Source organism: Prionailurus viverrinus, chromosome C1 (assembly GCF_022837055.1).
Source record: "Prionailurus viverrinus isolate Anna chromosome C1, UM_Priviv_1.0, whole genome shotgun sequence".
NCBI classification, from domain to species: domain Eukaryota; kingdom Metazoa; phylum Chordata; class Mammalia; order Carnivora; family Felidae; genus Prionailurus; species Prionailurus viverrinus.
This window is the reverse complement of record NC_062568.1, coordinates 170445195-170662332: the sequence shown is the minus strand read 5'-3', so window position 1 is coordinate 170662332 and position 217138 is coordinate 170445195. Positions and strand designations below refer to the sequence as shown.

The following is a 217138-nucleotide window of genomic DNA, read 5'->3' as shown; positions in this document are numbered from 1 at the left end:
CTAATACCCAGAGGGTTTGAGCCTGCTGTCTTGGGTTGAGTTGCTCTGCAGGAGGTCTCTGTGACAAGGGTTTAAGGGCAAGCAGCTTATTTGGGAGGTGATCCAGGAAGCACAGGCAGGGGCGTGGGGAAGTGAGACAGGGTTGAGAAGAAGCCAGTTGAGGGTATGTTGATGAGCAGCTACCATGGTGGGCAACCCGCATGCACACTTCCGGCAGATGGTGTAGACTATGGCCTCAAGTTGTACCGGTGAGGGGCAAGGAATGGCTCCAAAGCACAGGGGTTGCAGGCAGAAGCTGTCTGCATGCCTGGAACGGTGAAAACCAAGATGCAGGCAGGGCTGTGATGGCATCGGCTGAGCCACGGAGAATAGAAGACTGTCACCGTCATCACGACTACACCCTCGACCTGCTATCCCTAGGATCACTCACCTCTGAAATGTTCATCCTACCCTTGAAACAGCCGTCTCTTTCCACACTCCATGCAACCTCTAGTCTCTTTTCCCTGTGCTTGTTCCACACCTGGCATACCCTTTGCCTCATCTTGGGCTTAGATTCCAGGGTGTGACATCTGCGGGACAAGCCCAGCTGGCTGTATTCTCACCTGCCGTGGACCCCCGAGCACTGCTGGGCAGCGCTCCGTCACCGTGCGGTCAGCACTTGTGCCTGGTCAGCGTCTCCAGCCTCTTCTCGGGTCTCAGTTCCACCCCCAGCCTCTCCATGTTTCCCTAGGTGGCTCTCTCTCTGACCCTCCATGGAGATCATCCCAGATGGTCACTAGTCTCCCCTTGCAGACCACCCCAGCCCCTCCAGCAGAAACAAAGAGATGGAAAGCAGATACCCCGTCATCTCCCACCCTGTCTCCAAGTGCTCATCTGTCCCTTCCCTCCAGCTGCAGGATGGTTCCACATCCTGTCCGAGGCCAATTCCACCTCCTATGCCCAGCGCCTGCCCCTCTCACTGACTCTGGGACCTAACCCTCCATTAGCTCCCCTCTCTCTGGGTCCCCAGCCTCTCCTGCCTGGCTTTCCTTTTGTCATCCACATTTAGGCACACGGATGCCTCCCCATCATGGGGGTGGGTGGGGATACAAACACTTTCACAAACCTGTGTTTCCCTCCAGCTCCCACCCTACCCATCTGCTGGCTGTCAGATCCAGGCTTCTTGAGAGCAATGTCTACACTTCTTATCTTCACTTTCTCCCCTCCCCTCCCTCCTCTAGGGTCTACAGGGCTGCCGGCATAGTGCTACCACAACAAAACCAGGATTTGGTTAGCAAAGGGCAAGGCACAGAAGGCTGTTGTGCTGGCAACCGGCAGTAACCACCAGAGTGCCCCTCAGAATCCACAGTGGACTCATTGTCACCCTCCACCCCTGCTGCCCCCAAACTTGCTTCTCCTCTGGGATTTCCTATTCAAGGTGGTGGCACCACCAACCCACGAGCCAGAAATGTAGCGGCTGCCTCGGCTTCCCTGCCCCTCATCCCCACGTACACAGTCCATGCTCGAGCTTCGTGACCACTTTAGGCTCTGAGGCAACTTCTGAAGCCACCGCTGGCCACGCTTACCACCTTGCCCCTGCCTGACGACGGCAAACTCCTCCCTGGCCTGCGTGCCTCTGCTCTTGTCTGCTCTCTTCCCCTCCAAACTGCTCTCTGCCCCGATCTCTCCAAAACGCAGGTCTGACTGCATCACCCCTCTCCTCAGGATAAAATCCCAAGTCCTCTGCTTGGCATTCATGCTTCTTCAGGACATGTCAGACTTTCTTCCCGTCTTGAGTTCCACACCCCAGCCACCGGCATCTCTCTCACTCTTCATGCTCTGTTCCTTGAGCCTGAACTGCCCCTCTTTCTGCTCCATTGTCCCTTGATGGATGTTGTCATCTCCTCCAGGGAGTTGCCCTGTCCCCACCCCAAGCTGGGAGAGTGCTCCCTCTCTGGGTGCTCCCCTAGCACAGCGAGGGCCACCTGACTCTTCTACGAACATCCTCTGTCTTTTTGGGCTTTTCGCTCCAGTGCCTCCCACGGGGCTTGGCCCAGGGCACATCATCTCATTGTCTCTGTCCCCACTGCACACCTGCCCCTAGCACATCCTAAGTGCTCAGCAGCCATTGACGGATTGAACTGCTCAGGAACACACAGCTAGGAAGCATCCCTATCAATTTGAGCCCATGTTCATCTGTGCCCAAAGCGTGTCCTTTTAAATCCCCCCTCTGCCCCAGGGGGAATGGCAAGGGTCTGGTGTGGTTTTGCCTGGCAACTCCCAGAACCAAGACCATGCGGGTTCAGATTGCAACTCTGGCAGCTACCAGCTGTGTGATCTTGGGCAAGTCACTTCGCCTCTCCAGGCCTCCGTTTCCTCAGCTGTGAGATGAGAGTGGCTACCTGTCAGGCATTGTGAGAACTAGATGGCTAAGGCACGTGGAGTGTGAGGAAGAGTGCCAGTCCCACTAAGCTCGGGTACATGCTCTCCCTTATCCTGCCTTCCGTTTGCGCGGACCCCAAAGGCTACACAGACCTCAGGTCTGCTAGTACTTTTCACCTCTCCTGGAAGTCTCCAGTGGGTGGGGCCTCCCCTGCCTGGCTGCCCTCCCTCCAATCAGCAGCCTGGCCTCCGGCTCTCTCCCGGTCCCGGGGGGGGGGGTGGGGGGGGGTGGGGGGGGTGGAGAAGGAACAAAGGCTGCCCGATGCCTGCCCACGAGGGTCATTAGTGCCTGAGCCGCCCACGGGACAGTCAACCCCAGGCTCCTGGGGCCCTGCCAGAGCCTGGCTGTGCAGACTCCCACAGCCGAGCCCTGAGGACACACTTTCAAACTTCCAGGGGGTGTCTTGGCATAGAGATGCCTCCCCTCTCCATGACTGGCTCTGCTGCATCTCAGACGCCTAGTGGACACAAGAGCTGTCTCTGAGAGGCACTGTGAGTATGTCCGGGGTGGAGGGCCTGCTGCCGTACCTGTCTGTTTCAGCCACTGTACAGACACCGTACAGACTGTCCGTCTCTGGGTGCCCCTGCGTCATCATCTGGTCATGCCGTTTCCCCGGGCACACGAGCCCATCTTAGTGTCTGTGCATCAGGCGCCAGGTACATTAATCTCTCTGTGGGTGACTGTCCACTTCTGAGTGTGAATATGCCCTTTGCTGCTGCACCCAACACTGTGCATTCACATCCGTTTCTTTGCACACACGCCCATCTCTGTGCATGCACATGGACCACACCTACTTCTGCCTCTGTGTATCCACGTGTCTCTACCTACATGGATATGCAGCTACGCCTGCATGTGCCCAGCTTTCTCTCTGGATCTGTACAAACATTTCTGAGGGAATGTCCCTCCCCGGCTGTGTATCTGTGTCTGAGTGCAAATGTCAAGCTGTGTGCATGCATGACCGTGTCAGGGGCTATGCACCTCTCCACACATACATTTATCTTTATAAGCTCATGTCTATTTCCACGGGTGCACAGCTGTATCACCTCTGTGGATATACATCTGTGCCTGGGGCCCCTCTCCCCTTCTTTTCCTATCTGCATTCTGTCACTCCACCTGGGGACAGGGTTTGGTGCCCATGGGACAGCAAGGGTGCTGCCTAAAGTGTCCCTTCCTCACAGAGGTCTGAGCTGACAAAAGGGGGTGTGACAGAGGGCTGGGAGCAGGGATGCCATGCCAACCCAGGGGATTCCTTGGCTGTGCCCCAGGGAGCCACATCTCTCCATTAACCAGGGCCCTGGGGACTTAGGGGGGCTTCCCATGAGTATGGGCCCAGTGGCAGAGGCCAGGAGCACCCGGGGAGCACCCACTTAATATCAGCAGGGTGCGAGATGGGCACGTCATATCCCAGACTTTCTCTGCCAGGGCCTGATAGAAAGCCACGGGTGGCACAGGGTGAGTGGGCGAGTGTGTGATGGAGGGAATACAGACAGCCAGCAACCAGGAAAGCCAGTGAAGGGAAGGGTCAAAGAGCAAGGGGGAAAGCCAAAAGCAGGGGAGACAGGTCCTGACCAAGACAAGGCTGTTGGTGGGTTGGGGTAGAGTCCCAGGGGACAGGAGGAGGGGGCTGTCCCTCACAGCTCTAGGAGCCACAACCTGGCTCCAGGGCTGGAACTCTGTGGAGAGGAGGCCTCCCTCCCGTCTCTCCTCTCTCTAAGTCTCTTGTTTTTCTCTCAGTCGCCCTACCCTGTCCTTTCCCAAGGCTACATTGCAAAGGCCACATACCTGGAATGATGTCCCAGAAGAACAGATGGGCCAAGGACCAGGTTTCCCTGAGAGGCCCTGGACAAGGGCGTGACCTTCACAGCCTCCGGCTCCTGGGCCAATGAGAAGAAAGTGAGGAGGGGGCCAGGGTCACCACCATTTGTGGGGCCTGCCCGGCTCGGGGTCCTTCCACATCGGATCTCACCGAACCTTCCAACCATGCAAGGAGGGGCTACCGCCCCTATAGCACAGCCAGGGTGGGTGCACTTGGTCCTGGGGCAGAGCGAGAACCAGGGGCCAGCAGAGAATGGGCCCCTCATGGGACCTGCTCACCATCAGCTATGTGAGGGCACTGCCAGTAGCCCACAGTTTAGTGGAAAGGGTGACAGGTCTGGGTTCAAATCTTCCTGGGTTTGGACCCGTCTTCCCCATCTGACAGGCTGTGTAACTTCGGGCAAGTCACTCACTTGCCCCGGAGCCTCAGTTTCCTCATGTGTGAAGGGGGTTACTAATGCAGCTCTCTATCTGGGCTCCCTGGGCTGCCGTGAGGACCAAATGCAAGATCTGAGAGCAAAAGGGCTTTGCGAACCATGAAGAGCTGTGCACGGTTGGTGTCTGGAGGGGGCTACAGCAACAACTGGAGTAACCACTATAGCGAGCTGGGCGTTGTGCTAAGCCCTTTGTGTAGGTCGCCCCCTGTAATCCACAAGTCCCCTCCGAGGAGGCCCCACCATCGCCCAGTGCACAGGCCGGGGCACAATAAATACCCAGGATCACTGTCTTCCGTAAATGGCAGGACTGGGATTCTAGCCCAGGACTGCAGAGCTGCAGGGCTGGTGCTGAGTACTGGGTAGGTTCCAGGGAAGTCTGACCACTGGGGGTCCTTGAAGAGGCAGGGCCTGGAGCAGAGGGGTCGGGGAGGCTCTGGAAGGGAGCCTCCTGCTGGCCCAGCTTCTCCTGTCACCTCCCTTTGATAGCCAATTAGTCCTGCTGCTTTGGTGGGCAGGACCTTTAACACACCAAGGCACGGTCCAGGAAGTTCATGGTTACTTACATAAGGGGAAACTGCCCTGGTGAGCTTCCCTGCCTCAGGAGAGGCTGCTGGAATGGCTGTCCCAGGATTACAGCCTCCAGAGAGGTGTCCGGAGTGTCTGACTGCCTCCTCTTACTCCTCTGGGCCCTCCTGTCCTTTCCCCTTCTCACTCTCACACCACAGTCCACCTCTTACCAGCTCCCTCAGCTGCCCCTCCATGCCCAGAGCTCGGGCACATGGGAGCCTTCCAGAGCCTCCTGCCTTGCACCGGATACCAAGCCTAAAACCTTCCTGCCCCAATGGAAAGCAACTGTTGAACTCACTGTTTGCCAGGCACAAGCATATCCAGCCACAACCAAGCTATGCCACCTTGGGCAGGTTCCTTAACTTCCCCTTCTGTGCCTCAGCTTCCTTATCTGTGAAATGAGAAGAAGGAGTTAATATTTGCAAAGGGTTTAGAGGAAGAGTAGCTGGCACATAGCACATTCTATTTATTAATGTAAACTCATTAATTTAAACACATTTAAAAATCTTAACGGCAACTTTGCAAGGCAAGGATTGCCGAGCTCCATTTTATAGTTTGGCAATCAGAGCTCAGGCAGGACTGCTTTTATTAGTTCATCTATTCAACAAGCATTTATTGAGCACCTACTGTGTGCCAGGCCAATGCTCAACATTTTGGGCACTTGATCCCACTTAGCCCTCACAGCTCTGTGAGGAGGTGTTAGTATCCCCCAAGGTGTCCAAACACCCCCTGGGAGGCAGGACCACCCTGGTTGAGACTCCTGGCTGCTTCCTGTCTGCACCCAGCACCTGATCACAGGGAGGGCAGAGAACTGTATTTTGTCATGGCACAGAGTAAGTGCTCAATAAATACCTGTTAAGAGATGGAATAAAAGTATCCCTACTTTATAGATGAGCAAAGTGAAGTTCAGAGAAATGAAGTGATTTGCCCAAGATCACACAAATGATCAGTGGCAGAGTTGGGACTTGAACCTAAGTATGACCAGCTCAAAAGCTCATGTTCTTACCATGACAGCAATTCTACCCACATGGAGGCAAGACAAGGTCTGAGCTGGGGTGTAGACTTGGAGCACAGGGCTGTAGATGCCTGGAGTGGTACAGATGGGGGCCAAGACCCCTCTATCCTTTTTCATTGAGAGCCCTGGTCCCTCCTGTCTCCAACCTGGCCACCTGGCTTTCCCCTCAGGCCACACTGGCCATCCTGGTTCGGGAAGCAGCACTCCCTCATTAGGTCCCCCATCAAGAAGGGAGACCAGCCAAAGCTTCAGAAATTCCAAATGCAGAAGTTGCCACACACAGCCTCCAGGGGGCCTCATCACTGCTCAGAGCCTTACCCAGGAGCTCAAGGTGAGAGGGAAGAGGCAGAGTGGAGGAGGGGTGGGGCAGCCTGAGGAGGGTGGGCCAGGGCCTTGGGCCTTCTGTGGGGGAAGGAGACTTCGGAGAGCAAGTCCAACCCCCTCTTCCAACCTATTTTCTGGCTGTGGAAACTGAGGCCCAGGGAAGGCAGAAAGATAAGACAGAGCCCACCTTCCCAAGTGCCCACCATGTACAGGCAGAGTGCCAGGCTCTTTCATATTTATTATAATCACTTCTGTGACCCTGGGAGATTGCAGAGCCCTCCAAAGTCAGGGTCTTCATGAACGCAGCAGAAAGCCTGCATACCAGCAGGTGTTCAGAAATGTTTGCTGAATACATGCACGGAGGAGGATTTATTTAGTCCCCAGAATAATCTGGTGAGGTGGGAATTATTATGCCATTGCGGAAACATGCTCAGAAAGGAGGGAACTGACAACAGCATCACATGCCGCTGGAAAATGATCTCTGGACACCAGGGACACATGTGGGGTGGGCACCAGATGGCAGCGGGTTGAGGAGTGAAGGGAGGTGAGAAAGGAAGCCGTGCAAGTTGCAGGCAGTCCTTCAAGGAGAGGATGAAAATATGGGAGAGAGAGAGAGAGTGCAGGGAGATAGAGAGACTGAGAGAGGGCACTCTGCTCTGGAGTAACAGGGAGTCAGGCAAGCTATTGCTCTCCTTTGTTGAGTTAACATGGGGGAAACCTGGACAGGCTTCAGGGCTCATTGGATGGGGCCAGTAGAGACGTGCTGGAGACTCCCTGGGGCTCTCTATCTGCAGGTTCGGGGGGCAGTTTTCTGAAGGTGGTCATTGAGCCGGGCATGGAGGTTCACTTCTTGGCAGAGAGCCTGCTGCCCTTACAGGGGGCAGAGAAGGAAAATCACTGCTCACTGAGACCCCAGGGTGGGCCAGGCACAGCGCCGAGCACTTTTCTTACACAGCCTCAACCCCAACCCGCGGTCATGCGACTCCCACCAGCTCATTTATTCATTCAACAGATGCCGCATCAACATTCACTGCACATAGTGCTAGACGGGGTGGTTGGGGAGGGAGCAGGCAAGCTATGGGCTCCTGCCCTCATGCGAGAACACCACACTCTCCACCAGGTGCTTTACCTCTTGAGCATCTGTCTGGTTCTTTGCCTACAAAACAGGGAAGCTACTTCTCTCTAACGACTCTGAGAATTAAGTGAGATGCCTTCGGGGACACTGTTCACGTGCCACCTGTAGCACCCTCCCAGCTGGAGGAACCTGAAGAAAGTCCCTACAAGCACCGGGCTCCTGTGTCTCTCTGCCTGAAGGCTCCTCAGGCTGCCAGACACTGAGCCCAGCCCTGGGAGGCGGGGCAAGCCTCACCCCTCCCCTTCCCGTTGGACAACGGGTGTCGCCCTGCTGTGACAGTTCTGAGGTGCACTCTACAGTCTTATGGGTGGACCCTAGCGGACGAGCTCCAGCTGTCCCCCAGGGTCACCTGCCCATCAACACACTCTTTACTGGCTTTCCTCCCCCACTCCCTCGAATCACCTCCACAGTAAACTTGCACTCAAATCCTTGCTCAGAGCCTGCTCTGGGGCACGGCCAGCCTGGAACAGATGACTAAAACCTGGCATCCAGTAGATGTTCAGCAAATGCTGTTTGCCTCCACGCTCATTTTCACTTTTACAGAATCAGACGTCTTCGAGAACACGGTCGTGGCTCCAGCCCAACCACCTCTGGCCCATCAGCATCATCCAGGAGCAGGTGTGGGCCAGTGGCCTGGGGGCGCAAGGACAGGGAGGAGGGTAGGGGTCATGGGCCCCGGGGCATTCACTGTAGGCTGAGCCACTTCGAAGCCCGGTGAATCTGCACCTTCCAGTTATAAAGTCATTTTCTGTGTTCCTGATTCTACGTTCTAGTTTTCATTCCACTGTTCCAAAGTATATGCTCCAACGTGGGGTTCTATGTTCAACATAATCGGCTTCAAGCCAGCCCAAATTCCATGTTCTTGTTGCAAGCACCCAACACCTCACTCTCCTCTTCCTCCCAGGTGCCTCTGTGGTCGGCCAGGCCAGGGGCGAAGTTTCCCCGCGTCCAGGTAGAGTTCCTGATGCAGGCTCACTTGCCCCTGCAGCTGGCTGGGATGGCCTACCGCCCAGCCCCATGTGCCCGGCTGGCCGCCGAGCTGAGTGCTGAGACCCAGGACCTGGTTAAGGCTGCCGCCCCGCCCCGTCACAAGCTAGCATGCTCCGTCAAGCATCCGGAGCAAGGGGCAGGATGACTGTGGGATCCACATGGAGACAGCTTTGCCACGTAACACTATGTGAATCCCACGCTCTTCTGTGTGGCACTGGCCTACGCCATCTGTTTACAGTGTGGCATGAGGGGTCCCGAACCCGTGTGGGGCCCTGTGCTGGATCCTGGCATGGAAAACTCTGCCCTTAGCTCACCAGTCAGTGACCTGTGCAAACAGTACCCACCCAGGCGAGGCAGCAGTCCCCACAACCCACCGTCCACGAAAACAAGAAAATGAATAGGACGGGTCTACACTACCCCTCCTCAGGCCACCCAGACCACACATGCTGTTGCGTTCCTGTGCCTCTGGCTGGAGTTATATCAGCCACGTGTAGCTCCCAGCTGGCTGTACAGATCAGAAGCTCTGAGGGGCAGCTATCTATGTCTTTGATTAATAAAAAATGGGAGATAAATTAATAATGACTTAATACATGCAATTTGGGATCAAAATCTTCCAAAGCATGGGGAAAATAATAAAAAGGGGAGTTCCTGATAGCGAAAGTTTCAGAACGAGTGCTGTTCTCAGAGGCCAGCCATGAGGCAGGCACGGCCGGGGCCACCAGGGAGACACGGGAAAGAAGGAAGGGACCGGGTTCTCGCACGGCTCCGTGCTCGGTGCTGTGCTTGGGCACCACCCACGCTTCCTTCATCTTTACACAACCCTGGAAACAGCACAACTGCCCCCCATGTTGTAGATGAGTAAACTGAGGCTCCGAGAGGCCAAGTTATCTGCTCTGCCGAGTTATATTGAAACAAGATCTGCCTCATTTAAAAAGGAAAACCAAACAAAACCCAAAAACCAAAAACAAGAAAGAGGAAGGAAAAAAGGAAGGAGAAGCAGAAGGACAGCAAGGACTGCCAATGCTGCTCTTCCTATCTAAGTGGTGGCCCCGGACCAGGGCACACAGCAGGTGCTCGTAACAGTTTCAAATGAAAGACAGGCCTGGAGGCATAAAAGGGCACAGCCAATCCTGAGGGGGGTGGGAATGAATGTCTTTAAGCCTCTAGTTTCTGAAGCACACTGACCAGGCATATTTAGTCTTCCTTTTTTAAAGCTTTAATTATGGAACCATTTCAAACACAGAAAAAGCAGACATCAGTGACCCCATCACCCAGATTCACCGGATGTTCATATTTTGCCATACTCAGTTCAAATGGTTTTATGTTGAAGTGATGCAGACATCAAAAGAAAAGCCCTCACCCCACGCTATCCCCAGAGGTCACCACCATCCTTAAAGTTGGTTACCCCCTTCCTGAGCATTTGGCATTGTTTTGCATTTTTTAACTTTCAGAGTGTTGGTATCTCACTGTACCCTTCCTTCTACAACTTGACTTCCACTCTGTTATTATGGGTTTTTATTTTTTGAGTCTATGCTGACACATGTAGGTCTAGCTCATTCATTTTAGCTGCTATATGTTATTTTACTGTGTGAATATAGAAGTTTATTTGTCTAGTCTCTTATTGATGGACACATGGGTAGTTTTGATTCTTTGCTGTTTCATACAGTGCAGCAATGAAACCCTTTACACACATCTCCTGGTGTACTCATGTGTCACATATAACCTTTATAACAACTGCAGCGTGTTGGAATTTATGCACCCCTACGTGACCTTGTACAATTGCTTAATGTCGTGGAAGCTTGGTTTTCCTCATCGGTAGGTTGGGGTAATAAAATAGTATGCATTTTGGTGACCATTAGGTGCTTTGGCAGAGATGAGATGCATTTTGCAACCCGTAAGGTACCCATGAATATCCGTGGTTTGCTATGCAGATATTTGGCACTCAGGATGTACTGCACGCCCTCCCACGCTGGGACACCGTGCACAGGCCCATGGTGTGCTCACGTGCAGACCGGACGGTCTGAGAGGTGCAGCGGGAGCAGGACACATAGAACCTGCTCGTTAACGGAGCCCGGAGTGGTGGGAGCAGTCACAGCTTCAGAGAGGGAGGGGTACCGAGCTAAGTCCTCAAGGGACCAGGAGGCAAAGGCAAGCGGAAGTGGGAAGGGTGGAAGGATGGCCCAGACACAGAGAGCAGCAAACGTGAAGGGACGCGCTGGCGCGAGAGCAAGTGTATCCGCGCACAACCTACGATGTTGGGGCAAGGGGTGAGGCCAGGACAGAGTCTGGAGAGGCAGGCAGAGCTGAGATGCCGCATCCTAGGTCAACAGGGAGCAGCTGAAGGATTTGAAGCAAGGGAGTGACAGGCTCAGATCTGCATGTTAAAAAAAAAAAAAGCGGTCTGAATAAGCTCTGGAGATCTGCCATTCAACACCGTACCTTCAGTCAACAATAGTGTACCGTGCACCAAAATTTGTTAGGGGGGTAGCTCTCATGTTAAGTGTTCTTACCACAACTGAAAGACCAGGTCTGGCTGTAGCATGGAGGGCATGAGGGGAGGGGCTGGGAGACCAGTGAGGGGGCCCTGGGAAGCCATGCAGGCGAGACACGGTGCCGGTGAACGCAGGCAGTGGTCCTTCTGAGGCCATCACCCCAACTGTGTGCCCCCCCTCCACTGACGACACGCAGCAGAGGGCTTCATCAGGAGGGACAGATAGGACGGGCCAGCTGACAGAGCCTCACCTCCAATTCAAACAGCGTGTCCTCATACACCCCAACCAGTCCCCTTCTTGGGGTCACTTATCATCTTGCAAGGCACGAGCTCTAGAGTCTCTGGATGACAGAAGCCCTTTTGGCATCTCGGTAGCAAAGGCATGGCCAAGGGTCCTCACCATTGTCCCATGATGGGGGCCAGTATCCAGACGGCATGGATGCCACGTGGGGTGACGGGAAGGGGAAGACAAGAGGGGCCGCTGGTTAACACTGCATGGCCGTGTCTAACATTTAAACATGTAATATATAAAATGGGACAAAGACACAAAAGAACTGCCCCAGACCACCATCTCTTAAGGGGGGGACTCCCTACCAACCCTAACTCTGAATGACAGTACTGCCTTGGAAGCCTCTACCCTCCGGGCAGTGGCATTGTCCCCGGCTGCCCAAGAGCTAGGCTAAAAGCCCTTGCCATCCGCTCTCCTAGCATCAGTCCTTCCCTTTCTAGCACACTCCTCCCTTTTAGATTTACAAGTTTAGTTTTCGTACTCCTTGTTGGGCTCTAAGCTCTGGGACAGAGCGACCAGAACCGCATCTGCCTTGTTCACTGTAGTTTCCCTAGTGCGAGCACACAGTCTGACTCAAAACAGGCCCTCCAGGACTATCTGTGAGTAGCGTCAACAGGATGCACTGGGGGAGGGGAAGCGGATGGAAGACACTCAGATTTCAGAGGCCTGGAGACAGAAGAAGTGTCGTGCCCAGGTCACAGGAGAGGCGGTAAGAGGTCAAGGCTCCCACTCGGGACCTCTGAGGCTCAGTGCAGGCCTTCCCACTCACTACACCGAGCCGAAAAGAGGCTGCGCGACAGACCGGCATGCCCCAGAGACAGTCCATGGAATACTGGTCTCAAAAGATTCTAGTGGAGGGGCGCCTGGGTGGCGCAGTCGGTTAAGCGTCCGACTTCAGCCAGGTCACGATCTCGCGGTCCGGGAGTTCGAGCCCCGCGTCGGGCTCTGGGCTGATGGCTCAGAGCCTGGAGCCTGTTTCCGATTCTGTGTCTCCCTCTCTCTCTGCCCCTCCCCCGTTCATGCTCTGTCTCTCTCTGTCCCAAAAATAAATAAATGTTGAAAAAAAAAATTAAAAAAAAAAAGATTCTAGTGGATCAAACTGTTCTGTAGTTAAATAAGCGTGGCAAACTGAGTTAAACAAAATGAAAAAAAATTTTTCTTTGCCATTGGACTTTTCAGAGCCTTTGATATGCTAATGTGCATGGGAGTCTTGGCGAAGGTCACAGGCAGTATTCCCGCATCTAAGTGACCGAGGAATTGTGCCTGGGAAATGTAGTTTGAGACCTTTGGCACCATCCCCCATCTGCTCGCCATGGTTGTTTAGTGAACATGGCACAGCACGGAGATTCGCTGCAACTTTTCGGGCAGCGCAAGAAAACCCGATCTCACAAATGGAAATAACTGCAAACCCCAATATATAAATGGGACGAAAACAGAACTGCTCGGGTTGAAGGTTGAAGGGAGCCTGGAGATCCCACCTGGCTGTCCCTTCTCTGCTGCCATGCCAAGAACCCTAGGGTCCTTCAGAGCCCAGTTTGAAAATCACTGGTTACACAGCTCTCAGTACAGGTGACGTCGGGAGACCTGGCTTCTAGTGCCAACTCTGCCATGAACTGTTTTACCCTGGGCAAATCTCTTAGCCTCACTGGGCCTTGGTTTCCCCATTTACACAATGAGTCTATCGGACGGGATGCTTTCTGGAGTCCTGAACTTTAATCTCTGGTGTGAGGAGGACTGTGATTCCGTGACTATAAAGTTCTAATTCTATGATTCCACGCTTCTCAGATTCTGAGATTTCATGGCTTAATATTCCGATTCTGGAAGTGCCCCCAGCCAGCCAGGGCTGCTTCGGCACAGTGGAGCCCAGGCTGTGGAAACCAGAATTCATGACCTGCAGGGCACTGCCCGGGAGTGCCGGGTCCCTGGGGAGGGCTTGCCCCATGCAAGATGGAAGGGTGGGGTGGGGAGGGGGGCGGGATGGGGTGGGGAGGGCAGCGGGGGTGGAGCGGAATCAGCAGCTGCTCAGTGGGCAGAGCAGAGAGAAGGACCCAGGTCTCCTGACTCCTGCTCTATCTTTAGATCTCCATAGCAACCGTCACCAGGACTCCGGAGGAGCTGAAGGCGGCTGAGCTGGCTGCCTGCGGGAGGGAGGGGTGTTTGTTTCCGTATCTCTTTTGCTCAGGAAAGGACTCTTGTTCTTGAGACAGGGGAAGGGAGACAGAGAGTGAAGCCGTTTGCAGCAGGAAAGGCCTGGGCCCCATACGCAATAAAAGTAATCCAGGGCCCACCTTGCTCGGAGAATGTGATCAGGTCACAGAAGCTGAGACCGCTGTGTCAGGCTTGAGGCACTGGAGGTACATAAGGCAGGTTCCTCCTCCAAAGAGCTCTTAGCTACCCCTACGCTCATTCCCTAGGCATTTGCAAGCAACATATCCGAGCCAGCCCTGTGAGGCCACAGCAGGGAGACACATCTTCCAGGGAAAGCAGACTTTTGAACACTTTTACAGGGCAGGGGCAGATGGGGGTCCCCAAGCCCCCTAATCTAAGGAACCTGGGAAGCTCCTCCTGCACCTTCTCCTGCCAACTCCTATCCATCCCACGGCTTAGCATGGACCTGACTTTCTCCAGGGAGCCCTGGACTCCCAGGCTGGTGGCTCTCCTCCTAAGAGCTCCTGCGGCCCCATCCTCCTTCTACACAGCAATATGTCTGCCCGAGGGAGTTGGCCACCCCGTGGGGTAGATGGGAGGCGGAGGTGCGCAGAGGCAAAGACCTTCACCTAGGTCGCCTGGCCAGTTAGCGGCAGGGCCAGGCCTGCTCTTCATGTTTTCTGACTCAAGTCCGTGCTTCCTGCAGTGTCCCAGTGGCAGGACCCTGGCGAGGGCTAGAAGAGGAAGCAGGAGTCCTCGGCCAGGCCTGCGCACAGCAGGTACCTGGCCATGTCCTTGGTAAACTCCGCTGAGCCACAGACCAATGCAAACGGCTTTCTCCGACAGGAGCCAACCAGCTCTTCAATCAGGTCCTGGGCCAGGCGGCCAAAGCGGGTCTTCTCCCGGTAACTCCAGGGAAGCTGCTCCGGAGAGTTCTCCTGAGACAATGAGAAATAGTGCAGGCGACTACTGGGAGGTCTTCAGAGTTCACGCAGCCAGTATGGTCTACCAAACCAGGAAACTGAGGCAGATGCCCTATCACAGGCCAGGCACTTCCTGGCACTGGCACTCTGATCACCCTCATAACAAGTGTGGGGGGGACGGTTATCCTCTCCCCACAGGTGAGACACAAGGAGGAGGCACACCCAGGGCACACGAGGCAGGCCCCACCAATTTTCACTGCTTCCCAGGGGCCACTGCACCTGTCACTCCAGGGGGACGTCTTCTCCCCAAGATTGTGGGTCTTTTTAAGGTTGTCCGCCACCATCACCCAGGGAGTACAACACGTGTTCACCTGTCTCATGAAGTTTCAGTGATCTTACTGAGCGAGCAAACACTTAACTGGGCGGTCACTCTGCGCCTGGCACTGTGGTAGGCCCTGGGATGTGGCAACTGCTCTAAACAGACAAGCTTCCTGGCCTCACTCTGGCCGTGTGAATGAGGGATCCGAGGCAGCAGGGCCTTAACCCAGAGGGGGCTACTTCTCACACAGAAAGGCCAGAAGGAGTATTCCGGGGCATAGTGTGCCCGAGTGACCCAGGCTGCCCTTTCTGCCCCTCTAGCTCCACCTGTGGCTTACATCCTCAGGATCACAAAAGAAAAGCTCCACCCTCAGCTTACGTGGAGGAACTTCTCTTTTCTAAATGAACATTTTGTCGAGATACACCATACCTACAGAAAAGCGCACAAATCAGTAAGTGTACGTAGTCTGAAGAACTCTAACGGAGGGAAGAAACCATGTAACCAGAAGCGAAACACCCAAAAACAGAACAGGACCATCACCTCTGCAGACCCTATTAAGGTGAGCTTCTAGTTTCTGGGGAAAGCAAAGAGACAGCATGGAGAGAGGGGGTTGGAGTCCAAGCTCTGCCACCATGTTCTAGCCGAGTGACTATGACCTCTGTGAGCTACCGTGATGAGCACAGGCCTCTGCTCTCAGAGGTACTCACAGGGCCCTGGAGCCCGGCGCCACAGAGCTCACCTGACCCCATGGGCCTTTCCTAGGACAGCACTGCGGTGCTCACGGGGTGATCCTCACGGGCTCACGGGGCCACAGGGCCCACCGGCCTCACACCTCCCTGCCACTGCCCAATCCCCCTCAGCTAGTTAGGTTTGGCACAGCATCCTTCCTCCAACCGCACACCCAAAGATGTGGTGGGTCTGGTTGTTGCTCAGGTGGGCTGCGGGGCCTGTAATCAATGATGGTGAGCGGGGTAGATACCATCAAGGAAGAGAGCCCAGGCTATGACAGCAGAAACGCCCACGCCAGTCTTGGGACTCTAGAAAGGCTTCCGGGATGGAGTCACACCGCAGCAGGGAGATGTGAGCGGGGAGTAGGCGTTAGGCGAGGAAGAAGGGAAAAGTGCTCCTGGAAGGGGGAACAGCGCCAGCAAAGGCAGACCTGGCAGCCAGAAAAGCACGGTGCACTCACAGCCACGTGCAGACCAGTGACGCCAGGACACACAGGGCAGGTGAGCCAGGAAACGAGGCCATGGCGGCTGGTGCAACCACGTGGGCTTGGCTGTCATCCGGGGAGCAGTGGGGAGCCACAGAAGGGCTGAAAGCATGGTGGTGGTGTGGTCTGTGCCGCCCTCCTGGCTGCACGATGAAGGACACACTGGCAGGGCAGGGCTGGAGAGGGAGACTGTTGAGAAAGCTGTGGCTGCAGCCTGGGCAGGACAGGGAGCAGCCTAGGTCAAGGAGGCATGGAAGGGCAGGCGGCACCTCCCACTCCACTGCCCCTCACCAGTCCCTGCCATTGACAGCCAGCCCCCTCGCCTGCCCAGCCCCAGGCCAGTGGTATCATCAAAGCCCTGGCCCAGAGCTGAAGACCCTTTATTGCTGGTCAACTTTAACTCTGCCCTCAAGCCCAGGCTCAATGCCAGCTCCTCTGTGAAGCCCTCCCTGCTTGCTGCCAGCTCACACTTAATTCTCCATCAATTCACTGTGTTACTTTGATCAAGGTTCTTAATCTCTGTGCCTTAGTTTCCACATCTATAAAATGGGCACAATAGCAGTGCAAGCCTCCCAAGATTATGCTGGGATTAAATGACGTAACACACATAGAGAGCTTAGCACAGTGTCAGGCACAGAGAAAACACTCAGTGAAGCTATCCCTGTGGCTGTCTCCCCATATACAGGTGAGCGCCTGGAGGGCAGGGGGCAGGCTGTCTTCATTTCTAAATTCTGTGGTCGGGGGAACAGAAGGCTGGGCAACAGCCAGTGACTCCGCCAGGTGCCTGCCTTCCTGCTGCTCCTGCCCGCTTCCTTGACCTGGCACTTGAGCAGGGTTGCACGCCAGCCTTTGCTTCATTCTCCTGCCTCCAGCACCTCCTGAGGCTGCTAACGTTCACCAAGTACCACACTCTTGATGTTCATGCCACTGAGCATTCTGTCCCATGGACAGGCCCACAGAGCCTGGCCACTGAGGATCCCAGGACTCCTGGTATTGGGAAGGGAAACCCAATTTCCTGACACCACCCCCGCCACTCAATCATGATGCTGAAGATTGGCTCAGTCTTTAGGAACACTCCAAAACTGCCTCAAGTAGGAAACTGATGGGAAGGGTGCTCCAAACTACTGGGCAGTAAGACTGACCCTGAGCAACACAGAACAGAGGGGAGGCCCCAGCAGGGAACCCCAACCCTGGGGTGAGAAAGAGAAATAAAGCTATAGACCTAGGGGAAGGCAGATGACCAAAGGCAGATGACCAGAACAACTCAGGGCCTGGCTTGGAATAAGGAACAAGATGGCCCCCTCCCACAATGGGCCAGAGGGGAGGGCCCGGGCAGGGTGGCCATGGAGGGGAGAAGGAATCAGAGAAGAAGAGGTCAGGAGGCGGAGTTGCTTCCAGTTCAAGTATCTGAAGCTTGGAGAGTTTGGAAGCAGCTTTCCCGCCATGCAGGGCAAAGTGGTGTGGTAGGGGCCCTAATAAATGCGGTAAACCCAGATCCAACTTACTCCACCAACTGTTGATGGAGTGCGTGCCTGGCACTCTGCTAGGCACGGAGGAGAGCACGGTGATCCAGACACATGAGCCTTACCCAAAGGAGCTTATCACCGCCTAGGGGACATCTGTGGTCTGGCCCACTGACTCCATAATCAGGCCCTCAGCACATAAACCTGGTGATGCCAGGGGGCAGATAGTAGGCAGCAAAGCATGGCGGGGAGGGCTGGAGCTCAGCCCTGACTTCGCCCATCCAGCAGCATGGATGCACTAGCACCTTCACATCTCTGAGCGTCAGTTTCCTCATCTACTCAACAAACATAACCTTCCTTGCCAGGCAGGTGGGGATTCCCACTGGTGGCAGGGGGCAGGGAGGCCCCAGGGGATCCTCAGGACAGCTGCAAGGGGAAACCACAGTGTCCATCAGGGAAGGAAGTCACCACGCTGGGCTCACCTGGCTGAGTACAAAGAAGGTACGGACATTCCAGAAACGAGCTTGCTCCTGGAGGAAGGTTTTCAGGTAGATGCCCTCAAAGGTCTTGAAGCAGCCGACCAGGGTGACAAAGGTCTCATCCTCTGCATTGTCTGTTATGCTCTGCAGGACAGGCACCATGGGGGCCAGGCCAGTGCCCGAAGCCAGCATGAGGAGCTCACCGTACTGGGGGACAGAATGGGTATATGACAGACATCAGCCCACCCACCTGCTCTAGGGACTTTTCTTGGGCTTGCTTCAACTGCCCTTCCTGGGGGTCCCACCCATCTGAGCTCCCCTCTCAACATCCTCCAAGAAGCCATCCTTGCTCGCGAGGTCTGTGGAAGAGAAATCATGCAATCGGGAGGCTCTAAGTGGCTTTGTTGCTTTCCTAAGCCAACTCCACAGGACTTTGTTTGCACATTTCTCTTGACAGGTAGCCCACTACCTCCCAAAGCAGTCTGTTCTATTATAGGGTGACTCCCCTTGCTGGTGAGGTCTTTCCGCCTCACCCTGAACAGAAACCTGCTCCCACCAAAGCCTTGTCTACCACCCCTATCCCAGCTCTGCTCTCTGGGCTGCCTTCTCTGCCCCAGGGCAACCCTGTAGAGATCTGTGGGCCCCGGCATGGATGCCTCCTCTTCTCTAGACTGAGATACTGACTATACATAAGCACCCAGCATAGTGCTGGCACAGAAGTCCCATGCAACATGTGAGTTTCTTCTCCAAGAGGCCCCAGTTTCATTGACCCAATCACTGACTCCATCTCCTGGCTCTAGATCTCTGAAGTAAGGGTGATCTTCTTTAAGATCAGGGCTTTAAAGGTTAGTGTCTGACCTATACAGCAAGGTGGTTTGTCTCCTTCATTCTAGAGATCAGGCCTCTGAGAATGCAGTCCAGGTTTTCACTAGCTTTATCGACAGCCAATGCATTATCACACTTCCTCGAGTATCAGTCATGCAGACCTGGGTATAAATCCCCAGCCATATGATCTGGACAAATGCTTTCAGTTCTCTGGGCCCTGGTTTCTTCACCAGTGAAATAAATGAATGAATGAATGAATGAATGAATGAATGAATAAATAAGTAAATAAAATAACAGCACCTCCCCACAGTAGCACGTGTCTCAGGATGGTTGTGAGGATTAGACAAGATGTCATCAGGTGCCTGGTGTGGACCCTGACACTCAACACAGTTCCATCCTGTCTCTCACTGAGCCCTGCTGCCGGCTGCCCGACCCTGTTCAGCCCCCCGGTCCTGGGCCTGCCGTGTTCCCCCTCTTTCTCCCATCACTGCTCAGGGTCTCTTCTGGAAAGCTTTCCCCAAGCCAGTAGCGTATGAGGGATCCTTTCTTTGCATCCCCACAGCTCTCTGTGCACCCTCCTCATGACACTGGTCACACCGTATTGTCACCATTTGTGTGTGTCTGCCCCCCCATCACACTGTGAGCTTCTGGAAGACAGGGCCTTGCCTGACCCACCTGTGGCCCAGGGTGGAGACCTGCAAACGTCTGCAAGGAACACACAGGCAGATGCTCACGTACCAGTGTCACGGCTGCTGTGGTCGCCGTCTACCATGAAGACCCCTGCAGAGCAGCACAGCAGGGCCAGGAGGAGGGCCAGAACAGCCCCACGTCCCCCAGGGGAGCAGAACCAAGCCTTAGCCAGTTTCAGCAGCGAAATGTTTGTGTGAGATGACAACTCGTCTTCCTCACTGCCTGGCTCTACAACCTTCCTGGACAGGAAGTGCAGGGGCTTTGCAGGGGTGCCTGAGAGGCTCCACCCAGAAATGGTGGGCAAGACAATGTTCATTGCGGGGCACCTGGGTGGCTCAGTTGGTTAAGCGTCCGGTTGTTGATTTGTGCTCAGGTCATGATCTCACAATTTGTGGGTTTGAGCACCGCATCAGGCTCTGTGCTGACAGTGCGGAGCCTGTCTGGGATTCTCTTTTTCTCCCTCTCTCTACCCCTCCCCGATTTGCATGCACACATGCTTTCTCTCTAGAGAATCCCAAGCAGACTCCGCACTGTCAGCATGGAGACCGACGCGGGGCTCAAAGCCATGAACCATGAGATCATGACCTGAGCTGAAGTCAGATGCTTAACCAACTGAGCCACCCAGGAGCTCCTAAAGAAACTTAAACAAAAAAAGACAATGTTCATCAGGGGTCCCCTCCAGGTCAGGAGGAAACAGGGACAATCCTGGTCTCTGCTCTCAAGACCTTGGGGGACACAGAGACACCCTCAGCTAAAATGCAAGGCGGAGCATGGTTTGTACTAGAAGTGCACTACACAACAGCATTACCACATATACACCACGCATCCATAAAGTAGGGGTAGCAGTACCTAAGAGCTGTTGTGAGGATAAAGTAAAATTTTAGCACGGCAAGGGCTAAAATCGGAGCCTGACACACACGCAGTGCCACACAGGTGTTTCACAGTATCATTATACACCAATATGTGTGTGCGTGTGCACTTGTGTACACACCTGTGTGTGGAAAAGGAATTAGAAGGTCATCTGCCAAGATAGTAAGGCTGGTGTGTCTTGGGAGATGGCCTACAGGGGTTCTTTACTTTCTTCTTTTTGCTTTGCTAAATGGTTGGTTGGTTGGTTGGTTGGTTTTTGGTAATGTACAAGGACCATGTTTCTAATACACAATAAAAAGCTATTTTTATATTAAACAAAAATAATGGAGAGAAAGAAAGGATTCATTCTTTTCACTTGTTTTGTTTTGCTTTGTTTCCTGATCATAAAGGTAATAGATGCTCACTGTGGATAACTTGGAAGGTATAATGAAGAAAACAAAAATCACCCATAATTCTACCACCCAGAGCCACTAACATTTCATTGCATTTTTTTATATTTTTTCTGTGCATTTAAACTTAGTTGCCCAACCTGTTGTACATTTGGTTTTATACACAGTGTTTGTCACCAGATCTTACAGCATAAGCACAGACCATCATTTATAAACATAATTTAAAAATCCAGGATAATAGTTTATCAAGTTCCTGTAACCCAGTGTACCTAACAGTTGCCCCGTTGTTGGATATTCTGTTTCCTCCAGTTTCGTGCTATAATAAAGCTTCCGTGTACATGTGCACAACAGACAACGTTTGGATTCTTTCCATAGGACAGGCTTCCAGAAGTGGAATTGCTGGGTCTAAGGATTTGAAGATTCTTAAGATGTGGTACACACTGCCCAGCTGCTTTCCAGATATGCACCAACTGATGAGAAATTATTAACTCGTCCTGGGCACATCAGGGAAGGATATAAATATGCCAGGAAGATGAGGGGAAGAGCCTTCAGGCTGGGAAGCAATGGGCTCCCAAGTGGAGAGCCATGGGGTGTAAAAGGAGTAGTCTCCATAGTTTTGTAGCTGGAATGTGAGAGTGGAAAGATACCTGAAGATCTGACGGTTAGGAGTCCTGAGTACCAAGTATGTGAGTGTGGATTTTCCAAGCAATGGGCAGCCATGGACAGTTCTAGAGCATATGCAGGCAATTTTGTTTCTTAGTGCCTATTCCATCTCCTCCCATGTCCAACTCCAAAGATACTCTTGGAGTTGAATTTGGGCTCAGGAAGAATGGCACAGTGCAATTCTGCAGCCTGAAACAGGAAAACCGTGGTCCTGGGGCTAAGCCAGGAGGGGTCTCCTGAAGACTCAGTGTGCTGGCACCAACCTGGTTTGGTTTATAGAAGAAGTCTCCAAATGGACCTCGCCAGAAAGCGGTGTCTCCTGCGCTCCAGGACTCGACGTACCGGGACATCAGCCCAGTCTGGTAGCACTGGGAGCAAACACATGGAGACCTCACTGAGACAGGCACATACGTCCAATATAAACCACATCAGCCACTAATGTGCGCCCTTCCAGCAGGTCAAGTGCCGTATGTGTGTTATCTCATTTAATCCTCCTAGTCACCCCAGGGTTGGTAGTCATTCCGTATTTTCAGATGAGGCCCAGAAGCTTATCCAGAAGGGAAACGGTGAGGCTGGGATAAGAACCACAGGACTGACAGCCTTACCTTCAGAGGTCTCAAACCCACACGACTACAGGGACCGTATACGTAGCATCACTGAGTAAAGAACTAGGTATGAGATGATTAATGGCGACTGACACTCACTCTATCAGGGAGACAACACAGGGAGGTGGGGACTGTAGTAAACTGGTGAGTGAATGAATGCTCCTTCTAAAGGAGGAAGATACTTTGCAGACTCCAGGATACAGTTTGTCACATCTTCTGATTTTCCAAGAGGGGCAGGAGATACAAATTTTATGTAAAATCACCTTGTTTTGAAATGTCAGAAATCAATTCTAATTTTTTAAACACTGTGCAGGCCCAAACCAAAGATAATTATGTGCCAGTTTGTAGGCCGCTCATTTGCAACCTCTTCATTGCCTGTTACTGTGTCCTGGCTGGACGAGAAAAGTGAAGGTTGTAGAGGGGACTCCTTCACGGGGGTGGGCAGCCCACATTTCCTGGGGGCATGCCCACTCTGGGTCTGGCACCATGCTGGGGCTGCAGGCAAGGCAGCTAGACCATAAGTTCCATGAAGGCAGCCAGAGTCTGAACCATGGGAAAGACTTAATAAATATCTCAATGAATGAATTAATCAATCCAGATTCAGGCCCACCCCTTAAGGAGCTCACAAACTAGGAGGGACCGAAGTCTCACACATATACGAGATAGAGACTACCTAAAACCCCATGAAAAGGACAGAGTGCTGAGAGAGCCCTGAGGAGGTGCAGTCACTTCCAATGGAGTAGGATCAGGAATGGCTTCCTGGAGGAGGAGGCATTTGAGCTGAAGCTTGCAGGCTAGGCAAGACTGCATTCCCTGGGGATAGAAGCAGGAAGGCAGAGAGGATTCTGGGTATCAGGTGTGGTGTGGTCAAGGGAAGGACAGTCCAAGACACAAGTGTGAAGAGGAGGGGGAAGCTCTGGTAGACAGGACTGAAAGGGTGTCTCGAGTGAGATTATAACCAAGCTGGAAGGAGATGGAACCTTGGTCACCAGACACGCTTTGAAGAGCCCACAACTACCCGTGGGAGCATCCCTGACTTCCTTGGGCACCATACGCATAAAGCAAGCAAAGTCTTCAGCTCTCCTGCAAGAGGCCTGGGAGGGAGGCTACAGTTCTCCACCTAACTTGCTGGAGACCTGTCTCCAGCACACCTGTTTTCTGGCCCCGGTCTTGGCGGAGGCACAGCCCCAGCTGGGACTTTCACAGCCCTACCGCACAGACAGCACTCAAGGAGAAAGGAAGGATTCTTCTGTGTCTCCAGCACCCACCCAAAGCCTGCTCGATACATACCTGTTAAACAGAACTGACACCGAACTTCTGTTCTTCCACTTGGGATCCTATTACCCAAGGGGCCTTGGGACAGTGACATCATCACTCTGAGCATCCGTTTCTTTATCCGCAAAGTGGGATAATAAGATCTGCTCTGCAGGATGGTTATGAGGTTGAAAGGAGATGAGGAATATAAAGAGCTAGAAGCAGTGCCTGGTGCCCAGAAGGTGCCTGAGAAATGAGAGTTCCTCCTTCCCATCCACATGGGAGGTAAACCTAAAAAACCCGCCTGCCTTCCCAATTTGCAAAGACATTTTCAGCTCTTCCCAGCCAGCGGCTTAGGGATAATTAAGCATCTCTCTAAAGAGAGGCTTTCCGGTAAACGAAGGAGAAAATCAGCCTTACAGCTGGGACAGATCCAGCTGCCCTGAAGAACGGTCTCCAGGCTTATCCTTTCAACAGAAACACACCCAGACAAGCAGCTTGGGGAAGCAGGCCATTTGGAGAGGATTTGTGGAATCTCCCAGACAAACAGTTGCGTGGAGAAGGGATCCCATCCAAGCTTATGTGTGAGGGAATAAACACTCGGGCTTTGACTGAAGTCAGGGAAGACAGGAGCCAAGACAGTGCTGGGGTCCTGAAGTCAGGAGGCTCACTCACCAGCCACACTGCTTACTACCTGTGGAGGCTTGGGTCCCCCTGGGGTCTCAGCGTGCTTGTCAATGAAAGGGAAATAATAATTCCCGCCCTACCAGGGAGATAAAGGACGTGAAAGCAATTCTTACATATCAGTGTTCCCTGGGACTCTGTTTGGGAAATGACGAGGTAGATGATCAGGTTGACTTGTATAAAACTACCACTTCTGTTAAGTCAAAAATGTTAGAGTATCAGCAATTTCACACAGTTCAACCTAATTATTTTTTCCACATAATTGGACCTTCAAGCCCTCTTACATACATCTGGCACCCAGGCCTTGGGTCTTGTGGGGAAGGGGGGGATTTGTACCCAGCCCATTTTGTTCAGCTCATCTCTGCCAAGTGCCCCACCCACCTTGGCTGCTCCCACGAGCACCCCTCCTCCTGCCAATAAGACTGGGTACAGTTCCCACAAGACCATGCTCTGTTTCACACCTCCCTGCCTTCGGTTAGCTGTCCCCTCAGCCTGGAATGCCACTCCCTACCACCGCCAATATGTATTTGGTCTTCAAGGCCCAACTCAAATGCCCCAGCCCCTGTCTACCTCCCTGAGAGGTGGTCTCAGGTTAGTTCAGTTCACAAGGTGCTCCATGTCCCACTTTCTCCTGCTTGCCTCCTGCAATTCCAGGACAAGTGACTGACAGTTCCCCAAACTGTGCCTCCTTTGCCATTGCATGTGTTGTTCCCAGCACTGAGTTTCCTTTCCACATATCCCTCTCAGTCCTCCCCTCCTTAACTTCAACACACAGCTCAAACTCACAGCTTCTGTTAGGAAGCCCAGCTCCCTTCCCTGCAGCCCCAGCTGCCCTGAATTGGATTGGGGCCTTCTGTCATGCCATCTATCATATCGTAGTGTCCTGGCCTCTTGTCAAAGGTGGGCATAGTATCTGACTCATCTTTGGATCCCAGCTACAAGCACACAGTCAGTACCAAATGGCTTGGTTCCCCCTTCCCCTGGGTTCAGTGCTCATTCTCCGTGAGTAGGTGAGAAGGAACAGTGTTCCCTTTCTCAGTCTGAATGTCCTTTTCATAAAATCTGTCTCTGTTGGTGGTCCAGCAGCCCCTCTTCCCCAGAAAAGAAGATAGGAGAAGGTTTCCTTCACTGTCCCTGCCCTTTCCTCAAGCCAGCCTCCTCCCATGTGAACACTGGCTTTTCCCACATGGGTTGGATCTGCCCCATCCCAACCAAGCTGCCAAATGGAGATCCAGTCCATACCATCTTAAGAACATCTGTGTGGGTCAACTCACCTTGATTAAAACTTCAAAGTATCCTTCCGCGTTGGCAGGGCTGATGGGCGTATAGGCTCTCTGAATTTCTAAGTCATCCACTTTCCCTCTGAGAAACGGAAGTATATGGTCAGGCAGTCAGGCCGTCATTCAACAAACCCTTGTAGGTACCTACTCTGTGTCCGGCTGGTGAAAGCTAGGGCCCAGTCATCCCCAGTGGTCCTCACTGAAGGTGGAGCAGAAAAAAGGAACACTGGGCTCCCCCGCTGCCACATGCTGGCTGTGAGACCCAGCCAGGATCAGGTCCCTGATCCCTTAGTGGTCCCTTCCGTAAGGTGGAGACAACCATTTGTGTCCCTGTTGTGTGGTTCTACCTGGATTACAGATGGGAAAGTCTTCAAATAGTCCACTAATGATGTGAACTGCTTTGAGGACATCACTGTGCTTTTTCCTGACCTCTTCTTTTTTAATTAAATTAAATTAATTTAATGTTTATTTATTTATCTATGAGAGAGAAAGCGAGTGGGGGAGGGGCAAAGAGAGAGAGAGAGAGGGAGACAGAGAATGCCAAACGGGCTCCACACTGTCAGCGCAGAGCCTCACATGGCGCTTGAACTCACAACCCAGGAGATCATGACCTGGGCCAAAATCAAGAGTTGGACGCTTAACTGACTAAGCCACCCAGGCACCCCTTCCTGACCTCTTCTTGACCATAGAATGAGAAAGATAAAGGCTAACACTTATGGAATGCTTACTACCATGTACCAGGAGCATCAGAATCAGAAAGATGCTCGAAGGTGCCCTAGTCCAAGGCCCGACCTATGATGTTATCAAAAAGGGTGCCGGGATGATATCATGAGTAATAATAGCAGCCATAGTGCATTAAATGCCAACTGTGCACCAGCCATATAGTATGCATTATCTCATTTAACAAACAATAACCCACAGGAGGAAACCAAGGCTAAGGATGTCACTTGCCTGAGGTCACACAGCTAGAATTCATCCTTAGCTCTGCCTGACTCCAGAGCTGGGTTCCTCACATGACACCTCAGAGCTTCCCAGAAGCACCCAAGCACTCCTCTTTTGAGTCCTACTGCATGCAAAACTCTCTTCTCAGAGACATGCATGGATTAAAAAGGCTCCATTGAACTGCATCAAAAGCAGGAAGATAGAAATATTCAATAAGTGCTTAGGGAACAAACAAAGAAATAATAAACAGAACATACGGCGTGGCATGGACACAGAGAGCACTGTGACATCTGCTACCACAGAGGTACACACTGACATGCTACAGATGAAGGGACCACTCTCATCCGGGGAACTCAGGAGGCCTCCTGGAGCTTTTGATACCCTCCTGGGTATGAAAGAGGAACAGGCCACTGATAGGTGAAAGTGGGAATAGGAAGGAAGTAATTCCAGGCAGAAGGAATAGCCTGGGCAAAAGCTCAGAGGTAGGAAATGCAGAGCAAGCCAGGAAGTGGTGAGTGCATCATGAGGCTGCGGCAAGGCACAAGTGTGATGGAGGAGTGGGGAGAACTTGGTGGGGAAAGAAGCTGGAGCTTCAGGGAGCTTCCCTAGAACCCAGCAGGTATCTGAATGGGAGCGACAAGGTCAGCTACACGTGTTAGGAATGTCACTGGAGGGGCCAAGCTAGGGGCAGGAGTTCTGGGCATCCCTATTTATGGATGGAGGGCTGCATGGGGCTGCGACTTGCCCCAGAACCACTGGGACAGTGAGCTTTAACCACAGGCAGCCAGGGCACAGGCCAGATGCACTGGACACAAACACCAGGGGTCAGCATGAGGCAAGTGGCTGGAGTGTGACCAGCAGTAAGACATGCTCTCCTTGTTTCCTGGCTATACCTTCCGTCTGCTTTGCTGGCTCCTTCCCCTCCTGCCAATACCACAGGTGCTGGAATTGCCAGGGTTTGGTCCTCTGTCCTTCTGTCTTTCCATGTCACACACACTCCCAAATGTCATCCAGGTGCAGGCCGATGATTCCCACACCCACATCCATAGCTCAGATCTCTCTGCTGAGCCTCAGACCCATATAGTCAACTGTCTAGCAAATGCCTCCACCTGGAGGTCCCAAAAGGGCCTTGTCCCTGGGCAGGTCAGGTCAGGTGGAGCATGGGGTGGGGATCAAGATGGGGGGAGAGGGCAGAAGTAGGCTGGGAGCAGGAAGGAACTTCAGAGGAGTGGTAGAGTGTAGCTGGGGAGCCAGGCTGTCTGGATTTGAATCCCAGCTGTGTGATCCTGGGCAAGTCCCTTATTTTCAAGGACAAGTGTCCTTTCTATCAACTGGCACTAATGTTAGGTTAATACCACAGGCTCTAGAGCCAGACTGCTCGCCTTCAAAATCCTGGCCCCAACACTTCCTAACTGTGTGACCTTGGGCAAGTTACTGAACCTCTCTGACTTCAGTTTCCTCCTGAGAATGACAATGGTACCTACTGCACAGGGTTTTGTGAAGATTAAATGAGTTCCCTAGGTATGAGCACACAGAATTGTGCCTTGGAGAGTAAATACTATGAAGGTGTTCACTGTTGCTGTTGTTGCTACTAGTTAATATGAAAACTCAATCCCAGAACCCTTTGAGTCAGGTACCACTATGTTTATTTTAAAAGGGATAAATGGAGGCATGAGGGAGGTTAAGCAAGTTGCTCTAGGCCACACAGCTAGCAAATGGCAAAGCAGGGCCTCAAAGCTTTGGCCCTCCCACCATCTGAGTGTACCGTAGGATGAGGTGCTGTCCAGGCCGCAGGCCGAGCTGGCTGTTCCTGGGTAGTGCAAACCGAACACGGTAAGTGTCCTTGGTGAGTCTGTCCACGGCACTGATGCGGAAGGCCAGGAAGGTCTCTGGGTTCAGCTTGGAAGGGCAGCTCTGCAACAGGAAAATATCCAACAGCTAGGACCTGGGACTCAACAGACACACAAGCATCCACAAGCACCCTCCCCACTCTCCGCAAGGACAGGCTATTTCTGCCGGTAAGTTTTCTGTACAATAGAGAGTAGTCCCACCTCACTGCCCTTTCATGCTCTGATCTAAGAAGGCCCGAACATTTCACACTGAGCTCACCCTGCTCTGAAGCCTTCCATGGCTCCTTCAGCCCCAGGATATAAAGCGCAGCCTCCTCAGCTGGGCACTCCAGGGCCCTGTGGATGAACGTCAAGCCTCATTTTCTCTCGCCTGCATCAAATGGCAAACCTTTCTCTATTCTCCCAAGAATACCCTGCTGCTTCCTATCTGGGAGTCTTCATTTGCTCAAGCTGTGCCCTTTATCCAGAACACTCATCTCCAACGTATGAAATACCTACTCATCCTTCAAACCTGCTAAAATTCAGGTTTGCAGAATTTAGAAACTGATGGGATCTTAAGATGATTCAATCCAATATCGTCATTATCCATGTGGGGAAACCGAGGCCCGAATGGTAGTGGCTTACTTGTCCAACGTCACACCCTGAGCAGGAATTCAAATTCACGTCTTACGTTTCAGTCCCCTGCCTTTAACACTCCATCTACCTGTACCTCCTCTCAGAAGCTTTCTATGAATGTCATGACTCACAGATCTCTCGCCTGTAAAATGCCCAAGCCCCATTCACTCCTGGGACTACCCCATGCCCCAGCTCAGGGTCAGGCTTTGAACTTGGATCTGTCTGCTTCCAGTGAGCACACTCTTTTCTCTCTGCTGTGCAGAGTCAGGGAAAGCATCTCCACACAGGTCCACCGTGCAGGGCAGAGGCCAGGCACACGCTGCCACTCTGGCCCTCTTATCTGAGGAGCAGCCCTCCCTCACCTGTGACTCCTCTCCACTCAGCAGGCTCCTGTCTTTGCTGGCTCGCGCTGCCTCCCACCTCGCCAGCTCTCGGTGATAGAGATCAAACACACAAGGTGAGCAGCCACTGCCACAGCACTGGGAGGGCAAGGGCTCCACGGGCCGAAGCTGCAGCCAGGCTTCCTCCTCCTCCTCCTCCTCCTCCCCCGTCTCGTCCATCATCCGTGGGGCTTGGGCGGCCTGGGAGGGACAACTGGGTGCTCTTCCCAGAGCAGGTTGGACTCTGTGAGGCCAAAGGCCCAGGCCCTGCTCCTCCGTCAGCCTGAGAGAGGGAAAACATATGGGTTATACTCTGGTCATCTCTATTCCTCCTATTCTCCCTGAGGCCTGCAAGTGCCAAACTCTGTGTGAGCATCGGGACAGGGATGAATCAACCCTGAGATCTGCTGCCTGGCAGGGGAGGCAGACAGGACACAACAATCAGAACTGGCAACCAAGGTTTCCTGACTCTTCCTGTGCTTTCAGCGCTGGATTAAGCACTTTTCACAGAAAACCTCATTGAATTTAAAAAATATTTTAAGTGATAGGGTGTCTGGGTGGCTCAGTCGGTTAAGCTTCCGACTTCAGCTCAGGTCATGATTTCATGGTTTGTGGGTTGAAGCCCCGCATCAAGCTCTGTGGTGACAGCTCCAAGCCTGGAGCCTGCTTTGAATACTGTGTCTCCCTTTCTCTCTTTGCCCCTCCTCACTCACACTCTGTCTCCCTCTCTCTCTCTCAAAAATAAACATTAAATAAGTAAATGATATTCAATGATAAAACACAGTACTTATGTATAATTTAGTAATTATAGAAATTATTAAAAAGGAAATTAAAATGTTTAGAAAAGAACACCTATGTAACTACAACATGTTCAAGTACAAAGAGCCTTGCTAGCAACCCAGAAGCCAATCACGTGTCCCTTCCTGGTGACCTCCCATCCCCCACAAGGTAATCATCATCCTGACTTTTGGCATAATCATTCCCTTGCTTTTCAAAAGTAGTTTTGCCACTTTTGTGTGCAAACTTAACCACTGCAGTTCAGCTTTGCCCGGTTTTTACCTTTACGTAAACGGAATTATACCAACATATCCTTTTCTGTCTTCACTCAGTTTCTGTCTTCACTCAGGCAAGTCACCCACCAAATTGCTGCGTTTCATTTCATCTTTATAATGAGGCTAGTACTAGAGATGTCATTTTATAGGCGGAAAAACTGGAGGCGAGGTGGGGGGCGGGTTTTGTTTAATAACTTACCAAGGTCACATAGCTCCTAAAAGACAGGGATGTCCCGTTTCTTGGTTACCAATCACCTCCCACAATTCCTAACCTTTAAAACCTTTTCTACTTTTCCTGCTTCCCATGTCCATTTACACAGGGGCTTCCCATGGTCCCAGAGGATGTGCTTCCAGCCTCTCCCTACACCACCCATCCTCACACCTGCCACTAGCTCTTATCACACCAGTCTCCCACTTAAGCGAGCTTTAACGGCTCCCCATTGCCTACTGGCTCGAATCCAATCTTCTTGCCTGGTGCCCCATGCTTCTTCTGATCAGAACTTGTCCACATTCTCTTACCGCTTGGTTTTAGAAGGGCAGTCCCTCTGTGTGCAATACATCTTTCTCCTAATGTCTCTGAAATTTTGGTTTCAGAAAATTTGGTTCTACTGTTCGTGAGCTCTATGATTTCAGGAGGGTTGAGCAGGCTGCAACCCCCTTGAGGGCAAGGATGGTGTCTTATTCTTCCTGTATTCTGCCACCAAGCACAAGCCTGGCATATGTAAGGCTCCAGTGAATGGTGAGTGCTCATTCAGTTTATAAATAAGGTCTGGGAGCCAGGCACAGTGCTAGGTGCTGAGACACAACAGATATAAATAGGACATGGGCTCCCTACATAAGGAGATAAAGCTTGCAGTCTAGCATGGTGTTACATCAATTCAACTCATTTTTATTTTGTGCTATGGACCAGGTATGTATTGTGAGTGAATGAAGTCTGGAGCCCTCTTTATGCTTTTTTTTTTTTTTAACTTCTGAAGTTTTTGCAAGATAACTGAGATAAGTAAAAGCTCTGTTAACTGTAAACTGTAATACAGCACGAGGGTTATTCCTATCAGTATTTGCCTTAAACTTACCTTCTCTGCGTCTTAATTACCCTACCTTCTTTGATGTTTTGGAAATCGGCAGAGAAGTTGGCCAAGTCCACCGTGAACTTTAAAGATCTGGTTCCTGCCTGCTCCTAGCCTCTACCTTTCCAGTCTAAGAAGCATTAACTTTAAGCCAGGCCTTGACACCTGTTGTTGCCTCTGGCGAGATGACCTTTGGGTCTTCCTTAAAGGTCACCTCCTCTCAGAAGCCCATCCTGAACCTCCCCTTTCTCATGCCTGTCACATACCCTATTTGTTTCTACTATGTATTGATTCATTTACCACATATTTACTGCTGTTCTAGGTGCACGGGATAGAGCAGCGAGGAAACAAAACCCGCTGCACTCATGGAGTTTACATTCTAGTGGAAGAGAAGGTCATCAGACAAGCCCCAAATGGAAAACACGGTATTTAGTGTTAAATGCTAAAAAGAAAAATAACTGGGGAAAAGATATAGGAAATATACATGCGTGTTGCAATCGCTTATTTACTTTACTTGCTTTCTGCCCATAAACTCTTCATTCCATAGCTGTTTTATTCACCAACGCAAACCCAACGCTCACCACAGTGCTTGACCAACACCGCAAGCATTTGATAAATTGGTGTAGGTGCAAGGAGCAAAGAACATCTCCATAGCTCTGGGCTAGCTTCTAGGAGGCAGATGGGGAAACCCCAAGGAAATGGGAGGAAACTAACTCCCTCTTGACGCCGGGGAAGGGGCGTGCAGTCGGATGCAGCACTGGTGTAGTGGGCAGGGCCACTCTCAGGCTCAGCGGGTGGCCCCGGTGAAGGCGCAGCAGCTGCGAGAAGTGGGTGGTGAGGCAAGGAAACTTCCAGCGCACCCACTAGGGGCGGGAGCTGTGCGGGCGCCCTTAGGCATTTCGATCCCTATTTTTACAGTAAGGGACATTGGGGCTCAGAGGAAAGTGCCCTGCCAAGCGTCAGCTGCCCGTAAGCGGTCAAGGTTACCTTAAATTCAGGTTTGAAGTACTGGTGTTCTATCCCTAGTCCTATGCCAGCCTCTACCAAAACCACTCACCTACACACCCGCGCCTCTCCCCGAGAGGTTACTCCAGGTTCCGCCCTCTCCCGGGAGGCGGGAAGTGCCTAGCGGGTCTCACCTATGAGAAAATAAAAGTGGTCTGAGGGGTGGGGCAAGTCAGGGACATCTTGAACATTATTGGTTGAAGTGGATGCCAATCATAAAACGAGCCTTGGCATCCCGCCCCTTTCGCTTCCAGCAGGCTTTGCGCGCGGGAATATGGCGGCGTCCAGGTGGAGGTCTTGAGGAAACTAAGTCGGGATGGCGTTGGCGTCGGGGCCCGCGAGGCGTGCACTGGCTCGCCCTGGGCCGCTCGGTCTTGGGGGCTGCGGGACCCCGACACGCGGGGCGTACGAGTGGGGCGTGCGCTCCACGCGGAAGCCCGAGCCTCCTCCCCTGGACAGGGTGTACGAGATCCCTGGACTGGAGCCCATCACCTACGCTGGGAAGATGCACTTCATGCCCGGGCTGGCGCGGCCGGTCTTCCCACCCTGGGACCCTGGTTGGACGCACCCAAAGTTCCGCCGCCCAACCCCGATTCACGAGCAGCCGCTGTACAAGGATCGGGCCTGCTACGTCTTCCACCACCGTTGCCGCCTCCTCGAGGGTGAGACCCTAGGACCAGCAGGAGGGACCTTGTTCCTCCGCCCAGCACCGACCCCGACCCTCTGTGGCCTTAGTCAAGACCTTGAAACTTTGTGGGGCTCGGTTTCTTTTGCGAAATGGGGCCGGTAGTGATTACGTCTTCTGAGGGTTTCAGGGTTAAGTGGGATGTGAAGTGCTGTGCTTGTGTGAGCGAATATTAGGTTGAGTGGCGAGGTGAAAAGACCTGGTTTCTGCCCTAGCCGTGCCTCTATCTAAATCTCAGTCATTTGGGGCAAGTGGCTGAACCTTCCAGAGCCTCTTTTCTGTGAACTGAGTGGTTTTGACTAGTTGGACCACATTGACCCTTGCAGCTCTTAACACCCTGGACACATAACTACATTGAAGAAATAGGTGGAGGGAGTTTATAGTGGAAAGTCGTAGCTGAAAGCGTGCTTAATCGCCTGGCCTATGGCCTCATTTCCCAGGCTTGGTGAATGTAACAGAGAGGGATGTGATTTGCCCAGAGATGCCCTGTGGGTTAATAGTGAAGCCAGGGCTACGTATCTGGTTTCCTAGATCAGTGTCCTTTGTCAAAGGTCAGAGCTGAGGTGTTCTCAAGGAAGGGATTTGGACCTAAAAGCCATCTAGCCTATTTCCCGCACCTCCCCACCTCATTCTCACTAAGAGCAGGTCAGAATGACTGAGCTGAATGAAACCAGTCTGTGTGTCTAGAGCAGTACCAGAAATTATTTTACAGGGTCCGTGGGGGGTGGGAGGGCTTCTTTTATTGAGTCACTTTCCATATATATATATATATATATATATATATATATATATATGGAAAGTGACTCAGGGCTTCTTTTATTGAGTCACTTTCCATATATATATATATATATATATATATATATATATATTTTTTTTTTTTTTTTTTTTTTTTTTTTAAGTTTATTTTGAGACAGAGTGCCAGTGCGTGGTGGGGGGAGGTGGAGAAGCGGTGGACAGGGGGGTGGGCAGCAGCGAGAGAGAGAGAGAGAGAGAGAGAATATCCCAACCAGTCTTCTCACTGTCCGCGCAGAGCCAGACTCAGGGCTTGAATTCACGAACTGGGAGATCACGGCCTGAGCTGATATCAAGAGTTGGATGCTTAACTGACTGAGCCACCCAGGTGTCCCCCCTTTCTGTATTCTTGCCTGTTCTTCCTTAGTTCCCAAATTACTGTGCAGATCCTGGTTCTAAAAACACAAAATGGTCAGGTTCAGTGGGAGCAGTATTTTCCAAGGAGTAGTTAAGAAACAAAGACCTGGCAGGATTTTTGGACTAAGCCAGAGAATAAATCCTTGATTTGACAAAAACTTAAGTCAACCAGCCAGTCTCTTAAGCCCATCAGACCCATTCCTGAAAACTGACTTTACAGCATCTAAACACTTCCATTGCCCAACCAAGGTGTTATGATGGACCTCACAAGACTTGGTACCCTTGAGTGACCCCGGGAACATTACCAGGCTTTAGGGTAGACAGACTCACGTCCTCCCCACCGTCACTTTCGGGGTGTGTAACTTGAAGTAAATTCCTTAGTCTCTGAGTTTCATAAAATCCATCCTATAATGGATTCCAGATGGATCTCCTCCATTCCATAAAATCACATCCAACTCGTAGATAAAGTACCTGGCACAGGTAAACGGTGATGCTCAGTAAATGGCATCTGTAATTATTACATATTATTCGTATTCTAGTGAACCATAAAAATCTCAATTTTATTTATTTATTTTTTTTTTTGAGAGAGCGAGCAGGGAAGGGACAGAGGCAGAGAGGAGAGAGAATCTTAAGCAGCCTCCATGCCCACTGGAGAGTGCAGCGAGCCCATCCTGGGACTTGATATCATGACCTTAAGATCATGACCTGACAAGAGTTGGATGTTCAATCAACTGAGCCACCCAGGTGCCCCCAAATCTCAATTTTTTTAATTAAAAAAAATTCTTTTTTTTTTTTTAATTTTTTCAAGTGTAAGAAACAGTGGCAGTGTCAGAACTAAAATTCAGGTTACCTGACTCCCACTCAGGGCTTTTTCTGGTGCACCACAAAATCCAGAAGTTACATTTTTAAATGTTTGTATTTCTCAAGGCCTGCAAGGCTGAAAGTGAAAAGTCCCATTGCCCTTATAGCATTTCATTTATTAGCACAAAGGAAATTGCCTGAAGGTGTCTCCCCCAAAGTACCCTAGGCTCCATTTAATCCCAGACATAGCTTTTAAATGAAGATCTATCTCTGAAGCAGTGGTGTTTTCCCATCTGGGATGAGTAGCCTGCTACCCAAAGCAGTCACCAGCCCACTGTCAGGGCTTTTCCAATCAGGGATTTTGGTGTGGGTTAATAGAAGGGATCTAGGATTTGAAATGTTGGCATCCGTCGATCTAGTCCCAGAGTCTAGAGTCTGAATCTTGCAGGCAACAGACAGACACTTTCCTGCAAGATTTAGCCTTACGGACCCCAGCCATCTTAGCTGCTATTTGAATTCCTCCTGTGCAGGCATCGACTGCCTCAGTCAACTGTTGACCATCCTTAGGTAGGCAGTCATTCCTGAAGTTGAGTTGAAATTTGGTGGTCCTGGTGTTCACTCTTATTTTAGTTCTGACTCCTCAGATGTCACAGTACAAATCCTGTCTCTCTCAAGACAGACGTTTCCCTAAGATGCTATTGGCAGACTTAAGCAATTCTTATTGAATCACCTTTTTTGTTTTTTTGGTTTTTGTAACTGATTACCCCAAAGGTGTAAAGCAGGCCCTGTGGCTAACCAAGGCCAAATTAATAGAAGGCCTTCCCAGGAAAGTGCTTAGCCTTGTTGATGATCCAAAGAACCACATAGAGAACCAAGATGAACGCATTCTGAATGTGATCTTTCACGCCCGTCTTTGGCACTCCACTGAAGACACCCCCAAGAGAGAGACCTACTGGTGAGTTTCCCCCAAGTCAATAAGATTTCCAGCCAATGGATCTTGGGAGTCAATCTGTTGCTTTACATCTCCAAATGTTTCTTCTTTCCTCCAAGCCCAGTCATTGTGGACAGTCTGATACAGCTGTGTAAATCCCAGATTCTCAAGCATCCCTCTCTGGCCAGGCGGATCTGTGCCAAAAACTACACGTTATCCACCACCTGGAATCGAGGTTAGTCATCTTGGTCTGTATTTTATCTTTCTACTTTTAGCCTGACTACCGGCTCACCACCACCGCCTCCATAGCTGTGCTCATTTCCATCCTTCACAGACCAATTTGTAGGCTCAGACACCTCCTCCTATCGTTAGCCACAGGGCAGTCTTTTTGGTTTTAGTCACTTTTTCCCAAGACTTAATTCAGCCATATCTACCTATTGAGTGCCCATGAGTGCCTAAATGTTGAAGATAAGAAGTGATGAAGCACAGTCTGTCTCTGCCTTCACAAAGCTCATACTGGATTGCAAGAGCCTTCTTACCCCATTCATGCTTTCTTCCTTTTCCAAATCCATTTTCCACGTAGCTGCCAGAGTGATCTTTCTAAAGCGCACTTCCCTCCCCTGTTTCAGATCCTGAAGTGTCTCCCAGGAGCTTAAACCATTTATCATAGGATCCAGAGCAGCTGTGATGTGGCCACCACCTAGTCTTTCTAGTCTTACCTCCTTCTCTGCTACCCCCACCTTCAGCCCCATCCCCGGGCCAAATTTAAAAAAAAAATTTTTTTTTTTAACGTTTTTTATTTATTTTTGAGACAGAGAGACAGAGCATGAACAGGGGAGGGTCAGAGAGAGGGAGACACAGAATCTGAAACAGGCCTCAGGCTCTGAGCTGTCAGCACAGAGCCCGACGTGGGGCTCAAACTCACGGACCGCGAGATCGTGACCTGAGCCGAAGTCAGCCGCTTAACCGACTGAGCCACCCAGGCGCCCCTATCCCCGGGCCAAATTTACACTTCAGCCACCTGGAGCTTTTTGGCATGAAACTTTGACAGCTTTTGCACTGTGCTGTACATTCTGTGTGGAATGTTCTTTTCTACTTTCCTCCTTTAGTTAAATTCTACTTGTCTGCAAGGCCCCAGCCCCCTTCCTATGTGAATGCAGAGATTAGCTAGTTCTCTTCTGTGCTTCTTATGCCAATCATGCCTATTTTTATTAGAGCATGTATTACACTGTATTGGAATTCTCTAATATCTAATATCTGGCCCACTAGACTGAACTTCTGATGGCAGGGACCTTGCCTTATTCATTTTTGTCTGCTGTGTCTTAACAGTTCATGGCATGATAGGTGCTGACTGAAGGGATGGGCAAATGATTACCACGCTGAGGGGTTTCAGGGATGTTCAAAGCACACCAGTGTTGTGATTGGTGGAATTCTGGAGCAGGGAAGCCAGCTCTGGAATGATTTTGGGATTTTCAGGACATCTACTTGGTCAGGTTTCTCCAGCTTGCCCCTTTGAGTATGGACTTTCTGGCACGGAGTCAGCTTTGCAGAGGTAATGGCACCACTAAGGAAATTAGTGATCCTCATTAATAGAGGAGTACTTGTTGGCCCATCATCAAGTATTACCTCTAATTAAACTGCCCCATTTGGAGCTGTCACTGGAGGAGGGATGTGGAGGGAATTGAATTGGAAACCACACTAGAGTGGTCTGTGGGGAGAATCTAAAACCCGAGGTTAGGAGAGGTCCGGGCACATTTATCTTCCTTGCAGATTATATGTGAGGAAACAGGAAATACTTTAGGAAACTCTTCTTGAGGTGTGGGTATGATGTACTTTAACAAGCAGATCAGAGTTTATCCATCCACAGATGTAGTATCCCTGTTTTACATACCCAGTGAGGGAGACCACACGCTAATTATATGACAGCGCTCTTGGCCAAACCAGCTTTTAGACATAGAAGATCATTACCCTTGATCTGTTACCATCACATTATGATTTGACTGTTTCTAAAAACCCAAAGCAGAGGAAGATTTGCCTCCGTGGAGAATCTTCAGGAGGCCATTCTCAGGGAGGCATTCAGGCACATTTTGCCTGGTGGCAATGCAGCTTCCCGTGGGGACCTCCGTGAAGGGCATCCGCACATGTTCACGGTGGCAGGTTTGCTGATTAGTCCGATGCGAGTTTGTTTCCTCATAAACTTGTGTCTCCATGTAGCAAATACGCTGATCTGACCTAGGTGAGGCTTTCTGACTGGCACAGTTTTTTCACTGTCAGCTGTTGAAGACAACTTGGCCCTTTTCCGGAGTTTAATAAAGCCTTTCTCCTCAGCCTCTGGTATCAGTCCCTCTCCCTCCCTCCCTCCCTCCCTCCCTCCCTGCCACAGCACGCTCTAGTCACCTGGATTTGTCTCCTTAAACTCTGCCGTGGAGGAGCACACTTCTGTGCCTTTGCACAGGTTATTCTTCCTTAACCAAAATGTTTTTCCTTCCCTTTCTTTGCCTGGGCCAACTGTTAACTAACCAAGGGCAGTTTTGCCCTCTAAGGGAGATGTGGCAAGGTCTGGAGACATTTTTGATTGTCATGAACTTGAAGAGCGGGGAGGTCTGCTGGCATCTAGGGGGTAAGGGTGAGGGATGCTGCACAGGACAGTTTCCCTCACCGAAGAATTATCTGGTCCAAAATGAGAATAGTGCCACAGTTGAGAAGTTCTGCTCTTATCCATCCGTCGGAAGCTAGTTTGAAGGCACACCACTTTCAGAAGGATTCTCAGACCTCTGAGAGGAGGCCGGCTTTCCCCACCTCTACTGTCTCTGAATATGGCTCATACTTTTGTATGCACCTTACCTGGTGAGCTTCTCGAGAGCAGAGGGTAACTGTCATTCATTTCTGGGTCTCCAGTGTAGAGCAGGTGCTTGGAAACATCTGTGTGGGGCAGCCCTAACCTAGAGAGCCTGCCGGGCCTCAGGGTTCGTTGACCAGGGAACACAGGAAGAAGAGTGCATCGATCGATCCCCTTCTCAAGAATCCCCGGGTTAACATTTAACCAAAGTTTTGTTTTCTGCAATTAGGCTGATCAGCTAGGACAGCAGTAAGACTTGAGCATGGCAGGGTGAAGGCTCTAGACTTGGCTGAACTGAGGTAAGGCTTTAGACCAGGGTAGACTAATTGTCTTTCTCCCCTTTTAGAGTCTTTTCTCCTTCAGGTCCGTGGTTCTAGCGGAGCCCGACTGAATACCAAGGATCCGCTGCCCGCCATCGCCTCCAAGGAGGAGGTTGAAGCTACTAAGAATCATGTTCTTGAGACTTTCTATCCCATATCACCCACTATTGATCTTCAGGAATGCAATGTTTATGATGTGAAAGACAACACAGGTAAATGTCAAAGCCTTGCATTTCCAGGAAGCATGGAGATGAGGGTCGTGCTTTTTCTGAAGGGAAGGGATATATTGAATGCTTACTAAGTCTGCGCTGGGTGCCTCATGCGCGTTTTCTCCTAAGAGCCATGTAACAGCCTTTGTGCCAGGTACTGTTGTCCCCATTTTGTAGGCAAGGAAACGAGACTCGGGGAGGTTAAGGGGTTCAGTTCAAAGGCTGACTTTGCTTTTGACCTCTGAGAGGTAACTGTTGCATCAGAGTTGGAATGGGTATCTTTGGGGGGCCTTTTGGCCAGGCACCAGGTGTTTCCTTTATTCACACGTCCCTTGAGAGACACCCTTCTCTCTATGCACCCTGTAAACTCTGGCCAACATTCTACTAGGACTGAGGAAGCCCCACAGGCCTCAAATGGGGCTGTTCATCTAAGCTCCATCGAATAAGGCACCACCATCTCCCTAGGCAGCCAAGACAGAAATGAGGGTGTCAGGCTGGGCAGGCCCACTGTTCGTGCCATCCAGTCCGTCCCTGTGGGGTGTAGTGTCTTCCTCCCAGCCTCCCATCATCTCCACAGTGACAACCTCCAGCAGCCCCACCCACTCTCGGCCAGCCTGTTGCCACAGCCTCCCAGCTGGCCGGTCTGACCTAGGCTGTTTTCTGTCAGTCCCTCTGGTTCCCGGTTCCAGAGGCACCCTTCTGAAGCAGATTCCGTCCTTCCCTCCATGCCCACCTCCCCGGTGCCTGTTGGGTAAAGTTGGAACTCCTCAGCTTATCACATGAGGGCCTCCAGGCCCGGCCTCGGCCCCTCTCTCCAGCCACCAACCTTACTTGTGTCTCCCCCGTACCCCGCAGACCCTCCGTTATTCCAGCTATGTGTAACACGTGGAGCCCTTCTCACCAGAGGCTCCGGCACGTCCTCTCCCTGAGATTTGTGACCGTCCACCTCTTTTTGCCTTCACCTCAGTAGTTCATCTGTCACAGTTCATCTTCGGAATCTCTTCTTCCCAGAAATGCTGTGAGGTCTTCCAGCATCGTCAGAGGCCTTTCATCTGTCCTCCCCCCGCCCCTGGCTCACCCCATATCTTCACATGTCCTCCGTGTAGAGATGGTCACTTTTTCCATCTGCTTCCCCTCTAGACTGAGCCTCTCAAAAGTAGTGGCAGGCTGCACTTGGCTGCTGTTCCTGGTGCATGTCTCAGGCTGGGCGCACGGGGAGGGCCCACCGAAGTGCCCACGGGAAGTCTTGTCTGTCTGAAGCAGCGCTTGCCTCTGGGATTTTCTTTTTTCTTTCTTTCTTTCTTTCTTTCTTTCTTTCTTTCTTTCTTTCTTTCTTTCTTTCCTTTTCTCTTCTCTTCTCTTCTCTTTTCTTTTCTTTTCTTTTCTTTTCTTTTCAGAGAGGGCACAAGGGAGCAAGGGGCAGAGAGAGAATCCCAGGAGGGGCAGAGAGCAAGAGGGGGTGGTGAGAGAGAGAAGTAGGGCTCACCCGAAGCAGGACTTGTGCTCACCTGATGCAGGACTCGAACTTATGAACCCTGAGATCATGACCTATGAGCCAAAGTAAGATGCTTAACCTACTGAGCCACCCAGGCACCCACCTCTGGGATTTTCATAGCCAGTGTCTTCCCAGCCTCTTTCTTCCTCCTTTTCACACCTGCTTTCACTGAGCCAGATTACTTGTTCCGGAAGCTGCCAGCCTACCCAGGGTTTACTCCTAGCAGTGCAGGGGATGAGAATGATGGCCTGGCAGGGTTGTGTGGCTGGGATAACAAGGGCTAAGCCTTGATTCTCAGTGCCAGTGTTTGCAGCTCACTTGTGAGGTGTGAAGTGAGTTATTTATTGCTAATAATAAAGTGTGGAATTTCGTAAACGATTTGCTTTTAAAAATATAATTAGCGTAGATTTCAGGTTTCCTTCTACTGACATCATTGTCACCTATGTGCTTGAATGAGCGAGAAAGGGGTGTCGTTAGAGCTAGCATGCAGGAATCACCTGGCACAGGTTGGCAACATTTTCAGTAAAGAGATAGTAAATAGTTCAGGTTTAGCAGGCCACAGATGGTCTCTGTGACAGCTACTCCGTAGACACTGTGTAAATGAGTGGACATGGCTACGTCCCAGTATAAACTTTATTTTCACAAATGGGGGGGGCCAGATGTGGCTGGCAGGCTGTAGTTTGTCATCCCCCGAGCTGTAGGGATAACATCTGCCTTTACTGAGTCTGTAGTGCCTGGCATGGAGCTAAGGTCGGGTGACATTCCTCAGGCTTTGGGACAGGCTGATCATCCTTTCCACCCCTCCACATGATTATGTACCTTGCAGGATTCCAGGAGGGCTATCCTTACCCCTATCCCCACACCTTATATTTCCTGGAGACAGCCAGTTTACGACCACACCGCCTTCAACCAGATCACCTGCGGGCCAAGATGATCCTGTTTGCCTTTGGCAATGCCCTGGCTCAGGCCCGGCGCCTCTATGGGGTATGTATGTGGAGAAGACCTCCAAGGTACTTGACGTGTTATTGGCCTCCTGCTTACGCTGCTCACGGAAAGAAGGGAGGCACAGGGGGGATTCCTTGCTTGACTGAGGAGTTTCAGGGAGAGGCACTTCCACTCACCCCACAGGGGTAAACTGACATCTGTCGGGGGCCTACGGTGTGCCTGTGTTTTTACATAAGATACCTCATTTGTTGATCAAAATAGCCCACAAGGTTTCTTCGTCATCCCCGTTTCCCAAGTGATGCCACCAAATACAGCTTGTCCAGCATTACACACAGTGAGTGGGGGAGAGAGGACCGGAACTAGGTGCACCCAGCGCCTACAGCTTCAGTTACTTGTGCTCTGGGACGCCGCCTCGGTTCTCTGATACCAGACCTGGAGCACAAGGCTCCTTTGGGCAGGAGGAAGGAGAGCAGTAGAGGTGGTGCAGACCTGCCTGCCAAGTGAGGGCGGGTTCTGGGGACCCAGATGCCATTTGGTGATAGCCCCTTGATTCTGAGAGAGTGTCTCAGACCTGGATGGTGTAGCGTGCAGGCTGAGTAGTTGTCCCGCAGAGCTAGCCCTCACATTGGTGAGAGCCTGGCTGGGAGCAAAGGCCTCCCGGGAGGGAGTAGGGAATGGCAGTAGGGGATTCCCTGAGCGGGCCCAGGACACTGGATCCTGGGGAGTCGGGGAGGGGGTGGGATGGGTGTGTATTAGGAGGAGTGCTGAGAGTTGCTGCCGGCTCCCAGGTCCGAGGCCCCCCCGGAGGAGTGAAACTCACAGTGTTCTGTTTCCCATCCTTCTTGGTCTAGGAACTAGGTGGGTTTGTGGAGGTGTGGTTAGCCAAATGAGATAGGGAGTGGAATGGACCTTGCCTAGATTGAACATTTGCCACGTGCCAGATGTTTAGTTAGGATTCTTTGTGTCAGTGTTTCTCAAAGTGTGGTCATGGATTAGCTGCATGAGCATCATCTGGGAACTTGGTGGAAATGCAAAACTGCATCAGAAACGGGGGATGGAACCCAAGTAACCAGTGCTGTGAGAAGCCCTCTGGGTGATGCTGGTTTAAGCTCAAGGTTGAAAACCACTGCATTGTCAGATCCCTGTAGCAACCCCCTGGGCAGATACCGTCAGCTTCATGTTACAGATGAAGAAACTGAAACTCAGGGAGGCTAGGTAACTTTGCCAGTGTCACACAGCTAAGAGATTAGCCACTGTCACATCTTCATGTGACTTGCCAATCCTTGAGGGTTGTTGTCTTTATTCCCATTCTCTGACTGCATACTCATGAAGGCTCTGGACGGTTAGGTGACTTGCCCAAGATCCCACAGCTGTCGAGTGAGGAAGCTGGCATTGGAGCCCTGATCCCTCCAGCTTCAAAGGACATGCTGCCTCTCGACTCTGGGGCCGGGGAAGGAAGCAGACAGTCACATGCCAGGTACCAGGTCTGCAAGCTCGTCATAGCATCTGTGCCAGCTGTTGCCAGCAGAGCCCGGGTAGCAAGGCTGATGCTAATTGCCACCCAGTTGGGTAGGAGAGGGGACCTCCCCACCCCCTCCAGGTACAAATTATTCCTGGGGATGTGAAGTTGAGCAATTATGGGAAGAGTCTCCATGTAAAGGGTAAAATTGCTGAGAAATTTATGTACTACCTGCAGTTTTATTGATCTGTAGAGGGAGATAAGAGTCAATACAGAATTCTCAGCTAACACTTAGAGGTACTTTTCTTTTTATTTATTTCTCGTGCAGCTAAGAACAGGTATTTCTAAGGCCAGCAGTCCCGGTGTGGCCCACACTGAGGTCTGACATTAGCTATTCCTAATGTCGCATTCAGCCCGGAGGGGTGAACGTAGGCAGCATTTTTGAATCCAGGATGCTCTGCTTCATGGGGCTTGCCCGTTGGATCTCTGTCCCGTGGGTAGTCATCACCAAACTGGACTCTGCACAGAGTCTCAGTGGTGTGAACATAGAATTTGTCATCCATGCTGGGACGCTACCAGGGGTGCAGAGAGGTACTAGTGTCAGATCCAGTGGGGCGCTAGGTGTCAGTCACGATGGGGTTTTAAGTGATTTCGTAGCTTGGGGTCTGATCCTGGCTCACGTCTCGTGGGCAACCTGGAACAGATTATACCACCTCTCTGACCCTCATCTGTGAAGTGGGAATAGACTGCTAGAATCATGAGATTACAGGTGACTCTATGTAAAACTGATATAATGCCAGGCACGCGAGAGGCTTTCAGTAACTGGTTGCTGCTGTTCTTATTATTACCAAGGGGCACTAATTGAGGAGCATTAGCAAATGTGTTGACTGGGGAAAACCTGGTGCCGACACAGTGCTGTGGACACTCCAGGAATCTGACACGTTCTGGAGTTGCGTCGGGAGCACGAAGCCCAAGTAAGGCAACTAACTGCAGGCTTAGAGCATTCCAGGGTGCCAGGCCCTTAGGAGCAAGGCAGAAGTGGAAAGTGAGCATGCCGGAGCGTGGGCCAGTCTGCGTTCGGTGCCACACGTCTGTGTGACTTCAGATAAGTCACTTGCCTTGCTGAGTCTCGGTTTCCTCATCTGTCAAGTAGAGTGAGAACTGAGTGAGGTTATTATATATGTTCACTGACCCTCCAGGTTAACGTTCGATGGAACTGATGTCACTGCCGTTACCATCACGTAACACCATGGGTTTGAGGGATTTCTTGTTAACTTCCCAGCTCACCTTCCTGTACTCTTGCCGCTTGCCCGGTCGTCACCTCCCAGCGGCAGGGATTATTCCGTGTGCTTAACCATGAGATGCCACGTCAGCAGAGCCAGGCTGGGGGAGGGAGGGCTGGCCTCGTTCTGGATGGTGCCCTCAACTTACTCTGTTTTCATGGCCCCGTGGTGGAACCCTTAAATGGGAGCAGACGTTTGTTGTAAAGGCCGGAACTAGAAGCCGCCTGTTCTGTGCCGTTCTTCACACCCCAGCGTTTCTGGTTTGATTTACTTGTCCCCTTTTCCTCTCAGAGTGACACTAAAGTTTTGGAGCAGCCGGTAGTTGTGCAGAGCGTGGGCACCGATGGACGTGTCTTCCAGTTCCTGGTGTTACAGCTGAACACCACAGACCTGGCCTCTAACGAGGGCGTCAAGAATCTGGTCTGGGTGGACTCAGACCAGCTCCTCTATCAGCATTTTTGGTGTCGCCCAGTGATCAAAAAGAAGGTGGTGGTGGTAAGTCCAGCCATCTCCAGTCTTGTGATTGGATCGGGGCTGTGACTCAGTTTCCCCAGAGTGAGCCAGGGGTAGAGTTGAAGGGATGCTTGCGAGTGGGACCCTGGCTTTAGGAATTTCCTGCCCAGGATCTCTACCTGGAGGGCTACTTTAGCCCTGCCTGTCACCTAAAATGGCACCTTCCACCCTGGGCCCTCCCTGGCTCTCCCCTCCCGCTTCCCCCTGCCCCCCTCCACACCCGGCTCCTCACGGCACCCTGCGTGCCCAGCTGCTAGCCTGGGGTCTTAGTAGGAGCTGCTGCTTTTGTAAAGGAGGCTTCTCCCCCCGCCCCCATTTCTTTCATCTGGCCATCCCCTCCTTGTCCTTTCAGGTTTAGCATAAGGACCCAGCACCCCGCTGCCAGCCTCACTTAAGTGTCTCGGGTGGGTCCCATAGCCCCCGTGTTTCCCCCATCATAGCACAGTCCTGCTGCTGTTCTGCAGTCAGCTGTTTGTAGGTTTTTCTCCTCCATCAAACTGAGCTCTAAGCTCTTCGGAGGCAGGGCCTGTGGACAAGGCATTCATTCCTTCATTTCATTCCAAGGACACGGGATTCTTCCGGTGGCTCATCACTACCGCACCTCAGTGCTCCACTGGCAGAGTGTAGGCCTGCTTCCTGTGCAGTGGGCGGCGGCGGTGTCTAAAATTAATGCTGTAATGTCAGGCAGTGATAAGCACTCTGAAGAGACAAGAGCGCATCGGGGGCTGCGAGAGAGCAGGGTAGGGGTGCTGCTGGGTCTGTGGCTGGGGGTCCCGCATGGGCCTGAGCAGACGTGCTGTGCGGAGCTGGTATCGGCGCCTCGAATAGCATCGGTGCGGCAGCCGCATAGTTATGTCTCTTGTACCTGTCGGTGCTGCTTCTGCCCTGTAAACCCCTCCCCCGTCTGGGCCCTTCTCTTTGGCCCCAGACACCGTTATCTGTCACCTGCAGCCACACCCGCTACCCCTGCACTCTCTGCCCTTAACCCTGCTCTCCTTCTCGTCTCTGGGTCCTCCCTTCTAGAACACTGACTTAGTGCCAGACACATCCTGGTTGCTCAGATGGCTCCTCGGTGCCTGTCTAGCTCAGCTCCTAACCCAACCCCGCCCCCTAGCACAGACCCTGGGCTCCAGCCTCACCCTTCTCTTGCCTCCTCTGCACTGGCACATGTACTCTCTGTGAAGCCGCCTGCCTTTTGTTCTGCCTTTCTGGCCCACTCTCCTTGCCCTTTAATACTCATTCATACCTGGTCTCTTCCATGTATGGGAGTCAGTGAGTCATCTCCCCTGCTTCCTGAGCATCATTTCCCTACTGCTGTGAGGCCTGTCACCGTTTATTGTCCCTGTTCGAACACCCAGCCGCAAGCTCCTTGAGGGCAGAGCCAGATTCAAGCCTCCGTTGGGTTTCTAACACTGGGCATAGGCCCAGTACAGGAGAAGGGGCCTGATCTGTGTGTGTGGATTAGTGAGGGATTATCGTCCCCCGGAACGGAAAGGGTCAGCAGACCATTTGTTCACCGTGGTTGAGGTGAGAGGGATGAGGCGTGAGGGCGGTGCCCACTGACGAACTGGCTGAAGGCACTATGAGCGCATCACGTCCACCAACCCAGCCCCTCCGTCCTCTCTTTGTACCAGTTCCCTGGTGCCGCTTCTTGGTCCACGAGAGGAAGAGACTGGGATTATCCAGGTCTGAGGGTTTACGTAAAACCGACCTTTGTTTTCATTAAACCTAGTAGCAGGATCCTAATGGGCTGTGTTTTTTCCAGGAACCTGTTGGGCCGACTGGTTTCCAGCCAGAGACATTCAGGAAGTTTTTAGCTCTGTATTTGCATGGTGCCGTGTGAGCCAAGGACCGCTCTGAGTCTGAAGCCCCCTTGCCCCTCCTGTGGAAGATCCTGCATCCAGGGCAGTGACTGCCCGGAGCCTGAGTGCTCCCTTCTCCCCTGGTCTGGATGCCAATAAAGAGCCCTTGAGAGGCACTGGAGCCTGTGCCCGGTGTGGGGTGCTGTCAGAAGGGTCGCCTGTGGCTGCGTGTAGGTGGCGTCCTGAGCAGGTGCTGTCCTGGCAGCCTGACTGCCTGACCTTAAGCTCAGCTCTGCCGTGGTCCATTTTGACTTTAGAGAAGAGCCTTTGTCTCTTTGAGTTTCACCTTCTTCACCTGAAACTTGAGGATAACGTGACCTCCTTGTTCTGAAGACTGTAGATGGTGTGCATCTAGCATCTGCCACATAATAGGTGCTCTCTGACACTTGGGCGATCTTACGGGACTCCTTGAGTTGTGGGCTCATTCCATAATGACTGCGGGAAATCTGAAGAGAGTATTCATTGTAGGTTTCTCCTTAGCATCCGGGTTAATGGAATACATCTGTGGTTCAGCTGGCCTCTATTCACATAGCATCCAGGTCCTGCTCTGGGCCCGGCACCTTACACGCCGCATCCTATTTACTCCTCACACAGCTCTTGCAAGGTCAGTGTTGTTGTATTCACGAAAGATCCTGGGTGCCTACCGTGTGCTGGGCAGTGTTCTGGGCCCTCAAAATAAGGGACCTCAGATAGTATAAGGTCACCTAGGTCACACAGTAGTGGTGTAGGTCACCGGGAAACTCATCGAGACAATCTGCAGGTGAGTTTGGGGAGGGCCTCAAGGACTAGCACCTTTGGGGAGTGGTGGCGGCATCGCTGTGCAGAGGGGTCTGAGCCCGGTGACTGCACCTGAGGTCTCGGCCGGCTCCCAGTTCCGTGGGTGGCAAGGAGGTGAGCCTTTCTTCAGATGCCACCAGTCTGTCGCCATCATTGGCTGGCTATACACCGCTCCCCTGCGTGGGAGAGACAGGTTGGGTAGCCTCCTTGGGCAGAGTGCAGTTCCCAGAGGGACCGGGCTGAGAGCTGTTCGCCACGGAAGCAGGTGGGCCTTCCCTGCTGCCTGCCAGAGGGCCTCTGGGGAGCGAGCTGGAGCAGCGTCACTGCCACCAGAGCTGGTAAATGGCAAAGCGGGACACCAGCCCTGTGTGTCTGGCCCCCAGGCTCGTACTCTGTCCGCTTCGCAACTTGCCTTCTCGGCTTGGTGGGATGGTGGCGACTGCTTTGAAGCCAGGCTGGGTGGGCCGAAGCCCCTGGAGTCCGGTGGGAGGCGGGGGTGGGGGCAAAGCCAGCCAACTCGGGCGTGGGAAGGAGGCTGCGAGTCAGCAGAGGCGAGGCCGCCAGTAGATGACCTTGCAGCTCAAGGACTGCCCTGGGAGAAGCCGGTGCTGCAGGCCGGGCTGGGTGGCGGGCCCTCCTCACAACCCACCTTGAGTGAGCAGTCCTGGCGGCTGGCCTTGGTGTGTCCCCCGTGGAGCTGCTCAGAGCTAAGCCCTGGGCGCCCACTGTGCTCTCAAGTCCCACGCACTTCATGTGCAAGGTAAGGCAGGCGGGACTTGGTGGGTTTTGTCCTCCCTCTACAAATGGGGAAACTGAGGCTCAGAGTATGTATAGTGTGAGGAGCTAGAAAGCTCCTATGTGAGGACAGCTGTCCTTTCCACAGAGATGTATCCACTTCTCCAAATCTCAAATGCCTGCTTCCCTCGGCCTCACCACCTGCATCCAGGGTGGGCTTGCTGCCCAGAGTTAAGAGCCAGCCTGTCAACAGCAGCGCAGCCCCTTCTAACTGTCACCCTCCCCCCGAAACACACGTGTGCGTCCATGGGTTTCCTCATCCCCAGCTGGGCCACCATGGAAGACTAGGTCAGGACTGGGGACTGAGCCCTAAGGTTCCCCACTACAGACCTCTTCTGGGGGCAATCCAGCCCATTTTATAAATACCTGCTGTGTGCCTGGCCTCGTGCTGGGAACCAGAGACACAGAATGAGCCCTGGTCTCTGTTCTCCAGGAGCTCCCAGTTTGCTGGCAGACACTGACAGCAGTTGGCCTCTGGATCCACAGAAACAGGAAGTTGTGAAGGCCACCCACCTGGGCCCATAGGTGACAGCATGCAGGGGAAGGTGCAGGGGGGACTACTCAACAAACATCCGGTTACTCCGTGAGAAACTGAGTGCCTGCTTGGCGATTCTGGGGACACGGAACACTTGGATGTCGGTTCTAGCTTTGAGGAGCCTAGCTGCTGGGGGCCACAGGCTGAGGGGTGGTGTGGGAAGGTGCTTGGTGTTCTTACCCTATAAGCAGAGGTGTGCAGGGAGGTGCAAAGCAGGATCCCACTGCAGACTGGGCCCTTTCCTCCCTACCGGGGCACCCATGACCTGGGTTCGCTTCCAGCTTGGCACCCCCATACCGTGGCTCCCACCTGCCCGAGTCCTGCCTGGGAATCCCAGGTGGCGGCAAGGGTAACGGGTGGCTGTTGCTCATCACCACCTCCTTTGCCCAGCACTGGGTTGGCACGTGGCAGAGGCTCCCTGCTGGTAGAACAGAAACTTCTTCAGAGCTCTGAGTGCAGGTCAGTCCCAGCCTGAGTATCCTCTTCCAACGGTGAGGGCTGCCCAGTTGTTCAAAGGTGTCTGTGCTGAGGAAGAGCCTAGAAACCTGATTCCAAGCTGAGGGAAGGGCAAAATGCAAGCTTCTAGATCCTCCCATCACACCCATTTGGACTCGGCACCTGCCCCACAGGAGGAACAGTACCACTAATAGCTAACACTGCTGTTCGTACTACGTGCAAGGCACGGTCTAAACCCTTCACAAGAGCCACCTCATCCTCCCAACAACCCCGTGAGGTAGGTAAGCCATTATCCCCGTTTATAAATGAGGTAAGCAGGGCACAGGTAGAAACTAACTCGCCCATGGTCACAGTAAGTAGCGGTAAAGACAGGATCGGAAATTGGCAACGTGTGTCTGGAAGGGTCAGAACATGTAGAGATGTACTGAGCCTACGACACTTTCCCTCCCCTTCTGCGGGCCTGGAGCAAGGTCCCCAGAGCTCAAGGGAAGCAGAAAATCCTACTTTCTAAATCCTACTTTCTAAATCCTACTTCAAATGCCCCTGTCCCGCTGCTTACCTTGCCCCACCCAACCACCTTCCAGGATGCAGCATTTGGGAAAGGCTATTGTGAAAATCCTCCAAGGGCTCCCCCTTGCCTTGGAGGGAAAACAACAAAAACACAAGACTGAAGCTCCGTGGGGGCCCCAGCCTAGGACCAGTGAATCACTCCACCTGAGTGGGAAAGCCAGGTGTGGCTGCCACCCTCAGGGCCACAACTGGCACTGGCCAGTGCTGATTCTCCTTGGAAAACACCAGGAAACTTTTCTACTCCCTGAAAAATACATTCTGGCAGTGCCCCCAAATATTTGACGTGACACTGATGTCTCCCTTCCCAACCCACCTTCCCCAAAGGCCACTGCAACTCTGCACAGAAAATGCAGAATTCACATGCCCAGGCAAACAGGGAGGACAACCTGAACACAAAACAAAATCTTGTCATGCACCAGGAACAGAAACCGTGCCCAAGCAGTCCACCTCGCATTTTGTAATCAGTATAATAAACTCCCACCCACGTTTGCCCCCAAACATGTCAGGAAGGGCTGCGGAAAAAAGATGTCCCTTTAATAAAACGTTATCAACATATATCGTACACAAACTACAATGTATCATAATTACTTTTTTTTTTTTTCCTCTCTTAATTCAGAACCAGACTACAAGGTAAGAAAAAACACAGAAACAGCTACAATGTTCCCAATAATCCGCACAAGGTCTTTTTTCAGGCAGATGGTATCTCACATAGTATGATATACATGGATCAGGAAGGGGAGGGAGGAAAACAAACAGCAGCTACAGGGGAGCAGGGAGGAGGGGCTGTAAATGTACAAAGAATTCGGGTGTCTTCAGGGCAAGACACAGAGGTTCAATGGGGGTAGTGAGGTGAGGGAGGCCATGAGTCACCCCTCCTGGGAGGTGACAGGCTCCACTGTCGCATTTGTCGGTTTTTGAAAATAAAAACAGGACCGGAAACAGCACGTCTGTTTGGTTGTTGGTGTCCCCCGCCCCCCCAACAGCTATTCCAAAGTCTTTCCATCCAGTTCCAAGCGTATACAGAGCAATTCTGGTCAATTCCCATCTTTGAAAAAGAAGCAAGAATCAAGAGAAAAAAAAAAAACCCAAAACAAAAGGAAACCCAAACTCCAGCCCTACAGTGCCCGCACACACGAGCACACACGACGAGGACGATGCGAGCCAGGGCCACGGGGCGAGAACGCGGGGGTCACGGTTGCCATGTCCCAGGTCATAGCCATCCTGTTGGGGGCGGCCTCCCCCACTGCGCTCCGTCCAGGCCACCACCCAGCTGGCAGGATTCTCGCTGGGAAGACTGGGGTGGGGGCTGAGGAGAGGGCTGGAGCGGCAGGGAGGCCGGGCAGGGGAAGGTCCAGAAGAGAGAGAGGAGGAAGCAGTCCTGGGAACACAGTGCATGCCACCGGGTCACAGCGAGTCTCCGCTGTGGCGGAGTCCTGAAAGCGGTCAGGTGGTCTGGCCCCTCGGGCCACATACGGGAGGGGGTGGTTCTGGGGTCCCAGTTGTGCAGCTGCTGAGGCCACCTCGCCGGGAGAAACCAAGCGAAAACAAAACAGGTTCCCACCCCTTGTTTGCCCATCCGCACAAACCAAAAACCCCAAGTGGAGAAAGGGGACTTTCTTGTCTCTTTCCAAAAAAGGCCTTTTGAAAGAAACCACCGATTGTAAACTGCCCAGTTTATTATTATTATTATTATTATTTTTAGATGGCTACAAAGACAGCGTGAGATCTCACACCTAGACTAGCTTTCCTGGTGGAAGGGCTTGGGTACAGACAGACAGCAGGGCTTTTTTTTTTTTTTTTTGGTCCTTTTTTCTTTTTTTCTATTTTTTTTTTTTTTTTTTAAAAGAAGAAAGCAAAGAGGTTGATTGGGGTGGGGTGGGTGGGGGACTTGCTAGAAGCTTCCATTTTTAAAAATTTTTCCCCCAAAAAAACCCCCCTGAAAACAAATTAAAAAATCCCAGTAACGGTAAAACCCCAAACAAACAAACAAACAAAAAAAAAACAACAAAAAAGTGTCATGTACATAAAAGGTCCTTTTGGGAAAGGGCAAGGGGTGGGATTTTTCTGGTCATTGACTTGAAATATATTTTTATTTTGAGTTTTGTCCTTCATGTTTTATGGAATAAAAAGTTCGGCCTTTTTATTGCATGAAACTAAAATTGGGACAGGTGGGGGGGACTGGAGGAGGAGGGTGGGGGCTGAGGGGGAGCAGGGAGACGCCCCTCCCCCAGCTCCTGGGTAATGACACCTCACTTCTTCTTGCATAATTTCTGGCATCTTCCCGCCTGCAATGCCGGCTCTCTCAGCGTCTCGGAGAAGAGGAGGGGATCACACGCTCATCGTCATGCTTGGAGAATACTGGAAGGGGAGAAGCAGAGACAGGGCCATGAGGGCCAGTGTGGGCTAGAATGGGCCAGTCTGGGAGCGTGCCTGGGTGGGGAAGCCTGCGAGGGCTCTGCCCGCTCAGCACTAGACTGTGCCCACCCCCGCATCGTGGGAGCTCTGGGGGCTGCTATCACAACTCGCCCCCCCATCCCACACCTCTCCCTTCTCAAATCCCCTCTTCCCAGCCGAGGAAGCAGCCGACACTGCCCTCCCCACACAGCTGCTTTCCTGCAGCTCGCCCAGGGTGTCCTGGGGGGAGCTAGTCTGGGGTTCTCAGAATCATGACATTGTTTCTTCATACGAGAATGTAAATAGAAGCCAGGCCCTCTGCGTGGGGATCCCAGGAAATCTCTGGTGGTATGAACCTTCCTCCCCAGGACAGACAGAAGTGGACCCCCTCAGAGGCCCGGCGGGCCAGAGCCCAGGCCTCCTGAGTCCCAACCCAGGGCTTTCCCAGCCCGGTCAGCTTTATCAGTGTTGGGAGGTGATGTGCCTCCCTGTAGAGGCTTCCAGAAGGTCCTGCCAGTGGTCGGGGTGGCAGCGGTTGGAGGCCATGCGGCGGGGAAGAGAGGGCCCTGCACTTTGTACAGAAAAAGGACCAAGGTGAAAGCCAGAGGCACACTGTTGGGACACCAGCCTGCCAGGCTGGTCCTGGCCAGCAGGCACTACAACTTAAGTAATTTAGTCCCCGGCCCCAGAGGTAAGACGATGATCCAGGGACAAAACTGGGGGGAGGGATACATGCAGCACTTACATTGTCATTCTGGAAGGAGTGAAGGAAGTTCCCTCCTAGCTCACCATCGTCTCGAGGGGTGCCTGGAGGATTGCTAATGCCACTTATGTTGTTAGGAGAATTCTGGGGAGAGGAGAGACGAGGTGAGCCCCAGAGCCCCAGAGCCCTGCCCACCCAATGGGGAGAAAAGCTTTCTGGGGCCTCAGGGCTGGGGCAAGGTGGATGTGATTAGGGAGGAACACACAGAACACACACTCACTTTTGGAAGTCCATCTATGTCACCTGACCCTGGAAGGAAGGAAGGAAAATCTGGATTCAGTTTCTTGTTTGTTCTTCCGTGGCTAGGTCTCCAAAGCCACCCAAATCCCACACTATTTCTGTGCAGACGATCTTCTGTCCTGGCTGTATCTCTGGGGATCTTTCTACGTGCCCAGCCAAGGTCAGTGGGGTAGACCAGGCCCGGCTGAGCCAAAGAAGGCTGCTTGGGCAGAGTCGCGCGGGGTGCAGCATGACCACGGGGCTGGCGCCCGCTTACCTAATGATCCGTTCATGTGGTGTGGTTCCATGCCGCCCATGCCTCCCATCGGGCCGTCCGAGCCTGGACCCATCGGGAACTGGGGGAGAAGCACAGGGCGTGGTGGCTGAGTGGGCCCCAGGCCCTCGGCACCCCCTCACGGGCTCCCACACCCAGCTACAAAGGAGCTGTGCCCTCAGGGAGCTTCCATCTGGTTGGGCTCCTCCGTCGGGCACACCGCGTGGCTATCTGATGCTGCCAGGAGGCCGGAGCTGGTTCCTCCCCTTGGCTCTCGGAATTGGGCAGGGCAGGGGTGTCTTCCCTACGCTCCAAATGAAGAAACAAGCCCAGAGAGGGAAAGACACCAGCCCAAGGCTACACAGTGTGGTTCTGGGACAGCTCTCTAACCAAGTGTCACGGACCCCGTAATAAGGCTCTATCCCTGGGACGGAGCGTGTGACTCATCAGTCAGAACCTCACACAGACACACAAATGGGTGACTGTGCGCAGCCAGGGGCCAAAGGTATTAATGTCTCTCATCCCCATTTTACAGGTAAGGAATGTGAAGCACAGAGAGTGGGAAATTCTTTGCCAGAGGTTCCCCCCCACCCCCACCCCGGGAGACGGGAGGAGCGGGGACTGGGGCGCGGGCAGCCTGAGCCTGAGTCCCACCAGCCTCCTCTGAGCGATTCCTCAGAAATGGAGTTTCATGGGCGAGGTGAGGAGATCGGGTCTACTGAGTGACTGCGGGGTCAGGGGAGAAGCTGGGCGGGGGACTAGAGTTCTCTCCTGGGGACAATGTAGAGGAAGGCCACTGATGAGTCCCCCAGGCAAGAAGTGGTGGCAGGGCAGGCGGCTCAAGAGGCCGGAGGCGGAATCTGCTCTACCCCTAGCCTTGGACCTGGAGGGGGCGGTAGAATGAATGATCTCAGAAAAGTAGCAACCAAAGGCCAGAGATCATATCCCACGGTTGAGAAGGGATGGCTGAGCCCAGTCTGGTGAGCCTAGGCCCTGTGATGCAGACCAGACGTCAGGATGCACAGGGGTGGACACGGCAGAAAGGAGGACTGTTTGGCATCTGGCCTATGCCAGGGGCGAGGGACACAGAGTTGAGTCACAGCCGAGCCTCAGCCCGGAAGGGGAGTCCACGGTTATGGACACCCAACCACCCCACAGGGCAGAGGTGCTGAGTTCCAAAGGGAGCTGCAGACAAGGCATGGCCAAGTCTTCAGGAAGAGGCACTGGGGAAAGGGCAGAGAAATCTGAACCCCTGCATGGAGGAGGAGGCAGAGGGCCAAAATAACTGAGGACAGAATTTGGGCAGGAGGAGACAGGCCACAGAAGTCATTCTAGGTAGGGGTCCTGCGTGAGCAGAGAGGCAGGGGGCAGCACAGGGTGCCGGAGCCCACATTGCAGGGGTGTGGCTAGCGTGCCAGCCGCTCCCTCGTGCCCACCACCCACTCACATGTACCACAGAGGCGGCCCCCTTGCCTCCTGCCTCTCGCCTCCCCAGAGGCTTCCCAGGGCCACTCACAGGCACCGAGGCACATTTTTGACACCTGGCAACAAATTTCACACTTACTCATCCAAGTGAGAGGAGGTGATGGACTTTTTAAGGAGCCAACTCAGGACACAGTCGTATCAGACAAAACAGCCCCCCAAACGCGATTAATGTCATAAACAACGGCATGTTCTGCCTTCAACACAAGCATCTTTTTAAAACTTTGTGTTTTCTCGTGTATTATTATTTCTAACCGCTTGACCGGGCTGGAATTCGCACACTGTACAACTGGCCCACTGCAAGCACACAGTTCGGTGGTTTTCAGCATGTCTGCAGGTGTGCGGCCATCACCACCAGATCGACGTTAGAACTCTCTCATCACCCCGTAAAGAAACCTTGTATCCGTTCGGTCACTCCCCATCCCCCTCCAACCCCCAGCCCCAGACAACCATTAATTTGTTCTCTGTTGTCTATGGATTTGCCTATTCCGGACACATATGACCTTCTTCTGCGGCTGGCTTCCTTCGCTCAGCAGGTCTTCGAGGTTCGTCCGGGTTGGGGCATCAGTTAGTACTTCTTTCCTTCTTCCGGCCAAATCATGTTCCATTACACGGAGAGGCTGTGTTCTATTTATCCGTTCAGTCGGCGGACGCGTCGCTCCCACTTTTTAGCTATTATGAATAACACCGCTGTGAATGCTGGTGGACGATTACTATGTGGACACAGGTTTTTATTTCTCTTGGGTAGATACCTACCCAACAGTGGAATCGCAGGGTCCTGTGGTCATTCTGTTTAAGCTTTCGAGGAACCGCCACGCTGTTTTCCAAAGCAGCCGCATCATTTCACGTTCCCCGCAGCCACGTGTGAGGGCTCCAGGGTCTTCCCGGCCTCACCCGCGCTGGCACGGTTTCTTGGTGACAGCCAGCCCAGTGAGTGTGCAGCACTGTCTCGTGCTTTCCACGTGCATCCCTCCGATGGCCACGAAGCGGAGCACCTTTGTGTGCTTACTGGCTACGGGTACATCTTGGCAGGAAAGTCTATTTTGGATTGTCGGCCCACTTTTTAAATTGGGCTGGTTTTTCGTGCCTGAGTTCGAAGAGGTCTTTGCGTATTTTGGATTCAAGTCCGGTATCAGATTCGTGATTTGCAAATATCTTCTCCACTCCGCGGGCTGTGTTTTTCACCTTCTTGATGGCGCTCCTTCGAAGCATGCAAGTTTTAAATCTTGGTGAAGTCCAATTTATCTACTTTTTTCTTTTGTCACCCGTGCTTTTGGTGTCATTGGGAAGGCTTTGCTTTTACCTGGGCCACAAAGATATATGCCTATATTTTCTTCGGAACGTTTTATCGTTTCAGCGCGGATGTGCATGTCGAGGGTTGAGTGCTCTGAAGAGATTCTGGGTTTCACTGTGGAGCAGCGGTCCAACTTCATGCACTTGCCAGGGGACATACAGCTGTCTCTACACCACTTGTTGATTCTGTGTTCGTTATTTTGTTACGTAAGTGCTATTATTTCAATAAAACCACAGTCAGGCTAGTTAACAGCAGCAGTTGGTAGAGGACTAGTTAAATAAATAAACGGTTTGTGTGAGAAAAACAACAATTTATCTGGACTCTTTATTGGATTACTTCAATTTTCCAGGCTATATTACTACGTATTCTTAAAACATACAAATTTGGGGCGCCTGTTGAGTGTCCGACTTCAGCTCAGGTCATGACCTCCCTGTTGTTGGGTTTGGGCCCTGCCTCGGGCTCTGTGCTGACAGCTCGGAGCCTGGAGCCTGCTTCAGATTCTATGTCCCGCTCTCTCTCTGCCCTTCCCTCGCTCATGCATGAGCTCATGGTCATTGTCTCAAGAATAAATAAAACATTAACACACACACACACACACACACACACACACATTTAATTTTTTTAAAAAAAACTAAATGCAATGGACTGACTAAACACATATTACTTACATTTGATTTAAAAATGTTCTTGGGGCGCCTGGGTGGCTCAGTAGGTTAAGCATCGGACTTCAGCTCAGGTCATGATATCACAGTTCATGAGTTCGAACCGCACATCAGGCTCTGTGCTGACAGCTCAGAGCCTGGAGCCTGCTTCTGATTCTGTGTCTCCCTCTCTCTCTGCCCCTCCCCTGCTCACGCTCTTTGTCTCTCTCTCAAAAATAAATAAAACACTAAAAAGCAATTTAAAAATCATGTTTCTTTCCGTCCTGTATTATAATAGGGTATTTTTGCTCTGCATTTTTTTTTTTTTTTAAGATTAGAAAAAAGTTTTGTACAAAGAGGTAGCTAGCATGGTTTGTCAGGTAGATGTCTCAGATAATCCATTCAAGCGAGGTCATCAGTCCGACCTGACGAAGCCTATACCCTGAGCATCCCTTTGGGAACACATTCCTGGGTGGGCCCCCGCCAGATTGAGAAGACACAGCAGGGCAGCAAACCCGGGCCGTGGAGCTGCTGGTGACCCATCTTGCCCTCGAGCCTGCAATGGGGTAAAAGGTGCTTGCTTTTCCTCTAATCCCTCTCTGATTTCCCTGCCGCCTCCAGGCCAGCCTTTTTGTTTTTTTATGTAGTGCTAAAGGAACACAGGGGCAAACGTACGATTCACTCTGACTTGCTGCCGTGCTCTCATCAAGCCCTGGAGTCGGTCCAACACGGCAACACCCACATATGCTCTCCACGACAACGTCTGCGCGTGGAGTACTTAGGACTTTGCGGACTTGCGTACGTTTCTGGACCTGTAGGAATTCACTTCCAGCTCTCCAAACACGTCCATCCCCTTTGTATCTACAGGCTGGTTTAGGGAGACCAGCGCTTGCCAGTCGGGTCCTCTGCATCCGGAAGTTCATCAGGTGGGCTGTCCCGTCTCTGAAGTCTGTGATTTCTAAGCATTCCCAAGCACACTGGACGTCGTCATCACGGAGTCCTCGCTCGGGGAAAATGGTTTTAAAGCACAGAGGTGAGATGAACCTGTGAGGTCCAAGCTGGACTCCAAGTAAGTTACAGTTTCAATAAAGAAGTTGAGAAAGTCCTATATGACGCGGCTGCCCTTTACCGGTGACATGCTCTCAGGCCATCTCATTTCCAGAACAAAAGTCGCTACTTTGGCCGATGAGGTTTTGTCGCAACCCCCCCAACCACCCCAAGCGACCCAGGTGAGGTCTGCTCATTCTCTTCTAGGCTCCTGGCGGCCCCCTGAAAGATCACTGAGCAGTTCTAGAGAAACAGCACATACGCTTCTCTCTTACTGTAATTCCTTCTCTGCGTGCTCAGCTCAACGGATCTCCAATGAGAGAAGACGTCACAGCGGGCCGACCTCGTACCATCTTTTCTCCGGCCAGCAGTGATGCCAGCCACCGTGCGGGCGTGCACCTGAGCCTCTCTGCTTCTACAGAGTCCAAGGTCTCGTTAAGCGCATCTGCATGTTCTGAGGAGATCTGACTGGGGAGTGACCAGAATCTTTCGTCATGAAAGCCTGGCATCCTAAGTATGCACCCTGTCCCCTTTCGTAGCAGTGCCGGGCACAAGGTGTGTGGGACATTCAGCAGGTAAGAAGTTCACACCCCAAATGAAATCTGCCAAATCAACTGGGTGCTGACTGCCAAACAGGCAGAGATGAGCAAAGTCTAGCTTGTATTTGGACAAGAGAACAACCATCTTTCATTTGCTTTCTGCAGCTTCAAATCCCCTTGTGTTGCCGCTCAGGACTCGGGTGCAGCCTCAGAAAACGTACTGTCCTCCGTTCACAGAGCCAGACAGGGAATGACGCGGTGGCAGAGGCAGCCGGGGCTGGGTTAGAAGGCCGTGCTGTCTCACCCCAGCCCCGTGCAATGGGGCCCCCTGTGTGCTCTCCCCTTCTCCGCCTCCCCGCCCCTCCCCTTCTCTTCTGTCTGGGCCATGCTCGTGGCAGACCTGTCATCCTCTCAACTCCCAGAACACACGGCCCCCGACTCACAATGTGGAAGAGGAGACCCTCGCAACCTCAACACAGAACACAGCGGTTCATCTGCGGACAGAGCCCAGGCGGACCCATCGGGACCCCTGACCCCAGCGCACTGGAGCCCGGCCCTCGGAGCCATGACGTGGATGGTTCATTGGGAGCCACAGGCCGGGACCACTGGCGTCCACGGTTGGGAGAGGTGGTGGCGGCGGCCGTGGCAGGAAGGTCACCTATGCCCTTTCCAGTGGACACTGAACACAGTGAGCTCAGTCCCTGGCTTTTGGGCTGCTGGAAGAGCCTTACACTTTTCCACCCACCCTTTGGCATCCACTGCCCAAACCAAGGACAGTGTGTCCTGGGAAGTCGTCTCCTGAGACACAGAGCTTTTAATGCTAAAACCTGATGGCCAGTCACCCTAACGGGTAGCAGGGGTGATGGGGCTGGGGTGGGAGGGGTGCTGGCTGCCCAGGAGAGGGACAGGGACGGCGGAGCAATGGTTAAGGAGTGCGGTTCCCACGCTTCTCAGTCACGTGACCCCTCTCTAGGGGACCCCTCTCTAGGTCCCTCTCCCTAACCCAGGAGGATCCAAAGACCCTCCCCCCTTCAGAGGCCGCCAGAGGATTAAATATGTGCAGGGTCCAGCATGGGGCAGCTCCCAATCAGCATTTAGCACAGTGGGTGCTTCAGGGGTCACATCAGGAACCAAACCAACAGAACCAAACGAAGCACCCCAAAAGGCCAGAACACCACTGGGGCCCCAACACCCAGAGCCCCTGGCTCTGCAGTCCAGACTGTTGATTTGGTCACATAGCAGCCTCCCTTCCAGACACTGGGCTCCCCAAGCGCAAGGCCAGTCCGAGTCCCCTCCCCAGCTGGTGCAGAAGGGCTGTCTCCAGAGGTGAGTCTGACCGGCCCTCTCCTCGGGGAGCTCCCAGCTGGGAGAAGGGGACGGGCTATGGCTGCACAGTCAAGTGCCATCCAGCAGGGGACACAGGCCATGGGAGGGAGTGGATGGGCAGGGGTCAGACAAGGTGGAACTGGAGCTCCTACATTACGAGGGGCTGGAACTTGGAGAAGCCAAGAAGGAAGGGGGTGGGAGGCAGGCAATGACCCCAAGAGAGACCAGGAAGCTGCAGTCACAGGGCTCCCAAAGGGGCTGGAGGCACAGGGCAGGCAGGTCCCCAGATGGGCTTCAGGGACCCACAGCTCCAGACCTGAGAGGGTGATTGACTGCCTGGGGGGGGGCACAGCCGGTCGGACTGTGACCCGCGTCCACCCACAGCCTAGTGCTCTCCCTCCCTGACACCCCACTCAGGGTGGCAGGGATCCCCACAGTGAGGCTGGGTGCGCCGCTCTGGCCAGAGGGGAGGGCACCTCTCCACCCCCAGCCAGCTGCGGAACGGGAACCGATTTGCCCAAGAGTTAATCGCTTTTCTGATGGTTTATTTTATTCGTCTTTGGTAACAAATGGCTGAAATCAATTAAACTTGCTTTCCCCTCAGCTGATGAAGTTAATTATGATTTGTTATGGTATCTGATATGTAAATTATTAGAAAGCGGACTTACGTTGGACCGGCTGCCTCCAGGCGGCACCGGATTAATCATTGTGTAGATGTTGTCACTGGAATTTGTTGAATCTGTAGAACAGTGGAAACCCACAAGTCGGGGTGATTAATTCATTTCTTAATTAAAACAAACTCGTGGCACTTGAACTCATTCTTTTGTATTTTATCACCTAAAATCTCCTCTAAGTACCACCATTTTCTGGCTAATTTGTATTTAATGAAGATTCACAAAGTTTTTAATCACAGAAAATTCAACTGTGAAAACTGCTCAACCCTGGAACAAAGAAGTCCAGGGTGTGTGGACAGCAGTGTGGACGTGGCAAAGCGGGGGTGGCAGGTTCAAATTCTCATCTCCCTACCCGAAAACAACCTGGTCCCCAGACCCTGCCAGGGACCACGCAGGGACGGCCAGACCACCAGCTGCGCTCTCCCCCAGTCCCGCCCAGGGGTTTTGATCAAATTGGGGAACGCGAAACGCCACAAATTACCCAGGGCCACCTTGCCAAGCTGATGGGGCAGGAGGGAGAGGAAAGCATGGGGCTGGAGACACATTAACATATGCAGTGGTTTAATGTGACCCAGTCTGAATGTAGGTCATGCGGCTCATAAAAATGCAGCAGCAAAAAGAGGGAGCGGGAGTGGGGGCCGGAACATCACAGCCGCCGCTAGCTCCAGACTATGGATAAGCAGCTTCCCTGCCACTGGGAGCCGAGGAGTCTGGGGAGAGAGGGACCCCTCCGTCTCCCCAATTAGCTAGGAAAGTCTCCTAAGAAAACCAGCTAACATGTTTCTATCAGGAGCAGGCATCTTCTTTCTAGGGCAGAAATCCAACCACGTCTCACTTTTTATTTTCTGGGTGGGTAGATTGTCCGTGGGATTCCTTCTAGATGGTGGTGTGTTATTCTCAGCTGGGAAAGAAACGCAACCGTGAAGCTGTGTGTGTGTGTGTGTGTGTGTGTGTGTGTGTGTGTGTGTGTGCATGTGTGCACATGCCCACATGTGTGCACGCACGCCCTCTTCTGATCAGAGAAAGAGGGAGAAGAGATCTCCCGTATAGAGGACCAGAAGCCAAGAGCTCTGGGAACTCAAGAGACATGGTGTTAAGAGTCCTGGTTCCAGGATGTCAGAAGCCCAAAGCCCCTTTTCAGTCATCGAGAAATCCACAGCTGGGAAAGGGTGCTTGCCAACCAGTGCGAGCTGAGGACAGTGAGACCCCCTCGTTCCTGGAGCTCTCCGCCCTGCCTCTCCCTCTAACCAGAGAGGAGGAGTGACCTTGCGAAGGCCACAGGGAAGGTCAGGGGCACCGAGGACCTCCTTCCTCCTAAACACCTGATGCTGACATGCCTGGTGGGGGACACGCTGCTCAGGAAGGGTGGTTGGTAAGCTTTGGCCCTGAACTGGGACCCCTCCAGGACCCCCTAACTCTCTCGATGGCACCCTCTCCCCAAGGCTTCTTACCTGCAGGACTAGGCATGATGGGTGTTCCTGGGGGGCCACCACCGCCAGGAGGTCCCTGGAGATGAGATAAAAACTGACGTGAGGAACCCATGGCCATGACCCAGGTCGAGAGAAACCCCCGAGCTCCGGCCACACCAAAGTCAAGTGTTCCTCCAGGGCCCAGCCTGGCATCCCGGTCTCGTTAAAGCTCAAGCAGAGCCCAAGTGTTTAAGCCCCAAGGGAGCTGGACTTGGATTCCCCACCCCCCCCGCCGCCTTTCTTCAAACCCAGAGGCAGCTGTGGGTGTGCGTGTATGTGTTCACACGCCGACTGGTGGAACCAGAGGTCTGTGGGGGAAACCAGCTAGGCCACTGGTCAGCCCCCAAGATGGGGACCCAACTCTAGGTCTTGTTTGGGGACTTCCGGGCCCCCAGAAGGTACCTGAACAATGACAGCAGGTTCTAGCAGAGTTTAGAACTTGTGCTCGGAGTGTGTTTTGAAAGGGAAAGAGACAGGGACCCTGGAGAAGTTCTCTTGCACATTCAGTCACATGTGGCTGGACACCCAATGCCCCGAACCCACACACACTTACCACGTAGGTACCAGGTGATGAGGAGGAGTATGGAATCTAAAAACAAGAGGTGGGCAGCCACGTGTCAGAATCCCTTCCTCTGATACTCAGTACCCTTGGGCTTCCAAATCCACTTGGGGACCCACCCCCTCTTGCTAGGAAAGGCTGTGGGACACCCCAGGAGGGGGCCAGGGGTGTGAGCAAAGCCCAGTGCCTACACTGAACTGATCCCGAGAGCCTTGGCAGGGAGCTCTGAGGGGGCATGGGCAGGGGAGACCCTCCAGTGTGAGAGGACAGGAGAGCAATAGCTTCTCCCCACCCCTCTGGCCTTCTTCCCCAGACTGTCTGTGCTGAGCCCCTTTCCAGCTCCTTCCCCTGAGCACTAGAAGCCAGCCCTGCTGGGGGGAGAGGATCACCAGACGCTTCTGTGTGGACAATGCTCTCTGAGCAAGCTCTCAGCTCACACAGGCTTTCTGCCCATCAGCCGGCTGGGCCGGGGCCCAAACCCTGGCCCATTCCTGGAGGCCCCGGGAATGTTACTCCCAAGCCTCCACTTACAGGTGGGGCTCCCACTGGCAAGAGTCAGGTGGACTCTTGCTGCATCCCTGCCCTTTCATGATACCCCCAACCTGGGGACAGGACCACCCCATAGCCTAGAAACCCCTCCCACTCGATGTGGGTACTCACTGAGTTAGCACTGTTAGGATTTGGCCAGGGTCTGCCAGCTCCCGGGCCCCTGGGAGAGGGAGGGAGGGGGAGGGGGAGGGAGAGAGATGGGGAGACGGGGAGAGGGGGAGAGAGAGAGAGAGAGAGAGAGAGAGAGAGAGAGGAGAGAGATGGCAACAATGAAAAAGGTGTTGTTGACCCCAAGGGGGCGGTGCCGGAAGCGCCAGAACGAGAGGGCTGACATCACTAACAGGAAATCCTTCATGTGGCCCTAGGGCCTTACACACTTGGTTCTCGGGCAGTAATGGGCAGCTCCACGGCTAGAAATCTACAGGCGCCTCTAAATTACGTGAAAAACGTGTCAAGTATATAAAACTGCCTCTGCATGTGCATCTTCCCAGGAAGGGAACCCACAGATCCTCTGGGGATCTATCCCCGAAAGGGGGTTAAGAACCACTCAAGCACTACAACAGCAGCCAGTTGTACCGGGGTTCAAATCCTGGCCCCGTCACTTAAGAGCCCTGTGAGCAGGGGCAAGTTACTTCACCTCTCTGTGCCTCAGTTACCTCATCTGTAAATGGGGGCGATAACCACCTCACCAGGCTATGAGGAGCAGGCGGGCTAATCCACACAGCAGGCTCAGAAACACACCCAGGACGGATGAGCCCCATACGGGACCATATGAGCTCTTATCCAAGTATCTATCGCCAGCATCCCCGGCTCCACTGATGAGAGGCCTGAGGTCCAGAGAGGTGCCAAGAATGACTCTGTTCACGAGTCTTTGGGGGGGGCCAGCAGAGGGTCGGGGAGCCATGGGCTCTGAGCTGCCAGCAAGGTCCTTTTTGCCTTACATGTTAATCCCGGGCATGGCGGGGCCGAGGGAGTTGGGTGGTGGTCTCATGCCGCTGCCGTAATTCTGCAACGATAACCAAGGGTCAGTCTATGAGAAGGAGAAGGGGCACCGGAGAGGGAAGGGGGGAAGAAAGACAAACAGAATAGAAGCAAGAGGATTAGTCTGTGGAAAGGATTTGATGAGAAAAAAAACACGTTCGTTAAAAAAGGTGAGGGGGGTGGGAGCCGAGGGATGGGGCCACAATGACAAGCCAGCACAGAGGGACAGTCACAACTTGAAACACATCTTCAGGGGTCTCGGGATGGTTTCTCTCAAAAGCATGTGGAGGTCCAGGAAGCCCTCTCATCTTGGGTTTCAGGTGGGTGGAAAGGAGCGGACTCGTAACAGATCCAACTGGCGAACACCTGCCCACTTTAGGAACTCCGAGGGAGAAGAAACGGCCAGCAGCCTGGGGGCAGGGGCTGGGTCTGAACGTGGAAGGGGAGAGGACCCGCAAAGGCCTGGCTGGTGGCTGTCCCCAAGGCCCAGCATGTACAGATCCCCCACCTTGCCCCACGCCTGGGTTGTCCCCCAACCCAGGTCACCTGACTCAGGTGTCGGCATGTGGGGCCCTCACCAAGCACAGTGCTGGAGAAGCAGGAAGAAAACTCAGGGGGAATCACCAATTCTGAGGGAAGAGTCCCACCTCGGCTCAGTACAACCCCCCAAGGCAGAGTGCGGTGAGTCACAGGAATGCCTGGATCAGGAACCTCCTATCGGGGCTGCGGCTGACCCCTCTTTCCGTGTTATTTTCCTTGCAGAAGAAATAAATACCTTGCCTCCCTTCTCCACTTGGGCGCCTACACATCCTCCAAACCCAGCTCCAAGAGCACCTCCTCTGCGAAGCCTTCCCTGCCCACCTCTTAGGGTTAATTGCTTCACCCTAGTCACTCCCCAAATGCCTTGTAATCCTCCTACCCCTGCCACAGCCCGTACCACACTGGGCTATGATCGTGGCCACGTGGCCATCTCTCCCACTAGGCTCCGAGTACCTTTGGAAGGTGGGGACTATATCTCAATGATTTTCGTGCATGCGTCACTCCACGTACCAGCCGCCACAGACTGGGTGCCGAATCAATGAAGGAGTGAACGAGTAAATGACAGGAAGTAAAACTGGGCTGGTTGGGCTGGTTAAACTCTGCCTTTGTAGAATCTGAAAGAAGTAAGGTCGGTGAAAATCTGATGGCAAAGGGACAGCCAGTGTTACCTGAGCACATAACACATTTTACATACAGTCTCTGGCTTGTCCTTTTAACACTGCCACGAAACTAGTGTTATTCCCACTTTACAGGAGACTGAAGGTCTGAGGGGAGAAAGATCCACCCAAAGTCAGGAAGCCAATGACCCAGCTGGGGTTTAAACCTGGATCTACAAGGGCACCTGGGTGGCTCAGTCGGTTAAGCGTCCGACTTTGGCTCAGGTCATGCTCTCACAGTTTGTGAGTTCGATCCCCGCATTGGGCTCCATGCTGACAACTCGGAGCCTGGAGCCTGCCTCCGATTCTGTGTCTCCCTCTCTCTCTGCCCCTCTCCCACTTGTGCTCTGTCTCTCTCAAAAATAAATAAACATTTAAAAAAAGCCAAAAAAACCCTCTAGGTCCACACTCTCCCCACACGTCTGGTGAAAGGCGGGTGGGGAGAGGAACGGCACAGGAGGCCCAAGAGCCAGAGCTGACAAGCTCAGAGCCAACATCATGCTGGTGGCAGGTCCTCCAGCCAAGGACCGGCTGTGGGGCCATCTCCTCTGCCTGGTCACCCTGACAGGGGATTGGAGTCTAAGAGAATACGCAGATGGGGTGTAGACAGTGACAGGGGCGGCACCAGGCCAAGTGGCAGAGAATCGAGGAGGGAGACGAGGGTGGCCACAGAGGGGTCCTCAGGCAGTCCCGCATCCCCAGAGTCAGCTCCGGAAACGTGCAGGAGCCAGGCTCTCTTTAAAGACAATGGCACACGCTGGCAGGTGGAGCCAGATCTGAGGTCAGAGCACAGGACAGCCAGCCCCAGGCTGGGCACACGTGTGTGACTTTGGGCAAACCGCACAAGTGACCCCAGTGCTCACTCTGGGCCAGGACGCACAGCGGGCTCAGTCATGACAACGGCCCCATCACGAGTCCGCTTTAAAGATTAAAACACTGCGGCGCACAAGCAAAGTGACGGCCCCTCGCGCGGCTACGTGCAAGGCAACCCCGTGGCTGAAGGCCCGTGGCCTGGCCCTGGCTTCACGGCTGCCACCCTCCGCTGTGCTCCCTCGCCTGTACCACGGGGACAGAGGGCTCCCAACCTTACAGGTCTGGGAGGATCAAATGAAATGGCGGCTTTGAAGCGCTCTCTGTCGGCTCTCGGAGGCGTGTGCTGATTTGGGATCTCAGCGGCACAACGAACACCAAAGCCCTTAATGCCGCCTTAAGCATCACAGAACCTCAGGTCTTAAAGGGCCCTTCCTAAGCCCCTACACGAATCTCGGCCTCGCCTTCACCGCTGCAGGACAGGAAGCCTGCCCCCTCCCCAGGCAGCCCACGCTCCCACGGTGTACGGCCTGGCCAACTTCCAGCCAGAGATCCCTTCCAGGGGCTACTGCTGCATCCTGAGGCATCCCGCCCAGGAGAGCGGTTGGTGCTGCAGGGCCAGTAGAGGCTGGCCTGGGTGCTGGAGGAGCCTGGGATGCTGCGGCACAGAGTGGGTGAGGGGACAGGACAAGCCAGGCGCTCACTCCCAAAACACGCCTGCACATGTGGCGTGTGGCCCCTCGGGGGAGGCGCTGGTGTGCCAGCTGCTGTTCCTCCGTCTACCCCACCTTCCAGAGCCTCCCCAATAGCCAGCCCGGCGCTTCCTGAGAAGGGAGGGTTGCCCACCAGATCCTCCCTCCTACAGGTCCAGACCCTGGAAGGCCACTTACACCTTCCCATTTCAAAGATGACAAGCTATAGGCCCAGAGCGGCCAAAGACTTGCTCAAAGGTGCACAGTAACTCAGGGGTGAAAGCATGGCTGACTGTCAACTTTGGGGAAAACACCAGCCTTTTCACAGAGGGCTTGGAAGCATGGTTTCAGACACTCCACAGAAATGGTTCTCTTCCCTCAATGTCCGCCTGCCCACAGCACTGGACTGCAAGGTGTGACCACCAGCCAGATGCTCCCTCCCTCTCTGCCATCCGCATGGCTCTGCAGGGACAGCTGGAGGCCTGGGAGGGATCCTCAGGGCAGCATGGGGCTGGCTACATCCATGGGGGTGGTCCCCTTCCTCCTGTACCCTCACTCTCATCCCCACTCAGGAACCTTGGATGCTGGGCAGAAGGCCCTGCAGGAACAAGGAAGGGCCTCCCTGCTGGGGACCTTGGGTCAGGCATCAAGCTCTGGACACAGGAAAGCACTGGGCAGCTGGCAGAGCTGGGACCTGCTCCTTCTTCCTGCAACTCCCAGAGGGGCTCTTCCTCGGTGCTGCCCGTAGCCCGCCCAGCGCCACCTTCACCTTAAAGTAGGGGAAGAACATTCCACATTCCAGTCTTTTTAAAAAAAAATTTTTTTTTCAACGTTTATTTATTTTGGGACAGAGAGAGACAGAGCATGAACGGGGGAGGGGCAGAGAGAGAGGGAGACACAGAATCGGAAACAGGCTCCAGGCTCTGAGCCATCAGCCCAGAGCCTGACGCGGGGCTCGAACTCACGGACCGCGAGATCGTGACCTGGCTGAAGTCGGACGCTTAACCGACTGCGCCACCCAGGCACCCCAGGGTCCACATTCCAGTCTTTAGGACAGGTTGATGGGGTAGTTTCCTGGGCAGCAGGGGCCTGTACGGGCCCCCCGCTGGGAAGTGTCGAGTGGCCCCACTTTCTCCTCACGCAGTCCCTCACACCTCTAGCCTGGTTTATGATCCTTCCACCCCTTGCCGGGGCCCCAGGCAGTAGCCACAAAGAGCCGGGCTATCCTGGATCGGCAGGGAGATGCGGTTTCTTCTGGGTGGCACAGAACTGTCCCTGAGATCACGGGCTATCCTTCATCTGAACCTTCTCAAATGCAGACAAGCTAGGACGGCAATCTGATGCTAGCCTGTGCTGGCTCCACCCCCCAGCCTGAATACCAGCAACGAAGGTAATTGGTACCCACGGGGTGTATGAGCCACAGCACCTCTGAGGGGGCCTTGCGTTCTGTCCACGGGAGCCCGGCCGGCAGCCCTTGCAGATTTAGCCTCACATCAACAGAAGTCACTCCTGAAGAACTTAGCCAGAACGTTCCCATCTGATACTGACACAGTTCTTTAAAGAAAGACTATAACTAAGTGGATATATTACCTCCTTTTCGGCACTGGCCCTTTCACAAAATCAGAGTAAAATCTGTCTGACACGCTCAGGGAACAGGGCAGGCCGATGCCTGGTGTGCTGGTTCCTTTGTGACGTTCAGGCTAAAATGTAACACAGGCTCAAAAAGAACAAATGTCACTCCGTCCAGCTTTGAAATCTATAAAGTAGCCCCAAGACTACACTGTACCTATTCTTTGTTCAGAAAGTTCTGGAGTGGTCACTGGCTATTAGCACTCTTATTCTCCACTTGGAATAACAGGCTGATGGTTTCCCACCTCTGTGTTTGGTCTCAGTACGGCACTGTGCATGCAGTGGTACTTACTAAAGGCTGCCTGAGGGGCTGGCCTTGTTTTCTAAGATCCCAGGCTGTGGCAGAAGCAGGACCCCCTCCCTGAGCCCCTGTTCTAGGAAGAGACACCCTGCAGGTACCTCATGCTGTTTCTACCAAACCTACAGTGGACCTCACGAGGTGGTCACCAGGCTGTCCATTTTGCAGATGAGGGACTAGAGGCCCAACCAGGCTGAGCTGTGGCTGGAACCGTGTTTTCCAGCACTAGGTTCTGAGTTCATGTCTCTCCTGTCCATTGGGAGTGACCAAGACAGGACCCTCAGGGGACACACAGAAAGGGCCGGGGTCAGGAGGTATAGCGGTCCTGCCCTCAGCCTTGGGGTCCAAAGCTTCTAGGCTCTGCAGTGCCTGCTCCCTGGCTGACCCCACAACCTGTCCCACACCAGGCCAGCCCTTCTACCTCCAGCTGGTGCAGACGTTCTGGGTTGCTCTAAGGGAGCTCTGGCTCTGGAATTTCAGACTGCACTCTACCCAGAGGGGTACAGGAGACTTGGGCAAAGCACTTTGGGGGTCTCTCTATTGATACAATAAAGTCAAATAAAGAACAAGAGAGACATTTCCAGAGCCCCTGTGGTTGGTGGGGAGGGGGGTGGGTCAGCTGCCCTGGGCTAGTACCTCCCTCGGCTGTGGGCGTGCCTGTCAGGGCCTATGGGAGGGCTCTGCCCTTGCACACCCTTTGGTGAAGCCAGGAGAGCCACACTGGACCCGAGAGGCCTTTTCTGGTAAGACCCCAGTCTTTAGCACTCTCACCTCTTTAAAGCATGCCACAACAGTAAGCCAGACTGCTGGTCAGAGACTCCGACATGATGAGACGCCCACTAAGCCAGGAGGAAGTCCTAAACTTACAGAATATTCTGTTCTCAGTCTGCTGACATCCATTCCCAGCTTCCAGAATCTCAATATTACTACAGGCTTAACAAACTGCTAATGGCCTTGGCCAGAAAAAAAAATTAAAAAAAACAAAACACAAACAGCTCAAAGCAGTCATCAAACCCGCACAATTAGAATCCTAAACACTGATTTTAAGCCCCTAAGTTGGAAAACACACACTTCTTATTAAGAGTACCTCATGCCAAGCATCACACTGAGAACCCGAGCCTCCCCATTTGAACAGTTCTGTATGGCAGATACTGGTCTCTTTCCCATTTGATGGACGCAGCGGCTAAGCCTCCAAGGACCCAGAGGGGCGCGTGGGGGCATAGGAATGGAGTTTTCCTGCCTCCCACTCCATCCTCTTGTGTCCCCAGGTCCCCCAGGACGTTCTGGAAGTCCAAGGTCACTGCTTATCTACCCCAAGAGTAACTCTCATGTGCCGCAGAAGAACCCAAAGGTTCCTGACTCCGGGGACGGAACGCTCTGCTTTCAGACCCTGCTGCCCCTCCCACCCGCCCTGCAGAGGTCAGCTGGAGACAGCCACATGGCAGGAAGGGGCCACTCTCTGGGGGCTTAAGAGGAACTGGGGAAAACACAAGCTTTGAAGGATTTGAGGAAAGAAAAAACAAACAAACAAACAAACGAGAAAACCAGAGGCGCAACTGGTGTGAGCTTGTGGGGCCAAGAGAAGCCAAGGACCTCCCTAACATTTTTCAGCACCACAGAGGTTGCAGCCACCCCCGAGAAGAAAGCAGTGGGCTGGGTGTGCTGTAAATACAACTCCAGACGGAGCGGAGGACTGTGGGTGTGGGCAGGCACCTCTCGCTACAAAAGCGGGGCACGTGTCTGTGAGCGGGAGCACTCCTCCTCCTCCTCCTCCTCCTCCAGGGAACCGGAAACCTGGGGAGGGGCCCAGAAAATGCAAACATCTGCAGGCAGGGAGCGGGGAAGAGACAAGCGGGCTTCTAGGCAGGGCAGAAAAGGGAAGCAACGCCCTACGACAAAACCGTCCCCACCTCACTAAATCAAACTCCCTTCTTATTCAGACTCCCAGCTTCTTTGAGACAGATCAGCACACACTCTGCCACAGCTACTACAGGGGACAGAGCCACATTCAAATGGTCAGAAGAATGGGAACCAACTGTGATGAGGTTCTAGACCAGGAATGGCCTGTCAGACCTCTGCCCGATGGTCCTGGGGAACAGGGAACTGGGTCACAAGGAGAGACCACTGGGCTGTAATTGTAAAGAAGTAGACCGGGCACTTGACAGAAGTTCTTCCAGAGGTTTCTGAGGTGTCCTTTATGACAATGGAACCCCTCTGGTCAGAAGAAATCTTACCTATGAGCCTAGTCCATGAAACCAGTAGAAGCTCTGGGTTGAAGTGGGTCTTAGGGGCCCTGGCTGGCCTGGCCTCCTCTCAGCTGGGATAGCATCGCTGAGAGCCATGGGTATAGATACACTCCTCCCCTCGTACCGCACCGGTCAGGAACTGAGGCCTGCCGGGGCCCACTGAGGTCAGATGATTCACCCAAGGACAAATGGTGAGTTGCAGGCAGAGCTAAGACTGCCACTCATTTGTCCCACTTCTGGGTCATAACAAACCATGACCCTGAGCTAGCTCAAGTTCACCTACCCGGGGTAGGAGGCTTTGGGATTCCCGGAGGACCCACACCGCTGCTCGGGGACCAGACCCTCCACCTTCCAAATTCCTCAACTCCCTCCCCCAAGGGAGGATCTGCCAACCAGAAGGCTCCCAGCTGTCCCTCTCCTGCAGCTCCCTGGGGGCCCCTCAACTCGGCCTGCCGCCTGCCAAGGAGGGGCTGCTCCTGTCTGCGTGTGGGGCCAGCCCAGCCATGGACAGAGAGGGCAGCTGGGAACCTGGCCATGTCCTCTCCCCTCACCCCTGTGAGCTGAGGGACGTGGAAGGACTGACAGACTGTGGAAAGAGGAGAGTAGGCGGGTGCACACAGATGGCCAGGGAGATGGACAGACAGACAGGTGGTTACCTGTGGGCCGGGCCCCATGGGTCCCATGCCTCGGGGAGGGTTCATTCTCTGCATTGATCCTCCCATGTTGGGGTGCCCTGCACGAGAGAGGAGATAAACCGTGAGGTGGCAGGGGCAGACAGCACAGATTCCCCAGGCCATGGGCCGCCCCGCCCGGCTCTCTCTACCTTGTTGTCGGGTGGGATCCATGGAATTGGGCAGCAGTGGCTGGGTCCCAGGAACTCCTCCTGGAGGCTGAAAGAGATGTGAGGCCCGTGCTGAGCGGCTGGGGGATGGAGGGAGATGTGCCAGCCTGCCCCAGTTCTCCACTGCCCGTCTGGGGCCACCCACGGCCTCCCTGACCTGCTGGCTGGGGCTGGGGGGGGGGGGGGTGCGGATCTCCAGGAGCAGCAGGTGGCTGGAGCTGGCGTCAGTAGAAGGTGCAGCATGGGTGGGACAGGAACCATCACACCCTGCCATCTCCACGTGTCTGTGTTCCTGCCGGAGCTCAGCCTCACCCTGGCCGCACCGCCTGCCATACACCCCTCCATGGCCACATGCCTCCCGTCCTCACCTCCCGAACCCCAGCCACCATGGTTTAAGCCAAACCCTGTCTTTCTTTCACCCCATGGAGATGTAACTCACCCACCCCCTCCCCCAAAGTGTGGGGACCGAGAGAGCCACCAGCTAAAAATCCTAACACTAAGAAGGGAGCAAAGGCAGAGGCAGCCTTTGAGATTTGGAAGGGGAAACTGAGGTTCACAGGCCCAACTGCCCCCAGTCATCAACTGGCAGAGCCAGCAGGAGCACTCAGGCTCCCAACTCCCTGCCTTTACCCAGCACGTGAAATGTCCCCTTCCGACCCCAGGGGGGCTAGACGAGGCCTCCCAGAGAGGGGCGAGCAGGATGCTGAATGAGAGCCTGCTCCCCAAAGCCTGGTGCAAGTGGCAGGTGCCAGTGTGATTACTGTTAAGAAGGTGAGGACAGGGTGGCACGGGTTTCCCAAGCGAATGCTTGGCATGCTTGCTGTGAAAACCTGTTACAAGTGATTTACTTGGGACCGGAGTTATTTCAGCTGCAATTGGGAAGAAAATAAAAAGGGAAGCAGAGCTGGAAGGAAAAGTCTGCTTCTAGAAGCCTCTGCCTCAGGACTAAACACAGGCCCTTGCCTTTGAGAGGAAAGCCTCTGTGAACGCTGACCACCTTTTCCCATCTGCACGTGCCAATGCTTCTCTGGGTTAGCATCTGGGATAGGGACGCCTGTCCCCTCCAGCCTCAGCCCTCACTACTGACGGGGAATGTCTGAGTGGGGAACTGGGTGCCTTTGGCCCAAGAACAAGCTCTAAACCAGTTGTGGGTGAGGTGGTGGTAAACAAAGGGGCAAGCTCTCGCTGTTTTCCCAAGCTTCAGAAAGGGGTGTGTGTTGGGGCGCCTGGGTGGCGTAGTCGGTTAAGCGTCTGACTTCAGCCAGGTCACGATCTCGCGGTCCGTGAGTTCGAGCCCCGCGTCGGGCTCTGGGCTGATGGCTCGGAGCCTGGAGCCTGTTTCCCATTCTGTGTCTCCCTCTCTCTCTGACCCTCCCCCATTCATGCTCTGTCTCTCTCTGTCCCCAAAATTAAAAAAAAAAAAAAAAAAAAAAAACGTGGAAAAAAAGAAAGGGGTGTGTGTGTGTGTCTGTCTAGTGGGTGGGGGTGCTTGCGGGAGGCCATACAAACCTGGGATTGCCTGCTGTCTCCACTGCCTGTCTCTCTACCCCTGGGATTTCAGCTCTTCCGACCTCTCATTCTCTCCCAGCCCTGCTTCCTTTCCCCCGGTTCCCAAGCTCTCAATCATTTGACTGGTTTTGTGTCTGCCCCACTTTGGGGTTTGGGCTATTTCTAGACCCCAGTTACAGGACTCTGAGAGGACAGAGACCTGCTTGCCTCTGAGGCTGTCTGGTTTGGGGGACCCCAGGATGCTGAGGTAGACGGGGCACCCTCCAGGTCACAGAATGCCCCCACCTAACCTTGATGGAGCAGCCATGGGGGCCGGCAATCGCTCCCTCACCAGGCAGCCCAGTGTCAACACCAGCAATTCTCAAAGGAAGTTCCTCCTTGGGCTCCCCTGATCCTGCCGTGTCAGGACTCAGGAGCAGAGCAGGGCTGCCCAGAGGCTCGGCGGGAGCCTGGGCGTCATTTCCCTCCTCCTCCTCTCACTGGGGTGGACCCTGAACTGAGGACAGGGCAAGTCTAGCCTCCTCTCCAAGAGAAGGGTGAGGTGCGATGACTGAAACAAAAGGGTCTCACACAAGAAGGCCGAAGCCTTCAAATGTAAGAAGGAAGAAAAGTAACAGCTCATATATGGGACTGTAAGCACATGCTGAGCACACACTCTCGGAGCCTGCTAGGGAAAGTGCCGCTCCGGGGCTGTCATCCGGGCTCCTAGAAGTAGGCCAGTGCCTCTCGTACAGCACCGCGGGGCAGGGACAGGAAGCAAGTGTCTGCCCGGGGAATACACAAATCCCAGCAGCGTGTGCACGGTCACTCAGCTGGCCTGCCCCAGTCGGCCACCGGGCCAGCGGGGACTCCTCTGGGACACGTACGGGAGGGCTGCCTGACACATCCGATCTCAGTCTTCCTAAGCCCAGCTGAACCCCAATGACCACCACCCACCCACCCGCCCTCGCTTGAAAAACACCAGTGCTCTCTCTATACACAACCCCGAACCTGTAGCCAGGAAGGCAGCTAGGAGAGTGGGTTTGTAAGGACAGGTCATCAATCCTTGGCTTCTTGTCCCCTTGCGTGCCCTTCTCATTGCCCTAACATAGGAGGTCACATGTACCTGACCAAGTCCCGCTGCCTCTGCTTCCTCCACCTGCCACAGGGGAGGGCTCACTGGGGTGGCACAGAGGCTCCTGTTCAACCTGCAGCCCCAAGCGAGGCACTCTCCACGAAACCCAGGTGCAACACCTGTGACAGGGGCACGTCCCTCCTTGGAGGGCAAACCCTTCTTGAGCCCACAGGAAACCGGAAAATCAGCGTAGATTTCCGATGGGGGGTGGCGGGAAGGTTGGGACAATTGGTTTGTAATGCAAGGTGCAGATGACGGATTTATCCTCCATTTGCTCTCTTGGGTACTTGCTCATGCTTAATTGATAAATAGAAACATACATGTTTCCTCTCGTGTCCCTTAATTGCTGGAGGAAAGGCCACAATTATGATAAGGAAGCATCTGTTCTCTCCATGGGGCGGAGGCCAGTTCTGGCCAAGGAGAGCCTCCTCTGGATGTGCTGGGGTGGGGGTGGGGGTGGGGCGGTACGGCGCTGCTCGGGCCCATGCACATGATGGCAGAGGAGGCCCACTTGGTGACCGGGGCAGCACTTTTACACCCCTGAAAGCTAAATGAATTGGGCGAGGTGCAGAGGAAACAGCACTGGGCTAGGAGCTGCAGACCAACTTAATCCCAGCTTACTGGAAGACTCTGGGAAGTCACTTCTTCACTCTGACCTGTTTCCTCATCTGAGGTACACCCAAGTGTCCCACCTTGCTCAAAAAGTTGGGTCTCTAATTCCTGTCTACATCTCCCCTTCATGTCAGAGAAAGAGGAAACAAAAGATGTTTGGAGGGGAAAAAAATAATTGGAAACCTGATAAGCAATTCAGCCCTAAAACTGGAGGCCCCTGATTACAAGCATCTCTCCTCAGCCTCCACCACCACACTCAGGGGCTTTCTTGCAGAGCCTTGAGTAACAGTAAAAATAGGGCCCCTCCAGTGGGTAACTGAACTCCCAAGTTCCAAAGGCTGTAGGGGCTGGATGTGCTGGTGATGTGGTCAAATCTTTTGAAGGGCATTTGTAAGGTCACTCTAAGAGTCACACGTAAAAAATATTTCGGCATGAAAAGAAATCCCACTGATGTTTCTTTTAAGTTTCTTTTAAATCTGTCAATCCTCAAAAGGTATTTTATCTTTACCTCTCCAGCTCCCCTCCCGCCCCTGGATGAGCTGAACTAGGGAGGGTGGCACGGGGGCCGATTTCTCCAGACCACCTAGAACTGCCAACCCTAATGGCCCAGCATAAGGCACACAACCCCAGGCTGAGAAGCCCTCCCATAAGCAGACCACTTTTCTAATTACACGAACAAATCCTTTCTTGTTTTGAGTTGGGTCTGGGAAACAGGCAGACATTGCTTAAAACCTCACAAATGTCCTGCTCCGCTGCATCCAGGCTCCTGATCTAAGCATTCCTACGGGCCATTTCTCCCCTTAATAGCAGGATTATATTTACCAGCCTTGGCAATTCTCAAAAGCTTCCAGGAAAAAATGCACGTTGTCAATTAACTTCATTAAGGAGGAAGACCCTTTTCCAAGAAGGGGCTGGAAGGGAGGGGCAGGGGCATTACCACCTTCTCTAGAATAGCTGAAACCCTGCATTCCCAAACATGGCTGCTTCTGGGGCTGCCCCCTGAGCTCCAGAACCGGCTGCCCAAAGCCCACCAGGAGAGGCAAATGAAATGCTGCGAGTGGGGAGCTGTACCAGGGACACAAAGTGGACACAGGGCCCTCTCTGGGGACCTGCTTGGAAGCTACCTCCTGCATTGAAACTTGTCGCTCCATCTCCCGACCCTTCCCTCAAATTCTGATTTGGGTCAAAGTCCAACTGAGGTCAAGGGTGGCTGAGTGAGGGGAGAGAGAACATGAAAAGATACAGTACCTGGTTTCCCATTCTGATCGGGGGCCTGGGGCCGCCTGCGTATCGCGGTGACATAAAAGGCTGCAATTACAGGGAATTAGTTCAATGACAGCCTGCACTACCGCACAGGGCCAAACACAAATGCGCTCCACTCCACAAAGTCCAGTTTTGTTACAACTAGTGATCTTTTAAACTCTCTTTCTCCCCAGTGGCCTCTTCCCTCTGGGCAAAACTTCCTTTGGGCAGAGGGAACAAACGACGTGCATGGCATAGGGGCCTCCTGACTCCGCATCCGCTCACGGAGATCTACTCTGGGTGGCAGGATAGTGTGGCTGGGGCTTTGCACAGGACGCGGAAGAGCAGGTACATCAGTGCGGGGCAAAGGAGGAAACCGCCGCTCTCGGTAAGGGCAAATGAAATCAGAAAGGGACTTATACGTAAAATTCCCAGGGTGTGCAGACAAAGCTGGACACACACACGCGCGCACACACACACAGAAACCACTGACAAAGGGGGTGGGGAAGGGGAGCGAGGATTTAAGGCGGGGGAACACAATGAGAACGGTCAGGGGACAGCGGGCTCCCTAACTTGTGCAGGGCAATGGGCAGGAAAGCTTTCTCAGCAGCGAGAGTGCACACAGAAAAGGCTAGGGATGCAGCTTCGGTTACAAACAAATGGTTAACCAAACTCAAAAACCAAATCAAAAGTGAGAGAGGAAAAAACAAAAACGCAAAGGCCGCTGACAAGGTCACAGAAATAGATTTTCTTTTGGTTTCATATCCAAGCTGGGTGTGATGTCCAAGGAACGAAGACTATCTTTTAGGGGGGGGAGATTTTTATTTTTTTATTATTATTGTTTTTAAAATTTCGTTCATCAGTCAAGACTCGAAAGCAATGGCTAGAGCACATTTTGATTTTTGTTTTTCCTCTGCTGGCTCTGTCCTCCTTGTGCCCCGCGCCCCCCGGCGGGCGGGCGAGCCACAGCGCTTTTACCTGACTGTGGGGTCCCATCATGCTGCTGGGATTGTGAGGTGGAGGCTGTGCGTGCGGCGAGGGCTGTGACCCCGGAGGACCCTGTGAGGCCAGACAGCAGAGGCAGGTTATAGATCACAGCACATGGAGAAGCGCAGAAGCTTAAAAGAACAAAAATTAAACCAAAACGAAGGGCAGGCGGCGGGCGTGCGGGCGGCGGGCTCTGGTTGGCGGGGAGGTGCGAGCGGCTGCTTAGGTCGCAGGCCCCACGGTGTACGCGGCGAGCGGGAGGGAGAGAAGCCGATGAACACACTCATGGTGGGGGGGGGGGGGTGTTCCAGGGGTGGAAGATAAAACCCAGCTCCTTTGTCAAAGCACGCAGGAGCAGGGGCCCGGACGCAGGCTACGGATGGAGCGGAGTTTGCCATGTTAAATACGCTGGTTGTGACGGGCTCAGAGAGCGCAGTAATGCGCAGCGAGCAGACCCCTCTGCAAAGCGTGCAAGGGAGTGGGGACGAACCGGTGAGGCCCTGCCCTGGGGGAGCTCCCGGTCTGGGGGGAAGGGGGGCACAGAGACAGAGTGTAGGTTCCTAGGCCAGTCTACAGAGGGAAGGGGGCCTGATGGATGCACGAGAATAGATAGAGAAGTCAGAGCCTGAACAGACGAGGGAACGACAGGACGGACCAGGGCACTGTTAATTCACCTTCACTTGGAAATGGCCCCATGAGGTCGGGGCTTTCATTCTTCTTTTTACCAACGAGAAAACTGGGTCTCAAGGGACGAAGGGATTTGGCCACAGCCACACAACTGGTAGGTAGCAGAGCCAGGATGTGAAGCCTGATGGGCCCAAGGCTCACCCTGACCACTGCAGCCCTGAGCTGAAGCAGACATGGGCAGAGGAGCAGCGGGATGTGGCTGGAGGTCCCTGATGGGTGGAGGGGCTGGGCTTTCCGGCCTAGAGGGCAGTGAGCCACCTATGGTTCCGAGCTGACCCCGGAAGCCTTGGGCTATGCTGACCTCGACTCCCCCCAGAAGAGATGAGGAGATGAGTTCACTTAAACCACGGGGTTGGTCAAACTGTGGGCTGCAACCCATTAGTGAGTGGTGAAATCAATTTAGTGGGTTACAACCATTGTTTCCTAAATATCTGGAACAGAATAAAATAATAGAAAATATCGAACAACTCTGTGTATACAAAGTCAAGTATTTTTCACGAACTGCTTTTTACATTTATACACACGTGTGTGTATAAATGTCCAATGTATCTCCTCCTGCGGGTCCGTCACAAAGCACAAAAAACTCATCTTGGAGGCTCCTTCCTGCCTGCTCAGAACATTCAGAGCTGGACTCTGGTGCTGGTGATGAGAAGCATACCCTACTTGTCTCTTCTCCACCCAATACTCTCGGAATATTTTGAGAAAAATTCAACACCGGCAGGGGGAATGGGGGGGGGGGGTTTACATTAAAGAAGAGAGGGAGAGAGAATCTCTGAGATGCAGGTAGGATTTTCTTCAACAGTCTCTTCCCTGAAAGCCAGGCTGCCCAGCCTCCCACCCGCTCAGGAAACCAGGCTGGGGCTGGGGAGGGGCGGAGGGGCTGGTACCAGCCAGCAGGGCCAGGGGACGCAGAGAAGAGGTGTGCAGAAAAAGACTGCAGGAGGCACACAGGAACCCGGGGGCGCCACCGAGGACAGGCCTGGAGTTTCCTGGCCAAGCGAGGGGCTGCTCACTTCCGGAGAGCTCCGCGGAGCAGATGTTCCCCTACCTGCCACGCTACTAATTTCAACAAGTGTGTGTCTTTCTAGCGGCTGCCAGCAACGGCATGGTTTGTTACCATGAGCAATTTTCTTAATTAACAGACATTAATTAGCCATTTAGCAATTTTGCAAGCATTTGTTTAGCGGCTTTCCTAAACATGAATACCACTGTGATAATGGCACTGATTAGAGGGTCCCCTAATTAACAGTACAGGGAAGGAAAATTGAAATCACATAAATTAAAAAGGGAGGGGAAGTTAATGAAGGCGGGACATATTTGCACCTGCAAGTCTTTTGTACCATGAAACTTGGGTGCAATGTAAACAAAATAAGATAATTCAAAGCCAACCCCCCAAAAAAAGAAAAATAAAAAGAACGGAAGAGAAGGGTTCAAGGGTGAGGTCCAGTTGCCAAGAGGGGGCAAAAGGCCTTCTGTCAGTTCCCAGCTCTTGGCAGGAAGGGAGCGCCTCCTCCCTCCAACCCTCATGGCCCTCACGGGTAACATACAGTCCTTCAGAGAGAGCAGTGTGTCTCTGGGCAGGTCCCCCACACCTGTGCCCCAGTTAGCCAGGGGAGGCAAGCAGGGTGACTCGATGACAGGTTGCCGAAAATGTATGCAAAGCACCAAAGAGTGTGTGACACCCACAGGGGGCCTCAATCGATGGCAGTCCTTGCTGAGGGCCAATTCTTGAAACTGGCTCTTGGAGGGCCATTCTAAGCCATCTCTTGGCCATGGATTATGGCTGCTCGGGCCCCCAGAGGTTCACAGGGCAGGCTGGTATGTGTGTTTCACCTCCCTACCTCCCTCAGAAGCTTCTGGATGGACTCTGGTGACTGGTCCCCGAATGAGCGGATGTGGCATAGGTTTGCCTCAAAGCAGGTGCCTCAAGACAAACGGCCAGTGAGTATTAAGAGCCGGGAATGTGGCTGGTTTACTGAGGCCCCAGCAACTTCTCTGGCCAGCGGGGAGAGGCGGGGAGTAGTAGGCTGTTAAGCTAGGGAGGGAGCAGCATCTCAGAAGTCTCCCCTGTGACCTGGACCCAGGCTCTGGAATACTGAGGACAAAAGAACCCTCACCCAGGCCAGCCAGTTACCCAAACAGAAAACCCCACCATGATCTCAAGACGGACACAGATGCTCAGCGTTCACGTCCCCAGGGCACGGAGCTCCTCTCCCACCCCAGGGGGGGTGGGGTGTTGACCAGGCTCTGCTTGTGTATTTCCCCGCACTGCATGGCCCCCAGCACTACTGGGAGCTCTACGAGACAGAAAGCTTTTCTTCCATGGAGCCAGAAGTCTACCAATTCCCAGTGGTCCGCTATGTCTACCCAAAGCTCCATCCTCCGTGTCTCTGCTACCTCCACTCGGCGTGCTACATCTGCGTCTGGACTCTGTCCTCAAGATGGCATGTAACGGCACAGGGAGGGACCCCGCACACTTGGCACGTTCTTAGGAGCAGAGAACAGGTCCTGCGTTTGAAATGTTTGCTTCTGTTAAGAGGACGACAGACGTGTTCCCATCTCCACAAAGAGGTACGGAATTTGCTGCCTTTTGGTTTAGTGGGCCAATAAAAGGTGTTTCTCTCGCATCCTGCATGCTCAAAAAGAGACTAACAGATAGGTATAGAGAAAATGGACTTTATGGTCTTTTCAACTCATTACTCACTTGGTCAAAAGGCTACAGAGAAGGCAGACCAAAAAAAGGATCTTGATCTTTGTTGACATGTTGGCTTTTCTCTTCCCCAAATTCTGAACAGATTTGGCAGGCAGGTGGAAAGGATCAAGGTGGGAGGGAGTCCTAACGCTGATAATACTGATGAGTTTTCCCACATAGGACGGCTCCAGGGGCCTTCCTGGAGCTGGTGGGTAGGAGCAGACATCTGAGGTGCACAAAGTACTAGGCTAAACTGGAGTTGGGAGGGGGGGGGGTCCCACTGGAAACTTGGCGAGAACCGCACCTGCTGGCAGTCACTTGTTTGTTGGGTGGCCCTGACAGATCAACACTTCTTCCAACGTCCTACATTTACAGGGGAGAAAAGAGAGGTCCAGCACAGACGCAGGACCTGCCCAAGACCATGCTGGTGGCTAAACCACATCTCCTAACCCCAGCCCAGGGCTCTCTTCACAGTGATCATGTTGCTGTCCACTGGAGGTAAACAAACAGGGTTTGAAAGAACCCGGTTCAAATCATGACTCTGCCACTGACTGCACTTCTCTCATCGGTGAAATGGGAATAATCGAAGCCACACAAGGCCGCGTGGGGGAGCTGGCCTTCACCTGTATTAGCTCAGGTAACCCTGGACCCCTCACAGGAAAGGCCATCAGTGGCTCCACTTACACCTCAAAAGGGTGAAGCCACTTGCAAAGCTGTTCGGCGGTGGAACCAGCAGCAGAGGCTGATTCCAGAGCTCCAGGGGGTCTGAGCTTGCCCACCATCCTAAGGAGCTCGGAAGTGGTGCCTCCGTGTCACACGTGGAGCACAAAGACCAGGGAAGAACAAATCCTCGAGGCTGAAGGATGTGTCGGCGCATGCAGTCACGTTCACCCACACACACGTATTCTGGATGCTGACCTCAGGCGTCCGGCCAGCCCCATTTCCTGGGGGTGGGTCACGGAGATGCATCAGACTCATCTGGCCCTAGAAGCTCCCACGCTAGCTGGCAAGAAGTTATGAAGACATAGTGACAAATGGGCTCGAGTGTCAGTTAAAATGCCTTGGGCTCCAAGAGAAGGGGGCAAGTAAACTGAGGCCCAGAGTGGCCGTAGAACGTGGGCCAACAGGCAGCTGGTATGAGAACTGGGGCCCCCTGACCGGTCAGCGCTCTTTCCACTGCAGTGCTCTGCCCCTACCATGGGGGTACAGCAAGGAGGCCTGCACCTGGGAGAGACCCCCAACTCGGGAAACCCTGCAACTGAATCTGGGAAAAGGAAGCGGCAAACGTACCCACTTCCCGCCTGGGCCTTCATCCTGCCCCAGACCCTATTAATGGACTCGCCACTGTGTCTCAGACGTTCCCGGGATCTCTGACCGGAGATACAGAACTCTTGCACTTCCTTTTCATTCTTCCTGCAATGCCAGCGTTGGGTGGTGGTACGCACAGCAGCCTCTAAGAGCCACTGCGGGGAGGGCGTGGGGAGGCTCTGCCGCAGGTGTGATCGAAGCAAACGCTGGGCCATTTCACTTAAACTCTGGATGCCGCCAGTTCCGTGGAAGAGCCTTTGCCATCACGGACGTCGTGGGGAGCAGAACATTCCCACAGCACAGCCGACCCAAGGTCTCTGCAGAAAGGCATTTCAGAAGCATCAACAGGAGCCACCTATGCCTCCCGGTCACTTCCAGGTGGAGTCCCTGGACTTCACCTGAAGTCATCCACGAGAGATCGAAGGGCTTGTTGCACGATGGAGGAAAGCTTCAGGTTGCATGGACCTGGCATCTGATCCCAGCCCCCGCAGGGCACGCTGTGAGTCCAGTTTCCTCACGAGGACGACAAGGGGAATTGCAGTGGGGTGGTGCAGCGGACAGCGCCAGGCACGCACAAGGTCCTCAGTCTTCCGTGGTCCCGCACCACATGCTCCGGTGGCCACTCGCTGCCCGCGTCCGGGGAAAGTGCGAGCTAGACCCTCTCTGCCGGGAGCACCCTCCTCAGCCCTGTCAAGGTGCACCCCCGAAACACGGCTCCATCCTCTTCAGACCCTGTTTTTTCTGCAGACGCTGCACAGGCTGCTCAATCCACCCCACGTGGACATCCTGGGCAAGGCCCAAATGGGGCAGCGAGGCTGGGCCAGCAGGCGGACCCCACAGCCACAGTCAGCCACCCCCCCGGGGGGGGGGGCGGGGGGTATAACTAACACCTTTGAGTTCAAGGAACCAGGAGGAAAAGTTAGTACCAAGAGGGTGACCAAGTTGGCCCTCTGAGCTAAAGACTCTTGCAGGTAAGAGAAGATAGCTCTTTAAAATTAAAAGGCAAATAAGCAAACAAACACTGCACTGATGTCTTTAAAGGAAAAAAGTAATAAAAACCATGTGCTAACTTTAATGTTTCCAAAACTCACCGCTTCTTCACCCAGTGCCACCTCACACTCTGCAAAGCTGCCTTTCCCTGTCTAGAAATCATGGACCTGCTGAGAAACAGAGCTGAGACTTAGCCCCAGGCTTTCTGGGTGCAGAGGGGAGCCTGGGAGAGAGCGCGAATGAAGCCGGGCTGTGGCCAGTGGCCAGAGTGTCGGCCCCCAGAGCCCAGGGCACTCGGGCTGGAGCCGTGCCTCATATCCCCGAGCCGTGGGCTGCTCATCTGTAAGGGGGAGGGTTTCAGGTGACACGTTCCTCATACCGAAGCCATACAAGTACCCTGCAAGCTGCAGAATGCTACGTGGTTACCGCTGGCTAAATTTGCTTTCTGTCTCAACAGAAGGCCTTTGGGGAAGGGGACTTGACGTTTTAGGTGGCTCAGAGACAAAACACTGCACACCTTCCCTGACTCATGGGGCCACTGGCCCCTGGGTTGGCAAGGCTGAGGGGATGGGTTTCATCTACTGGCAGCAGAGACAGACGACCGGCATTACTAGGGGCCTGTGTAATCTGCCTGTTGGGTGTGTCACTTTAATTGAGTGAATATAAAATTACATTAATTATACACATGGTAAAAGGCATGCGGCAGACAATCCAATTTGCTCCTTGGACACAAATGCTGACGGAAAACACTGTTAGCCCATTCTGGGGAGAGGGCCAAGGTGTGCCCGAGTGCCACTGACACCCGACATCCGTCAACGTGGTCTGCCTGGTCCCTGGAGCGCGAAGTTGACCACCTGGCTAGGTGAAGGAGGGAGAGTTTTAACCACCCCTCCCTTTTAACATGCGCCTCATTGGAGGAAAAGTTGTTTCTTTACCTTGACCCATGGGAACAAAGTTGGCAATGGCTCACACAGTGGCTTTCCTATCCTTGCTTCTATCTGTCCTCTCCAGGGCTTCTCTATGTGTGTGTATGTGGGAGGTATAGGCCAGAGTTGGAGCTGAAATTACCAACTCTCCGAGGGCGGAGGAAGCCTGGGCCATCCGTACGCCCACCCAACATGAGCCTGGGACGCAAGCCTGGGACACACACAGCAGGTCCTCCGGGGGCTGAGCTGGGCCATACCCAATGGCATGACCCCAGGAGAGCTCCAAGTCAGGGGCTGCTGGCCACGGCCACCTAGGAGATCAGCCTGTAACAGTCGTGACTCTCCATGGGCACCTGACAAGGAGAATGGGTTTTGCCAGAGAGGTCGAGTGACAACAGCCCATCTTCCCAGGATGGTGGGGAAGTTACCAGTCAGAAGGTGCAAGACGGTACACAGCGTTTCCCCCTTGGGGTCACCTCTGCATACCATCAGCAATCTACACGGCCACCGAGGTCCATTCTGTGCAGAGATCAGCGGAAGACTCATTGATTTCTGTCTGAGCAAAGGCCCCAGCTGACCTCCCCTTCTCCCCCCCCTTTCCGAGGAACCGAGACAGTGCCGGGCAGACAGCAAGGGCGAGAGGTCCGCACACTTGTGAATCTGGTGCCAAGACGCTCACAGGAGGTGCTCGGCGTATGTTCTTCTCAAGAGGCATGAGGCACACACGCTTGCCTCACAGAGACAGAGACGCAGAATCAGCAGGCGACGGTTTTCAAAACAAAAGGAGGAAACGTGGCAAATGAAAGTAGAGGCGGGTCCACGACCTAACGCAGAGTTCCGGCACATACTGCCCCCCACCAGGCTCTTCCCCCAGCCCTATGCATAGACAGGAAGACTGAGCCCCATCTCACTGGTCCCAGGTCCAGGCTGGGTGCCCTGCACCACGCTGCATGCCCAAAGCGGAGGCTGGAGTGCCAGAACCCCAAGAGCACGGCCACCATGTTCAGCTAGAGTAGGCGCAGGCAAACTATGGCTCGGGGCCAAATAGGGCCTGCTGCCTGTTTGTGTAAATAAAGTTTTATCGGAACACAGCCATGCCCACTTGTCTACTGTCCAGAGCTGCTGTCATGCTTTGATGGCAGAGTTGTGACAGAGACCAGATGGCCCACAGAGCCTAAAAGATGTACTGTCTGGTCCTTCAGAGAAAATGCTTGCTGACCCCTGCGATAGGTAATGGTTTTCAAGGCTGAAGAGGGAAAAAACTGGGGTCTTTTTGAAATTCTCAAGGTGAAATAAAATAGTACTGTTATCTACTTTCTAATTTTTTAACCTTATATTTCTCTAATAAAATAAGTGAAGCAAAAATCAACCCCATTTACAGTAAGGAAAGTGAAGTCCAATGACATTACAGTATTATTTATCACAGCCACAGTTTTTCCCACTGAGGATGAACAGAATGAGCACTAGACCACGGGTCAGTGAACCCGAGTTCTGGTTCTCCCATCAAAATGCCACGTGGCCAATCTCTGAGCCCTGGTTTTCTTGATCTTTCATCGTTGTAACACAATTAACCAGCATTCACATCCAGCTGGCTGGTCCTAGAGTACCTCCTTGCTGCTCATCTCCCCAGTTTCGTTCTCGCCACAATGCTGGGGAACAAATTCATCCCTCGAATGCCAGCACAGACCATCCTGGGGGCTCCATTCCAGCCCTGACTTCTTTCAGCAGGTCCACACTGTTTGACTCTCTCCTGGGCCGTGAAGTTCTCTAGGGTCATCTCGAGGAAGGGCTCTACCTTGAATGGCTGTGGTTGGGATGGGGTAGGTTTAAGAGAGGTGACTTTGCCGCCGGCTGCTAAACGTTTGCGGTCTCCCTGCTAGAGATTCTTTGTACGTGCCTGTGTCCATATAACCAGGCACCCTTTATAGGGACACAGGGAAAAGCAATGATACCCAGAACATATGTGCAAAACCCAGTCCACCTTGGCAATGATCCAGCCACTGGGTTCCAGCACCCTGGGCCAAGGAGGCACTAAGCACCAGAGATGCTTGAATAGTACTTCAGGCCTCCCCAAAAGAGTCCCAGGCTGTTGGAGAGACCAGAGTTTAACTATTACCACAGCAGCACCCCAACAGAGACAAGGTACCAGGCACGCTAGAGAGCAAGAGGGCAGCAATTACAGAATAATCACATTTAGGCAAGACCTGGAAAGATGATCAGGTGTCCTCTGGCAGAAAAGGCACAGAGGGGCTTCTGGGCTGAGAGACTGGCACCTGTGCTCTACAGGTCGTGTGGGCACGGTGCTAGAGGGCCTTATGCACAAGATGGGGAGACCTGGGGCTGGGCGCTCCAGGCTGAGAAGTGGGGTCATTAACCTTTAGCAGCTCGTGCCTAAGTGTTGGAAATTATACACCCTTTCCCTTCCTTTCCTTTCCAGAGATGTTTCTATGGTGTCTCTCAACTTAGAAATTAAGACTTCTCGGGACACCAAGTCCATAGCTGTCTGGGGTGCTGGTTCCCATCTCTCTCTGACCACACATGGAGTATGCACCTGCTCTCCCACTAAGCCATACTCCAGTCCTGAACAGCTAGCCCTCTTTAGTGCTGGCAAAGGAGCTGGGGCCCAGGGGAAGGCTTCCAATACCCAGTCCTAGCCATGTGGGTTTCTGGTCAGGATCCAGACAGCAAACCTCTCCCTCCCTGACATATACTCACTGCCGTAGAGACCGACTCTGCATAAATGGGTAAGAGACTGACTCAGGATCCAGAACCACACCAATCCCTAGGAACACCTACCTTGCCAAGAGAACAAAATCCCCCCCACCCCACCCCATCAAAAGATTGCCTTTTGCTCTGAGAATGGATAGTGCTGCAGAGACACATCCTACTCCTGCCCGCCAGCCTCCACACCGCCTCTCACCAGCGCTCAGGCTCCGCTGTTAATCACAACGGCACACTGAAGGCGAGGTGCATATTAAAAAGGCACTGCCTCATCCACCCGGAGAATTCCTGCTCTACTTTAAGCTCTCCAGACACATGCATGGATACAGCCTTCCTCTCCTACCCCTTCACGCCCTGACAGACAATCCAAAAAGTAAAGATTTCATCATATCCAACTAGGAAGAGGAGACACAGGGCTCTGGAAGGCACAAGTCCAGAATGCCAGAATTCAACCCCTATTGTCCACGGACCACAAGAGGAAAAAGAAGTTGGCCAAGGTTCTCCCTTTGGTTTGCAGCTCCCTGGATGACTGGGAGGGAAGGGAACAGCTTGGGGAATGGCCCAAGATTTCATCTTCCTTCCTCAGCCAAGGAGAAGCAACAGATGGGGCAGGGGAAGAACCAGGACTCTGGGGAGAAATGGGTTTAGGAAGCCTGCCTGCGGTCACCCGGGCAGTGGGTTATGCAACTGGCTCACCTCAGCAAAAGCACAGGGGCAGCTGGGGAGGGAGGGGGCTAAGCGCTGTTGGAAGAACCCCAGATTCATGGGCCAGGAGCACCGTCTGCAGTCTCCTCCACCCCACTACTTGCTTAACCTCACCTGTAAAATGGGACACCCCACCTCCTCCCAGAGAGCTGCAGGACTGAGATACTGAGAGTCAAGTACTTAGTCTGGTGCCAGGAACTGGCCCTCACCAAAGGGAGGCTGCTGGTAACAAAAAGCTGTCAGGATCTTCCCCACCTCCAGGAATACTTCAAGAGCTCCCCCTCTTTCTTTGACTAAGCTGTCCTATTACCCCAAACCCAGGGAGCGGCCTCCTTGTGTTCTAACAGTTTCAGGCTAGAGGCATGACCCTCACGCACTCCCTCTGCCTGATGTCGAGAGCTCTTCAGCATACTCTGCAGAAGTCGTGTGGCCCTTGAAGTGGTCCCTTATATCTTCTGCTTTCCAGCACACCTCCCACGTCCGCCCCTTCTAACATTGGTGCATATCACAGATGGGCAGATGGAGACCGAGAAAGGTAAAGCCATTGCCCCAGAACAAACTGCAAGTCTCCAAACACTTAGCGCCTTTTCCACAACTTCAGAGTAAGTTTCCTGGGACCAGATGCTATAATTATTCTGAGGAAGACGCACTTAATCAGATCCACATTTTGGGCATATCTTTTTTGACCTTGGGACAAGGACAGGGCAAGACTCTGTCAAAGTCTTCTTGAATGAAATGACCCAAAATTGAAGAGCCTTCATGCAACAAGGGGAGGGGAGGATTCTGCAGTCTGTAGAAGAGGCCACAGAGACATGCTGGAGGGGAAAAAGTCGTGTGTGAGAGCAATAGCTCTGGCCCTTGCCCTGGGGATCAACAGCTGGTCTAATAATGGTGTGAAGGTAGCAGGGGTCAGATCACAAAGACCTGTGATTGGCATACCCAGAACCTGGACTTGATTTCCTCAATGTAAGGACACCATAGACAGGAAGTGCACTTGCTGAAGGAGAGCCGCCCACTGGCCTGCAGTTAGCCCAGGCTGGGGTCGGCCCCATACTATGAACATCTGCAGTCAGGTTCTGCAGGGCCAGGCAGAAACCTGTCACTCAATGTGTACTGAAGGAACAGATGATTGAATGCCAGCCCCTAGGAAGGAGGCCTTGCGCGGATTTCTGATCTGCCTTTCATTCCGGCCACATTGCCAAACGCGTAGCTGGTAAAGCGGGTGGAAGCTGTTCCTGTTTTATCGGCGGGGAGCTGAAACTCAAATTTACCCAGGTGAGGTCCACTAGTAACAGAACTCAGGATAACCAGCAAAGACCCAGCCTCCCGGGCGGGAGAGCTGACATTAACTCACAGTGAAAGGAGTCCATATTGCTGAGCCTGGCAGGAACAGAATCAGAAGCTCCTGAACATACAACCTGCTTCCTTGCCTCTACCTCCCCTGTAAACTCCCAGCGGGTAGACCAGGGAACAAGGAGTTAGGCCAGGTGGGCAGAACTAAGTAAGGTAGCACATTAAAGGGCCAAGCAGGGCCTGGTGCTTAGTAGGTAACAGGTACGTCAGTCTAACTGAAGGGTTAAGTACTAAAAAGCCAATCAATCTCGAAAACACCCAGAGCCTCTCCCACACATCATTGCCCCCAAGGCTGTGCTGAGCCCCTAACACTCCCTTCTTGGAAGAACACTCACGGTGGCCCTAGCCCTACCCTGACCCTTACCTCTGAGAAAAGAACAGCCCCAGGACAGACCTACACATATCCACAAGGAAGATTCCTGAGTATTTACCCACACCAGGCACCAGGCAGGGCTCCACAGGTTCATTTCACGCCATCCTCACAAGTGCCCGAGAGTCTGGGGCTATCTTCACCCCCAACTGGCAGACGAAGCAATGAGGTTCAGACAGGTTAGCGGACTTTCTCAAGGCAACCCAGGCTGCGTGACCTCAGGGCCTCCAGGAAGGATGGAACACCTTCAGAGAGGGTGAGGGAGGGATGACAGATGAGCTTCCAGGGGCCCAGGTGCTAGGCTTCTGACTACTGGTCAAGCCAGATCCTAAAGCCAATGGGTAATGTTTCAATGGCAGTGAGAAACCATCACTGAACACGGACACATTTCTCCGTATAGCCAAATCCTTACCAGAGCTCCAAAAAGGAGGCCTTGTGATTTGCTGAATGACTGCTCCTCAGCACAGCTGAGGACACCAGTGCCCGGAGAGGTCAGGTAAGCTCCCCAGAAGACGTGGTCAGGAAGTGACAGGGGGGCTGTCTTGTTCCAAAGCCCCTGGTCACAGCCACTGCACACTGTGATGCTGACACTTCATGGAAAAGCTGCGGCTTCCTAACCATACTCTTACCAAGTGTGACGCCACCATTTTGGTATTAGCAAGAGATAGGGGGCTTGCTGAATGACAGGTGGGCCTGGCCCGGGGGTTTTGTTTATCCCAAGGCCTTCATCTGGGGGAGGGCACTTGTCTGCGAGAGGTCGGCTGCGGAGTTCATTTAGGCAGAAAACAGGACATGAACTCAAAACCCACACTGTGGATCTCCTGCTATATCCCGACTCTTGGAACACTCAGGGAGATGCGAGAAAGTCCTCAGACTCCAGTCCAGCCCGCTGGCCCAGCCCAGACTCCCCATTGGGCAGTTTCCTTTCAGAGTGGTATGATCTCATTCGGGGGGGGGGGGGGGGGGGGTCTATCCTGAGCCACATAATACCAAGGCGTGTTATTATAGGATTCCACTGGAATTCTCTTCCTCCAACCTTTTCTGCTACAAGGGCTGAGGAATTTGACCTTTTTTTTTTTTTTTAAGGGAAAAAACCTCAGCACGATTTGCACAGGAGGAAGGTGGAAGCAGAAACACGGGAGGGTCTACCCCCTCAGCCAACTATGAAGAAACAAAACAGAAACACAGGGGGCTCCTCCACCCCCATGACAGGCGGGAGGATCTTGGCAGGGGTGACAGGGGGAGGGAGGGAACAGACGTGACCCTGGTGCTGGGACAGGGGACAACATGGCACGGCAGCTCTCAAACCCAGGAGGGAGAAAGCCAGTTCTAAAAGAAACCCAAAGTAAAAACCCAGGCAGAAAGGCGAAAAAGGATAAACCAGCCCAAGCTTTTTAATACACGAGAGGTGAAGGAGGCTACTGGAACACCAATCCTTGAGGATGGGAATCCACAAAAGTCAGAGATGCGAGTAGGCTTACAACTCAGGAGAGGCCCAGAGGGAGGGGACACGCTGGGGTCCTCCTGGGGGGAGCGTAAGGAGCAGCAGCAAGAACTAGTCCGGGTCTCCTAGGTCCAAGGGTCCTTCCGGAAGACGCGCCCCCCTCCTCTCCCCAGAAAGGGAGCAGAGACCTGGGGCTGGGGGCGGTCCCTGGTGGGGAGGCAGAGGCGGCCAGCAGCTGAGCTCCCCGGCGGCGGCGTGGGGCCGGCTCCGCGTTAGGGGGCGGTCGAGGCCTGCGGAGCGGCTGGGTGCTTTGTTACTGAGCAAATCTCCCAGGCACTGACTGCTGATGCATAGCTAACAGGGCGGCAGACATTGATTTATGTTCAACTTTCCATTTCATCAGCGAAGAGTTACGGCGCGACATGCGGAGTTCACGTTTTTCGGAGGGGCGGAGAGGAGGCTCGAGTGTGCAGACACAAACATGCCCGCCCGCGTGCACAGAGGCACACGCGCCAGTCAAGGCCGCAACTTTGCTTTCCCTTTCCGAAGGGAGGGCGAGGGGACCGGCAGCCTGGCACGTCAGGAGTAACCTTTTGTCCGCGGTTGCTAGGATCCCCGGCGCGGTCATCTGCCGCCGGGCAGACGTTAGGCACCAAGCTGGCTGCCGGGCGGGGCGGGAGCACAGCCTGACCTTTGTGGAGGTGGTGTTGGCAAGAAAAGGTTTTTTTCCTCCTCTCCTGCCCTGGCCTTTCCACCCAGGCCAGGCAATTATGCAGGGAGGCCTGTGTGTGGGTCCACGGTGGGGAGAGGGGGACAGCCCAGGTGACAGAGTTTCTGAGCAGCCAGGGGTTTATGAAGTCCTCTAAAGCACGTATGGCCCAGAGAGGGGAGGATGGTTCCCCAAGGACACACAGCCGTTCGGCAACACGGTCGGACTCAAATCAGGGCGTCCAACAGCCAGGGCAGGGGTCTTCAGGCTTAAAGCTAGCTTCTAGCTTCTTCACAGGAGTCAGAGGAGTGGTGCTCTTGCTGCATAGCGCACCAAGTTGGCTTGGAACAGGTGGGGCTGGGGAGGGAGCAGCTCAGGGCCCAGCAGTTGGGGTGCCCCGCCTCCTCTCTAATCCTTCTCAGCGGGAGTGACCCTGCCTTCTGTCAGTCTGGAGGCAGACAACAGGGTGAGGGGCGGGGCGGAGGGGGTGCTTCTGTCCCCGGCAGGAACTGGTGCACTCACCCCTGACACAGCATCTCTGTCCTCCTCTCCCACAGACCAGCGCATCTATCAGACCCCCTCTGACCCCCTCTGGCCCACAGCAATGCAGACGTGACAAGGGCCGAGGCCAGAGAATGGGGTCCAGAAAGGGAGGGGATTTGCTCCCCAGTGGACTGAGTGCTCATTCAAAACTCTAGAGCCTACCACCTGGTCCAGGCCTGTCTTCCCTGAGCAACTCTGGCCAACCTGGGCCTTGGTTTCTTCATCCAGAGTGGGAATGCTGTTAGCTGTCAAGCCTACCTCAAAGGGCCAAATGGAATCACATAAGGGGACCACTTTTCTCATCTAGAGAGCCTTCTACCGACAACTACAAGAGGGGGTCAAGATAGTTCCATTTTAGGACCTGAAAACACTGGCTGGGAGCCTCAAGGGGCAAAGGGGCAGCCACAGGACCATGTGTGGGGCCCCTGCCTTCTAAAGTGAAGGGTCTGATAGGAGGCGGCTGGCTGACAGCCTCTCGCTACCTCAGGCCAAGGTAGGCCAGGACCCACGGCATCCTCCCAGCTCTGCTTCCTCCCCACACCCATATCCAAGGGGCTGTTGGTTCAGGCCAGGGAGGTGCTCGGCACTGCACTCAGTCACCACTCCAGCCCAGGCCCTGGCCAACCCCCAGGGGACCACTGCCTGGACTCCACACTTCCACAATGGCCAACTTGCCACAAGCACAGCCGCTCCAGGCCACTGAGGGGTCTTCCTAGAACCGGGCCACTCCCCTTCTTAGGAATCTTCCATGGCTCCTCTGTCTTTAAGTTAACAGTCCTTTGAGCGTCTATCCAGGTCTCCTGCGTTTCCAAACTTGCCCTTTCATACTCATGTCCTGGCACACCGCCCCACCCCCTCACTGGCAACTGCCTCCTGCTCAGGCCTCCTATGTCAGCCCCTCAGGGGAAATTTCCCAGATGGACCCCAGGCTAGGCCAGCTGCTCCTTCACCTGCCCTCGTGGCACTGAAGCCTCAGTGTAATCACTCCCTGCCTCCACCAGACTGCGAGCCCCTTGAGGGCAGGTCCACGGCTGCCTCTTTCGTCCGCAATGCTCACCAAGGGTGGGTGACTGCGAGGTCACTGTGCCCTTAGAGACCACGTCTGGCCAATGGGCTAAAGGATGATCAGCAAGTCTGCCAAGACTTACACGGTTTAGGTCCCGGCCTCAGATTCACCATCCATCAAATGGCGATCTAAACCCCCACCCATCGAGCCCTCCTGTGCAGCAAGCTTTGAAAACCACACAAACAGGGTGGTTTCTTTCTTTCCAAGCCTCCCCTAGTCCCGCCCTGGCCCTAGTCAGCAGAGAGGTCTTTCCTGCTGCTGCAGCTTTCTGGCAAGGAATGTCAGCTCACTGTGCTGCCGCCTGCTTCCCGCCGGAGAGGAAGGCAGGAAATGGACAGCACTCGGCCCAGCTCTTGGGAACTGCCTGAGCTCCTGCTGCCAGCCTGCTCTCATTTACTGGGCTTTGATCCTCCCTGGAAACACACCAGCCCAGCCCAAGGCGTTCAGTCCCCAGGGCTCTCTACTGAGCACTGAGTCTCTACTTGGTTACCACCAGTGCCAAGGAGCTCACTACTTTGTTAAATTGGCAGGTGGTAAAACGGTCTTCCACACAAAGATTCAAATTGGCCTCCCTCTTCTTTCCTCTGAAGGACCTGAGATCTAAGGGCTGAAGCGTTGCAGAGGCAGATCTGAGCATCTTCTTCTTGTTCTAAGATTTATTCATTTAAGTAATCTCTACATCCAATGTGGGACTCGAACTCACAACCTCGAGATCAAGAGTTGCATGCTCTTCCAACTGAGCCAGCCAGGTGCCCCAGGTCTGAGAATCTTCTATATGGCTAAACTTCAGATACTTGGAGTCACTTGTCAGAGCCCTCCTGAGGCTGCTTCTCTCCCAGAGAAACCCCAGCTACTTCTGCAGGAAATGAGGAGAGAAGCGCTCCTATAGTCTCAACAGGAAAGGTCCAAGGTCACGTGTATCTGTTTCTTCCTCTTATTTTTGGATCATTTCTTAGGCTTCTGAGCTATACACTAGGGGAGCTTCTCCTCCCCTACCCCCACCCACAACTGATGGGGAGGGTTCTCTGGAGATAGACCTCAGAGGTGAGTGGACTCAGCTGGCAGGAATTAAGAACGCCTTAGAATGGGGGGGGGGGGGGGGGAACATGTCAACCCCTACTGTGCCCCCACTACAATGGAAAGTATCTGGGGATGCTCAGAACAGAACAGGCTGTGCTTTTGGCAAAGGGAACTGGCTCCCCCAGGACTGTCTTGTCCAGAGAAGGCTCGGTCTTTAGCCCTTTGACCTCTGTTGGGTCTCTACAATACCAGTCTCCATCATTAATGTGGTCAACCCCCAAGTTCCTGCCCCTACAGAGCTGACAGAGCAGTACAGAGTTAACTGTTCTAGAACACAGACCTGGCCAAGGTATTATCCAGACCAGGGTTGCTCCAGTGGCTCCCACTACCCCCAGATGGAGCCCACAGTCTCTAAAAAGGTCCATGAAACACTGCCAGAAAACTCTCCAGTCCCCCTCTCCTAGTGAGCACCTACCTATCATCCACCTCACTCTACACACCGTCCCAGACCGTACTGCCTCCAGGAAGCTCTTGAGCAGGCTGGTCTCTCCATTCCTTGCTATAGGGCATGGGTTTACCCGTCAGTCTCTCTGGTAGGTTGGGTGCTTCTGGGGGCAGACTATGACTGGTCAGTTCTGGCCTAGAGTCCAGCCCCCTGCCCTCAGAGGTGGCTGACCACTATCGCTAACCACAGTCCCGCCTGCCTCTGAGCCTCCATCCTGTACCTATGAAGTAAAGCCTGGACTAGATCACGGATGGCAAATACACGGGTCATGTACTACCACTTACATCCCCATGTTCATGGCAGACATTGCCAGTCGGTATCTGTTGAGCCTGGACGTGGCTTCTGCATCATTCCCAGCACCGTGTTCCAGCAAGACACCACTAACCAGTCAGAGCTGCTGTCTGAATAGAAACATTGCCTGCTTTTGAGACAAGATGGCTAGAGTTTCTCTTTCTCCCTCCATCATTTCCCTCCTTTTCCTTGGTCTCTATTGTCTCTTCTTCCTGTAGGCAATCAGACATGTATCTGACTGCCGTGGAAGAACACCAGGATCTGGAAGCAGCAAGCCCAGGTTTAGACCCTGATTGTAGCCCACAGCTGAGAACTCTGGGGAAGTCATTCACCTTTCCGAGTCTCACTTTCCCAATTAGCCCTGCCCCCTCTGCAGAAAGGCTACGATCAAAATGAAAGTAAGCTGGATGTCTAAAAACACTACATAACTGAAAACAATCACTGGAATTTAAAACAAAACAAGAACAAAAACAGCCTGTACTCAATGCTCCCGTCTTCATGACCCCTGCCCTCCTGCAACTCCCCAGCTCTGGACCTAGAAATCCTCATTGGACGGTACCTCCCTTAGAACCACCTTAGGGCCAAGGAGCTGGGGGCCCACCCAGACCAGCAGGCCTGGCCAAACCAAGCCGAGTCTGCCAGATGTGAAGACCAACTGACTTAAGCTGCATGGAAAAAAAAAAAAAAAAAAATGCCACTGCTTGATTATGTAAAATCCATCTGGATCCAAAGCAGAAAATCCAAGTTGGAAAGGCCCTCAGAGACCATCTGGTCCACCCAGCTTCATCTACTAGTGAGGAAACTGGGGCCCAGAGACGGGGAGCACCTCGCCCAACGTCACTCAGCAAGTATGTGGACAAGTGGGGGACCAGAACAGGTGTCCTGAGACAACAGTCCTTTGTATCCTTCCCCACTGCAGAATACCACCTCTGGACACTCCAAGCCTGGTCAGAATGAGGATCTAGACCTTTAGGGCTGGCTGGGCTCCACTGCTGGTAACATGAGCAACAGAAATAAACTCAGTTCAAACATCTCCTGGGTCCCTAGGGCATGCCAGACGCTCACGATACCAAGATCAAGGCCGTCTTTTTACAAGGAAAGCACAGAACCAGAACACCCTCGGTAAGTTCTTCCATAACCCGAAGAAAACCAAAACAGTCCCCAATACTGTGAGGTATGGTCAGGTTGGGTCCCAGACCACCTCTCTGCCAGCCCTGAACTTGCTACCATAGACATCTCGTGCCACAGGACCAGCGCACCGTCCACCTGAGAAACCTCAACACCAAATAAGAAAAAGCAAACAGATGGAACCTAGTATGTGGATGGCCAAGCCTTCCGACCCCTGGAGTAGCCTTGCAGCCTGGCAACCTAAGAAAGCCCCCCTGTGTTCGGAGGGGCTGGAACAGGGGTGGACAGCTGCTCCCTCCCACCTACCCGGAGGCCCCACGGGCTTCTATATTTAGCACCAACTAGGGGCAGAGTCCTGATCTGAAAACTGGGCTGGCCACCTTGGGACAGGATCTGGTCAAAGCTGGACCAGCCAACCCAGGCTGGCTCCTTGGGACAAAGCCCCCCCTGCATCAGAGCTGCCTGCCCAGACCGTGGGCAAAGCAGGGGAAGAAGTGCAAATTGTTGGCAGCAGATAAAACCCGATACCATCTCGATTTCCCTTCTAATATCAGAGTGGCTGCCTGCAAGATGAGCAAGGGGCAGGGCCAGCAATCAATAGCTAATATTCGCATTGCGTCCTGGCCTACTCCGGAAATGGGCAGTCACCACTGCCTTCCAGAGAGATACCCTTTCCCCTCAGCAGTGACCTAGCCTGAGTACTTCAGCATCACAACCAGGAAGTGCCCGTCTGCTTTATCTTCCTCTGCCCGATTAAACATGATGCCCTCACCTGAGGGCAGGGAGAACAAAGCCGGCCAGAGCCACCCCAGAAGCAGACAGTCCGGGGCACACAGGTCCCTGCTCAATGCTGTCCCTCCGCCCGCCTCAGCCCCTGCCAACTCATCCTGATTAGGGATCAGAAAAGACCTCCGGTCGAGAGGATCCAAAAGCGACCTCTGTTTGATGGTGCCTGGAAGTGGCCAAATAAGGACAGGAATCAGTCTGGACTTTCTGACCACACACCCCTGAACGTCACAGGGGAGGGCCCAAGAAGTATGTCTGGAATTAGGCTTTAACCATGGACAATTATACCAAAGCAGGAAGTTAAGAGCTGCCCACATATCAGGCAAACTTTGCCTTGCCCCAGACTCAGGCCAAAATAGAAGCCAATGGCCTATTTAAAAAATACAGCTGGCTATTGTCCACTTCTTCCCACCACAGTGGCCTGCACTGGGCACTCAGATGCCAGCAGGCAGCCTCAACAGGCATGCACACAGGTGGAGCCTGGCGCCTGGGGTTCTGTCCACCAGACAGGAAAGTCACAAGTGCACTGTATCAAGGGTATCATGTGGGAGGATGTGTAAGCCTGGGAAAAGAGGTCCCCAAGCAGAACAGAACACCTGTAAGAAAGACCTCCAACTAGGAAGAGAACATCTGCCTGCAGTGACCAGGAAGAGGACTGTCCCTTGGCATGGATGACTGTAGTCCCTTGGGTTTCCCCTCTGGAGAAAGGGCAGCAGCCCACCTGGCTTCTTTCTTTCTTGGGTCCGCAGGTTTCTAAGCATTTGAACGTCTCATTCCAAAGTATGGCCCCTCTTCCTGATGCCTTACCCCCAGCCAAGCCCCAGGCGATGCCTGGTCTGGGCTAACCTGGAGTCTGCACACCCATTTCTGAGGCTGTACCAATTTCCACCCCAGGGCAAGGCTCCAGTTTGGGCAACATGCTAGGAATGTATATAGATGCATGTGTGACCATCCAAAGCCCTCAACCGCCATCCCGACATCCCTCGCACCTCCCTCACCACCATCTTGGTGGACAACCCACTATTGCCGTTTTATGGGCAACACCCAAATTTCGCTGATTCCCGTCCTGGCTGGTGAGCAGTACGTCCAAACCCTTCTTCTCTCCCGGGGGTCAAGAGCAACCGAAATGTGAAATCTTACAAAGCAGAAGTGGTTTGTCCAGGTCGTCTCCTACCCAGGGAGAAAGTCCCCTTAACATCTCTAAGAGGGGTTTGTCCCCCCTTTTGCTCAGATGCCTTCATAGCAGGAGGCTCCACTTGCAGCAGCCTGCGTCCCATCGCTAGATGCACAAGGTGTGAGATTCTGGCTTACACCAAGCAAAAGTCTCCTTGGACTTTGCCTCAGGGCTCCCAGCTTTGAATTCTTGGGCTTCACGGAGAGATCTCGGCCTTCTTTTCTATATGACAGCTCCTTCCATATTCTTCTCCGAAAGCGCTAGCCTTTCAAAGGGGTGGGGGACAAAGGCAGATTCTCAAATCCAGCCACAGACAGGTTTCAAAGAATGAAATGTTCCACTCAAGAGCTTCATCCAAGGGGCGCCTGGGTGGCTCAGTCGGTTAAGCGTCCGACGCTTGGTTTTAGCTCTCAGGTCTTGATCTCACGGTTGGTGGGTTCGAGCCCAGCACCGGGGTCTGTGCTGGCAGTGCGACGCCTGCTTGGGATTCTCTCTCTGCCCCTCCCCCATTTGCTCTCTCTCAAAATAAATAAATGAACAAACAAAAAAAGAGCTTAAAGCAGTTCCTTCCAGCCCTGCACGCCAGTACCTCTCCAAAACAGCATTCCCCGGCCTCAGCCTGGTTAAAATGGGATGAGTCTCCCACCAACCCCCCACTTCCTAGAGGCCTGCAGAGATAGAAGGAGGAGGAGGCAGAGAGGGGACGGCAGCCACACCCAGCCCCAACAGAAGATGGAGCCCCCAGAGGCCCACAAGGTGTATTCTGGGGAAGGCCTGGCTCTCACTCCACGTGGGACCTGCCCCTGCCTCTGGCGGGCGGAGTGCGGGCCCAGATGCTCGTGGGATGCCGCCTGTGATCGCACTCGGAAAAAATCAAGTGGTTAACCAGAGGGAAAGGATTCCGAGACCTGCCAGGATGGTGGGTTTTTTGTTTTTTTTTAGATTACGCCTAAGGTTTGTAGTTTGGACAGGCAAAGTAAACAATGACAATGACAGCAGCAACAAAACAGAAACAAAGAACAGTTTACTTGTTGTTTTTTTTTTTTTTTTAAAAAGGCTTTTGTTATAAAAGACAGCTCTCTGAGGACTTGGAAAGGGGGGGGAGGGGCCCACCCCCGCCTCCCCGACCAGGGGCGGGCTGTGTCGTGACTGCAAAGCCGTTGTGAAGAAAACAAGCTGGAGCAGAAGTGACACGGCGCGTGCAGAGGGGGTCGGCTCTTCATCTCTTTTCTCCCCTCCTCAGGGTTTGCAGGGGGTGGAGAAAGGGATGGGAAGGGTCTGAACCAGCACACAGCAACTGTATTTAGACCATGGCAAACTGAGCTACTACTTACTTCTCTCTCCCTCCCGCCCGCCCGCCCGGGGCCTGGCCAGGAGTGGAAGGAGCACAGGGCCGAGGGGGCCCAGCACGTACCTGAAAGAAACCTGGCGGGATGGGGCCTCCCGGCATCCCGTCGTTGGGGGGAATGTTGCCAAGCACGGGGCTCGGGGCGGCTGCTGCGCTCTGCGGAGACAAGGAGGTGGAGAGTTAGGAGGCTGTACCCACCGCAAGAGACCTGGAGCTCTGAGCCTCGTCCCACGGGTTCTCCCGGTCTGCCCACGTCCTCCGCAGACCCTCCTCAAATACCACCTTCCCAGGCACGTCTTACTGGGCAAGTGACCAACTCTCTGAGCTTCTGTTTCCTCATCTCTAAAATGGGAGAACAAGGTCTCCCGCTTCGCGCACACACTGCAGAACAGAACAGTAGTGGGTGGCCAACATACAGCAGCCGTTGTGAATGGAGGGGTGCCCTGCCTCACCCACTCGGCAGCTTTATGAAGCTCCCACAGGGCGGCTGAGGTGCTTTACAAATGTTTGTGCCCTCTCCAAGAGGCTGCATGCTGTACAGAGTAGACCAATAAAGACCCACAACCTAATGCATAAACACAAATCCCTGCTGGGAAATGTCCCTCGAAAGGTTGAAGGAGGGCAGGGGTGTTTTGGGCCTGGTCAGGGTCCTGGGTGCCACCGAAGAGGAGGTGGGTCCGCCCAATGCAGGGACTGGAGGCACTTTTCTTCTTAAATGCTGCTATTCGGGCATTTACCTGGTACATCTGCCTCAACAAATGCCTCCTGGGGGTGAACAGACGTCGTTCTCCCCACCCTGGCCTCCTTCCAGACAATCTGTGTCCCACCTGCCACGTGGTCAGCATGTCTGAGCCTGGGCCCGCACGCGCCCAGGGTAAGTCACGGGCCTAGCACCCCACCTGGGCTGGTGCCCTGCATACTCCCCCACCGGCCCCCGCCCTGACCGACTCTAAACCTCCCAGGCACTTCCCCCCACCCCCGCAGGATGCCCACCTCCTACCTCAGTGTTGCCACACCCCACCCTCCCCGCCCGGGACTGAGAATTCGAGACTGAATCACTGACTGTCTCCCAGAGGTCTGACTGGTTCTCTGGGACAAGAGCCCCTGGGGTCAGGAAACGGACCACCTCTTTCTCTCCTACAAATGCAGAATTCACTTCTTGCCTTTCCTCAGCCAGGAAACAGGAACCAGAGCGCCTAACTTCCAAGGATGATAGAAGGAAATGAGGTAATGTGCGATTCCCATGAACACACTACATGGCAGCAAGATGAACAGACACCCCTGAGAGAATGTGTGGGTCGGAGCGCTGTTACCTCTACAAGCAACGGATGGCCGTGGCCAAGTCACTTGGCCTTCCCGCACTAGTTTCCTATAAAAAGTGGGGATCGCTGTTGTCCTGCCTGCTCATCGCGGGCGTGGAGGATTATGTGACAGGACGGGCCGTGTTCTGTAAACCGGGAAAGCCTGGTAATCTGGAAGCAAGGAGGGCTGAGTATGGGCATGCGCTGGGTGTCTTAACAGACCCGGGTGAAGAGACTGGGGGGTAACGGATGGGCTGGCTGTCCCGGCCCAACATTTCAAAATCATTCTGCCCACCGAAAAGCAACCCTCTCCATAATTACAGATCCTGCCAACCATCCTGTCGTGTGTTCCAAGCAGCCCCCAACATCACAAATTTGGTCTTCCCACTTTCCAGGTGTGAGCCCCACTCAGACAGAGGAGAGACCAGGCTGCCTCTGCCTAGCCCCCACCCCAGTATTATCTGGGTGAGGGCCACCTGGGGGAGTATGCCAGGCTATCCATTAGCTGCACTGTTTGTCTGTGGTTGGTGGTTCTGTGAAAATGCAACTTTTCAAGATTTACAGCCAACAATCATTCCCCGGGAGCAGGAGCAGAAAAGTTCAAAACAGGGGAAAAAAAAAACAAACCTGAAACAAGGTAAACAGGCACCTACGTTTGCTTCAGGTTCTTTCAGAGACCAGCTTTACATTTAACTCTTTATTCCTTCAGGAACTTATTTTGATACAGAATATAGATTTTACTCCTCAGGCAGCTGCCTCGGTACAATTTCACCCCACTCATTCGAAATCAGGAGGCAAAATTCTTACAAAGGCTTGGGTCTGTTTCTGCATTTTACTTCTGTCCTACATCTTTTGTAAAAATATTTTTTGTTTATTTTTATTTTTAGAGAAAGAGAGGGGCGGGGGGCAGAAAGAGAGGGAGACACAGAATCCGAAGCAGGCTCCAGGCTCTGAGCTGTCAGCAGAGATAGAGCCCGACATGGGGCTCGAACCCACGAACAACGGGATCATGACCTGAGCTGAAGTCGGATGCTCAGCCAACTGAGCCACCCAGGTGCCCCAATTCTGTCCTACATCTTTAACACTTCATTGTAATAGCTGGGAGTTTCAGGGTGTATTTTACTTTTTCCTTCAATTCTTCAACGTAAGTTTTCTGGCTTATTTTCACCTAGCTATCCCTCCAAACACAGATCATTTATAAAAGTCACCCTCCTACCAAACCAAAAAAGTTCATATGGGGTGCCTGGGTAGCAACTTCAACTCAGGTCATGATCTCGCAGTTCGTGAGTTCGAGCCCCTCATCAGGCTCTCTGCTGTCAGCACAGAGCCCACTTCAGATCCTCTGTCTCCCTCTCTCCTAGCCCCTCTCCTGCTCTCTCTCCCCCTCTGAAAAATAAAACACTTAAAAAAAAAAAAAGTTCATATATGTACACATGCACACAAATACACAAATCTACACGTATATATACACGTACAAATCTGAAGAAATGACCTGTTCCTCAGAGGCACCCTCCCAGGACACGGTCTTTCTCCAATTACTCGCATCTTGGTACAAGTCCAGCAGTTAACCAGGTGGGGGCAGAGGAGGGGGGTGGGGTGCGCAATGACAATAATCAGCAGGCAGGTGGGAGTAGGTGACACACTGGGAAAAACCAAAACCCTGCCTTGCTAAAGGCAACTAAACGTTTGATTCAACAAATGTAGCACCGTCTTGTTTGTAGGATGAGGACAGGGATAACAGAGTTCCTAAATGGCAAGTGCTTGGTGGTGCGCATGGCAGGAGCCATTGGGCCCGATGCTAGAGACCGGCTGGGTGCTTTCCCCCCCTCCCCGTCTCTCCCTGAACCCCCAGGTGGCCTCTGAGGTAGACACAAGCACCCCAGAGACACAAATATCTGCATGGAAAGAAAGCAGGCTCGGGACAACCCTCTCCCATCCGTCCTTCTCGGTCCAGACCTACTCTTCTCCAGCTGTCAGCCCAGAACAAGGCTTCGCTTTTACAGAAAGATCTGGAAAGCCTCACCAACTTGATTTCTTTAAATTAGCATTTATCATTTAGTACCCAACACTTGCTTATAGCACACGGCCAAGGAAAAAGAAAATTAGCCACCGTTTCTTGCGGAAGAATGTCAAGAGCACTTCCCGCTCTCATTACACAGCCAAAGAAAACACAAGTTTTTAACGAGTCTAATATTATATAGAGGTATCATCATTTAACCAATTTAATTAACAAGCATTACACTGGGGTTTGCTACCTTGGTAGTTACAAACTGGGATCCCTGGTATTCTGCCTTATTTTTTTGGATCACTATCTTTTGAAATGGTCTGTAGATCTACTTTTATGGTAAAATGTTCACCTTCTTTGCTTTCTGTATATTAGGTTTTTCCTTAATGATACAGAAGAGCTCTTTTTGTTTTTTTTTTAAAGATATAAGGATATTTTGGGGCGCCTGGGTGGCGCAGTTGGTTAAGCGTCCGACTTCGGCCAGGTCACGATCTCGCGGTCCGTGAGTTCGAGCCCCGCATCAGGCTCTGGGCTGATGGCTCAGAGCCTGGAGCCTGTTTCCGATTCTGTGTCTCCCTCTCTCTCTGCCCCTCCCCCGTTCATGCTCTGTCTCTCTCTGTCCCAAAAATAAATAAACGTTGAAAAAAATTAAAAAAAAAAAAGATATAAGGATATTTTATAATTAAAAAAAAACACACACACACAACTTTTTAAAATGAAAATTTGAACCTGGGAGCATGACTTCCAAAGGTTCCCTCACTGGGAGATCTCATTTCCCTATAAAAATCAGAAGTGAGTCAATGGTTCTAGGAACTGGGGGTGGGTGGTCCGTGGTCCTTTGAATGTCAGGGCTGGGATAACCATGGTTCCAGAACATGGATGGTGCAATTCTCTGACATCTGGGGGGAAGACAGATTTTTTGCTCTCCTCCAATGAAAGGAAGGCCATGTGAACAAGGATTAAGGTGGCAGGACGCTGAGGAGACAACTTTTATCATTCAAAGCCTCGTTCAGCAGCAAAACTAAACAAAATAATTAACCTGAATTATGACAGCTGTTGCTATCCTTTGATTATGACACAAACACGTGCTCCCAACGGAAAACTTCCAAAAGGGCAGAAAAGCACGAAGCAGCGAATGAAAAGCAGCAACCTGTGTTGGAGGGCGACCAGGGGGTTAAGAAGTAACGGCTACTTACACAACCCAACCCCAGTGGACCCTTCCTTCCACCCCCACACCTGGCAGCAGGGGCTGTTTCACCCATCTCGAAGATGTGAGGCATACAGCAGGTGTTCAATAAATGATTATGACTTTTATTATTCAAAGACCTGCTCAAACCTGGCCATCTGGAGCCAGGCCTTTCCGGATTGCTAGGAATCGGCCTCTCCCTGTGGTTTCCAGCTTTGAGTTAGAGCTCCATTAAGGCACTCAGCAAAGCGTCTCATGTGAGTTTTCTCTAAAAACACAGAACCCAAACCAAAAGCCCCTGACATTCACGGAGGCCTACAGCTGCCAGGGCTGTGGTGGGTACAGGGGATGGAGCCCTCCCACCGGAGCAGGAGAGTAAAGAGCACTGGATTCTGGAGCCAGAGACCTCCCGGTGGGCTCGGCTCCTTGCCAGGAGCCTCAGTTTCCCCACGTGTCCAATGGAAGGGCTAGACACGATCTCCGAGGCCCTTCTTCCAGGCTGTTCTTCCCAGCCTGGTCCACACACCCAGAGGGCAGGGACTGGAAACAGCAGCTCCTGCTGCAGGGGGACAGTTCTCTTTCCAGAGACTGCGAATTTTAACTCCTCTCTGTTCACTACAGAACACTTAAGAGATCAAAGATTAAAAACCACCCAGAAACCTCTTTGTTATCAGAGCCCACAGATAACAGCCGATGACATTTGAGATCCCCCCGCCAGGCCCTCCTCACCAACATTTATCCATATATGCATACATACGTGGACTAAAAAAAGCAGAATCAAATCAGGCATGCAGTTTGGTAACTCATGCATTTTTTTATAAAACTAACTTAAAATTCTTTTCTAAATAGAAAACAGGCCTTGCGCTGGGTGCCATGGCCCACTCCAGCCAGCTGCCTCCTCTGAGGCTCAGGGGTAGAGTCAACTTGGAAAGCTCAAGGTGCCTTCGGACAAGTGACCAAGGCCCCTCCAGCTCCCCTGCAAAGTAGCGTACTTTTGCTCACGGCCTGGGAGCTTTCCAGGGAGGACCGATCCCACAGCCCTCTCCCCTGAAGAGTAGGGTTTCTTTATGATCCCGTGGTGGTTACACAGCCGCCAGGGCTCGCTCGGGGGTTCACTGCAGCGTCTCAGCCCGCCCATGTGCTCCAGACGCACGCCAGCTGGTCTCACACATGCCATTCTGACTACAGGCATCCCTCACTGTCAAATCTGGTTTCCAATAGTGACCACCTTTGCCAGTGCTGGGCATCCCCAATGCACCTTCAACTAACCCACTCAACAACCCTGGAGTACAAACAGACGTGGCAAGTCCCAGATGTGGTGCTAGGCCCTTTCCTCGCTCTGTTGCAAGAAGTCCCCTGTGGCTCCAGGAACAGCAGGGTCATTGCAGAGGAACCGAGGGACAAGCTCCCAGGAGCCTGCCACCTCTTAGCTCAAAGCATCTTGTGGTAGGTGACAAGCACTCATGCTTCCTTTCCAGAAGCGTGGGTCTGGGCAGGGGTGTTTCCTACTAGGTATTATCTTCCGACCGCACCCCGAGAACCCTAGTTATCCTCACTCCACAAACTAGCCTAGGACCATCCCAACCCCCAGCCATTGTTCACTCTTTTTTAAAAATGATCTTCTACACATGAAGCTCCTGGAAAACTGGATAAAAACAAATGCTCGGAATGAACCACGGGACTCCTGCCAGCGTGGCCACGCCTCCTGATTTACAGGGCTGCAAAACGGAACTTTGTTCTGCAAATGCCCTCCCTCCTCGCCCCACCCCAATACTCAGGCGTGTAGCAGCACAGGGCCCACATGCGAAACCACCGAGCACAGCCTTTCTCCACTGAAACTCAACACAGGCCATGTGGCCAAGCACCCAGGATGCCACAGGGTGTGTGGCATGCGGCTGTGTGAACGCGGCCGGGAAACAGAGGTCACTCAGAGGAGTGAAGGCACCCATGCGCTGCCTACATGAGAAGGGCAAGTGAGAAACGGAGGTCTCTGTGGGATGCTTGTGTCCAGGAGAGGGAGGGATGCCTGAGCGGGTACCATCAAGACAGAGGCTTCAGCAATCTGCACAAAATACTGGAGCGACCTGGGTCCCTCTGGGCTGAGTTTCCTCCAGGGGATGTTCATCTTAGCAGGACAGAAACCGAAGATGTAGATGAGGGAGTAGAGACAGTGTCATAACCCAGGCAGAAAGGCCGAGACAGCGAGAAGTGGGGTCAAAAGAGGGAGAAGTCCAGGAAGAGGGCCTCTTCGTCTTATGCACAGACTGGAGAAAAGAATCCGTCCTGGAGGACAGGGGCTTGAAGTCTGCAGCTTGGAGAAAACGCAGAGCTGTTGCTACGTGAAGAGACAGAAGCAGCTGGCATTAAAAATAGGTTCAGATGACACACGGGAGTGAGTGACACAGGATCCCTGCCTCCAAATAGCCAGTGGGCTGTCACGTGGAAGCAGGAGTGGACGTGCTCTCTTGGTGCCGCGGGATGGCTCTGGGCCCAGCAGTAGATGCTCTGAGCTACAAAAAGCTTCTCTAGATCCGAGCATCAGAGTGAGCTGTCTCAGGAAGTGGTGGCCTCTGTTAACTTGGGGTGGCTCACAGTTGGGACACAGCAAGAGTGCACCACGGATCCAAATATGTGGGCTTGATCTCTGCTCTGCCAACTCAGAGCCATGCTGATGGTCTCAACCTCAGTTTCCCCTCTGTGAAATGGAAGAACCCCATTAACTACCACTGCCCGGTGTGTCCTGGGGATTATTATGACAGAAGAACCCTGGGGTGAGCGTCTCGGGACCAGGGTTCCCCCTCTGGCTGCAAATCACCTGCTGTATGCCTTGGGCAAGCCTTCCTGCCCCTGGCCTCTCTCTGCTCAGCTCCAAATGAGGCGGCTGAGGTCCTGTGGTTTCAACGATACGGTGGGCATCACACCGAGCTCTCAGCAGAGCAAACTGAAAAACAAGGTCATGTGTAGGCAGAAAAAGCCCCAACTTGCCACAGCCAGGCCATCGGGCCCAAGTGAGGGCCGTCCTGATGCCACCGCTTCTTCCCAAGTCCCCTGGGGGAGGGAGCAAATGCAGGGATGCAGAGAGGGGGGGTATGGAAAGAAGCAGTTGCCTTTCATCCTGACCCCAGAGATCAGGAGAGGGGAGGGGTGGGCCTGACTCCTCACATCCCTGCGGAAGAGGTCGTTTCTGTTTACCAGTAAGGAAACGGAGGCGCAGAGAAGCACATTATCATGAGTGGCTCTAACTTTAGTCTCTCTGTCCCTCCACTCCCCAGTCTTGGGTCCAGAAACCCAGAAACTGGGTCTCCCCACCAACCCTGCAATTCCCAGGGAGAGTTCTGTGTGCTCTTTGACGCTTGTGGAAAGAAACAACAGACAGATCATCACAAACGTGAGGGCAGCACAGTGCGGTTCTCTGTGTTTGGGATCATCCGTATGTTCTGCTCTTCTCCCTAAGCAGACGGACTTAACCCTGCTCCTTCCAGCGAACAGGTGACTAGCCTGGCCTTCAGCAAGGGGTGTGGTGGTGGTGCGTGTGTGTGTGTCTGTGCAGGATCGCACGAACTCGCTGAAGACTCTGCTGGATGTGACTGGCAAATTACCCTGAGAAGAGAAGGAGAAACAAGGTAGGTGGGAGCTTAAACAGGTTACGAGTGCTTTACACACGTCAGACGCACTCAGCAAACACTGGCTCCTGGGGCCGTTGGGACGCGCCGTGCCCGCCAGGGCGGCAGATGACAGCGCGCGGCCCTGCCCTCAAGGTCTGGAGGATGAAATGAGCCGCGGTGACAGAGAACTGAGGGGTGTGGGAAGGTGCTCCAGGCGGGCGCTGCGAGGCAGGGATTAGGGGGATCAGGGAGGCTTTATGGAAGAGGTGGCACTCAAGCCAGGGCCTTAAAGGACGGCAGGACTCGAAGATGCGGGTGGTGATACGGGGTGAGAGATTAGTGCTGTCATCTCAAGTCTCCCGGGGAGGCAGGCCTCTGACAGCCTCTCCTTCAGAGTGCAGAGCCTGCCAGGCCTCCACCTTCTCAGAGCTCCATGCCAGCCCGGTTTCTGGGGTGGGGTGGGGGGGAGGGGGGCCTGGGGCTTACTCACTTCCCCTCCTCAACAGGGGGCTCTTCCGCAGGAGGGAAGTCAGCCGCCCACCAGGGCTGAGAAGGCTGCCGCTGCTGGCTGAGCTCACCTGCTGGCTGAGCTCACCGGGCTACACTGGGCACAGCTTACCAGTTTCTCCCCTGGGAGCCCCCAACAACCCAGTAGGGACTCCAGATGAGGACGTCAAGGGATCTGACCAGGGTCACACAGCTCGGATGGGCAGAACTGGAAGTCAAGCCAGATGTGCTAAAACCAGGGCCTGTTCTCAGCCACGTCACAGCTTCTCTGGTCTCCGTTTTGAAGCGGATGCTTCAAGACGGCCCCCCCGGGAACAGAGAGGTCCGGGTTCGAGGCCCAGCCCTTCCATTCTCCAGGAGTCGAGGTACTGGGCACCCTGCTTTACCTTTCAGAGCCCAGTCATCTGTAAAGGAAGGAGCCCTCCATCCTCTGCAGAGGTGTGGGGAACTTTAAACATGACTCTCAGGCAACGGGTTCAGCCTGAGACAGGTGCTCCGCAAACAGAAGCCCCTGAGCCGGAGACACAGCACCAGGCAGACAACAGACATGTTTAGTTTCCATGAGTCCATGAACGCAGAGCACACGGAAGGAAAGGGAGTCAGGAGTGTCGGGAGACATCGTCTACCACTCAACAGAAGCCACTCTTCTGGAGAGTGGCCTCGCCCTACCCCACGTTAGAAAAATCTGATTTCATTTTTTAAGAACGAAACAAAGGCATGCCAGTCAGAACGTTTCCAAAAGGAGAACTGGCTTCCTTCCCTGTGCTGAGAAGGCCACGGCCACCATCCCACTGGGCCTTGCCCATGCATCCCAGGGAGCACCCAGCTTCTTCTGGGAATTGGATCAAAGGGTACCGTTTGTGTATAAGGTGGAGCCCCACATAATTAATACCTGGTTACACCGTGGAGGCCAGCCAGGGCACCCTCCTCCATGTGCAAACACCTCCCCGGCTGGGCCGCACGGCATAGGACACGGGTGCCTAGGCGTGTACACGCAAGACAAGGGAGATTAAGGGCTAGAGGTGCCCCCGCAAATGAACAGCACAGAGTGGATCAACAGCACGCTATTTGCACAGCACCGATTTTCTTCTTAAAGAGAGATGAGCTTCGCGGCCCCAGTTTACACCATTAGCCGTGCCCCACCCCCTCCCCCCCTCCACACACACAGTCTTAAAGGAGCTACTTACAACCGCAAACATGTCATAGTAGGCCAGTGACAGCTCCTTAACAAGAACACTGGCAGTTGCCTCTGCAAAGCGGAAAATTCCCTGGCGTGGACCCACACACACGCTCAGTTCCAATGACAACTTAATCCTGCCAGGACTGAGGTGTGCAGGGAACAAAAAAAAAAAAAAACAAAAAACAAAAGAAAAAAACCGCCTGCTTCTAGAAACTTTTAGGTTTAAAAGAAATCATTAAAGGCATGACCCTCAGAACACACCTCTCAGAAACGGGAGCTCACACTTTGTTCAGCTGGCACCGAATTTAGTGGGGACAGAGTCACTTGCCCTCGGCTCCTCCTCTGCTGTGACAGGACGACTGTGCAATCTGCAAAGTTCACTGGGGTCCCCTGTATCAAGTCCAGAGAAGCTGACACTTGGCTGGGAAGGGTGTATACAGGAAGGGGCCAGGAGGGAAGCTACTGAGTAGCCCACCACTGTGGTTTGCACGGCTGGCGCGCGGGCTCAGAGCTGAGCAGATGCCACCTAAGCCTTTAAAGCATGCACTAATTGCGCTAATTTAGCTAACAGTCTCTGTCCCGTCCCCCACCCCAGTCAACCAGCATCCTCTGCTACTGCTGGAGAGATGCAAGCTGTTGGCTTTAGTGTTATTTTGTCAGCCATTAAACGATTCATCGGAGTCATTAATTGATTTATTACTGCTGCCTGCTCAGAGGGTTTAGCAAATAAAGAATGATGTAGGTCACAACTCAAAGGAAATTGGACCAAACACCACCACGAGAAGCTGGGCACTTAGAGAGTCTGCCACTGTCCACTCGGGCACCCCTCCACACACAGCTGTCAGAGGGGGGACAGCACAGCTGGCTCTCCTGCCTAAAATCCAGGTGCCAGGCTGCCTTCTGCTCAGGCGCTGGTGATGCCAAAGACGTAGAAGGCCGAGAACCTTGTCCAGAGGCCCCTGGCAGCTGGCTCCCAGAAGCCTGCCAGGCACGATCACCGGCAACTGAGTACAAGGGGGAGAGAATCCTACACTGGCCCCTAACCAGTGGGTGCTGGCTGGCAACGGCTGGGCCTACGTCTCAGCCCTCCAGGGCACAGGGGAAGCCAGGGCTCTACTCCTCTGGAGGTGACATGCTCCAGCCACACTCCCTCCCTCCCTGCAGTGCCCGCAAGACTGAGGGAACAGCAACAGCTGATGGTAACAGGTGCCTCCTGATGCCTGGCCCTTCAGGATTATCTCTGACCCTCTCGACAGTTCTAGGAGGTAGGTGGCATTACCATCCCTGTGCTGGAGGAGAAAACAAGTTCAGAGAGCTGACCTGCTGTACTTACACAGCAGGCCAGGGAGCCGTTCGAATCCTGGGATTCGAACCCAGGTCCACCTGACTTCAAAGTCCACCTTTCCTCCCCTCTACCACACTCTTTGGCTGATACAGCTCAACCTCAACAATGACCTCGACAAAAACTAGCTGGGTGAACAAGAGGCAGGGCAGCCCTGTCTCGGAGCCCCAGGTGTCTCATTTATAAACCGACAAAGTTAAGGTGGGTGAGTCCGGAGGACCCAAAGAGGAGAGGGAAACTGCAGGACTCAGGTCCTTCTACCGGCCCGGCAGTGCCGGCCCGTGAGATGCTGATGGCTGGGCCATGCTGGCAACAGAGGCCACACGGCCCAGCGCCCCCTTGCTGCTGTAGAACGGTCCTCATGCTGGGAGCCAGCTGTCCCCTGGCTTCCCCTGCCACCCCACCTGCCCCTCAAGCCCCGGCCTAAATGCAGCAGGCCCAGGAAGGCTTCCTAGGACCAGGCCAGGTATCCAGTGGTATGCAATGAATGTTGCTGCACTAGATCAGCCCAGAGAGAAGGAACTCTCATCCTGCCTTGCTCCCAATTCCTGGGGTTGTGAGCAAACATGAGAGAGCGGTGTTGAGGTGAGGAAACTAGAATGGTCATTTTACAGAAATGTTAACACTTCCAACAGGAGTGTTTATAGGTTCACAGATTCTGTGTGTGTGTCTCTGTCCCTAAAGCAGGAAAGGTAATAGCTCTGATATCCTGTGTCCCCAAGGAACCAAACACAGCCAGTCTGGTTGACTCGAGCTCTGTGATTACAGGAATCAGCCCCTCAAAGCCACATCACACCCCCACCCTGCTCAGTGGCACTGCAGGACAGAGCCCGCCCCAGCAAGCCTTCAGAGGCCCCCAGGGGGGACTGTTTACTTTGCTTCAAGAGTGATGCAGAGGGGCCGAAGAGGTAGATCAGGTGTATACCAAGAGCTGACCTGCTTCAGTCCCTGACACAGCCCCAGCCCCCACACCTAGGTCTGTGGCCTGCCGAGGACCAGGGAGTGTTATGGCACAAGGCAGGGCGGCCTCTTTGGAGCTCCCCCACAAAGACATCTACAGATATTTCTTGGGTGTCTAGCAGGGGTACAAGACAGGGCTTTCTTGCTAGTATCGCCCCACCCAGAGCATCCCAGAACACGTATCCTTTGGGATCCTAGTGGGGAAACCTGCTAATGGGGTGGGGCCAGGAGCCTGGCCTGGAAGGACCAGTGATGACCTAACTGGTCAAAGGCTTCTGGGAGATAGGGAGAGTTTATCTACTGAGAACTCTGACCCAAACGTGGCTTCTGAAACAGACCCAGGATTTCCCATAGAGGTGGTCCGTCCCCTACTCCATACGGCATTGAAGCACAAAGGAAGGTCTTTATAGAGACGTTCATCCGGGTCCAACAAATGAGATGCTTTTAGTCCCATGGAGAAAGAATAACCTATTATTACATGCACATATTTAGTACTCCAGCTAACAAAAGCCTTCCTTTCACCCATGTTTACTTGATGAACATGCCCAAGCATCCTCTACACAGGCCGGTCCACCCCTCTGGAACACTCCTCCGCGCTCTCTCCATGGGTGATACCTCTTCGTCCTCTATGTGTTCTTCATCGCAGCACTTGTCACATTGGACTGTTAATTCCTTATTCAAGGAGCCAGCTGTCTTCCCAGGGACAGGGGCAGGAAGGGTGTACATAGCACAGAGAAGGTGCTGGCTCAGTAAATATTTTTTGGATGGATAAAGTCCTTGTAGAAATCCTGCTTTTCAAGAATAGTCACCATGTCTACAAGTAAAATTCTAGGACTCGCTAACTCAGTCACGTACTTACCATTTGGCTACATCCATACAACTATTCTGTCCCCTCTAAACAACAACGTAACAACACATACACCACCACCACCACCACCACCACCACCACCCCCAGGCTAGTTTTAGGACACACTGTTCCCTCTGGCTGTAAAACCCAAGCTTTGGGTATTCAGAAAACCTGGGTGCTGGTGTTGCTTGGTCCTTGCTGGCAAACGACTTGGGCAGGTCACTTCTCATAGAGGTACTGGTCAGGTCAGTAAAATGGAATCGTCTTTATACCTCTCCCTCCCAAGACAGCTATGAATTAGCTAAAGCTAACATCTGGGCAAAGCACTGGTAGTTGTGGGGCAATGACAGAGAGCAGGGTTGCCTCAGGGAGCTAAATCCCCATCGCGTTCCTACTTTGGAAGAAGTGGAGACTGGGCCCAGTAGGCTGGGTGCAGTGAGTGGATTCGAGTAGTCTTAATGAGTTGCTAAGATCTGGCTGCTTCTATCAGCCCTCTCAGCCCAGCCTCCCTTGCACCTCCAAAGCAAAGCCTGTTGGTTATTCTCAGATAGGCTGCATGCCCTGGTCCTCCACCTCACTGAAGACAGATGTCTGCTCCACTGACCAAGAAGCCACTTTTTCCACAGGCTTCTTGACAGGGTTGAGAGAACCTGCCTTTGGAGCTCAGGGACAGCAAAGGTGGGAAGAGCCCCTCCTTGGCCTAGTCCGGAGACCAAGGAGGACAGCAAGGCAGAGGTCCCAACCTGAGACATCGTTCTCCGTGTCCCACAGACAGGAATCCTCTGCCAATCTGAGGATGCCCGTCACAGCCGAACCCTCCAAACCACGGGTTTCTAAAAGACACGGTTCCCGCCATCAGAGACGAGCCACAGAGCAAGCCCTGAGCTCACTCAGGAGGAATGCGTCCTCCTCCTCCCTGATTCAGTCCCTCACTTAACATGAAATGAGAACTTGAGAAGGGCAGAGAGGAGAACGAGGGCAGACGCCAGGCTCTCCGAGCCCACAGGGACCTCTGGTTGTACCCCTGTTCTGCTCCCTCCCTGTGCTTACCATGCCTTGGGAATGGCTCCAGCCGCTTACCAACCAGATCTCAGGTCCTCCACTCCTAGGGACACTTTCTCTCCCAGACAAGCTCCCTATCACCTTCCATTTATCTACCTATAGGTGGAGTAGGTTCATGAGCTAGAACTCAATATTGGAAGATACCAGTTTCCACCTGCAATTGTCTCGCAAGGCATCCAATGGAACGTTCGATGACAATGAACTCCTAACCAAGGACTGCTGTGGTAAAGTACAGAGAGCAGTGGCATGAGGGCTCCAGCTCCCCAGCTCACTCAGAGCGGCAGGCACTTCCCCCTGACTCAAGAAGCTCCCCCAATACAAGACAATACGTCTGCTGGGGTTGGCATGAGACTTACAGCAAATAAGGAGATAATAAAGGGCCATGATCTCATGTTAGTCCCCCTCTCTTCCCCCCACTCCAACCTCCCTCTTTTCTTGTGCCCAAGCTTCAGCCTCTCTGGTCCCCAGCCTTTGCACAGACCATCCCCTCTACCCAGAATGCCCACAACTCCCTGCCACCATGTCAGTCCCTCCACCTGCCCCTTGGGCCACCCTGGGCACTGGGCAGGATTTTTTCTGTCTTCCAAGCCCATGTGAAACTCTACCTGTGACTCTTCCAGTATCTTCTACATGGCCTTATCGTAAGGACAAAAGCTATCTCCCTTCAGGACTGTTGGTTCCAAAGAACAGAATCCACATATTTACTATGACTAATAATCAATAACTATCGCACGACTGAGGACTATGAAAGAGCTTTTTGGACAAAGCTAGGCCTTGGCTCTTCTGGGTAATTTCTTTCTTATTTTTCTCCTTTATAAAGAAGAACAGAACAAACTTTCATAAACCCAAATATCAAAAAGGACAAAGAGGGGCCTTATCTTCCAGTGTTTCTCTGTTTTTCTCCTCAAGCAATCACTGCAGGAGAGAAACATGGAAACCTTGAAGAAGGCTTGAATTTGAATCTTGGTTCTATCCTACCTTGAAACTCGTGAGTCACAGAGACATGGCAAAACTATCTTCAATGGATGACTAAGCACCCCTCTCTGCTGCAAATGTGTCTAAAGCTGTCTGTTTTTCCTCTATTTTGTCTAATTTCATTTAAGTCCCTGGCCTGGGTCTTCTCCACTGAAGATAGAAGTTTTTAATTAGATTTGGGTAATAATCCACAGGGCTTCAGAAACTTTGAATCTAGAACCTCAGAAGAGGAGGAGATCCTGCGGTCCCTCTGTTGTAGATGCGGCCTCCAGCTCACAGACCTGGGTCAAGGGCAGGAATCGGTCTGGGACCTGGGTCTCCCAAGACGGCTGTACCTTGGCAGTCTCATGTGGAAAAGTAGGATAATAAGCCTTGCTTCACAGAGTCTGCGAAAGTGAAGTTTCCGCTGCCTCCCCTAGAACTCCACCTGGCCTGTATCTTTCAGCTACGCAGTAAGTAACTGTTGAATGGATACTCCTAAACCCTCCGCTCTGCCTTTTCTCCACTCTCCACGGAGGCAGGCCTCGCCCAGAGGGACCAGCCGGCAGTCCTCACCTGTAGAGCCTCAGAGCGGTCCCAATCCCATCCCCTGACACTTGCCGACCCAAGTGTCCCAGGAAAGGGAACTGACACTTGCCAGCCTGTGTGTCCCAGCAAAGGGAACAAGCCACCATTGGAGGTAGGCATGGGGAAGGCCAATCCTCCCAACAACCTGGAGATGCTAACCCCACTCCTGTGCTTCACACCTGACCCTTTTGCCAGTGAAGATCACGATGGTGAAGTGTCTTCACAAGGTCACAATTCTTCCTGGCTGGGTCCAGTCATCACAGACCTACACTCCCCACCCGAGCGCGCCCCAGTGGGAACCAGACAGAAGACCTCAGTCATGGCAAGAAAAGACACTAACCCTGCAACCAGCCCCTCAGGTTCTGGCACCTGCGTGAGGTGGGTCTCTTCGACCTTAACTTGACCATCTATACGACGAGAAGTTGCCACTGCCAGCCTGGACTACCTCATGCAAAACGTGAAGCACAAATGAAGAAACAAACGCAAAACCTGGTGTGACCAGAAAGGCAACAGCACCCCTGCTCCCAGACAATCAAAGCAGTGGGAAGAAAGGAGGAAGCTACAGTAACAAAGGGCCTGTACTAGGAGTCAGGCCCCGGCTCCGAGTCCCTTCCCCTCACCTATAAAAACAAAGGGGACAAATTCCACTCCTGGTCCCCAAACCTGGCTGCACATCAAAAGCCTCTGGGGGCTCTGCAACCACCCAGCTGCCCACCCTCCCTCCAGGCAGCAGGCATCCAGCTTTCAGGAGCTCCTGGATCAGATGTTCCAGCAGATTCCTCCCGGGCTCTGCCTCTGCCCTGACCAGGGTAAATGGACCCCAGGTCCAGCGATGACTAGACAGATGGGCAGGCCTCTTCTGCCCCTCACCCTCCCCAGCCAGGCTCCCAGGAGGCCTGCAGGAAGCTTCCGGATGCAGGTCGGGGCTTAGACAGCCGCCCAAACAGGTACAGGCCCAGATGTAATTGGCCTCTCGGTTAAGCTTTCTAATCTCATTAAAGCTGCCCACATCATGCAGACCACAGCTCTGCATTTAATAACAGAAGAGCACTGCCCTGCCCACGGTAAGCTGATTAGGTCTGGGGAGACCCGAGAGGACCACTCCAGACCAAGGCCCCTGGCCCGAGACAGAGTGCAGAGTGCAGAGTGCAGGACTCACAGCTGCCTCTCCTCCCATTCACAATGGGAAGAGGGGGCTGGTTTGGGGTCCAAGCAGCTATGCTCTGTGCCTTTGGAAGAGAAGATCTGTCCTGCCACCCACCCTTTCCCCCAGCCCTTTGAGAGAAGGTACCCAAAGTCCTTCCTTGACAAGTGTGAGGAGGGCTGAGGCAGTAGCCAGCTCCTGGACATTGGCCCCGACAACGCCATGGTCAACGTGTACAAACATCCCTGTGCAAATATACGTCATCCACTTCTCGATCATCTCCTCTATCTAAATACACACCAAGAAAATAACTTGGCAGCATAAGAAATTCTGCCATGGCTCCAAAGTAGCAAAACAAACTCTCCCTCTCGCTCTCCTTCTCTGCTCTGCTCAAGGTGCCACGCTGGGTCAAGGACAGGCATGGAGACACGCACACCGGCAACAACCACCCAGAATATGCTGGGGGTTTAATCCCACTGAAAGCGGTTGATTATTAATATTTAATAGGGAAGATAACATTTTAGAAGGGAAGGGACTCTGTGCAGGTTCCAAGCCAGGCTAGAACAGATACCCTGTCCAAGGGAGATGTTTGGGGACACGCCCAGCCAAGTACAAATACACACCCATCCCCACCCCCTTTGGGACTCGCTTTAAGACACTGGCATTTTCCACTCCACCTGCCAAGAATGAAGCCACCCTGCCCCGTGTGATCCTCAACCCCCTGGAAACAAAGGCGGCAGTCACGGGGGTGGGCTAGCGCACCTCAGGCATTGGTCCGGTGTCTCCCCCGCCCCCTGCCTTTTCACCAAAGGGGGAACAAAGGCCCACAGTAGGAGACAGACATGCCCAGAACCTGGCCAGGGTGCCTCTTATTCCACCACGCTTTCATTCTTTGGATAATCTGGATAGAGGTGGCTTTTTTCTTTTTTTTTAAATGCCCTCAGCAAATCTAAGCTGCTTACAATCACCCCTAAACCCACCCTCGAGGGCACGAGGGCAGCTTATTATTAGGAAAATGTCTGACGGTCAAGGGCGTGTGGGCAACCCTCCAATCATGCCAGCTCTCATGGGCCAGGCCGACTTCTCAGCTGCCATACAATGCCCCAGTCCCATCCACCCCACTCTCCATCTAGACTCGGTCCAAGGGCCTGGAGCACTTGCTCTAGCCCTCCCCTCGTCCCTACTCCTCTCCCCAAACTGACCTAACCAGCCACTGACAAGCTCAGTGGCCTGGTGGCTACCGGCTGCACACCAGCTTGGCTGGGCAGGCCCTTCTCAGTTCCAGCTCCACCCACATATGCTTCCAAGGGCTTACAGACTCTTCTTTTCCCTGCAATGCTCTCTTCACACTTCCCTTTCAGTCACCAATTTCTACGCCTTTTTTCATTGTGGGATCCACAGAAAATATCACTGCATCCAGGAAGCCCTCTGGGTAGAGCCCTCTCTTGGGACCCAGCAACGGGGTTGGGTCCCTTGCAGCATCGGAAGCATCTGCTTATGCCTATGTCCCTCTTTCCCACTAAACTGTGAGATCCCAGAAGGCAAACTCCCAGAAGACACCTGGCCCAGCTCAGCGAAGGGTCCAGCGCACCAAAGGCATTTCCAGGCCCACACAATTTGCAAAAGAAGTTTCAAGTCTCAGAACCAATACCAGAGACATCGTTCAATCCAATCCCAGTTGCTGTTATTGTTTTTGTTTTTGTTTTTAAATTAAAAAAAAAAAACAACAGCAACAAAGGCCCAGGGAGGATGAGAGTGTTAGTATCACATAGCTCATCAGCAGTGCCAAACTGGTGGCTAGCCCGTGTCTTCACAGACTCCTCCAGATCAGCCAAAAGCCTCACAGGAAGACCCAACTCAAGAGAGTGCTACTGGGACCGAACATCCAAGAAAGAGGGGCATTCGAAAGGTCTAGAGGCAGCCCCAGAGGCGCTGGCTTGGGGGCTCAGGAGCCCAGCATAAGGAAATACACATGCCAACCTGGAAACCCCAAGTGGAGACTATCGGCTAGAACTATCCTGAGCAGGTGCTCGACAAGGACAGGAGGAAGGACCAAGGACGGGACCTGGCACGTGGAGGCACTCAACAAACATTTGCTGTTGCACAATTAACGGCACAAACGACCAATTATAAACCAATGCAATGCACAGCATCGCACAGGCCTGCACGGGGCTCCAGGATCTCAAAGAAAGGAAGGATTATTTTCTGCCAGAGGGTGGGGCAGTCTGGGACAGCTTCACAGAGCAGTGACATCTGATCGGACGCCATCTGTTATTTTTCTCTAATTGTTCCACATGTGTGAAATTTTGATTCTAAGCTAGAATGTGGCCTCTTAAGAGGCTGAGGCTGTGGCTGCTCTCCCTGCCTTCCCCAACCCTTCTCTCCAAAGCATCCATTCGACAGTGGGGCTCCTCGTAGACACTGAGGAATGCCAACAGGAGTGAAAGGCCACACCCTTCTATTCCAAAGAGGAGGTAAAAGTAATGCTGGCTTCCCACAAGTCTGCTTTACCTGCAGAAGCTCCCTGAAGCCCATGAAGAAAGCCAGCAGTGCCCAGGGGCACTCCCAACATCCCAAATGCCCTGTGCCTCTGGTGTGGCATTAAGAGATGGGCACTCAGGCTCTGCTGAACATGTCCTGGGTCCAACGGGTGGCACCGAGTCTCTTCCACACCTCACCTGCTTCCCCCTCTCAACAACCCTGCGAGATAGGAATCAATACCCTCACTTGACACACTGGGAAAACTGAGGCTTGTAGACAGGTCATGGGGCCAGGTCAGTGGCAGGCTCACGTGGGTCTTTGACCACATCACACTGCCGGTAATATTACTTCGCCGCCAACAGTTTCCTGCAACAGAGGCATCACCAAGGCCATTTGGAAGGAATGAGTTAGTGCCGGTCCAGACCTCCCGCCTGCAAGAAACACCACCACCAGCACACCAACTTTGGTCTTCCAGCACGAATTAACCTACCGAAGGGGCACAACTGTTCCACGTGGGGTCACTCACACAGACCACACCACACCCCGGTTTCTACAGCTGCACCCCATCTTCTCACTTTCCCGAGGCCTCGACACCCCACCCTACCCCCAGCCACATCCAAGTTTCCATAGAGGCCCAGAAGAATGCAAACTCCAATGATTCCCTTTCTTGTTTGGATAATGGCCACTTCACAATTCTCCCTCCCACACCAGGACCCTCGCTGCTCCTGTGAGCAGGCGTTCAGGCCAGGGAGAGAGAACAAATGGGAGGGGATGAAAAACACACACAACAGTAAGCTGCAACCCAAACAGAACTAATCCATTCAGAGCCCAAAGAGGCTGAGCAGATGGGAAGCCGGCATTCCCCCGCCCGCCACCACCCTGGGTTCCGGGGCCTTCACCACAGTGTTATAATTATAAAGGGTGACCCAGCCACATGCTCTCGGGGCCGCCCCTGCTCCCAGGCACCCGCGGGCACCGCCTTCATCTGGTTTGTGTTTAGAGCCCTTCCTGAGCCTCCCCCAAATCATATGTGCAAGGGCAGGAGCACAAACGTGCCAGCCTTGGGACACGCTTCCAGGGGAAGGAGGAAGGTGCCGACTTCACCCAGTCCCCTCTCTGCACTCTGGGCAGGAGGGGCAAAACACCCTCAGAAGGGCTCCCACCCCCCTTCTTCCCAGCCCAGTGTCCCCCACTCTCCCTGAGCACCTACCCATGTGCACAACGACATCGTCCTTCGTGTGTTCCCTTCCATCCAGTAAACAAGAGGACAGAAACGACCGGTGTCGCTCACTGTTAACACCCCCACTGCTTAACACAGGGCAAGGCTGTGCAAGACATATTCAAAGATTTGCCGAATGGGGGCACCTGGGTGGTTCGGACGGTTAAACGTCCAACTTCGGCTCAGGTCATGATCTCACGGATTGTGAGCTCAAGCCCCGCATTGGGCTCTGTGCTGACAGCACCCACGTCGGATTCCGTGTCTCCCTCTCTCCCTGCCCCTCCCCCACTCACGCTCTATCTCTGCCTCTCTCAAAAATAAAAATTTTTTTAAATTAAAAAAAAAAAAAGATTTGCTGAATGAATGTAAATCACAACTCCAATTAATTCTACAGATATTTTTATTCCTTTATAGTTGTCCCTTTCTCTAAACCTGCAGCACTCTGAGGGCAGAAATCCTGTCTTGTTCATTACCTCCCCAATGACTGGCACTTCGGGGGGTGCTCAATAAATACATACTTGTTGTGTTGGGGCACCTGGGTGGCTCAGTCGGCTAAGCTTCCAACTTTGGCTCAGGTCATGATGTCACGGTTTGTGAGTTCGAGCCTGGCATCGGGTTCTCTGCTGTCAGCGTGCAGCCCGCTTTGGATCCTCTGTCTCCCTCTCTCTCTCTCTCTGCCCCTTCCCCACTCATGCACGCATGTGCGCGCATTCTCTCTCTCTCTCAAAAAATAAATAAACACTAAAAAAATAAACATACAAATACTTCCTATGCAAAGGAATGACCATTCATCACTTTGAGAACATTGAAGACCCACCAATGGAGGGAGTTTAAATGTCACTGGTGTCACCCTGCTCATCTGTAAAAGGAGAGGGAGTGCCTTGTTTGTGGCCAGTGTGCCAGATGCAGGACTCGAATCTGGGTCCTGAGGCCCCGCCTGCCATGGCAGGGGAGGACAAAAGGCACCGAGGATGTGCCTGCTGCTCTGAAGAAGCGGGTGATCTGGCGGGGCAGACAAGATAGACACGTGAAACAATTAGTGAACAAGATAACCGCCAGCCTGACGGTATTATACCCGGATATAATAAAGTACACGCTGTACGACACAATTAGAGACAAGAGTGAAGCACACGGCACTAATTACACAGGACAAAGAGTGAGCAAACGGGAGCCGCCAGGGCGCTGGAGTTGTCACAGAGGACTCTGGAGACCAAGGAACCCAAGGTGAGTTTGGGGTGGGGCGCCTCCGCCAGGAAGCCTCTCCAGATGACCACTCCCTCCTCAGTGCTCTTGCTAGCTCCTGCCCTGAGCCAGCCGATCCCTCTGTCACTCATGGCCCTCGTTCAAGCGGTCTGCTATCGATCACCTGGATGGTCAGCCTAGGGGGCAGGGGGCAGGTCCTGGCACCGAGCCAGCCCCTGGTCATCAGTCAGCGTTCGTTATTTCAACATGCACCATCACCAGTAGGGGCAAGCAAAGGACATAGCAGGTGGAATGCTGGAAGAACAGGTCATTCTAGGAAGAAGGTCCCGTGCGTGCAAAAGCCGTACGCACAGGGGGCAGCCAGAGGCAGAAGCAGAAAAGCAGAATCTAGAGGGGGCGCTGGAGCTAGATCCCAGGATCTTCTGCTGATAAGGAATATCAGCAGATACTCTTAGCTCTCTTCTGCTGAGATGAGCCATGGTGTGCCTTGGCAGGTGCTGAGAAGGCGATCCCAGAAAAACCCGGTAACATCCCCCACCGCCACCACCACCACCACCACCGAGGGGCGAGGATGCACGGGACCAATGCCTCCCTTACTGGAGCACTGTCGCTCCAACACACGCGGCTGACATTTACCACGACGGGAGGAAAGCCAGGCAGAGACCAGCGCAGAGTGCATCTGGAGGGAGTGTCTCTCTGCCTCTCAAAAATAAAATAAATGAAAAAAAATTAAAAAAAATAAAGGGTGACGATTCCAATGCCTACAAACGTTAAATAACAAACGTATTTCCATCTCTGTTAATGCCCCCCCTCTCCTTCCCGATCCCTCGGGGGGATCTCATGAAGAATATGGCTAGGGGTAACAAATCCTAGCTCGGACATCCGTACGCTGAGAGCCTCCAGGCTGCTTGTTAACTGAGTAAGAGGGGAACCACTGTCTTATTCCCCAGGGTCCTTGTGAGAAACCAAGAGATTCAATAGATGTGAATTACCCAGCACAGACCCAGGCCCTTCCCTTCCCTTCCCACTGTCACCGGTCCCCAAATACCCTCATTCCATGGTCCATGAGTACACAGTACCTGCCTAGCACAGTGGGCAGCACATGATAGGGGTTCAATAAATACTACATTTTCTATTATCAGATGTCACAGCTGAGGAACAGCAAATTAGATCCAGTTAGGAGAGCAGAAAGTTACCTCAGCAAGCAATCACAGGGCCAGGGAACGTTTTTAAAAATGGAAGAAAGCTTCAAGCTGGAGGTCACTGCCTTCCTTTGCCAGGCTCGGTAATTCAGAGCCATGGCAAAGTCCCAAGATACTCAAGTCTGGATCTTCTTTTTTTTTTTTTTTTTTATGTTTATTTATTTTTGAGAGAGAGCAAGAGAGAGCATGAGTGGGGAAGGAGCAGAGAGAGAGGGAGACCCAGAATTTGAAGCAGGCTCCAGGCTCTGGGCTATAAGCACAGAGTCTGACATGGGGCTTGAACTCACAAACCGTGAGATCATGACCTGAGCTGAAGTCAGACACTTAACCGACCGAGCCACGCAGGCACCCCAGTCTGGATCTTCTTGTGAATGATGCACCATAAACAGAAGGAAGCTCTCAGCTGGGCATGGGGCTGGAAGAGTGACTACTATGCCTCTCTCTCTGGCAGACTTTTCTGCCCCCTCCCAGTTTTGTCCCCAGCCCGGGCACCCTGACCTGCTAGCTATTCCTCCACCTCTCCCCCTCTTCCACCAAGATAGACTCCCACTCGTCGTCGTTTGTGCAAAATCTTCGAGGCCCCAGGGCCTCCCTCCTCAGTAGCCCTTCCCAGAACCCCCCTACCTGACCGGGTACCCCCCACCCCCACCCCTGCTCCCACTCTGTCCCCAACTCCTGGCACCCTTCTATCCAGGCTGGCAGCTCCTGGGCTTCTTTCTTACCCCTCCCTCCTAGACTAGAAGCACCCCAGGACAGAACCCGCACAGAATCCACGGGGCCTTCAGAGTGGAGATCACACGCTTGCCAGGGGAAAGAGTGGGAGGGCTACGATAACGCACACCTTGGGGCGATAAGCCTCAGGCCGGTGTCAGCCATGTGTCACAGAGCGCATCCACCGGAGGACAGGGGAAATGCTACAAGTCCAAACAGGCGTAGAGTTTCAGGCCAGGACACCAGGCGCATTATCAGCAAACATCAAGTTATCCGAAACCAGGCCGCGTCACAGAGGTAAACAGGCACGGCCACAGCACAGCCTCACCAGACGCCACGTCCGCCCCTTACCTGGCTTATCCCTGGGAAGAATGGGAAAGATGGTGGCTGGGTGGAGGGGGACCAGCACCCTGACATCTGACATGTCTTAGGAGCCGTTCCGGGTAACGTCACTATAAAGATGATAATAACGGTACGTGTTTATCCGGTGTGGAGTGCTTACTCCGCTCACTTCCCTTTATCCACCTTCACGCCAACCTCAAGACGTAAATACTTTATCAGATCCATTTCACAGAGCAGGCAACTGAGGATTAGATTACTGAGGCCACACAGTTGTAGCTGGCAGAGTTGGCACCTGCCTGACAGCGGGATCCTTCAATGACCACGGCAGCCTTTCCCACGGGGGCCCAGCGCCATTACTTACCTTGACGCTCACTCAACCTTGAGATTCTAATGGTGAAACAAAAGGGTTCCAGCTGTTCCCCCAGTCGCCCCTCGAGCACCACCTTCTTTACCAATCTTATTATTATTTTTTTTAAGTTTATTTATTTTTGAGAGAGAGAGAGAGAGAGAGAGAGAGAACAGGAGGAGGAGGGGCAGAGGGGGGCGGAGAGGACAGAGGATCTGAAGCGGGCTCTGTGCTGACAGCAGGGCGTCTGGTGCGGGGCTCGAACTCACGAACCGCAAGATCATGACCTGAGAGCCGCAGTTGGACACCTGTCCACCTGAGCCACCCAGGCGCCCCGATCTTTATACCCACCCCACATTTCCCCTGGCCCCGGAGAACCACCCCATTCTCTCTCTTCTATACCCAGCTTACCCTGGCCCGGGCCCTGCACAGAACTACACAGTGTCCTGTGTTCAACGCTTTGTCTGACTTTACTTGATGGTGGGTTCCCAGAGGGCAAAGATCCCATCTTATCTTTGAATCCCTGGCGCTGTAGAATAAATTAATGTTTTAAAGCATACCTCCCCCGTCAAACAAACAACTCCTAAGCCTCTCAACAGAGCAGTATGGAAATAACCAAGAAGATTAGGATAGGGCACCAATCCAGAGGGGCAGGGATTCATTCCTAGGCCAGTTCTGAAAATGAAGAATACCTAACTAAAAGGTAATCTCTGCCACTGTCTTATACAGGAACAATCTCACCGACTTGGAATAATTAGGGATAGAAGATGAAAAGCTGGTGTGACCTACCACTGTAAAAAGTTATAATGCACTTGAATGAGGCATACACAGAATATGGCTTTAGCGACTGAGCAGGGCCCATTTGTCAACGGCGCAACCAGAGCGTGTAAGCAAACACAGCACGCTGATTTCGAGCAGTGTAGATTATCGAGCGGGTTTTGTAATCTTCCTGCATCTTAGGACACCACTCGTTTGCTTGGCAAACCTGTCTTCCCGTCTTGGCCTGAAGGAGTGAGGCATGAGCTCTGCCTTGAGGGTGGTTATAAAATTTCTATCAGACCCCATCAAACTGAGCTACCTCCAAACAATGCATAATTTTGCAAGTAGCCTAACGAGAGCCGAAGTTTCCACAACAAGCCAGATCAAGTCAACCCAGACTTGAGCTCTAGCCACGATACAGGAAGCGGATAATGAAGGGAGGCATCAGCATCCCTCCTCCGCAGAGCAAGAGAAGGGAAACAAAGCTGGGTCTCAAAACAGTCAGCCTTGCATCCTACTGATATTTGGGGAAACATCCCTATTAGGAGTTGAGGCTGACGGCACGGTGAGACACAATTTGTCCCTGACACATGTATTCAATGGGCCGAGAAAACACCAGGCGGTCAGAAAGTTGGCTTCTCAACCACTCCTGACACCACCCGGTAAAACTCAAAGGCGCTGGAGTGGTCCCGAAAATCCCTAACTCCCCGATTGCCCTGTACTCAGAAATAACCAAAAGCCTTTGTCGCTGCCCCCCAAAAAAAAAGGGGGGGGGAAAGAAAACCCCAGGAACACACCAAATCCATGTCCAACTCCTTTGCCCCTTAGAACAAAACCCATTGCAAGCATACACAAAGCAGGAGAAGGCTGGACAAAGGACAGGCCAGGTCACACTCGACAAGGCGCTTTCTTGTCGTTTCCAAAACAGAACTGTCCTCTATTAAAACACTCTTGTTGCTCGGATGTTGATGGGGGGGGGGGGGGCCCACAAATCTCAAAACAAAAGACAGGCCGTGCCGGGGACAGGAGGCCTGGAGCCGGCTCCTTCTCCCCTGCACACTTCCCAAGTGTTTGAATGCCCGCAGATCTCCGGCCCGGAGATGGCAGCTGTCTGTTATTATCCCGGCAACTCCAAGGGCCCCAGTACCAGGGAGCGTGTCCCGAGCAGGTGAACGCCATCTGCCTGGCTCTGACAAGATGCCCGTCTTCGTGCCTGCTGCTGCCAGCAGGCCGTGTAGACCTCAGGGAGGCACAGCCAGGCTCCCACCCTCTCAGAAATGGTTCTTCAATGCTCAGCCAGGCTTTCTTCTCTCTCCCCAGGGGCTGCAGGCTCAGTCACTACCTGGCATTTATCACAGAAGGGGAGCTCTTTTGAAAAACACTTGGTCACCTTTCACAGAAATTTCTAAAGGCATTGAGAGTATGTTTAGGCAGGATTGGGGAGGGGGGGGCGGGTTGCACAGAGTTGGGTATACATAGGAAAACAGAGCCCACCGACATACCTCCCAGGGGTTAATTTTCAGAAAGGTCTTTAATTGATCTACTAAGAGAAAAAAGTTTTCTACCTGCCTTTTAAAAAGCACTCCCCGCATTAGCTGAAACATTCCCAACACCTCAGCCCATTTCCTCCTGCCCCCACCCTGGCTGTTTTAATTGGGGTAAGTGGTTCCCTGATGCAATCTGCAAAGTACTAGTCCGAGACCATGGGGAGAGCAAGAGCTAAGTGGAAAAGCAGGGCTGGGGTGGACAGAAGCCCGGGATGGGCATGGGGAGGCCAAGCATTCCCACTCCACCTCTTCTGCTCCTGGGAAGAGAAGAGTTCCCCTGTAAAGTCTTTTCACTGGCTGGTCTGCCAACAACTGAAATGCCTGCACCAGGTGTGCACAGGACAACAACCCCACTGGCACAGGACAAAGCGAACGGAAGGTGACGGCGAGCCTGCGTGCCTGGGAGTCTGAGTCCAGGCGGGGCCCGATCTAGTGCTCTCTGCACCGGGAGCTAACGGCCCTGGAAGGAACACAGGTCCCCACCCTCATCTCTCCGGAGACTTGAGCAAGAAGGACTCTGCAGTCTGAGGTCTTTAAAGCCACACACGCTTCACTGACACCAACCAGCGACAGACTTCCTCGTCTTAGATAGGAAAGCGAGGTGGTCACAGGGAGAGAACGGGTCACCCCAGAAGGGGGCAGCAGAGTTACGGTCTGGCCTTGGGCAGCCTGGGCTCCAGGTAGAAACCCACCAACGACTTGGGAGTGAGGAGGATGGTCCTCACAGGCTGAAAACACCCACGGGAAGGGCTGAGCCACAAGCACTCTGTGCTTTGGAACAAAAGCCAGAAGACAGAGAGGCAGTGTGGACAACCTGGACGTCAAAGCTGGTTCCAACCCCTACCAGATCGCGAGGCCCTGCGGGGCTTCTGGGGCGAAGAGAAGACAGGCAACCCCACTAACTCAAGAGACTGCCTGCAGGGCTCACAGAGGGCAGTGGAGGTGCAGGGCTTGGAGAACTACAAAGGACCACACCAGCAAGGCCTCCAAATCAAGTCGGCCTCATCTGGAGCAAATAAGCAAGGACACGCACCCCCCAAAGGGTGGCCCTGTGACCATGGCCATCGCCGCTGTCATGCAGGGAGGGAGCTGCAAGCCAGCAGGTTCAGGAAAACAGCACAACTACACTGAGCAAGCAGCCTTCTGGCCCCACCGTCCCCCTCCACCTCAAGCCCTGTGTGTAGCAGAGGATCCAATTTTAAGGTCTTCAGCTAGAGAACCAGCCAAATTATTATCACCATTCAAAAGCAAGAAGGCAGCACGTAGAAAAAAGTCCTTGAATTATTCCACCCCAAATGAGCTCTGTGTTGTGTCCCCAGGTCCATGGTGCTGAGGTCCCAATGGCACACCTGCCCAGCGCAGCATACAGCTAGTGGACGCTCTCCTACACAGCCATCTCAGACTACACCCAACTGCCTCTCCCTAGCATTCACCGGTCTATTTGCCCTTCTCTCATTCTTGTGCAACAAAGCAGCAGCCCGCAGGAAAAGGGCTCCAGCCCACAGCACCAACTCTGAGCTTTGTAGTATTTCAAAGGAAAGGGATTGTTTGGGGCAAGTGGTCAAAGAGAGCTTCCTTTCACAAGGAGGGTGTAGCTCACGACAAGCCTTGAAGAACAGGCAGCATTTCACAGAGGACCAGAGAATATGCTCCCGTTTACTCCTTTACAGCCTCCACTCTGGGTTCAAAGCAAAGCCATGACCTGTTCAGTGCCTTTAAGGCTGTCCCATCTTGTCACAGCTCCTGAGCCCAGTGGGCAGACCAGACCAACCCTCATGCCAGGAGCTGCCTAGGCTCAATATCCACTGCCCCCACTTGGGAGGCAGAGACCACAGGACAGCGCCCAAGAAGCCGCTGGGTGTCTCTTCCCCATCAAGTTCTCCCTCCAGATGGGGGGATTGATCCAGCTTCCTGGAAATGTCTCCTCCACTTTGAATCCACTTCAGAAAGGCAGGCCCGAGTGGAGGCTGGGGAGGAGCTGGGATGGGAACATCCTGTCTGCATCAGGGCAGGGGGGTGGGGCTCAAAGGCTGCCCACGTGTGCTTCAGGGTTGTTCCCCACCCCCCCCACCCCCCCCCACCCCCGCCCAAGCAGGAAGTGTTCATTCGACCGACAAACAAGCATCTGGGGGTCGTGGTAGGGTTAGGGCGGTGAAGCCAACCTCTGATTTGTGGAAGTGAATAATCCAAGACAATGGGTGTGTGACAGCGGAGAAATCAGCTCCAGATGCAGGCCAGAGCCAGCTGCCTGGGGACCAATCGGGTAATCAATCCTGTTGATATGTTTATTCTCAAAAGGAGGACCTGGGGGAGGGGGCTAAGGCCACTGCCACAGCAGACAATGGAAGGCAGCTGGGAGCCAGTCTTGTGAGCCACCCCTCCCCAGCACAATCTGGGGGTTCTGTGTTCTCTTCTGCTTCAGGGCTTTCCTGCTCCCCAACCAGGAGCTTGAGGGGAAGGGGAGATGACCATACCAAAGCCAACTGTGTGCCTGTGTTTTCTGAAACCAATAGCCGAGTCCGCTGGGGTCAGTGCCCAGGGTCTCACACGAAAGTGCTGGAGAGTGGAGTACCTTCCCTGCCGGATGGCTGAAGGCCGTCCATCACCTCTGTGCAGAGGTCCTAGGCTGATGCTACTTAGGGTCAAGATGGCCAAGCTTTCCCCAAAATAAGCTTTCCCACACCTCAGGGCAGCTAATAAACAGGAACCCTGGGATTTTCACTTTGCCGACCTAGAAGGTATCAGGGTGGTTGAGATGAGAATGGGGGCCTGGCAGGGCCTAGCCAAGAGTTGGGACCAGCACCAGACTTCCCTTCCTATCCAAGGCTCTTGCGATGCGCCCAAATAGCACTGGCCCCCAACATGTAACCCTAGACCCAGTTCCCAAAGGGAGACAGAATTACTTGGTTCTCTGCCTTGGGGGGGGGGGGGGGGGGGGGGGGGGAGGCGTGGTGTGACCACACAGTGACAAACCACACCAACCAAGCCTGTGGGACACACCCCAAAAAGCAGATTTGAAGCATCCAGGCACAAACTCCGTGGAGAAGCAGAAAGAATAAAGAACCCGCCGCCCCCCCACCCCCACCCCCACCCCCCGCTACTTCACAGAGCTCTCAGGCCCACAAGAAGACGGGCATGAGAACCCTTCTATATGACACAATGTGACCAAGAGCTGTGGCATCCAAGTTGTGCCCAGACATGGCTTATGAAGTCTCACCAACGTCGGCGGGGCAACAGTGACTCCCTGCCTGGCACATACGGGAAGCCCTCACGAAGCAAAACTGATTTGTTACACACTGTTAAATGGATGGAAAGTTGGGCCTGACACCTCTAATACTGCTTCCCAGAACAAATATGCTACGGCCTTAAATATTTCCTTAGATTCTTCTTAGAAAGGACCTGAGAGGGTGCTGGAGGAAAAGCGTGCAGAGTGAGCAGACTAGTTAGGCAGTAAGCACCCGGTCACTGACTACACCCAACAGGGACTGGGGCGCTGGCTTCCAACGTCCCTTCCCAGCATGGAAATTCCATGAAGTCAAAAGCCACCTGGGTATGAATACTGGACAAGGAGGAATACTTGTTGATTTGCTCAGCCTTCATTACTGGTAAGGGGAGCCCCTGACGAACAGGGAAGGGAGAAGGGAGTTGAAAATCTAAGAACAAAAGAACGGCAGAGCTTGTCACTCTGGCCCTGATCATCCATGGCACCCTCTCCAGCCATCTGTCACATCATATAGAAATTCCCTGTGTGTGATTCTGTCTGCCTGGAAAGACTGCTGGCTCCTATCCATCTCCCTATCCCCACTGAGCGTGGTGCCCAGGAGGCCCCTTAAACATTGTCGAACAAAATGATGAGCCGGGGCACCACCAAGAGCCTGCTCCTAAGCAGGGAGCGCTGGCCACGCCCATTCCTCAAGGCTAAGGCTCCCTAAGCCTGCAACTTCCTCTCCCCTTAACGTGGAGAGCACATGTGGCTCATATAGCACGAGATCACACCTGGTCTACCTTTGTTCCCACCAGCCGCCCTCTCCTCTCTCTTGGGCAGCTGTGAGTCCCTGGCAGTCTGGGAACAGAGAGGACTCACCACACTCCACTTGCACTATAAGAAGCACACAGCAGTCAGACGTGGTGGTTGGTACAAAAAGTAGGAAAGTCAGGGTTATAACATTTTTCATCTAGAGCGAAAAAAAAAAAAAGAGCTTCCTTAAAAAACGTGTTTTATAATCCCCAGTGCAAGCAAAAATGCAGTTAGAATACCCATTTATCTATTCTAGCCTCAGTATAAATCAAGACAATCCTTTTGAAAATAATTTGGCAAAAAGACTCAAGGATCTTGAAAGGAGAGGCCCATACTTTCTGACCCAGTAATTTCACTTCTGGGAATTTATTCCAAGGAAATCATCCAAAATGAAATGCTAAGATGTTCACTGCAGTGTTATGTACAATGGTGGGGAGGAAGGGGGAGGACAGGAAGGAATATCCAGTAAGAGAGGAAGAGTTAAATAAAACCGATGCAGCCATTAAAGGATAATTAGGAATAATTAGAAACAGGCTTATCAAAAGGAAAAACAGACCACAAACCCATGTACAGACCCGGACAGCATTCTGTCCAAGTCTAGAAGTTGTGATAAGATAATGGTAGCGTGAATGTTTTCCTTTCACTTTCCAAACCGTCCCTGAAGTTGACTCTAAAGACAGGGCACCCTACTCAAGGCGCGGGAAGAGCCACGCATCCTCCAACCCATCCACCTCATGCCCAGGCCTGGGACTTCAGCAAGGGGACAGGACGTGGCAGGAAGACTCTGAACCATGGCAGCCGAACCTGGTTGCAAGCTCTGTTAACATGACACCTCTGAGAATGACATTTAACCAAAAGGAACCTTCTGGGAATATTCAAATACCCTCAAAAAATGAAAAAATAAAAATAAAAAAACCAAAGCAGGCAGGCAGGCTTTACATACAGCGTGCGTGCGCACAGAGAGAGCCACAGTTCTCAATATACACCGCTCCATTCCCCAACAGCCGCGGTGGCCAACTTTCTGCCCCAATCAGCCATCTGGGGCTCAAAGGGAAGGTGTCAGATTGATCACCAGGGTTGGATTAATTTTTTTTTTCCTTTCTTAAATCCCCTTAACTGAGAAAGCAGCTTGAGCCAATTCTGCTTTTCTCACAGACACCAAAACACCAAGCTGTAGTTACACCAGTTCATCTTCACACCCCCAGCGCTTGGGGGAGGGGAGGATCAAGCTTTCCAAGCAGCTCTCTGGCGTCTCCCCTCCTTCCCCTCCCGGTGGGGAAGCTGGAAGCTCAGGCTTAAAGGAACAGGATGCTGGGAAAGGGCCACATCCCCAGCCTCCTGCCCACCCCCTCCAGAGTCCCTTTAGAGGAAGGAGGTGGCACTGCCTCCCAGGGGCCTCTCGGACCCCCAGCTCAAGTCAGGGATCTTCCCCTCCTCTGCTCTGCAGCTGCAAAGATCTTCTAGACTAGAGCACTGCTTGCACCAGCCTGACCTCCACCACTTAGCATAGCCTTAAAACTTATTTAGAGAGTGACAGGAGGGAGAAGGCTGCTGTGTGTCCCAGGATATACCAGGCACCTTTTTCCGTGATCTCCCCTCAGCAACCTGACCAGGGGCCACTCCGTTTTATAAATGAGCAAACTGAATCTTGGAGATGCTGCAAGTCTGTGGCTGAATCCTTCTTGTTCTGGGCTTTCTGCACCACACTGGCTGTTGAGGACCACGAGGGAACCAACCACTACTGACCACTGAGTATGTGCCTGATGCTCCCACATATATTCTCTATAATCCTTACAACAACCTGGAGAAAAGGAACTATATTCTCACCCCCAGGCTCCAGATGAGAAAAGTGGGGTTCAGAGGGGAGCTGACTTTCTTCTCACCTACGTGATGAGTTGGACTTGAGCCCAGGTCACAGAACTAAGGCCCCTGTCTCCCCTCCCGCCCCCACGGCAACCGTTCAACAGTCCAAAGTTCCTCCAGGAACCAGACTGTAAACCATCTGTGTGGCTACAGGTCTACGCGTGGCAGTGTGTAGGTACTCAGGACCTGTGCTTTTGCTGGCGACAAGGAAGGCATAAACCGGGGTAACGGAAAGTCCTGAGGATTTACGTCTAATGGAGGAAATTTCCAAACACACAAGAAACCGTAGCAGCATGGAACAGGGCTTCTCCTGGGAGGAGTGTGCTGCCTCACAGTTCAGCGGCTTCTTGCTGGACCTCATAACCCACTGAACCCACCTTTAGCCCAACAATTAGGAAGATCCTTAATAGCCCCCACTCCCAGTGCAAACCCCTCTGTTACCTACTGCTTTACCACCCAGACCCTCTCTGAATCTGTTAATGATCAACCCTCCAGGCAGGCGCCAGCCTTCCCAAGGGACAATGACCACCCCCAGGAAAAATGGCCAAAAGCAGGTCCTGTATCAATTGATTAGGTTGTAAACAAGGGTTGGGAAGAAAAAAAAAAAAAGGGCAGCCAAGACATGGTGTTTCCGGTACTTTTATTGTCCTTTGGTTGGCCCCTTCTCTTTCAAGGAGGCAGGTGGTACAGGAAAAGCCTAAGGAATGAGCCAACCACAAAGACTAGTGCTCAGGAGACTGGTTTCAAAACCACTGTCTGGACACACTTTTCACAATTTCTCAGGTTTTGACAGGAGAGAGGGGGGCTCTCTCAGCTCACAGACCCCCACCCCCCCACACCCAAAATACAACAACCAGAGGCTGCCTGCTGCCCTTCCCACCGTCACAGACACTTGGGTACCTGCTTCACACCAGGCAAAGCGGAGGTGAATCAGATGTGGCCCTGGCCTCCAGAGGCTTCCAGTCCAGTGGGAGAGACATTCACCACAATCACTAGTGACTTCCGGGGGCCTGGGGGGGGGGGGGGGGCGGATAGCAGCAAATAAAAATTATGTAGAAGGAAAGCCAATTTCTAAGATGAGAAATGCTAGCTCTGGGCTCTGGCCCCCATTCTCAAAAAAAGAAAAAGAAAAAAGGACCAAGGAGAGGAGAGGCCTGGCTTCAAAGCCACCGAAGACACCCAGTTACCGGGCAGGCAGGATCCTGAGCATCACCCAGGTGCTAAGAACCTGGGGCAGAGCCACAGAGACAGGCCCTAACTTCAAGGAAACTAGGCGGAATCACACAGAACTTCAATCCACAGAGCAGAGCTCTAGAGGCTGTCTCAGCCCAGCAACTACTACAGCGCCTGGCAAAGGGAGACATGCAACCAAGGAATTTGCGGATGAATGAAGAATGGCAGGGCCTTGAGAAGGCAGAAAAGATGTGCTGGGAAAAGAACCCAGAGGCCAGTCATAAAGGGAAACTTGCCCTCCGAGCAAGCAAAGGAGCGTCGGGCACCCTGGGTGGAAGACGCTGCGTGTGCAAAGGCACAATGATGCAAGGGAACATGGCATATCCAGGGAACTCTGAGAAGCCCCTCTGCTCATGCTTGAGGGAAAAGGGGTGCCATGCACAAAGGCGCTAAGCCCACAGGGCCCTGGGCCCAGGTGGGGAGCATGAGCTGCATCCTGAAGCCGAGGAGAGAGCAGGGATGTCCAGGCACCGGTGCAGGAGGGCCAACTCACATTTCAGAACAAGAACTCCGGCAGCAGTTTTGATTCACATCCCAGTGCCTCCAGTTTCCAGATGAAGAAACTGAGGACTTAAGTAGGTTCCACACTTGCCTGAGGTCCAGTGGCTGCATGATGTCCATCCCTGGCTTCTATCCCACGGCCCCTTTCATCACACCCTGCGCCTGTCCTGAGAGCTCTCATTCCATTACCTAAATACTCCCCAGATGCGGCGGAGGCTCTTCTGGATGGATCTGCACAAACAATGGTGCAGCTCTGGGGCCTGGGAGGGCCTTCACCTGCCTGAGCCCCAGCTTCTTCCTCCTGTGAAAGATGGGGGAATGGATGCTAAACCCAGACAGCTGCTGCGCAAATCAAATGAAGATGTGTATAACTTTGGCGCGCTACCCGCGGCCCGTAAGCCCTCCAAGGATGTCAGACTAGTTATTATTCACTCATTCAAACATACTGGAGTGTCTACAATGTGCCGCTCTGCTTAGAAAGAGCAGAATGAAGGAGAGGGAGCTGAAGACCACCACGACAAAAATGGACAGAGTGTTCCCCACAGTGGACAGTGATGGGGTCTGAGGCCTTTGGCCTACAAAGGGAAGGGGTTGGGTAAGCAAGGAAGAGATTAAAGCCATGATGTTTTATGCAGTGTTCGGCTGCCTGGAGATAAAACCAGAAAGCCGGTCGGGAAAGGGGTTGGGAAAATGGAATGCAAACTGCTCTACCCTCCAAAGCTCTGGGACTGAAAAATTAGGTCTACCTGACATCCGTGCCTGGAGATGGGACACAGCTTCGGCCCTGGTTCCAGCCTTCCCAAGGCACAGTTTATGAGATCACTGTTCAGGAAGGTTCTGGTCTGGTCACAAGGATCTGCTATCTCTCCTGTGGCTGGCTGGGGACAGGCAGGCCAGGCGCAAGAGAGTAATACACAGTCTCGGGCAGTAAGGGGGTCATGGACAGTGTTACTGTGGACTGAAGAACCGTATGGACTTGAGGTCTTAGGAGGTGTGCTGCTGCACAACCAGTAAAGTTTTGTGGCTGGGGGAACTGGAAGGCTTCGGTGGGTTGAGGCATATGCACATGAGCAGCCATGGCCAGTAGCCACCAGCAATGACAATGGCCAGCCTTCTTGGATCTGGGCCAGCAGGCCAGTCCCTCAAGGACCCACAACGCAGTTCGTTCTTATCAATACCACCTACTAATGTATTTGGCACATAAATTCAAGATGGCACCTGCCAAATACCAAAAGATAATGGCTAGGCCCAATCAAGCGGGAACACAGGGTGTGTACTAAAGAGATGCAGAAGGCAAGACCCTTTTTCCTAGGATGGGCAAAGGAAAGAACAAGAAGGAACAGCTGTGGTCTCCAAGAAATAAGTCGGCTGTCTACCCTACCCAATCAATTAAGCCAGATTCAGAAAAAAACAGCAACCCACTTTGCCTCAAGTGTTAAGTCAACCAGCATTACCCCGTGGCTTTGAAAGACCAACACAGCGTGTGTCATAGGCAAAACACCCCATACAATCACTGGTTTCCTCCAAAATTACACCCGGCACCTTCCAGGGGGCTGGGAATAAAAACAGACAGATTCCCTGCCTTCTGGGATAATACTGATAAATAATGACTTACACTCCACAGGTCTGTTCACTGAACCCTAGCCTACGATTTTCAAGGAACTCAGGCGGAGACTCCAGGCTTCCAGGACAAGGAAAAGGCAAGGTATCTGAATTATTAGAACAAAATAACAGGGAGGGCAGAGAAGAGAGGTCCAGGGTCCTTAAACCTCCCCCACCCCATCCCAGCACTGGGAACCAATGGTCAGCCCTGGAGCAAGTCAATTAAGCTCCCAGAGGATCTAAAATTACGCTTTAGTTGACAAAGGAAAAAAAAAAAAAATGCCCCCAAAACTCTGCCTCTAGGGCTTAATTAGCTCTGTAAAAGGTCAAGAGATGCACAGATAACAGGTACTTTTGCCAAAAAAGGAGAAAGAGACAAGATCCGTGTCCCCAGCCTCCAGGACCCCTCCAGCAGGTGGGGCTGGGAGCCAGGCCCTGGAAACCAGTTCCTCCAGCAGGGCAGGATGCCAAGGCATCCTGTTGGAATGAGGTTCCCCATCTTCCCTGGATAAGGTGGTGCTCCAGCCTCCTGTCCCAGCCTGCTTGCCAGACCCTGTCCCAACAGGCAGGAGAGGACTGATCCTGGCCTCACCTGCTGTACTACCTGCCTTCAGGCAAGCTGAGGGCAGGGAGAAGGCCTGCAGAGGCGGTGGGTGGTTGGGGGAGAGGCTCCATCTTGGATTCCAAAAGCCTGGATTCCAGTGACAGCTGAGCCTTGAAGTGAATTCATCCAGTTCTAGAGGTGAAATGTACTGACCCTGCAAGGCCTACAGAAACCGTCTAACCCTAGTTCTACCCGTAAGAAGGCTGCAAAGACTGAGGGGAGGGAACTGGCAAAAACGAGAGTCACCCCCCTTCAGGCTAGCATGGGCCCACCTCAGCAGGATAAACACGTGGGGTGCGGCAGGTATGCCTCTGTGCTCCCCCATAAGACTTACTATCACTTATTGAAAGGTATCATGCTAAGCGTTTTACAAGAACCATCTCATTTAATCCTCAAGCACGCTTGCCGAATGTGCTCTCCCCGCAATGAGGAGCTGGGATAAGGAAGGGGGGAGGTGGGATACCGGAACTTGTTTCTTGGAGATCACAGCTGTCCCTTCTTGTTCTTCCTTTTACTCATCCTAGGTCCCACTCTTCCAAGTCACAGCTTTTCTTTTCAAATACCCCTGAATTCCTGTGGTTGGTGACCAAGAAAGCTAGCATTCCCGCTCAGGTCTACGGCTCCAAAGCCCCAGCCAGCTCACGGACCCCAGACATGGGGACAGACTCTCAACAGTCTTCAAGCCGTGGACAGAGCCCCGTCTGAACACAACCTGTCTTCGGCAATCAGGGAAGGATGAGGGAAGGGGTCTGCCCCTTCCAGACAGTCCCCTGGCAGGGCCCCATTCCCTTGCCAGCCTCTGTGCCACCACAGGGGCCGCTGCGGTTTCTGGCAATCCCCACTGATGACAGCCCTAGTCCCTGCCCTAGGAACAGTGCTCACTCTGGGATCTCGCAGGTCAGATGGAGAAAGAGCAGCAGCCCCAACCCTCAAGGCCAGTGTCCGTCCCCAGGACACTCCCTAAAAACCCTGCCAGGCTGCAGCTTCACTCACCCACCTGGCATTCCATCCCCGAGGCAATCGAGGCAGGCCCGATGGGGAGCGAGCCGAGGAGAAAACCGGCCTGATTTATAGAATTTACCAAATAGGCCCGTTTTTCACCAAGTCCCAGTGCTTTGGGGAAAACTCCAGGTTTTTAGGAGAGGTAGATTAATGGCAAGGAGTTAATGGGGCAGTGATATATCCTGCCTGAAATTTTTTGAAAAGTTCTGTGTTGAGGCGTCCAAGTCCAGTGGACCTGCCGTGATTTAGTATGGCAGCCCCCGAGAACAGGCAGGCCCACTACATCTGTAAATCTGCTAAACGAGGTCGTTTCTGGAGGGCGGTTTACAAGATATATGGCCTGACGTGTTGCCAAACTTCCCAGCTAGCTGAGCCCCAAATGTGAAGACAACGGGAGAGCCAGGGCACAGAGTCGGCCCCCCTCTTCTAGGAGGTGGGAAAAAACGGGAGCAGCCGATGCTGGGGAACTAAGGAAAGCTGAACTTAACTTCTCTGGCTTCCTGGTCAGGGCAGGGAGAGTTGGGGGTTCGAGAACAAAAGGACTACAGAGAGTAGAGGCGAGAGGGAACTCAGACATCACCTGCTGTGGCACCGTCTTATCAATGGGAAGACAGAGCCTCAGATACTGGCATACAAGGCAGCCCAGTGTCTTGAACCAGGATGTGACTCTACGGGGGCAACCATCCCTGCCCACCCCTCCAAACCCCAGCCAGATCCCCACAGCCCAGGCCTGCCCTTTTCTCAAAACGCCTCTGGTCTCACAGGGAGAAGACAGGATGGCATCATGCTTCTCTGGCTCATTTGGGAGCTACAGACATTGCCTGAATGAAGGCAGACAGAGTCACTGACAGTGGAACCCTCCTCCTCTCCAACAATCCCTTGGGGCCACGCCAGATCTCTCCGTAGGACATACCCGATCACGACCGTGATCATCGTCCCAAGGCGAGATGCTCCCTCACTCTGTAGCTCCCACTGATGTGAAAAGTCCGTATCAGATCAATTACAACACCATCATTCCCCATTACCTTTGCTGGAGGATTCGATTACTGGATTAATTTATAATCTGACTTCCTGGTTGTTTTTTGCCTATTGCTCTCTTTATACCAAAATCACATGTAATAGAACTTAATCAAACGGTCCAAAAAGGTGTTTGAATGTCTCTACCGCTGATGTCAATTCATTACAGGCATTACTGCTTCTCCTCTGATTTTCTCCACACTCCTCACCTTACTCTGAAATCCCTAGAACCAAACCCTTATCTGTGGACTTAACACAGTGGCAAAGATAATCCAAGGGAAAGTCCTGCTTGACATCAGGGTTATGCTTTCCAGTGGATTTCCAGGGCCTACCCCAGCCATCCGGGACACCTCCACGCGATGGCTCAGCAGGCACTGACTGGGAACTGGGCACAGAGGGCTAGGGGCACAGAGGGCACAGACGCTGGGTCCCTTTCTGGGAGAGGGTGCTGCTGTGGCTGCAGCAGTGGGCTCAAACTCTCCAATCTCCCTCCTGGAGCTCACGGTAATCTGATGATCGCAGTGGATAATTAGAGTCTCTTATCAAAACAATTAGCGGATGAATGAACAGCCAGTTCTGTCTCCAACACAACTGCACAAGAGCAGCAAGGCGGGGGAGGCAGAGGCAGGGGAAATGACGAACTGCAGCCACCCGCCATCCTGCCCGCGCCTGGGGACAGGCGGTCCAATTCTAAAGCAGCCACACGCTGCCCCAGCCTCACCTCCATCTCCTCCGCACGCCCATCCCACCAGCATCTGCCCAGAGGGCCCTCCCCAAGTGCCTTCCCTTTTCCAGCAGGGCTGGGCTCCTAACCCTCCTACTCAGGGAAGTATCAGACTCGCCCTCCTCCACCCTTTTCCCTGCAAAGTTTCGTGCACACTCTCTATTTACTCAGGCTGGGACACCCCAGGGCAGCACGCAGAGCTCTTTCTGTATGTGGCTCCTGGCACCCAGTAGGGGCTCCAGAAATATCCGTGGAGCGAGCGAGCGAGCCGGCCTGCTTCTCTTCCTCACAACTGACTACAAACTGTTTCATGGGAATACCCAGGCTGTTCCACCCAGTGCCCCCGTCTGCAATTTCATTAGCTAATGTTTAAAATTCAAAGCTCCTCCATCATTCCCGTGTCTCCCCATCTGTAAACAGGCCTGTGGGTCCAATACCATTTGTTTCCACTGGCGAAAATACACAAGGATTAGCCAGAAAGCCCTCTGGAAACATAATCTGAAGTAGCCTGGATCGTAGGGTGGGAACAACTTGCCAGAAGAGGTGGTCCTCCTGTGTTTGGTTTTTGGACCTCGGAAATGGGGCCAAGGAGAAGGTGGGGGACAAGAAGATGTCTATGGGGCTCTCACCAAGAGGTGATTTGGGGGAAGAGCCCCTGGTTTGTAAACACGACTCAGACACGTGGAGGTGAGGGCACACCATCTTGGGCCTGGCCTCTCTAGGGTCTTATCACAGCATCACCCCAATAGCGATACATTCTGGGGTGTGTTGGTATGGTGGGGTGCCCCCGCCCTGTTCCTAGTGTTCAGCAGAAAAGACGGGGAAAAGGAAAGAAAGAGAAGAGGAAAAGGCCGGGCCCAAAGCAGAGTTCTCCAACTGCTTTTGTTTTCCATTGCGTTCCTTTCAAGGTCTGGGTTCTGCTAAGCCCCCGAAAGCCACGGCATCATCTGTCCGATGATGTCCGCTTCCCCCTTTGCAATCTGCCGCCCTGCCAGCTCCTGACAGCCATCAATCACTCTGTAATGTGCTGACCCCAAGGCTCAGGGGACGGAATTTTCAAGTCAAATGTAGCCGTTAACATAAATAAAGCATTGCCCTGGATTTCTTTCTTTCTTTCTCTCTCTCTCTCTCGCTCTCTCTCTCTCTTTTATGATTCTGCAGCTGCTGCTGGGGACTCGGTAGGCAACAAAAGTGAGGGCAGACAGGCAGAGTGGAATGGCAATTCTACTTTTCTGAGTCATAACAATTATGACGTTGTGATAAGAAACATTTTCTATGAATTTTTAAGCACCAGTTATCCTGTTTTGCAATTGTCCCTGGGGAAGGAAGGACAGATTCAATGGGACTGAGGGCTACAAGCCAACTGTCCTGAGCGAGGCAGACCCCGGGGTCCCTCCCGCAGCCCACCCCGGCGCGCCCCTCTAGCTGGGGCTCACTCTACATCTTAAAGAAAGCAGTGTCCTTTAAGCACATTTACATGCAAACGGCTTCCATGTACCAAATATAGTTCCGTAAGCCAGCGTTTATTTTTAAACATGAAGAAGAGTCTCCCATAATAAAGCTCATGATAAATGTTATGATCCTCAAAATGGTTTGTAGGGGAAGAGGAAGAGCGACTCGGGGACTGGGCGGGAGAACGGAAGCTCTTCCCCTGGAGCCTCCCCTTCTGCTGTCCGGTCATCCGGACTTCTGTCCAGGCGGTCGGCCCTGCCCTCCCCTCCTCTCTCCTGTGCTCTGTGAGCAACACACTGGGGCCCAGCAAGGGGGTGATCGGCACACGCGAGGTCCACGATGCCAAAGGGACAGTCCTCGGGGATGTAACCCACCAAGACAGAAGAGGGCAGGGGCCCACCAAGAGCCAGGTGTCTGCCAGAGCTCTGTTCACATGCTACGACCAGCACCGCTGAGTCGCAGGCCAGGCCCACCTGAGACCATAGACCAAGGTGACTAAAAGCTTCTGGCTCAGCTGCTGATCTTCTGTATGGCCCTGGCCAAGTCACAGCACCTCATCTCTATACATGGTGGAGGCTGGTGTAGACAGCATCCTCCAGGTTCATTTCAGGCCTAACTGAGCATGACTACCCGTCAAACCAGTAGCCCTCCCCCGCCCCCCCCCCCCCCCGAAGCTCTCCCTCAGGCAGAAAGCAGCTTTGCCCCCTGGGGTTTCTAAGTTCTTCAACCAGTCTAACAATCAATGTCTTGACGTCCTCACTCGCCATCTTGAAAACCCCTTGGGTTCCTCCAGCTCCTTCTGAGAGGGAGAAAATCAACCGCTGGATTGCCACGGTATCTTTATAAAAAGCCACACACAATGACAAAAGGATATAAACCCCACAGACTGATCTGATGGCATCTCCCTCACCTATAGTTCAATCCCCCTCCAGAATCTTCACTGAGCTTCGAAGGTGCCATTACCCAACCTTGGAATTGCGATGCCCCGTACCACCACAAGAATGGGGGGCTCCCCTGACCCCACCAGGCCTAACTTCCTCCAAGTTCTACTGGAACAGGGAGCCAGTGTTTGCCTGTCTTGGAAGCCCAGGGCTGGAACGTACATTTTCCCTCCCTAGATCCTCTGGCTGGTGGGTTTTCACGGGAAGTGAGAAGGGTCCCCATATGGAAGCAGCTAGAAGCCAGTGCCTGTTTCACAAATCCAACAGTAAAGTTCCAAAAAATATTCTGGAAACTCTCTGTACAGCTTTAGCAGACTCAAAGCTGGGGAAACAAATGTATCTCCCGGACTTCCGGAAGAAAGGGACTTCGAGAGCCTAGTCCCCAGGCCCCACCAAAACTCTGCTCCTGGAAGAGAGATGGACACACCATCGAAGGCAGGAGGGTGGCAGGGAGTCTGAATGCGCCTGTGACCCCGAGAGTGAATGATTCGGTTCAAGGCAGAGACACATTAAAAAGGCTGCATATTTATCTTTCTGACATTTTAAAATATGCTATAGAAAGCAGAATCTTAAATCAAGGTGCATTTTTAAAGACGTGTTGTACCAGGGACAAAACCGCTTCCTTTCTCCCTTCAAGGAGCATGCCTGCTGTGGAGCAAGGATTACTGCATGTGACAGAGGCTGGGCCTCCTGCACAATCGATATTGAGTTATGTTTCGGAGGCAGCCAGACAGCCAGCCAGGCTGGGGCTCACAACCACGCTCGGTCCATTGTCAGAGCCCCTGCCTCCGACCCGGGCCCCCAGGCTTAGCCCAGGCCCCATGCACGGGAGCCGAACTCACCTCCAGCAGGCCACAGGCACTGCGAGGGCTCACCAGAAACATTTTTCCAGACTGAATTCAGGGATCCAGCTCCCCGTCAACTGTTCCAAGGCACAGTCCCAAGCAGGGAGCCCCTCATCCCCACCGCCCCGACCCTGCTTCTTAGGAATCTGGATGCCATGGCAGCAATGTGCTACACCAAACAGCTGCCCCAGCTTCACCTCCCTCAGGACCAGGGAAGGCGATGGCCTTGGTGGCTGTCCTCCTCACCCCACCGTTCACATGAGGCTGTAGGGCTGGGCAGGCAAGGGAGAGGACGCCTGCATTACTTTTTGGGTGGATTTTGGTCAAATGTCGCATAAGCTAGGGGAGAGCCTTCAACATACACTAAGGAACTTCCCAAACGACCAGGTTTACACCCGCTGCCAGCACACTGATGCATACACAGCACGGCCTGGTTATAAAAGTATCCCAGTTCAGATATCATATGGTCCCTAATGCACATATACCAGAACTCTGAACCAAAGGAGAAAAGAGACCTGCATCAATCCCTCGCTGCAGGCAGCCCCCAAAGTAAAGAGGGCAGACGTGACAACCTACAGGAAACTGCTCTCAAGGGTTGTCATTGGTGGGCTCTCCATCACACCTGAGCCAGAGGGAGACCTGGGCAAACTCCACTGTCAACGGAAAAGAACAACAATCAATAAACTGCGGCCACCACGGAGGCAGGGTTGCCCCAAGCAATGGTGCCAGGCGAGTGAGGATTGGTGGTGACCGCGAGGGAGAGGTTACCAACCCCACCTTACCTTACAGCCCCACCTTCCCCTGCAGTTCAAAGGGGAGTTAATAATGCACCCCCCCCGGGGGGGGTCATCCAGCACAGCTCTCCACGTGCCTCCTCCCAGACCACCCATCTGTCCCTGTGTCATTGACCCTGGTGGTTACCCAATTCTTCCCAGAATTGAGTCTAAGATGTTACCAGCCATCAGCCTACCAGCAGTCTCTTGAGGTGAAGAGGGAGAGCAAGGCTGACCCCCTTCCTTTTTCCCAAGGAACATCCTCTCCACCATTACAGGTCATCTCACCGCTCCCTGGTCATCGTCCACTAGAGTGAACCAGGTACTCAATGCCCTCTGCCCGTCACGCCCATGGTGAGGATACAAGTTCTATCTGCTGACACAGATCAGATGTCAACATAACCGAAGGCCCCGACCTTGTGCCATCAAAGCATTCCACCCCCCAAGCCTAAATGTGAAGGACACAACCAGCTCAGAAATCACCCAGGACAGGCTCCCACCCATAGCAATACGAGAGGGCAAAGGCACACCATTAACAGAGGGCCAACGCACCTCACCTTGAGCTGTGCCGCCTCTCCAGAGCACCCAACTCTGTGTGGGGAATCGCCATACTAGCAGTGGGGACGGGGTCCTGGGATGCCTGCTAAGGCAGAGCTTGGGAACAATGAAGAATCAGCTAATTACAGTCACTGAAGGCACTGTTAAATGGTTTATTAAACTTTGCGAAGAAAAATACATCAACATCCATCAGTGCAAATGCTTTTCTATACATCAAGCCTTTGAATATTTCCTCATTCTAAGTAGAAATAAACCTTCACACGTGTGTTCGCACCTAAGCACACGTCCCAATAAGATGACCTCTGTACGTAAAGTCACCTATATAGAAAGCAGCACAGGTATGTGCCTGGCTGGACAGACAAAGGCATATTATCTGGGTGAGGGCACATTATACCATGGAAGTGTGTCCATGCATGTACACAATACTTAGACCAGATGCTGAATCATTTCCAGATGCTACCGCCTAGGACAGCCTTTGTTAAGGAAGAGGGGAAAAAAAGCTTGCCCTTCACATCCAGATACTTGGATTTGGGTTACACGAAACAGGATTAGTTCAGAAAACAGTGCAATTTCACAGCCGAGGCAAAAGCCGAAAAACGAAAATCGTGTAAACAGCTGACAGGACTATAGGACTGAGCAGTCACAAGAGGCCAGGGGCTCCTGGTTTAACTCTAACTCCCCTCCCTCCATCTCACACATGTGGTCTCACATGGAGTAGAGGGTCGCTCAGGCCTAATAAGAGGGCTGGCATTCCTCCCACGACAAAATCCGGTGGCATCCAATGCAGGGGAGAGGTCACAAGATCTGGCTCCTACCTGTGCCTGGCTGTCATGCCTGCCCCAAGGCCATGCCAATCAGCTGGCCAACCCTCCACCAGGAACCTCTCTACCCTGGGCAGCCGCCACCAAGGACAAGCAGTGTCACCCACAGCATGGGTGCAAAGAAAGAGGAAGAACTGGCAGAGAAGGGGCCAAGGACGGTGGGGTCCCTTGCCCCAAGTGCCCACCAGCACCCAACCAGGGCACCAGACCTCTGATGAAGCCAGAACTCTAAACACATGCATGCCCTATACCCCCCGACACAGGCCTTTCCCACCAGCCCACGCCACCTTGCCCTTCCCAAGAGCCTCCAACCACAGGTCCACGTGGGTCTCACTCACTCTCTTGAAAATCATTTTTCACAGACCTGCAGGGCTGGAAGGTCCAAATCATCTGATCTCCCAGATGAGAAACCAGGGCTCAGAAAGGTTAAGCAACTTGCCCAAGGTCACACATCTCACAAGTGGAAGAAGAGCTGTGACTGGATCCCAAAGCTGCCTAGCTAAGCCCGCGCTCCTTCCACTCAGCTAAGTTCTTGTAAACCAGCTGCTGCTACCAGTCCTGGGAGGCAAAGGAAGTGACAACGGGGATAATCAGACACTGGCGGCCAAGGAAGGCGACAGCGGCAGTATGGGAAGGGAAGCCTGGGTGGGAGCCACAACCACTGCATCAGTCAGCCCTGCAGGGGAAGCAGCAGCAGAACTGAGATGTGAGGAAACCCAAAGTGGAGGAGGGGGCTGCAGAAGGGAGAGGACCGAGAATTTGGAGCCAGGAGACCTGGGTTCTAGTCCCGGCTCTGCCACTGACAACCAGCCGTGCCTCGGCCAGGTCAAGGTGCAGCTGTGGGCCCTGTTTCCTCATTCGTACAATGAAAGGGCTGGACAAGACGATCTCGAAGGCCCCTTCACCCCCATTTCCAGTGTCCAGGGCCTGACTGTGCCTTCTGCCGTGCATGCTGGTTACATGGCCTCCGATAAGTCACTTCGCCTCTCCGTGCCTGAGACAAGCAGGTGACGGGCTCCTGGGGTTCCTTGGTAAGAACTCTGAGGAGGCCAGGTAAGCCCTGGCATCAGGAGGGACCAGAGCCTGCTGACTGGCTCCCCTGCCCTATAGCCAAAGCTACAGCAGGACAGAGGGCCCAAGTGGGAGTCAGATCTATCAGAGAGTCAGGCTGAAGGCCCACAGGGGACCAGAGGGGACAAATAAAATGTGTCACTGCTGGCACTCGGGTCAGGAGGCGAGCAAACACACGCACACGCCTCCTCCCACGCAGCATTGTTCCCAGTGCCTCCGTCAGCAGTTCTGCCCGGCTTGACAGCCCGGGCTTCCTAATAGGGCAGGCTGGACCCGGCGGACACCCGGTCACTTCCCCTCTAGTGGTCCACGGGGACATGCCACTGCCTGGGGGTGGGGGATGTGCCAGGAAAGCTGGGCTTGTCCTCAACAAAGGACTGGGAGCCAGCCAGCTACACGGAGGGGCCCCGGGGAACTCTCGTGGCCCGCACAGGTGGTCCCCTCAGCCCTCCCGCCTCTTTGGGCATCCCTGAAGGGTGGGCAGTCACCCGGCAGTGGGGAGCTCACTACCTCCCTCGAGGGGCCTATTCCGTGACCACCTGGTGTCCAGATTCAGGAGAGCAGAAGCCTCGCCTATTTATACATCCACCCGCAGGCTGTGGTTCTGCCCTGGATCCAAACACAAGGGCGTCCTGCAGACAGGCTGCCTCAAAGAACAAAGAGCACAGCCGGCTCCTTCCCCACCCACCGCCCCCACGCTGGACAGTCTGGTTCTCTCCAAGGCTGCGAGGCCTAGACAGCAACACCTCCAAGCCAGATCATCGGGGTTTGAATTCTGTATCTGCCACTCACAAGCTACGTCATTTTGGGCAACTTACTTAACCTCTCCGTGCCTCAGTTTCCTGATCTATAAAACAGAGCAGTAACGGAGTTGATACGTATAAATTCTTTAGCGCAGTGCCTGGCACACAGTGGGGACTGAACAAAAGTCAAGCATCATTAAAACCGCCTTCAAGCTAACCGCTAGTATTTCATTTGGTATCTCTTTCTCATATGTATATAACATACATATATATATATATATATATGTAATATATAACATATGTAATGTATAAAACATATAACGTATACAATATATATAACATACATATTTTTTATTACCCTTTACTTTTGGGGGGGATGGGGAGAGAACTAGTGGGTGCGGGGCAGAGAGGGAGAGAGACAGAGGATCCAAAGCGGGCTCTGTGCTGTCAGCACAGATGCGAGGCTTGAACTCACGAACCACGACATCATGACCTGAGCCGAGGTCTGACACACAACCGACTAAGCCACCGAGGCGCCCCTCCTTCGGCATTTCTTCATTCAGAATCTCTGCCATCTGCTGACCCTCTAGTTCGCTCCAGGTAGCACAGGCTCTGGGTTCCACCTCCTTGCAGTGTGACGCTGGGCAAGTAACTTAATCTCCCAAGCCTGGGTTGCCTCTTCCCAAAACAGGGGATCCTCTGCCCTACCTCAAAGGATGACTTTAAGGGTGCAATGATAATGCATGTGAAGCATTAGCGACTATTACAAATCATTAACAACAACATCATCATCCTCCTTTTGGACGTGATCCTTGTTCAGCCAGCCTGCGTTACTCTCTTTCATCGACGGCCAACCGCTGGCCCGCAGAACCAACTGTCAGGTACAGCCGAGGGTCACTTTCTCGCTCGCTTGTTCACATGAAGCTTCCCTGTCCTGTGCCTGTGAAGTTGATTTTTTTTTTTTTTTGAACCCACATACAGGACTTTACATTTATGCCTATTAAATTTCATCCTGTTGTTTTCAACCTGGAATGAGAACGGGGAGGATTCGCTAATCAGCTCTGACTCAACCAGCACGGGGGCGCTGTCCCCAGAAGAACTGCAATCCCCGAGAAGGTACAGGGTCCAGAGAAGCCGGACTCTCGGAACTGAGAAGGTGACAGCCGCAGCTGTGAGGGGCCCTGGCCAGCTCTGCCTTCTGTTTGCCCAACAGCAGAACACAGGAGACAGCTCTTATTACCAGAGTCCTATCAGGAAGGAGGGGGAGTACCACGCTTTCACACAGCCCCTTCTCAAGGCCTCCACCGCATTCCTCCCCAGAAATGTGTTTCATTTCTTCAACATAAACACAAATCAGATTTATTACATTCCGCTGATATTTCCAGGATGGGGATTGAGAAAGCTGCATTTCCTGGGGACAAAAGGCATTTGTGCGTAAGTGTGCAAAGAAAAGGAGAGAAAAGCGAAAACTACCTCTCAGTCTCTGGGTCCAGAGACTGCGGGCCATTGTCAAAAGCCTTTAGGCAAGAGAAACTTTATGCAATCTGTCCTGCAGTGGCTGCAGGGCACTGAGGCAGATTTAAGGATAGGGTTTAAGATCAGGTGTCCGGCCAGACTTAAAACTTGCCCGGCCACAGTCTGCAGAGCCTCGTGCATAAAGTCTATCTCCCCTGAGGTCAGACATAGCAATTCCACAAACCCTTTCTGGTACCCTGAATGGCCCAACGAGGAGGGAAACTCATCTTGGCCTGTCCTCAGCAGACAAGAATACATGCACAATCCTGTAGGACAAGCACTCTGTACCCTGGAAGGTGGTAGGGAAGCGGCTGGGGGCTGGGTTCTCACTCAGCCCTCCGGTTCTTCGTACTTCTCCCAAGCTGGATGAAGCAGCACCCGCAGAGGGATTCCTGGGGAATGCAGGCAGGAAAAGGAAGCAGTTGGGGGAAGGGCAGGACAAATGAGTCTCAGAGAAGGGAGGACTGGGAGCAAGAGCCAATGTGACATCATGGGACAAGTACGAGCGCTAGAGCCGGACAGACTACTCAAATTCCAGCCCCACTGCTTCCTGTGTGGCTTTGTGCAGATTACTTAACCTTTCTGAGCTTCAGCTACCACAACTGCGGAAGGGAGGGAATGAAGGGGACGGACCATCCCTAAGGTTCTTCTAGCAATGATACCCGAGTTCTAGCCAGGAACGTCCGCGTCTTTGGTGAGCACTATTTAAACCTTTCCCCAGACGTTCAGAGGAACTGCAATACAGTAAGCCATCAAGTTCCCTTTTACCTACTGGGTCTTCGCAGCAGGCAGGCAAATACAAGTCTAGATTAAACAGATATTACCTGACATGGCCCCCTGTCTCCGGGGACCCACCCAAACCTGCCCTAAAGCCCTCAGAGGCCCCAGCTCCTCACCTCCCCTCCTGCTCTGGGGGCACTAACAAGAAGGAACTGGATTCAACTCCTGCCCAAGCTCAGTGGGCACCCCAGCTGCCAGGCACCTGGAGGAAAAAAGCCAGCACCAGCCAGAGCCTCCCAAGCCCAGAGAGCCCATGGGCACCTGGCAGAGTCCCTGCCTCTGCAGACTGGCCTGGTTCAGCAGCTTCTCAAAGTCAACAAAGGAAGGTTTTCAAATCCGAAAAGGCTTCTCAAGCCCCTTCTAATCTGTCTGCCATTTTGTTTCGTCTGCTCAGATCAAGTCAAGGGGAACTTGACATTTGGAATACTAACTGCAAATAATCCCACACCAAGGACAGGGCTGGCATGCTGCAGTGTCAGCATGTGGTTCGCAAGGATGGTGGGGACACTCCGAGACACTCCAGCTATCTGCAGAGGGTCCCCAGAAGGCACATGTCATGTCAGGCCCCTTGGCCATCTGCAGGAGGACCACGCAGAACTGTCAGCTACCCCAGGGGCAGGACGGCACTGTATTCACTGGCCTCCTCAACACCCCTCCCAGGGCGTGGTGGTAGAGAGAGGCTCTGCTGGATGCTCGGTTGGCAGAAACTACGTCACATACTTGAACGCATACAAACAGTGGAAGCGGAAAGGACAAGGAACCAGTACTCTTGCAAGGTCTAGATGTGAGCCCCTGCTCTGAAGTAGCCCTGACATGCCGGGCTGCCTCCAGCTAAGTGCTCTGCTCTGTATACTTCCATTCTCCAACAGATCCCACAGTCGGTCTTCACGGAGGGATCACCAGCAGCCTTGTCACCCCCAGGCCACATGCCTCAATCAGCAGGATACGCAGGTAGACCAGATGCCCGATCCCATGACACACGCTCGGGCTTGGTGCACACGCCAGGGCGCAGGCTTTGGGGAACCGTTTGTTTTAACCCCTTCTATGCAATGACCCACTCTGGTCTGCCCTTTCAGCAGGAAGAGGTGCCGGAAGTGCCAAGAGGCCCGGAGAGGCAGAGACTTCAAGGGCAGGCTTTGTGTGGCTGACCTCCCATCTCTGACCTCTGAAGCAACAAGGGCTTGGCTGACACACGGCATTTTTTTTCTCAAACTTTTCAAAGACCGCGCGCCCTTTGGGTATAAAAATAAAATCCCAGGACCTCAACTGGGTAATAAAATAAGATACAACGACTATAACTACTCATAATATCATGTAGGTATACAAATGAAGCCCTGTGGCAAATACAACCAAAATACATACTTGGAACCTCCTGTCCCCCGATTCATGAAGTCAACTCCTACAACTCAAATGCATCCTCCAGGAAGCTGCCTCCAACATCCCGTGATCCCAGTGCCCCTCTTCCATGTTCCCACGCCTGGGCCCCTTCTAAGACAATGCAGTACCTACAATAAAGCCCAACATATATGTGTGGCTTGCATAGGCCAAATTCAGGGTTTCCTTTCCATTTCCCCAACTAGACCATGAAATCCTTGAGGGGTAATACAGCTGACCCTTCAACAGCACGGGTTTGAACTGCACAGGTCCACTTATTACACAGATTTCTTACAGCACAGTACCATAAATATATTTTCTCTTCCTTATGGTTTTTCTTAGTAACATTTCCTTTTCTTAGCTCACTTTATTATAAAGTACAGTATATAATGCACACAACATACAAAACACGCATTAATCAACTGTTCGTGCGACCTATTAGGCTTCCAGTCAACAGTAAGCTATGAGTAGTTAAGTTTGGGGGGAGTCAAAAGTTACACATGGATTTTCCATTGGGTAGGGGCTGCCCAGCGCCTTTAACCCCTGCGCTGTTCAAGGGTCAACGTCACTTTGCAAGTACCTGGGAAAAGATCTGGCATGTATCTCAAACTGAAAACCCATCTGTTGAATACAATAAGGGAGTGGATGAGGGAGTGGATGGGGACGTGGTCCCTTGCGTCTGAAGAGCCCTGGAAAATCTAAGCCCTGATAATAAGACAACTCTGACCTATCCAGGGGAACTGCACGGTCACTTTAGGTCCCTCTGCTTTAGACAAATATATAAACCCAAGGGGTATGAGCTTGAATTTCCATATAGACCAAGGCAGCAAAGGGAGTTCTCTCTTCCCGGCTGAGGCTAAACAGGGACCCAACCACAAACATCCAGTAATGCTGAACATGACGTGAACGATATAAAAATAGCTGCTGTATCTCTTGCCCCCACCCTTCTGCTCAGCAACACAAAGGGCAGGACAAAGTGACACCCCTAACAAGCCTTAGCTTGTTCCAGCACGGACAGCCCCAGCCTCCTACATCTGGACCAGCTGCTGTGAGCCAACAGGGGATTCCAAATTACATTTTAATTACCATAATTTTTCACAGGTACCTGAAACCACACCGTGACAACAGTGCGAGAAATCCCCTATTGTGATGCGTAAGGTCTGGGGTACCAGTGAGTCTTCCGCGTGGAGGCACCTTTTCTCCCATGCCCTTCATTTCATGGGGCACTTTACAGTTTGCAGAATGCTTCCAGAGACTTTCACTCTCCCATGGGCTCTAGAGGGTTTAATACCAGTCTCTAAAGTATGGTACCCTCTACAGAGACCTTGTTGTTTTTTGGGCTTTTTTAAAGGGGAATTGGGGACTGGGGGTGCGATTCTTCTCCCACAGGGTTGCTACAAGAACATTAAAGATCAAATGGAAAGCATAGTGGAGATTTTTTTTAAAGAGAAAGCACCGTTAGGATAATTCATGCTGGGCCAATAGTGGGTGCTTAACAGCCACATGCCCAGTGTAGACATGTCTATACAGCTAGCAGTGCAGAGAGTGAGCTCTGGAATTAATCTGCCCACAGCTGAATCCAAGCTTTGCAACATTTTCGCTGTGGGATCTGGGGAAAGTTAATTAACCTTTCTGGGCCTCCATTTCATCAACTGCAAAATAAGGATGAGAGCAAAAATCACTTCCCGGGGTCACTATGAGTCCAGGGACAGAAATGCCAAGTAAGGTACTTAGCAGAGTGCCCAGCCCTAGCACATAGTAAGTACTCGATTTTATGTATGTTCGTATGTACGTATGTATGTGTTGCTGGGGGAGAGAGGAATTAAAGTGCCTTAAAAAGAGGGAAAGGCAAAATGTCTGGTTTGGCATTTAGCTCCCCGTTCAGACAGACACTGCAACTGAATTCTGGAAGGGAGGGTGCTGTGCGCAGCAGGACCCCCATGGCTTGCCTGCTCCAGGGCTATCTTAAGGCTTCCCTCTTTCTCCCCCTACCTAGAGGATAAGCACCTTCACGGAAGGAACTGTGTCCTGTTGTGTTTTGGTTAGCCCTCGGGTCCCTAACATGTGACTGGTGTAAAACTTCTGCTCAGTCAATATTTACAAAATTAATTGAACAAATTAATTTATCTCTCCTGCCTCTGTGCATTCCAGATTATCGGAAAGAAGCAGGCTGCACAAAGAAAGCCCTCTAAAGGGGCTTGTCTCTTTTCAGCTGCAGTAATATTTGCAAAGGGAGTTGGCGTCCCCATGCATGCCGGGGCACCAGCCCACCAGCACGGCTGTTTGCTGCTGCAGAGAAGCAGAGGCACTTCCTCACAGAGGCCCTGTAGCCTCTGTTCTCAGGGAGGGTGAGCAGCCTCAAATCCCCCTCACCCATCCTCCCCACCCGTCCCCAAAACTGTGGGCGGCCCCACGCCTGCTGAGGGGCAGCTAGGAGGGGGAAACAGAGGGGCAAGCGGCTCCCGCTGAAACCCCAAAAGAAAGCCCACAGGCAGAGAGGAGCAAGCGCACGTTTTATTTTTAGCCACAAATGATGGAAAGTTACTCCCAGAATGGTGCAAATTCTGCCTCATCACCCTCCGTCCCTCTCTCCGGGAGGCCCGGGGGAGAGCAATTTCTGCAGCTCTTGCAGAGGTGGAGAGGGAGAACACAGACACAGGTGACACCCGGTGGGGGAGAAAGGTGGTCCCTGTGAGCCACCAGTCCCCCCAGCACAGATGGCTGGAAGCAATGGAGGCTCCTGTAAGTCGCTAAGCCTCCACTGGCTATGGCAGCAGGCAGGGTCTGCACCGGAGCCAATCTGAGAACTGGGCCGTCACCAGTCCCCCTCCCCTTGCTGGGAGGCAAGGGGATGTGCAATCAGAGAGACCAGAGTTCTGGTGCCACCTCTGCTGTGTTCTGAAACAAGCAACCAAGTTCACAGTCTCCACTTCCTCTTCCACACGTGGTGCCTCCCCAACAGAGCCACTACAGGGAGCAAAGGAAACAATGCCTGCGCACTAGGCACTTGGCACCTGATTAATTGTGTTTTAACTATTAAACTAAGGTGTTCAAAGGCTCTGCCGTGTGGTCTTGGCCAAGTCCTTTCTGTTCTCTGGGCTCCGTGTCTTTCCACCCACTAAGGAAACGGGTTCACTGGGACAACCTTCCAAACAGGCCAGATCTGGATGCTGTGTACCTTGGCCTATGGGGCTGCAGGCAGAAGTCTCCCTGTTTCAAGTGTTAGGAGCTCCACTCTGAAACCATATCCTGACCTCAAAGTGGGCCCATGCCTCTAGAAACATTAGGAACTCGCAGTGAATTCTGATCTCAAATGTTTATTCCCTCCACCCTCACCCAAAATGCATCCATGGGCCAAACAGAATAGACCCTGAGCTACCCTCTATCCATTCCACAAGGATTTACTACTCCTTTTAGAGTGCTGTGCTGGACAATGAATATTTAGCAAACAGGACAGACCAGTCCCCGCCTTCCCCAAGCTTAATTGCTAAATGCTGTAAAAGTTAATTCTTTTATTATGCTTGTGGTCAGAACTACAAAAGAGAAGTACTGAGAGCCTTGGGGGTCTATACCAGGAGGCCTGACCCACAGAGAATCAGGAAGTGCCCTTGGGGCAGGTGCTAACCTGGAGAAGGGGGGGGGGGTGATTAAAGCAAGGGAGGGACACACCTTCTAGGCAGAGAAGGGCCTGTGCAAAGGCACTTGGGGGGAAACGAAGAGAAAACCAGTGCGGCTTGAGGGAGAAAAAAAGAGACCAAGCTGCCCCAAACTGGGGCTAGCAAGGCAGGTTTTCATATATGGATTACCACCACACTCCATGTGAGGCCCCCTCCACCCTCCCCCACCCCCAGAGGGGTTTTCTGGAACCTCTGGTTTTAGGTAAAGTTTCCCTGCACAGCTGAGCCAGGGAAATGCAGATAACCCCGGGCACAGTACAGCAGGACAATGTTGGTTCAGAATCCAGGCCCCGCATCCTGGCCTGTAGCTGGCACACCTCCGTCAAGAAGGACCCTCCTCAAGCACACTTTTAGTTTTTCTAAGGTTCCCTGCCTCCCACTCCCACTTGTTTTGCTTGCCTTATTTTTATTTATTTATTTTGAAACTGGGGCCTGCTTACGGTCAAGTTAATGCATTTTTAAAAAGAAAGCCTCGAATGTGCTGCGGCCCTCCCTCAGAGGAGATGGGTGGATCGATAGCCCTCTCAGCCCTCTCCGCGCTCCGCCTCCACCGGCAGGGTGGGGGCGCCAGGCCTCCCCTCCCTGCCCTCACTCCTCCAGCTTCCAAGCCAGGTCTCCCACACCCTGCCCCTGCACCACCCGCACAGCTACGACCCAGGAAACAGAGACTCAAGGAAGGGAGAGGACAACAGTCTAAAGACTTCTAAGTTCCAATGTCAGCGCTGCCTTGAAATCCTGGCAACTTCACCTTCTTCTCTCTCCGTTTTGCTGAACTAAAACGTGGGAATCCACCTAAAAACTGAGGGAAGTCATGGGGAAAGGGATGCGGGATGCTGCTGAGCAGGACACTCCAAGGACCCCCCCATCCTGTCTCTCAGGTCCCCCAAGCAGGCAGGCTGTGCCTCCCTGCTGTCACAGACCGTCCTAGCCCACCTCCCCTCCCCCACTGGTGAGCTGCTTGGAGCTCCCTCAAGTGAAAACCCTCCCGATGATGCCTGCCTGCCGACAGATGGGAAGTCCTAAAATACAGCGTATGGATCATGTTTCGTGACTAGCAAAACACGCCAGCCGGGACACTTTGAGAACCCGGCCGGTTTTCAGGAACAGGATTTTACACATTTCCCAGGAGTGGCGGATCTGTGCTCGCCTCCACCCACCCGCAAGGTCTGGAGCCCCGCTCCTGCACAAGGAGATACTTAGGACAGGTGGAGACCTGTAGGGGAGGGGAAGCCCCACAACCAACAGGTTAGCTGTGCCCTACCCCCCTGTGGCTTTTAGTATTGTTATTACTGTTTATTGAGCACCTACTGCATTCCTTTGCTGCAGATCAGGTGTTTGGCAGGGGCTCTAAAGCCACACTGCTTGGGTTGCAATCCTGACCCTTCCTAAACTCCATGACCCTGGGCTCATCATTTCACCTGTCTAAGCTTAAGTTTTCTCATCTGTGAAATGCAGCTGGCAGCACGTTGCCCTCGCTGGGTCATGGTGAGGAGTGGGTGAACAACCTAAGGTGCGCTATTAACAACTGACGTCACCATCACCACAGCAGGACCATCAGGTAGCTATCACTGCTCCCACCCTACAGGAGACAAAATGGATACCACAAGGCCACTGGGGACACTCAGTGGCAGAGGGGCAGGTCTCTCTCTGAAGGGCTACACAAAGGGCCTACAAACCCCTGGACTTATTACGCATAGTTATTTGTACGTGTGAATGTGCAGTGTTTGGATAGGACAGCGATCTCCTCAGCCTCGCGGGGATCTGTGGGCCCGTGAAGGTTAAAGCCGTGCTCCATACTGGACATACACGAGGTTCTCCCTGGCAGAGCAGTTCTGGACACCAGTAGGATTTGGAGCAAGGATCATACCCCATTCCCCTCTCCCCAAGAAGAAATGGGTTCTTGGGAACATCAGTTTCAAAGAGCTCTCGCTGGAGGAAGGAGCGCCACAGGCAGTTAACTGTGTGGGCAAGCCTCCTGGAAGGGAAACCACACACTACACGGGTTCTAGAATCTAAGAGGACGTGCAACTTGGCAAACCGAGGCAGGTGGTCTGGGTTCCCAAAGGCTCTGAGAAACCCAGAGGGGAAGAAGGGAGACGGCAGCACAGAGCCAGGCACCAGGCAGCTGGGGAAGCACAGGTGAGGAGGGTGCGGTAGCCAGGAGGCACCTACAGCTGGATGGCTGGGCTCAATCAGCAATGTGGACTGCTATTATCCCACTGCCCTTGACCTCCTATGGGCAAGGGACATGTTTAGAAACTAAGTCATACCAACAAAATAGAAATCAGGGTATTAACAATATTAATTTTTTGGATAGCAGAAGTGCCAGAGTTCTGTCTCATCCACGACACTGCTTGGAAATAAGACATGAAACTAATCTACTCACAAAGCTACCTGTGTAAAGCACATGATCAGTCTCAGCATAATGAATATTTGTACTTCTGCAGAAGTAGACTCTTGAAGGCCCCCTCTGGGAATGGGTGATCCAAGGCCACTCCCAGGAAAGCTATCATTCTGGAGACAGAGTGAGGAGATTAAAGTATGTCCACAATACTTCCTTGGATCCCTTGTGGTTTGGTCATTTAGGGATGTACCACTGTCCTCTCTGTAACGACTGACAGAAAGGGTGGTGAATCTTCTGGACTCAACATGTTCTGTATCTTCAGAGGGGTGAAGGCCTTGTAAAAGGTGAAATCATTGGAGGAAATGCCTAATTAATTTTCTTTTCTTTTTGGGGGGGGGGGGGGGAGGCGACAGAGAGGAGGGATGGCAGAGAGAACAAAGTCCGCCCGCTGCGTAAGCCCTTGCCGCCTGCAGACAGCGCTCTGAAGCCTACAGGCGCGTGGTTGTAAATTTCATCTGGCGTGTGTGGTTTTCAGTCGCAGCATTTTGAGGATACATATAATCCTGACTTCCTATTTACATTACATTGGTTTTCACCAACACAATAGCTACAAATGCTTTTTGCTCCACTCTTGTCATCTGTGTGGAAATCCTTCTCAGACAGGGAGACTGTAAAGTCGTGGGAAGAATTCTCATGCGTGGCGAGCAGACTGATCTCAGGTCTCTCTGCTCCTACAGGAAACTTCTGGGAAGGATGAAAAGGGGCTGGCCCAAACCATTAGACACTACCCACCTGGCTTCATGTTTATCCACAACAGAATACAGAAGCCCCTATTTTTAAAAAAAAAACCTCTAATGACATTACAGTGTTTTGCCCTTCCAATAACACAGCTCCAAGCCTGCCCGGAACAGACACCAAGAAGCACATTTCTCACTTGCAAGGAAGAAACTAAGGCACTTAAACAACCTCCATATCCAGAGGTTCCCAACCACCTTCCCCATCGCCTTCATCCAGAGGGCAGGGAGAGTAAATCCTGGCTCGATCCAGGTGGCCTCAAAATTAATAGGGCAGGAAAAAAAAGCCCGTCTGTATTTCTAAGGTCATGACTGAAGTACTTGCAAGTACCTTTCCTCCAAGTTTCTTCTAAAAACCCTGGTCTCCATAGAAGCTTCTCACTGTAAAGGCCAGGCAGTGTCTCACCCCTGTGCAAGGGGGGGGGCAAGCCCAGAACACAGCACACACAAGATTCCTAACATAAATGTACCTGACTGAAATTACAGAATTGATTAGGATCTTTGAGGCCCCTTAAAACAAGAAGTTGAACACACTCTGCATTTAGGGTCAGCACCGTCACCCTGTGTTGTAGGTTGAACGTGTCCCTCTACAAGTCCTAACTCCAGTACCTGTAAATGTGACCTTATTTGGAAACAGGTCTTTTGAAGATGCAATAAAGGTAAGATGAGGTCATGGTGGATTCGGGTGGGACCTAACCTATGACTGGCGTCGTGAAATAAGAGCAATTTCAGCACAAAGGACACACAGGGAGACTGCCATGTGACGACAGAGGCAGAGCCTCATTCAAGCCAAGGAATGCCAAGGGCTGCCAGCAATGCCAGAAGGTAAGAGAAAGGCACAGACAGAACAGATCCTCTTCTGGGGCCTTCAGGGGGAACACGGCCCTGCCGACACCTTGATTTCAAACTTCAAGTCTCCAGAACTGAGAAATAATAAATTTCTGTTGTTTAAAGGCAACCCGTTTGTGGTAGTCTATCACTGCAGTCCGGGAAACTAATCCATCCTGAATCTTTCCAACCCTCCAATCACCAACTACACTCTCACCCACCCCATTCCTCCTTCTCTGCACCGTTGCCCATGCAGTGTCGCGTGACCCACCTTGACATCCGCGCAAGCACTCTTGACTTTCTACCATCCTCTGGCACAGGTCAGAGTCCCCATCCCCAGCTGGGTCACAGTGACACGAGGTCATCTTTACTGGGTGGTGGACTGTACCCCTTGGCCTGCCAACTGAGCACAGCCAAGTAGAGTCTGAGGCAATGCACAAGGTGTTGGGAAATACAGAGATGTAGGGAAGCAGGTGGAAGGTGGCTGGAAATTAAGAGAGTTGGCTGAGAGAGGTAGAGAAAAGGAGAAAGTTCAAAAAGGATTCTGAAGGTCCAGGGCACAAACAAGAGGCAAAGAAAGTAGACCTCATCTGCCCTGCCTGCCATGGCCAGCCACGTGCTTGTAACTCCCTCCTCCACCAACTTGACGCCTGCCTGGAACTTTACTTCAACCGCCTGCCAAGCAGGTTAACACCCAGATTGCTGACTACCCACACAGCTGTTGCACTTTGAGCTTCTGCAAAGAGAAAGCCAACCCACTCCCATCCAGGGGCTGGGCTTTATTTGTTTGGGATTTTCAATACCTAGAACTTGGTGTGGCCAAGTCAACATAGGATGGCCAAATGCTGGCCAGGCAGACCAAATGGGGTTAAAGGTTGCACATGTTGCCTCACCTTTGCTAACTTTAAGGAGCAGAATCACCTAGAGTCCTGAGGCATAAGGGCAGGTGGATCCCAGTCTCACTCCCCTCCTACAGTCACAGCTCAGATGGCAGCACCAATGCGCCTCAAGCAGCAAGCCAGGGGACGGACAGCAGTAGCCGGGAAAGTTGAGTAGCCGCTAAATCTCACTTGCACCTCTATGAAACCACCAGAAACAAAGGAATCCTCCGGCAGGGGCAGTGATGATGGTGATACACATCTAGCTGGTTACAGACCACACCAGGACCTTGTAACATAATCTTCCTAAGCTCTGGTGCTCACACTTGAAGCAAATCCACAGAAGGAAGCCGGCCTCAAGTGACAGGTACGGCTCTGGACAAGCAGCCTGAGACATTATCTTGTTGAGAACCTCGGCTGGGCTAGAGACCCAGCTCCCCTGCCTGCAAGCTGTATGCCACACATCCAGCCAAAAAGATTTACTGAGCACCTGCTATGTGCTCTCAGTGGCCTCACTTGCAAATTTAGAGTGACAATACCTGCCTTAATGAAGCTCTTCTGAGGACAGAGCATGACGACAAATATAGAATGCCTGGCACAGTGTTGGGCATATTAAAAAGAGTCACGGTGAAAGAAGAGATCAGAGTTCTTATTTATTAGGGTCCTATTTTCCAAATCAGAGCTTGAGACCCAAGGTCTACAGCAATGCCATCCCATAGTATGTCAGCATTAAAGGACAGGCACAGTTATCATCTGTGCTATTTATTCCCTCCCAGCACCTGGGCACATGGTTAGCACCTGGGCACACGTGTGCTGGGCACATGGTTAGCACTCAAATGTCATATGAACAAAATAACTGCCAGGCATCCTAAGGCACCCAATGTTGGATGCAGGGCTATCAAAATGGTCCTGACACACTAAACGAAAGGACAGAATCTGAGGTTATAAACAATCCTGCCCCCCCCCCCGCCCCCTCCCCTGCCCCTCCACCAGGCAATGAAAGGGCCACAGGCTCCCGGCAAGTGAAACCAAATTAAAAGGAAGCCAGCAGGGAGCCGCCTGTGGTTTCAGCCTCAGAGAAGCAAGCTGCCTTGTCTGGGAGCAAACGGGTAAAGGATTAGTGACACCTTAGTTGTCACTGAGGGCTGGGGGGTGTCATCAGAGGAGATGGGTAGCCAATGAGGAAACAGGTGTGGAAGGGCCAGAAAAACATATCACAATCATTGTTTTTGCGGTTGTCTTTTTCAAGAGATGGCTCCCACTTTGGTCAGGACTTACAACACTGTCCCTTTTTTTCAACCTCCCTCCCTTCTACCCATTTCCACTTCAGGTTCAAGCACCCTGGCAACTGTCCTGAAACTCACAACCCAAGTTGCTGGTCCATCACCCACCCGGGGTCCCTCCAGCCATGACTGCTGGCCGTCACTCCAACTCTCCTGCCCCAGATTACACCTCACCGAACCCAAAATCCAGGGTACTGACCTGGACGCCTTTACCATTTAACCTCTAAGGGCCGAGCCTTATCTGCCACTCCCAACCTAGGACTATTAAGACCCACTAAGATCTAGGACTCGGGGCACCCGCGTGGAAAGGTAGGACAGCAGAGGGACAGTTGGAAGACGCGGGGATCCGAAGGCCAAACCACTGCGTTCCTGTGTGACTGGAGGGGCACGCTGTTTCTGTTCCCCAAGCTCCAGTTCTGCCATCCGCAGAAACTGGCACACGGTAATAACAGTACCTCCCAACTGGGCTGTGGGGAGGGCTAAAAGAAAGAACAAGGGCATGCTGCCGAATGGTTGGTTCTCTTTCAGAGGGAGCTACAAATGCTGTCACTAGGTACTCTGGTCTTCTCTTTCTCACCACTGAAGAATGGACCAGAGTACACGCTCGAAAAGCGGGCCAAGCGCAAGGCAGCCCTCGCAGGGCAGAAGAGGTCCCGTTTTTCTCAAGTGATTAACAGGTCCAAGAAAGGCTGCAGCGCGATTTACAAGGGCCACAGCCAAGAGAGATTTATAGGCGTATGGCCTTCGGATGGTTTTCTAAGACTGCACATCCTCGTTTGGCTGAGGATCTCAGCAGCAAGTAATTTTCTAATTGATTCATTAGCACTCCAATCAACTACTACTTTAGACACAAAGGGCCCTGCTTGGGTCTGAATGCCTGAGCCAGGGATGCTGGCTGAATGGACCACTCCCGCTCCTGGGCTAGCTCTGCCCAGGGACTGTGAAGAGAAGTCCCACACGGAGGCCCTCCAGAAACCATACCTACACGGAAACAGAAACAGAGCCTACGCAGCTTCTTAACTGTTATTTTTCGTAATGAGGATTTTGTGACTAGAACGTGATAATGCAAAAATGCTAAGTGGAAAAAAAAAAAAAAAAAAAAAAGAAGAGCCTGAAAGGAAATACTCCCCCCACCCCCACCCAACCACCACCACCACCACCGCCAAAAGAAGCTAGCACAAAGTTCGTTTTGGTGGTGGAATGATGGGGTGACTTTTTCTTCCTTCTACTTTTCAAAATGAGCACGTACAGGACATATAATTCCTTCGGTTTTCTCAGGTGTAAAGCTACAGCAATTACACCCAATTCCCAGTTACCGTAAGGATGAAATTACATTATGTATGAATAAGCAGTGCCCAAGAGCTGTGGGCACCGGACAGGGTGGGCACTGGACCGCAGTGCCCAAGAGCTGTGGGCCAGGCTTACCCACCCGCTCAGCGACTAGGAGGCCAACCCGCCTCTCAGGCCAAAAATCAAAGTTACACTCAGGGAGGTTATAAATTACTCCTGTCACATGCGAACTGTTGAAGCCACAAATGCTAAAAATTCACAGATCTCAAGGGTAAGGCTGTGAGAATTTAAATATAAATTAAGCTTTAAAAACAATCTTCCTTCATTGTTCCATATTCCTCTGGCATGTGGGATATTCATTTAAGACAAGGTTCCCCAACAGATCAACCGAACAGGGAGGAACTTCCAGCAGATACCGTAAGGGAACAGTGAGAAACTTCGCTGGGCCCTCATGAGATTCAGGGCCCGCCTGCTGCCTGTACCCCGAGCTGGAGAGAAGTTCTCGAACGTAACGTGGCATTCTGGGAAGACTCCTGACTCACCCGAGGCTGGATCAGCACTCTCAACCCACTCAAGCAGACAGCCAGCCACCTACCCATCCACCCATCCAAACGGCTCTAAGTTCATTCTCCATAAGGAACTCCCAAGAAGCAGTGGGAACTCTGGGCAAACTAACAGGCCTCCTTATTATGAAAGATAAAACGTATCAAGCACCCTCAGTCTGCACAGCTTTGGGCCAGACGGGGCTCAAGGTACATAAAAGGACCAAAGGCCTTAGTTTCCTCATCAAGACGCACAAGTTCAGAACTAGCACGGGACACTTTAGGAAGCTTGAAGGAAATGGATTCAAGTCCTAGTTCACCTAGGAAGGACTAACTTGTTACTCCAGGAAGTGGCATTCTCCAGAGAAGCCAAATGGATCCAAACTTCTTGGGCTGGCAGGTACGGAGGCTTCCTCAAGTGACATCATGAAAAGGAGTCAAACTTTTCCACAAGATATCCTGAGGGAAGCTTTGTCAGAAACCCCCCTCCACTTCCCGTGAGGCTTCATCTCCAAACCCCCACCTGCCTTCCCCTCACCTCCCACTCCCACCCTCCAGAGAAGGAAGTGATCCATTTTGTGTCTTATTATGGCAACATTAACACAACAAGGAAAATGTAAGATGTGGGCGGCTATCCTGGGAGTCTCACCTGGCTAGGCCCTGCAGCAGGAAGCCGCTGCATTTCAGTCATCTTTTTGACCATCAAGGACCTACCATGACTGGCCCTGTACTCACTATTATTACTCTTAACAGAAATGCATACACAACGCAAAACTGGAGAACTCAAGCAACTGCTTTAAAATTTCAATATGACAGTGGGGGGAGAGGGGGACACCTGGGTGACTCAGTCGGTTGAGCATCCAACTTCGACTCCGGTGATGATCTCAGTGTTCGTGGGTTCAAGCCCCGCTTCAGGCTCTGTGCTGACAGCTCAGAGCCTGGAGCCTGCTTCGGATTCTGTGTCTCCCTCTCTGCCCTTCCCCAGCTTGTGCTCTGTCTCTCAAAAATAAACAAGCATTGGGGCACCTGGGTAGCTCAGTCAGTTAAACGTCTAGCTTCGGCTCAGGTCATGATCTCGAAGCTCATGAGTTCGAGCCCTGCATTGGGCTCTGTGCTGACAGCTCAGAGGCTGAAGCCTGCTTCAGATTCCGTGTCTCCCTCTCTCTCTGCTCTTCCCCAGCTCACGCTTTCTCTCCCTCTCTCAAAATAAACTCAAAAATAAACATTAAGGGGCGCCTGGGTGGCTCAGTCGGTTAAGCATCCGACTTCGGCTCAGGTCATGATCTCACGGTCCGTGAGTACGAGCCCCGCATCGGGCTGTGCTGACAGCTCAGAGCCTGGAGCCTGCTTCCGATTCTGTGTCTCCCTCTCTCTCTGACCCTCCCCCGTTCATGCTCTGTCTCTCTCTGTCTCAAAAATAAATAAACATTAAAAAAAATTTAAAAAAAATAAATAAACATTAAAAAAATTTTTTTTAATTTCAATATGGGGGTAAATTCTTTGTTATTTTATCCTACTGTAAAACAGAGGATGGTGAATGACAGAAGAACCACAACAAGACCCATGAGGCTCAACTAAGATCCCCCATAACAAGCACAAAACCTACCCAACCCTGCAGAACATAAGCAGATTCTGAGGGGCATGTCTCCTGAATAGCAACCTCAAGAACACAGGAGAAACTGGGGGCAGTGGGTCAGAGGGAGGAGCTGGGCCTCAGGAGCCGTGGGTTTCAGTGCTGGAACCTGACGGTCATGTGTCCTCAGGCAGTCATTCCATCCCTGTGTGGCCCTTGGTTCCCTCATCTGTAAGGAAACCACTAAGGCTCCCCACATACCCCTGCCGTGGGGAAGGCAGGTCTCTGAGGGCCTAGGCCAACTCTGGAGCGAATACCGAGTTTGTTTTATTTATTTTGCATGTAAGGAGACTTCGGCTCTCTAATTAGAACAGGGCACATCTATTCTTTCCATGGAAATCAGGCAGGCCCACTGTGAGAGAAAGAACTTTGGGCCAAAATCTAAGCCAAAGTGGGAAGGAGCAAAATCACCTCTACTTTTATATCCCAGAGGTCCCAGAAATCTTCACCTGAACCCGCACGCCCCCACTCCACCCAGTGACTTACCCACTTATACACACACACACACACACACACACACACACACACACCCATCGATCTACACAGACACACAGCCCAATCCCAGCAGCCTTGCAGATCTTTTCCTTTGGTGGTTCTGAGATGCTTCACTTACAAAGGCCCTGCGGACGTGCTAAATTCCCCCACTACCCCAAGCCAAGATCTCTCTGTGTAGGAAAAGTAGAGCTTGGGTATCCAAGTGAACCACAGGCAGAATCAGAACCCAATTCTGATTACCATCTCCAGAGTCCACGGAGGTCAGACCAAGGTGGGCAGGGTTCCGAGGCCCAAGATGTGGCCTGATCCCTGCCTCCCCCACACAGCAGCCCAAGGACAAGGGCTTAAAATGCATTAAAATGCACCGAATTGGGCAAAATTACACCCAAGCCCGATAAAAACTAGGCAAAACCCTCAAGCCACCTTCTACGTTATTGAAAAACCAACCTGAGGCCCGGAAGTACAGAGGGAACTTTGCCAAGATGCTGCTTCTACCCCCGGACGTGGACCGAGGGACCTGACGGGTGGAATATGATGAAGTCAATTCCGGTGTTTTAGAGATGGGAGACTGTGGTGCAGAGGGGACCGACCACCCAAAGCACACGGGGACCAGAAGTTGAGCTGGTCACACACAGGCTGCAGGTGGCACCTCTGTGCCCTCCCCAGAACACTCCCACATCCCAACACGGGCCATGCTGGCCAGCAACGGGTGAGTGTCTCATTCCACTGGCCCAACCCGATCCTCTGAACCAGAAAACCGAAACCTGTGGCCAGTGCACCCTACCATCCATGGACTCTCCTGATCATGTAAGGGTGCCTGTCCCTCTGACATCTACAGTGCACTTCCCAATCTCCCAAATTCCCACCCACCAAGAACCACACATTCCGGCCCAACCTTCTCACACACGGCCCATACACGCAGTGGAAGGACAGGCCATCAAGGACCTGGCACAGTGGGGGCAAGTCCTCGTCTGGGATCCAGAAGCCCCAAGAGTGGATATGCCCTTGTCTCTGGTCCTCAGCTTCTCCATCTATGAAATGGGAACAGTGAACCTCCACAGCCACCCGCCAGGCCTTTAACACACAGACCTCGCTCTTTCAAAGAGAGGGACGACACCACCTAAAATTCCCTCACGAATCTCAGGCATGCTCAACCTCTCTAGAAGGAAGAAACTGAGGAAAGCAAGAAACCCACGAAGTCAACCCACTGGAACTGCCTGTGAACCGGGACCCGAGCTAACAGAGAACTCTACGCAGGACATGGTGCTTAGAAAAGCACGGCATCTACACATACCAATTACCAGGCCCATGGATTTCTGGGCAATCACAGCCAAGGCGAAAAGAGAAACAGAGCAGACCCCTCTGAGAAAGGTGTCCTCAATACAAGGTCACTCGAAAAGGAAGGCCCCTCGCAGACCGGGAGACCGGGAGCCTCTCTGGCCAGGACTGTGGTGTGAACTAGGAATTCTGTCCGACTTCTCTCTGCTCTGGGCACGGGGCTGGGAGCACAGGAGACGCGCAATGAACGTGTTGAACTGAACCGAATTTCTGGACCACATCCATCTGGAGGTAAGTAAAAGAGGAGGGAAAACCAAGTGTAGATATTGCCCTGGGCGGGGAGTCTCCCCCCACCTTACACAGGGGCCCCAAAATTTAAAGAGGATTTTTGTCCAACTAAACAAGTTCCCTGAAAACCCTTCTAAAAAGCCAGTCCCTCTCAGGGCACTAAAAAACAGGATTCCGTTTACACGGTGGTGTTTTAAGAAGGCAGCTATTGTATGCAGGAAAGCGAACCTGAGCGCACACCCTTCTATCCACACACCCCCCCCCCCCCGCCCTTTGTGCGAGGGGACAAGTCCCACGCTAGGGTTCCTGGAACCCAGCTCCCTCTCCTCCGCCCACCCTGCCTGGCCAGACCCCCATTAACGCACTGCTAGTGCCATCAACACTGTTGTTTTGGAATGTGCCAGTAATTCTAGTGGCAGGAACAGCAAGCTTTAAGCTCAGCAGAGAAACCAGCTGGAGAGGCAGCCTCATGAAATAATGAAATGCCAAACCAACCCCTACATCTTCTCCAGTCTCTCAGGTCACCTACCAGATTAGAAGGCCTGTTGCTACGGCAACCATATCTTGCAAGTGCCGGCTGAACTTCCCCATAATTTTTAACCCTTTAACTAGCTCGAGGAGGGTGGTGTGCAGATGAGCCCAAACCTCGGAGAGTTGGCCGGTTCTGGCTCTGGCTCTGGCTCTGGTGGCGCTTTTACAAATTAAAGCAAGGACGGAGGCAAACAGCGGACGGGGGAGAAGGGCGAAGGTCTCACTTAAGCAAACAGACAAAACAGCACACATCCACCTTCCCTTCCCACTGTCCTGCCACAAAACTACGGCGACGAGCGGCAGCACAGCAAACTTTGCAGGCACCTGGCAACTCGCGCGGAGCACAGGAGCCGGAGACAAGATGGGAATAAACAAAGGCAAGATGGGACCGTGCCTGCCCCTCCCGGCCAGGCTCCGTGCCCTCGCACTGCAGACTATTGCCGGGCCCTTCTGTGGTAAGCAGAAGGCGGACAGGAGCCAGGCGGAGGGGGACAGATGGCCAGGCAAGCACTGGCACTTTCCAGTTGTCTGATGGGCGCCTGCTGCCAAACAAGCTCCCACCTCCCCGCGGCGCACCCCCCCCCCCCCCACCATACACACACAGCTCCCGGAAACTGCGGTGCATATGCTCCAAGGGGAGCCAGAGCTCAGGGGGCTGGCTCTTCCCGCCCCTGACCCCCCACATCTGCAACTCATCGGAGATGCACAGGCAGGGGCCTCCACTCCCGCAACCGCCCAGACCCCTCCCTCCCTCCTTCCAGAGGGAGAGTCTCCCACCCACCCCCAGACACTGAACCCTCTTTGTGCTCAACGACCAGAGTTCAGGGGGTCCCTGAGGAATAAATCCTTAAGATGACTTTCCTCAGCCTCTTGGATTTGACAGGAGAAACTTCATAAAACCACGCAGGGGCAGAAAAACTCGGGCTGGGCTTCGGCACTGGGGGCGAGGCCCCCTCGCCTCACGCCATACCTTCCGTGGGGGGAGACTTGGAGGAGAAAGGGAAAAGGGCCCACCGATGGGAGCACAGGAGGCCTGTGTGGTTTCCCCGAGGGCTGAGAAGGGGTCCCTGGACGGAAGGATGCAAGGAAGGGGGGCTGATTCCTCGAGAGAGCAAAGACAGAAGCGAAGGGGGTAGGAGGGAGGAGAGGAAGGGAAGAAAGCCAGGTACCCAGGACCCAAAGGACAGGCTGGGCAGCAGCAGGGGGTGGGAGGCACTGCCCACGTCTCCCCAGAGTGCCTAACGCAACACCCCCGCCACCCCGCCAAAGCAGGCAAGGGGAAATTGAGGCCACTGTGCTGGGCACACACCACAGCCCCTCTCCTGACAGAAGGCTCTGGATTCACTTAGAAAGTTGGGCAGGGGAACTGGCAGGAGGGGGCAGGATGTGCAACATGGGGGTGGGCAGTGCTTCAGTAGTGTGTTCTGGAGGGCAGGGAGGGGGTTCCCAGGCACTGTACTGGCTCTATCGGGACAGAAAAAGGAGAAAATGCAACCCTGCCCACCCTGTCACCTCACCCCCGCCTCAAGCACTGCCCAGCCAGCCTGGCCACCTCCACCTCTCACCCCTGCCGGGGGACACCTGGGAGGAAATCCAGTCCAGTGAATTAAAGCACTAATGTTCTCTTTGCCAAGTGATTAACGCAACGTACCACAAACGGCACGGCGCCCAGAGAGGAGTGAGGATTTTTATTATCATGCTCACCCGTCACCCAGGCCTTCTGCACGCACAGCAGCCGGTCAGTCAGGTTAAAGAGGAGCAGAAGAGCGGCCGTAGGGTGGGGGCGGCTAAGGGTAGGCCATATCCCCGGGAAGAGGAAGGGAGGGCACTCTAGCTTCAGCTAGAGTTTTATCACTGGGCAGCAAGCACTGGCCACCATGATACCTGGGGGACACTTCCAGGAGCAGCCGGGAGGGGCCCTTCAAAGGAGGATGCTCCAAAGCCAAGGCAGTTGGGCAACCAGTGCTAACTTCCCCTACCATCTAGACATGGGGTCCTTATATTGGGGTCTCCCTCCCTAACCTACTCGAGGGCAGGGCTGTGACCACACCTTTATATCCCTCTGCAGGGTCCAGGATGGGGCAGGAGCTCCAAGAACACTTGGAAGATAAAAAGGAATCGGCTTTTTTCCATTTTAGCCCACCAGATGGGTAGGCTGCCACCAAGCTTACCCATTGTTTGGTCTCATCTATCCAAATCCTCTGGTTCCCTCAACAAATCCATGTCGAGCACTTTCTATGTGCCAGGCACCAGGGACCACATATACAACCGTGAAAACTACTGCCCCTCAAAGAGCACCTCTTCCATGGCAACCATCCCCTGTACTCTGCTGGCTTTCCACCCGCCTTGTGCTCAATAGGCCCTCGGTATCTGATGGCTACACCGGATCCTTGGATTCTCATTAGGTGTGCCCCTAACGCTTGGCCAGCCCACCAGCTCAGGTGGGACAGAGGAAAGCAAGGACAGGGTATGAGGGCTTCTGTGCAAATCCCAGTACCTGTTGGCCAGGGCTGAGCAGCCAGAACCCTCACAGACAATTCAATTCTACAACCGGCAAACTAAAGACCCTTTCTCAGGAGCTGCAGCTCCAGACTCACTCCAGGGTGGGAGAGAGTACCAAGAAAAGATGCAAGAAGCCTTCCAGCTTAGCCTTCCAGCTAAGTTAGCCTTCCAGCTACAAAGGCTAACTTCACTTGCCGTGTGACAGGAGAATGGGGACAAGCTGACTTCTACCCTCTGGACCCCAGTATCCCCTGCTGGCGAAACAAGGGAGTTGTCCCGTCTAATCTCTGAAGACATTCGAATAAGCAACGTTAGAAGAGCAGCACCATCCTGGCTGGACAGGGGTTTTGAACAAAGAACCCAGCGAGGATTCCAGGCAGAGTGGGCCTCCCGCTACGGAGTCCCCACCCACGCCCTCAACAACACAGGGAAATTCTACCCACAGCTCTGAATAATAATAGAAGTAACATTTAGGTAAGGTTGGGGATTAAGCTAAACCTCACATAAGAGGCAGGGATGTTGGCATTTGGAAGCAGGAAACAGGCCTGGGAACGCACTTAATACCTACCACAGAGCAAAGCGGATCGCGGCCAGCTCCTGACTCAAGAGCATCTTCGCCCCTGCCACACTTCTCCCTCTTGCCAACTCCAGACACTTCGAGGGTGCTGGGCCAAAGAGTGGGGCTGGAGGTCAGTTTTGGGAGCCACATTTTCAGAAGAACATTGGCAAACCAGAAGCCAGGAGAGAAGCCTTCCAAAACAGAACAGGAGCTATTTTAAATGGAAACCCACTGGTGCAGGTGGGGGAGTTTTACGGGAAGAATAGAGAACATGAATGAGTTGCTATAATTACCCCCCCCCCCAAGAAAGCTGTCATAAGGAAGAGGGAGTCTTTCTACTTAGTGGTGGTAATACCAAGAACAGACATTAATTCTAATTGTCTAAAACTGAAATGTGCTGCCCTGTCAGGTAGTGAGTTCCCCATCAATGAAGGGGAAGCAGACACTGGAAAGAAAACTTGGGCCAGGGAGTCTCAAGTTCAGAAGGGACTTTAGAGGTTATCAAAAGGTAAGGTGCTGATGGGAAGAAAATGCAAAGGGGAGCATTCAGGCTGTGCATGTTTTAAAATGGCTTTTCCTGGGGCACCAAGGCGGCTCAGTCACTTGGGCATCCAACTCTTAATTTTAGCTCAGGGCATGGGATCAAGCCCCAAGTTGGGCTTTGTGCTGGGCGTAGAGCCTGCCTGAGATTCTCTCTCTCTCCCCGCCAACCCCCTCTGCCTCTGCCGGTCCCCTGCTCATGCTCTTTCTCTGTCTCTCTCAATAAAATACCCTTTAGGGGTGTCTGGGTGGCTCAGTCTGTTAAACATCTAACTTCGGCTCAGGTCATGATTTCACGGTTCGTGGGTTTGAGCCCCATGTGGGGCTCTGAGCTGACAGCACAGAGCCTACTTCACATTCTGTGTCTCCCTCTCTCTCTGTCCCTCCCCACTTGTGTGATCGCTCTTTCTCTCTCTCTCTGTCTCAAAATTAAACAAATAAAATATCCTTGGGGCGCCTGGGTGGCTCAGTTGGTTGGGCATCTGACTTCGGCTCAGGTCATGGTCTCACGGCTCGTGGGTTCGAGCCCCGCCATCAGGCTCTGTGCTGACAGCTCAGAGCCTGGAGCCTGTTTCAGATTCTGTGTCTCCCTCTCGCTCTGTCCCTCCCCACTTGTGTGAGCATGCTCTCTCTCTCTCCATCTCAAAATTAAACAAACATTAAAAAATAAAATATCCTTAAAAATAGAAGAAATAATAAAATAGCTTTTCCTTAAAAAGGGGGGTGGGGTGGGTAGGATTCCTAAGGGGACATGAACATGTTCTTCCTGCCCCTCACTAACCTGCAGAGGGTGTTTTATAAATAGAAAGTCTCCCCAGACATCCTTGGTCAAATTCTTCCCCGCTGCAGAGGTCACTGTTTTTGAGGCCAAAGCTGCAGGTGGTGACTGAGAAGTTGGGTAAGTAAGGAAAACTCCATTATGTAAAAACTCAAATGCTTAGGATGCCTCTGTGGAGCAGACGATCAGAAAATGAGTTGGGGAACAGACCCCGTGTAAGAAACAAGGCAGGTAGGTATTCTCCGTTTTGGGGGGTGGGGGGGGTGCCATGCTGGAATCGATCACCAACATTACCCAATCTGGCACGCTGAGGGTAGAGGGCGGCCACAGAGATCAACATTCACCACCCATGCTGGGAAAATGTTCAGATCACAAATCGGTAATCACCATGAAGCCAGAGATCGACCTCCTGCCACTGCTGGGTGTCAGTGAGAACTAAGTGTATCGTAACTGCTACTCCTTCAGGGCCTTGTTCACTTGCCGAATACAGAGGACCTAGAACAGTGCCCAGCACATAACATGTGCTCAAGAAATACTCGTAGAGGGGCGCCTGGGTGGCTCAGTCAGTTAAACACCTGACTTTGACTCAGATCATGATCTCGTGGTTCGTGGGTTCGAGCCCCACATAGGGCTCTGTGCTGACAGCTCAGAGCCTGCAGCCTGCTTCAGATTCTGTGTCTCCCTGTCTCTCTAGGACCCTCCCCTGCTTGGGCCACCCCTCTCAAAAATAAATAAACATTTTTTAAAAGTTCCTTGAAAGAAAGAAAGAAAGAAAGAAAGAAAGAAAGAAAGAAAGAAAGAGAGAGAGAGAGAGAGAGAGAAAGAAAGAAAGAAAGAAAGAAAGAAAGAAAGAAAGAAAGGAAAGAAGGAAGGACAGACTGACTTGTAGAAAGAATGGGTATTTAAAACAAATGAGCAGACCAAGTATCTTTTCCCTTAGTTTTAGAGTCAATTGCATAACTTCTTTTCTCCCGCTGATTCACCTCTCTCCTCGTGTTCAGGCTCAAAATATTACACGAAAATTATTTTTGCATTCCCCGCATCTATGGTGGGATAAAGGAGCGGTCTAGAAGCTGAGGGTAGGAAGTTATGGCATGGGAATATGGAACCCTCAGTTTGAGCTCCACAAGGGTAGGAATTTTGGTCTGTTTTGTTCACTGCTTTCTCCCCAACGATGTGGTATAACAACACTGACACCAGGAATGCACTCAACAAACATCTAAAAAGCATCAGCAAACACATTCACTGTACCCTCTTGGCAAGTCACTTCTCTCTATGGGGCATCTTTTCTCAGCTATAAAATAATAATGCCAGAGGGGCTCAGGGGTCCTCAGCCAGTTTTTACGGGTTCCCACATCTGTGATCCAGGTGAGCTGGCCACACAAATGGCTTTAATCAGAAGCCTGTCCGGGTCCCCCCAGGAGCTGCCACAAAGGAGGAAGCTAGGAGGCAGTGTGGTGCCATAGAAAGAGCACAGGCTTTAGAACCCATATGCTTAAATCCCAGCTCAAGCTCAGGACACAAGACTCAAGGGATGTCACTGAACCTCCTAGAGCCTCAACTTCCCCATGTGCAAGATGGAGAACCACACCAAGCTACCTCTTCAGATGGCAGTCTGGATTATATGATAACGCCCGTAAAAGCACCTTGCAAGGGTTAAGGTTAGCCCAGAGTGAGGTTCCACAAACCCTCACTCACAGAAGGACCTCTGTCACTTCCAGTTCTACACTTTACGATGAACTTCTATCCTCAATGGGAGATGCCAATTCGGGACCAAAGTATAGTCAAGACCAATTCCCAAAATAACATTATTTGAAGATTCACGATCTATAACTTGGCCTGTCCTGACTACAAAGGTGTAAATGTTTAATCTTATGCCGTTCATTCAAGCTCTTTGCTCCCTTCTCAGAAGACTAAACAGACGAAGGTTTGAAGAAGAGAGAGGGGAAATATTTGGAAAACTGAACACCCCTAAAAGGAAGACGAGAGCCTTTCTGAAGCGGCGATTCAACCCACACTGATGGCTGGAGTGGAATAAGCAGAGAAATGCTGCCCCCAATAGAGCAAGCCCTCCCAGACCTCAGACAGGAGGTAGGGAGCCTGCTTACCCTCCTCCCCACAGTAAAACAAGCAAGGCCGTAATCCATGGTGTATATCAACACAATACCTATGAGCAGCACAAGTGACAGCCAAAATCAAGACAAGTGACCTTACTGGACATACGGGACACACTCAGGCCCTCCACACCACTAGGATACTGCCGGGCAATGTACGTTATCATTAAAAGGTAAAAGACCTCATTTTTAACTCTCCCTGACAGGTAGGCGTGGCCAGCCTCCTGCCCTCCCACCCCCAGGGTCACCTCTCCCTCCTCGCTAAAATTAGGAGGCAACCAGAAGTTCTCCTGGGAAAAGACTGGGGACATAATTAAAAGAGCTCAGCAAAGAAGGGTTCACAGCCTAGCAAGTATTTGTTGGGTAGCTTCAGGAAATATTTAGAATGTACCCCTTTTCATTCCCAGTCTGACATCGCATTTGATTATCTTCACCCAGGTTTTGATTTCCACGGTTAGGACAAGCAGAGGAGACCACAGACCAACACATCCACACAAATACCCTAGCAAGGGGAAGAACTCCGCTTTCCTCACCAGTCATTCATTCACTTCCTCACTCTGGACCATGAGCTCCCCAAGAGCATGCTGGGGGCTGCTGCCAACACTGTACCCCCGGACAACCCCCGGCACAAGTAGCTGCTCAAGTAAGAGCAAACTTCCTCAGGGGGCGCCTGGACGGCTCAGTCGGGAGAGCATGCGACGCCTGATCTCGAGGTTATGGATTCGAGCCCCACCTTGGGTGTACCGATTACTTTAGTAGCCCAGTCGGTGAGACGTCAGACTTTGGATTTCAGCTCAGGTCGTGATCTCACCATTCGTTGAGTTCAAGCCCCACATCGGGATCCGTGCCGGCAGTACGGAACCTGCTCTGTCGCGCTTTCAAAGTAAATAAATTAAAAAAAACAAAAAACTTTCCTCGTGTCCACTGAGTGGTGTCAGTCCACAGAGCAGGCTCTCCACTGACAGTCCTCTCGTCCCCCAAAATAGGCCTGGCAAAGGAAGGAGGTTGGGGGACACCAGGGATTGCTTTGCTCTGTGGAAAGACCAATTAGCTAATGAGTGGAGGAGGGGCATCTGGGCTGAGGCCCTCCTCAGGGCCACAGAGGGCAGCGAGTGAGGACTCCACCAGGTTGAAACCTCCAGCCCACCCCAGGCTCCTCCAAGAGGGCCCTACACAGGCACGGGCTCCTGCAACCCGGAGAAGGAAGTTATTCCACCAGGAAGGGTCACCCAATGGTACATTTCCCACCCCACGTGCTCCCGGCCTTGAAAGCTTCAGGAAATAGCAGGCCCCCAAATCTACCTTGTTTTTTTTGTTTTTTTTTTTTTTCATAGACCAGGTAGTTGGTTTTATTTATTTAAGTCCTAGTTTATCTTCTTAAGCTGTCCAAACATTTGCCAGAGTATCTCAGCCACATGCTAGGCTGCCCTGGGGGTTAGTTCTGCTTTTAGTGGTGGATTTTTTCCCCCTTTCTCTCCCCCCTCCACCCGGTAACAGCAGAGCCTCACATTTGTAAGAGCTGTGCGCTTCCCGGGAGTCACTAATCTGACTGGATGGGGGTGGTGGGCTAGAGTGACGGGTCTCAAAGTGCGTTTGCACAGCACACTCTTGTGTCACTCTGACTGCACATTTCCATGGGGAGTCTGGGAGAGTGGGAGGGGCATAACCCTCCCAGCCTCCACCGTAAGGATGCTCCACTCTGGAGGGCATTCTTGGGAAGGGAGGCGCCAGGCCTTAGGAAGCCCACTCTAGCACAGCACCCCTGAACCCCCAGAAACTGTCTGCTGAGTCACATCTCAGTTCCGCAGGAAAACGATAAAGACATTGGCTTGTCGTAGCCACGTGAGATTTCCAATCCAGACTGCAAAGCTCTTCAATGGCACCCTGCCTTGTTTTGCCAATCTGGGAAATGGGTACAAATGTTCCCTTCTCCTCAACTCCCAAGAGAAGGACCAACAGAGGACGCATGACAGCCCTCAGCAATAATGTGAATACTGAGCATTTCTTCACCTGGAAGAAAAGCATTATTTAGCACTCTTCAAAGAAATGAGGGACGATCCTGCTACCACATCAGCCATCTGATACCACACTGACAGTTACAAAGAAGAGGGGTAACCTTTATTTACACTCCTTTACCCCCACTAACCACAGTGTCCTCAGGCCCTCAAAGAAGGAGCCTCTCAAAGTAGTTTCTTAAAAAAACAAGAAGTTGTGTATGAGCAAGGAGCAGAACAGTGCTGTCCCTGAAACAACCCCAGGTACCACCGATTTCTTTAATGTTGAAATAAAAGCCTAAGAAAGCCATACGCTGACAAAAAGCAAGCAGGGTTTGTTTTTTGTGGGTTTTTTTCCCCCTCTCCCTGTCAAGATGTATCACAGGGAAAATATAGAAAGAAAGGATACAGGGAAAAAGTATGCTGTTTTGTGGTAGAGTTTCCTTAATCAGACTTAAGCTGGGATTTGCCAAATCTTACAACTCTTCCGAACAGGGTAATTTGCATAGAGCTAGACACTCCTCTCCAAGAGTCTGGACAGACTACCTCCCAGTTACCAGAGTGGAAACCTAGGGGGCAGACCAGATTCGTGGCAAGGTTGGGCCTCAGGAGAGCTCAGGTTGGTCCCTAATTCAAGTAAGACATTCTTCCCTGAAGAAATTCTTCAGCTGAATGTCTGACTTTAGCTCAGATCCTGATCTCACAGTTTCTGGGCTCGAGACCTGCATTGGGCTCTGTGCTGACAGCTCAGAGCCTGGATCCTGCTTCGGGATTCTATGTCTCGCTCTCTCTCTGCCCTTCCCCCACTCACACTGGCTCGCACTCTCTCTCAAAAATTAATAATAAACATTAAAAAACAAAAACAAAGAGAACACTCTAGAGCTAGGGCTGGCAAACTAAAGTCCACAAGCCAAATGTTAATAAAGTTTTACCGGAACAGACACACCCCTTCATTTCTGTATTATATACGGCTGCTTTTGCGCTACGACGCAGGGCTGAGTAGTTGCGACAGAGACCATGCAACCCACAAAGCCTAAAATATTTATTACGTGGCCCTGCACGGAAAAAGCTTGCTGAACCTTACTCTGGAGTCAAACATAACCCACTACAAAGGGTGTAATAATAGATGGGTTTCAAAGAATGAGGATAGCTGGTTCGGCACCTCCACTTCAGAGGTGGAGAAACTGAGGCACGAAGAGGAGGAGGTGACCTGCCAAGGTCAGGCTGCAAGAAAGACTGAGAGGTCCCTCCTGCCTTCCCACCCAGCACTCCTTTTAACACAACACAATAGGTGAGGCTTCTCATAATAAAACACCAGCGAGGAAAAAATATAAACAGAAAATTCAATTCTGCAAACGTGAATGCCTGGCCCAAGTTTAACATCAGCAATGTAAAAAATGGGGAGGGGAAGGCGACATAGAATGGCCTATGCAAATTAATATCCAAAAAGACACACTATTTTAAGCCCTTTAGAAATACCCCTTCCACATACCCAAAGCGCATGTGCTAATTACAAATCCCGCCCTCTCCCTGCCCAGGCAGAGGCCCACCCCTCCTCGCCACTGTGGTAGTGAACTTGGCAGTGCTGAACCCAAACAGCCCGTCTTTACCAGTTGTCTGCAATTTCAGCTTCTCTTGGTTCTCACACAACTCTGCCCTTGAGGAGACCAAATTAGAGAGGTCTGTGCTCATTTGAACACTCTAATAATTAAGACCTCTCCCAAAAGGAGCGCCCAGCACTTCCCCCAAAACAGCTACTGGAAATCGGGCTGAGAGGGAAATGCAGATGGGAAAGACCCAGGCCTCCGCAGAAGGGGCAGGAGGGAGGGTTCACATCCACATCCTCCCTTTCCAGAGCCTTCCTCAAACCAGCACCAGGGAAAACCCTGGACACCGTGAACAGTGCATAGGGGTGAAGCAATATTACAAAGTGAAAATTAATTAGCTGGCATGTTGACAGAGGCTCCATTGTGCCGCACGGTGAAGCAATCAAAGTGCAAGGGCATCACACACAATGTCGAAAGGCCCTTGGCAGCCACAGGTACGAGAGGTGAGGACATGCTCTGTTGTGTCACCAATATGGTTCCCTCAAGGAAGGTATGCATGCCTGTGTGTGTGTGTGTGTGTGTGTGTGTGTGTGTGTGTGTAATGGCTAGTATAAGACAAACCTGGAAGTAGATTTTCTTAAATGAATTTCAAAAACAAGCAATGACCAGCAACCTGACACGACTCTACTCTTCGAAAAGCTGAAGGGAAGGGCAAACACAAACCGAGGAACAGCAGGCAGCTTGCCTATGAACCACCGAGTGGCACGAGAGCAGGGCAGGCAGGTTGGGAGTTGTCACTCGCAAGGCAGATGCCAGGAAGGGCAGCTACTCCCCCACTCAAGTGACAGAGCAGGGAGGGGAGGAGGCCCAACTATCACAGATATTAATGGCTCTAGGTGCTCCCTGACGTGCTTGCAATCACCCTATCCAGCCATGTCATGAACTGCCACTCCCACCAGCCCGCACACCCTGGCCATCCCCAGCTCTGCCAGCAGCGGCCTCACCCCCCAGCCTTGCTCATGCTGGTTGCTACACCCCTCCAGACTGACTCTCCCTGAAATCCAGTGGGCTGTGCAGCACGGCCAGTGAGAGCAATGAATGCCTACGCTCAAATCCTCGCTCAGACCCTTACTGTGTGACCTACGGCAGCCCGCTTAACCTCTCTGTGTCTGTTTCCTCACCTATAAAACTACAGTTCTCGCCTCATGGTTATTCGTGTGGGTAAGATGAGTTAGGTTACATAAAATGTGGTGAACACTGACCGACACAAAGTCAAGGCTGAATAAGTTAGCATTATTAAGGCCCCCCCACCCCTCCTTCTTGGAGAGCACTGCCTTCAGAAAGCCTTCCCTAATACCCTCCGTGGTTTAACTGCTCCCCCACTGGAGCCCGGGGCTCCAACTGCTGCTAACACCTCTCTGGTGACATTTATAGCTTACTTATAGCTTATGTTGTATGCATGGCTATTTATATAATTGTTGTCCACATGACTCTGAGTTAGGCAGAGTAACTAACTACGTCCATTCCTATATCTTGCAACGCGGGGGCACAATCTCAGGTAACTTTCTCGAACCTTCATTTGTGCCTTATACCAGACCATTACATTGTTGGCTCATAATTCTTGCAAAAACCCTGTGACGCTCCAGACTCTTACCCCAAGTATATGGACGAGAGATTTGATGTTTTATCTCTCATGAATGGGTGACTTACCCAAAGTTACAGTGAGTTATCATGCTGCTATTTAATTTGGGTTTGCTGAAATTAAAGAAATAGAGTGGGCACGCACTAAGGCCTCCTGTCAGAACTGAAATGCCTTTCAGGGCTGAACCAGAGCAGATATTAATACATGTAAATGCAAAGAAAGGGACCAGAAGGTTAAGTCTGGTTGTCAGAAGAAAGAGGGCAGCAAGGTGCAAGGAGGTGCTCTTTACTTTTTATTTTATATACCTCTACATTTTAGCAGTATTTAACACAAGAAGTACTTGGGTACCGGGGTACCTGGGTGGCATCTGACTTTGGCTCAGGTCATGACCTCACAGCTCATGAGTTCAAGCTCCGCGTTGGGCTTTGTGCTGACAGCTCAGAGCCTGGAGCCTGCTTCAGATTCTGTGTCTCCCTCTCTCTCTGCCCCTCCCCTGCTCGTGCTCTGTCTCTCTCTCTCTGTCTCTCTCTGTCTCTCTCTCTCTCTCCCTCTCCCTCTCAAAAATAAACATTAAAAAAAAGGTGCTATTCACATAATTAAAAATTAAGAATCACGTTATACTCATCTCCTACAAGACCTGTAACCACTCAGACTTAATTCGAATAAACGTTAGAGATTCCTGGACAAAAGGCATGGCACGATCCAGCTTTGTAGTCAGACAAACCAGGCTGCCAGTCCCAATACTGTCCCTCTTATAGCTGAGTGACACTGTTCACGGTACCCAAATTCTCAGCGCCTTAGGTCCCTCGAGCAGGAAAGGGACCACGTGATCTCACGGGACTCATCTGAAGCAGCAAACAAAGTTCTGATGCACCATCTGCACACAGAAGGCCAGAGTGTGGCTGCCTCCCCCTCGTTGGAAGGGTTCATTCTAGTCCATATCCAGGAGTCAGTCCTCCTCCAAAATGATCTACTTGAGCCAAAAGGAAGAGGGGAAAAAAGAATGCCACCAACCACTGCTGCCCGTAAACCTCCACCCCTGGTGCTCCCGGGCAGCTCAGTTGGCTAAGTGTCCAACTCTTGATTTCGGTTCAGGTCATGATCTTAGGGTCATGATATGGAGCCCCGCAGGGGCTCCGCACTGGGTGTGGAGGCTGCTTAAAGATCCTCTCCCTCCCTCTTCCTCTGCACCTCGCCCACCCCCCTCTCAGAACACCAACCACCCTTTAGGAGCCAGGCAGGATCCAGGCAATAAAAGTGGCGACAGAAACCTTCTTGTAAACGAGGCCCCTGATACCCCATTGTCTCTGTAGTCCAATCTGTGCCTCTTGCACAAGGTTTCAGGGACATAAAAAGCATTCATATAAATGGGTCTCCACTACCAAGCTCTTACACGGGGAAAAACCTCTCAATCTAAGTCAGTTAATATGTATGAAGTCCCGGCCGCTGGAGCGGAGCTTCAGCAGGGTGAGAGGAGAAAGAGCAAGGGGCCCTCCAGTGCCAGACCGGCCAGATAAGACAGCATGGCCAGCAACATGAGGCCCTCCTCTGACTTCCCAGGTGCTGGTTACCTAGGCCAAGGCTGCCTGTGCAGCCGGCGTCTTCCGACTCCGCTGGTTAATACCTTTGCCAAGAACGACGCTGGGAAGTGAACCTCGGAGGCTATGAAGCGATGTGGTGGCAATTCTGATGCACTTGTGGTTATAAAGCATGCTGTGGATACCATGTGACCCAACCATTCTGCATCTAAGAATACCATCCCATCTACGTGCACAAATAGCCACGAGGACGTTCATCACAGTGCCGTTTACAACACAAGAAAACCGGCAACGATCTTAATGTTCCATCATGAGGGACCAGAGAATTACCTGGTGATCACTGGAAAAGACAAAGTGTCTAAAGACATGGGAGGGCAGAGGGTTATGGGAGCCCTTCACGAGACACCAAATCAGAGGCTTTGTGATGAAACAGACAGCTGTTAGGATGGAGATACTACATCGCAGCCCAGGAAAAAGGACTTGTTCTTGGACTGACAACCAGACCACAGCTGTCCTGGGGAGGTGGGGGGGAGAGGGTGTGGGAATCAGAGGCCCCTGGGTGGCTTAGTTGGTTAAGCCTCCAACTCTGCTTGATTTCGGCTCAGGTCATAATCTCACAGTTCTTGAGTTCAAGCCCCACGTTGGGCTCTGCACTGACAGCACAGAGCCTGCTTGGGAATCTTTCTCTGCCTCTCTCCCCTACATGCACATGTGCTCTCACTTTCTCTCTCTCTCTCTCTCTCAAAATATAAATAAGCATTTGAAAATACTGATCACCGGGACACCTGGGTGGCTCAGTCAGTTAAGCGTCCAACTTCAGCTCAGGTAATGATCTCATGGTTTGTGGGTTCAAGCCCCACGTCGGGTTTTGTGCTGACAGCTTGGAGCCTGGAGCCTCCTTTGGATTCTGGGTGTGTGGCTCTCACTCTGCCCCTCCCCCGCTCACGTTCGGTCTCTCTCTCTCTCTCTCAAAAATAAAATAAACATTAAAAAAATATAGATATATATATTCATCACCAACTACAACCCAGTCACTTTCCCACCTGCAGTATTTCTGAAACCGTTCTGTGGCCAAACACGTTTGAGAATCACTGTATTTTATACTATCTGTCCACACCCCACTACCTTACCGTACCCGACTTCTGAGATCTGCAATGCATCCCAATGCACTAAAAACTCGAGAAGCCCTAGTTAAAGAAACTGCTTACCCCTGCGTTTCGCACAAGAAGCTGGCTGCAGACCCTTCACTGAAACCTGTTTGAACATCTCACTGAAGAGCTGGGGAATGCTGACAAACTAGAAAGTACCCCAGATGTGGCTGGGAGGCATGGGGATCCCTCTCACTTACTAGGCAATCTTCAGCTAAGCCATCTCTTTTCCCTGGGCACAACCACTCCGCCTGGGAACTGAACTAAATCAGAGGGTCACGGGGGCCAGGAGGAGGGGTGTACAGGTGGGAGGTGCAGCAGGCAGGACTCAGCACCCCACGTCCCTTCAACTAGTGGACAGTTCCGTTTTCTGTTTTATTATTTGGTCTTCCACAGAAGCCTTCATTTAAAGAAAGGGCTCTCTTGCCACCAAGAAAAAAAAGGAAGTTAAAAAAACTACCGAAGCCTATGCCCTGTAAGGTACCTTCTAACCATTACAGTTGGCTTTCTTTAAATTCGTATTTCATGTGGGAGAGTCCTCTCAAATGGAGGGGCCGGGCCAGTCTTTCTGGAAAAGGTGAGGGTTTGAGCTGAACTTACTCCAAAAGAGGCTCCGCAGGTTTAGGGTTGGGGATGAACCAGGGAGCCTGCCCGTGGGCAGGAAGGCGGGGAGCGGGGTGACACTGCTGGGGGAGATGAGAGGGTCTGTGCAACTAAGTGGACGGATGAAAAGGCACCTTGGAAACCAAGGTCAAGAATATCCACGTGGAGGCTGACAGCAAGAAATCGGCTGATGTTTGAAGAGTTACGCGATCAAAACAAGAGAGCCACTAGTTAGGTGACCGTGGCGGACAGTTTCTGTGGCTCAGCATGGAGGAAAGGCTGAGGTGAAGAAGTGCTCATGGTCTGGCTATCCAAGGTCAGATGCAGAATTCAAGGTTCAACTTGAATGAGAACTTCAAACTCAACCTCCACCTCAAACCTGGTATCTGATGATGCCCAGAACAGGCCTGGATATTCAGACTCGCCAACCAGTCTGAGAACATGACCCTGGTCTTTTGGCCGAGACAGAGGATTCTCAAGGATGGCACCCCCAACGACCTCCTGGGCACATACACCCCTCGACGTTATCACCCCTCCAACACGCAGGATCCCCACATCCCGTGAGGGTCTTTGTGTGGAGTGGAAGGTCATCCTTGGGACGACCCATGAGAAAGCAAAACACGGAGTGGAAGAGAAAGGCGTTTGTGCTGCCTCCTCCATGCTTTCTCCAACTAGGAGGGTTCAATCACGTTTCGGCAATTAGCTTGTCCCACCTTCCATCCCCTTCTGGATCACCATCTGGCACTCCAATTCGAGCAGCCCTCCCTCCGTCAACCACTACGCATCTCACTGAGACTCTCCAGGGCCTTCCTGGAAGCCGGTAGTTGGCTCTGTCAGAAAGGTGCACGGCTTCCAACTGGAATCCAGTTACAGTGCGCATCCGGCTTTCACTTATCTAGAAATCCAAACAACCAGGAAACGCAGGCAACGTCACTGGCCCACTTCCAGCTCGTGTGTGACACCGACGACAAGGAACTCCCCTTGCATGCCGATGTTGTTCAGCTGACAACGGCCGGCTAGAATGCGCTACTAAAAGTAATTGGGAACCCGGGGCGCAAGGGAAAGAGTCGCGGTGATCAACTTGCAATGTCTGACGCGAGCAAGGGAGGAGTGTCGGTGTGTGCACCAAGCATTTGCCATCTGTCCTGTGTACCACGACTAGACTGGATTTTACTCCCAGCTTCACCGTATACTGGACGTGTGACTTGGGAAAGTCACAAAAGCCACCTACCTGCCTTTTCCTCCACAAAACAGGATAATAAGCCTTGTCCGTCACTCCACCAGGACTGCTGGAGGGTGCCAACAAGCTCGCGTACGGGAGACCGTGCTATAAAGTATCCAGTGCGGGGGATTATTATATTTAAGGGATTACAGTTCCTCTCCACAAGAGTGGCCCTGAGGCACTACACGATCCTGAAGAGGCTTCTAAATCAACAAAGAATTAGCACAAGCGCGGTGGCTGGGAGGGTGGCAGTCCTGATGAGGCACGGCTCACTTCTGAAGTTGGGAACGGTTCTCTGCCGCCGTCACACAGGACAAGGAGACCCGGGATCCCTGCGTCCTCACGGATTCTTCACGATGTTGCCTGGCACTGTGCTGCGGCCACACACGGCCTGCAGACCCAAAGGCTCAGAACCACAGGGGCCGGTTTGCAAATCAACAGGGACAACTACCTCATCCCAGCAGGGGTGAGGCGGGAGAGAAGTAATGAATGATACCGCTGCCCGGAGACCACTCAAAGGGGGTCTGGAGGTCTTGTAAAGGGCCATGGTGAAAGGCTCCAGGCAACCCCAAAGCTACGGACGCTTGTTCCACTGCATTATTTTTATAACTGTACTGGGTCACCATGCTGGCAGACGCTGGACTGTCCACACAGGGGCCGCATGTTCTCGTAGGATGGAGGTGTCCGGGGTCTGGATTTGCTCTCGGGAGGGGGGGGGGGGGGGGCGGTTCATACACCAGCACCAGGGGCAACTGCATCGCTGTGGAGTAGAGACACCATCACAAGCTCAAGCATCCAAGTGGGGGAGTCTGGCTCTCAGGGTTTGAACGCTGGGTCTCCCATGCTGAGAGAGGCTGGAAAACACCCTTAAATTCTCTGCGGCCCAGGTTTCAACTGCAAAATGGGATATTGCCTGCCTTACAGGGTTGGTTATGGGAATTAAGTCACTTCACGCATCCAAGACCAGAGTCTGGCACAGACCAAGAGACCACATGTCCACGAGAAAGCTTCACCTTACACAACCAGCATGTTTGGAAGGCGGTCTCTGAGAAAGCCCTGGTAAAACTGTAAGCCTTGCCTTACGACACACAGGAGGGCCTGGCAGAGCCTTCCCGTGATGTAACGCAAGAGGGCAGGGACAGGAGGAGACACGCCCGACTCAGAATCTCAGCGCGTCTTGTCAATTATTGTGACTTTGGATGCATTATCCACCCTCCAAGCTGTTTCCTTTTCTACAAAGCGAGGCCAAAATCACCCCACAGGACTGATGAGAGGACCATCAATAATAATTACTAATATCGAGAGATAAGACACAATAATGAAAATGACTACTGTTTACCAGGGCCGTGCGTGTGCCAGTGCTGGGCCGGGCACTCTGCCCACGTTTTATCTAATCCTGCCCAAGTCCCACAGGCTCCTGGCCTCTCAATCAAGGACTGTGGGGGAGGGGAGAGACTGCCTTATGGTTGGATATTTTCTCCCTTGCAACCACCCCTCCTGAAGTTGCTGGGGGGGGGGGGGGGGCGGGCCACAGCTCCCTGCCCACAAAGCACTCTCTGGACACACCCCACAGAGCAGAATCCATCCGAGAACCTCACTTCAGAGACACGGGTTATTCTCATTTTACAGATAAAGAAACTGAGGCGGGGAGGACTCCCCAGCTCGCCCAACTAGTGGGTCGTACCGCTAGTTAATGAGCATCTCCCTCTCGGCAATAGATCTGATCCTGTCAGGCAAAGCAGTAACTCAGAAGTGGCCATGGTGGGGATGTGTCTCTGGAGCTTGGCTCTCGGGGTGTGAATGCGGGATCTTCCATGCTGTGTGAGCCTGGAAAAGCCCCTTAATTTCTCCGTGGCCCAGGTCTTCAACTCCAACATGGGATAATACTTGCTTCACATGGGGCGCCTGGGCGGCTCAGTCGGTTAAGCCTCCGACTTCGGCTCAGGTTATGATCGCACGATGTGTGAGTTCGAGCCCCGCGTTGAGCTCTGTGCTGACAGCTCAGAGCCTGGAGCCTGGTCCGGATGCTTTGTCTTCCTCTCTCTCTGCCCCTCCCCCACTCACGCTCTGTCTCTCTCTCAAAAATAAACATTTAAAAAAAAAAAAAAAAACTTACCTCACAGGGTGGGTAATGGGAACTGTCACTTTGCACACACAAGACCAGAGCCTGGCACAGACCCGGAGCCCAAATGTCAACCGCTGTCGATGTTCACTGTCCATAGGCCTCCAAAACAAAGATCTGCACCTGCCGGGGAAGTGCTTCCCCTCCACTTTCTCTTCCTCTGTCTCCTTTGCAGCCTAGCGGCAATACCCCCTCCGGAAGCCCCTGAGGCGGCCGGAGACTCCCCTGTCTGGGTTCCTTTCAGATTCTGCCTGGATCCCCTTCCCAGCACGGACTAGGACCTACCTACTCGACTGTCAATCAGTCTGCCCACCCCTCTGGACAAAGATCAACTTGATCCTCACCCAGTTTTGTGCCCCCTGAGCACCATGCTCTTGGCAGGACCCAGATGACACTCGATAAATGTAACCAAGTGACTGGCAAGCCACCCTCCACAGGTTTCCAGTTCTCGCACCAGTCATCTTTTACAGAGGGGCCAGGAGTGTCAGAGAAGGTGCTGAGCATCACACATCTGCACTGCTAATGTACACCTGTACCTTGACCCGTTTTCTGGATGGGTAAACTGAGGCTCAGTGGGGCCATGTGATTAAGTTAAGGCCACACAGCTGGAGACGAGCTGGGCCAGGACAAGAGCAAAGTCTACGGACTCCAGCAGACCTTCCTGCCTAGTCATCCTCTACTCTGTCTTTGCTTTTCTTCCTCTTCTGTTCTTTTGTGTGTATGGTCTAACAGCGATGTGGCATCTTTTTGCACAAAGTGAGGTGTCCCTGCATATAATTTCCCCGTTACTGGGAACAATTAATAGCAAACCAACGGGCCTCCTCACTGGATGGCTCTGAGGCACCCAGGCCCTCCCCCCAGTGTCACCTGCACTAACCCACTGACACAGACACTCAAATGCCACCTGACTGACTGACAGCCTGGCTTCCACCTTCTTCCCTCTTCCCCTCGAGGGCCCCCAGAACCAACAGGGGAAGTTGGTTGCTAATAGCAACGGCCTTGGGAGCAAGGTGAGACCTAGCAGCCTGCTGCCGAGGGCTGGAGGGAAATTTTCAAGAGCCTCTGGGGCCTCTTTCCATCAATCAAGCCGGCCTCTTCCCTGCCTGGGCCTCAGTTTCCTCTTCTATAAAAAGCAGGCGCCACCTTCCCTGATTCTAGTTGTAGAACTGAGAAGAGTTATGGGAATCCAGCCAACTGGGCCTCTGACTGTGGGGCGGGGGGTGCTGGTTGGATTTGGATGGGTCAGCAAGTGTTTTTAAAACACAGGAATGCCTCTCAGCACCCCAGCTCGGCAGACCCCCCACCCACCCACACCCCCCCCCCCCCTGCCAAACACACAAAATTACACCCAAGAGCAGCATCTGAGCTGAGTGCCATGGGCTGAGCCTGTTCCAGGCTATGTGTGATCTGGGACCACCAGAGCTAGAGCTACCATTATTTCATCCCATAATCCCTACTAGACTATAAACCTGCTTAGACAGGAAAGACCAGCTATTCTTGATGTTTAGAGTTGGCACCCAGGAAGTTCACAGGAAAGAGACACAGGTTGCCTGGGGGTGGCCAGGGTGGCTCGGTGGCTGGGAGCCCTGAGTCCTAACTCCTACAGCTACCCACAAGGTGGGCGCGGGCTCCGGGAATACAGCCCCTCTGAGCAAACACCCTGGGAAAGTGGTCTCAGTCCCCGTGACCCTTGTTATGAACCCCCTCAGCAAGCCACAAAAGGGCAGTCATCACTCCTTTCAGGAGCCATGGCCCTGCCCCTCCCGGTGCAAGTTCCTGACTTGTCCAAGCCTTTCCAGGATTATCAGTACCAAATCCCTAACATTATCCAGAGAGAAACTGATTCACAGACCACTCTCAACTATCCTCTGGTTGGAGGCTTATGCTCTCCCCACCTCATAGCTGAAGAAGTTGTGGGTCAGATAAAGAAGCAGTCAACGAAGCTGTTCACGGGGCACAAGCTTTCCCTGGCTCTCTGCCTCCTTTCCCAAAGCAAACCCCCATCCCCTACAGTACTAAGCACCCAGCCCCGGCCCCCAAGAGTTGAGGGGGAGGTGCAGTCGCTGTCTATAATACCGACACCCCCCGACCCCAAACCGGGGGTGTCAGGGGAACTCACTGGCCACTAGGGCATGGATTTGCTTTGAAATGCCTTCCGTCCTCACTTTGTTAAAAGGACAATAGCCTAAGCTTCAGCACGATGATGGAACTCTGGTGTGGGGGAGGGAGAAAGGGAAGGGCCTCCTGGGGAGATGTAAACAGCAGCATGGCACCCCCACCCCCTGGGTGAACTGGTAGGAGTCTCACCTGCCAACAGCAAACTAACTTTGTCCTGTGGCAAAACAAACAAGGCGGCAGAGAGGAGAGACCACCCAGCAGGCCGCGAGGACACTGACATAGTGGGCCCACCCTTCAGGTCAGCTTCCTACACAGCCCACCAGCTTTCTGCCATGTGGTTCTCCGTTCATGGGCAGAAGAGTCCAGGGCCTGCTTCTGTCCTCATTTCCCCATTTGGGCAGGACCCTCTGGTCAGAGCCTGCAGGGCTCAACGAGCTCAGCATCATGGCAATGATCCACAGCACATCTCCCTGGAGTCTCAGGGCAGCCTGATCAAAGAACGTCATCGCCATTTTACTGATGGGGAAACTGAGGCTCAGGCAGGGAGGTGGCCTCCCCAAGGGCACTCAATAAATATGGCCAACAGAGTGGACGACAAACCGCTAGGTCGTATTTATTCCTGTTTGGGGGTCACGCCACCCGCATGCATCCTTTTACTTACTGGTTTCACAAAGATGTGTGGTGGACCCAGCAGGTATTACTGCCTAGGATACGCAGTGGTGAGCAAAATACTAAGTTGTGCACCCGCGTCAGTGCAAGATCATCTCTAGCGCACCTCCATGGGACTCCCATTCATGGTTGATGCTGCTACTGGCGACCCCCGCCACCAGCCACCCTTGACTCCAGTGAATCACCAAGCGTCAGGTTGTGGGCCACAAGACATAGGCCCTGGTAAACCACCTTATGAAAGGGGACACAGGCCAAGGTCTCCCCCAAGGCTAGTTTAGGTAGCAAAGGTGGTCAAGGCAAGCACTCCAGAGCTCACGCAAAAAACCGTCTTAAAAAGTACCACTTTTTAAAGAGAGACGCGCAGCCAGAGGCCTTCCTTTGGACTTTATCTTGACTCCCCAGGCGGCTGCGGTAGCTCCCCCTGCTACTGGAGCCTGGGCAGCAAAACCCAGTCCACTGGGCAGCGGGGCAAGGCCAACCCTGAGCCATCCAAGGGGGCACAGGTGGTGCCGACCAGGCTCAACAGCTGGCGCTGGAGGGGAGGAAGGGGGTGGGCAAAGGAGGGAAGGAGAGAGGAGGGGTTGGGAAGGAGAGGAAGGAGCCTTTGTACTGGCCTCCCTTCCCCCACAGCAATCCCCGGGAGCAACAATCAGTTATGCAAATAGAGACCCCTCCCCCAAGCCAGAGCCACCACCACCCCTTGGGGCCCCCTCCCACTCCCTCAGGGTGTCTCAGTCCTCTCTGGGTGTCTCCTTTGCGCCTTCTGCCTCCCCTACACACCCGAGGGGCAGGGGCCCTTAGGCCTTGCCCATTCAGAAAAGAAATCTGCCCCCCACCCCAACCCTACATATCTAAAGTCTTCAGTCTTTGGAATTCGTTTTACCCTGATTTTACCACTGCCATAATCCTTCCCCGTTCTGGGGCCACAAAAAGCTAATCCAGGGAAATAGTTCACAGCTGGAAGGAGCGACGCGTGGCTTAAAGCTACACAGAGTAACTTGAACACACCACCCATCTCCGTTTCGCGTTGCTAATTCTCTCAATGAAATACGGTATCTGAGGGACAAACTGGTGCGAGGCAGGGCCCTCCACATGCGGTCGGTGTGGACCCTTGCCATCCATATGGAAGGTCCCAGCTAGGTGACAACTTCCGGTGGGGGGGGGGGGGCTCTTATCTCCCCTGCCCTTCTTTTTTTTTTTTATGAGATACATACTTTGATGGTTTCAGTTTCAAATTACCATCAGCCATCTAAATTGGGAATCGGCAGAGCCGACACCACAGGTGCATCAGAGGTGGGTATTCAAAGCAGCCCTTATTTACAAAGGGCGATGCAAATCTGCCCCATGAGGCTGGACACAAGTAACACACACCTCGGCTACTGTCCATCCCCGGAACTTCCACCCCAACCAAGCGCCAGGGGCATAGGCGGCACGTCACCCCCGATCCTGAGATGGCAAATGACCGTGGCAATGACGACAGAGATCTACGGGCACGCGCAGGACCTGGCGCCCGTTATATCGTTATATCGAGTTGAGCTTCTGCCGGCTTTGAAATGAAGACAGTTGAAAGACAGAGCCTAAATGTTCACTAGGAGTCCTATCTACACACTGGTCAAGTCTTCTCTCACCTCCTGGGCAACAAGGCTCCAAACCAAGAGAAGAGAAAACATGCCACGCTCTAGGAACGCCGGAGGGCAGGCCACAGGGACTGCTTTTTTTTTTAAGTTTATTTATTTTGAGAGAGAGAGTAAAAGTGCAAGTGGGCGAGGGTCAGAGAGAGAGAGAGGAGAGAGTGAGAATCCCAAGTAGGCTCCACACCAATGGGGGGGGGGGGGGGCTCGAGGGGCTCGATCCCACAAACCGTGAGATCATGACCTGAGCCCAAGCACAGGGACTACTTTTAAAGAGGACAATGAGGGGCGCCTGGGTGGCTCAGTCGGTTAAGCGTCCGACTTCAGCCAGGTCACGATCTCGCGGTCCGGGAGTTCGAGCCCCGCGTCAGGCTCTGGGCTGAAGGCTCAGAGCCTGGAGCCTGTTTCCGATTCTGTGTCTCCCTCTCTCTCTGCCCCTCCCCTGTTCATGCTCTGTCTCTCTCTGTCCCAAAAATAAATAAACGTTGAAAAAAAAAAAAAATTTAAAGAGGACAATGAGTAAATGGTCCCGGGGCCAGAGGCCTCAGGCCTCATCTCGCTCCTATTACTGAGTTCTCATCAGCTGAAAGTGCGACCCCCTTCCCCGGAATGGCCCCCCATTCCAAAACCCAACGTGGTCCTGGCTTTCCCTACAAGGACTGTCTCCCAGCTTCCCCTTGTAAACCCTCAAAGTCACTCTGCAAGCGAGAAGGGCCAGAGTGCTCCAACCAGTCCAACCTCCAACAGTGCATTTGCTGAGTGCTTACTGCATACACAGGGCACTGCCTTGCATTCTTCACATACTTAATCCTGAGAAGTGGGCCTTAGGCACTATTGTCATCTGTTCTTTACAGAGAAAGAAACAGCCTCCGAGAAATACCAGGGTTACAGGGGACTCAGAACGGGCAATGCCTCCCCCCACTTTCCAGCATCAAAACGGGGGTCTCAAATCTGCTTCTCAGCAATACATACCAATGAGACAAATTTTACAAATCCAATAGTTTTAATGTTCTAATGGATCCCTGTGGCTTTTGATAAAATTCCTAGAGACAGAATCGTATGTAAATCTGAAAAATAACATGTATCAAACAACTCAAATGGGAGTACTGGCGAAACGTGCTAGAAAAGTGGGTTAAGACAAAAAGTGGCTTTGGTGACAGCATTGAAGACACTGATGCCAAAAATGCACGTGGAGAACTGGAGTCGATTTTTTTAAGTAAGTTGAGAGCAGAGTAGAGCACTGCTAAATTTACACGTTATCTCTTCTAACGTGCGTTTAAACATATATGGTTAAATTAATAACTTGAAATATTTTAAGTAGGGAAAATTACTTCTGGCGACAATGAGGCCACACCAACCGGCCCCAGTTCTGCTCTGCCTCAGCAAATCCACACACCCGCTCCCACCTTGACCTCCAATGTGAGGCGCCCAGCCCCATGCCCTCAGGAAGCACACATCCTCACACCCCTGGTTAGAAACCAGGTTCGAAACCAGGCACTGGAGCTCCTACTGTCACCACGAAAAACTCAATCAAGCCCGTCGTTTCCATATGCTCAGCAAATCAAGGTTATGACTAGATTTTTCCCCCACGTTCAAGTTATCCTCCCCCAGTGTATGCTTACCTCCCAAGTGACCGCTCTCACACTTGTTTTAAAGATAATGAAGACTATCCTGTAACGAGGGTGGGCCTCTGGGAGCCAGAAGTGTGGGTTTGGCTCTTTTAGGGGGATTAGCCCGCCCTTATTTCTAGGTGTCACACACAGGATTTGAGACGAAAAGGGCCCCGTTTTAGAAACACTCAGGGCAGGAGAAAGGGGAGCTTTGATGGAGGCCCCAGGGCCCTTCCTGGGGTCCTGGAAGGGGGTCCAGAGAAGGGGGTCCAAGGAAGGGGGTCCCCCGGCCACACTACAGCCCCAGATCCCTCTGAGGAAGCAGCCCCCCCCCCCCCCAACAATGCTGCTCCTTCTGGAGGGGCTACCAACAACCAACACCAAACTTCAAAACTAACCACCACCCGCAGGGACTGGGGCCCCTGTCTGGTTCCTTCTAGTTCTTGTGCAGACAGCCAGGCCAGGCCCCAGCAGCTACTTTTGTTTCAGGGGGAGCAGAAAAGGCAGGGGCCTGGGCGGCCACTGGAGGCTCCAGTTAAGTTTCGCTGGTGAGTGAGTGGCGGGGGCACAAAGGAAGGAACCGCTGGGGGAGGGGAGGCCGCAGAGCTAGAGGGCTGGGACAAAGGGGACAAGAGACAAAGGGACAGGAAAAGGGAGCCCGCTTTCTCCTCTGAGGAAGGAACTCTCCATTTAGCCTAATATTTCACTCATACCTCCCCAGGCCAGGAGCGCACAAGGACACATCTGGGGAGGTGGCTTCAGGTGACACAGACACCCCTCCCGCCCCAGCTACACAGTGATGGTTCTCCTTGCCCACCCCCCTTGCTTGTCCAAGCCCCCTCCTCAGCCCACTTGTTCAAAGTCAGGGAGGCTGCCTTTGATCAGCTGCCTCTCTCCAGCCCCATCCGCCACCCTGAAGAGAGACAAAGAATTATTTATTTGGAGAAAAGAAAAACCCTCAAAGTGTCAGCCAGTGACAGACATGATACTTTCTATACAGGAACGAGGAGACAGGAGCGAGGCGCCGGGTTTTCTAGTCTGTGGGGGGCTTTCGCCAGCAACACACACACCAGCCACCCTCTGTACCTTCAGACACTCTCAAATCCTACCTGCTTGGCCCTTTGGGTTTTTTTCCCCTCAAGACCACTGCCTACCTCACCAGGAGGTTGTGATAATTAATCTATGTCGAAGAAGAGAGTGTCCAGCGCTAGAATGAGGTCTGTAATAAAAATGGCAAAATCTGACATGTGGGCGAGGTCAGACCAGAAAGACCTTGGATGTCTAGCTCATCGTCTGGAGCCTCTACCCTACAGCCAGGGAAACCTCTGGGCTATCTTCTGTGAGGCTCCCGATTTGTTCCATTTTGATTTGATTTGGGGTAGGGGAGAGACATGACGCCATCACATTTAACGTGAACGAAGCAAATCTGGCATCCACCCGTAGGCCCAAGACAACAAAGGGGCGGTTTTGGGGAGAGGCCAGGAGGCCAGCTGTCACCACCCGCAGAGAGCACGAGAAAGGCAGGAGCAGGAGCCGCTGGTATCCCCTTCAACAGATTCCTTCCCCCCCTCCCTGCTGCCACCCATGCCCTTGCCAGGCCAGAGTCCTGCTCCCCCTGGATACCACTTCACTCACCCAAACAGTTGAGCACCTCCAACGTGCCAGGCAAAACACAGGTAGTACAGTCCCTGGCCTCCTGACAAGAGCATCAAGCATGATGCATCAAGTCCTCCACTCCCACCCACTGCTTTAAAACTCAAGACTTTTGGGGTACGTGGGTGGCTCAGTCAGGGAGCATCTGATCAGGTCATGATCTCACCGTTTGTGGGTTCGAACCCTTGCATCAGGCTCTGTGCTGACAGCTCAGAGCCCAGAGCCTGCTCCAGAGTCTGTGTCTCCCTCTCTCTCTGCCCCTCCCCCATCACTTGTGCTCGGGTGTGCGCTCTCTCTCTTAAAAAATAAACATTAAAAAATTTAAAAAAAAAGGGGGGGGGGTGGTGCCCGGGTGGCTCAGTCAGTTAAAGGTACGACCTCGGCTCAGGCCACGATCTTGCAGTTTGTGAGTTTGAGCCCTGCGTCAGGCTCTGTGCTGACAGCTCAGAGCCTGGAGCCTGCTTCGGATTCTGTGTCTCCCTCTCTCTCTCTGCCCCTCCCCCACTTGTGCTCTGTCTCTCTCTGTCTCTCAAAAATGAATAAATGTAAAAAAAAAAATTTTTTTTTAAAGAAATGCAAGACTTTTAATGAGCACCAATTGTGCGCTAGGCACTGGGGGCTCATTCATTTGTTGGGGCCCAGGAAAGGGCACTCTTAGTCCTGCAGTGGGGACAACGGGGGCTTCAAGAGTGGTAAGGAGCCTGTACTCAGAGAAGGGAAAATGGAACTGGACCCACTGAACCGCAGAGAGGTTGGGAGAGCTCCTCCAGACCCGTCCTCCGTGTGGTCTGAGCCTGGCGGCCAAGCTGGTTGTAGCCACACCTCCTGCATCAGGTCAGCAGTGGACCCTCCCTTGGAGCAGCCGATGCTGCCACTGCGATGGGGAGTGACCTCTTCCGTGGCCTGGATCACACACACCTCCATCGCTTCCCGTCCCATGGATCCTCCTCCCCTCCAGGCCCAATGCTTGAGTCCTGATTATGCTCTGGACAGGACCCCATAGGCCCACCAAATAATTACGTCAAGGACTGGGCCACAATCAGCTGTGGATCAAAACTAGTCTCTCGGCTCTCAGTGACAGCTTCTGTCCTCGTGAAAAGAATGCGGAGGGGACACACGCTCCTTGTAAACATTTTCATAAAGAAAAAAGGGAGGGAGAAAGAAGCTATGTGTATCTCAAGTGTCAAGGCAGCTCTGGATGGTGCAGGCACTGGCTTCCTGAGAAGCAGCAGCCCAGAGTGGCCCTGGCCCATGACCCCGGCCCTCCCCAGGGCGAGACAGTCCACAACAAACTCACTGACTCGCTGGAAAAGGGGGGTACTGTGGCAGGCACCTGTGCCTTGGAGGTAGCCCGGGCCTGGCTGCAATGTCCACGCCCCAACCACGAGGAGGGGCATTTGTGTGTCTGGTAAAGCCTAGAAAACTTAACTCAGGTCTAAGAGAACGGAGGCCCCTGAAAGCGTCCTTATGTCAGCGTATCTCTCCTTTCGTAGTTTATGTTCTTGCGGATTTGTGTTTCCAATAACCAATTTTTAAAGAAAACTTCTAGAGTAACAGTCATGCAAGGACATTTTTGTTCCGCCTCTTCTGTGTCCAAGGCACAATCATCACTTTCTCCAAACTCTTCACCCTACCTTGACAAGGCCCCCAAGGGACTCAGCTGTGTAGAGCTGCAGACCGAGCCTGGGACCAGGGAGGTATCGCTTACCAAAACTTCAGAGAGAAAGAAGTGAGCAGTCAGTTAACTCCAAGGAGCCAGTCCAGAAGTCTGGGACGGGCCAGAGGGCTAGGGCGGGCTGGGGCACAAATGACCTCAAGGCTCTTCCCATCATGGGAGGCCAGGAAGGCTCTCTGGTGCTCTCCTGGGGGGGGGGGGGGGGGGGGGGCGGAGAGGGGGCAGGCAAGCTCACCTGAACCTGCAGGTTGTAACTGCCATTCACAGCCATGCAATTAGCACCTTAACACACAAAAACCCCACAGAAAGGGGAAGAATAGTCTGTGAGTTCTGTGAGGGTAAATGATTGGCTGCTGTCCCGTCTGTCACCACACCTCAGAAGCACCAACTCTCTGAGGATAAAAGACTAAACTGTACGGATCCAAGAAAAACAACTATCTGCTCTGACCCCTCAGTAGATTTGGGATAAAATGTCCTCACGAACTGGCACCATCAGGACGGTCTTAACAGGAGGTGGTGTTTAAAGGGAAGTGATTTCAAGCCTTTGGAAGAGCTTGAACCGCTGGCTTAGAAGGCTTAGAACTCGGCAGCCCCTCCCTAGGGTGTGGCTGGCCCTCCACGGAGAACAGATTAAGAGCTCCACTGCTCAAAGTCCTGTGGCCCAAGTCCTGACCACCCCCTCATCCCCAAATCTTGTTTGTCCTCCTGGCTAAGCAAACCGTCTTCTCAGATAATGCAAAGGCCAACTGTAGGCTTGTGTGGCCGGATAAAATCGTCACCAACTCTGAGTTACAGGGGGTCAAATCAGGAAATATTCCTGCCCAGATAAGCAGGAGAGTTAGAAGAATCAAAACCAGGCTATTGCCCATGATCCTAGGTTAACACCACACTAAGGCACCAGCCGAGGGACGGTGTTCAGGATTCCAGGCTGGGTCCCTGCCCACCCTCCCCCCAAGCCTCTGTACAAAATGCAAAACCCAGGCAGGAGAAGAGTCACAGGGCTTTCAGCCTCAGAGGCCTCAACAGTTGGCCAAAGGTTGGGCTAACTGAACACTGAGCATTTTTCCACACATCTCTGAGGACATTTCATATCGGAAGCTCCATTAATACGTCCAAGATCTATTTCAGAAAAGAAAGGCGCACAGCAAGGCCAGGGCAACAAAACTTGGGACATGTGCTGAGGACATTAAGGCTTCAGAAGGAAGCCATTTAAATGCACAGACGGGGCCCCGGGAGGTGGGTAGCCTCCTGGTACTTCCTGATCACTTTCAGTCCACAAATATGAACTGGAATATCCATCAGGTGTCAAAAGCCCTCAAGTTTATGGGCCCTGCCCAATGGCTCAAAGATGATCATGAGGCATTCTTTAGAATTTGGAGACATCCGAACTGAGACATGAAAAATGAATAGAGATCCCCAAGGGGGAAAAGAATGGAGGAAAGTGCTTCAAGCAAGGAGGAAAAGCCTGTGCAAAGGCCCTGAGGTAGGGAGCCCAGCCCTTCCCTTCCTTAACTACAGCCTGGCAATGTTTGGTATCTAAGTCTCAAGGTTCACACTCCACCCTAACAACAAAAATACACAGTCAACATTCCAAAATTCCCTCAATTTTTTTTTTCCCGAACATACGAGGTCAACCACCTTCTCACCTCTCCCTGCTGACCATCTTTCCATTTCTGCACTGGTTTCCCAGGAGCAGTAACTTCTAATTCCTGAACAGCTCACATGGGCCTTCAGTTTAGGACACACCCTAGCTTCCTAGCTGGCCAGTGGTTGCCCAGGCTGCCTGTCCATGTATCCAGAACAGGCCTGGGCAGGGACGAGGGAGAATGTGTTTCCTTACCGAAAGAAAAGAGCAAGCCCAATCTGCTCTGGGCAGCACAGGCCAGGAAGGAAGTAGGAAGTCATCCCGAGTGCAGGAAGTCCTCACTCATCCCTAGATGAGACCAGAGCAAAGCCCAGCAACAGGCACTCTGTCCTGGGAAGGGAAAGATGATTTGGGGGCAGAGGATGGAGGTGAGAACACGGCTCCGGCCTTGTCCACGGTGTGCTGGAGACACACAAACACTTCTAATCTAAAAGCATGTGGTTCTCTTGGAGGCTCTGTTCGCACCCCCACTCCCCAGCAAAAACAGACTTCAGGAAGAAAATGAATCAAGTTTTACAAGCTTCCCTATTTACCCAGGACTACAAATCTATCAGTGGGGAAGCTTTAAAATAAACTCTCTCCTAGCAATGTCACTTCCTTTCTTCTATTTGCCACTACACACACACACACACACACACACACACACACACACACACACACGCCGCCTCTTTAACCTTGGCTATGGATCCTGGGTCTGAAAGAGCAATTCCAAACTCAGAACACACACCAATCCACCACTTGTAAATACTTCCTGCTTTTAATTCGGCTCCTCTCACTTACTTGTGGGTCTAAACATACCTGGTGCAGCTCCCTAAGCAGGGATACTTTCCCAAGAGCACTGGCTACTTTTCAGCCTCCCGTTCTTTCATTCCAGAAATACCTACTGGGCATCCTCTAAGGTGCCCAGCATCCTCGCCTCAAAACAGTAATGCAAGCTGAGTGCAACCCGTTTTCCAGATGAGGACACTGAGGCTCAGTTAAGCAAGGAGCACAGGTCACGCTACAAGCAAAAGCCCTAATGGGATTAGAGCCCAGACTGCTTCACCTTCTTCTCTGCACTGTGGTTCCCAAGCATCCCATACATCTATCAAATGCAAACAGCAAAACTGCTTCCTTTTAAAAAAGACTCATCCCGGCTCATCAACAGCTTTAATATTAAATCTTGAAAACCAAAGGCCATTTTAACCAGTGCTTCCCAAATGGATCATGGAAAACTTAAGACAGCAAAAAGTAGAGCTTATGCACCGTATCAACACCACCATCCAGTGTGGTTCCTGGAGGCACAGGGTTTGGGATAGTTTTTCCAAGACAGGGAGGATGCCCAGTGGGCCATAAGGAGACAGCAGCCCCTCGGCTGGGGACGCGGGTTTAGAGTCTCAACCCATAGTCACTAAGCACAGGACTGGGGCAAGGAGAGGTTAGGGCTGGGTGGCCTTCCTGCAGTGGCCCCTGGACCTCTTCTAAGGCTTGAGGCTCTCCAGATACCATGTTCCTTATGCCTCCAGGGCCAACCACATGTGACCTCCCAGGAGCTGAGGAGGAGGGCGGGGAGACGGGAAGGCCCTTCTGGCAGTTGAGGGGATCCAGGCTGTGTCAGGGTCTGGAAGCAGCTCAGATCTCACCCCCAGTTCCAAGACTGCCCCCACTCCGTATTCTAGTGTTTGCAGGGAAGGCAGAGAGACAGCATCCCCCAGAGAAGCAAAACAGAAGGACTTGCTCCATTTTCAAGTCAGCGGACTCCATTCAACCTAAACTCTCCGCTGGCTTTCTACACCTCTAAATCCACCAGCCGGCCCTCCCTCCTGATCCCATCTTCCTGGCAAGCAAGAAGCCCCTCTCTCCTCTCTGCCCTGCCAGAACTCCTGGCCGCCTGTGCACAACCCTGTCCCCACCCACCTGTCCATCCTGCCTGCACACCCACCCCTGGCTTCCTCCTTCCTCGGCCTTCAGCTCTCCTCAGCCATAAAGCAGAAGCACTAAGAACTTTCATCCCGGCTGTCGCTCTCACCGGGCTGCCCTGTATGCGGGAAAGTACTCTATAAAATAAAGTCAGATATGGTTATCCATGTCTGCCGGTGTCTGAGTCCCGTGGAGTCCCACCACACTTCACACACACAGCTGCTTCCTCACTGGATCGGTCTCCTGCTGCCCGTCGCTTCTGGGGTGCTGGTCAAAAAAGCCCCTTGAGAGGAGAGACATGGGGAGGACCCTAAAAAGAACTCTAACCCAATGACTTGACTGCTTGAAGCTGAAATTCAACTTCTCATTTAAAGCAAAAACAGAGCTGCCGAACGCCAGGCCATCCATCCCTCAAGAAGGTAAGGATTTCCAGCTAACCCAATCAATGAAATCCAATGTGGCCCCTTAACTAAAATCCCCCTACTCCATGGCAGGGCCTTCTTGGATTATTTTCCTTCAAAAAACAAAAAACAAAAAACAAAAACAAAAAACTATAATTTACACATGGAGTGTCTTTACTTTCCAAACCATTCAGAATTAGGGAAAGGGGGGAAAAACACGTCTGTTTCTATTTGAAACTGTCAAAATTAGCATTCAGTAATTAAAAATCACACCCTTTCTCTTAATAACCTAACCAGCATGATACAATCAGGTTGTGCCAACTCTTTAATCTAATTGACTAATTACAGATTTTAATTTAGTCAGTTACTGAACAACTGTTGACAATTTGTTTTCATTAGGGACAGAACAGAATAAATATTTAGGCTTCCAGTCACAAAGACTCCTGCGATCGGTTCTCCACCGTGACCCCAACTCCAGAGCGAGCTCTGGCTCCAGCAACACCCTGAGACACAGGTCCGCACAAGGCCCTCGAGCCACTGCTCGGCTCTGGCTCCAGGGGCACCTCACACACCTTCTCCCAGGTCCCTCTTAAGGCAAAAGCCTGAAATGCATCCCCAAAGTACAGGCAATCCCCCCATTCACACACGTCACTCACGAAGTGGCAAACACTTAAACGCTGTGAAGAAAAATAAATCCAACGCTGCATGTCACTGGCTTTTAAGCAACAAAATAAGTTAACAGTCAAAATAGGTTTGTCTGCGTTCACCTCCCTGGGAAGCAAACCGTCACTGACATCTTTTTTCTGTGGTTGTTTAAAGACATACGGTTACAGGTTTCTACTGAAATGATCCACACTTCTTTCAAAGTGCATTTTTACCCCCACAGCCCCCAACTCCTAACGTCATCCAAAAGTTTGTGAAACCAGCAGCATGGCTCAAAAGGAGGGAGGAGGCCCTGGGTTCAAATCCTGATTCCTTTATTTAATGACTTCGTCATCAGTTAAGCCTCAGTTTCCCTGTCCAAAGGCTATAAAGATAGCCATTGCCTTGTAGAGAGTTACAGGGATTAAACGTCACGTCCACGTACGGTGCCTGGCCCAGGGTAAACGTGTGACAAACGCTGGTCACCACGGTTTCAGAAATCACTTTTGTGTCCCTCACTGTCCCCATGCTACGGATTACGACACTGAGGCCCAGAGAGAAGACAATGGCCGATCGAAGGTTACGCGGCTAGTAAGGGGGGCGGTTTGGTTGTGAAAGAGGATTTCTGTCCAGTGATGCATCACCCCCCCCCCCCCACCACCACTGGATGTCAGCTCAGAACGGTAGGGAGCACGGTTCTTACTGGGGAGGGAGGGGGAGTCTCAGGAGCACCTGCTGGAGATGGCAGCCTTCTACACAGAAGGCTTCGTATGCTCCTTGGGACACCCATTCCCGCAGGTGGGTTCTCCTCACAGGGAAGCTCGGAGCAGCCTGCACTTGGAAGAATGACCCAGAGCAAACTCGGCATCATGACCCTTCCTGACTCCCTAGGGGGAAAAAATGAGGCACCTCCCTCCACAAAGCCCAACCCTGGCCATCCCAGAATAAGCCTAGAAGGAGCCTCTTACATTGCTAGGTGAGTGGAGGAAGTGCAGAGGGTCATGGTCTCTTGAAAACTCCACTGCAGACTCTGAAGCATGGCTGGCATTTTTTTAGGCTCCACAAAAATCAAGTCTACCTCAACCGAAATGGAACCGAAATTCCCAACGTGTTGTGTTGACTAAAATTCTACCAACCTGGTATGCTCACACTGGGTCCCCTAAGCTGGCAGGAAGCTCTAATCAGCAACTCTATAGTTCTTGTCTTTCCTACTTCTTCATTAAAATGGTGACTCGATGCATGCAATCTATTTGCAAATGAAATATTTTCAGGCATGGAGGCAGGTGTATGTGAAGAGAAGGGGAAACTCTTCATTAGGGTAGGCAAGCCCAGAGCAAGAGACCTCCCTCCTGGTTGAGGTCACTGAAAACCAGCTGGGTAAGGCACCACCCGACCCCACAAGCAAGGCTTCAGCTTGCCCATCTCCCCGAAGACCCCCTCCAGCTACTCCTCCCAGTGCCAGTATCAAACTACCCTGGGCTGGGCGATGGGTCATCAGTTAATCAGGCAACAAAGATGTCGAATCTGGTACTGATTCTCGGGGAGGCAGCATGGTATGGTAATGAAGACCACTTTCATTTTATGTCCACCTTCAACATTACTGAATCCCTCTACTGTGTCTGTTTCCTCTTCTACAAAATAGGAAGGAAAACCAAACATAATGCGTTGGGCTGTTTGGAGTACAAGAAGAGATAAAACCTAAAGGGCTCAGGGGCACCTAGGTGGCTCAGGCGGCTAGACATCCAACTCTTGATCTCGGCTCAGGTCATGGTATCACGGTTCATGGGACTGAGTACCGCATCGGGCTCTGCGCAGGCAGCACGGAGCCTGCTTAGGATTCTCTCTCTCTCTCTCTCTCTCTCTCTCTCTCTCTCTCTCAAAATAAACATTTAAAAAACAAAAAACCTAAAGGGCTCAGAACAGTGCCTGACACACAATTAGCACTCAAACTTGTTCGTTGTTCTCAACAGTTCTTACTTCCTGAAATGTGAAGAATAAATATCCTGTCCCCTATGTTGCCCCCAATGGACAAGGATTGAATAAGAATACTTTTCTCAAGGTCTTGGCACACAGTAAGTGCTCAATAAATACCAGTTTCCTTCACTAAACAAATAACGAATTATTATTAAGCCACAGCGCCGTGGTTTAGGTAGTTTAGTTACTTATCTCTTGGCAAGAAACCGCCACCCCAACCCGACGGCTCAGCCTCCCATGGAAGATCGCTGCTCCCTAAAATCGCGGCGGCCAGAGTCCAACACCGTGATTTTTACCTCATCTCTTCTCTTCAAGTTCCCTTTGACAAAGATGCTGCTAGCTAAATAATGCCAAAGAAAGTATGTGGCGACAGTCAACTAGATTTCAGTTCATTTTCTATAGCTTGGGGTCAGAATCGACTGATGCACTCTGGTGATCAAGTTTTCTGCAATTCCCTATTCCACGCATTAGCTCGCTGACAGAAATTCACCGCGGTATTTAAAGTGGCAGCCATCACAACTAACTCAAATTGTATTGGCTTCCCCGATGCTGAAATGCTCTGCTGAAACCATCAATTGGCCAATTCGGAGATAACGTGGTGGCTGAAATTCCCTGTCATGCTGTAAAATCCCCTTCCGAAGCGGCTCGCCAGCCCGGAGATCCGCAGCGACACCCGCGAGCAGAGCCGTGGGCCAGGGCGGCCTCGTGTAACACAAGTGGGCTCGACGAGCGGGAGCTGGCGGGCGGCGGGAGGCCAGCGCTGCCAAGAGGAAGGGCCTCCAGAGGGAGGATAACATTTGCTACTGGAAGCCTTCTAAAAGACAGCGAGAAAAGAACAGCAGCGTGCACACGCCCGACACCAGGCCTGCCCGCCGGGCCGTCTGCCCCCCTCGGCACAGGCCACGGATGGCCAAAGCCACAGGAAGCCCACGGCATCTCCCAAAGAAAGCTGCGAAATTCCTAACGGGCGGCACAGACACAGGCGCCAGCCTCGGAAGGAAAGGTTTTCTACGCTCGGCGGCTGCCGCGGGAATCGGGTATCTGTCCAGCCGCAGACTTGCTGTGTTAACATCCTACTCCGGGCCTCGGTGTCCCCCATCTGTTAACTGAGACATTGCTTCTTAATACACAGTCCGTGATCGGATGGTCTGTTCACATTCCAAAAAGCCTTCTCAACAGGCGACCACCACTAACAAAAAGCATCTTCACGCGCTCTCACCCGACTTCTAAAATGCTGGAGAGGCAGAAAAAAAAATCCAGGCCTCGTCTCACATCATTTCGGATCAGATGAACCAAGGCTCAGGGAGGCCAGAGGACTTACTCACGGCTATCTGAAAGAATCAGAACTTGAACTCTGGTCAGCCAAGTGCAAATCCCAGGCACCGTCCATGACCCTGCCCTCATCCCCACCGCCAGCACAGAGCCAGGCATGCAGTGGACACCTGGGAGCAACTGCCCGCCATCCACCGCCCTCCCGGTCCAGTCTGCAAAGCCACGCTCTGTCTATCCCAAGAGCTCTCAAAGCTGCAGCCAGCATCCCGGGCATAGGGGAGGTCTGCCACCCCAGAGCCTGCTCTCTCAAACAGCCTTTTGTGACGGGGAAGGAAGGATCAGAGGAAAGCCTCAGACAGGGGCCCCAGGGAGCAGCCGTGCTTCTTAAGGTCAGAGGACTGTGAAACAGAAGTGAAATGTCAGGCGCTTCACCCAAACACACAAAGAACGGGAGACACAAAGCCTGCCTCGGGAGCTGTGCAAACAGCTGTCACCGGGAGGGGACAGAGAATTTAGGAAGCTGGGCCAACCTGGGTCAGACAGGATGCCTGGAGACCTATTCTCAAGACCCTTGCTGTAGCCTGAGCCCTGCAGGTGTTCCGACAGCACCCTCCATGGAGGGCCAGGACCCGGAGGAGGGGAGGCACGGGGAGCTGCCCTGTGGCCAGCCGGCAGGGACAAGCTGCAGACTTTAGGTGGGAGCTACTGCTCATTCAGCACTTGGCAAGCACCTGCCGGGCACTTTGCTCATATTCTCTGCACAAAGAACAGGGCAGCAAACACCACTGGCAGCCACCAAGTGAGCCCTGAGGCACCAGTCTGGAAGTGAAAGACATGGTGGGGAAACAGTTCTCCCAAGAACCCTCAGAGGTGGGAATAATTCCCTCCTTATTACAGAGCTGGAAACTGAGGTCAGCAACCGTCTGTCGCTTGGCTGACGTCACCCGTGGGTCGCAAGATTCCATCTCAGCCCCCTCTGAGCCAGCGGCTTTCAAAGTTTAGACTGAGACCCACAAGGAGACAAATTTTACCTCGCAAGCCCAGGACGCGACGTTTATTTACGGGCACGCATAAATCACTGAAAATAGAAGTTCCCCCAAACAATACTTACGCTTCCTCTGTGTGATACAGTTGTTTCATTTTTTGTAATTGCCAGTCGTGACCCACTAAGTTGATTTCCCAAGGCACTAATGGGTCACAACTCACAGTTTGCAAAACAATGTGTTACCATGTGCCACTTGTCCATCTCCATTAAAACGTGTATTTAACACGCTTGATCCCAGGGCAGGGATCAGACCTTTCTCTCTTCTCAAGGCCCGGAGTCTAGCTCACCAATCTCGGGATTTATTCAAGACTCTGCAATAGGCCCCGGGAGTGGGGGGTAGCACAAACAGGGTGAAGGTAAGAGCCCCTGCCCTCAAGAGCTTTTAATCTACCAGTTGGGAAGGGAAGAGATACAACCTTGACTCAAATCATCCTCCTGCCGGGCAGCAAGTAGCAAATAAGTTCCCGGGGAGAGAAAAAAAAGAAGGAAGAAAAGGAGGGGGTGTCCCCAGTGGGGGTGGTCCTGGCAGGTCTGGTGGGGAGACAGCCACACTCCAGGCTGGCATCTGCTCTACAGAGGGCCTGCGGGCAGGGGAGCAAACACCCCATCTCCGGTGGTACCAAGCAGGGACCACAGGAAGGGTCAGAGGGGGCAGGGGAAAGTTCCAGACTCCTAGATCAAGAGAAGTGGCCAGCAGAGGAGAAAAACGGACGCTGACCGAACAACACAGTCCTGCTGCCAGCCCAGAATGCCCATGAATGTCATCTCATTACATCCTCACAGTGCTGGGGCCAGTCTGGAGGCTGCAGGTGCGACCCTCACCCTCCAAATGCCCAAGGGTACTTGAAGAAGGTAGATTCAGAGCCACAGATCCAGAGCGCTAATCAACAGGTGAGGCAGCCTATGATGGTTCATGTCCACACACACACACCTCTCACACCAAGACCATTCTGCTGCTGCCTCCCTTTTGGCCATGAGAAAGCCAGGATCCACACAGGGCCCAAGGTGAGGTCATGCTAGCACGCTGACACGGTGCTTATTCTGTGCCAGGCCCTATTACATACGGGATGTGTGCAAGCACATAAGCTCATTTAATCCCCACGACGGCCTTATGAGGTGGGTATACTCTATCAACCCCATTTTCTACCTGAGGAAACTGAGAAACAGAGAGGCTAATTAAAGCACCCGAGTCTGCACAGCTTACAGGTGCAGCAAGGCAGCACGAAGCAAAGATAAATGTCCTGGATCCTGATTGGCTTTGTAGGTTTGAGACCTACCGGTCACCTCAGGTGGGGCATCTTTCCTCTCTGGACCTCAGTTTACCTATCTGTAAGATGCCTAGGTGACCTCCAGTTCCATCACTTGCGATCCCGCCATGTACATATACATTAAATACGTTTCCTGGCCACCACCGAGAGTGGGACCGCTTCCCTTCTCCCACCATCTGTCCTGACTGCATCCTGATCTCTCGAAAGACCAAGATCTCTCCGCACAAGGCTTTCTAAGTACTTATCACATCCTGGGCTGCATCTGTCTCTTCAACGAGACAGTAAGCAGAGCAAGCACTCAGTAATTCAGCTGGATCAACCCCGCGAAACTCAGCAGTGTCTTCTGCTCCTGGCCCGGGAGCCAAATGACCAATGTCTCACTCAAGCTCCGCAGGAAGTCAGAGGAGAAAGCAGCCAATGTACCAGCACTGGCTTCCCAAGGACCTGCCATGGAGACACATCCCCTCCCAAGCTCACGTCCTAAGGCTCCCTTCTGGGACTCCTTGCTCAATCAAAAAGTCAAGTGAGACCTGAGGCAGGCAAGGGTGGGATACGTACCAAAGGCGATGACAAGATCCCAACTTGGCGCTTTCAATCCCGTTCATCCCTATAAGCATCTACACAGCACATCACAGCACCACTGACCTCGCTAGACGGGTTTCCATGCCTTTCTCTCAACCACTCCATGGTGGGGCTGAGCAAGGACGACCCTTGTGCCTACTTCACAGTCGAGAAGGGACCCTGAGGAGTGAAGGCTCCCCCCGGTAACAAGGGGTGTGGGCCAAAATTTGAATCCAGATTTCTGCTGATGCCAAGTCGCAAGCCCCTCTGGGTCTTACCATTTCACTATGTGGGACGGGACGCCTCTGTCCAACACAGATAAGGGGTGCCGACATCTTAGGGGAGCATTTATCAGTGCCAGCTTGCGGTAGTACTGCCTACTCTGCCCCTTGCAGGGGTGTGGGGGTGAGACAAGACAGCTAGCTGGTATGGAGGGAAAGACTCCATGATACATTCGGGGAGCCCAGGCACTGGAGAGCATCACTGGGAAATTCAAGTGTCCAGGTCCCTCAGTCAGCTTGCTCTCCCAGGAAAGGATGCTGTTGTCTCTATCATATTAAAAGTTTTGGGGGGAGGGGCGCCTGGGTGGCTCAGTCGGTTAAGCGTCCGACTTCGGCTCGGGTCATGATCTCGCGGTCCGTGGGTTCGAGCCCCGCGTCGGGCTCTGTGCTGACAGCTCAGAGCCTGGAGCCTGTTTCAGATTCTGTGTCTCCCTCTTTCTCTGACCCGCCCCTGTTCATGCTCTCTCTCTGTCTCAAAAATAAATAAATGTTAAAAAAAAAAAAAATTTTTTTTAATAAATAAATAAATAAAATAAAATAAATAAAAGTTTTGGGGGAAAAAAACCTTAGGGCTGCAAAAGAGAAAGGAGATAAACTCACCAAGCACAAGCCACAGAGAGACAACCATCCCGCATACGTGATAGTACAAAACTCTCAAAACCACCACGCGAAGGGACCACCACTCGCCCACTCTACAGATGGGGAAACTGAGATCTGAAACTCCACCCTGCCAGGAAACGACAGTGAGGAATGGAACTTAGGTGTGCATCCCAGTCATCAGTCTGAGCCCAAACCCTTCAAAACCCAGAGGATTCAAGACCCGGGTAGAGAAAAGCATAACACGGGAGAGAAACATTTCTAAAACTCATCTCGCCGAGGCTACAGAAAACCCCATTACCCTGGCGAATCAAAAACAAACAATCGTTATTGTCTATTTGCTGTAAGCTCCTAGCAACATGTATTAAAGAAGTTTATGTGAATCATCTAATGCACTTGTGCCGTGGTCAGAATTATTACCAAGCTAAAAAAGATTAATTTTTCTAAATACTCTAAACCCTAGACGCTATTATAAAGGCTACAGCTAGTGTAACATTTCTGTTATCTTGGCTGACAGGCCCTCAAGCACACACACCTCCCTTCCATGTCTCCCTCTTAAGGCTTAAAACACACACACACACACTCACACACAGAGGCAGGAAGGTCGAGGGAAGAGGGCAAGGCAGCCCTGGCCTGAGGTCTCCACTAGAGAACCTGCTTCCCTTGGAAAATTAAGACAGCCTAAGGGACACTTCGAGGAGGACTGAGTGTCTCTGGCTCCTTCAGAGCAGCGGCTGGCACAGAACTAACTCTTGGTCCAAGTTTGCAAATGCTTAGCTAACAAAGATGGCATTATGCAAAGACGTGCACACGGCTGGTCTTGGAGTTCAAATGAAGTGACCACTGCCAAAAACTGTGTTTGGGTCCCTGCCACTCTACCCCCACCCCTGCCCCAGCCCCACCTCCTGCCTTGAAATAAAGGGCAAGGATTTGCAATTTGGGGTCTTGCCGCCACTTGAAACCCATTAAGGTGGCCGCACAGCCTGGGTTCTGGCAAAATGCAATTCCAGTTACTCATTTAGTGTTTAATTAGCTACCGATGGAGGAGTCTGGCAGCCTCTGGGGTTAGAGGAATTGCAGCAAACGGGGTGGGAGCCCCAAGAAAGGATGCAACACAAAGTCTAAGCTCCAAGGGGGGTGGGGGTGGGGAAAAATAACTGTGTTATGTTTTGTTTTTTTAATCTGCCACACAAGGGCGCCAAGGGTCAGAGCCAAAGGCAACTGCTATGAACTTGCCAGGACCTCTGGGCAGATGGCTAGGCTGGCTTATCTCTGGGGAGAGCACTCCCCAGCTCCTCGGGCCGGGCCTCAGCCCTTCCCCTCCCATTCTGCCCGCACTGCCGTCCTCTCATGCCCCTGCCCCCAAAGGGTTCTGGCAGGCGTGGACACTCCCCGCCTGGCAGGAACCCCAGCTCAGCACATCCAAGGAGAGCCCTCTCAAATATCACTTTGCTATTTCGAACCCACCAAGGACGCTGGACCCCTGCCACAGAGCCACAAATACCTCAGCTCTCGTCCACGCCTAGGCCTCTGGGGCACTTTCCTAATCCCCCCACCTGCCCCCCACTGCCTGGAGACAGGTTCACAGCTGGGGGCTAGGGGGTCAGCAGAGTCCTGTTGCAGAGGCACAGGGGGTAAGGGAGCCAGCCCTGCTGAGTCGGGGGCTCCCAATGGCAGAGCAGAAAGGGACCTCAGGTCTTCAGAGCAGAGAAACTGAGGCTCAACACTAGCCAAGGTCATGGGATTCCATGTGTAGTACACTCCCCGAGTTCTTCCCCGGGAATCACAGAGGGGCTGGGGTTAGAGGCAGCAATCCGTGCACCTCCCAAAACCAGGCACAAAGTCTCCTTTGTGGGGACGCATGTATTTTCTGGAAGGAAAGGCCATAGCTTTTATCACATTTTCCCTGCCAAAAGAGCCACTGTACCATAACAAACTCCCTTCCCGAGCTCCAGTCCCACCTCTGCCAGTGACTCTGCAATTTACCTCTCAGGGGCTTCAGTCTAATTCTCTGCTGAATGCGTTTCTGCAGTGACTGTATAGGGGCACACTTGGGGTCAAATGCACAAACGTTCCCTCCGTTTAGCAGGAATTCTGTATCAAATAAGCGCCGTCAAAGGCTGAGAGGTAGAACTCGAAGGACTAACATCTAGTCCCAGCTCTGCCCCCTGGCTACATGCCCTTGGACAAACTATCTAAACTCCAGGCCTCAGTGTTCTTATCTGTGAAATGGGGATGAAATCTAAGAATAAAACCTGGCCAGTAAGGCCCCTGTGAGGCCAGACCACAAGCATGTGCTGAAAAAGCGTTCTAAGAACTACGGTCACATGAGCAGCGCAAGGAGCCACCACTGCTCTCTGGCACCTTCGGCACTGAAGCCAACCCCGGGCCCTGTCTACTCCACTCGTTCCTTGCTGCCAAGAAGAAAACATACAATTAGCTACCTTAAGGAGGGAAAGGACTGCTGGTAGCCAAGAAGGCACCACAGACACCTGTTTCTAGCACCCCCACTGACCCTGGAGGAGAGCCAAGTGGAGAAGGCAGCCAGGACACCACTGGGCCCAAAGTAAGAGACACAGGTAGCACTGGGAGTGTCCACTCCACAAAAGGAGGCCAGGACCCAGACAGCAGCGTCTCAGTGGACCCAATGGCACCCAAGGGCGTTCATCAATACTCTGAGACCCAACGCTCTAGCCGGGAGAGGAAACCACAGTAGAGTCCCCGTAAGCCTCCTCCCGGGGCCTCACGGCTGTTCTGACTTAAGACAAACCAATTTCTCAGAAAAGTCCACTCGCGCACCAAATGTCCTAATGCTCCACGTTACATGCAGTCAACATCAGGGGCTCATGCTTACAGATAATGTGCCCGGTGTGTCAGTGGGGAAACAGACTGTGACTCAAATAAAAACTCACCAATTCAAAGAAAATTTAAACCCCCGAATCACCTGGTTCATTCCAGCTCCTAGGGTCCGGCCTTGACGTGAGAGGAGCCTTTAAGACCCCTGGGCCCGTTGCCAAGAAGGGGAGACAATTTGCCAGGAACACAAAGTCATTTCCCTAAGCGAGTGGAGACCAGGATCTTCCCAGTCGAGGTCCCTTCTAGCCCAGCAGCAGTCGGGCACTCCCTCCTCACCCCTGCCCCTCACCAAGGCTTGAGCAGGTACCTGGGCTGACAGGCTCCCCCACAAACTATGGTGATCTGTGAATCATCTTAATTGAAAAAGGAAAGTCAGTTGCTGCCCACTCTTTTACAAGATGCCAGGTAACTAGCTAATGCACATTAGAGGCACCAGGCTCAAGATCACCCCGCAAAAGTGAAGTCGCCAAAAGAACATCTTCCAATATGCCATTGGCTATTCCAGGCCAGGATACTCAGTGACCCCAAATTACCTATTTTTTCTTACCCATAGTTCCTTAACCCCTTCATTCAACTAGCACCCATGCCTACTATGTGCAAGGCATTATGGGAGAGTTACACAGATGAATAGCTCTGTATATACATGAAAGGTCTCTGGCATGGAAAAAATTAATAAGCTGTGGTTGGAAAGACAAATCTGAATGAGAAGTCAATCGGAACAGGAGCCAACAGGGCACTTGCCATGGTCCCGCAGCACTGAGCCAGTGTTAGGAGCACCGATTCTGGAGTCAGTTATGGCCCGTGTCTGGACCCTCATTCTACCAGATACCGGCTGTGAATTAACCTCTCTGTGCCTCAGTTTCCTCATCTGCAAATGGAGGTAACAATTCCTTCTCTCACCTGGCCCCTGGCGGCTTGAAATGAGACTGAACCAAAGCACTCAGCAAGCACAAGGCCCCAGCCCATGGAAAGCTGCCAACAAGGCTCTGTATAGATGGTTTCCATGGGCAGTGAGATGGAGTGATCAAAGTGTGCAGAAAACGATCATAAAAGTTATCATAAAAGTCTACAAAAAAGTTTAAAAAAATGGCCAGGATTTGAATGGATAGGAGAGGCATGCATTCCAAACTAGAGGAAGAGTCTGGAAAGAGACAACAGCAATAATTCTAGCAAGCAGGAATGAGGGCTAACTAGACAGTAGCCATGGAAATAGAACACATGAAGATTGGAGAAGGACAATGAGAAAAGAGAGTTCCTTTTCTTAATTTTCTCAAATTTCTCTTAATTTTCCAGTTGCTTCTCTGTCACCCCTGCAACCCCAAACCACCCCTTAATGCCTTCACAATACAGATGTTCCCTCCCCGTCCTCATTTATCACAACCTGCCTCTCAGACCAATGAAACCAAGTGGATTCCAACCTAGGAAAAAGAGTTTTGACCCCAAAACCCGCGAACTCTGGTCCTCAATCAGCGTGACTTCAATCAAGTCTATGCCAACTTCACAGCATAATTCTGACACTATTCCTTAACAAATTATTGAAAGCAAACCCACACAAGCTTTCGCTGCCATCCATATTGCTTCAAGATGGCAGACCAAACCACAAATGGCCAGAACCTCACACCCTTTACCAGAGCACAAAACTTTGTTAGAAATTATTAACTTCTGGGGTGCCTGGGTGGCTCAGTCAGTTGAGCATCAGACTTCGGCTCAGGTCATGATCTCAAGGTTCCAGTTTGAGCCCTGCAACAGGTTCACTGCTGTTAAGGCAGAGCCTGCTTCGGATCCTCTGTTCTCTGCACACACACCCCGCGCACCCACCCGCTCCACTGCCGGCTGGCACACTCGCTCTCAAAAATAAATAAATATATTTTTAAAAAATTAACTTTTCTCACAGCTTGCAAAAGATAGCACAGACACCCTATATCAAGAGATTTATTTGACATAGGCACGTCCACCTCTCTCCCCAACTCTTAAAAATGAAACCATTTGCACAGCAAAGATTGGCCACACAGGAATCAGCTCTCCGTAGGTTCAAAAAAAAAAAAAAAACAGAGAAAAAGCAAGACTTTTCCTAAGTAGAAAGGTCAAATTCACTAATTCACTAACTATTTTTTATATGGCTAATGTACCTTCTGGCCTCCTCAGCCAACCTCCAGCTCAGGAAACCCTATGATCATCACCACAGATTTTCCCATAAGAACCACACCATAAAAGAACCAGTCACCTCACCTCACCTTGCACTACTAAAAGTTTACCAGGCCATAAGTACCATTCACCAGCTTCTCTTTTGCAACCCTGGAGAGGGTACATGAACTGGTCAATTTCCTCAGCATTCTGTTCCAAGGGCATTAACTTTTTAGTCATAACAAAATTGCATCACGTTGAATATTCTTAAAACCAGTGAGCCTCCAGCTGAGTCTCTAACTCCCTGTATTTCAGGGGAAATCTTCACTGTAAAGATATTCATGGAAATGGGATTTGACCACTTGTGAAATGCAACTTAGGTTCCGGTGTCCTAAGTCAGTTTCAACCTCTGCACGCAGGGGACACACACGGCCTGGCCAAGTGGGTGGGCCTTGAGGACGTTAAAAGAAACCAACTTCAATACTCGAGAGCTTGGAGACCATTCCTACCCACCTCATGAAAAAAGTACAAGATCAAATGAACCCCCTCTTCTCTGCCTGCATGTGCGTGGCCATGCGTTCACGCCCGCACACGCGCGCGCACACACACACACACACACACACACACACACACCCATCTACCAGGCCAATGGGAAGCAAAGACTGGAAAGAGGCTGGGAAGAATTGCAGACACTTCCCCTTCCATCTCCCATCTCCCCAAGATCGTGTTTCATCTGATCATAAATTCTGACTCCAACCCATGTTTGGAATCCAATATTTTTTTTTGAGGGGCACTGCCATGGGAGATGGATATGCGGTAGACATCGCTCTTATAAGCGTTTCATAAATCTTAAGAAACTCATCCAGGTAGGGGATGAATGATAGCGAAGCAAGCACTATGATATGATGAAATTAACTACCTTCACAAGAACGTTCTGAACACGAGATTATGGAGCAGCCAAGGACCTGAAAGCATACATGGTCTTAGTGGACACAGCATGAGCCCCCCCAACACACACACATACATACATACATACACACACACACACACACACACACACACACCCCACACACAACCCAAAACGTAATTGAAAAGACTGCTCCCTGGAAAGTAATGCAAGAGTCCATTTCACCAATGCTCACTCAAACACCCAAGCACAAGTTTCATAGTTGCTTTTCTGTCGTGGCGGTGGTACATTTTTGAATTAAACCAATACCAAGGAGGCTCGGTCTCTTCCCAGCTAACTGTCCACTCTGAACATAACCCTCACATGGCTGAGCCCCGATCAACACCATTTAATTCTCCAGATAGGTATCTACACTCTTTTGCATAATCACAACATTATGAAATACCGTTCACCAAGTTAGAACGGGGCAAGGGCAGCAGGGAAGGGAGCAGAACAAAAAGAAAGGCACGGAGAAAACAAAGACCACTGCCAATTGGCTGTGTATTTGCTTCTGGTACTAGAGAAGTTAGAGCTCTCCAACCCTGTAATTATTGCCAGGATTAAAAATTTGTTACTCACGTAATCATGAAAGGCTTTTGCTTCACTCGAATGTTCACAAGTGTCTCGCCTTTCAGGAGCTGCACAGTAAAGGTCCCAAAATACGCTGCAAATCGAAACACAAAATAAGATCAGGTTACTAATTATCACTTGTGTCCCAACGACAAGTGCACAACGTGCGGTGCTAACAGCACCAGGTCTCCCAGAGGCTCAATCCCACACCCCCAGCCTTTATTGAGCAAACTCGGGCTTGAAAACAAAATGGACCGACTTCTTCTGGCAAGCCAGACATCTGTAGTAAGAGTGTCAGTTCTATCGGGTGCCTACCATGTGCCGGATGCCTCTCACCCACGACACTACCCGTAACTACCACGGTGTTACAAGGTGGGTGACTTTACCCCTACTTTATACACGGGGCAACTGAAGTTTGGACAGATTAGTACAAGCCGTCCCCGGGGGTGCCCAGATAGGACACGTAGGAATGTAGATAAGAATCCACGCCTCCCCTTTCAGCTGTATTCCTCTCACCAACCCCCTCCCCAACTTAAACGGCTACGTTTCATAAAAAGGTTAAACTGTCAAAGTCAGGACTATGATTCATACGTGTAGCAATCTGGGTGACTGGCAAGAAAGGGAACGTACAGGTTCTTAATCCCAGAGCCAAGAGCCCACACCCCCGCCCCTCCCAGCTCACCCCTACTCCCATCCAGGCCCTCCCCCAAGGAATTCTTATGCAAGAACCATTCCCCCACTCAAAGAATGCATATCAATTAGGCAAAGAAGAGTATGTTATAGACAACCAAGTATCTTGTCCTTTCATGTTGAAATAGCCCTCCTCAGAGAGGCCTCAGTCCACCCATCTAGCCAGAGGGGAGTGGGGTCAGGGGGAAAGCCTAGACCTCCCTGCCTCATCCCCCTCCAAGATTTTGTATGGTCATTCTAACACTGTATCACCTGAGAACAGACAAATCACCTGTCAGCCAGTAAAACCTTATACAAACCCCGGTATTTGGTATTAGTAAGGGCCTCTGGGTTAGGAGCCCAAGGCCCAGGGCTGGGCACCCACTTGAAGGAAACGGGCCCCAGAGCCTAAGTCTGACTCCTGGTCTGGTGCTCCTGTCCCCATCACAAACAGCCAGCTCTGCCAGTGTCATCGGAGGAGCCATACCATTCAAGGGGTGTGAATCCCGTGGCCTGACCCTCTTAGAATCAGGGCCACTGCTTCCTCCCACCTAGAGAGCCTCGGCTCATTTGTCAAGTAGCGCAAGGCAACTTCTAACTAACCAGACCACAGCCACTCAGAGCCACCACTGCTCTCCACGTTCCTGGGGCTGAGACAAGGCGGGAGAAGACTGCGAGAGGGATTACGGATGGAACAAGAAAATCGGGGGCTTCCAGTAGCTGCAGAAGGAGGCTCAAAAACATTCCTTTCTGTCCCCTGAAGCTGCACACGTTTAACTCCGCCACACACCGAAGACTTCCAACACTAAAAACTCCGCAGCTCCTTCTCAGTAACTTCTACCTATGAGCCCAAGTTTCTGCAAAATTCACGATGATCAGACACACCAACCCCGCTCACACAGTCCTCTCCAAAAACCACCAGAGAACCCATCACCCACTCCTACAGGTAGAACCCTTACGCCACAGCACGGCAGTTCCGAGGTTGGCAGAAGTAATTAAAAACTCATTTTCTCTGTGCAAGTTAGAACAGACACTTCATCCCCCCGCATTTCGATTCAAAGAAACTTGAAACAGTAGCCTGAACTGGTGGTCAGGTAAACGCGCTAAGATCCCAAGACATGGCACAGGGACCCTTCTGAACTCCCACCAAAATATCAAAAGCCACTCTGCTTTCTTGTCCTTTTCAAAAGGATGTCAAAGACTCCACCAATCGGTCCCGCAAAACATCCAGCTCTTACACTCACAGCAATTCACTCCTGCTGACCCCTAAGCCGCCTCCTGCCTGCTGCAAAACCAACAAGGAGATCACACCTGCTGAGGTCCCACCCTGAAGGGCCCCAGGAAAGGGTCACAAATAAGGGAGAGCCAGGAAACTACATGCACTCTGAGAGGTCAACACCAATCAGTTAAGGTTCTCCCTAAAACGAAACTTTGTGGCTTTAGGGATGCTGGGGGTAGGGCCCACAGAGGAGAGGAAGGTCCAATCAGTCTGAATCAGTATCTTTAAAGGAAGTGGCAGCCCCTTCTTGCTTTTTCTGAGTGTGCCTGGGAAAGGCCCCAGTAGATTTGCTCTCTCAAGGTTTCAAACTCACAGAAGAAAAAGGAAGGGACAGGCCAGTTGTAACACAGACCTGGTATCCTCTCCACCCCACCCCGCCCCCACTCCCTCTAATTAAAGCAGCATGCAGAACTGACAAAAATCCTTCAAGGTTTTTTCAAGCCCCTGCTTGGTACCCCAGGGAGAGACAGAAAAGTAAAAGAGTTTCTGTACGAACACTAGGCACGATTTAGTCGCTTCTCAATAGGAGGAGAAAGAGAAGGCAAAAACTTCAGGCACCAGCCTCTCCTGCCCTTCTCCTCCTTCACCAGTTCTGGTCTGAGCGCCTGCAGGTGCCCTGTTCTGTGCCAAGACTGAGGGCTAAGGCATGGGGGTCTGTTCCACGCCTCCCGTCTTTGTTCACTAGGATCCTGGGCTCAGAACAAAACAAACACACACACAAAACTATCACGCAAACTTACCACCACCACGAGTGCAAAAACCCAGGCGGTTCTCCCAACGTGATGTTTTTTTCCCATCGAATCTGGAAAGCAGAGAGCAGAGACCACTTAGAGGAGCAGAGAGGAAGGGTGCGCTGGGGGCTTCCCAGAGCCAAAAGGCTGTGAAGACCAACTAACAATAAATGCCAAAAGGTGATAAAAATTCAAAATGGTGGCCACAGTGGCTGCTCCTGAAAACAAAGGCTCTAAGAATAGTGGGGAAGAAGGGGTGTCCAGAAATTGGGTGGCTGGGGGGAGTTCCACTCACCTCTGACAAGAAGGTCTGTGCAGATTTCTGTGCTCCTACGTGCAGTAAATATTCGTAGACGTATAAAGCTAACCTGGAAAGTGGGCAGGGGGCACAAAAAGAGAGGGAAGACGTCAGATCACACAGGGCGCTCGCTTCTGGACCTTGCCAGCCGGCTTCCAGCCCTGTCTGCGCTGTCCCATTGTGGCCCCAACCAGAGGTGAGCAGCCAGCTCGGCCATGCCCTTTGGGGGGGGGGGGGGGGGTGGGGTGGGTACGCGGGTGGAAACAGTTATCGGGTGGGTACCAGGCGACGCGTTGCCTCGAGCCGTGAGGGCTGGAAAGCAGCCCCCAAACTTGAACTTCCAACTGGCATCGGAGCCAAAACCATCTAGGTCTCTCAAACTCGAAAGCCTTCCGACCCCAGAGCCTCCCTCCTTTTCCCGACCCACTCGTTGCCACCGCCACCCTCTCCCTAGCTCTGTGGGTCCGGGGAGACTCAGTCCCGGACTCCGGGGTGCTCAGTGCGCTCTGGAGAGGGCAGCAAAGCGCCACCCTCACCACCTCCCCCCCAAGCAACTGTCCCCCAAGCCCAGGGCCAAGCCGGCGCCGCCGTCCCTGCCCAGCGCGGCGCCCGGGAGGGCGCGGGGCGGGCAGCGAGGCAGAGGGCAGGGAAGGGAGAGGGCTCCCGGCCGAACAAAGCCCCCGGCACGCACTCCTCACGCCGCGGGCGGACAAAAGGAGCCTTCGGGGCTGCAGAAGCCACGCGCCCCCTGCCCGCGCCCGCTGGGCAAAGTGCGGCCGCCGCGGCGGGCGCCCAAGCCGGCGCTCGGGACCTCGCCCACCCCTCTCCGCGGGCCCCCGCGGCCGGCACGCCCCGCGGCCACCAGGTGCCCCCTCCCCCGGCGGCGCCCCCCGACGCCCCGGCCTCCGCCGCCTCCCAACAATGGGCTCTCCCACGCCGCCCGCCGCGGCCTCGGGGAAGGGGCCAGGCAGGCGGCGCCCGACCCGGGGCGCAGCAGCCCCCGCCCGCCCACCTGCCTCCCACCGCCCTCCCGCAGCCCCGCGACGGCGCGGCCGCCACTTGGAAAATAGGGCTTACTTTTCCCGAGCCTGCCCGTCCGAGGGCACCGCCGAGCCTTTGCCTTTGGCAAACATGGTTTGCAGAGAAGAAGGCGCCGAGCCTCGCCGCCGCCGCCGCCGCTACCGCTCCGGCTGCTCCCGAGCTGTCCCCTCGCTCCCGGCCCCCTCCCCGGCCTCGCTCGCTCGCCCGCTCGCGCTCTCCTCGCCGCGCTCCCCTCCCTCCCCCCCAGGCGCTGGCTCCGCGCTCTTTCCAGCTGTCAAAGCGTCAGCCCCGGCCGCGGCCCCATCGCCCTGGAACTCCTCCCGCGCCGGCTCGGCCTGGGGTGCCGCTGCCGCCGCCGCCGCCGCTTGCCCGCCGGCCCGGCCGCCCGCTGGCTCGCTCGCGCGCCCGCCCGGCTCCGCCTGCGCCGCCCTCTGCGCCTCCGGCACCGCTGCCGCCGCCGCTGCCGCTGGTCTACTTGGAGCTCAACCGAACGTGGCTACCCGGGCGAGGAAGCGAGGCGGGCGTCAACGTCCCGCGATTGATGGCCGCTTTGGCCAATCGGCGCGCGGGGGCGGGCCCGGCTGCCCGGGAGGGACGCCCTGTCAGCGCCCGGCCGCGGCAGTCCCCGCTGCGGCCGCCTCTGCCGAGCCGCTGCCCCTGCTTCTGCGGCCGAGCCGGGGGTACCCGGGGGCGCGCGCCTCTCTTTTCTGTAGCTGTGGGGAGGGGACTCGAATCGGGCTGGGGGAGCTCTGGTCTCCAGGTCCCGGCGATGAGGGGGTTTGGCCAGCGGGGACCACTCCGCGTGCGGGGACCACTGGGGGGTGGGGGGCGCTGCGGTAGCGTCCGAGAGGAGGGGGCGCGGACCCCTAAGCGGAGCGCCGTCGGCTCCCTCCCGCCACGTCCCTCTCCCTTATCTGCCCCTCACCTCCCCCCCCGCCCGGCCCGCGCCGGCCCAGCCCTTATCTCCCCCTCCCCCTTGCCTACCCTCCCCCTGGGCTCCGACCCCGACCCCCACCCCAGACTCCAGGCCGCCCCCCAGCCGCCCCGCCCCCGGTCCTCCCTCTTGCCCAGTCCGCCTTCCGAGCGCCGGGCCCGGGGCTCCACGCTGAGAGCTGGGCGGCCCGAGCCGGCGCCGAGGCGCGCGGCTGCTCCTTTACTACATCATTAAAATACTTTGGAAAGCCCCAAAGTGGAGTCGCGCGAAAAAGGTCCTTGGCGTGCTTTGGGGAGCCTGAGGGAGAGGACTGGGGACTTGTGCTAAGAAAAGGGAGAGTGCTCCTAAATTTATAAGGTCCGCCAGCCCTGGCTAGTTAGCCCCTTGGCTTCTCCACCGGAGACGGTACCGTTCCGGGGGACGGGGGCATCACCTGGGCGCCCCGCGACGTGGAATGCGCGCCACTGAAATCTGCAAACTTCAAATAAATGGAGCTAAATTGGGGAGTAAGGGGGGGGGGGAGATGAGCTTGGGGGGGAGGGGAAGCTTCCATTGTCAGTGACCCAGGTGTACAATGGGAAATGGGGGGGGGGGGCTGGAAGAGTGACCCAGCTATTTGCTGCTGACTCCTCTTTGCCACGCTGAGAACCCCGAGTACATACTATGAGTCCCTTATTAGACCAGAAACCAGAGAAATAGGGGAAGACTCCCCCATTTTCAGACTGCTTTTAGAGCGCCGTTCTCTTTAAATACGATAAAACACTGTCGGCACTGTCTCTTTAAAAGAGTCGAGCAGAAAAAGCTGTGTAAGCGCTGATTGGCTGCCTGTTTGGATACATCTTTAGGGGAGCCTTGAAACTGTTAGCCTAGGTTGATTTTTTTTTTTTTTAACTGCGCTGTTCCAATAAACAAGTAACGCCCCTCCCCCTAACATGCCTCGCACCAAACAATTAAAGGATAGGTCAGTGTCCTGGGGAAAACACGTTTCAAGTAGGAAAACTCAGAACTAAATTTCAACAAAATAAAGAATAATTCCCTGCCATTAAAGTTTGTTCATTTTAATCTTTTGAAAAGAGAAAAGGGGCGTTTAAAAGAAATGCCCCTCAGCAAACCGATCTGCATTGGTTCAGGAAAGAGACTCAGTGCATTTTTGGAATAATGTTCTACTCAGTGTAACTGCCTCCCTAAATTAGAATACAGCCAAGGCCCTACGGATGCTTCTGGACGCACTGTGTTCTCTGTGTAGAGAGACCTAGAGATCACCCGGGAAGGGGACAGAAGAAGGGAAATACTGAACCCTAGTTTACGGTTGTTTGTATGCTAGCCCCTAGTTTAAAGGTTGTTTTGTGAATGAGAGAAGCATGGAGGTTGGGAGGGAGTTGATATACAACGATAGAGGAGAGAAGGAAATAATTACAGTTATTTTTTCCCCTAGGCGGTTTAATTTAATAGGGCTAACTTAAGGTACCTTAGAGCCCACACTAATTAAATTGGCCTGCTCATACCCTTCCCCTGGACTTCTATTTTTGATGGGCTAGGAATGGCCAAGGATGGCTTGTCAACATACTGACTCATAAGAAGCCTGACTCATCTCGGGTCTGCAAGGCCCACAAATTATGAGTATCATGAGCATCGGTCAGGTCCTGGCTAAAGGAAAACACTACCCTTCTCTG

At 52.7% G+C, this 217138-nt stretch overlaps 3 protein-coding genes across 7 annotated transcripts; 1 reads left to right on the top strand and 2 right to left on the bottom strand.

Annotated features, from left to right (window-relative positions):
* Positions 1-12457: 12457 nt before the first annotated feature.
* Positions 12458-32328, bottom strand: LOC125173096 (NADH-cytochrome b5 reductase-like). Of its 2 annotated transcripts, none has more exons than XM_047871920.1 (7): positions 32254-32328; positions 29060-29360; positions 27998-28146; positions 25285-25372; positions 21731-21835; positions 18034-18237; positions 12458-14571 (listed from the first exon to the last, which is right to left on the bottom strand). In XM_047871920.1, the coding sequence occupies exons 2-7, from the start codon at positions 29258-29260 to the stop codon at positions 14368-14370; spliced, it is 951 nt and encodes a 316-aa protein (XP_047727876.1). In that variant the 5' UTR covers positions 29261-29360; positions 32254-32328; the 3' UTR covers positions 12458-14367. The 2 variants fall into 2 exon arrangements, with proteins under 2 accessions (XP_047727876.1, XP_047727877.1); XM_047871921.1 differs by having other exon boundaries at positions 32184-32259.
* Positions 32329-32445: 117 nt separating this feature from the next.
* MRPL37 (mitochondrial ribosomal protein L37) lies at positions 32446-46813 on the top strand. Its single transcript, XM_047871908.1, has 7 exons — positions 32446-32863; positions 35608-35791; positions 35887-36002; positions 38953-39138; positions 41457-41614; positions 44609-44812; positions 46596-46813. Exons 1-7 carry the CDS (start codon positions 32518-32520, stop codon positions 46671-46673), a joined length of 1272 nt encoding a protein of 423 aa, XP_047727864.1. The 5' UTR covers positions 32446-32517; the 3' UTR covers positions 46674-46813.
* A 3525-nt stretch (positions 46814-50338) lies between these two features.
* Positions 50339-214746, bottom strand: SSBP3 (single stranded DNA binding protein 3). Of its 4 annotated transcripts, XM_047871910.1 has the most exons (18): positions 214568-214746; positions 213488-213560; positions 213202-213263; positions 210523-210607; positions 99045-99134; positions 77204-77284; positions 76232-76291; positions 71731-71797; positions 71564-71640; positions 63997-64061; positions 63167-63215; positions 62501-62536; positions 61930-61984; positions 60473-60543; positions 53479-53557; positions 53203-53231; positions 52965-53066; positions 50339-52183 (listed from the first exon to the last, which is right to left on the bottom strand). In XM_047871910.1, exons 1-18 carry the CDS (start codon positions 214621-214623, stop codon positions 52154-52156), a joined length of 1167 nt encoding a protein of 388 aa, XP_047727866.1. In that variant the 5' UTR covers positions 214624-214746; the 3' UTR covers positions 50339-52153. The 4 variants fall into 4 exon arrangements, with proteins under 4 accessions (XP_047727866.1, XP_047727867.1, XP_047727868.1 ...); XM_047871911.1 differs by lacking the exon at positions 77204-77284 and having other exon boundaries at positions 214568-214741; XM_047871912.1 differs by lacking the exons at positions 210523-210607; positions 213202-213263; positions 213488-213560; positions 214568-214746 and adding an exon at positions 167838-168013.
* Between the last annotated feature and the right edge of the window lie 2392 nt (positions 214747-217138).

Excerpts from the sequence above, each read along its gene's own strand:
- SSBP3 (XM_047871910.1), bottom strand. The coding sequence starts at position 214,623 with ATGTTTGCCAAAGGCAAAGGCTCGGCGGTGCCCTCGGACGGGCAGGCT. Across the intron at positions 60,544-61,929 it reads CATCATGCCTAGTCCTGCAG|ATTCAACAAATTCCAGTGAC; the intron begins GTAAGAAGCCTT and ends ACTGTTCTACAG. Across the intron at positions 52,184-52,964 it reads ACTCCTTCCAGAATGACAAT|TATTCTCCAAGCATGACGAT; the intron begins GTAAGTGCTGCA and ends CTCCCCTTCCAG.
- MRPL37 (XM_047871908.1), top strand. The coding sequence starts at position 32,518 with ATGGCGTTGGCGTCGGGGCCCGCGAGGCGTGCACTGGCTCGCCCTGGG. Across the intron at positions 35,792-35,886 it reads CCCAAGAGAGAGACCTACTG|CCCAGTCATTGTGGACAGTC; the intron begins GTGAGTTTCCCC and ends CTTTCCTCCAAG. Across the intron at positions 36,003-38,952 it reads ATCCACCACCTGGAATCGAG|AGTCTTTTCTCCTTCAGGTC; the intron begins GTTAGTCATCTT and ends CTCCCCTTTTAG.
- LOC125173096 (XM_047871920.1), bottom strand. The coding sequence starts at position 29,260 with ATGATGGACGAGACGGGGGAGGAGGAGGAGGAGGAGGAGGAAGCCTGG. Across the intron at positions 28,147-29,059 it reads TGAGTGGAGAGGAGTCACAG|AGCTGCCCTTCCAAGCTGAA; the intron begins GTGAGGGAGGGC and ends TTCCTGTTGCAG. Across the intron at positions 14,572-18,033 it reads CCTTCTTTGTACTCAGCCAG|GAGAACTCTCCGGAGCAGCT; the intron begins GTGAGCCCAGCG and ends TCATTGTCTCAG.